The following is a 251,928-nucleotide window of genomic DNA, read 5'->3' on the forward strand; positions in this document are numbered from 1 at the left end:
CAATCGTGGCAGGCTCCATTGTGGGAAACTAGCTGTAGCCTACATACACATGGGTGATTGACAGCGCCAAGACCCTCCTCCTGTCTCTGATTGGTTGCTTCTGATCGAGCCAGGTATGTCTGCAGATAGCAATAGAAGCACAGGGTGAAGGAGCTTGAAACCATTTAAAGAGCATGAGTAGGTTTAAGACGTGGTGACAGGTTGCAGATTCAATTGAAACTTTTTTAGTACAGATTCTTCTTGACCCAACTTACTTTTCCGTCCTCTCTCCAGCCCTCCTCTCCCGTGAAGGCCACTCATGCTTCTGCAGCAGCATTCGTTTGTTCCTCTATTTATCCTCCCCTCTGCTTCATGCTCCCCAGATGAGAGTGAGCTCCAGCTCAAACAAAAAAAACGCTGGAGTGATGCTAATGCTCTCTCTTTGTGCCTCCCTCCTTCCTCCTTCCAGACGGCCCAATAATCTCTCCTCCTCCTCCCCCTCCATCCTTCTCCCTGCTCCTAATCCGCTCCACAGCCGTGAAAACTCTCCATGAGCGAGAGGTGACCCGTTCTAATGGGTGGAGGCAGCCACCCACACACACGGCCGTGGAGGGTCCACAACAGAAAACACACGCACATCCACTCGGATCAACTAAATGAAACGACCGAGAGCATGCTTGCTTACCGAAATGCTTTTATATGTAACATTTTTTTAGAAGGATTAGAAGCCAAAATGACTCAAAGAGGAGAAATGTTCAGCTTATCAAGGCCATCTTCCGTTTTCTCAAAGCCACATGTAAGACTCAAGTCTTGTTTTCAGTGAGAAAATGAGCATCATTAGTTTGGGTGACATCTTGTATATTTGTACAGCTTTTTTACTCATTGAATACAGTGGACTATCAGTGAAGGAAACCAGTGTCACTCACATTTAGTCAACTGACAATGAGTGAAACATTGAGCCGAAACTTCACTCACAAGTCTGTGAGTTTGAGTCGAGCTGTTCATGAAGGAAAAATATTCAGATAAGTGACAGAATTGTTTAAATTCTGCCACACTGGAGAGTTTTCCAAGCTTGAACAACTGGATCGACAACAATTGGATTTTGATCCAGACCTTCTCCCCGTTTAACAATGAGGCTTTGGACTCTAGTCCTGCTTTATAACCCATCGTTCATGAGCTTTAAGTAATGAAATGATGGACAGACGTTTCCTGAAAGCAGAAGTCATCTTTTCGCGTCACTCAGGTCTTGAAGCAGCGGACCTGCTCAGTGATGCCTCCTTCGTTTGGATGGTTTCCTGGGCAGATCCTGTAGGGAGCAGATCATTGGCCAGATCCTCTCGATGTTGACCTGTGGCCTCATGATGAGCTGCACCGACCGACATGTTTGACTGTCATTATGATGTTCTTTTTTTAAAACCTTGTGTTGGTTTTATATGAGATTCAACAATAAGCAAAACGTCCCAAAATTCAGTCCACACAATCTTTTACAAAAGTCTTCAGGATCGTCATTTTTGTCTAACGTAAGACGGGTTGTTGAATCATATTTGGTCAGCAGTGATTTTCACCTTGACACTCTCCTGGTGCCCGGTCCCTTTTCATTGTTATGTCTTGAACACTGACTAACTAAACTAAAGCAAGTGAGGCCTGCGGTGCTTCAGGTGTTTCTTTTTCCAGTATGCTTCTCTTGAGTCCCAAAGTCCTAGAAATAATTTCGTGAACATTCCCAGGCTAGTAGATGTAAGTGACTTTGTCATCTTGTTATTTCTCCAGATTGTTTCTGAAATCTCTTCAGCTACTTCTTGTCGTCTCTTTCTCGACCCCACGACTCTTACATTGAGCAGGATTGGATGTTTCTGAAGATACAGAAGATATTAAATTTGGTAAATCATAATTAATTCATGACTCAACATGAATTAACTATTCACATTTTGTTTTTATTCATGTCATCTTTGTTTGATGTTACAGTTTGTTTAATGATCTGAAATGTTAATAACACGAGCAAGGACAAAGAAATACGTAAAAGGAAGAATTTTTCAAAGTACCGCATACCGTGAAGATTTGGACATCTCTCGTTTTTAAGGACTTTTATCTCTTTCCACACCGAGAGTTTAGGTGTTGTGTGTTTTGCACTCCAAAACAAGCAATGTGTTGCTTTGCTTTGAACATCAAAGACAGATTACTAAAGCTTGGAGGGTAAAAGTCCCTGATAAAGACACTATAAGTCACCTTAACACATGCTCTGGACCATCCATCCAGAGACACTCCGGCACACACGCTAAGCGGCAGCAGCTTTAGCCACACACTCATTTCCTCCTCTGGTCCTCTGTCAGCAGATGGCCTGATGCGTCCCTGGACGAGCCTCTACGATAGTGTTAGGGTAGAGCAGCAGAGGGGAGGATGGAGAAAAGCTGCGAGGGGCATCCTCATGGGAGGGATGGAGCGGGTGAGGGGGTGTAGGGTTGCTGAGTGAGGAAGGAGACATATGTCCACAGTCCTGGCCTCTGCTGTCGGGCATTTTCTACTGGCGGCTTGGTTGCTTGGCTCACTGTCTTTTTCTCACACACATGCGGTCAGTTTAACCCGTTTTTGTCACTTAGAGGGGCATCCGTGGCTGATGGCCGCATGTCAATCATGGAGCCAAAATACAAATCTCAGTCTTATGAAGAGCTGGGTCCCAGCATCTCGGACACACACTGGGAACTCGGTGCTCATTAGGGGACTGTGGCCGCAAACTGTTGTCAACCCTCGCCTGAGGAAAGTAACACACACAGAAACACACTACAATAAGCCTGGCAGAGAGTTAGCCTCTCCATCTGCACCTAAAAGACCAGAGCGCCCCAACAATGAGGTGACCATGTCACTGCCTGAGCCGAAACAGAGGGATGAAGAAGGAAACAGAGGGAGGGAGGAGAGGCGGGGGAGGCGATGGGGGAGGAGGGACACATTAACAAGCTATAATCTCAACTGCCTTATCCATAATGCATTGTGTGGGCCAATTTACATGGTGCTAGTCCCTCTGGGAGAAAGGACATCATCCATCACATTACTTTATTAGCTCCCTCACACTCTCTCACAGATGCACACACACACACTTTGTTATCTGTCTCTGCCTCTCCCTCTGTTCAGTGGGCCTGTTTTGTCCTGGTAGTTGTTCCAAACTGCTGCTGCCTCTATAAAACAACTCCAGCCCGAGTCGTATTGTGGAGCCGGTGACGGGCCCCTTTCAGCTTATACAGCGACAGTTTATTTAAACACCGTAGCAGGAGCTGATCTCAGCATCAGTCACCCAACCTGATATATGTCCAGAGCTGCACCGAGTTTGCGGTTTTAATAATCACACAAAACGTCCTAAGCTGGGCCACACCATTGATTGGTTTTCTTATGTTGTTTCTTTCAGATTCTCACGATATTTTTGTGGTTGTAAATAGTGTTTCTTTACAGATTTTTACACTTTATGTTCCCTTTTAGCTCAGTTCTGCACATTGTTTGGTTTGAACATTTAAAATAGCAGTTTTGGTTTTTTGCTTGGCTTCAAGCATGAAAAATTGTGTCTTAAGAAAAGGCTGCTTTTCGAAAAGTGCACAGAAGCAAACTAGCTTATTATTCTATGTTTCTGCCTGTTAATCCCATGTGTTTGCTGCCTTTTTCAATACCTTTTTTTAGATATAAGAATTATACTAATGCTTGAAGATTGATTCACATAGGAAAAGAAAAATGTATATGACCTCCAGAAAAGCAGGAGAAACAATGGCCATCAGGGCTATTCTACATTAAAAACCAGTGTTTTAACTTAAAAATGCCAACAAGTTGATCAGAAGTTATGGGTGAACTCAGGACTCACCTAAAATATTTTGTCATGCTTATCTAGGATACATTAAATGTGACGTCTCAGTTTGTGGATAATCTACAAAAATTACTGAAGCTGAAAAAAAAAAAAGGTATGATAAACTTTCGTTGTTTTTTTGTAATCACAAATTATGTTTAATGTTTATCTACACAACAAGAAGGACTTTAGCAATCTAATGTATACTGATGGTTTAATTCTGGCTACATAAGATATTTTATTTTGGTTTTAAAAAAAATCCTACCTAAGCATTCTGATGAGAATTTAATCGATAGTTCAATCGGTCATTACACTCATTTATTAAATGTTACATACAGAGGTGGGTATATATTGAAGTAGCACTAGCTCAATATTTTTTTTCAAGTAAAAGTAAAAAGTTGACAGTCAAGAAATGAGTCAAAAAGAGTAAAATCATATTTTGGTAAAAAGGCTCAGTAGCCGATCTTAACATCTGAATTGATATTTAAAAGAGATGCTATTAAACAAACAGAACTATAAAGCTGTGTGAAAATTCTGGTATTTTAAAGATTAAAATTTAAAAAATAATACAAAAAAATAACAATTACAAAATAACGCATTCAGGAAGAAGAAACACTTTTCCATACCACTTATAAAACTAATACTTACAGTAGGTGATGTACATAAATATGTTAGAAAGGGAAAAATATTTTTGTAAAGACATTTGTGCTGTTATTGTATCTTTACTTGACCTCCAAAATGGCACATCAGGCTCAGCAGATAGAAAATAACATTAGAACATTAAGCTTTTGCACAAACAAAAGGCCACATTTCAAAATAAACTGAGTGTCATTTGTTCATGCAGTTTTTGTCAAAACATGGTTGTTCCTTTCCCTGGTGGAGTATACAAAAGTTTTGCTCAAATAAAAGTAAAACGTATGGTGTTGTAAAACTACCTATACATTTTTTTGTTGTTGTTTTTGGAAAAACTAGTAACTGCTCACCTCTGTGGTATTATGAATATTTTTCTTCTACTTTGTAATAGTTAAGATAGCTCTTAACATGCTCTATGTTGGCGTATGTTATGTTTTCACTAAACTCCCTAAAACATCAGAGGTTGTGTTACATAGTTTAACAAAAAGAGAGCCTCCAAAATAAGGATTTTATTATCCACACTTTTAGATTCCCTACAAAATCATGAGATTGCATATAGCCCAGTCCTTTTTTATTTACAAAATCTACTGGAAATATTTGAGTTTATGTCGGTAAATGAATCTGAATTGGACCTCTTGTTCTCAAAGAGTGATATGTGTACCATCGACGGTTCTCAGACTCGCTTTGTTGTTACTCAGAAGCAACACCAGGCTAATTAGCCAAGCTAAACTGCCATGTAAATTAGCCTACAGAAAGCTGCTGCCAATAAACAAATGACACATCTTATAAGAAGCTTACAAGTCAGTATTAGTAGACATTTTAAAATATATATTCTCAGTTCAGTTACATTTTGTGCTTTAACTAGTTTAGCCGTTCCGCTAATGCTAATTTCAAACAAGCTAGCAAGTGGAGCCCGGTAACTTCCAGTCAGCCCAGTGGTTCCCAAAGATTTTCTTCTGGGCCCCTCTATGGATCACAACAAAATCCCCCCCAAAAAGAAAGAAAACATCAACACACATCGTTCAACCAGACATAAACCTATAAACATATTTTGTTTTCAAACTCCACTGAAGTTTATGTCACACTTCAGGTTGCAACAAAACAAACTACTATAACCATCTTTACAGTGAAACACTTTTGAGTAACTGTTTTTATTTTATTTTTTTATTCATCCATACCGCTTCCCGCGCCCCCTCTGCAATGCCATTGCGCCCCCTCTGGGGGCGCGCCCCACACTTTGGGAACTACTGAGTTAGCCTGATGGTTAGCAATTTATGGCACATTTTATCCACCTATTTCATCGGACAAAAAAGTTTGGACCTTGTTAGAATATGCTGCTATTTTTTAAAATCAGTATTTCAATAAGATTTTATGTCTTTTCCGCAAATCTATTCTTTTACTTTCTTTTTGAGTAGAATCACTTTAACAATTTAAATGTACATTTTAAAATGGTTGGAAATTAAAACGTTTATTCAAGTGTCTTTTAGCTGTTAACGATATAAGCTCAGAAATACCAAACGAAATCTGCTGAAAGAGTGAATATATAAAATTCCAGATGTTTATGTTGTGTCGGGATAATGCAGTTTCCACGGTTTCTATCCATGGCGATAGTTTCACATTTCCTCCGCACCATGCTTTACATCTAAATCAATACAAACGTATAGGAAATTGTGAACTTTGTTTGGTTTTAGTCGGTTTTATTCAAACAGCAATTAAAATCAATGCCACATGAAATGAGGGCGAGCGCCTTTTTGGAATCATATGATGGGCTATGCTGTAAATATTGAAATAAACCAAATTTATGACGTAGAGGTGTGTGTGTGTGTAATGCTGCATATCCATCAGATCCCGCAGTCGCCCTGTGAATAAAAAGAGTCCTATAATTACAATCACATAGTATGTGGATCTCCGGGCTCTGGGCGCCATACCGCACCATTAGTATCACAAATAAGTAATAATTTGCTAATGACAACATTATGTTGAGTCAGTTTAGGGCCAATTAAAGTGAGTGATATTTACATATGCCTAATGAATCACGGAGCGTGGCAGTTCGGGCGGCCTCTAATGAATATTCATCCAGGCATTTCTCCCCTGCGCGCAGCAGTTTATAAACTGAATTATGGCTGATTTGCCCTTTTAAAAAATGAACATGGGCGCATCTCCCACAAGGAGGCGGCGAACAATAACGTCTGATTGTAAAAATGTTTTACTGCGAAAGCGCCGGTGAGGAGAAGACGGCGGCGGCGGCTGCGGCTGAAGAGGAGAGCAGCTCAGTCTGGGCCTGGTCCACCTTTAGGGGACCAACAAGAATATTTACAGTGGGCATTCAGGGTGGTCCCTCACGAGAGAGAACCGCTCTGGATGTGTAATTGATTTGCTTTGACTGGTTTGTTAGAGCAACCTTTTCAACGCAGCAGCAGTTGGGGGTTTTCCGCCGGTGATTTCTCCGGTAATTGCCCCTGCTGCGTGTCGGGGAGCGGGGCTGTTGACCTCTCAGGTGCGGGATCAACAGGCGGCATCAGTTTGCATTCACAAGACGGGCTGCGCGTTTATCATGCAAATAAGCAGCTCTTCCTATATAGCAGGTGTCAGCAGAGCACTCACTCACTCACACTGCGTCTGTGGCGTCTTTAAACTGGACCGCCGGTCATTATCAAATCACAAATAGATAGCGGAGGGCCTGCAGATTAATGCAGCTGGGTGTCATAAAAACACAAACATCCTCTCAAGAAAACACGCCGGAGGCATCGCAATGACTTGACATGTGATCGGAAAGTTTCTTTATGTCAATAATCTAATACAAAAATAATCATTCCTCTTTCTGTGGATTTAATCCACATCAAGCGGTCATATTTTTGAACACTGTGCCTTATATTTTATGAAAACCTGAAGTACAGTTTTACCGAAAATTAAGAAAACAATAACAAATAAAATAAAAATCAAATATAAAAATGTTATTTTGTGGCCTACACCACGATGGGGTGGCTGAAAGTAAACCAGAATAGGTCGCTGCTGAACCTGATGGCCATTTAGTCCTTAATTTAAGCAAATTGGCGAAAAGTTAGGTGGAAGGAAAAAGTGCGGTTGAGTATCATAATTTGTTATATCAAATTGAAACTTTCTGAGGCACTATGTTTTGAGTTTTTATTAACTGCAAATCATTAATCATTATGACTAATGATTGAATTAGTGAACACAATTTCTAGCGATATTTTAGCTGAATTAGATGCTTCTATAAAATTGCATCTTGTAATGTGAGCACTACACAATTTCATCAGCTCAATTAAGACAGGATTTTTTAAAATGCACACAGTGTCATACTATAAATATGAGCATCTAAAGACTGCTCATTTTATAATTGCAGAGCAGTTCTAGTCACTTCTTACCATCTCCAATTTCCTTTGTGGATGAGTTGATGTGGTGGGTGATTTTGAAGCCAACCCACCTCCGCTACACCCTTGACTCAGAAAGTGAGGCGTAGTCACACCATCACATCAGCTGGCTTGTGTAGAGATTTATGTACAGAGATGTTGTTTGGTTTGTGTGACCGTCCAGCAGCAAGATTTAAAAACATGAACAGGAAGTAAGGCGTAATCCTTTTAATTCAAAGCATCCTTAGCTACCAACAGGATCTGAGATTCGCTACCATTAATGTTTTGAAAAGAAAAGAAAAAAAGTATGTTTTAGACTTCCAACAGATTTTTACATCAGCACTGTCCAACACCTGCTGTCATCCTGCCAGCTTTATTTTTTGAAAATTTACAGCTAGAGGGATGTAAATTTTTCACTTGTTTCCACATGTTTCGCGTGTTTCACTTGTGATCTGTAAAATTGTGAAGTCAGAAGTGGCTTACATAATATTCTAACTTATACTGTTATATCAACGGTGTGTAAATTAGTTGGAAATTAGAATACATTTTGAAAGAAGAGAACTATTAGAAAAATATCATTTGAATTTAACTGAATTATTGAAATTAATATCCTTTTTTGACAATATTCTAATATTTGGACATGCAGCTATATATAAATTACACAGATGTTTCTGAATGGAGACGCATATAAATGTGACATTCCCATACCGGTGATGCAAAGCAATTATTTCAGACATCCCAGAAATTACATACCTTGCATAACTGTCCACGATATTGCATTGAAATTTATCTATTTTAAAATCTATAAAGCCACATTGGTGTTTGAAGTTGGAAACAAATTTAATTAGGACAGCAAATTAATAATGTTACACAGATCATTTATTTTTTGCTTATGAAATTAAATAAATTCTGATGACGGACTGTTAATACGTTTCCATAGCAACACAACAAATAAATTTACAGGACCCTTTATCATCGATAGCAACTCGAGTTAAATTTCAGGTTTATATCAACTGTAAACAAGAAAAGAAAAACATTTTCTCTCTCAGTCCTCTGTTCTTCATCGTCGCTGTAATTTACTCAAATATCTCTGCTGCCACCTTGTGGCTCAGACTCTGAAGTACATTTTGACTCACTTCACTGTAAACAAACCTCGAACCTCTGACGAGAAAGAAGGAAGCAGAGGTCAGGACTAAAACATAAAAGATGAACTGGGAAATGTTTATGTTGCAACAAAATCTCCTGACTGCCCTCTTTCGTTTGGACTTCTCCATTTGTTTCTCTGCAAAGGGTGCTAAACCTAGACATTGATCAAGTGCAGGACCATGACGCTGCCAGCTATTGTCAAGGGGCCCAAATAAACAGGAAGCTGCATCTGTGCAGCACTTTACACTGAAACCTCACAACACAAACGTTGAAAGATCAGATCAGCATAAACAGCAGCTGGAAACAAAGGACACATGATGTGCTGGTGTGCTGAGCTCTGCGTGCTCTTCATTGTTTGCATTGTGAGCATGCTTTGGTGGTCTGTGAAAAGTTTAAGGCTTTGATAGCAAAGCGAGAAGAAATCACACAACCATTGTTACAATGTGACCCAATTGTTGGCACCCTTGTGCAAATGTGTAGCAACCTTTAAGACGTGTTTATCTTTGGCTACAGTTGAAGAATCTCACTCAAGAAAAAGTAGTTTCTGTCAGGTTGTTATCTCTGTTTGAGTTTGATGTAATTTTTACCCAAGTCTGAGTTCATCCTGTGCCAATTCTCTTCAGCTCATCCAGCCTGTTTTCTTTGGGTAGTCAGGTGGCCATAAAAGAAACTTGATCTGGTTTGTAATTCACAATTAAGCGGGGATTTTTTCTTTTTCTTTACATGTCCTGGTATTTGTAAGAGTTTGCGATATCATGTTCTCTAAAATGTTTTTCATGTCCTTTGGAAGAAACCATGACTAAAGCATTACACATCCTCCACCGTACTCAACAATGAGCATCAGGTGCCTTTCCACATCTTAATGCTTGATTTCCCACAAAAAGCACGCAGGTTGTTTGTCACTGAAATGCCTCACACACAGATCAGGTCCTGTAGCTTTTAGCTGCGTTCAAACTTCAATTGTGGTAAGGAGACAGAACAAGATTCCTGATGGGTTTTTTTCTTAATAAACTGCAAATAAATATTATTTGTTGGTTAATATGGAGACTTGGTGTCCCAAAGACGCCTCTCTGTGATGGAGTACTCTTATCATAAGATATAACAAAAGTTATAGCTCCTTTTCCAGAGAAACAGAAAGGGTTGGACTGTCAATTAAGACAATCTAATCAACTTTAAAAACAACAAGAAGAACAATGTTTTGGAAAAGGGGAATTTTTCTCTCACACGTGATAACTTGACCTAAATTTAAGACAGTCATTTTCAAAATTTCTTGGTGCGGAAAAGGTTTGTGTCTACCAAACTAGGTAACATTTTTTTATAACAAACTAGGATCTAGAAGGTTTGTTGTTGAACTTGTTTGAATGGAAACTTTAAGAATGGTGATGTATTGAATTATCGTATGCCAGACACCTGTGAATTAGAGAGCCTAAAAACACAGAGCAATATGTAAACCAACAACCGTTTTATATCAAATTTCATTGACCCAAGGACAATATTCAAGGTGTAGGTCCAAACAGAGGCCTGTGTTGTGTTATCGGTGGTTCATAGTAAGTCTTTTGTCAGTACACAAAGCTGACATAGATGACCGACGCCTCTGGTAATTTTGCCAGGTGAAGGTCAGGGAAAGGCAGCGTCCCGTCACTGTCTATGTGTGTTAGCACCGTGTACGTTTTGATCTCTGCTCCCCAGTCCAGCACAGAGCTGTGGATGATTCCCAGTCGGGCCTGCTCGTGATGCGCCGCTCCACGCTCCCGGCCCAGGAAGATGTCCTGGATCTGAGGCGAGGACGGTCTCAAAGAGCTTCTCATCGCCTCAGCAACGAGGTCCATGTTGGTGTTTCTGTCCTTGTTGGACTTGTTTGAGTCAAATGCAAAGCTGTTGTCTCTGTCTTGGTTAGCGTTTGTTCTCTTGGCGCAGTTGGCGTCGGTGCAGGGGTGAAATGGCCTCTCGGGCACGTTCACCACCGTCAGCCTCTCCAAGCGCTGCACCGCAAAGTAACCCTCCTGAGAGAACGAGGCCGCCCCCCGGGGCTCCCCGGGAGGTCCGCAGTGGATGAGCGTGAGGTGCCTCACCTCCGAGTTGTTCAGCAGACGCATCACGGTGGCGGGAGACGAGAACCACACAGTCAAATGTTTCCCCTGGAAAGCGGGAGTGGAGTGAGAGAGGGGCCTGTGGGCGCTGGACAGCTGGAAGTTCTTGCATCTGCAGTCGGAAATTGAAGACGTGCTGCACGGCTGAGAGTCCTGGCTCCTGGAGAAGTAGATGAAGTTGCCGTGCGTGATGTAAGCCAAACGCAGGTCGGCCATCAGCGCACAGAGCAGCAGGTGGAGGAGAGGAGCAGTAGGCCTGGAGGGAGACATCACGGCAGGAGGTGAGTCTCAGGGAGAGGGCTGACCCATGGGCCGCGACGGCCGGTCTGTACCTGAGCCAGCAAAGAAGAGAAATGGAACAAAACTTCTAGGTTTAGTTGCTTTTTTAAATAATCTTGTACAATTTCACAGATAAGCAGCTGGAGTTCCCACAGTGATGCATTCAGATCATTTCTTCTGTCCATCAAACTAACCATAAAAACATTTGTTACTCAAAATTCCTGCTGTTCGACGTTTGAATGCCGTTCAGCAGGTATCTGAGGCTGTTTAACTGTGTTCTTTGGGTTCAGGTTTAGTGAGAATTAATTATTCATTGATGTTGTTTGTCTCCATCTCTGTTGCTATAGAAATTCCTCCCTGTCCTTTGACCCCCCGTTGCACCAAACAGATGGTCGTCCTCCACCTCAATCAAGCTTGGCTGTTTTTAATAACCGTTGGTCATTTCTAAACAACCTCAAGGTGACGTCTCAGATACAGTTGTTTAGGTTTACTTCTGTGCAAAGTGACTTAAATTTGCATTTTCCCGATTTTTGAATACATCTCTCTAGGCTTTCTGGAGGTTTTTCAAAGTGGTTTTTTGAGGTTTTCTCTGCTGCTTTGTTCCTTTTCCGGTTCAGTCTTTGTTTTTCTAAAGACCTAAAAACAGCCTACAGCAGGCGAACAGAATCCTAAAGGCACGCTTTAAAAAATGTAAGTAAAAAAAAAAAATTATGTTGTGGTGCAGACTGACTTCAGCAATACATGTCAAACCGGTGTCTGAAGTTTCCCCATACCTGCTGCTTTTCAAAACAGCAGCAGCGAACAAATTCTGTGTAGTCACCCTGTTGTTGGGAAAGTAAATATGCCTCTGTACAAGTCAGCTGTGGCTACTTCCTTGGCCAGGATTTCAACACTTTAATCCCGCGTTGAAATGTTTTATGAAAAAAGCTTCCATCTACTTCAAGGTGGAACAAAAAACCTGCTTCGGTCTCAAAATAATTCCTGCAAATTCAGGTGTTAGCGTTACACCCAGCGTTGAACTTAGTGCAGTATTTAGCTATTGATTGGTAGCCAGATGAAAACTCGGGTTTGTAAACTTTAATGCTTTTGAATTACACATTTTTTCATATTTTGTATTTTAATTGTACAGTGTTTCCATTACAAGTGTGCACAAAGCTTTGCCAATATTCCACTTATGTTGGAAAAATACAATTTGGCATCGTGTTTCCATCAAATAAGAAACGCAATTAAAATCACGTGAATATGTTTGTTCTCACGATAAATTATTGAAAAACATTCTGCACCATCATCCTGAAACTTGCTCCTGCTGCTTTCTTCTTCTTTGTGGTTTGCGCCAGTGGCAACATCAGGTTTTTGATCATGTTACTCGTATGATGCAAAAAAAAAAAGAAAAAAAAGTTTCCATTACAGTTTTGCAAAACAAACGAGTTCTGATAAGGCCCAAAATCACCTCATCCTGGCACCAAAACATTTTATTGAAAAACTTGAGTTTCTTTTTCAAAATTGCCGCATTTCCATTAAGCTAATTTACTTTCGAAATGTCAAATTGCACAATTGTGCAGACAATGGAAACTGAGAAAATTCTCAGCTTATGCTGCATATTCTGAGTTTTTAAAAGAAAAAATTCTCAGTAGTTGAACTTTATTTCATGTATTTTGCAGCAGCAGTCTGTGAAAAGTGGTCATACTGATCGCTCTGATATTTAGGCCAGCAGATTAAAGTGTGAAAAAGTGACTGAATTAAATATGTTGAATGAAAAAGTTGTGGCTTGTCTGAAAGGTGTGACGCTGCACTATGATCCCTGACCAGCAGAGAACAGTTCATGAACGGGGGGGGACGCTAAGCCCCTCACTGAAGTACTAACGAGGGAAAATTAGCCTAAGTCATCTATTAACATTAGAGTGATGAACCTAAAGAGGAATATACCAAAACATAGAACAGAAAACCACTGAAGGAATTTAAAGTACGCACATTTTTCTCAAGCCACCCACAGATATAAATACAAAGGATCACTTAGTGTCAGGCCGTATTCTGTAAAAATGAGAGCTTGTGTGACTGGACATGATTTAGACAGGAATTATGGTTGTCAGCCTGGTTGGTTTGAGGATAAGATTGTTTTTTGCTCTCTGCAGTGGCCTTCTCTTGGCAAAGCGTCCCAAACACATTTATTCACATTTATTCTGGATTTATGGTGCTGGTTTACAGCCGAAACCTTCAGCTCCCCTGGAGACACTGACCCGAAGTCCTGCTGTGGCGCCGACAGGATAATTATGTCACCATTAGTCTGGGCAGCCGGAGCTCTCCGGTGGACGTGTGGTTTCGTCAGAGATTTTTATAAATTCTTTCTTCATTATTAATTTCTCAATTTCCAAGTGGTTTTTACCAAACCTAGATCAGACCTATTCTAGGTTTTCTATCTACGATGGCTTGATGTACCCATTCTTAAACAAAGCCTGGATTTGAGCAACTATTCCACGCTGCTCTGTCTGTTAGAGGTGCTAATTCCATTAGCACTATTAAGCCTTCGGATCATTCTGCTTTCAGTAGATTGTTTCACATTACAGTGAAAAATTCAGAACAGTCTTTTTATTTGTGTCCTAATTTACTATGTGATGCTGAATTAAAACATGTGGCAGTTAATTAATTATGAATATCTGAGTCGCTGAGAGCAGAAACGTCTCTCTGAATTGGCAGTCCCATATTTCTCTGGTTCCTGAATTATTCCTGACATCTCTTGGTTTGGGTCTCCCTTCACAGTTAGGTTTTTTTTTTTAAATAACCATCCTGTGGCTGCAAAAAAAAACAAAGAAAAGGCATTGAACTTATATGCGTTCTTGTATAGATGTACAGCAGCAATGTAGTTTCTCCTGCAAACACTCAAACATTTTAGTTTCAGAGATTTGGTTGTTTTATCTGAGGATCATTTAACTAAATGCATCTGGTTAGCCACTTAGATACATTTCTTTTTATATAACCAAAGAGTATTTGTTTCAGGTTGCTTCTTTTTATGCATTACAGATGATTTATGCACAGAAATCTGCATTTCACTTCAGTTCTTTTTCACAGAAACTGATTTTAGTGTTTTTAGAGAGGTTTTTCCTCCTACAAATCTGATCAATCTGTTGCAGAATCGGTTGTTTCTCCAATCGGGTCGTTTTAATCACTATTAAACATCAGAAATATTTGTCCCTGAGTAGAGACATCATTGAGCGAACTTGATTTTTAGTTAACATCCATCAAACCGTTTGACTGAAATGAAAATGGCCTTACATAAAATGATAACAAAAAACCCCTAACTTTCTGTCTGTCCTGCTGTCTTGAAAGTACCTGAGGTTAAACAATCTTTGCAGAGAAATGCAAAGTATCTTAACACTCTCACCACAATCTGCCGCATTCCAGGAGTAACTTGATGTAATTTTATCTTTTGGCTCCGTAGCTTTAATTTAAAACAACTTTTCTCGAAACCCAACACGGAAACCATGTGACCTCCACTCGTTCCTTCACTCAGACACACCTTTAATTCACTTCACCTTCGCTTAGACTTGCAGTCTTGACCTTTCTGAGGGAGGAAACCATCGGTGTGTGTGTGTGTGTGTGACTGAACTTATTTATATCTAAACAAAGAGGTCAGCGTACTTTCGTAACCCTGTTCAGGGTATTTATCACAGGTAGACGTTTTACTCTTTGACATCGGAGTTCAACACTCGGAGGTCGTTCTCACGAGTTTTCTACATCCATCGAGTGTTTTCATGCCGCAGAACGAAGGAAGAGGATGTTGTTGCATGGACAGCTGGTTTGGATCAGGATTTGTTTCAATTAGAAACACACATAAGGTCTGCGACGGGTGTGTTCCTCCCGGACTGCAGCAACATGGGATATATTGTTTGGCCTGGCGAGCCCTCATTGAATTTCACATACAAAAACACGCGCAGTCGGAAAATTATATGTGTGTGTGGATTGCTCTGAGATTCCAGGGAAAACACTGTCTTGAAATCTTGGCAGTTTTAAAGGTCTCGTCTGGTTTGGCAGTGATATCAGAGCAGGAACATGACTCTGGGTCTTATTTTGAACACCGGACAGAGCTGACCGCTGCATTCCTCCTCTGTCCCGGGGTTAGAATAAGAAAAGGAGGAGAATTAGCATTTATGGCATTTTCTGCATTTAATACTGGCACACAATTAACATTTCCTAGAGGTAGTCACTGCACGCATTGGCTAAAGAAGAGCGAAATATCCTGAAAGGAAAGACCTGATTCCTGAGGCCGGGTCAGGCGATTAGTGAATTTAACAGCAGAGAAAATGTTTTTACCACAGAATGATTAAAGAGTAAAATCAGGTTCCAGAACATTTTTAACATGAATTTCCCAAGACTCAATGGAAGTAAATTAAAAAATAAAAAAACAATAAGCTTACTATGAATTTTTGGCTTGTCTACAGTAAGTTTAAATAAGAAGCATAAGGAGGAAGAAATGGAGGCAGATGGGTTTAGTAATTTCATCATTTTGAACTTCACAATTAAACACCACATTACTTTGTAAGTATAGATTTTAATTTTTAAAAAGTGCACAGTTAGTGAAAACTTTCTCAGGTGAAAGGCTTTTCACCAGCTGATGTGAAAAAACCCAAATTCAAAGGTTTCTGTGGTTCAAAAGTTATTCAAGTTTAACCTCAATCGTGATTACACCATGTCATTATTTGTTAACCAAGGATAACACCGACAATGTCAACAGTTCCTAAAACCAATAACCCCAATAAACTCCCAACTATGTACAAAATATCTAAACCCACTCAGTTTAACGGTTAACAAACTTGTTCATTTTTTATACAATATTTAGATATAATATTTAAAGTCAGAGCCGTACCTCTGACTTTACGACTCAAATAAAAAGCCTTGTGTAAATTGTACGAAAAATGTGTAAAGAAATAAGCTTCTGTAATTTCAATGGTTTCTGTTTGAAGACTCTCAATTTTAGATCATGTCATTTTTCAAAATTAATACGTCAGATCTTTTCTTCTTTCTAAACTGTGAAATGAAACCAAACATTATGAACCTGAGCTGACTAATTTTTTATGACGAAGTGGCTTCGCTGGCTGATTTATTTCCCCTCAAGTATTTAGCAATTACTCATCATGTCTGGAAAAGACACTGAAATGCAAATCTGAGTATCGACCATTGTTGAATTCTACAAATCTGGTGTTCAGGCGATAAGTACTGGAAAAATAAAATCTATATGTTTATTTTTTAGAATCAGAAAACGGTTTTATTGGCTCTTAAACGTGAACACGGCTCTCTCACACTGGCACCTGGCACCAAAAATCGAATGAGCTGAGACGCTTGTAAACTATCCTCTGGTTTGAAAGTTCTCTTACACATAATATTTATATTGATTTTCATTCAGATGAAATAAACTTTATCTTTCATTGTAAGACTTTCCTGGCATTTGCTGATGTTCATAGTTGAGTTAAAACCATTGTTGGTGGAGAGGCTATCACTGTGCAAAGGTATCAGTCAGGAGAAGGGTACAGAAAAGTCTTTCTCGTAAAACTAAATAAAGTAAAGCTGGGGGAAAAAAAGGTGGCTCAAACCAACCGAAACCTTTCGGCAGTGTTTTCCAATAGCGATACATTTAAGCTTTTACTGCTCACCTGAAACAGCGTCAAGCTAAATGGAAGCAACGCTTCGTAAAGAGAATCGTGTGAGTCTCTTGGTTTAGTGTGACCCTTTTTGTCCTGTTTTGTTCTCTCTGTTTTCCTTTCTGTGTTTTTTGTGGCCTTCCATCAGCTTCCCTGCTCTGTCCTTCTTAAACCTGGTTGCGTTATCCTCCTTCCCAATAGTTCAAAAGCCGGTCAGCATCATCAGATCGCTGGCCAGGTTTTCATCGCTGGCACAGAGGATCGACTACAATCCTCGTGCCGAGTGCTGGGGTATTTCCAGTTTGTTTGCATTTCCGTTTCTCTCCAATCTGTTCCTCAATTTTTGTAAATCTTTTCTTTAAAAAAACCCACACAAACGTGATCACTTGCGATTCTCATCTCTGCACTTGTGTCCATCTCAACCACAGGATTTTATAACAAAAGAGGGATGTGGAGAAGAGATTTCCTAACATGTCTGATAGATTTGGAGAAGTTTTGCAAGGGAGATTGGGCAAATATGATCAAATGTAGACGTGGGATGCTGACAGACTCCTAAGCAGACTGGATGCTGTGTGTTAGTTTATGGCGGTAAAATGAGGTTATTGATCATTTTATCTCACCTCACCTAATAGCTTATTTACAAGTATACTTAAACAGAATATATGTCACTTTAAAGGCTTATGTACACTTTGAAGAACCCGTATAGTTAAGGTAAAAAAAAACATTGTGCAACATCAACCGAAAAACAATCCTTTCCTGGAAATCCTGGCAAGATCTGCGCTCACTGCTGAACACACTAATTGTAATGGTGGGTTGAAGGCCATTAGAGTCTGTCAGAAAATTAGCTTTCTTAGAAACCTCTTAAGTTTTGCTCAGAATGAATCTTTTATCAGACGTGTCATCAGATGAAGTGGACAGACTTGCAAACATGAGCCATCAACGCGTTATCCACTGGAGCTTAGTAAGTAACACAAAGCTCGGGGTAACGCAGCACGGTTTCACACGTGACACGTCAAAGTCGTGGGAACAGAACAGGAGACAGATGTGTGTAACTCTCAAGTCACAACAGGAACCAAACAAAACCAAGAAAGGTGCTGATCCGTCCTAAAAGCAGAACCACCTCAGGTCAGACCAAATGGAAACATGTAATGTTTTTTTTTGTTTTATCTTCATCAACCATTTTAGTTGTGGTTAAGTAATGCGCTGGTTTCACAATCCGGAGAGTTTTACATTAAGCTTTTTAAAGCGTAAAGTCGCACTTTAGACTTTATGCTGTAAACATTTGACGTTTAATATATCAAGGCAAGCTTTTTTTTTTTTCCATATGCAAGTCTACTTTTTTTTTTACTACAGTTTTTCCTCAAAACTAGCAGGTCTTAGTATGAAAGTCTTGTAATTTCTTCTTCGTTTTTCTAATAAAAATTCCAAGGTTTCCCCAAGAAAATTTGCAAAGCCCGGTGGTCGGGCGCCACGGCGGTCATTCATCCTGCGGCACGTTGTGTTTTAGAGTTAAAAAATGTTTAAAGTTGACAGGAAATTTGAAAATATCATTTGATAATTACGTGTTATTGAATGATTGGAAGATTAATGCCTGAATACCAATTATAAAGCCTTAAAAAATGCAAACATTTTAAAAAGACTTTAAAAAATAAGCAATGGTTAGCCTGGTGGGGGCACAAGTAAAGCCTGGTTGCCCGCCAGGCTTATAATACACTGAGGGAAACCCTGAATTCTCTTGTTTTCTTGAAGAACATTGATATTCTTATCTTATCTTTAACTTTTATCCCCTTAATCCTGGTCTTGCTATGTTAATCTGTGCCTCAATAGAAGCAACATTGTTTTATTTTTTATCACTGTCTTGCTGAATGACAAAAAAGGATACCTTTGAGCACTTTCCATTCAATAAAAAGACAAATGAAAATAAACTTTTACATAAATGTTGCTCATTGGAAGTAAAATACAAAGAAATGACAAAAGAGTTGAGAGTTTTAACAAGAAATGCACCCATCAGAGAGCTTGGGAAATTTTTCCAGTGATTTTGTTAATCTCAAACCTGAACAGTCAAGATAGTTCTGTGGAAAATGGACCTTTTACCTTTCATTCAATAAGTCTCTGTTTGAGTCCTCTTCCAGCAGTAACAACTTCCACACCTAAGAGTGTTGCTCTCAGAGCTACCTGCTAGCTAGAACATATGCTGCATTCACTGACCAGAATAAAAAAAAAAAATCAGATTTTGTTTTTTGTTTCTGATTGACTGATCAACAACTGGGACCGGTGAAGGCTCGCAGAGATTTTTACCTTCCATTTTGAAACAAACAATAATAATCTAGAAAGGCTGAATTTCACTGTTGCAAAAATCAAACACACTTAAGAGCAGGAAACTCTGGATGACCATGGAACAAAAAAGTAAAGAAAACGTTCATCTAGGAAGCGTTATAGTTAAACCACTTTACACCTTTCTTTAAAACTCCTCAATTTTTCACATTTTTATTAGGAAAGATCTTGACATTTTAGTCCACAGATAGCGCTTGATAATGTTGAGGAACTTTATCAAACCAGGTGATGTTCGAGAAGAAGGTTAACTAGAAAAAGAAGATGTTTCAACATTGTTCTCCTCCCACTTGATAAAAATATGGATTTCTTCAGACTGACTGCTGCTTTCTACGAGCTTCCAGATGACATAGAAGTGAATGAATACCGTTTAAAATATCTGGTATTGCAATTATCTCTGGGGGATGTTAGGACATAGTTGCTGTGTTAGTCCGGGAAACATCTGTGCTGTCCTAACACTCCCAATGTAACCTTCAGCCGAATGTACATGCAACCAGGGAGTGAGAAATCCTCTGTGAGTCCAGCATTTTAGCTGTTTTCTTTGTGAACATACAGTCTGCATTGCATAACACAACAAGAGGAATGCCGAGTGCTGTAACATGAGAGTACACAGCAGGCTGGGCTTTAAATCTTCACATAAAGTTTCAGCTTGACATAAATACATCTTTACGTCAAAACAACAGCAACAGCATGGACGTAAGTTCAAGATTATCCAGACAACAAAGTTTCCCCCCCAAATCCAGGGTTTCCTGCTTACCTCAAATTCCTGGTGTGGAGCAGATAAGTGAATGCGTCAGCTGGACGCTGGAGTGGGGAGAAAAGCTTTCACATCCAGCTGACGTCAGGATGTGGGATGTATCCCTCAGAGGAAGCGGGAACCAGCTCATGACGTTCAGGTTCTTCATAGCAGAATGCAAACATATCCCACATTCATTTAATATTTAGTATAAAACTACAACTGGGAGGTTATTGGATGAATCAGGCACATTTTTGCCAGGCTTACGAGGGGGAAAAAAAACCCCGTATTTTTTTTATTAATTTTATTTATTTATTTACATATATTCTGACGCTTTCAGTGTCAAAATTGGGCTTTCCCTGTTGTATTAAAGATAAACAGGTTTTCTGAAACCGTTCTGTTTACAGAAATTTACATAAGAATGGTTCCTGGTAGTTTGGGGAATTGCTGCTTGGTCCATTATCTCCTGGAAGAACGGGTGATTTCCAGTAAAACTGAATGAACTGTCGGTGCGTTCAAGTGCTTTCGGATTCGTCAGTATTCAAATTAAACCGTTAAATAAGAGTCCACGGGATGCCACGCAGAGTGAAGTGGGTCACGCTCAGGTGAAACTAGTCATTCTGCCACCTCATTATTACATTGTACTGTCTTACAGTCATTTCTGTCTTTGTCGACTGTATTTTTAATTAAACTTTTCTTTAGCATCTCATATTATTTTAAATTTTCCCCCTCAAACCTTCTATGAAATAAATACTTTTAAAATTTGGTTACTGGCCGTTAGCAAGTGATACAAAAACAACCTTTGACTTTACATTTGTTTAAATTTGACTTTTTGTTTAGTTTTAAAGAATACCATTGATATAATGAATGTAGAAATAAAATGTCAGTAAAAATTAAATATGATCTTTTCTTGTTATAGCTCAGCTAAGCATGCAGTTTTATAATACACTTTCTTCACACAGTACTTGAAGGAGGCGCGTTACCATTTATTAAGAATATTCTAACAGGGGCTAAAAGACTGAATTAAAAAAGTGTTTTTATAATGACATTTTGGAAAAGTTATAAAGGTGTTAATAAAAGGAAAGCTTAAAGAAGTGCTACAAAAGCTCATTAAAGTCTTATGGGCTATGTCTTTAAAACTAGAGCCGCAGAAAAGCAAACATTGCTTGAAACATCATGACATGCAGGACATTATCATATAACTAATTCAGATAATAACTGTAATTAATAATATTCTGAAATGTAAATAACCAATAATAATAATAAGAAAAATAACTTATGAATTATATTTTATATTTGTACGCTATGAACCTAAAAAATTTCAACATTTCTTTTTTATTTTCTTGTTTAGTGACAAACTCTTGCCCAATTAAGCCAAACTTTCGCCTTTGCCCCCTCCCTCCCAGAACACGTTTTCGACATTTCCAAGCTTTCCTAAACGCAACATGTGGTCATCGCTTATTAGCTCCACGGCTAGCTCCTCCCAAAGTGGAACAGAGTAAAACTGTAATCATTGCAGGTGGGTTCAGTCCAGTGAGACCAGATTGGTTGTGTCTTTCCTGTAATTCTCAGATGTCCGGGGCTACGTCTCCTTCTGGCGTGTCGTGAAAGGCTGAGGACCAGCCGGGCTCGGGCAGAAACAGGATGGCTTTCCCCAAATCCCTGCGGCTTTTGTTCATTTTCCCCTTTGTCTCGGCAGCGCTGGGTGAGTAACTCCGTGTTTATATCTGCATTTAGCAGCAACTTTAACAGCAGTGTAACATTAAACGGGAACGTGGAGTTATAAATAAACGTGGAAGTGTCGCTGTGAACCGGTCGTAAGGAGGTTGAGTCGCAGGAAAGCCCTTGAATCCCGGATTAGCTGACAGCTAGCATGCGCCACGACGAGGAGCTGGAATTTCCTGGGATTTTTGAAGTGAACTGGTCACGTCATTACGACAGTCCGCTCTGATCGATACGGTTTTATTTTGAAGCCGACATCTCCCGAGGATTTAATTTGCGATTTCGCCCACCAGTTTGAAACGTGAAAGAAGATGATAACAACGGGAATTGATTTGTTAATGATTTGATCAATTCAAGTGAATATTTTTGCTATCAATAATACACCAACTTCGTAAATGAGCTTTGGGGAGAGGGGGGGGGGGAATTGTCATGTTTTTCTTCATTTCCTCTTTCTAGTTTTCGGTATTACCCAACATTTTACTGTTCATTCCGGTATTATCTTACTGTTTCTACAGAATGTGATGCAACAAAGCCAAAATATGTATTAAATTAAACGAAGCTCTGCAGCATGCATTTATGTAAGCACACACGGACTTTTCCTCCTGGATGGTTTGGAGTGAGCGTCTCGTTTAAGGACTGCAGTAAATAATTTTCCTGACCGGCATTTTAAACGCTCCGGCCTTCCTGCAGCAATGCGGCCCTACAACTTGCATAACTAAGTACATAAGCTTTGTTTTTTTTTTTGTTTGTTTTACTCATGTGGTTGTGACACTTATGCCAACAAAGCAGGATGAACACTTTTTAGAGCCTTAAAGCCTGGTGCATGCATTTCAGTTTTTATTGTCTGTACCTTTTATTCGGTCAATTCATCAACCTATCAGTTGTTCAGCAATCAGTCAGCCCATTTCTGTTGCCAATTTGTTTGACCATCAATTATTTGTCTATCCTTCAGTTTTACCACTTTATATTAACCCATCTGTTTGTCATCCATAATCTGTCCATTCATTCACCTCTTCTGTCGTTCTTCTCCATTTTTTTTTTTTTGCAGGTTTAATATCTTCCAGAACTGTCTGTCTTTATTATTTATCCTTTTAAATTAAGATGGATTGAGAAACAGAGGACACAGAAACCTTGTTTCACGCACGCATCACACCAAACCATTTACATGTAATTCCTACCAGAATTAAATAAACACTTCATCCGACCGGGTAAAATCCACGTCAGTGGAACGTGTAGCAAAAATAATTCCCAAAACATAAAGACTGATTTTTACAGTGAACCTATACAAAAAAAGAAAGTACACCCTTTTTTAAAAATCTAATTCGGTCTACGATGTCATGGTAGAATCGGTGGTTTATGGTTTTGTACTTTATATCACCTGTAAATAAATAAACCAGGCCATTTGGAGGCTAAAGTCTCAGGTTTAAAATGTCTGAGATCATTCACAGAGAAAAGAACACTGCAGAGTTTAATACAGTAAAGACGCAATTATTTCATCAGAAAAACATAACATCGCTGTTGCATTAGTTACTAAAAGCAAATCAAGCTTTTAGTAACTACTTAAGATCCGCCGTATCTTGACTGTAAAGTATCATGCAGTTTATCATATTTGCTGCCAAGCTGTGGAATCAGTACTGACCTACTGTGACGTTGCAATAAACTTTCTAACGGGATCATAATTTTTTGTAGCCAGCTGACCTTTACAGACGGTTTCAAATCAATAAGATTTGATCCAAAAAACTGATCAATCACTGATTTGTCAATGGGCAGCAATACAAACATATTACTGTTTGTAAAGGTTTGATGTCGATCAGTTCTGGGTAAACTGGAACCAGTAAGGGTTCTAGATGTGTTCGACAACTCTACCTGGTTTTCTCAAAACCAAGACAGTTAAACTACAAATTATTCAACCAAGAGGTTTGTATCTGATGGGAAACGAGATGGGTATGTCTCAGAAGGTATAAACGACACAAGGGGCATTTTGAATGACATTCTCAATTTTTACTTTTATTGAAAATCTCTTGTCTGTTGGGGGGGAAAAAAAAAACAAAAACAGCAAAACTATACAATAGTCAGTGGAGGGAGGAAAAAAAACCATTTCTGGTATTACAACGATCAGTTCCATCTTTTTGCAAGTTTCCCCCTGGTTATTTTGATGAGCTGGCTGCTCCACAACGGTAATATTGCATACAAGCAGAAGCACCATGTTGGTCAAATTATTAGATGACTTTAAATCTGTGGGGCGGGGTTCCTCTAAACAAGCGATTCAGCAACTTTTTAGACGCCGAATCACCTCTTTAGCATGCAGTCAAGTTCTCCAAGGGCCTCATTATTTCACTTGGATGTATTGAAGCAGAGACGCATCTAAACGTTGCAGGACATCTGTATTTTTGATTGTGCTGTGTGTAGTTTGTAAAGCAGTATTATTGATCTTGAATAATAACAATTAAAAAAAAAACACCTGAAGGACTCTCAGCTGGAGTACTTTATTTAACAGCAATAGAGTCGCGTTAGAGGCGACGTAAAGATAATTGCCTGTAATTTTCTGACCGGGTTGGCCCTCAGCTATGGTATTGTATGGTAGGTATTTCTGGTCGAACGTTCAAGTGGTCCTGCTCAAAGTAAGCGTAGCATCCTCCATCGTTTACCAGAATAATGATGACTCAATCAACGGTCTGCTGAACATCCTCACAAGGTCGGGGTCGGCAGTAAATCACATTTCTTGCAGAATTATCACACTCTGCATGCAGTTGTTATAAATCTACCAATGTTTTTTTTTAATATTTATATATATATGTATATTATTATTTCTTTTTACTCATGAGTTTAATGTTAGCTTCAGCTTTTAGAAGATGGAGAAGTCTGAGCAGTTCCCGCGTTGTCAGAAGTTAAAACTTTAGTTTGAAGTTATTGAATACTTTGACGGCTTGACTCGTGGGAAAACTGGTGCTCCCACAAATAGTTTCCCCCCACGTGGTCAAATTTATGAGTGGTTGAAATTTCTTTTAAAAGTCACCACGTAAAGGAAAAAGCCGTTGTTTTTTTTTTTATTAATCTTTATCTGTCTCTGTTATAATGGTCTAAGCTGCAGAACAGGAGGGAGAGGAAATGAGACTCTGAATGGAGTGACTTGTTGGGCTGCTGTAGGTGGAAGTGATTCTTTTTCTGTAAATAAGCGGTCTAAGTCTTTCTCATGGCGGAGTTCAGAGAACTGCCTTATTACGCTGTGGTAAATAGCTAGAAGGACGATTTGATTTCCAACATCTGGTTCTTTGAACACATCACCTGAACAGACAGCTAAAGGCTTTATTTTTCTAATTAAGTTTAATTACTTATTTTAACGTCTTTTGCAAGAGCACCCTGGGAAATACAGGCGGAAACACAAAACACAACAGATGTGAAACGCTGAACGTGCAACAATCAGATGAAACATGAAAGGTGATGCAATGACGGATTCTCCGCTTGTGTGGGAAAGCTGGTTTTTTGCTTTTTTGGTTTCTTAACAGAACATAAGCCAGGTCACCACTTAACCTGTTCTTTAAAGTGAAAATGCAGTTCAGTCGTCCTGCATCCAATTTCCTCTCTACTTTGATACACATTTTAATTGGCCCAAACAGAATGTCAACAAATTAGAGGAACATAGATGTAAACAATAATATTTTTGAGCTTTTTATATTAGGAAAATGCCTCAAAAATGATAATCTAAAATGTGTTGACAACTTTACAGATCAGATGTTTTTCTTTGAGAGATTTTGTTTATGCTGCCTGCATTACTAAATGCACATTCCAAGGGTACACATGTACCAGCGATGTAAAGAAATGCTTTGGCAAGACTAGGCAGGACGGGAAACTCGGTCTGATTTTTATTTTTTTATTTTTTTTCTCCACACAGTACCTGCATTGTCTTTATACTTGGCACTTAATGATGTTTCAAGCGCCAAGTGCTGTTTTTTTTTGTTAGGCATTTTAGGCTTCCCTTCGTTAAAATTATTCCACGGTTCACTCCTTTGCGGTGTCTGAACGCAGTTCTTCATTTGCCAGCTGTCAATATGACGATGGGTCAAACTTGGATAGGTTTCATGTACATGACGTTTACATTCATAGTGGTGACGACTGATGTGAAAACTTGTGAATTTCAAAATGGACTCAATTTAGAGATGACTATGTAGATCGTTTACATTTTTCCTGGACATAATTGGACCGTTAATCATTTAAACAATGCGTTTGTTGGATTGTGACAGGAGTGGTGGACTGGAGTCTCTTAATGCGACTTCAGTGAAGCCACAGAGAGATGTATAAATCGCACATCCGATGGGATATTGTATCTAAAAATAAGATTGTTGTGAAAACTTTGAACCTCCTTTTCAACTAATATTTTATGACACATCAGCGTTGTGTGGATTTGTCACTCTACTCTGTAGTGGGATTTTTGTTTTTACCTTTTTTTTTTTTTTTTTGGACCCAATTATGACGACCGTTATAAAAATGTCACATCAGTCTAAAAGAATATGACTTCTGGTTTTCTTTTTCGCCATCACTCAATTCTTAGACACCACACAGTTGCACCTGGTGGCTGGCTGCTGGTAGTTCAGCTTGCAGGTTAAAGCATTTAGTGGCTTTGTCATTTTATCTTAAAGTAAATCTTGAGTTTTTGTAGTTTAATCTTCTCTCCCTTAAGACTCAACAAAGGTAAATACCTCAGTAATGATATAGTAGGTGCATTTTTAGTTTCGCATGGTTTATTTGCAGGTAAAGCAGCAAATTAAGATTATTTAGGATGGATTTGACTGGCAGTGTGAAGAGTCATGGTTGGTTGAATGTGAGTCAGACAGGAATCGTGTCGGTATCAGGCGTAAACTTGGTCTTTGTTTCTGAATTTGAAGTTTAGACATAACCACCTGCGGGTGTTTCTGTGGACCCGGGCTCTGTGGTGAAAGGCTTTGGGTTTGAGTCTGTGGCTTTGGTGATCCTTCTGTGTCTATTACACGATTAAATGGGGTGGATGCTATTCATCTTGAACAGCATGAGATGTTTGAGCCTGTTGAAAAAGTGAGTCATGCGCTAATCTGCTAATACCACGCCTGAAAATAAATGAGTCACTACGTAGAGATGAAACCTATGCTCCCGGTGAATGGGAAATTTCTTAAATTACCTGTCATTGATGGCCTTGTGGCGGTTCCCCTCACGGTTTTGTCCTGTGGCCTGAATAATACCTCTGGGACGGTTTTGACGACGTCGGCAGAATCAAAACAAGAGCACCGAATGACAAACTGACCTGCTTGTGGTTTGACGGTTGGCAGGAAGTGAAATTCAGGTTTGAACGCTGCAAGTGATGTGAAGGAAGAAAGTAAAACTGAAAATGGAGCAACTGAAATAATAATTTGGTGATTAACATGTAAATCCTCATAATGCATAAGTCTTTCATGAGGACATTTCATCAGTGAAACTGAAGTAAAAGATGGTTGAAATGACAAAAGCTAATGAAGAAATCTAAGAATTTCTTACTCGGGCATAAGTTAAATTAAAAGTCTTTCTGGTGTTTTTTTGTTTTGTTCCCCCCCCCTTCCCCCCAAGTTAATATGCTGCTTGTAGTGTTTCTTAAAGAAACTGTCTTTGTTCTTCAAAACGAAAAGCACCAATTAATCGGCCAAATGTTTGAATTATCCAGATATGGTTATAAAACGTCATGTTATAAAATATGCCACCTGGCTATACAATGCCCAAGTCTGTGCTAATTTATTAAAAAAAAAAAATTCTGCGTTCATTCATAGGTTATTTATTGGTTAATATATTGCATGTGATTGCTTGTCATTTGTTTATATCTAGTCATTTTGTACTTGCCACTTTTAGGTAGATATGTGTAGCTTTTAACAAATAAACAATTTCCCCTTGGGGATCAATAAAGTATATTCTATTCTATTACCCAAATTTAATTTATCCCTATTCATTAAATGTTTCAAAGATAAAGATTCCCACAAGTTGTGAGATATCCGATTATTTTTATTTAAATAAATACATAATCGGCCAAAGGTTTTGATGTGTGCTTGGATGCATGAAAGGGAATAATTTAACGATTCCTACAGCCATCAAGAGCTTTTTTTTTTTCTCCCGTATTCTTACCAGGCTTGGCAAAAAAAAAGGTGAATTGTAAAGTAAGATGCCAGAAAATTAGAAATCTGTAAGTTCAAATGCTACCAGTTGTCTTTTGGGGACGGTTTGCATTTCAGCTCGTCATATTTGTCGTCTACTGTACATGCATAAAAGGATGAGAACCAAAGAAAAAGTTCAAAGCGTTACAGTTTTGTTTTGCAATCACGTTGGCCTTATCAGATCTTAACGGGATGCAGCAGGTTTGCAGGCTTCCTGGTTGAAGAAAGGCCCGGCTTTAAGGGTGTGACGGCATCGCGCTCAGAAGAAATCCAAAGGTTATGACAAAGTCACAACAGTTGGTATGAAGATGCATTCAGGCAGAGATCCAGGTGTGTTCTGCATGTCTGTGTTAAAGTGAAGGGTGATGTGGAATATTCTGGTGAAGCTGACCCATTACTAGTTACCCTGTTTTCTGTCAAGTAGGGTGATGATTAAAGGACAAAATGATTATTATGTGCGAGTTTAAATCTGTCCAACTGGAAAATAAATGTATTCAATTCCTAAAACAGCCAGGCTGTTTGGTTTGAAGTGAATTGTTCTGGGTTTCTGACAGGCGTTTTATCGTTCATGTTCATCAATGTTTGTCATTTGTAGGTTCATTGCAGAGCTGCCGTATGAAAGCGGACTCATATTTGTTCTTCCACACAGATCCAACCTCTTTCTTTTAAAAGCCTCATTTCATCACCATGATGAACCTGAACCACATAAAAAAATCCAACTTTTTGTTTTGTTTGTGGCGCGTTATCAGAAGGCATTCCCCCACCGAGTCTTGGAGGCTTTCTTTCCTCATTTCGGATGTTTGTTCACAGTGATGTGGTCAAATTTTCTTCTAATATTTGGGTCGCAACTGGTGCAGAAATTCTGGAGGAAATCTCATGTGATCTAGTATCGAGCAAAGGAAGGAAGGAAGGAAGTTGGGGAGCTCTGCTTCGATCTGCATGCGTTTTCAATCGCCCCAAGTGTCTGCTGGGTAACGGCTCAGTGAACCTGAGTTTGGGTTTCAAATGCTTGTTTTATGTGACTTTTTTTAATATTGCACCATTGATTGTGCGTGTCAAGATGCTGTGCAGGACAATCAGGCAGCTTACAAACTTCCCTGATGACGATGAAGGACATTTTTCTTGTCATTATTTTTTGCAGAGCATTGCTGAGAACGCTAGTCAGGACACCTCACATTTTTTTAGGAACTGATGCCATCTGCTTTCTCTTCCTGCTTCTGTTAGACTTTTTTTGTTTTTTTTGGGTTGAAGCAGTGGTTCTCCACTGGTTTAGATCGAGTCCTGCCTCAGAGGAGAATACAAGATACCGTCGAATAAGAAAAAATAGATTTGGCCAGTAGTGTCCCTTTGAATTTCATGTACTTCCATTATTTTCTCAGGATGAATGAAGAAGTAAATAAACTATTTTTGTCCAGTTTTATCCCTCAGTATAAAGAAACATGAGGTTTATGTTAGAGCTGGATGGATGTTTTTAGTCCAAATAAACTGCTTCACTAGCCTATTTAAAAAAAAAAAAAAAACAGAAAACGTTTAGAGAACCAAACAGTAAATTGGTTCAAAGATTGAAGTTAATTTATAAAACTCTGCACTTTCTAGTGAGTTCTTGGCCTCCAAATTTTATTGCAATCAGCATTTATGATATTACAGTAGTATGATATCATACGGTGTGTTTCACCGTATGCCTGGTCACAGTTCAGAGACATAACGTACGTTCAGTTTTTAACCTGTTGAAATGAGGCTTTGGCGTCACACATTTAGAAAAGTTTAAATCCAAAAAATCTAAATTAGAGAAATGAAATTACAAGACTAACAAAATCGGCATGTGATCCAGGTAACAATATAATAGTGTAAAAAGTTTGCCTTGTTTCATTTTGTCTAAGCAAAAAGATTTTCATTTCCTTTTTAAATTAAATTGTCAGGATTTTTCCCCCCGCCTGAATAAGGAAGGGAACATCAACCGTATTTAACAGTATACTATGCCGACTGCAAGGAAACAAAAGCCGTGTGTGCTGCAGAAACCTCTCGTTTAAGTTCATCAGCGTTTTGTGGTAGAAATATTAGGTGTTTTTGAACGATGTTGCCAGTTTTTTGCCAGTACAAGTACTTCAGTTTAGCTACTCGCCGATACCAAATAGATGACAAGTTTTTACTTCACACAATAGCTTTAGAAAACAAAATGCATTTAATTTAGAACAAGATGGCTCTTCTTTTTAAGACTACAGTCCCTCTAACTGTTTGCACATATCATGAATAGTGCATGACATACAGATTTAGTTTTCAAAAGTTTTATCAAATTATTTGTTAAAAGAAGAATTTTTTGCTAAAGCTTATATATCTATATACAACCCGACCTCAAACTCTGGCCAAAATTATTTGCTTGACGGTTGGACAGCCTACGAAACACACAAGAGAAAACCAAAAGATAAAGTTGATGTACTTATGATTTCTTTCTATTCATTGTATGTACAACTTTAGCCTCAGATGTCCATTTTCATGTCTCTGTGGGTTTACAACTTTTAGCACAGAGTCAAACGATGCCTCATCACTACACTTAGAAAAGTGGCAGCAGCACAACAACGTTCTTTAGCAAAGAAATTTCTTGGCTAACAAAGCAATTAAGGTGAACGTCATACACTTTAAATTGATGTTTAACTATTAGGTACTAGTTGAGTAAATGCTGCTTTTGGTTTTCTCTCTGTGGTGGCAAATAAAGAAATAATGTTTCTTTATCTGAGTTTATTTGATGGGGACAGACACACATCGACATAGACGAACTGAACAAAACAGCAGTCCCATGTTTGTGTCATAGTGCAATAGCAACAGCTAGTTAGCAGCACTTGTCCCTAGATGGGCCTTTTAAAAAGTACATCTAAAAGTTTCCAGTTGAGGTGGCTCGGGCATCTGGTCAGGATGCCTCCTGGACGCCTCCCTGGTGAGGTGTTCCGGGCACGTCCCACCGGGAGGAGGCCCCGGGGAAGACCCAGGACACGCTGGAGGGACTATGTCTCTCGGCTGGCCTGGGAACGCCTCGGGATTCCGCCGGGGAGAGGGAAGTCTGGGCCTCCCTTCTGAAGCTGCTACCCCCGCGACCCGACCTCGGATAAGCGGAAGAAGATGGATGGATGGATGGATCTAAAAGTTAAAATGATGATCATTTAAAATAGCACAGCATAATGTTGGCGACATCAACAAACAAACAGTGAAACATGAAACATTAAAAATGGGTACAGTTCTGTTTTTGACATAACCAGTTTAGTTTGTTTCTTGAACGTACTAAAACTGGATACAGACTTTATTTTTCTAATATTAAACATCCAAAGTGTTAACCAACTCTGAGCGCTTTCCTCCAGATTTCAAGGAGCATAAATTCAGATTGACAGTCGTATATTACGAATGTGTGTGGGTGAATCTTGTGGTTGACGGCTTCAGCTGCTAACTTTAGTGCTGTGGTTATCACCTTTTTTTTTTCTACAGTGTATGACAGTTCCCACTCAACCCCACTAACGTCTGTACTGAACATGCTTTTTTTTTTTGTTTTTATTTTTTTATTTTTTTTTTATCCCTGTGATGGATCTTATTTGTCTCGTGCTTAAGATCACAAGAGGAAACGAAACTGAAGGTGGTTTTTTTTGTTTTGCTTTGTTTTTTGTCTTCAGATGTTTAAGTGACTCATAAAAGCATGGGTGGGAAATCTGTAGCTCATGTGACAGAAATGACAGAAAATGGCCAAAGTCCAGCTGAATGATGAATACACGGCTACGTATCGCTTTCTCTTCCTTATTAATTTTACAGATCTTGTCTCTTAAAATAGTTAAACACGGTTTCCCTCTTCATAAATCACAGAAAATATGAAGTGAAGGCAAATAGAGGGGAGTCTGTCAGTTTACTGAAGCGTGGTTGCCGTTTTGAATGGATGCAAGTCTTAAAGGACTTTGTCAGCCTGATTATAAAGTATTGACTCTAAGTACTAATTTTATAATGATGGTGCAAATTAAAATGCAGACCTCAGCAAGGGAGTTGCCACCAGCTGCCTGGCTGGAGGGAAGGCAGCGGTCTGCTTCTGCTGCTTTGTTTTAGAGGAAGTTTGTTTCCTCTGACGATGTTGGGACGTTGCATGAAGGCTGTGGCTCTTCTTATGGGTCACAACGTCTTAAGATATTATATTTAGGGCGTGCCGTGGTGGCGTAGCGGTTAGCGCAACCCGTATTTGGAGGCCTTGAGTCCTCGACGCGGCCGTCGCGGGTTCGACTCCTGGACCCGGTGACATTTGCCGCATGTCTTCCCTCCTCTCCTTCCCCATTCCTGTCAGCCTACTTTCGTAAAAAGGGACACTAGAGCCCACAAAAAGACCCCCTGGAGGGGTAAAGAAAAAAATATATATATATTTATGTCCTAACAAAGTGCAATAAATCTGTGGTGTGGGAGAAAACTACAGATGCCTCTAAAACTTTAGAACATCATAAAAAATTCAACATTTTTAGCCTACGAGAGTGAAACTAATACGAATTAATGTGTGTGAAATATTTCAAGTCTTTATCACTCTGACGATTATTTATTATAGACGATAATGAATCAATAATAGTTTCACTTTCTGGAACTTGATTAAAAAAATACAATATTTATATTAACACTTTTGAATCTGTACACTTGATGTCTTGAAAATCTGTGCATCGGTTTTCCAACACTGCCCTCTAGTGGTGAACTTATCAAACATGTCAAAGTCTGTATAAAAAGGAGCTTAATGTATTAGTCCATCATCAAAACGTTTAGATTTTAGCAATTCAATTCAAAAGTTGAAACCTTGCCTAATTTAATTGATGTTTTTATTTCAGTTAATTTTGATGGTTGTGGCTTTCAGCTCAAGGCAAACCTTGAAAATACTTCAATCTTGCATTGGGGAAAAGTGTCCGAACACTCGTATTATATTTCATTTCATTCTGAGGAAGTGTTTTATGTTCTTATGTGCTGTAATGAATCTGCTACATACATTCATCATAAAAAGTTTAGCGACGACCTGTAAGCTCGGACTCTTTGATATTAAACGTTATGACTTTATCATTTTAAATGTGTTTGATCATCCAGCTCCTCATCATGTCTCCAGTCTGATCTGTGTTGTGTGTTTCCACAGTGGCACCTCCGACCAACGTGACCCTAACCTGCCGAAACCTGCGGAACATTTTGCACTGGGATTATGAGAACGATGTTCCTGGGCTTAGATTCCACGTTTTGATCAACTCTGATTCAGAAATGCCAGGGTATATTTTATTTTTCTGTTTTTTTTCCCGCTTTATCACAATATATTTGCATGGTTTTTTTTCCCACAATCTAATCGGTGCAAAAATTACACTTGAAGCATATTTGTTCTTTTCAACTGAATACCCGTAGTCGTCGCCCTGTCATGCATTTTATTTAACTTGTTAACTTGCAAATTAGTACGCCAGTATATAAGAGGGCGGAGAATGTGAGTAAATGGTTTTGGGTTAGAAACTGTATTTAAATACAGAACAAAATATATTTTTCTTTCTAAAACACCCATTTCCCCTTTAACTGTTCAGTTGTCTCTTCCACCCAAAGCTTCAAGTAATTTTCTGATTTCTTTTTTTTTATCTCACCAGTTGTTCTCCAGAAATGAAGCTTAACGAATCTTCTCGACAAGCGGATCTTTCGTTTCTGTCAAATCCGGTCAACGTATACTTTATCAGGGTAAAGGCCGTGCTGGGGGAAGATGAGTCCACATTCGCTCCAAAGAATGGAATCGAATTCACTTATTTCTCCAGTGCTCTGGACGGTGAGAAATGTAAGTATGTTCAGGAAGTAACAAAAACGTCAGAGCAGCTCAGAGACTTTGTACTGAAAGGTCCAGGCTGTTGGGGTCTTTTTTTGTTGTTTTTTTTCCCCCCAGTGTGATTAAAGTGGGTGTGTAATGATCCTTGCCGTTTCTCAGGTCTTTTGGATATCCCGCCCGTTGGCATCACTACCCTGCAACATCACCACATGCAGGTACATTTCGAGCATCCCTGGTTGGTGTACAAGGACGGGCTGTCTGGATGTAAGAAACGGAAGAAAAGTCACCAGGAAAAGAACAAACTACCAAACTTTAAGTACACCGTCAAGGTGGTTGGCCAGGTGAGACTACTCCCTACCAGTTTGGTCTTTTGCCTCTAGCTTTCATCTCTCTAATTATAATAAGTTTATGAACGATTCCCATCTAGTTTTAGACCTCTGCACAGTAAACGGCTCTAATAAAAATCACAGTCTCCTACTTTCATCTAACTACTGTCATTGTACTGGACTTGAATTCCTCCTTTTATGTCAAAGGATGAATTCAGCCTTTATGTCAAAGGATGTGGTGTCCTTGACAGAGGACACCACATCCTCTGTCAAGGAGGATGTGATGTCCACATCTTCACTGACATTGACGCATTGACAGATGTCCTCTGTCAATGAGAATTACACGCCGTCATTGTGAGAAACACAATGACTGTGTGTGGGAGAAATGCACCCTGTCATTGGGAGGGGTGTGTTTCTCCCACATGCCCCTTCACTGGTTCCTCTCCTACTGTCCAACCATTCCCAGTATATCTTAACATTGAGAAACAAACTATTCCCAACATTCTTCTATTTCTTCTGGTGTACCACTAGGCTCAGTACTTGGCTGCCTTCTATTTATCATTTTCCTCCTTCCTCTTGGTCATGAAAAAACACAAAATAGACTTCCATTGTTATCCCGACAACACCCAACTCTATATCTCATCTAACCATCCAGTATTCTACCACTCTTTTCCCTTTCTGATTGTCTCTAGGAAATCAAATCTTGGTTTTCCTCCAACTTGTTGAAACTTAGTAGCAATAAAACTGACTAATTGGTACCAAATCTACACTAGGTAAAATACACAGGTTTCCCATTAACATTGATATCTACTTCATTTTTCCATTCCCTATGGTGAAGTGTTAGGGTGCTACTGCTTACACAAGCAGAGATTGATGTTTGAATCTGCTTTTGCAGGAGCAACTGTGCAGAACTGCTTAGAAACTATTTGCTTTAGTGTTCTGTTTTACCCACAGTATCACTCCGTCAGTCATATTAAATCGATCCTGCTGTCTGTTCTTGAAGGATAAGTCCCACACCGTTGACTGTGAGGACGCTGTGTGTGAGACCAGACTGCAAGTGGACATGAAGCAGGACAAACACTGTCTGAAAATCAATGGAGAGCTCGAGATGATGACTGTGGTGTCCACAAAGGAATTCTGCACCCAGAAAGCCCCACCGCCTCTCAGTTGAGTAACGTTTCATTGATATAAGTTGTGATAGTCGAGGCTTTTTTGTTAATATCAAGCAATGAATGATTTAAATAGCTCAGCACAACTAACATTAAACTCAAAGGGACACTTTTAAAGCCTACCTCCTCCTCAAAAAAGCATATTCCACCCTGATCAGGTTACCCTTATAATGTTATGATCTGCTGCGAATGCGTTTCATAGTCAGACATCAGCGTCTTACTCCTCACAGGTAAAAGCCTCCAGTTCATTTATATTCTAGGGGCTTTTTTGTGCTGCAGCCCTTTTTTTAAAAAACATCTTTGCCAAGATTTTAAGTAGGCAGGAAAGAATGGCACTTCCAGGACTTGTTCTGAAACTGAGCCAAGCAATTCCAAGCACAATTTCCTGTCTCGTCATCACAATTTCTCTCAGGATTTCCCAATACATAAGTGAATCCATCTTTTTCCTCCCCATCTTGCTGGTTTCCTGTGACACCAGTGAGCAACTGCCAATACTTCACTGCTGGCCTGGTGTTTTCACCTCTATCTCCATTCTTCTCTGGGGAGACATATCTACTGATGATTAACTTTATTTAAAAAGGGACAATGCACAACTCAAACATAAATGTCACCATTTGATGCACTGTACCAGACTGCAGCAAAAACTAATTTGTATCTGTAGACCCCTATTGGACCAGAAAGCTCCAGTTTTGTTTCATCGTGTTAAGATTCTCAGAACGGCCTTCGACAGCCTCCTCTTTCCGCCACCAGATGGCGTAGTTACTGTTTCTAAAACGTGCTAACTTGTGTTTTGTAACTGAACGCTCCTTTTGTCTCTGTATCCTCTCTTGTTTGTGTTTGGTGGTATTGGAGATGTTCTACCTCAAACACATCTGATGGACAAATCTATGCTTTTATCAAATGTTATATTTAAGGGGTGAATAATTTTGAGCCAACTGGATTCATTGTAAGCAGTATTTGGTGTTTTTAATATGGATAACATTGTGATGATCAGTTTTGCTGTTCCTTTCTGAGCAACTTTGACTGAAAGCAAGTTTTAGTTGATTCTGTAAGGAAAAGCTTAAGTATCAAAAATGAGAACGAAAGAATCGGAAAGTCACTCGAAATGAATTTCAATTTGAACAATTTAAAAGATCTTTGAATGGATAAAGGCTGACACTGAAAGAAAAACTTCCTCTTCACTAATTATATTTTGCTCAGTGCAAGTTGGTCACACAAAATCCCCCAAAAATATGCTGATGTGGCGACATGAAAAAAGGTTAAAGTGGTCCAAATATTTTTGAATCTTTCTTGTCCAAGTCATCAAGGAACTCTTACAATGGTACCCAGACTTCCAGCTGCTGCTGGCTATAACTTTGTGTTTGTTCTTCTGCTTTGTTTAGATCACACCGGCCTCATTGTTGGCATCACCATTGCCGTCATAGCAGCAGTGGCTTTTGTTGCCACCATGGTTTTCTGGAAAAAGACGAGACCCAGCCCGCATAAATTCAAACCTTTTGTACGTTCAGACGGACAAAGCTCATCTGAATGGATGATTTTGTGTTTCAGCACTAACCTTGTTTTTTTTCTCATTTGTTTTAGATAATCCATAAATCAAAGACGCTAGCGTTTAAACCCTTGTCTGATCATACCAGTCCTGTGAGAGTGGACCCTTTGCCGAAAAGTCCAGAAGAGCCGCCTGGGGAAACCATCAGTCGAAAGAGTGAAGAGGACTATGACCTACGCATCAAGTTGTCACCCAACAACCAGGCTCTTTCTGAAGAGCCGGAGGAAGAGAGCACGTCTGAAGACCCGTACATGAGCGGGCAAAAACTGGATAGTGACCCTGAAGAGCCAAACCTCGAAGAGACGACCCGCTCTCCTTATGAGTCCCGCGCGGTGGTGCTGACGTTGGCTCCCGAGGACCGCGCTGAGGGATACCGTGCCTGATTAATTGGTTTGATCTAGAAGAAAAGATTAACGATACAATTGGGGAGGGGGAACTGTTACATTGAGCCCTTTTCCTTCTCTTCACTGACTTAGCTGAGAATCATTGTCACACAGTGACACCTGCTGGCTGAACACTAGCATTACCACATTTAATGAGCTACTGAGCGCAGCAGAAAAAATATTCCTTTCAATTGCACTTTTTGTATATATATATTTTTTTTACCGCTAGTGTTAGAGTAGCAAGTTAGATTTCAAATCACCTTTTAGCTTTAATTTTAGTGACTTTCGTTGTGCTGACTGCAGGGGATCTGGATTAGTTTTTCAGCACTCGCCATCACCAGAAACCTGTGAGCTGAGATGTAGATTTTTTTTTAAGAGGTGCAGTTTGTTTCTTATATGTATAATAATTAGCTAAGTGGGAGTGTTTTTTGTGCCTTTATAATCAATGTTTTACTGAGGTGAAAGTAAAGATGAATTAAATTTTGGAGAATCGTGAAAGTTGATGTCATTAAGGGACGCAGGTGCCAATTAGTCCATCTTTGTCGAAGTGGAAAGTTTAAATCTTTGAGTGCCTCTTCTCTACGTTATCCAACTGACTCGGCACTTTATTCCCTCATTAGCTCCTAATCTGAGGTTATTTCTAGCGGTGATGTTTTTACCAACCTATCAGCAATCTCTCTTGCTTGCGGAGGTAGAGGAAGGAGAGGCAATAATAGCAATCTGAAAATACTGGTATAAAAACAAACTGGGAGATCATCTTTAGGTAAAAATGATACACAGGAAATGCTGGAATCCAGATCAGATTCTGGGATTGGGAATGTTCGTCGTCTATAAGACCAACCAGTATCGGTCAGGTCGTTCGAACTAAGGCTGCGTGATATCGGTGAGATGCTCGATTGTGACGTCGTTGCTGAATATTCGCCCATTTTCATTTTCCCCTTTTTGGTTTCCAAGTTTCCCCACTTCTGCCAGTGAGCTGCAGCGCCTCAAGACACTAAAGATATGCATCGGCTGTGAGCTTCAGGGACCGGAAATGGATTAAATCAGAAATATTACTTCCAGCCAGTCCTTATATTATTCAGCTCCACTGTAAACTGATTTGTCAGCAGACAAATATGGTTGTGCCAACGTTGGTTTTAATCTCCCAGCAGGCAGCTGAACAGGTATGTAGTGTAGTTATTAAAGATGCATTTGGCTCACAGGATTTTAGTAGTAATTATATTTTTTATAGTAATTATAGTAATTATATTTTAATAGCTCAGTTGTTTGTTTTTTTCCGTAAACATTTTTATAAATGTCAAGAATTTCTAACTCTTAATTTTCCACTTTTCAAAAAAAAACAAACTGTGGAATAGTCCTTTATTTTTGTGATACTAAGTACCAAAGTTGGAGCACCTCGTTCTTTCATATTTTAAATTTAAACGACCTTCATTCTTCTGTGTTGAAGGGCGAACGTCAGAAACATCTGACCCAGCTGCATGCGGTGCCTTGTGATAAACCCGCTCCAACTGTTTAATCTCATCCTGATTTAAACATTTAATGATGCGTTGGATCTACCTTTTCACATACCTCGTTTTTATTTTCACTCCATTAATGTTTCAGCTTCAGCGCTCTTAACGATAGCCGGGTTTTGCTTTTGGTTCAAACTCCAGGCTCGTTCATTTTCATGCTGCTGAACAGCTGCGTTATGATTCCTTAAGATTATATTTTGCCTTAATTTTTATTTTTGATTCCCTCACTTAAACAGAATGAGCTACTTTTAAAAAAAAAAATTTGTCAACCTCTGACTCAATAAAAGCGTACCTGCTTGATAATTTCCGCCAGGAGAAAGAAAACCCATCGTGAATATAAAGTCATGTCAGTCGTTTTCATTTCAAAAGATTTTCACTTTTCTTTACCTTCCCAAGTGGATGGATTTGGTGTGCGTCTCATTGAGCTCAGCTGTTAGGTAGCTGTTAGCTAACTATTAGCTAACTATTAGCTAGCTGTTAGCTAGCAGAGTCCAAAGGCTGCCGTAAAGCAGACAGGCAGAGCTGCCAACTTGACATAAAGTACCGTAAATACTTTAAACGTGAGCAGGTAGAAACAGAATCCATTAATATTCAGCAGCCAGTTGATGACGTCTGGGATAAAGAAGAGACATTGTGTGACTTTAATGTTTGCGAGACGTCGCTGCTCGCCTTGTTGTTGCAGTTGAGCGGATCTGTATCAGGTTTCTATGCCTTCTGGAAATGACCGTGATAAAACTGTTTGAAATGAGCACTTTGTTGGTCTTATTAGTTTTATTGTTTTGGGAGTGGCATGCATTTTGTTGTCTTATTTAACAGAGTCTGACATATAGTCTGGAAGTTTCTACTGGGGGATACATGTGAGATAAGAGACTGAAACATTTACTTAGCTAAGTAGTGATTTAGAGCAGTGGTCCCCAGCCACTGGGCCGCAGCAATCTTGACCGGTCTGTGGTAATAAAAAGGTTGGGGATCACTTACAGCATAGAACTGTTTTGTTGTTGGTTTTTAATGGCAGCTTTTGTGTTTTAAGCAATAACAGGATTCGAGATAAGTTGAGGTTACACGTAAAGGTTCCTTTGTGTCTTCTGAAGCCCAAATAAGAAACCTTTATTGCAGAGTCACAGAAAGCTTCCTCTAAACGTTGACTGTTAAACCAACCAGTGTGCTGCTCCGGAGTTGCATGCTAGCCGAGCGGCCGGGCCTTTGACTGCTCCCCTCTATGTTGTGGTTGCATGAAATATTTCACTACTCAGAAATATGTCTGTACTTCTAAGTGTTGCTCACAACTGCCCGCCTGCTGTTTGTTAATCACCGTCTCTGTGGTTTCACTCGCATGTCAATGTTTCACGTATACAAAAATACATGCTTGTGTTTTTTTTTTTCCATAAACGTTGATTAAGTTTTGCAGAATCTCATGGATGTAATTCTCATTTCTCTCATGTCCTGGGTCTTTTCGCGTTTATGAAGGGAAGTTGGCATTTCGGTAAAGTGAGCCTCCAGATTACGGCTCTGGGACGGGCGGTGCTGCTCGACTCACGCGTCAGGCCCTGTGTTAAGGGAAGAACCACGGCTCCCATTACGGGTCGTGACATTTGAGTGCTCCATGCGGTTTGTTCCTCTTGCGCCGCGTGACGGGGAAGACGTTTTGTCTGCTTTTGGATTTGTTTCCTTCCTTTTTTTTTTTTTTTTCATTGTCTGACTGTTGAAGTGACCATATTAGTGCTTCCTGTGCCAGAACTCATTAAGTGTATTATCTTTATAATTGGCATGCATCTGGTGAGTTTCTTGTAATCTGCAGTAATTATTGGCCGGCTTTGTCATTGAACCACCATTACAGATTATTACAAATAAACTGTGTTCAAATCGTTTTATGTCCAGAACTGGTTATTTAACTTTTTTCTCTTTTGTTTCTCCTGAAATGAGCACTTTGACAAACCATAATAAAGTAGCGTATAGTTCCGAAGTTGGCAACACAATTTTACAAAGACTGTATAAAGTTTAAAGTGCGTTTATATTTACTGTTGCCGTGGTTGCAAGTGGTTGCTTTGCACATCTAGACATTAAACGTTTGTTTTCTCAATCATCAATTTGAATGGAGCGCATCTGTGAACAAACGGGTTTCCTCAGATTCTTGAATTGTATTCAAGTCTCTACTTTGACTAGGACATTCTTGTAAGTAAATAGGTTTTGATCTAAACCAGGTGTCTGCAACCTTTAAAATTCTAAAAGTTTTTTGTTTTTTTTTTACCTCAGTAAAGTTAAATAGAAATTTAGAGCTGCAAATGTTGCATAACTCTTCAAAAAAGGAAAACTTCTGATCTGAAGAAGCATCATTTTATGGATACATTTTTCTGTGTTTTGATTTTTTTTTTTTGTTTGGGTGAATGTTTCCAAAAAAAAAAAAGTGCAGCCTAATCAGAAAAATTAAAGGAATGTAAGACTAACTAACACTTTAGGTGTGAATCAGAAATTCAATTACTGTATTTTATGAAAAGACTGAATCTGCATTTAAATATCCATATTTAAAAAAAAAAAATAGTTTGTTCTCTGTCACTTGTAGCATTGAGGGAAGGTCCAAACGGACTTCTGATCTGAACCAGTCCGTTTTCCTTCCTGTCGTAGAACAACGCTCTGGTTATTACCGGGCCAGCAGTTCTCTAACGGCGCCCTTTACAGCTTTATCATCCTGCTTACTAGGAATGAGATAATACAGACATAACCTTTTTATTAATTTGTGGTCAAATCCTTTATAATCCCTCAATAAACAGTGAAGTAACATTTTGTCAGGGCATCAGTTACTTTAGAGTCAGAGCAAACACTCTTACTGCTCTAAAAATAAAACCAACCCACACTACTTCAGTGCAGCCGCGACTTTAGTACCACTGTGCTGCTAAATACACTTTGTCAATCATCTTTTCAAATGGATTTATTGGATGCTCTCACAGAACCAACTGTGGGGGAGTTGATGCTGTTCACACAGCTCCAGCCTGTGTAACCTTGACTGAATACGGGGGAAAATTTTCTTCACCTATGAAGATCAGCTAACGTCTGTAAACAATTACCTTAACTAGATGACATGTTTTCTTCTTCTTCTCATATTTAACATTACGGGTTTCTAGACTCTGATCCATTAATGAGCTCTGGTGTGAGTAAGGTTCTGCTGCCGGATGGATCTACTGTGACTTTGTTTAAACGGTTGTTTTTATCTGTGACTGCGGCTAATCAAGAGTAGTCATCATGGGCCCGTTGACTGCTGCTCTAAATAAAGTTCTCCTGGATCAGCCTGTGAGTTAAGGTCCACACCCATGTCTTGGTAGGTTTACAGTTCAGATATATATATATAGATATATATATATTCCTCCCATGAGTTTCAGATTAGTTAAAATTTACCCTATGACATGCTTAAAACCTTTCTCTCCTTCTTCACAACGTTCTCCCTGATCTGTTCGTGTTCTTCTCTCTTCATGATGCTGTTAGATCAAATCAAGGCCTTCGCAGAACAACTGAGTTTTTTCCGCTTTGGGTTTTCTTTGGCCTCAAAAGGAGTTGCCTTATTTTAAAGATTTGTATTTGGGGATAAAAAAAAAAAAGCTTAACTACTTTGATTACACATTAGTACATTAAAATGCACTGAGATTTGTGTGAATTCTTAAGCTGCAGTATATAAATTTTTTTTGTTTTTTTTTTACATACTTGTTAAAACTGCCATGATGATGTGACAGTATAAGACAGATAATCTGTCGAAAGATCGATTTCTTCCTCCACCTCCTTCCTGAGCTGCTATTACTGTCTGAAGAAACGCACCGCTCCCGACCAAAAGCAACCAATCAGAGCCAGGAAGAGGGTCTGCTGCTAAATGTGCTAAAGGCTGAGAAACGACTTAATGTTACAGAAAAAACTGTTTATCTGTCCTCATTGTTGGCAATGCTAACTAGCGTAGCATTCATAAAAGGCTATGCTAGCTACAGCTACAAGGCAGGGGGAGGCTTGGGGAGGATGAGCAGCACCACGTGTAGCTGCTGTCAAGACAACTGCATCTGGTTTATTGGTTTTTTTGATGTTTGGTTTAAGGTGGCAGTAGTTAAAGTTGATTTAATATTAAACATTAAGTTTAATATGTGTGGTAGTTTTAGTAAATTTGTGTTGATGCTCATTAAGTTCGGTTAAGTGTACATTCAAATGTGGGGGGAACGTTTATTTTGTTCCACGGACCATGTGTTGCCCGGGGAAGAGCCACATGGGGCATTCAAGCTCAAGAAGCTGATCGCTAGAAATTAAACTTTATTCCTCTGGAGTCAATGCGGGTAAAGAGGTACGGTTTTGTTTATTTGTATCTTTTATTTATGTAAATACTCCATTTATTGTGAACTGATTTGGGTTTGTGTTACCTTTTGTTTTTAGTTCTGACGGCATTTTTGGCGACTCTGTAAGACGTGACCACAATAAATGGCTGTAGAAACCAAGAACTGCATTAAGCATCCAGAGGAGTAACACCACACAAGATAGTGATTGACAGCGCTAAGACCCGCCTCCTGGCTCTGATTGGTTGTTTCTAGTTAGCTGGACGAAGGAAAGGAGCTACTTTTTCCCACAATTGTCTCATACAGTCACAAGTTCAACAAATGAGTAAAAAAAAAAAAAACATTTGTTTTTTATAGTTGTGTACTGACATGAGTGTCCTAATAAGGCCTAGTACAACCAAAACCATAAATAGGATATAATATTCGTCAGAACAGTTCAACCTCATTATAATTTTACAAGCCGCTATTAATAGTTTACTAGTGTAAAATACTCAAATAGGACCGAAACAAAGAGGAAACAGGAAGCTCAAGACGGGACGCCACTCTTCTCCGTTTTGTTTCAGCTGCTAAGAGCAAACATTGACTATGCAACTCGTTTCTCGTAAGCAGAGAGGGTTTCCTAATAAACCGACTGAACCGCAGGCACCTTTAATACAATACCTGTAACAGATCGAGTCAGAGATCAGGTGGTTACTTCTTCAAAACCGAACAGGACAAACTGGAGTCTGGTTCCAGATGTACAGACTTCAAAACTCGTATTTCACCAAAAACCAGCTCGTATTTACACATGAAGGGGAAAAAAGATGGGTTATATTGCACCTCTATGAGGGCTTAATATGAACAATATCAACACGTTTGTTGTTTATTTGAGTAGCGGCAATAATATCGAGGACTAGCATTTATAGCCTTAGCTAACCGTTGCATGTTAGCTAGCCACGTCCATATATGAACACAAACACATTAGTGCCTGTTTGCTGAAAAATTGCTGCGTATGAAATCAAAGTATTGGGAAATTGTTTTTAAACAAGTTCTGAATTATTTCTGTTTTTATTTTTTTTTTTAACTTTTTTATTTTAGCCACATATTTTCGGCCCCCCACCCCCCCGGGCCATGCAGGGTATCAGAAAGAGCAGGAGCTTCTTAAAGAGACAGAGGCCCAATTTCAATGTACAAAGTCAAATTGCATTTAAGCCACGTTTGAAAAATACAGCATCTTATCTTGACTGAGATAAAATGGCACTATGTGCCTGGAAAATACATAAAACAGATTTACAGACGAACTAACAATGAAATAAATTCAGTCAGGCTTGGCTAAGAGTGATTCTAATGGATTCCATGATCTGAATTACTCATTGTTTATGGTATTAAAATCAGATTTTTGAACTTCTGAAAACGAAAACAGGAAAAAAACAAAAACACGACAGGTGATCCATGACTATTATTTTTCTGATGGGGAATTACACATCAAACAATTATTTTAAAAAAGAGAAAGAGAGAGAGGGGAATAAGTGCAAAGGCGCAATAAAGGGGGCAGGGCAGCGTGGCATTTAGAAGGGGGAAGTGGAGCGGCGTTAAAGGGGACGGGGGCAGCGTCTACGTCGTGAGTGTTTGGCTTTCATGGAGCGCGTCGGCAACATGAACCGCCTGCTGCTGGGAGCCCTGCTGCTGCGTGTCACAGCTCAAGGTAACCTCCGCTTTCATCCTCCTCCTCCTCCTCCTCATCATCATCATTTTCTTTTTAATCTCATTTCATCACAGAGCTTCAGCCGCTTTGGGGAAAACACCAAAGTTGAATTTGAGACATCCTGGCTGAGATTGATGGCTGCGATGTCAATATTTTCCTTCAAATCTAGTTTTGTTACACAGATGTGGAAAACATTATAGTACATTTCTTTTACAGCATTTACTGGGTTTTTTTTTTTTTTTTTTGCTAGATCCTGAGAGACAGAGAAGGTCAGTGATGGTCAATAGGCAGTCAAACCTGTTGGCTGTCGGCTGTGTTCATAAACATTCACTTTGTTTTTGAAAGGGGCCACATGGCATTCACTGCAAACAGAAGCGGCAAATAAAACCGAATTTGTTCTGTTTTTCTCTTTTGCTTTCCTGCTGCAGTGCCTTTGCATCAGTCACGCCTTTAAATTTACCGATTTGTCACTGATGCAATCCGAGGTTTTCCTACAAAATATAAATTCTGGCTTTGTAATTTGAGTAAAAAATATGAGTTAATAGCTTTTTAAAAAAAAAAATTTATTGCCCATTACCAGTCGTCAAAAATCTTCCTAAGGAGGAAAAAAAAAAAAGTTTAAAGACTTTTAGAAACTTGAGATTCTTCTTCTCCAGTGAAGCCTGATGACAGAAATGTGATTCACGTTAACCAGCAGTGTGTGTTTTGGGTGATTTCCTCCTGACCTTTCCTCTCAGAAAGCCTCTTTCCCTCTAAACAAGTCCAGCAGGTTTTTGTTTTTTCTACTTAAAACCCAAAGACAGCACTTTGAGCCGGTCAAGAAAACTGCACAACTCTGTAAACTTTCCCTCCAGTTTTGTCTCACTTCAAATTGAGTTACTCTGTTAAACAAACACAAAAAATCTGTGTTGAATAAAGTACAAAAAAAAGTGTTCAATTCAACAATGGTGTCCCAGGAGATAATAAAAGGTTTCATTAAAGAGATGTTTAGAAATTAGCTGGTAAATAAAACTAAAACTTGAGTTAGTTTTTGAAGAAGAGGCTTCAATTTCAGTTGCATGTTTTCCTTTATCCTCCTCTTTGTTTGCCATCATTACTCCATCATGCTGGCTGCCAAATTTAGCGATTGTGCGGCACTTACAATGAGAAATCAAACCAATCAAACACTGACATTACGATGCGTCTGCAGGTTGACATGCTGCTCAGTTCTACGTCTTGGCGATAAACTCCTCTGAACATCATTTATTAACTCGTCTCTCTCATCTGAGCCGCTAAAATGTGACTTCCTGTGTTGCAGGGATGCTGGCTCCACCTGGACAGGTGAGGTTCGAGTCCACAGACTTCAAGAACATCCTGCACTGGGCCGCGCCCACAAACAGCTCCTGCCTGCAGTACCACGTCCAGTATAAGATGTAAGAGCTCACACGCACACACACAGTCAGATGGATTCCTTCTGCTGTTTCAGCCTTTTGATCTGCTCAACTAGGGAAAAAAAGGAAGATTTTTTTATGGGATTTTTCTCTCGTTTTATTTCTTTAAAAGGATTTTTTTGTTTTAAGTCTAAAGTTTTCTCACCAAGAGTAAAATATGAAAAAGGACTTCTTCTCTCCATGAACACGCATGTGTTTTTGGACCAGTATGAAAATGTACATTTTAGAAACAAAGCTGCATTAAAAACCCACCAGCAGAGGGAGCTCCTCCTCCAACACCTTAACTGACCTATAACCTTTAACTGTGCGTGTTGTTGGCCTAATCTCTTCCAGATCAGGATTAGAAGAGCTCTTAAAAGTTGCTAAAAGTGAATATAAGATGAGGAAGCTAACGTGCTAGAATACGTTTCCTCTTATTTTATTAGTTTTAACTATCAGGCTGGCAAATCAAAATTCAACTATATGGTATAACTAAATGCACCCTGGCCTTCAGTGTTTTTTGCACAAATACACACACAAATCTTTTTTTGTTCTTCTCGCATCAACAGATTTACTCTGTAAAATGTCAAAAAATTGGGTATTGATCTGCTGCAAGTTAAATGAATAGTTCTATTTTGGTGGGATTTTGTGGAATAGTTATTTGTAGTCAACATCCTACCTGTGCTAGGCATTTGTTCAGAATGACCCCAGTTTGAAGAACTCAAGCAGACTGGAACCAGTTAAAGCCCAGACTGTATGTGAAACAACTCAAACTTCAGAAAGGTTGCTGCAGCTAAGCGTTTCAGGTTTTTATGCTGACGTGAGTCGGACCATCAGGTCCATTCGACTTAAAGTGTAAACATCCATTCACCTGTTTTCTGTTTTTACAACCCGTTTAAACCAACGAGTCTTCAGCGGCCAAACCAACTCCGACTTTGGAGATTTTTCCAAGTCGTCTGACGGAAATCTCCGCTGACCTCTCACAGATACGGCGAGCTGGACTGGCTGAACGTCAGTAACTGTCAGGGCATCCAGAGGCACCACTGTGACCTCAGCGCCGCCACCTCCGACGTCAGAGAGTGGTACTACGCCCGGGTGCGAGTGTCGTGTGCGGCCACCGGCAGCAAATCGGCCTGGGCCATGTCCCGCAGATTCAGCCCCCGCTGGGACAGTAAGCGCTGACCCTCCTCTTTAACATCATCTCCTTTATTCTATTTTATTTGTCTAATTATTTCAGGAAAAGATGAAAAATGTAGTTTTTTTTTGTTGCTTTCTCTTACGTTTTTGAAGTTAAAAACCAAGTAATTGTAATGACCATTGACTGTGTCTCTGCAGCCAAAGTCAGACCCCCCTCAGTGAGGCTGAACTCGTCCAAACAGGGCCTTGTGGTCCAAGTGAAAGCCTCCAGAGTCTTGATGCGCAAGGTGCACAACGGCGTGGACAACAACATCTACGTCGTCCACCCCGGCGGAAAGGAGGTAAGGGAACCCACACAGATTATTACCCATAATCTCTGCTCTTCAGTTTTACCCCAAATCTGCCAGATTGTTATTAAAACATTTTTTGTACACTGAGCCCTGAGAAATGTCTAACGTCGCTTCGTTAATTGAGATGATTCTACAAAATTCTGACTCATGGGTTGTGCCACGCTTTTCCGATTTGCATTTGCTAAAAGAAACCTCAAAATTTAGTCATGGATTTAATAGAAAAGTCCAAAAGTGAATATTTGACCCAAATTGATAAAAAAAAAAAAAAAGAATAAAGCCTCCAAATGAAGATAAAAGAAAGAGATACATTTAATTATGTTTGAATTCTAACTACTCATTGCAGAAACACAAAATCTTATCAAGTATGATTTTGTCTAGTTTTCTAGTGCAAATTTCTTAGCACACTTGAAATATGACAAAACTAACTTACAAGTTACTTTCCAGCAAGTTATCGGAGCTTCCTATAAGTCAATAATTTCTTCATATTGATAAAAAAAAAGTACTTGTTCCATTCCTGGATTATTTCATTTATGAAATAGAATTTTTTTTTTTTACTATAAATGTAATAATCTGCTGATGGAACACGACAGTATTCCCCATATTCTTACTTATAATCAAGACATTTTTCCCATATTGGAAATGGAGAAAATGTCTTGTTCCACTTGCAGACATGCTTATAGTTAGCACTTTTTCACCAATACTAATGAATCACAGACTTAAAACAAGCTCAACAAGCTCTTGCTGGAAAGTCACTTGTAAGTTAGTTTTGTCTTTTTCCAAGCGTAATAAGATATTTGCATTAGAAACTAGACCAAAAATACTTGGAAAGATTTAGTGTTTTTGCAGTGTATCATCTATGTTGCAGCTTTGCTTGCTAAGTGACTTTTATCATTTGAAGTCATTAAAATCTGTTACGTGACAAAACAGTCGCTGTCACAGATTCTGGGGGCAAAAACACAGATCAGATTCAAATAATGGACAAATCTAGGGCGACATTTGTCCAGTTGTGAAGGCAAAGAGGAAATAGAAAAGGCTGAGGCAGAAGAGGAAGAGTAGAGGTGTAAAAAGAACAACAATAACACAGAAAAAAAAGAAGAACCACCTGACCCGCTGCCCCAGTTTTCTCCCGCCGTCGCTTTGTGCTGTGCGCAGCGAGCGTGATGGCTGATGTGCGGCGCCTCTCTTTCCCCTCCTCCTCCAGGAGGTTTACGAGGTGGCGAGCGGCTCCAAGCTGACTCTGACCGAACTGAAGCCCAGGACACACTACTGCGTCCAAGCACAGACCGTCATCCCCCGGCACATGAGGAGCAGCGATCGCAGCACCGCCAAGTGCATCACCACAGACTGATCAGAAGCAGGTCCGCTTCTGCACCAGAGAGATGTTGTGTCCATGAGAACGCGCCTGCAGAGTCTGACGGGTTTCCTTCTCTTTTTCTTCTTCTGCAGACGCCGGTTGACTCGAGTCGTCTCGTCATTTCAGTCCTCACCCCTACCTCCACGGCAGCAGTCACTGGTGTCTGAACTCGGAAAACTGGTGCAATTAATCGAATCTCTCGAGGAGCGTATTTTATTTAAAGTCTGTTGCTAAACTTGAAACTTTCTAAATTGACATTTTGGAGCATTTTCTGCTGAGGATCACTGTGAAATTCATTTCTTCGTGACATTGTTTTTGTGACTAAGTTTATTTTTTATTTTTTTTTGGAAGCTGAAGCAAAACATGAAGTTTATTTTATCTACTGAAATATTTATGCACAAGTTGAACATATTTTGAGGAAGCAACCTTTAACATTTTGTTTTTGTCTCAAACACATGAGAACAAATGAACGTTCCTGGATGTTTTGGACACATTTAAAAAAAAAAATAAAAGACTACCAGAGCTTCTGTTTGAGATTAAAAACTGGTGATGTTTTATACCTCATGCTTGTCCTGCATGCATCAACTCACTAATAAAAGGATTCATTTCCTCTTTTAAAAGTCCATTAGTTTGTGTGTTCAGTTGTTGTGCTGCTGAAAGGTCAAAATCGTCTTGCAGGAGACGTAATACCTTTTTATTATGGAACGCTCTCGTGTTTTGTCAAATTTAAAACCACAAAGTTGGTTGTATTTTAATACGACAAATAAAATAAAGAGGGTGACAATAGGCTTGATGTAGACTTTATTTAAAACGTTGACAAACATGATAACTCTTGATCGATCCGGCATGACATAACCAATACTGTCAGGATAAACACACACCGGAACAGATCTGAACCCAGTCAGTGTGATCGGTTGTCTTTAAAAAGAAAGAAAGAAGTTCTACACGGTTTGATCTCTTCACAGGCCTCTACGCTTCAGCTCCTTCGTATAGCAGCAGGTTGAATTAGTGGTTTTTGGGTCTGAACGCAGAAAAATGTCATTTCAAATCTGGTCCCCATCGCTGCCGTGGAAAAGCGCCTCAGGAATGTAGGAGAAAACATTTGCGACAAAGCGGCGCGTTATTTACAGACGGTTCTGAAAAACTGAAGAAAACCGACATGTGGACAGCACCTTTAACAGTTTAAGAGTCGGATACTTCACGTTCTACAAAAAAAAAAAAAAAAAATCAAGACGCACGAACACATCAGGAAGACATTTACACCGTCTGGCAATTCAGACGCTTCTCTAAGTTCATCCTTTAGCCCTTCTCTAGGAAACTCAGCAAGACAACGAGTGAAAAAAGTGAAGAGGGGCGTACGCACTTTTCAGTTACAGTTAAAAACTGATTCCGAGCTCTGGAGCATGTACTGCGTAGGAAAGGCCTGGAGAGCAAAGCCTGCTGGGAAAGAGAGAGCCCTTCACAAGTCCCGAGGAAGCAAGTAGTCCAAAATAAAACTGAATCTAAACGTCTCCAGACTTCTCTGAGCACGATGGGACGAGTTTGTTCAGATGAAAAGAAATATTTTTACGTTTAAATAGACTTCACGATGCGAAACGGATACAACTGAATGTGGAAGTTGTTCAATGTAACAGTTCAACAGGTTTATTCAGGTAAAATACACGATGCTTTAGTATTAAAAGGCACGGGCTTTACTGAGCACACTTTAAAAAACAACTGCATTCAGGAATGTGTAGAAATAACACGAGTCCCTCAATAAAACAGAGTCTGACTTAAAACCGTGATTTGTTTCAGTAACTCAATTCAAAAGGTAGAATTCATGTGAGAGAGATTGCTTATTTTGATGACTACGGCTTAAAGCTAATGGAACTGAGTATAAAGTTTCTTGGGATTTTAAAATATTGCATAAGACCAATAATAAAAAAAAAAAGGACTGATGTGTTACTTTTATGAACGCACACCATTGGATACGCCTCAATAGGTCACCGCTAACAAAGCTGCCTGTTCAATGGATATTAATGGAAAGTTGAGTGGAGGGAAAAGTGTGGCAGTGCGAAAAAAGGTGAAAAAGTAACAGCTTAGAAAAGGTTGTGAAGCCGTGTGGATACTAGTGTCACCTTCCAGCAGAACTTGACTTCTGCTAAAAACCACCAGTAACCATGGCAACACTGTGATTGACGCCCCTGCGAACTGGTCTGACCTGAACCCCACAAAGAAGCTGTGGAGTGTTGTCAAGATGAAGATGAATTAAGTGTATAAATAAACCGTAAAGCACACAGACTAATAGTAAGACTGATATTTCTGCTTTCCAAATCCTTATGGAATATTTTTGAGACGTTTCATGAGCTCCAGGCCACAACCATCAAAATTTTAAATAAAAGCTGAGGTGTGTGTGTGTGTGTGTGTGTGTGAGACGACTCTGTAAGAGTTGAACGTTTTGAATTCCCCATTACAGACGCAGCTCATGCGTTCATGTTTCAACCAATCAGCTCTCGTTGGGTTAATTAAACTTAGTTTATCCGATGTGAAAAATCTGCTTTAGTGTGCAGAGAACCAGAAAAAAAAAAACCCCATCTATAAATACATAATCAGCAACATTTTTCTTTTTTTTTTTACAAGAATAGAGTCCATGTCTGCTTTGTAAGACTTTCAGTGATTTTCTACCTGCATCTCTATAATCTTCAGGCCGTTCTGGGTGGAGCAACAGATGCTTCAGCTCTAGTACTGATAATGTAACCTGCTCTTAGTGCGCAGACTGAGCTGACAGTCGTAAAACATGTTTGCAATAGAAAACAACAGCAGCATTAGGCTGACAGTGGGTAAAAAGTTATATTTACAAACATTGCCTTTTTTTTTCTTCCTTTTTTTTGTGAACATTTTAAATTTACATGCACGATTCTTAAGTGAGAAAATAAATCTACGAGCCTGATGACGCAGCTGTGAAACGGAGGTGGAATGTATGTCCTGCTGCCCGCTATAACTCAGTTCATATTAAATTACCGATAAAAATAAATAAAAAGGTGATTTGAGTTGGGAGAGATGCAGCGGCGGTCAACGTTGAGCTGCAACGACGTACGGAGGGGAGGGCGGGGTAACGACAGGGGCGAGGTTAGAGGTCAGAGTCTGTTCTGGAAACATGGCCGTGTTTAAGGCGGTTCTTTTAGAGCACTGTGACACCCCAACGTCACTTTGCTCAGGCACTAAGAAAAAAAAACCCCAACCTTTTTTCTATGGTGCTTTTAGAGGCAAAAAGGAACAAAGGCAGCGTACGTCTAAAACCCCCCAGCTACTCTCTATAGCCTGCCTCGCTCAGCTCAGAGCAGGTCAAAGCTCCAGGCTCCTAGGAGAAAAACTCTTTCTCCAACTCAAACATGGAGGGCCGTGCTGGGGAGCTCTGGATGCGGCAGAGCGGCACGGTGCAGTCCCGCTTCTGCCCCTCTGTGTCCATGTCGAGCAGCGAGCAGCCCACCTCCGAGGACAGCACCACGTTCAGGTCCTGGGCCGTTTTCTCCCCGGAATAGTGGCCCAGGGAGTAGCTCTTGTTGCGGCCCCGCAGCAGGGCCCAGGCATGGGGCTTGGCCCGGAACGACACGGGCCTCTGCCGCGGGACGGCGTCTCCGTTGGCCGGCTTTTCTTCCTTCTCCTGCTTCCTCTGAGCAGCAGATGGCGCCGGAGGGCCGTTGTGGGCTGTGAACAGAGAGAACAGTCAGATAAACCCGAGCATGCTAACTTCCCCCAGCTTTGCACTGCAAAAAAACATAACATGTTGTCAAGTGCAAATGTCTTAGTACACTGGAAACGAGACAAAATTAATATCTAATAACTAATATCCATAATATGAAAAAGTACTAGTTTTAAGTACTTTTCCTATTAATCAAACAAAACTTTTTAATGTCTTCATCCACTGGCAGATTAGCTCTAGAAACTAGACCAAAACTACTCTAAGATTAGTGTTCTTGCCGTGCAGTGTGTGCTCCTCACTGTTGTGGTTGGTGGGGTACTTCTTCCTGCGTAGTCGTGTTCCTGTGTTGTGGTTGCTCTGCTCTGGGGGCCGACTCCGACTTTGCTCTGCCTTCTGGGTTTCAGCTGCAGGCTTGTTGCTCTGGCTTTTTACAGTTGCTGCTCTGACGGGTCGGGACGTTTCTGAGTTGTGATCGCTCACCGCAGGCTCGGCCTTCCCAGGACTCAGTTCCGACACCTCAGCCTCCGGCTGTAAGAGGCACTTGGTGGAGTTGCACTCCATGATGGCCAACATTGAGACGAGGTTCACCGGTGGGGCGCCGGCGCTGTTTGAAGACGTGTCTTCTTTACGGGAGCGGCCGCCCGGCGGGGAGGTGCTGCGGCGGAACCGGGTTGCACGCTGAAACAGGCCCTCCTTCTTCTTCTTCTCCTCTTTTGGGGTCTCGCACTCCTCAGGAGGAGCTGAGGTCCTGATGGCCTCTCTAATGTCGTAACCCAGGACCACGGAGGCCAGCAGCGAGCCGCAGCCGTACAGCGCAAAGTCGGTCTTCCGTCGCGCCGACGCCCTCTTCAGGCTGTTGGTGGGGGTCAGCTGAGGGGTTGTGGAGGTGGAAGAGGTGGACGTGGTGGTGCAGGGGTCTTCCGGAGTCTCTGGGGGACTTCCTGCACCGACCCCGGCATCGCCCGGTCCGCCGTTCCCTCCGGGGCTCTGAGGCTGCGTCTCGTCCCTCCACAGAGGAAGGTCGATGTAAACCTGGTTGGGGAACTTGAGCTGCTTTGGTTTGGAGCTGCTGTCAGGACATTCCTGGGGGAACGCTTCCTCCCTGCCTGCTCCCGCTGAAAACAAACACACGACTGGTCAAATGTAATCAAAACAAGGAAAAGGTTTGTTTCTTTTTCTTTTTGCAAATAAAGTCTTAATGGTTTGTTGTACATTTGCTCTCCTCATTGGCGTTCCAGACACCGTTTTGTTGGGGTGTGTTTCTACGAGCCCATTTAGAAACTCATGTTGTGCCGAAACAACTCCACTAATTAGTCCAAACTCAAAGTCTATGGACATTAACTTTCGATTTACGCCACAAATTTTCTATTGGATTCAGGTCTGGACTTTAACTGGGCCACATGAGGAGGCTTCTAACAGGTTTTCTTCAGCCTTTCTTCAGGTCTGGACTTTAACTGGGCCACATGAGGAGGCTTCTAACAGGTACTTTTCACAAGTGTCTTGTGAAAAGCACCACAACAAGACACTGCTGCCACTGGGCCCAGGTAACAATGGGGTTTGGGAACCACAACTGCTTTAACTTGAGTTCAAACACCAAATATACCTTAATCATCATTAATAAACAGTGGACACCATCTTGGCATTACCACAGCAGCCAACATCTACGGGCTTTCTCATCTCCACTTGGCCAATCAGCACCAAAGAGAATGAATGGCCTTCCTGGATTGGCTGCTTTTCCAATGCCAGCTAACGGCGGGTCAAGTAGCATTAGTGCTACAGCTTCCCATGCTGCATTTTCTTTAGAATATTTCAGATATTCTCCAGAGAAAAATCCGCAAATAGGCAAATTTTCCACAAATAATACAGCATACCACAGAAAGTCTGCAAATACTGAACCGCAAATAGGTGGGGGTCCACTGTGCGTTTCACCACGGGTGAAAGGCGATGAGATGCGGTGTTATTTACCAAACCAATAATTTTACATGCAAGACAAAATGTCTCGCTTTCATTTCATCTTCTGTGCGCTTGCTGTGTTGCTTGCATGGTTTACAACAAAACGCAAACGGACCCAAAGAAATAAACACTATGAGGTTCAAAAACTATTTCAAAAAGTATAAACAAAGTACACCCCAAAACCCACATAAATGTAAAAAAATAAAATAAATAAATAAAGATTATAGCAATAAAGCTTTGCGTACCTGCTCTTTATCGTATGCTTTGAACACAAGTCCTGATAGTTTGTGGCTAACTGTCATCAGCTCACCTTGTTCACCGAACAGAGCGGCGAGGGGAACAGACTTCTGGGACTTCAGCAGGCTGGTGGACCAGGGGTTACTGCCGTCTGACAGAGGACGCACCCTGAACCCAAAACACAGGAGATGGTGAAGACGAGTACCAGACGGACTGCAACACTGCAGGATCACTGAACAAGCTAAATGAGGCACATCTTGTTTATTTATTACTTTGAAAATATTAATATTCCCACTTTATGTTTGAGTGAAATAAATAAGTAGAGAGAAAATAGTTGAAAAATGAGAGTTGTTTTTGGAGCCGGCTGCCCAGTGGAGAAAGGTCGTGGGTTCGAATCCCAGCTTGGAGTCTTTCTAGTTTGCATGTTGTTGCCTGAGCATGATTGGTTCCTCTCTGGGTCCAAACACGTGACTGCAGTCGGCTTAATCGCTCTTGGATACGAAAGGTTTAAGTGATTAAATGAAATAAGTTCCTAGTCGTGTCAACAACAGTTCAAAGGGAGAAGCTTTATCATCTGATTAGTTATTACTAAACTGACCTCCAGGTTGATGCAAAGTACAGAAAATGTTTGGGAACAACAACCAAATGTTCCCGTCACTGGGAGCTGGTTGTGTGTCAGTCTTACCTCTCAGCAGCAGCAGGTCTTTCTTTGCTCTGAACTGAACTGGGGCCCCAGGTTCTTCCTTTCTTCTTGATTCCTTTCTTCACATCGTCGAACTCCTCCGGCCTGAAGAGGGTGCTGCGGCCCCACGTACGATTGCTCTCGTCTTGTGTGACTGACAACGGGGAATTTCTACTTATTACAGACTCATAATATTATTGTTGCAGAAACTGCACAAGAAACTACGAGGACATGTTAGGTTTTAATCTGTTAAACCAACAGTAATCTTTTAATAAAATCTCTAATGTCTATGTTGTCTTTAACTCTTGTCCTTACAAAAGGCCTGATTCAGCTTTTAAGAGCTAATTTGATTAATTTAAAGTATTTTTGTCATGTTCTTTTTAGTTATCTGAGAAGATACACATTGGTACCTTTTTTAAAACATTTTATTTAGTTTGAATAGAAAAGGTGTTTCAGTCTCATTAAGACTAGATAAATATCTAATAACTAGTCTAATAACTATAAACTTTGTATAAAATGATTAAAATTGACTTTACAAAAAGATTTTTTTAAAACAAAAATAGAACACTTGTAATAAAACCTTTTAATTTGTTTGTTTGTGGCTGGACACAAAATTTATCCAACTTTCCAGCCTAAAAAAAATAAAAACAGAATTTAATTTAATAATTAAAGAGAAGAGATGAAACCTCATTATTCAATAAGCTTGTGTCCAGAAGAGAAAAAACTGTTGGTTGTGAAGTTTTAGGCCAATTTCTGGTTTCATACTGAATCATCTCGGTCAGAGCTGATCCAGTGGATCTGCTCAACAATCTTCCTGCTCGCTCTGAATGTCTCCACCTCGCTGAAATGCACAAGAGGAATTTGCTCCTGTTATCACAAGGGCATTGCAGCGTGCCTAAAAGTCTTTATCAAACTGTTTAAACAACTGACTGCCTGCCTTTTGTCCCTCTCGGTTAAAAACAGCATCCGCGTGCTCGGCTCGCATAAACCTCTCGAAGAGCTGATGTGATTTTCTAGTTTCGTGATTTAATTTTTGAAAAAGAAGGTCCGATTTAATCCAGGGAGCAACGGTTGGTCTTTAAACTTTGCATGGCCTGAGGAAGACGAAAGTGGACTCACGCTGAATGGCTCGCAGTCGGGGGATGAGCGTGGGGCTGCTGGGGGGAGAGGAGCTGTGAAGGCTGCGCCGCTTGTCCATGGAGGGCGACGCCTGCACTGTTATCTTGTGCTGGAAGTCTGCAGGATGCAACATGGACATGCAGGTGGGTGTAATTCACCAGGATTGACTCAGGGATTACACAAGAAGCATTCTTTGTAAAGGCAAATATTGTACAAGCTTGAGCAAAACTCTCAATTATAGAAAACCTCACAATGTTATAGTAAATAAACACAAGATGTCAGTAGCTGCATTTCCAGAGACAATATTGTTGCGCAAATTGGAATTGCAGCTTGATTGAAACAAGACAATTTTGGGAAAAAAACATTAAAAAACACAACAAAACGTTTGTGCTCTAGGATGAGGTGGATTTTCGGCTGTATTTGGCAAAACTGAAATTTAAGCAAAATTAAAAAAAAATGTTTATTTATACACCACAATTGCAAAATTGTGTTTTTTGAGATTACTTTGTAATGGAAATACACCTAAAATTTTTTTTTTTTTTTTTTAAATAGATTAAAAAAAAGACATTTACTCTCACCTGAGGGCAAACTGATGCGGTTTCCATCCTTCAGTTTGAGCCGGGAACGTTTGAATTTGCCTTTCCTCTTCTTGACGTTGGGCTTGTCCTTGTTGAGCTGGAAGATGAGGATGTTGAGCTCTCTCTCCAACACGTTAATCTCCCGCTCCGCCAGCTGCTGCTCGCGGCGCTTCAGCAGCTCCTCCTGAGACTTCTGCTGCAGGGCGGCCCGCGTCAGCTCCTCTTCCCTGGAGCGCAGCTCCTGCACACAACCAGGCTTGAAGTGAAGGCGAGGCTGCCTGCTGCACTGCTAAAGAGCTATTTTATGAAACCAAGAAGATACAGTTCAACAGAAGCATCTTTAAACTGACAGACTGCACTGGTGCATGCTTAAAATAGATAAAATTTGTTCATTTGAACAGGAAAAAAAGGTTATTCTAAATATGAAAGCTGATATAAAATGCTAAAGGAAGTTTTTGTTTTAAAATATTAAGACCCTGACTTACAGCATCTAGTTTTGATATAAATAGATGATCGTTCATGGTGGGAAGGCAAGAAAAATATTTTAAATGCTGCTCCGATATCTTCTTGTTTAGTTCTTGAACATGAATCGTAATTGTCTACAATCAGAATCAGCAGGTCAAAAGCTAAAAAAAACCCAAAACTTAGTAGGTTCATTTCTGAAATATATGGTTGCGTTAAAAATATCTTGACCCAACGTAATTAAATGTTTAAATTTAATCACTTTAAACCACAAACACCTGTTCTGTTCAAACTATTGAACTTTCGGGGTGTGAAGTGAGTAAAGCAGTTATTGGAAACCACACTTTACCTTGTGCATAGGTCGATTATCTGTTTGTTTCTTTTAAGAGGTGTTGCTTTTTTAGCTTCCAGGAATTGTTTTGTGCCACCTAGGCGTCTAAAGATGTGTATAAAAACCGACATTCTGTGTAATGTATTCAGAGTCTGTCTGATAGCGTCTGCTGCACATTCTCTCCCCTGCGCAGGTGTTCTTAATAAAGCTGTGTTTTTTGTTCTGCCTTTGAATCCTGGTCCTAGATCATTTTTGGGGGTTAACACAATTTAAATGATTTAAAATTAAACTGCTAACCAAACTTACAATGCAGGTGATATGAATAATTTGTCAGATCCTGACAGGATTACACAGTGAAATCAGCAGAGTTAGGGTTCAAAATACTGACTTCTTAAATAATACTATTCAATGGATTACGTTCTGGTACTTGTGTTTGAGGATTTAGAGTCACATTCTAAACCAGAAACACATTAAAAATACAACACAGTCCTTGAAGACAGATTTCTGTAGGATGAGCGGTGGATGACTCTGTCAATAAGAAGTTAGCCGTAGGATTAATTTTTATGTAGCTGCAAACTTCTGTTTCCTCCCAGGGTTTTTCCTCTTTTCCTCCAACTTTCCCTCAATTCCTTTCTGCTGAGTAATGATAATCTCTACTAGATGACTTCAGCAAAGCAGCTTTACAGTCAAAACCCACCAGCCTCCTATATGCAGATTACTGTGGGATATTGGCAGAGAATCTACTAACATAGTTAACAATACTGCCATTAATTATGTGAAATTTGTATCAGGAAAACGGTTGCCAATCCTCTGAGATAACGTTTCTGTTAAGTATGATCAAAAAAAAAAAAAAAACAACTACCGAGAGTTTAAATCAATAATATATCTGACTAAGTTACCAATATTCACAATAAGGAGTGGAACAAATATAGAACATATTCACCTAGATTAGGAGAAAGAAATAGAATTTAAAAGTCTTAGAAACCTGTGTGGTTCACTTCACTATTTTCTCACTAAGTTTGTGCTGATCCTGTTTTTTCACTAAACACTAATTAACCCTCGCTTTAAGCGTGCACTTAAACAGAAAGCAGATTAAGCTCTTAACCAGGGGGAGGTACGCTCAAGCACCACAGCAGTAATGCCTCAGTCAGATAAAAACCCAACAAGCTTATTAAATGAAGGTAACCTGTCAGGGCTTTTAGGAGTTCAAATCGGCCAAGAGTGGTTACAGTTGGATTGTTTCATCTCTCAGCATCTGCAGATATCAGGCACAGAGCAAGGCAGAGATAGTTGATGCCTTCCGGTCAGCGAGTACCTTCTCTTTGGTCCTGAGTTCATCGAACATCTCCTGGATCTCCACCCGCCAGTCGTCCTGCATGCTGTGGAAGGAGTCCTGAGGCATGGTGGCCATCACCGCCTCCTCGATGGCCGACAGCTGCTCCAGGATGCAGGAGAAGGAGGGGCGGACGTGAGGGTCCTGGTCCCAGCACTCTGGGGGACAAAGCACAGATTGACCCGGGTCAAAACATCTCCATCTCTGACTGTGTTCATGTTGCAAAATCCTTTCCACCTCTCTAAATGAGCTATCAACATATCCAGGTAACTGGCTTTACAGCGGGTAGCTGGTATTTGTAGGATACAAGTAAACACACAGTTGGCTTCACTAAACCCATTGGTATACAGAAACTTGACAGATTCCAACTTGGATTCTGAAGTCTTTTCCTCCACCATGTCCTACTGGTTTCCTAATGCGTGAAGATCGTCAGACAGAGAAAAGGTTCTGGTTGTCGTCGGCTCAGCAGAACTTTGTTTTAGTTAGAATGTGAAAAATTACAGTGCCAAAAAGAGGCTATGCTCTAACTGAATTGTCGTGTGAATTTTGAGTGAACTCTTAAAACAAAAGCAGAACAGGAAAATAAAGCGGGTTTCCATTTACTGGTTTGGAGCGAATCAACCAGGTTACACAAAGCGCCATGTTACACGTGGATGTAATGAAGAAGATGTAGAGCGTGAAAACCAGCATGGACCATACATCGCAGAAAAATGGAGAGTCTTCCCCTCCCACTGAGAGGTCTGGACTTTTTCACATTTTTCAGAGTCAAACCCACCAGTGGAGAAGAACGTTGGCTACATCAAAAGAGATAAACACCCATAAAATCTCACACTATTCAGGTGTAATGAGGAAACTGAATAGTGTCCTATTGTGTCCTGAATAGTGTCCCTTAAGAATGCAAACAATAGTATTTTGACCAGTTTAGTAATACCTCCTGCGATATCACTAAGCGGTACACACAAAATGCTAAAGGCTGATTTTTGCCAGATTAAACAGCAAAGTAAACTGGACTAAAAATGACAGAAGGATTGGTTTATTTGATTTTCAAACAAATTGATTTGGCTGTAATTACCTTCCATAAGCTTGGCGAAGGGCTCGGGGCAGGTGGAGGGGATTGGAAGAGTTAACTTGTTGACAGCAACACCGTAAGCAACAGCCAGACCATCGATCCCTCGGTACGGGACTTCCCCCGTTAACAGCTCCCACAGCAGGACACCGTAACTGACAGATGACACACACACACAAAGATAAAGTTACCTTCACCGCATGAAGGATAAGATACTTTAATCAGAGTCGTAGTCTGTCGTTACCGCACCTCCACACATCGCTGCCTTTGGAGAAGAGCGAGGACTTGATGACCTCTGGGGCCATCCAGGAGTAGGTGCCAGCGGCTGACATTTTTGTAGTTTTGTGCCACTCCCTTGCGAGGCCGAAGTCCGTGATCTTCAAGGTCTTCCTCCCGATGTCATCATTCTCAATTTTTTCAAGTAATAAAACTAAAAAAGGGGAGAGAGGTAAAGCTGAAATAAGGCATTTCAAGTGTGATGTAGTTCAATTTTCAAGATTTTCACTGAGCTTAAAGTGGCACTAAATAACCTCTGACAGTGCTGTAAACACAAAATATTACACAACTTTACTTTCAAATTGCATTAAGTTAGATTTTTCTTAAGATTCTGCTAAATATTACAAACATAATTACCTTCTAAGAAAAACAACATCAAAGAAAAGCAAAGCAGAGTTGCAAAATAAGCATCTGAAAGTAAACTGGATGGAAATGGATTCAGACTCCAATGTTCCTACACCACTTTTAAAAACACAAATTAAATTTTTTTGGATCATTTTTAGATTATAAATGTAAAACTGCTGATAACCTTACAACCGATGAATGAATAATCAACAAAACAATGTATGGATAAGACCAAAAAAAAAAAAGAAAATCAAACAAAAATACTTAAACTCAAAATGTTTCTCGTTACCTGAGCTTCAGAGACGCAGCTCCAGTCAGATAGATTTTTTTTAACAAGCATTTTCAGCAAGTTTTTTTTAAATAGATAACTATGATAAACGAGAAAAGTGGGAGACAGTGTTGGAATGAAGCAAAGAAAAGTGCATGTGAGGAGCGACAGGTGATATTCATGAGGGCCAGCAGTACGCGGCGCCACTTGTTACTGTGGTAACAGGAGGCTGACAGCGCCACAAAGCGCCTGTCCTCAGGTCCTAAAACTGCTTAACACATTAAAGACTGACGCCTGCTGGCATCCCAACGCCTGAAGTGAAAGCGCGGCCGCGGAGAAGCCGAGTCCAACTGACACGCTGTATGAAGTCCAGACAATCTGTGACAATCAGGTGTGAAAAATCCATGACTCGCACACCTGCAGCTGTCCAACACTCTCTGCTCTTTTCTTCACATTTTCCTGGAGCGCAGTGAACAAAAACTGCCAGGGCATGACGGTCTGAGTCCTAGACTGAACCCACACAAGATGAATACTTCTTACCCTGCTCACATTTAACTGAGAACACTTCTAGTTGCACACAGAACAGATAGTAACTGTGTTGAACTAAAGCGGCACCACCCATCGTCGTTATGAAGCCAATAATTGTTTTGAAATTGCAGCTGTAAAGCCACAAGCAGCAAGTCTGTGAAAGCACCAGAGCAGCCTGACTGACTGACCAGCTAAAGCCAGGTGCTTGTACACAAGATGGTTCATGAAAAATAATCTCACACTGGCCACACATCAGTTTTAAGGTCTGTTGTCAGCTTTTCTTTCTTGTTTCACATATTTTATCATAAAAAAACTGAATATTAACAGCAAAAAGTGGCTCTTTGATGTCTTGATACTCTTGATTTCGATTCACACCTGTTTTTACTTCTGCCAAAAACGTCTCTCATTACAAACTGCCCCACTTCACGACTTTATGCGCAGACCTATCGCTTACAGCAGAGCTGCGGTGATTCTACGAAGAAAAACAACGGAGGAGCTGAAATCTACTGCCTCAAGTTACTTCTGGGTTATTTTTAAAGCCAATGTGAAAAACATTGTGCTTTAAATAGTTCCTCAAAGTTGTGTTTGCTTTTTTCTCCAAGCGTGCAAAGAGTGGATGGACTTTCCTATGCGTGTCTTGAGCTGTTGTGTCACAAAGAGTGAATTGTTGGAATTTTTAATAGTTAAAATGTGACATCGTAGCAATTTCCAAACAGAAATATTTGTGATGCTTGTAGCTTGTAACAAGGTATCTGCATCGTGAGTTGTTTTTTTTTTCTCTCTAACCTTGAACTTGCTGCTCTCGATCACTGCACGACACACACAGAAAAAAAATATTCACCAATAGTAAATTTACCTCCCTGATTTTGTGCACTTCTTAAAAGCTTATTGTTCTGCTGATTACAAGTCCTGCTTCTTAATTGAAGAGTAAGCAGATCTGTTGACAGATGTCAATGGGCAGCACGAGAGGGCAGCCGCTGCCCCGAAGAATCGATGGTGAGCTCAGAAATACGCCTCGTGACTGCTGGATAAATACAAACAAAAAACAAAAAACTCAAACAAGCAAGCAGAGTGGCCTCCGTTAAAAAATGTCCACGATATCGGGGGCGCTGGGTGGCTCGGTTGGCACAGCAGGTCAACGTCCTTGACGTGTTCGTCCTTGGATAGTTGGATTCCTGGTCTTAGGTCATCTACCTTGTCCTCCTGTTCTCTCTCAACCCTCCGTCCTGTGATATTAGTGTTAAAAAAAAAAAGCTGGGGCATGGTGTGGTGGCGCAGGGGGTTAGCATGCCCCATGTTTGGAGGCCTTAGTCGCGGATTCGACTCCTGGTCTCAGCGACCTTTGCCGCATGTCCTCCCCCCTCTCCTCGCCCTCTTTCCTGTCTGCCTACTGTCGCAAAAAACATGAGCCACTAGCGTCGCAAATGTTCGATACTAGTATCAAACTTGCCTCTTGTCTTTGTTTAATAGACCCGGAAAACAATAGAAACTGCATCACCTGTAAACACTTCAAGAAGATGTACAAAAAAATCCTTTCACTCTAATAAATCAATAAAGCACTGCCTGACTACTCTGAATGAACTGCAAACATTAGAATGGCAGCATTGTTTTGATTTTTTTAAGAGCAGTATTTATATTTGTGTGGATTTGACTATAGTTTAAATCAGCCTGCAAAACAATACCTTTAATTCCCCGGATAGGAAAAATGAGGAATTTCCGTCTTATTTTGGCATCAAAACCAAACCTGGTTTGAAAACCTTAGCATCAGTTTGTAGCCCTGAAAGGATCTAAAGTCAAAAAAGTAGCAAATCCTTTGTTTTTTTATGTACTACAATAGGGTTTGATTGGTTTATTAAGTCAAAAACAAAAATGGTAAGAGAGTTGTACTAAATCTCAACTTGTGATAGGTCAAAAAATAACAGCAAAAAACCCAACTTGATTTGATCTCCATTTAAACATAAATTCTTCTATTTTTTCAGAAATGTAAATTTTTCTTTTAGCTATTCTGAGTAAATCTGAGAACACAAACTTATTTTCATTCTTATCCAAACTTAGAAAACAATTAAATAAAATGATATACTTTTCAAAAATGGACAGGAACCTTGAACAGTGAAGCAAGCCCAGATGAACTACAAACTGTCTGATTGGGTAATTCTGTGGTACCAAAACAGTTTCATATCCCCCCAAAATTTTTACTTGACATGAATGAATGTGAAGCAGTATGTCAAGCTTACAGAGTGGTTTGTTTCTGAAAGTAGCTCTACTTTGTTGTCTACAGCACAGGTAAGCTGTCTAACGTGAGCAGTGATGGTTAAGATTTCTGATGCCATCATCAAGTAATAGTTTAATAACTGTGAAAGAACCGCTAGCATCATTTCGGGACGTGCCAGGCTCGGTAAAGAACAGGGCCATCGGTGCCATTACTCTCCTGGGGCAAAGAGGGGATCCTCTACCCCGGCTCCAACAATGGGAATTCCATTGTGAAACAAACAGGTTTCACTCCACCAGTGATACACTTCAACTTCCTGTTGTCAAGTCGTCTCCCGGTGACGCCAAAGATTTCTCCCAGCGGCCTTCGTGGAACAATAATAATGACTTAAGACGGGTTGGTTACACGACCTTGAGGAAAAGTAGTCTCAGAATAAACCTGTCTGTGCTGACTGACGTATAAAATGTCACGCTGAATATTTTCTTTGGAGCTCCCTGGTACTTTGGTGTCAGCCCTCTAGAAAAGTTGGATAAAAGTACAAGCTTCTGTCACATGACTCCCTGCTGACGTCAAGCTACAAATAGCAACCTGTCACACTTGCAATCCATTTTATTTGACATGTCAACTCTAACAAGAGTTGAGCTTCTGGTAAACGGGAGAGTCGCTATCAAACGGTTTACTAGTTTGGTTGCGTTTCAAGTTATTAAACCAAACTAAGAAACTCCTGGTGAACATTTATGTGCTCTCTACTTAAAACATGCCTTGAAAAATATTCAGTAAGTGAAGAGGAAGGGGAGGGTTTACTTTGTTTTCAAAGTTTTATTGGCCAAAGTGAATCTGAAATGCGAAGAATGCATTTGTATTCAGGCATGTAGGGTGGAGACAGGAGGTGAGCAGGTCATATGAGACCAAAATTTAACTTTAGGTCCTGCATGCAACAGGTTGTGTGTGCTGGAACATGAACGCATATCAACCTGATTTCCCTTTCCTCATTGTGAGGCAGGGTGGTAGCTGCATCATGCTGTGGGAATGCTAAGGGAAGGTGTTCTACGATGGAGCTAAATATAGCACAATCCTAAAAGAACAGAGATTGCAAACGATTTTGTGGGTTCATCTTTCAGCAGACAGTAAATATTCAGTGTCAGCAGTAATAAAAGACTTTAGATCACAGATTTCCATATGTTAAAATGCCCAAAGTTCAGATCTAAATCCATTTCAGAAGAAAAGATAGGAAATTGCTATTCGCTCCACCCACTCCGACTGAACTCCAGCTATTTTGAAATAAAAAATGGGCACAAATTGACGGTGTCTAGATGTGCAGAACTGGTAGAGACTCACACTTGCAGCTGTAGTTTCAGTGAAAGGCGATTATGACTGTGACTACAAATGGATGCCACACTTTTCAAATGTTTATTTGTAAAAACCATCTGCTTGTGAATATATTTATCACTTAAAATCCTCCAAAAACAAATTGGTTGGTGTAATAAAGTAATCCCTAGAAATTAAACTGCGGCCTGCTTTAAATACCAGCAGCAGTGAAAAAAAAAACAGATCAACAACAATCAATGAAAACTGGTCAGTTTATTTACAAGTCAAAGTCTCTACTCGGTGTTTACAAGCTCGAAGTTTCGCCTGCAACTAACAGCTGAGTCAATCTTTTGGTCCTTCAGATCCACATTATGTAAGACTGTTGATCATTCCCTAAGAATTTGCCAGACTTGAACACAGTCATGTACAAGCTTTGTGGTTTTGGTAATTCAGTAATGTTCCGTAATCTAGACTATTTTCACAGTTGGCTTCAAGGATTAGGCCTGCAGGCCAACAACACATGGCAGAAACAGATGAGGAGTCAATTTTATGACGTTTTTGAAGCAACAACACTCCAGTGTCAAAAGGTGTAATTCACTTAAACAGTAAAGCTTCAAACCCAACAAAAAAACAAAACACGCAGGCAAGACACAGCCAGGTAAAATTCTTAGTTTCGGGAAAACTGGCTCTGTGGTAAAACATTTCTAGTTGCACTGTGGAAACATTAACTTCTGCAGGCTCCACTGGGTTTTAATGTTATCCATTAAAAGGTAAAGGCGAGCTCATCACAACCCAAATACCATTTCATAAACAAAGCAACTTACAGATTTCAAATTAAGTTTTTATGAAGCTGAGGTTGAGTGATGATAACAGAGTTGCTCCGGTGACTGCTTTTGTTTTATCTGAGTCTCAACTAAAAAGATCTGGTGGGTCGATTTTCAAAACTACGCACCAACACACACAGAGGTCACATATTAGAAAAGACGTCAAAAGTGACTAGTGACCACTAGCAAACTCCATTACCCACATACAAAGTTAATTAGCCACAAACGTATTACCAAAGAAACTTACATGTTACAAGCTAAGACAAAGAACGTTGCTTTTCAAACAAACTTGTAACTAGGGCTATAAGTTCATGTTTAATCTGTCTACCTTTTCTTACTCTGCTGACAAGAAAAAGAGTGGCGAAGGGCATCAGCTCATGCAAATGAAGACGCACATGCCTTCAAGGCAGACCGCGTCCTGAGCCAACACCCATTTATTACTCCTTTTCTATCTCATGGAGGAACAGAGAGAAGATCAGAGACAAAAGGTGCTGGGAGCAAATCAGGTCTTATGCTTTCTTGATCGAGTTAGGTTAGGTCTGTGGGCCTTACAAAACATGTTCATTACATTTTTTTGGGAAAAAAATCCATTTTCAAATATTGAGATTTCACCTGGTCAGTTTCGAGCTCCTTTCAGAAAACAAATCAGCTGCTGCTGGTCACGCCCGTCAACTCAGTGTTTACACTTGATACATGTGGAAATGGCTCCAAACAGAATTTTAAAAAATACACTTTTGTATCCTCACTTTAAAGCAACTTTACAGGCTAATCAAATATCTACGTGCAACCTGGGGATGCATGATGCTGCAGCTGTTACTATTGTTACCAACCAACACGATTGCTCTGGGATTGAATCCCAACATGGAGTCTTTCTGCATGGAGTTTGCTTGTTCTCCCCAAACATGCGTGGGTTCTTTCCAGGTACTCCACCTTTAGTCTACAATCCAAAAATGTAGGTTAACTGGTCTTTCTAATTAAAAGTGTGTGAGCATGCGCGTGTGTCTGTGATAGACTGCCAAATCTTATCTTGACTTAAAGCTTAAAAATAAAAACCAATGGAAAGAGACACTGTTGTGGTCAACCACTTCAGTGCTGTTTCAATGTCATTACAATTTCTCATTGTTTACCTTTAAGCCAATGAAAAATGAAAAACAAAACAAAAAAATATTTAACCCAGAGTCAAAACAATTTTGCTTAAGCAGAGACACTTGATATTTTCTGATGTCCTACATAATTCTGGACTTCTGGAACATTCAAACAATTTTTAAAGATGATTCAAAGCAGCTCCCCTCCTTCAGAGTGGGTAGATCTTTTCCGCTTTTGAGCAACATTGCATAAGGAAACAAGTGATCCAGATCCAAACGTGAAACTTCTTCGTTTACCAATGCCTTCCCTATGAAATTCATATTTAAAGATAGATGAGATTTTCCTCAACAGTGTATAAAAAGTAACTCTGTCACTGCTCGGCCGGCTTGAAATGAGAAAGCCCCCAGGCAATCCGGCTGATAGGAACAGGATCAGCACCAACAGTCGGCTAAATCCATCTATCGTGGTCGCATCTCTCTCTGGGCCACTTTTTCTTTGTGTGCCCTCTTCCTCTCCCGGTTTGTGTCTGTAAAAACTGGCGTTCCCCTACGGCTTGGCTTATTTACACCCATCAAATGTTTAAGGTGTGCAAGCCGGTGCCTTTTGCTACATAAAGCATCCGTCATTGTGCTCATAAGCCACAGACGGGAATGTGGAGGACTGGTTGATGTGGAAGGCAGCTCTTCTCAGCAGTGGGCCCTTTTCCTTTTCACCCAGCCCGGCAACAATAGGTGCAGTCAGGGAGAGGTCATAAAAAACACGGTGAAAGCATCTCAACTCCTCCTCTCTCCCCTCTGCCCTTTCTCCCACCGGAGAAAGGACAGGCAGTAACTGTCTGTGTGTCACCAGAGGTAATTGTGGGAAGCCAGAGAAAGTAGCCTTGCACTACCTATTGGGGCTCTAATGTTTTTTTTGGCCCGAGTCACCAAACATTTAAGTAAATAGAAATGTGTATGTTGTTTAGGGAAATGTTTTAGTGGCCTCTCTGTCCTGATGAAAGATTTCTGTAGGTAAAAAACAGAAACACAGAGTTTGAGAGAAGTTACTTTGCTCGATAGTTCCGACAGAAGCAGATACAACGCTGAGCATTTATAGTTTTTACTGGAACTCTACAGTAAATACTTCTGTTATTTTCAGAGACATGTAAGATCTGACAATTATGAATCCTGTATTTGAGCTTAATATTACCAAATCGCATGCTTTTACAGACAAAAAGAAAGATTTTGGAATTTACAAAAACACTTGGGTTACTTTAACTTTTAAGGCCAAAATGGGCTCCATCGGTGTTCTGAATCAGATCTCCTCTTCACTCATGTCTTTTTTTTTGTTTTGTTTGCACCAGGCACATCAACAAAAGGATGGAAATTATTCCCAAGCTCTGGTGTTTATGGTGCGTTCACTGTGCTAAAGGAAAGGCCGGTGCGTTCAGTGAGAAACTGGGAGAGGAAGAGCGGTACTGGGACAACACGATAAAGCCCCAACAATAGCTTCCGACTGATGGGTGTATGCAGCTGTACGCGCTCCAAGCGGAACTCCCGTCAGTTTCAGTGGCATTCAACCGCGCATTCCTGGCATACTGTCATTCAAACCAAGATGCAAGACTACAAAGTTAATATGGACTGTGTGTGCTGGCTCTGGGCCAAGTTTCAGTGTGCTGTTTGGCCCACATGCTGCTTTGTTGAGTCTGCACACCCTAAATCAAAGAAGAAAAAAAAAACACTCAAAAAAACTAAAAAGCACAACTCGAAGTAGGATGAGCTTTGCTTTAAAGCATACTTTCACATGTACAACTGGCAATTCTACAAATTATGTGGATGCAGTCAAGATATTTGAAAATGTGTGTAATTGTCTTGGGTCTTACCCAGTAGGATCAAATTAAGTGCTAATCTCATCAACTTTTTAAAATTTGTTCAGATGAATGACGTCCAAAGATTTCCAGAAACATCAGCACAATATGTTTAGTTTTAGTAGTGCTAAACCGCAACGCTCAGAGTACATGTAGCTAAACATAACATGCATCATAAGCACTTTGCTGGGTTGATATTTTTAAGTTGCTATTAATAATATTCCAAGTAAAACAAACAACAACAAAAAAACCCCTTTGCCCTAACTAGACATGAAAAATATGAAGCAGCAAGTCGGGGCCGAACAAAACGAGCAGGGATAAAGTAAGATGGGAAACCCCCTCAGTTTGGGGCAATAAAAGAGTAGCGCTCCTCTCTGGGAGATTAAATATGAACAGAACAAAACAAAACGAGGGCTTTGAGACCCTCCGAGTCCTAGCCATTCTTTTGGCCACAGTAGCCTAGCAACCGCTGCTTGACCAGTCCATTGTGTAAACGTATGTTAAGCTTTTATCCCTCATTAGCAACATTCCTCCCTGCAGGCTGGGATTTTACAGATTAGGTTGAAAAACACAATGGAGATTGGACAAATCTTGCTGACTTCCAACATATTACTTTACAGGCTAATCATTGATCAAACAGCTGCGTGTTTGTCTGCGTGGAGCGTGCGTGCATCCAGAGTTGATAAATGACGGGCAAAGTGAGTCGAAGCAAAGTTTTTCAAGCTTTGTTCTTCTACATCTGTATGTGTACACACCAGGCCATATCAATGTTTATAGTGCAAGCAAAACATAAATATTGCAATGTGATTTGAGCAGAAGTTGAACTCTTATTGTAGTAACCCTAACCCTGCACAGAGATTAATCTCTTTTCTATTATCTTTTTAGTTATTTAAAGCCAAAACAAACAGACAAGCCTGCAGCAGCAGATGCAACATCTCTTCTGAGCTTCATTATTATAGATTTTGTTGTTGTTGCTTTACTGGGAAAACAACTCAACACACTGCAGGGTGCCACTGGAGTGCTTGTGTGTCATAAAGAGGCTTTTGTGAACCCACTGTCCTGCTTCTGACCAAACACACACACAGCTTCGTTCACCGACTCTAGATAGCACTCAGTATTGGCTACACTATCTCCAGACTTCTGACCCTGAAACAATCTTCTGTGTGAAGGTCTCCACTCTGCTGTTGGACAGGATTCAGGCTCCATCGTTCTCTAAACTGTGTGGGAAAACGATTTCAAACGGACACGTTTCTTATCAGGTTTTTTTTACTTGTGAAGTTTGAGAATAAAGAAGATTGTGAAGGATCTTCCATGATTTCTATATTAAGTGCTCCCTGTTGGAGCTTAGGTTTCCACCGTTTCACAGAGAGGTGACATGGCAAACATAGTGATTTGTGTTTGCCGCACTCCGCCTGTTTGGGGGAAGTGTGTTTGCGTATGTCAACCAAACACCCGATTAGCAGCAACAGTCTACACAACCTCAACCGTTAAATCCTTCTGCTCCATCTGGTTTATATTTAAACCAGAAATCTTAATCTAAACTAATACAACATCTGGACTTGGCCTCTTTGACATCGAGATGACCAAAGGTAAAAAATATTCCGAGGCAACTCTACAAACTACCGATCCTGCTAAAAATTAGCCAATTGGTTGCACAACAACTAAATATTTGTTATAAAAAAAAGGCAAGTTGTAAGTAAATATGCCATACTGCCACGAGGTAGCCATAGCAACACTACTCATTGGTGTGGAAGTTGTTAATAAGTGAAGACCACTTTACTTTCAGTGTCATCAAGGTTTTTGACACAGGAAAATAAGAGAGTGCTACAGTAGTGAGAGTCATCGGATAACAGGAAGTTAATTTGTTTTAATCCCTTGACGATACCAGATCCATCTTCTCAATCCTTTGGAACTCTCACCGGTAGGGTTTGGATCCACCAACCAAGTAATCCCGCTAATCAGTAAATAAGATGCTAAAGTTAATTTTAACCGCTAGCTATGTTGACATGCTCCCTTTTGCTAATGCTAGTGAAATCCTATTTTCACTGTAAAACATGTGTAACATCCAGTTGTCAGGAAAATTTTGAGCGAACTTTTAAAATGTTGCACAAAAGAAAAAATACAAATGATCTGAGTTTCTGAGCAAATGAACCAGGCTATGCAAGGTGTAATTTTGTCAGATGCTACGTATGGCTGTAACAAACAGGAAGTAGAGGTTGTAAACTAGCATGGACCCCACATCTTAGCAAAATGGAGAGAAGTTTCTAGGAACGCACTGCTATCAGGAGAGTTGTAATTGTGCTGTCAACTGCTATTGGCGACATTACATGCTGTCCAGAGAAAAAAAATAAAAACACAGACAGAGGAGACAGTCACGTGAGGTAAATATTACGCCCATCAAAACTTATTCCTCAAATGTGTTTCCAGATCCCATTTAGCTCATTGACTTTCACCAGAAAAAACACCTCAAATGAATGAGAAAAAAATTGAGAAAGTATTTCCAATTTAGCCATTTTCATCAACTTTTTCTGATGCGATACTACAAAATGTGCATAAAAAAAAAAACATGGATGGAAACACGGTTATGGACTCATCTGTCTCTGGTGTTTTATTCCCTATTCATAAACAATTAAAGGAAGATAATGCCAGAAATTATTCTTGAGGCTTTTTTCTCCCTACTATTAAACTGTAAACAGCTGTTTATTCCTTCTTGAAACATAGTTCAGTAAAGCTGAGTTTAATTTTTAGAAACTTATGTCCCATAACCTGGAAATTTTTAAATGCATCTATACATTTTCAGTAATGAAAAGAGAGCATTCTGTAACCCTGGTGTGTGTATTTTTTTTAATTCACTCAAAACAATGTATGAACAAACAAATACTTTTATAGTTTTCTATGAGGAATCAGAAAGTCAGAGCTCAAATTGGTTGGGAATTGGCCCCAATATATCTGATCGGTGCATCGATAAACCCTTGCTATGTACATAATCAGTTTTATTCCTACTTGTGAGGCTTATTTTTTTTATCATAGTGGGTAACACGCACTTCTAATAAATCTAACATTGTTTAGTTGAGTGAAATATTCGTGGAAAGACTTTTTTTTGTCATGGCTTAACTATAAAGGAGTGCACCAAAAACCTCGTTAGTCATAGGATCCTCCGCATTAGTGCAACCCGATCCCTTTCAAATCCAGCAAAAAAGTCTTAACCTAGAGCGCTCGGACAGTCTGGTATGTGTACATTTCACAGGTTTTGTTCCGACATTCACACGTCGACTCCCACAGCTGGAGATAAACAGGGATCGCTACGCCACAGCTGCTCCCCACATGGCCCCGGGCTGATGGGAGCCTCCGATCACAAAAGGTAGAGAAATGGTGTTTAGGGTCACATTACACACATAAACACACCTGAGCTGAAGCGAGTGGCCTGTGTCTCTGGCTATGTGACTCAAATCCTTTTTTTTCCCACTTCCAGTCCCTTTCCATTCATTATTCAGTCCTGGGAAACAAAAGTTTGCTGGCCTCTTATCAATTACCAGAACTGGAACAGTAGGCCTGCTACTCTGTGAACCAAAAGCAAGCGACATGAGCCTGTCATGGAAGGGAAAGTCTCACAGTATCGAGCCTGTTCCTACTTACTAAATCACCGGCTTTGTTCCCTTAAACCAGTACTTCTCAAATAGTGGGGCGAAGTGTCAAGGGGGGGCGCGAGAAGCAGGACTTTATAATTGTCCTTATTCATGCTTGACTGATAAACAAGCCTCCGGTCACTAGGTGGCAGCAGTGTTCAAACTAATCAACAGGCTGCCTGTTTTAGCCAGTAGAAGAAGCTACACAGCCCTGTTGTAAACTGAGCAGAGGGAAAAAAAAAGCAGAGTGAAGGGTACAAGCGCGGGTGTTTTGAAATATATCTACCGTCATAGAGGAGAGATGGAGAAGTTTGATAGTTTAAAGAAAAGGTCAGTAAAGCAAGTATGACGGAGTTTTATGGCCAAGCTAAGAGATTTTTATTTTCAAATACAAGAATACAGCCATAATACTACGAGAACCCAGTCGTATTAGCAGAATAATTTAAATATTGGAAGAGTAAAGACACAATATTGCCGGAAGTAAGTTGTCATATTAAAAAGCTTCATATAGTGATATGTAACCTGACCCAGCAAGTCTGGTTCTTTCTATTAGATAAAAAGTTGTTTAAACAATCGTTTCAAAGTCCTGGGGCTGAAAATTTGCTTCTGATGTATTAAAACCTTTAGTATTTACTTATTTGTTAAAGCAGGGCAAACTATAACCTTATAAGACCACCAGTATCCCGCAATGTAGCATAGTATGATGAAAAGTTATAAAATGACGACTTTATTCTCGTGCAACTTTACTCGTAATTAAAACCCAAATCAAAAACTCAGAGCCTGGCCCTTATACTCCATCATAAGCAAGCAGAAGAAAAGTCGCAGAAAAAGGCCAGGAAATAGACAAAACCTATTGTTTTATTGTTAATGCAAAATGTTATACACTTTTCATCTCTTCTCATCTGACAAGCTGAAATATTAGCAATATTGCTGCAAATTTTTCCACAATAAATGTTAAGAACTATGCACCTTGTGGAAAACTAAACTGAGGAAGCCGATAAGTAACCAATGCTTACAGTTGTAAAAAGTTTTACTGTATTAAGTCTAAAAATGCACATCCCAGTGAATCATTTGCACTTTTTCTCTTTCAAACTGAGTCTTGATTAAATGTTACTGATTCACTTAAATAACCTGATTTTGGAAATTATTTTGAGAAAACAATAAAACAGCAGTTTTGATAATGTCATACAATGCCAGAGCTAATGGTTTGTACAGATAAATGATTAAATATGAACAGACACCTTTTTCCTCCCTGTGGCTGTTAAGCACACATGTCTGATAAATCACAGACTTTATTTGAACAACATTTCAGCTTTAGGTGGAGAGGGGGCTGGGAAAGTGAATCTGTGTGTTTTGAAGCATAAGGGGGACTCGGAGCAGGCAAAGTGGCCCAGCTGGGCAAACTCTTCACCTTAGTTCACATCCTCCCGATGGCTTCATCCCCCCTCCTCTCCACTCTGTTTTCAGCCTATGCAAAGTAAAAGGCCTGGACTGGTCAAGTACTGCGGTGAAACATGTGGATTACGGGGTTGCAGTAGCTTCATTTGACACTGGTGTAAGCGCTAGGTGAGTTGAGATGTTTTAAAGCTAAACATTTCCAAATGTCCAATTTAATCAATTATGACGCTTTGCTAAGGTGCCTTTAGCCTTGAAGTCTTTATTTGTATTGTGAAAAGTTACAAGGTGAATGCATTCTAGGCATTTTAATAGAGTTCTACATTACAGATCAACAATGTATGTCTCAGTCATGTGGAAAGTGCATGGTTATATGTTCTCTGTTGTTTTTAAGAAATAAAAATAAAGAGTGTGTTGTGCATATCTATTCAAACCCCTGGGTCAGCACTTTGTGGAACCACTGTTCTCTACAACTACATCTGCAAGTCTTTTATGAAATGCCTCAAAACATTTTGGATATTTTTGAACAGTTCTCTCTGAACAAAAACATCACCACAGAATGATGCTGCCACCACCACGTTTCATACCAATAAAATTCTCCCACCTGAGCTGTGCATCATTGGAGCTCCTCTGAACTGAACTATACTGTTCATCCATTCATGTAAAAGCCTAAACAGAGCAGCTTTGCTTACACTGATGTGAAGTTACCCAAAGGTCATTGGCATTTTGCCCATGTGACATTCACTATCTTTACAGTTTTATTAAAATCTCACTCAACTTTTTCAAGTATGAAGTGATGCCATGAACCGCAGGAGGTCTTATACCCACCATGCTTTAAGTTACACCCACCAGAGAAATGCTTCAGAGTGATCAACTCACCCAAACAGGGATCAGATCAGAAAATGACAATAAATTAAAACATGTTAGATTTCTGCATTTTATGATTGCTATGGGATATATTTATGATGAAAAAGAAATGGATGGACCATTTACTTAAAGTACATAGGCACAAAATAAGAGCAAAAAAACACAAGGACATGCCATTTATTGATTATGAGTGGGTTGAGTACATGGGTGTGAATAGAAATGCTGCTAAATAATAAATTAGATTTTGACTGATTTGTATATTCATTTGAAAACCATACTCCCTTTTCCCTTTACTTCACAGTAAAGCTACTTGTTTTGGTCCCCTAAATAAAATCCTAATCTGCAAGGCCTTTGCTGAAACTTGACAAAAGCATATATAAAAAAAAAATGGTAGGAATACTTTTATTGCTCACTCTCACACACAAACTCCAATCTTTGCTTACTGTTACTGGACTTCAGGTCCCGATGGATGATGCGTACCACGGCGTCCTCGTGCAGATAGAGCATCCCGCGTGCGATCTGCACGGCCCAGTTGACCAGGATGTGTGGTGGGATGCGCCTCCCAGTCAGCGCCCGGTTCAGCGTCCCGCCTCGGGCATACTCCATCACCAGGCACAGGTTGGGCTCCTCCATGCACACCCCCTCCAGTTTGATGATGTTGGGATGCTGCAGCATGGAAAACAGCTTGGCCTCCTGCTTGACGCTGGCGGCGGTGGCATTGATGTCCTCATCCGGGTCTTGCCGAGCCGCTTTCACCGCGACCTCCTGGTCTTTCCATGTTCCCCGGTAGACTTTGCCAAACCCACCCACGCCAATGATTTCCTCCAGCACCAGTTCACTGAAGGGAATCTGAGTGGGAGCGCTGGGCACTTGCTCCGACACCCCCGCCGACCCACTGGTTGCGGGAAGACGGTAAATAGCGGGCTGGTAAGTGACGTAATTAGAAGGGAAAATCCCGACCCGGTGGTTCAGCTTGCCCGTCCACCATCCTTCGTCCCCGGAGATCGCAGCGTCCTTGGACAGGACCTCGACCACGTCCCCTCTCCTGAGGCTGAGCTCGTCCTCGCCGCTTGCCTCGTAGTCGTACGCGGCGGTCCACAGGGACCGAGTGGGACACAGCGGGGCAGAGTGAGCCCACGACCGGACAGTCGGGCACTCTGTCCAGGCATGTTCCCCGGCCCCACCGCCGCCCGGCCGCCCTTCACCGTTTGGGGAAGCGGCCTGCGAGACATCCATTTCTCGGTGGCCCTAGCGGCACCATAGGGTGCAGAGCTTATAGAACCAAAAAAAAAAAAAACTTAAAACTTTAAAATATAACTTTTAAATATACTCATTATGTCACTTTAGCGAGGTGAATCCCCTCCGCAGCACCCAGGAAAGTCAAACCGTGCCCAAAGTCCTGTGAGAGAAGAAGCCTACAAGCGTGTATCCACGTCGCCACTGCGGTAGAAGTATGATGGTCAATGAGCAACCCAGCGAGGCTGCTCGCTAAGATTAGCCGAAATACGGCTTAGCAAACACCACCGCTTCACGGGCTGACGCCTGAGACTTATTAAAAGCGACCAATACGCCATGAATTGCCTATATAATATTTGCAAGCAAACTAAGTAACGACGTGATACCAAAATGCCCTGTGAGAAAACTAAAGTTAGCCTTAAACCGATGGACCAAAGTTACCAAGTTTCCGCAGGTGCCGCAAGAGGTGCACCTGCACCGTCCGACCCGAGGAGAAACACAGAGCCTCCCCGGGGCTGGTGTCCCGTCCAAACCCGCAGGTAAATAGCTCGTAGCAGTCGACTTGCGGAATGTAAAGTTTGCCCGCTGGTTTGTGAACTTTAAGCACAAACTCCGGCTGCATTCCAGACTCCTGGCTAGCGGGTTAGCTTAGCATAGGTCAGCCCGTTGGTTGGTTTGGGAAAAGTTGCTCCTCTTTTAAAACCGCTTCATCCACAGTCTCTCCTCCGAGTGGGGGGAGAAAACCGGTGAGCAAACGAAAAGCGCACAAAACATCTTAAAAGTTAAACTTCTTGTCAAGACGCGCACAGAAACATAAAACAACAATCCCCCCCAAAAAAACTTTAACCAAAACAATCCCTCCCCCGGCCACCGCCGCCGTTGGTGTCGCTCAGCGGAGTGGGTCGCAGCAGCGGCTGGCTGGATCTAAGGACTGCTGCGCTCCGGTTTGGCTCTGCTGGTCACTGATTGGTGGACGCGGTGACACGTGACGAGCGCAGCAGTTGGAGTGGAGGAAGGAGGAGCCACTGTAGGAATGTCTGTGGAGAGCGCGCTTTCATGGAAATTATTGGAATAGTCAACCATAAAAACCCCCATCCACTCCGACACACATGCCCATTGACAATGTTGACATTCAAGCACAACTTTAAACTGCTGCACATAAATTTGAATGCATATTTAATGTATTAATATATATTAAATTTCAACACTTTATGCTTAACTATTGCATCCACATCTATACATATCAAAGCATGCTTGTTTGGTATGGTATGGTATGCATTATGTGATTTAACTGAAGGTATGATTTCTCCATTAAAACCGCTTGTGGGGTGAGATTATGGCAGGCTCTTTTTGCATATTGTCACCGTCCTAAAACAATAAAAGTCCTAAATTGCCATCCCTTTCTTGCCAAGAGATGTTTTAAGCAAGGAAGAAAAAGAAGGGGGGGAACCCTTATGGCAAAAAAGTATTCTGGCCATTATTTTGGGAAGTTGACAATTGCAAGGCTATTAAAAAAAATCTATATTTTTAAATATAAGTTTTGCTAATTCCATGAAAATCACCTAAATTAAAATACACAAAGTATATCTCCTTAATTATTCAATCTAAAATATATCACTGCCAAAAAAAAGGTCACACTTTAATATTTCGTTGGCACACATTAAATTTCGATTGTTCTCGTTGCTTACAGAAAACTGAATTCTCTTATGAAATGAAAAATATCCAAAGCTACTTTGATTTGTATTCATTTTTATATTTATATTTATATTTCAGTTGTCAGAATAGCAACAGTAGTGTTACTGCAAATTTTCCCCTCAAGGCTGTATTTTTAATTTTACTTAGAAAGCAAATTCCAAGTCTTCCCATTTAGTAATCATTCTCAGTGTAAGGCACTTGTCTTAGGAATATGTTTCTACGGCCTCCGAATTTAATGTGTTATCAGACACTACAACGCCAACTCATTTAGTATAAATCCAGATTAATTGCAGCAGAGGCAGAAACTAATTGACATAGTTCCCCCAAAATATAAATTTCTTTGGTCTGTGTAAAAAATGTCATAATATTTTCTATTTAATAAACATCCAAACCATTGCTACCTTTGCATTTAGCAATTGTTAACACTATAGCTAATGATCATTAGCTGGAGGCAGTGCACCACCGACGGATGATACTCCTGTACAATGGAAATGTTTATGTTCCTAGTTCTGTTTCACACCGGAAACCCATTAGTGGTTCGCCACTTCCAACCTCCATTTACTATGTAAACAGTCATTGGCTTCAGTGTAAAAGCCCATCAAATTAATTTTAAAGTTTATTAAAATTGTGCTTTTTAGTGAAACGGCATAGCGTTTTAAACACCGAGGATTTAATTAAGCACTCACACAAGAAGAAAAGGTTTGTTATCACAAAACAATAAGATAAATATTGTTATCTCATATTTTTATGCATGGTATGCGCTTGAGCTTCTGACTGATAAGAACGCCATTTTGGCAAGAAAGGAATGCGAACAGTTGCCTTGCAAAATGTAGATAGGAATGCTGTTTGATTATGTGACGCGACGGCCTGCCATACCGCCTCGCATCCCGAGCAGCGGAGGTGGGAATCATAATAGAAACGACGGAGAGGGGAGGAGAAAGAGAAGAAGGGAAGGAGCTGTCAGCGCTACGCATCTGTAGGAGCGGAGGAGAGGGAGGAAGGGGACAGCCGAGCGGGTCAAGATGAGATCCGCGGAAGCAGCGGCGGACAAACGAGAGGACCCCGTCGAGAGAGACCGAGGATGAGAGAGAGGGCTCCGGGAGGACTGCTGCATCGCTCCAACATGGAGGCGCAGTGACAGCAGCTCACGTTAGAGGAGATCCATCTCGTCGTAGCCTTGCAGCATCGTCGTCCCCATCGCCGTCCGTCCAGAAAGCCGAGCGGAGAGGAGGAGACATGGGCTCCCACGTTGTGCAGACCCTGCGCCAGGGAGTGTGGGCATCTCTGACCGGCGGCTGGTACCACGACCCGGACCAGAACAAATTCAACAACTCCTGCCACCTCTATCTGTGGATATTCCTGCTGATGCTCCCCCTGTCTCTGCATCTGGTGAGCCTTTCGTGAGCGGATCGTGATGTTCAAGGCCGCGAAGGTTGCTGCGAGGTGTGTGTGTGTAGCGGTGTGTGTGTGTGTAGCAGTGTGTTCATGCGCCCGTTTACTCCGCGTTGGATAAACAACCGACAGATCTGCAGGTACGTGATGTCGCTCGCTGCAGCGCCCAGAGATTGCGAGCATCGCGGGTGGAGGGAAGAAAAAAAAAAACCGGGCAATGTCGCACTGTTTTTCCCTGCATGCAACGCATGGCTGCTCCAGGATCTGACAGCAATGAAAAAACAGTGTTCATGATGATGATGATGATGATGATGATGAGTGCTACACAGGCTCCATCAGTTAGGATTCTTTTGTTAAAAAAAAAAAAAAAAAAAAAGCATCTGTCTGTTATTTGCCTTTATTTTCTGATTTCAAACAAATGAAACTGGTTTCATAACAAATATGTACAGCACCATCCAAGAGTGCTGCCACCCCATTAATTGAAGATTGACCACATTATATTACTAAACGATTCTACAGTGTATCATTTGGCTCTGCGCAGTCAATATCATGTAAGATCCAAGCTGCTCTAATATTAGCTGCCTGTCTCTGCACATCCACAGGCTGCTTTAAATAGCTTAAACTCACTCAGATTGAACGGAGAGCATTTGTCAACTTTAACTGTGAAGTCCTGCCACAGAGGATGTGTTTGATGACGGCCAGGACTTTGACAGAGCCATTCTTACACAAAAATATGCTTCGATGCAACATAGCGCTGGTTTGTCCTTTCCCTGTTCATGAAATTTACACCCAGTTGCACTAAACATGCCACCATCATGTTTCACAGTGCAGGTGCTAAATAGTTTGGTCTAATCTGCTGGAGCAGCTTCTTGTGACCAAAAATAAAAATGACTTCTGTCAACTTTCTTTTCTTTCTTTTTTTTTTTTTAGAGTTTTAGTATCTTGGTCACTTGGTCATGCAGGCTCAAAAATTTGGATATTGTGAAAACGTTCAATATGTTTTCGTCACTAATTTCTGAAAGTGAAAGTTGTGATTATGGCTTACAGATAGCAAAAACCCAAAGTCCACTGTCTCAGAATATTTGAATATTACATAGGATCCATTTTGGAGTAGCGGTTTTAATGTACAAAGGTTTTGTTTTGAACATGTGACCGTCTACACCACCGTGGGGAAGCCTGCTGACCTGACAAATGTCCAGCAGACACTTATCGACACCCTCCACAAGTAGGGTGAGCATGGTTGCTCGCAGAGTGCCGCATCCAAGCATTTTTATGGAAAGTTCAGTGGAAGGAAAACGTACAGTAGGAAAAGGTGCACTACAAACAGGGAGGATTGTTGAGCAAAATCTATTCGAGACCTTGAAGAAGCTTCACAAGGAGCCGGCCGAGACAAATCCTGCTTATGATGTACAAATGTTGCATTTCTAATGGCAAGCCAGTCCTGAACCAGAGATGTCAGAAGAGTCTTACATGGAACAAGGAGTTAAAAGGAGCACATTTTTTCCTGAATCCTGACATTCCTGTTTAAAATATCCTTTTTAAGGGGCCACATGAAATAATGAGCCATAACAATCAAAACTGGAGAAATAAAAGCTTGACATATTTCAGTTCATGTGTAATAATATGATATATAAGTTTCACTTTCTGAAGTGAGAAAAAAAATGTCAACAAAATATGATGCTGTATGTTAGGTGTGCACATAGTGCAAAGTGCAAGTCTGCCTAAAATTAGCTAAATTTGTTATTAGCAAACATAATTTGAACACATGGCGCCTGAAATATCAGACCCTACGATGAAAAAATGTTTCTTTGAACCATCTTAAAAAATACTCTTCGTTTGTTGCAGTTAATTTTACTAGTTTTGCTTGAGCAAAACTAACAAAATCAGAGTCATTTTTAAAAATATTTGCTTCAGAGTGGCGCATCCAGTGAAGCCTTTGCTGTTAGAGTATTGCACATACTCAACCTGTGATAGTGATTGCAATTTGATCAATTGTGCAGCTTTTCACCAACTGCTTACTTCTTCTTCCTCTCCCGGATTTATTGAGTGTACGGCTAAAAGTTGCCCCGTCAGCAGATTCGGTCGTCTGAACCGTGAATCTGCTCAGATGATCAAAGCCTGCGGGTTGTTATTTTAAAACCTATCTTTGATTTAAACTTCACTTCAACAGTGTATCCCTGATCTTTCTGTGACCCTTGGGCTTTGCGAGGCTGTTTGTTCAAGAATACTCTCCAACAAAGCTGGCAGGCATTCGCAGAAAAGTTGGATTTAGACTGAGATAAAATCACGCAGAATTGGTTAGATTTTCTTGGTCAGGGTAAAAGGTTTCTGAATCCCAATGCACAGCACAGGCACTGCTTTCTGGTCTATCGCATGAAATGCCAATCAAATACACTGATGTTCATGGTTAGAAAATACATGATACATATTTTTTGCAAGGCACTGTACTGACATCCATTGTGTGCCTGCCAGAAGTCTTTTAAGTAAAGCGTGACTCATCTATTCACGCTTTTTTTTTTTGCCCTCAGCTTTCAACCTCCGTGAGAGAAATATATTGCAATAATTCCCCCATACCCATATTTATCACATCCTGATCTTCACAGCATAAACTTCAAGTCTTAAAAATCTCCTTGCATTCTCTTGCAGGCCCTGCCTCCTACCACCATGGCCCTGAGCATCTACTGCACCTCCATCACCGTCTTCTTCGTCCTCATCAAGCTGGCCAACCACCGGCTGCACCTGATGTTCGACGAGGGCGAGGCGGTGGTCCGCAGCAGCCTCTCGGACCTCAGCAAGGCCCAGGAGAAGAAGAGCAACGCCTCGGACTCCTGCCAGCCGGCGAGCATCAGGTATGGGTGGGGAGGTCAGTCGGAAGTCGTAGAAAAACACAAGATTCCTGTTCAGCGATCCAGCCTTTCTATGGCCTCTGTGGCTGAAGCTGCAGGTCTGTCCGGATGATGAATGTGGAACCTACACCAGGAGGTTCAACCTCAGATGATGCGCAAAAATATACATTTAGCCTTTAATTCTCAGTTTGCGTTTATTTATTTATTTTTCCTCAGTACTGTCTGTCTTTCAAATCAAATTGGCTTTATGATCGAGTGTTTAAGACTGGAATACACACTCCCTCACTTTGTCTCAAGAGCCTCAGCGTAGCTTTGGAGAATGTGTGAACTAATTTCAGTGATTTTCGGTCAGCCTGTCTTGCTGAGACGTGCGTTCTCTGAGCAGAGCCTTATAGAAGGAAATCCATCACTTCTTCCACTCCTTCTTCTACTTCTCCTTCTCTGTGTGATGCATTGAGATGAGATGAAAAAAGCCAAGACGCAAATAGCTTCAGCCTCAGCATTGATTTGTCCGTTGTAGCATTCGCATGATTTTCTCTAAAAGTGAAGCAGTGATTTATGAACTTCCACCCGAGTCCTCACTGTCTCACGTCTTCCCGATTTCCCCGAGCAGAAAGAGCAGCACGCTTCCCGACAGCGTCGCTATGACAACTCTGGCCCGCAAACGTCCCAGCCCGGTGATCCAGGTGACGCTGAAGCAGACGGAGACCGACCCGGGACTAATCGGGGTGGTAAGATGGACTGCACATGGATGAAGTCACCGGCGTGTTGACCTTTTTTTTTTTTACAACCTTGTCTTGTTGTTTGTGAACTGTTCTCCGTACAGGACTGCTCAAAGTCAGACGAGAGGAAATCTGCAGAAGGTAGCGGCCATCTTTCTTTAGGGTTTGAACCCACAGATCTGCAACACTTACAGGAATTAAAGTCAAACATAAAATATACTGTGGTGAATTTTTTGGAGCCCCCGGTGTGGAAAATGATGTGGAAAAATCTTAAATTAAAGTAATATTTGACTGAATTAGCATGATCTTGCAATAAAAATGAACAAAAAAACACTTAGTTTTGACCGAGGGATGATCTTTAACTATTGAAATCCATAAAAAGTATTAACCTCCTCCCTCCCACATCATCACAAAGTCCCCAACTTTGCTTCAAAGTGTGCATGGCATGCTATCCAGCCTTTCTCCCTCTTGCCTAACGCACTGAGTGGCTCCACAGACGATGCGGCTTCATAACTTCCTTTTCTGCAAAACGCATCACAGTCGTAAATTATCCTCAGACAAACACAGAAAAGCTGTCCAGTTATCCTGCCAGCAGGCCCAGCTGACTGCTTCCAGTAAATTTATGACCTAATGCACTGGCAATTAGACAGAGCCCAGTCAGCTGGTTGAGAAAAAAAAAAAGGAAATTAAAAACAACTCTGGCACATTGTAACAGATGGCCACGTGTTTGAAGAAAATGTTTTGTTTCTGCTAACAATATCAGTCATCCTACCTTCAAATCTGTGTTTCATGGAAGATTTATGTGTCTGGGAAGTATTGCTTTACCCGAGGATGGGTTTATAAACGCCAGAATAAAAAAGAAAAAGTCAGTGCATGGAAGAGAGTAGAGGGAAAAACCCATTTGATGAAGTCTTTTGGTGCATAAACACTGATTTAGGTGTTCATTGATTTTATCCCAGGATAATTTATTGTGGCTTTGGAACTGAAGGACATCCGGTGGGTTGTGTGTGCAAACTAAATCTACACCAATAATAGCGAGCAGGCCTGACAATTTAAAGGAGCCCTGTGAGGATGAACTGATTGTAGCTTTTCTGAAATCAAATTTAAAAGAAAATGTTTGAGCTGCACCAAAACATCAGCTGTGGATCGGAGTCACAGCTGGTGATCAAAAACGGAAAAATCTGATCGTTTTGTTTGTTCATTGAACACACCGTGTGCCGGGCTACCAGGTCTTACTGACAGCAATACTCTTTAAAGTAGAAGTTGGCTTGGAGTGAAGACAAGTGTTATTTTCAGTATCATTGAGGTATATAAATAATTCTTTACATGCCGTGGAGATATAACGTAGCTTAAATGTGTTTGGTTGTCTTTTATTGAAGTTACTTGAGGTGGTTAGTCAGAAACTGTGCTCTAATATTAAATATCTAATATCTAAACTGTGCTCTTAATATTATCTTGTTACTTCAAGATAATATTAATAAAGTAGAACTAAAACAATTCTGAGGAAATACACATTTTTACTCAAGTAAATGTTAGGAAACTCCAGAAGTGCAGAGCTGTGTAACGCAGGCTGCTCTTTCTCACACATTGCTGCTGCTTCTGGAGCAAATATCAATAATCACTGATTGATCAAGCCAGAAAGGCTTTCTACGGCTACTTTCTGTTTATTATAAATTCATAAATATGAGAGAATAAATGAACAAATGACGGTAAGTTTTATTTTTTCCCTTAAAATGTCAAGTTGAACTCAACAAATTTTTTATTTAAGAATAATCTTATAGAAGAAAATGAATATGGTCCAAAATAACAAACTGTGAAAAAGAATGGAAAAAAAGTAGAGTTATGATTTCTCTCTTTAAAAAGGACAGAAGATGCTTTTGTATGCTCTGTTATTTTTGGGAAGTTTTTGACAAATTCCTGTCTTATCTTGGCAGTTTAATCTTCAATCCATCTTGAAAGTTAAAAAAGTTTTTGTTGTCTTTTTATAGGTCTTAAAGATAAATCAGAGCCTCTCAATTATGTGAATAATTGTAGGATTACAGAGTGCTGCTCAAGTTTAAGTAGGGTGTGTTTTCTGTTCAGGCTGTGGCGATGCCGCTGCGGCAGACCAAGCCGTGGGGGAAGACCCTCGGTTGGATGCTGAATTGTCCCCTGACGATTTCTCCAGCCCCAATCCGGATCAGGACGCCCCGCTGCTGCAGGCCCAGCAGAGGTCCCCGTCACGATCCGCAAAGGAGGAAGCGGAGGTGACTGAAAATAGAGCTGCTGCGGTAGAAGGAGGGGACGTTCAGAAATCTTTGACAGGAAGTCGGTCAGGAGAGGAATCGACTCCAGAGAGAAACTTAAAGCAGGACAGAAGGGAACAAAGGGAGGATGACGAGGCTGCAGATGAAGGTTTGCCGCCTTCAAAGGGAAGTGAAGATGAGAGCGAGGAAGGCAGCGAGGGCCTGAAAGAGAACTCGGATGCCAACAACAACTCACTGGGGACTCCAAAGGATGACCAGGGCGAGTCCATAGACATCGCAGAGTCTCCTCCACAGGTGAGCTTTGCATGTTGTCATATTAAGGATTTTTGATGTGGGGCGGAAAGAAAAAAAACTCATTATTCACTCAGATGTTCACTTTGCTTTCCTGTTCTGCTCTCTAGGCTGAGCTAGAAGAGGAGGAGGCGTACTGTTCCGATGAGATTGAGGTGGTTCTGGTTGATAACTCCAGCCCCGGACCGGAGTCGGCCCATCTGGACGACAGCGACACGGTGAAGATCATCATCACCATGAGCTGTGACCCCCAGACGGCCGCTCAGCTGGAGGAGAGCGTCAAGCAGAGCCTGCTGGAGAACGCTCAGGTACGACGCAGGCGGAACCGTCGCCTAGCAACAAGAAGACCCCGGGCTTCGAATCCTGGCATGTCCGTCCCGCTCATGCATCAGTTCTCTCTATAAGGCCATGGATGTTGCAGACTGTAAATGTTGGTGTTTTACCGTTTTTTACCATAAATGTTATGGATTATTTTTTCTCTTTTTACAGTGTGGTTATTCCACCTTCCTGTTAGTTTCACAGTTTTTTTTATATAGTTAGTGCACCAGGCACCAGTCATAGATTTAATAAAGTATGTTAGTAAACGTATCTCTTTGAGTCTGAATTGATCATTGCATCCTTTTAATACTGAGCCATAAGATGATATTTGAAAACATCTGAATATGACTCAACGTAAATAATATGGTACACCTGACCTAGATGTGTCCCTGTTTGTGCCCTGCAAGGCTCAGAAGGATGCGGGAGAATGTCACATCAAGATCCCTGTCATCACCTTCGACTCCCCCGAGGAGGAGAAGAAGGGAGAGGAGGCGACGGGCTCGGAGGACGAGCCCACACCCAGACAGCCGCAGCACGTCACGAGCCAAAGCGAAGAGTTTCACCTATGCAGAGAGACGATGAGTTCGGAGTCCAACACCCTGGAGTGCCCGGACCTGGAGCAGGAGCAGGGCGGGCTGCTGATGAACGAAGACAGCACGCCCAGCCCGCAGCTGACCAATGACAACAGCTCGTCTGGTGTCGACGTCTGCTCCCACCCAGACGACACGGACCCTCTGGAGCCGATCGCGGACTCACAGGGGTTCCTGCGTCTGCCTGCGATGGTGGGCCGCTATGGGCCGGGAGGAAGGACCCACATCCGAGGCCTGAGCATGGACAGCGGGAAAGACGCCGTCCTCCTTTCGGACCGCTCACAAAATACAGTACGTTAAATGGACTCTTCTGTCTACGCCATCCATCTGTGAAATATACTCAAACCTGCTTTGCCTTTCACCAGACCACGATGACCAGCTCCAAATCCGACCTGGAGGCAAAGGAAGGCCAGATTCCCAATGAGTCCAACTTCTTGGAGTTTGTTTCCTTGCTAGGTTCCCTCAGTATGAGAGGAGGGAGCGCACAGGAAGAGGAGGAGAAGAAGAGCAAACAGAAAGTGGACCCTGAAGAAGAAGGTTAAACCATCAAACCAAAGATAGAGCTTGCATGCTATACTGTCAGCTATAACCCATTAGTGCTTGCAGTGGAAAAGAAAAGCAAAATAACAAAAGCAGGTATCTCTGTCTCTCCTGTATTCAGATAATCGGAGTGCAGCTCTAGGGCCGGATCCAGCAGCAACAGACACCAGCGCTGACAACACATCAGAGCGACCCAAACCACCCACCAGTCTCCCAACGAACCCACCGCAAGCTATAAAACCCACGCACATCCCTATCGTCTCTCCTGACAGGTAGGCGTGCTCGTGAAGTTAGCAAAAAATACCAGTCGGATTCACACAAAGAGCTTTGTTTTTCCTCTCGTAGTCCGCAGACAGACAGAGAGAAGGATCCGGACTACGACTCCCTCCCATCTCAAACCTCCCAGTCCGAGAGCTCCATGCTGCAGGTCATCTGCAGACCTGAAGCCACCAGTAAAGAAGAGGCCTACACCTTCCACACTGTGCACAGTAAGAACCGGACAGTGTTTTTGTCTGTAAAACTGACATCCGTGCATTCAGTGTATTTTACATCTAATTGCCGGCTTCAGAAACGGATTAAATAGCATCTTCCAACGTGTTCAGCCAAATGACTCACCAGTGACCTCATATCTGGACAGGAAGACGTCTGGACGATCTGAACGTGTCTGTGTTTGTGTGATCAGGAGACAGACCTCGGAAGCTGTATGCAGAGAGAGCCCTCAACCTGCCGCTGGGAGCAGAGCTCATTACAGGCAACATGTGGTACGCAGGCCGCCGATTCCCCTCCATGCACCAAGCTCTCCTCACCATTTTCTCCTTTGCTGACACAAGCTTCCCTCATTGTTGTGATGCATTTCCACCTGCATGTTCTCGAACGCTTCCACCTGGTTTTCCTGAAGTCGTCTTGAGATGTTTAGCTTTTCATTTTTTCCAACCTTCTACACCGCGCCGTATTCGTACCATTAAAATTTTGTTGTGCCACAGCCACAAAATTCAATGTATTCAATTGGGATTTCGTGTGATGAACCAACATTGTGCATTTATTGAGTCCGATATTGTTGCCTGTTGTTCTGTTCAAAATGGCTGAGGCTTAGGTGTCATTTTTAAAGTCTCGCTAATGGATAAATAATCTACTTCAGGTCTGGACTTAATTCTCAGCCATTGGGATTCAACCTTTTTGCCACCCGGGCCAAAATTGTCAAATTCAGAGAACTCGTTGCCCACAGAACCATATCTTTTTTCTTTAAGAAAAAAAAAATCTAATAAAGGCAAAAAAATTATGTATTTTTTAATCTGCTCAATAATAAACAAAACAGAATATTTCACTGAAATGAAAAAGATACATTTAAAAGTGGAAAAAAAACAAAACTGAAAAGAGATTTGAATCACCCACAGACCACACAAAATCATTCTGAGGGCTCCAGATGGCCCAAGCGCCACATTTTGGACACATTGTAGATCTGAATGTATGGAGCTTTTTTTAACCTGTTGGAAAGTGAGCCTCAGTTTCACATCTTTTGCATTCTGCAACATCCCTGTCCTGCCATTAACAGTAGGGATGGTGTGTTCAAGGTGATATCCAGTGTGGACCTTTCTCCACTCGTAGTGTTTGGCTTGTGGCCCAAACGTTCTGTTCTGGTCTCCTGTGATCTGAGCGCTTTCCTCCACGTGTCCGCTGCATGGCTCTCTGTAACAGTCTTTACATGTTACCACGGTTACAGTGTGATCCGTTTGTTCTTCAGCGACCTGCTGTCGACTTCGTCCAACTCGGAGTGTCAGGACGGCGCAGCGGGCGCTCACACCGACTGCCCCTTCCAGCGACGCATCATTCCCGCTCACAGGCTGCGGCCACGGAGGACGCACCCGGAGATCTTTCCGGTCTTCATCTTCTTCTTCAATTACTAACTAAAACTATAGGAAAATAAAAAGTAACAGTATCTATTGCTGTTATTTTATCTACTCACTTTCCTCCTTTTACAAAGTGATTAATTGATGTGTCCTTTTTCTTTACATTTTTCTTTCTTTCTTCGGCTTCCTTCCCTCCCTCCTTCCTTCCTTCCTTCTTTCTTTCTTTCCTTCCTTCCTTCAAGTTGAGTCTAGAATTGTCCAGAATGCTTGTAAACATTTTCTGGCTGCTCTGCCAATCCTAAGTATTTTCACTAAATGAAAAACAAACATGTTGTATCCACACTCTAGAACATTCTGACACTTCCTGTTGTTCCTCATTAAAAGATAAGCAGGATCTAAATATGTCCATGCTTATGATTTTTTTGTGTGGCAGGAGGAAGACTCCTTGGATGAATCTTCGGAGACGTCCACGCAGGAGAAGCCGACTAGAAAGGTTTATTACAAACTCCAGCTGTTTCCCGGGAAATGGGTCAGTGTTTTGTACGATCGTCTGACCCTGCTCGCGCTTTTGGACAGGTAACTCCCAAAACATGACACACGCTTTAAACATAACACACTCCTATTTCGACTCTACAGGCGACAGTGTTTGTGCTTTAACCTGTTTTGGTCAGTTGTGACAATCGGCGCCACTGCTGTGACCCGTCCCTCTTCCTTTCCATGTGCTGTTTTCCGAAAGAAACCAGGATTTTCTGGAGAACGTCGCAGCGGTTTTCATGGCCTTCCTGGTTTCCTTTTTGGGTTTTGTGCTTCTCAACCACGGATGCTTCAAGGACTTCTGGGTCTTCCAGTTCTGCCTGGTCATCGCTAGCTGCCAGTACTCCTTGCTGAAGGTAAACAGGGCTATATGGTGGAGGTGTGTCAGCCTACAGAGCAGGTTTGTGATTGTACATTGGAGTTTTAATAATGCATGTTAACTATACTTTATTCAGGATCGAATGATTGTACCATAAGCAAACTGAGGGATTTTTAAAAGCAAAAACTGTCTGAATTCTTGGTAGATTCTTTCTCATTGAAATTAATTCAATCAGACCTGGAAATATTATTCATCAAACCTCAAATACATGGTGTCAAGGTTTTGTTTTTGTTTTTGTTGTTTGCTTTTGGGTCAACATTTTGTGCAGATAGACATCTACCCTTTAGCATGTCTTGATATCACTTGTGGGGTGCCACAGGGGTCAGCTTTGGGACCTGATCTATTTGTTGTGTGTAATTTTTCTTTTGCTACCTTGAAGAATTTCTTAATTTTTTTTTCTATAGTTTGGACAAAATTAATAAATTGACATTATTTTTTGACATAAATAAATCTTATTAAAATTATACGGTGTGTGGTGTTTGAAAACTTACCCAGAGGCTTAATTTGAACCTCTTGTGCAGACAAGAGGAAGGAAATGAGCTAGCTGCTTTGCTCTGATGTTACTATTACAGCCATTGTATTTGTATGCTTTCCATTAGCTGCTGTTTATAATCAGTAAGCTCTAACTCTTAGACCTGACCTTTGCTTGACCCCGCGAGGCGTTCTGTCTGAGCTGAAGTCGTTTGTTTGTTCTTCCAGAGCGTCCAGCCAGATGCTGCGTCACCAACACATGTGAGTCTGTTGTTCCTTTCTGAAATATTACAAAACAAAAAAGAGAGAAGAGGATAAAACCCTAGAAACAAGTGAACACCCGGCATGTTGCTCTCTCTGTTTACTTTTTCTGTCTTAGATACTTGACACCACAATAAAAAATAAATCTATTTCAAGGTACTGAATTTATATTTACTGAAGACGACCTCCTTCTGGCTTCAGGTCCTGTTTCTGTCGAAGCAAATGTAAAAAAAAAAAAAAAAACAAGGCCTTAACAATGAGTAAACATCCTTCCTGTTTGATATGTGTTACTGTGTGTTTGTTTCTAATACCTTGTGGGGACCATTTTCCTGACACATGCTACGTTGCGGGGACCCACTGCTCCCTGTGGGGACTGAAGCCTGGTCGCTGTTTTTGGCTCAGGGGTCAGATTTAGGACTAAGGTGTGAATTGAGTTTTGGTTAGGGTTAGGAATGCAATGGTTAGGGGTAGGATTAGGGTAAGGTTTAGGCTGTAGAAATGAATGGAAGTCAATGGAAAGTCCCCACAAACATAGCCACAGAAACATGTGTGTGTGTTCAGGGTCACAACCAGCTGGTGGCCTACAGTCGAGCAGCCTACTTCTGTATTTTCTGCGCTCTGATTTGGCTGCTGGAGCAGCTGCTGAGGAGGAAGGACCTGCCGGTCTCCACTCTGTACGGAGTCACCATCATCTGCTACGATGTCCTGAGCTTCATTCGGAACGTTCTAGTTGGTAAAAGGCAGAACATAAGCGTACTGTAGTTTTATTTGCTTCTCCGTGTTTTCAAACTCATTTCCTGTTTTTAAAAAAAGGAAAGGTTTTTATTTATGGGAATTACTAAGAAATGTTTGTTTTGTGCGTGAACCAGGTTTTACCTACTGCTTCCCGTTCGCCTTCCTGCTGGGCCTTTTCCCTCAGATCAACACCTTTACCATTTACCTGCTGGAGCAGATCGACATGCACTTCTTCGGAGGAACGGGTCAGTAATGGCGATGAATGGACGTCTCAGAGTTGACCTTTAAAGCATTTCTCTCATCGTGTTTTGCCACATGCTGTTGTATGTTGAAAATATTACGCCACAAATCCCAGCTGCATCAAATTAATCAAACCTACCAGTGTGGGTTGATCAGATTTATCCCGACAGTGACCTCGTACCATCGTCAGATTATAATTCTCATGTCAATAATCCCAGATTCATGCAGAAAAACCCCTTTACGTAATAATATATGGAGCTTGAGCAACTGCTACTGAAACTTTGATGATTCCTGCCACTTGGTGCTCACCGCCCAGCATGTTTTCTTTACACATTGCTAATATTTAAGGAGGGTGATGAATAATAACGTTGTTTATAGAGCACAGGCGAATACAATACTCTCTGCTCAAAGTACAAATATATTTTTAAAAGCATCAAGAAGAAAAAGAAGCCAACAACATGCTGGGTCAATATGGGTCATCACCAAGTGTGCATGTGGGTTTGAAGTAGGTCAAAGGCTTTGTGGGTCAAACAAGTAAATATGTTGCTCTCTGGTCCCTGTAACCTATTGCTCATCTTTGTATAAGGAACGGTTGCATCATATTTGAAAATTTCAAAGAAAGAATTAAGATGAAATATTACCTGACAGGTGTCGACCTGCTTGTTTCCTCGGCTGTTGCTTCTAGCGGCTGCTGCGTGTTTTTCACCACATTGTCCATGTCGTTTGTGTGCCTCAGCTGCCACGAGTCTCATCTCTGCGATCTACAGCATCCTCCGCAGTCTGGTCGCTTTGTCTCTGCTGTACGGTTTCTGCTTCGGAGCGCTCAAGGTAAGTCATTTAAAGTGGCGGTATTACGTAAAATCAACCTTTTTTTTTTGGAGATTTACGTCACGTTACAATGTTATTCCCTCATCAAAAACATACATGGAGAGTTGCTTGATTCTTTCATGCATGTTTAAGAAATCCTTTATTCTCCCGTGGCAACAAGTCAGCTGTGCAAGACGCCTGGTTGGACCTAGAACCGCCTTCTCGGAGATGCTGTTTCCAAGCTTCCGAGCGTTCTGTTCAAGTCCTTCAGACTAGCCATCAGCAATTAGCAAACACTTAGTGGAACTGAGCTCATTGCAGAAAGAGGAGTATTTAAAGAAATAGAGCCCCAATTTCAAGGCGTTAAATTACAAAGTCATAAAATTGTTTTAAGTCATATAAGATATAGCATTTTTATAACAACTGAAGGTAACATAATCACTTGATTGAGCTGTAAGATGACATCACATAGCTGGAAAAACGCATAATACGGACCCTTTAAATAGAAAGCGAGCTCAGACTTGATTTAGTTTGCATGTTTTCCTTAAATATAACATTTTAATTGAGTTAGACGTGGTTAAGTAAATAGATGGGCGACATGTAGTCCAAACCAGATTGCAACCAGAGGGCAAAAAATCTTAGTTGTTGAAAAGAATATGGAATAAAGACAGGTGTGAGTGTGTATTTGTGTGTGTCCATAGGAGCCATGGGACGAACAACACACCCCGGCCCTGTTCTCTGGTTTCTGTGGCCTTTTGGTTGTGTTTTCCTATCACCTCAGCCGGCAGAGCAGCGATCCCTCTGTGCTGCTGTGAGTATCTGTGTGTGTGAGTGTGTTTAGCTGGTTTTAACTAGAAGCGTCAGAATAAAGTAGGATGAATACATGTGCATTTTATTCCTACATCACTTATACGATCATATTATTTTCCTATTTTTGCGCTACTTGGCCAGAGTCTTTGGTTGTAATGTGACTGAACGGGATCGAGTTGTACGGGAGTGAGTGCTCTTGTTTTTGTTTTTAGATCGCTCATCAAGTCCAAATTAATGCCCGCACTTGTGGAGAGTGAAGAAGAAGAGGAGGAGGAAGATGCAGACATCAAAGACCCGCTGCCTGAGAAGCTGCAGAGCTCCATGGTAACCACGGAGCGACATGCGCGCTGGTTTGGGTGTTTGGGTTTATCGCCCGGCCGCTGGACCCACTGACACACTAATCCAACGGTACCGGCTCGCAGTAGCTACAATCAGACAACCGGTGCACATAATCCCAGAGCGTAAAGCAGCAGCGTATGCAGTTGATTAGCGCAGGTGATTACCGGGTAATCTGCGACACAAACCTCTCCTATCAACAATTACAGCGTTAGCAGGGATTGGGAAGCACTTCACTTTCCTCCGTGTGATCGCCGAGAAATGGGAAGCTAATCACAAACAGACAGAAATAACCCCACTGTATGAGTGTGAAATATTCTAGAGGATAAGAGGTAATTGAAGCCTCCTTTTTTTAAAATCTTTTAAATCCGCAGAAGGAGATTTTGTTATCGGATTTGGTGGTTTGCGCCGTCGCCTACATCCTAACCTTCGCCATTACGGCGAGCACTGTGTTCCTCTCTCTGAAGGTCAGCTTCGCACTTGTTTTGTGCTTTAATATTTTATTATTCTGCATTGTTTTTGTTTTTTTACCCTTCCTGACGAGGTCTCCTCTCCTCCAACTGACTCGTAGCCCTTCGTGACCATCGTGCTGTACGCTCTGGCGGGGACGGTGGGGTTCGTGACCCACTACCTGATTCCTCAGCTGCGGAAGCACCACCCCTGGTTGTGGATCTCTCATCCGGTTCTGAAGACCAAAGAGTACTACCAGTTTGAGCCCAGAGGTTTGCGTCGTTTCGGGCTTTGAATTAACTTGAACTGTTTTAATTTCCAGGGTGGAATGATAATTCACTTTTCGGTGTTTTAAATTGTAATTTAAAATTTAAATTTAAAACAGAAAAAGTGTTTTTTAAGCACAATTTAGATGTCGATGTGGATCTTCTGTTCACACAGGGTGAAAATCATTCATAGAGGGTGAAGATTTTTTAACTTTTACAACCAGTAATTTCACTGTATTTGGTTAAAAGTCTCTTAGGAAATTGGAGAATTACCTTTTTCTGATGAAAAACAAAAAACAATCCAAAGTCCAGCTCTTTACAAAATTTTCACCCAATTTTAATTTTTTAAAAATGTATGAAGTTGTTTGTTGTGTCATCATTACACAGTGAAAAAAAGAACACTTCAAATCAAAAATAGCATTTAAAACATCTGATTGGAAGTGAGCCGTATAAACACGACCGCAAAACACGTAACATACGAGACGTCCCGGGTTTTTGCATATTTTTGCTAATATTTCTCATCCTCAGAGGCTCTGAGCTCCTGCGAAACTGTCTCCCTGCTCCTGTTTCAGAGGACGCCGTGCTCATGTGGTTCGAGCGTCTGTACGTGGGGCTGCTGTGCTTCGAGAAGTACCTGGTCTACCCCGCTATCGTGCTGAGCGCCCTCACCAACGACGGCTTCGCCCTCAGCCACAGCAAGAAGCTGGGAATCCAGTGAGCGGACGAAAACAAACTCGCTCGACCCTCGTCGGCCTGCTTGCCTGACTTCTCTCGTCTGTCGCTGCTTTTGCAGCTGCGACGTCCTCCTGACGACGGTCGCCGGGCTGAAACTCCTGCGCTCCTCCTTCTGCGACCCCAGCTTCCAGTTCCTCACGCTTCTCTTCACGCTCGTTTTTTTCCACTTCGACTGTCCGCATGCCTCCGAGAGTTTCCTGCTGGACTTCTTCGTCATGTCAATTGTCTTCCACAAGGTAATCGGCCACGCCTGGAACCTTGCTTAAAAAGTTCACAAACAGAAACATTTGGCTTGTGCAAAGCCTTTATAACAACAGGTGTCAAACTCAAGGCCCAGGGGCCGAATCTGGCCCGCCACAGCTTTTTGTGTGGCTCTCTAGTCTCCAAACTACATCAAAATGTCCTGCCAGTTTTTCCACAAATCTGCAAAATTCACACAAGACCAACAAATCTCCTCATTTTTTCTGACTTAATGCAAATTTTCTCAGAATTGGTCAAGTGACTCACTTGGTGTCAAGTTATAGTCCATAACTGTTACGGCGAGTAATAAAAACTCACATTTAACCTCTTACATTAGTGTAAAAGTTCCTTGCAAACAAGTTGGCACCACAAAATTTGTCATTTTTGTGGTGATATTGTAGCAGTTTAACTGGTTTTGTCAGTATATTCTGGCACAATTGAACCTTTAAGAACATTCAGATTTTTGACATGACCCAAAATAAAAATGACTTTGACAGCCCTGCTTCGTAACGTCCCGTCGCAGGATTTACTGTCTACCTTTTTTTTAAAAAAAAAAAACGTCTCTGGTGAGTTTACACTGGAGGTCAGACTGCTCATCGCGCTCTAAATCCAGTTTGCCGATATCCCTGTAGCTCAGGAGAAGCTTATCCAACATCACCGCAGAGGATCATCCCCGCCGATACAGCCTTGCTAGTAGAAAACCCTGCTAGAAAACGTGGCAGAAACTTACTATGTACAGTAGCTTAAGATATATTTTAGGTTTTGTATAAGGAGTGAAATTTTACTTAACATCAAACTGACTGTGTTTCTGTTTTTTTTTTTTTTCCTGTCCAGATGCGTGAGCTGCTGCTAAAGCTCCACTTCATCCTGGTTTACATCGCTCCCTGGCAGATCGCCTGGGGCAGCGCCTTCCATGCCTTCGCTCAGCCTTTCGCTGTGCCTCGTATCCTTCCCTAAACACTGTGCCGCTACAGTTTTGTTTCTGTTTTAACTTTTGTTTAGTCACATTCAAATGTTCCAGTCAGATCGTCAAATAAATTGTGACAAGAAACTGAGATGGTCCAAGCTGTGATTGTCACCTCTCGTTTTTTATCTCTAGATTCTTGTGTGACCTCCTGAAAGAGTCACTGATGGACTCCTGGAGTATTTTAGTGAACCTGCCCACTTTTAGGAAAGCTCTCCACTGTTTTCTGTTGTTGTGGATATCGCCTCTCAATGTGGTTAAAAAAAACTCCAAAAACTCTTTCCAGGTTAATCATATGGTTTGAGTTTCTTTAGGTCGTGTTGCTTTTTGAGCTCAGTTGGCCTACTTCATGTTGTCAGACAGGTTTTCATTTAACGATTTTCTGATTTTACTATAGAAGAAACAGAATGGATATATCCTTCATCATCCCACGATGGGGGAATTTCTGTGCAACAGCAGCAAAGTGGCACTTAAAGCAAGTACATTCACACAAAGATAGATATACCTGCAGTAAATCCAACTTTACCATAAATACTCTGTTATAAAAACAGCGTACTCCAGTCCAAAGGAACTGAGTTGGTTAATTACAAAACGTTCAAAATGTGTGTATTTGAGCATTACAAATATACACTGGTCACAATGTGTGAGAATAAAAAGTGTGCAACAACGGACATCTGCAGATAAAAACATAAATGTTATTTGGAATGAGTAAATAAAGCTGAACAATCAGGCCTGGGAGTGGGTTATGAAATTACAACCAAAAATGTGCTTTATTGCAATTAATTCATGCCTTAACTAACGGGGGCGGTCTTGTATCTGAAATCTGAAAACTGTATTCACTTTGTATAGAAATTTATTTGCCGATCTGAAACATTTCCATTTGACAAACCAACAAAAACAAAACAAGTCTTTAAGGAAGCAAATACTTTTCTTTTTGTTTTACATCACAGTTCCCACACGTTGCTCTGAGTGTTTGGTGTCGCTTCCGCCTTTTACTTCCCTTCACTTGCCTCCGTCCAGACTCAGCCATGTTGCTGCTGCAGACTCTGCTCACCACCATCTTCTACACGCCGCTGGCGCCCTTCCTCGGCAGCGCCATCTTCATCACGTCTTACCCGCGGCCCGTCAAGTTCTGGGAGCGGAACTACAAGTGAGGCCTTTGCCGCCTGCCGCACGGCCAAGCCGGAAAAAACAAGCGAGAGGCGTTTTGTCGGCACAACCTGAAGATTTCAGAATAAAGCCTGTCGGCTTATTTATTTATACGCCTTTCTTGATTTATTCATGTAATGTTTACGCATTCATGAGCAGAGCTAGTTTATCTAATAGGAAAGTTGATAGCAGGAAAAATAAAAAAACACCTTTTGCCTCCTCCTAAAGCTGAGCAAACCACCGACACGCAGCAAATCTTCCCACTCTGTCTCCTCTCACTTATTCATGAGCATTTCCACGAGAGACATCTAAAAATACTCTGACGGCTTTGTTGTGCAGTCTCTCTCAGAGGCTATGTTTAGAGCCAGAATGAAATCCTGGAAGCTGCGAATCGCTGGCAGCCTCAGCTCAGCAGGGGTCTGATGAGAAAGTTGTCAGTTTGAGTCCTGATACGCGGCTCTGGGGAAGGATGAAGACTGTTCAGTTCGAGCAGCTCGAAAATCCGACTTTCACGAAGCAAACGTTTAGGTTTTCACGTGAAATCATTGCATGATTGTAAAGGGGAAGGAAACCGATTTTTGAGGTTTTTGTAAATAGAAATCTGGAAAAGTCTGTAGAGCCATCTTGAACAGATTCTTGTTGCACAATATCTTTGTGGCGAGGTCCGAGTGACGAAAATGGCTAACGATCCTGTTTCATTTCCTGTTCCTGTCAGCACAAAGCGCATCGACAACTCCAACAGCAGGCTGGTGTCCCAGGTGGACAAGGAGACAGGTCAGGTCGCCGTAGTTCTTCACTTCTCTGTCCCCCCCCGTTAAATCCTGTCAGAACATGTCACGTTTTCTCTCCGTTGCCCCCTTCAGGTTGCGACGACAACAACCTGAACTCGATTTTTTACGAGTACCTGACTCGCTCGCTGCAGCACTCGCTGTGCGGGGACCTCATGCTGGGCCGGTGGGGCAACTACAGCGCCGGAGACTGCTTCATCCTGGCCTCTGACTACCTCAACGCCCTCGTCCACCTCATCGAGATCGGCAACGGCCTCGTCACCTTCCAGCTCAGGGGCCTGGAGTTCAGAGGTACAGCTGGACCGTCCGCTCCTCACTCAGCTCCTCCAGAAATTAGCAAACAATCTGCTGGAGCTTCCCGTCTCCACCAGTGGACTGTTAAGTCCGTTCGTCTTTGCGAAACAAAGTTGTGCTGTTTTATTTAAGAATATCAGAGTATTTTTGAAGCACCTGGATATCATTTTCCTTTTTTACACCTTACAATCATGCACTATTTAGTGCAGGTCTGTCAAAGAAATTCCACATAAAATACTCTTAAAGGGGCGGTGTTATGTATTTTCCAGGCACATAGCCCCATATCACAGCACAATAAAGTAACTATGTTGCCTCCATTTGCTATAAAAATGCTTTGTCTATAGTCACACATAATGGAAAACAAATTGGACTTTGTAATTTGGCGCCTTGAAATTGGGCCTCTGTCTCTTTAAGAAGCTCCTGTTCTTTAAAACATTCATCATCACAACAATGCTTCTCTGTTACATTTACAGAGGAGTTGGACTGAAAAAGTGCTAGTTATAAAGAAAATAATCTGCCAGTGGAACAAGACATTTTCAAATGATTGAGTACTTTTTCATCAAAATTATGGTATTATTAACTTAAAACAAGCTCCTATATTGTGTTGTAAAGTTGCTTGTAAATTAGTTTAGTCTTTTTTTAAGTGCACTAAGGTTTTGTGCATAAGAAACTAGACCAAACATACTTAGAGAGATTTAGTGTTTCTGCAGGGAAGACACAGCCAGTCAGAACTTCTAGTTGAATTGGACTTCAATGAATTTGAAAGGGTTAATAATCAGCCTGTGTGCATGTGTGTGTGTGTGTATGTGTATGTGTGTGTGTGTGTGTGTGTGGTCGTCTCAGGCACCTACTGTCAGCAGAGGGAGGTGGAGGCCATCACCGAAGGCGTGGAGGAGGATGACGGGTGCTGCTGCTGCGAGCCGGGCCACCTGCCTCACACGTTGTCGTGCAACGCCGCCTTCAACCTGCGCTGGCTGGCCTGGGAGGTGACGGCCACCAAGTACCTGCTGGAGGGATACAGCATCAGCGAGAACAACGCCGCCACCATGCTGCAGGTGTACGACCTCCGAAAGCTGCTCATCACCTACTACCTGAAAGTACGTTTGCTCTCCAGCCCGAAAGCCCCGGATGAGGGCCGCGTTCAGTGGTTCGACTGCTCCATCTCCCTCCGTCTCCACCCGCAGAGCATCATCTACTACCTGGTCCACTCGCCCAAACTGGGCGCTTGGCTGAAGGACGCCAGCATCCAGGAGGCGCTGCAGTCCTACACCAAGTGGCACCACATCGAGCGGGACCCGCAGGTGTTCAGCGTGAAGATCGACGAGGACTACGTCCACTGCCTGCAGGGGGTGACGCGCGCCAGTTTCTGCAACGTCTACCTGGAGTGGGTCCAGCACTGCGCTGGCAAGATGGAGACGGTACAGACCGACTTACGGGCCAAGGAGCGCACGCTGCGACGCGACGTCTTTCTCATGAAGATTCGTTGTTTTGTTTATGTTCGTAATTGATGTTTCAGCCTGTGGACAGCGACGAAGACTCTCCTCTGGTGACGCTGTGCTACGCCCTGTCCGTCTTGGGAAGGAGGTCACTTGGCACGGCGTCGCACAACATGTCCAACAGGTAAAAGATGATAGCGCACATGTATGGAAAAATTACTACTTTTCATAGTTGTGCTGGTGAAAATTCGCAGGATTCTGTGTGGCAAAATGAAAAAGGAGATAGCTTTAAAGAACAACAGAAACTTTCCTAAAACTTCTTTGTTTTGAGACAAAAGGACTAGAAAGCATATGTTTAACCTACTGGAACAAGAGTGACTTTAAAAAGACATTTTACAGTGAGGTCAGTTGAACCGTAGTGTCTTCTGGTTAAATATAAAAGTGTTCACAGTAACTATTTCTCAGCCTCTGAAATAAAAGTGATTTGACAGAAATGACCTTTGCTGTGAATTAATAAAATATAGAAACTAAACTGATCAGACAGAGTTTTCACAACTTAAATTTTTAACAAACAGAATAAATGTATCCATAGCTATAGCAAATGTTGGATCAGCCAGTTTTGGCATCTGGATTAGACTATATCCAGATGAAATAAAAAAAAAAAAAAAAACTGGGCACCAGGGTGTATTTCACAAAAACTTGGTGGTTTTCGCAAAACATACCCAAAACCCAATTTGGTAATTTTCTTTTGACTCGTCAAAAGTTAATGCAAATATTTCAAAATTTAAGTCTGTAGTTCTGGTCTGAAAAATGTTTAGGAAGCCTCATATGATTTATCATGAATTCCTCTTGTCTAGTTCAACCTTAAACAATTGGAGCTTTGTACTGAGTCCTTTCCTGCAGCTGCAATGAAAGACCAGAAGAGAGCGCCAACAGCTAAATCCTAAAAAAAACTGAAACAGATTTTTGTTGTCAAGGAGCTTTTTTCTTCATCTAGTTTATTATCAAAGGCTGCCTCCCATTTTATTGCCTCATTTCAAGCTCTAATGTGGCTGCTTCAATTATTTGGGGAACAAACAACAAGTTCTTCTTCTTCTCTTCCTCCATAAAGCCTGGAGTCCTTTCTGTACGGTTTCAACACCCTGTTTAAAGGCGACTTCCGCATTGCCACCAAAGACGAGTGGGTTTTCACCGACCTGGACCTGCTGCAGAAAGTGGTGGCACCTGCCGTCAGAATGAGCCTCAAGTTGCATCAGGTAAAGCCGACTCCGGCAGAAGAATATACAGTACTGGGATTCAGTGGCCGATTTCCCACGAGTGGTTCACCGTTCACTGTGACTGTCCTACAGGACCACTTCACGTGCCTGGAGGAGACGGAGGAGGCGTCCATCCTGTACGAAGCCATCACGAACTACCGCAGCGGCCTGGTGATCTGCCACGAGAGCGACCCCGCCTGGCGTAAGGCGGTGCTGTCCAGTCGCGACACGCTGCTCACCCTGAGGCACATGATCGACGACGGCACCGACGAGTACAAGATCATCATGCTGTACAAGCGCCACCTCAGCTTCAAGGTCATCAAGGTAGCGGAGACGAGTGCCAGCTCGCAGGCTGTCCCCTCGAACGCACCGTCGCCACTATGAGACACGGTGGTGGCAGGTTTATGCTGTGATGGAAGCCGTTTCATGGAGCCAGACAGGGAAATAAACCCGACTTGAGGCTGTGAAGGACTTTATGCTGGAGTGGAGATTTGCCTAACATCAAAATGGCCTAGTCAAAGTTCAGATCAAAATTTGCTCGAGAGAATGTTGCAAGACTCGCACATTGATTTTCACAAATCTTGTGTATTAGATCTGCCAAGCTTTGAGCTATGATGTAAAACAAGACTAGAATAATATTGTTAGCCATAATATTATGACTTATTAATTATATCTAGAAAGTATATATTTTTCAACCATTTAAATTTTAAAAATAAACTTAAGATGATATCTAAAAAAATAATTACATTTATATAAGGTTGTTGATATGTTTTTCACCATCAGAGCTCACTCTATCTATTTGTACCACTTGTGTCTCATAAAAATCCATTCAAATACATGGAAATTCGTGGCTAGCATAACAAAAAGTGAAAAATGATAGCAGCATACTATATTTACAAACTTGACCAAAATGAAAGATTTTTTTAACTCTGTTACTTCTGTTAGTTTATTGTAATAATTCACCAAAATGACTTAATAATAGGAATTCTGCTTGACTGTCAGGCCAGCGTCACATTTTGGCTAAGCTTGTCGTAACGAACAAGATGCTAAACATCCATCGGATCTCTTTCCGCAGATCAATAAGGAGTGTGTGCGCGGTTTATGGGCGGGCCAGCAGCAGGAGCTGGTGTTTCTGCGGAACCGCAACCCGGAACGCGGCAGCATCCAGAACTCAAAACAAGCGCTGAGGAACATGGTCAACTCGTCCTGCGACCAGCCGCTGGGATACCCCATGTAGGCGTGATCCACCTACATGCAAAGAAATAGTACCAAATATTTTTAGTCTAGTTTCTAGTGCAAATTCTTGGCACTTTGAAATAAGTCAAAACTGATTTAAAAGTAACTTTTCAGCAACATGTAGGAACTTGTTTCAAATGAATAATTGCTTTAATGTCAATAAGAAAGTTCCACTAGCAGATATTTTCACTTATAACAAGCCATTTGTAATTCACTATCACAATGATACTTCCGTATCATTGTGATAGTGCAAGGTTGCACTAAAAGTCCATTAAAATTGTCAACGTTGCATTACTTGGTGAATAATGACACATCAAGTGCAAAGTTGCATTAAAACCTGCATTAAATGTCCACAAAAAATATCAGCTTTGCATTAAAAGTGTAATTATTTACCAAATGACACTTCATGATAGCAAACATTCATGAAGACTCCTTCATGTTATACAATCAGTCTTATGAACAGGCCTTCAAATAAAGTGTTACGTTTTTCCTTTGTTAAAAGTGAAATAATCTGCCAGTGGAACTCATACTTTTTCATTAATATTAAGGAATTAAGCTTCTGTCTCCTGTTAAAAAGTTGTTTGTATGCTAGTTTGGTCTTATTTCATGTGTACTAAAACATTTGCAGCAGAAATATTTTAAATATACTTGGTAAGATTGTGTGCTACCAAGTACAGAAGCTGGCTCGTTGTTAAATTCAGATTTTGTCCCCTCGAGACGTAGTACCAAAGAAAGACACTTTTCTTTATTTTTTTCAGGTACGTGTCACCGCTGACGACATCGTTTGCAGGAACACACCACACACTCCGCAGCATCGGAGGAGGGGCTCTCAGCTTGGACGCCATTCGTTCCTGGCTCTGTTCTAAATGGTTGCGGTCAGTTTCCATTCCTCACTCCACCAGCCGGCTTTAAGATCTCGGTCAAATTTACTCCTTTTCTGTCCTCAGTTTAGCATCCTTAGTGTAAGCATAGATCAGACTTTATGTAGTTTGGTCACGAGTTCATTTCCTGAGGTTCCCCAAGTCAAGGTCCTTCCAGAGACCACATGACTTCCACGTGGACTTGAACTCAGCTAGATGATCACTTCAGAGACACAGCTCCAGTTCTGCGAACGCTCCATAAAACTGAAACAAACCGTTTGAGATAATGCAATGCATTCATTTAATTTTGTTGTAGTAACTATTAGTTCTTAGGTGTGGTTTCTTGTTGTAAGTGTTGTAGTCTCTAAGCCCAGCAGCTGTTGACATTTTCATTTTTTGGTGGGTGCCAAAAAGAATTTTCAAAATACCTGAGAAATATTGGAGCTACTGCAGAAACCGATGGTGGAGAAGCAAAAACCGATGGTGGAGAAGCAGAAATCGATGGTGGAGAGGCAGAAACCGATGGAGGAGAAGCACAAACCGATGGTGGAGAAACACAAACCGATGGTGGAGAAACACAAACCGATGGTGGTGAAGCAGAAACCGTCAATATTTATTGAAATTTTGGCTAATTGCTCCAATTATTTGTAACAAAAATTTTATATTCATTCATGACAGGATAGTATCATTGTGATAGGAAAGCTGGGAAAGCAGCGGTGGAAAAAAAAAATCTAGTTTCTCAGTACTACATTCGTCAAACCCATAATTTATAGAAGTTCTCTGGAAATCTTCAAAAGTCGCTTGAGCCATTTCCGAAGGCTTGGCTCTTTTAGAACTGGAGGCGAGGTATAACGCGCATTATGCTAACCTCATAAAGTGCTCGTTCAGCTGGTTGTGTTATAGGATGAATTTCTCTGGAAAGGACTGCGCTGTAATTGTTGTGCTCTGGCTCCCTCCAGGCTGACTGAGTGCTTCACTGAGGATTTACAGATATTGACTCCCAGTGCCGGAGAGGGACTCTGCCAAGCTAATGTAGTTTTAAATACACATGCAGGGACACTGAGGGTGTGCGTCTGGGAGACGGAGATTACAGAGAAGATGGAGAGGCAAATGGACTTTCTGCTCTTGCAGCTGCGTTTATTTCTCTCTCTATTTTTTTTAGCTGCAACAAATCACATAGTCTCAGTTTTGCTGCTGATCGCTGTGAGATATCCGTCTTTGCGACTGCACCGTTCTCTTTTGGGTCCCGAGAAATGTCTTTCCGAACAGGACCAAAGTGTCTCTGAGATCACGTCTTCATTTGAAGGTTTTGCTTTATTTTTACCGAGCGTTAAAATAGATTTTTGTCTCATCATTCAGAATGTATTTTCACACATGTGCGCACAGTTACGCAACATTCAGCCACCTGGGATTGTCGAAGTTTGCAGATGGATTTTGATGGGTCGTCACCATCTTGCTTCTGCAGCACTCACATAAATAAATAAATAAGAGGTCTGTGTGTGTGTGTGTTTGTCCTGCAGAGTGCGTAAGGACAACCTGACCAGCTGCAACAGCGGCATGAACATGGAGGATGTGGACTGCGGCGCCGGCGGTTCGTCTTCGCTGAGCCACAACCGGCCGTCCTCCGTCACGTCCAACAGCCTGAGCCTCTACCAGCACAGAGCGCGGACGACGCACAGCCACAGGCATCACAACACCGGTGCGTGACCAACACACACGCACACACCCCTCACTGCACCACAAGCCATAGAATGTTTCTGTGGTGCCTTTGAAAAGAGACTTCATTTGTGTTTTCGGTTTTACAGAAATGTGACAAAAAGTATCCGTCCCTGATTGATTTCCTCTGGTTAGATGTTTCATATTAAACGCATTTTTAATATCAGACTAAGATTAGCTGAGTAAACACCATAAAGCTCTTTCCAAATGATGCTTTCGCTTGTTAAAAGTCAACAGCGACTTAAACCAACCAGGCCCATTTCTTTATTAAGATTTAAAATCTTTAAAAACGGCTCTAAAAAAAGCATTACATGTAAAATTTGACACATTATGAAACATTTACTAAATGTAACTAACTTAGTAAAATGCTTAACCAGCTGGTGTCCTGGTATGAATTTGTTCTCTGAGAGTGATTGGGGTTAGGTTTAATTTTTACTAATTTTCATTTTGTAAAAAGAAAAAATTTTCTTGAATAGAAATTGTCTAAGGGATTTAAAAAATGCTCCGTATGTATGAACACGTCACGTCACCTTTAAAGACTTCATTTATGTCTCTGCGCTTCTGTTCCCTCAGGAAGGAGAGAATACCGCAGTCGGTCTGTGCAACCTCAGAGTCAACGCCCTCCCGTAAGCAGCCAATCAGGTCCCATCCTGGACTCTGGCTCCGCCCATGGGCTGGTCCAGCGTCTGTCCAACAGTCAGCTGTCCTTTAACACTTCTATCGCCTCTATTTTCTCTCAGGTAAACACGTTTGTTCCTAGCGACCAGCAGATGCTTCGGTGAAGTCTCTCTAACTAAATGTGTTTGTTTTCTTCAGGTCCCTCGTCTGTCCGGAGCAGGAGGGATCAGCTCTCAGCTGCAGGCAGCGCAGCATCAACAGCGCTCCAGTCAGGTGCCACCTTCATCTACCCCTCATTCACCCTCTCCACATAAAAAAAACCACCATCTCACAGTTTCTTTGGATTTTTTTCCCACGTCTCGTCCCAGGTCTCTTCATCTTCGTCCACACTCAGCCTTCTGTTTGGGAAACGCAGCTTCTCCAGCGGCCTGGTCATCTCCGGCCTGTCCGCTGCCGAAGGCGGCAACACCACCGACACGCAGTCCTCGTCCAGCGTCAACATCGCCGCCGGGCCTTCGCACAGGTCCAGCAGCAGAGCCACGCAGGTTAGGACGACATCACAGAAGCTTGTCGCAAACTTTGACTGCAAACGTGAATGCGTTTTATTGGGAATTTATCTCACAGACCTACATAAATCTGAAAATTGTTGCATGCCGTTTCAGCCCTCTTTTACGCTGATACCCCTAAATCAGGCGTGTGCAAACTGCAGCTCTGGAGCTGCAAGTTTCACTTTGGACGTTCCAAGATGGTTTCTTAATAATTTGACTAAAAACCACCATATTTTTTTAAAGTCATTGATTCTGTCACTATCCTAAAATAATGACCTAAATCATTTTTTGCCAAAAGTTTGTGTTTTTTTTATGCCTAAAATATCATTTGGAAAGAAATCAGCAGTTATTTTTAAAATTAATTTATTTTTTCCCCAAAATCATTTTTGGCGAAAAATGACTTTAGGGCACCAGTCACATAGTGTGATTTCTATCACTAAACTGCATGCAGTAACTGCATTTAATCATATTTTAAAATTTATTGATGCTCTCATTGAACAATCAGTGGGAAGTATAGGAAAGCTAACAATCACGAGAATACGTGGGGTTTTAAACATCATTAATTAGAATTTATCATGACAGCAACAAATCAACAATCTTATCACAATAAGAAATTTATCTCAATAAATGAACAGTGCGATAAATGCCCACTCCTATCTGCAGGCGCTCCGAATCTGACAGGTAGCCTTAAATGTCTAACGTCTCCGTTTCTCCTGCAGTGGACCTCGGAGCCATACGAGAGCATAGACGCATCCAACTCTAACGCCGCCGTGACGGTGAGAGAGGGCGGCCAGTCGAGCGATCAAGGCTTCAGCCAGGGACTGGACAAGACCCAGGAGGAATCTGCATCTGCCTCAACAGCTCCGGAGCCAGCTGATCAAAAGACTGTCTGAGAAGAGATAGAGGACTGTGTGGGAAGGAACACATGCATACAGAATACAGAGAGAGAGAGAGAGAGAAAGAGAGAGAGAGAGCACCCATGCACACAAACCTGCCTTCTCCCTTTATCCTCAGCATGTGGTCTCACCTTGTTGTTTGAATGTAAAGTCTGAAAAAACAGATCTCTGATCTGGTTGATGAAATAAATACATTTTTGAATTAAACTGCCTCCTCCTATGGTGATTAGTGCATCTTATATCATTACAATTACAGTATATATATATTTTTTTTCATAATTATCATTAATGGACTAAAAATGAAGCTTCACATTGCCTAATGTTGTATTTAAGGCTTAAACAGTTCATTTTATGCAACTCTGTTGTTTCTCAAAGGATAGTGGATTGTGAGTCGTCTTCTAGAATAATTCCTGTGGGCTTATTTTTATGTTTTAAGCCTGTCAGATAATAGCCCGCCGTGTAGCAGCATGCCATGTTCCTGCATCCATTATCACTTCTAATCCCCTGGGACTTGTTGATGGACTGCAGTATATCCAATACAACCTGATGGGAGGGAGGTCTGGAATGAAAAGCTTTCAAATGACTGAGGATTACACTTGACATTTGTTCGCATATATCAATATTAATATGAAAAAGTTTACATAACAATAATGTTGAGGAAAACTGCACCATAGATGAGGTGCAAGGTTTGTTTTCAGGGTCCCGTACTTACAATTTTCTAAGATGGAAGAGTTCCCTCTTCTGTATTGCTCCTTGGTCGCTAGTAGAAATATATACAGTGCTGGGGATATTTCTTGACAATCCCTGAGCAATCCATGTGCAAAGTGCCTTAAAATCAATTCATGTTTAATTGCAGCTACATAGAACATTTCACAAGGTCGCTAATGCTAGTTCCTCTTTGCCACTGCAAAGGTTTTAGGGTCTGGAGACCGGCCATGGAAGAAGGGGGTTTTGCATGAAATGAACAATTTCTACTTTGATTTTAATGTGAGTTTTGGATCATTATCCTGCCAAATTATCCAATAGCATTAATACTTTTTTTTCTTTTATAGAATGCAGCAGATTTTTTATTTTCCTCTCATATTTCAAGCAGTTCAGAAGTCATGCAATCTAACTAAATTCCCCGGAATTTTTTCCCCAGAAAATCCCCAAGGAGAATGTCTGGCCATCAGTTCCGGACTTTGACCTCAGATAAGCTGAGGTCATGATCTGAAACGTGATCTGGAGTGGCTTAGTCAATAAATGGACTTGAATCTAATTGGGAATGCTGATCTTAAAAAGGTCGTTCACATCACACACAAAAACCCTCCAATGAGGCTGAGCTAAAACAACTCTGCAAAGATGAGAGGGGGAAAAAATTCCTTCACAACGATGTTTGCCGTCAACACGACCAGGTTGGTTCGAATAGCTTTCATATTTACAAAATAAAATAAATTGTATTTACTCAGGTTGTCTTTGTCTGCTGTTCTAATTTGGATGACACCCTAAAAACATTTAAATGCAGCAAAAGTAAAAAGTCTTCAGGGGACAAATCATGTTTTTCAAAACATTGCAGGGTTACACACAAAAGTAAAAAGAGTAAATAAAATGAGCTAAATATATGACATACATTTCCAGTATCGACCATAAAAAAACAACCCAATCACGTTTGGCAAAAATCTATTAATAAACTCTTTATTGTAAGTTGTTACATTTAGATTTCTCTCTCTAGCAGCACTATTCAAATTACAGATATTCAAGGGCAGTAACCATAGACTGTAGTTCTCTCTTAATGCAAAATGTCATCATGTAAACAAAGACAGACATAGAAGATAAGTAGAGTAAAATGTACCACAACATGGGCAGGATGCTAATGTGACAATAACTCATGTAAGGTTCAAAGGACGACTTTTGTGTCTTTTGAGATAAAATGTGACTGGTCCAGCACACAAAGAAATCAGAAATGGTGTACAGCATCTTCTTACAGTTTTTTTGTTTGTTTGTTTTGTTGGAAACGGTGTGATCACTTGCCACCTGTATGAGGCGTGTTGGAAAATGTCCATCACCGGTTTACAGAGGTTGGTGGAGGGACGGTTCCGAGAAACCAAACAAATCAGTGACAGCCAACGTAAGTAGGACGTGTAACAGGATTATTTTAGTGCAACAGAACCTGCGATTAAACATTCCAACAATTTCTTTTGACCTCTTTACACTATATCCAAAGACACGTTATAAATATGGCACATTATATCCACCGAGAAGCGCTGATTCTGTACTTTGCTGGACAGTTATAGTGCCCACAAAAAAACCCAACTTGGATTTTCCAACCCGTTTTCTTTTGCAACTTTTACATTACTCAACGACTTTTTCTATATCTTTTGAATAACATTTTTGCAAAAGTGCTCATTTAAGCTCCAAGTCAAACGAAGGCCAAGCTAGCAGCTAGTTAGCTCAGCTCACCTTGATCTGTCATGGGACAAAATTGGATAATTTTCCAGCCACAAATCATAAAATTATTTTTGGATAGCCAATTCTTGTCCAAACAAAACAGAACAAATAAAAATTGGCTTACAAAGTGAGTACAGACGTTTAAGGTGACTAGCTTTAGCTTGCTAGTTTTGAGCCTAGCAACCTGCTGCAACCTAGCTTCACTTTATATGTGGAAATCTGATTTAATTTGCTTCTCTAACTCCACTCTGTTACATTTCCACACCAGTCTGACAATTGTTTCTTTTACAACAACTTTAACAGTAAATGTTTTATTTTATTTCATATCTAGATGTCTAACAAACACTGGAGTGCAAATAATATCCAAACTGCACTATCATGCATGGGTTTTCCAATAATTTAGAAGAATGTAAGTCATGTAAAGCTAAGTGTTTTGAACTGTGTTCACACTTAGCTTTTGTAGCACAGCGTTATGTTGCTGCACGATGAGGGTAAACGAGTCTGTTCCATGCTACAGTTCCAAGTAGATGTTCAGTTTTGCCCCAGTGTACTGTACATCTCAAGGTCATGATGAACAGCAATCAAATTCTGGAGCAACATAAACCCTGAATAGTCGGAGCACAGTGCTTTGAGATGTTATCAGCATGACTCAAATATGTGTGTCTATAGAGACTACTGTCTTTTTTTTTTTAAAATCTATACATTTTACTTTTGAAAATGTCAGTGAGTCCACCAACTCCGCTTTTATATATTTAAAACATACAGCTGTGTTCAAAACAATAGCTAGCTCAATCCCTTAACACGCTTGCTGCTAGCTATGTAATTGAACCTCTATTTCAAAGGGTGTGATCAAATTAATGTCAGTGTGGAATTCAATCGATGAGGACATTCATTGAATTCGTTAAATGGGTTGTTCCTGAAGTGGATAAAGTAAACTGGGGAGGTACCAAAATGGATAAAGTACAGCAGAAAACGATGGCCTCTCCAGCTAAAATGATTTCGAACGCTTTAAAATGAAAACCTAACCCCAAAGGAGTTACCTCTGAGTGCTGTAGCAGTTGGAAGAAGCCTAGAAGAAGCCAGAAAGTCTGAAGCAAACAGGTGACGAGGTTACATTTTGACCGAGAGCACATTGACTGGTCCGGACTGATGGAAGTAAGATTGGGGGCTCATTATGTGATGCTTGTCGCTCTGTAATGTTGGGCCTATTTATGTAACACAAGGGATAATGGAGCAGTTAAACGACAACTAAACTGGCGTATTGTAGGGAACGCCCTTAAAACTGGTGTTTCAGAAGGACAATGACCACAAATATACCAGCAAGCAGACTGTATCTTAGTTCCAGACCAGAAAGATTGACTTTATGGTGTGTTCATCCCAATCTACAGACTCAAAGTAATCTATCAGTAAGCTAGCATGATGTTTGTAAGGCAAAACGTAAAAAAAAGACAAAGGCCTTGGAGTAGTGGAATGTAGTCCAATCATCTGAATAGTTGTTCCAGAACTTCACATTAGTTCAGTTAGTCAAAGGAAAGTTAAATCCTCAACAGGTCTATCTATATGATTCCCCCACTTCCTGTAGAGTAATAACAAATGTGTTTTGTTCTGATTTGAAATCACAGGTGCAGTGCATGTCATTGTACGAAAATAAAAATGCATTACAAATATTTTGAGATCTACTCATTTTTCTTCAACAAACTATTATTTTGAACACAACTGTAAACGACCACAAAGATCCAAAATGTCTTCATTTGCATAAACAAAACAATCAGTCTTTTTTTCATTTTTCCCAAGTGTTGTAAAGTAGCCAGGGAATTCTTGTGAGACAGAAATCTTGATCAAACGTTCCTGTCTCGGAATAGCTCTTTGAATCATGCGTGTGACAACAGCCGAAGACTGTAGATCGTTTAAAAATAACAAAAAAAACAAAACAAAGAGGGTCATTACGTCATTCTGGCAATTCATGAAACACTCAAAACTATAATTAAGTACCCATAGCTGTCTCTATTAGTCAAACATACTAGAAGAAAAATATGAACCTCTTAAAAGAGTTTTTGAAATGTCTGCATACTGCAGTACTGGAATACATACTCATACAGTATCGTTTATAGCAAATAACTGAATTATTTCATTTATTTAGCACAAAGCATGCTGAATAGAAAAAAGTGTCACTTTTAAAATAGTCTGAAGTGACTCGTCTTTTCAATGTTCTCGTTCGCAGCTTGTTCCTCGACAGCTGCGGTCTATCTACAAAGGCATGACAAAAACCAAGAAGTTTAGGCATCTAAATCAATAAAGAGAAAAGTGATTGCCTTAAACTGTTCCTAGCCAACTTCGAGGAGCACCTACACAGACGTGATCTCTTCCCTAAAGAAGCACAAACGCCTCAGGAAGAGGCACGAAAAAGACCGGATGAGGGAGCGGGTACTCGTGTACGAGGAACACAGCATTAGCGTCGTCGTTTTTGTTGGGGTTTTTTGCTGCTAAATGGGGCCGTTTCCGCCTCGACTGCCTTCAGTGATGTCATGTGTGACGCCATGCTTTCAAGACATGGCAAAAAAAAAAAAAAAAATGAAAGTGAGGACCCGACACACAGAAAGTGAGACAGACCCAGAAGTGAGACAGAACGAGGTCTTGAGGTCTGTTGTAAAGCATAAAGAGGCACCGTACCCAACTGAGGGAAAACCCGAACCGCCATCAGTCAACAAGCTTGTCCTTCGTTAGCCACGGGTATGGACTGTTAGATAAAAAGAAATTAAACTGTTTTTTTTGTGTTTTGGTTGGAGGTCAAGCGAAAACTCACCTCCCAACCTTCGAATTCAAATAAATAGTAAATGAATAAAAGCGACATTAGGTGCTAACTTGATACAAGGTGAATGAGGCTGGTTTAAAATTAAAAAACGAGTAAAAATAACCTGAATCCGCTCCACATAAACGCTACTGTATTAACACAGTGATAGTCTACGTGGATGTGGCTACAAGAAGTAGAAAGAAGTTGGCACTGTTTGCTGATGACACTGTGCTGCTCTGGTTGGTTACAAAGTCGCAACAAATGTGCAGTGTGTGCTGGCAGACACCAAGAAGGTAAAAAAGAAAAATATTATTTAAAAAAAAAATTTATTAAATGGAAAGTGGAGATTTTTTAAATTATATTTATTTAGTTTACGTGGCTAATGGACAGTGCTCATATCCATTCCTGCACCACTTGCTCATTTCCCAGATTTGTTTCAGGTCAGCCCTTCAAAGTGAGACTAGGTAACTTAAATAAACCTAGCTCCTAAAAATATTCGTAAATGTCCAATTAGAACCAATTCATTAATTTGCAGATAAGGTGACTTTAGTAAAGTGCTGCTTTTATAAAAGGATTATTCCTAAATTATGCTTTAAAATGTCAATATTGACCATATAATTTTGGTGTCGGGGTCATTTTGTCCAGTTGGGTTGCTTTGGATATAAAACAAAGATGTCTCCCAATGAAAGTTCAGCACTGCAAATGTTTCAATTTGTATTTGCAATGGAAACATTTTTGCACACGCAATCTTCCTTCATTTGCTTTGAAAGAATGGGTAAATGAAACTAGCTGCCAGCACCACTCTGTGGCTAACTTAACGTAGGCTTATGGAGACTACTTCAGCCGTGGGCTCTTCAGACATGGCCTAGTTCAGGAAAATGTTATAATAATATGATAGGGCTAGAAATTGATCGTTAGTGGAGGAAGTGAGGCACCACTGAGTGTGTTGTTGAGGGTTGCTATAACCTTAAAAAGCGAAACTCCACAGAAGAATTTGGAATCCTAAACATTTTTAAGGTCATTTTTCTACATTTTGAACCATTTTTCCTCACACAGCCAATTATGCAAATTAGGCATCAACAACATTTAGCAGCTTGTAGCAACTTTTAGGGCAGTCAGTAGCTACTTTCTGTATAAAGAACTTGGCAACAGGATAATTCAAATTCCAAAAATGCTTTATTGATTCCAAAGGGAAATTAAACGTTGTTGTAACTCATTAACTCAAATTCTTCAAAGAGATACGGTAGATAGTGATGACTGTTGGCAGGAAAGATCTCCTGTAGCGGTCTGTTATTATTATATTGTATTATTATCTTATATTGTCCTGTTATTTTGGTTTGATTAAGAGTCACATTTCATGAGGGGGAACTGCCGTATCAGAACCACAATCACTGAAAATAGGGTGTAATATAAAATATAAAATATAAAGAACCTAATATGCAATTCAGTTTCATTCTAAAAGTGGCTTGAGTATTTTTATGATTATTGTCATATTAAAATAATTACTATAAAAATATATACCAGTTTAAGTGTGTGGGATACAAAATGGAAGTAAACAGGGCCAGAATGGTAACGCGAGTACACAAAATGGAGGAGGGACAGATTGGCCACAAAAAGTCACATGGTCTTACTTTAAAAGAAATGACAAAATGTTACACTGAACGTGACAATAATAAGACCTAGACGACCCAAATACACGTATGACCTCCCAGACTGGGTGTCGGTGTGTTGGTGAAGGTGATAGTGTGGTTGCTCCTCACATAAATACGTTTTCAGTCAGGCAATCCTGCACAGTTCAGCTACTAAAGTCGTAGCCTGAAAGTCGACTACCAACTGCTGCGTCGCACCAAAAACCTCAGCGCTCGGCCGCTCGACGTCAAGACAACACGTTAAAAGTTCTTTTAAATAAAGTTTCTTGTTGTTTTTTGTTTTTTTTAATCATCATAAAGGCATATACTCTCTTCTGTCTATATTACTTGTTTATAAGAGTACATTTTTGCTGAACAGGATTGAAGAAAACCAGCAAAGGGCAATGTAAACCATGGTCCGTCTAACACAGCTGAGAGGAGCGCCGGCGCGCCCTCTCTGAACTCACCCACAGTAACAGATTTGCATAGGCAAAAATGGGATTAGCCCTTAAACAGTGGATTCCTGAATTCTTTATAGAGATGCAAAATCTAGTTCAGCTCAACACAATTCAAAGCAAACATACACATAAACAAAAATAATATTCAGAATTATCATGTCGACTAGGCCCAGGCTTCTCTTCTACCTCTCTGGTCATTTACACAGAGTTGTTTACAGTGTTAGGCTTCAAGTAGATCTAAAAAAAAAATAAAAAAACAACTTGTACATTGACAACTAGATGTGAAATAAATTAACCAACATGAGAGGTAGTGAAACACCTATATAAATGTTTGTCTTTTCTTAAATATAAAAGAAAAAAATAAACTGTCAGTAAAGCCAAAGCTTTGCAGACCTCCAATCCCCGTCAGGACACTTCAGCTCTCAACCTTTTTGTTTTTTTAATGTATTTACTTTTTATTATCATTATTATTATTATTATTATTTCTCGTCTATAAAACCAAAGCCATGTCTCAAACGCTATCTCACATGGAATCCATTGGGAATTTAAAGACAAAATAAAAAAATCGGAACTCACTTCACATCATGATCATTGCTTGTAAAAATCCACCATCGCAATGCAGGTATTAAAAATAAGATTCAAACAACCACGTGCACTTCTCCCACTGCGGAAAAGTTGGAATAAATTAGAGGACGACAGCAGCAGAAGCTAAGGTTTCTGCTTTCTTGTGTCCTTGTTGTGAAACACCATCAAGTTTCAAACCGGCTGGCTATTAAACTCCCCCCGCCGCGCCGCACGTTTTAAACAGGTTACACGCATCTCATTGTTTATGAATGTAAACTCGGTTTGACTGCACCATAATTTCGTTATCTGGTTCCTGGTGAGACATTCTTGTTAGTTAATATATAGAAAACATACAAGCGTATTTGCGCAGAGGAGGGATTTGCCAGCAGGAGTCCATTTTTAAAAAATGGCCGAAACGAAAAGCTACCGCAAGTTTTGACATTTTTCTACAGAAACGAGTTTCGTACGTGAAACTTGACCTTCACCGTCAGATTTTTTTAAATTAATTTCTTTTTTATTTTACAAATTCTTCGATTCATTTGCCTTTGATGATCAACGGGGCGCATGCATGTGCACAGCACATCACTCGCGCAATCAAGCAACATCAGTCGCAATCTGGTGGAAATGAGTTTCATCTGGATCGACGAAAGTCTAGAAAGTGTTCCGTGTAATTTATGTGGACTAGAAAAACAACGAGGCTCAGATTCTTCCCTCGCGAGGCAAGGGCCGGTCTTTGAGGTTTAAGGTAACCCAAAGAGGTCAACAACGCTGACCTGGGCCAGAAGAAATGTTGGCTTTGCTGGAGCTTTCTCTGGTTATACAACAGAGCACTGTCCCTCGCCCACCTGTTGCTGAGCACAGAAAGTTAGACGTCTTATGTTTTTCCCTTGCCACACAAATTTGGATGTTAGGAGACAAATTGTTATTACACAGGCAGATAGCCTCATTAATAAACAAACTGTGCCATATTCTGTTACAATAAGCAGTTGAAAAATGCTACTAAATTTGGCAGGCCTTTTTTTTTTTCTAAAAAAAACCAAAACTGCTCGATGTATCAAAATAAATAAATGTCGGGACATTTTTATAATTGCAGCAATCAAAAGTTTACTGCATACCTCAAGCTGCACGACATATTCAATCACAATCATGCTCACAAGGTCGGAGAGTGATTGGATCAGATTAAGTATTTCACTCTTCATGCACTGAATTTCTCCTTTCTAGTGATGTTTTTGCCCATTCAGATTGATTTTCACAGACTTCTTTTGTCCACGACTGATGAAGACCTTACTGCATCAAGTTCAGGAAGAGCGTCGGGGTCTTTGTGGTGACGGAAAAGAAATTACGACGTATAACGTTCAATGATAAAACTGCAACGTCAGCTGTCCCTAAAAACCACCCAGCCGTGTTTTTTTCACGTCAGCGGAAATAAACTTAAGCAATCGGTTGCCGTTGGACGTACTTGCGTTAAATTTTTTGTGTTAATACTGTCAAAGCGCGGTTATTGTACCGGCCCATGCCTAACCCTCACTAATCGGAAGCAAATGTCTCTTTACTGCAGATCCAGATTGGCACAAGAACATCAGGTAGTTAGAGAAGGCGTCAACATGGACGCCTCTGTGTGAGAGCGGCGTCACCGATACATTTAGCACTCTCCTGACCGGACAATCTGGTTCCGCATATCCATCAAATCAATGAACACAGAGGCTCGTTGTGATAAAACTGCATCTTATACGCCACACTCATGCACTTTCTACTGAAGATCCACAGGTAACAACAAAGTTTCTGTTTAAATGTTCACATCATTTCAAAGAAAAAAAAAAAAACAGTGTCCATTGTATGTTAAACATGTTAACAGGACATTTGGCAACTTAAGCTTTCTGTTCGGTGTTTTATTGTGTCTCATCCACGCACGCGCGCGTGCACACACACTCACACACATTTATAAGTGCATGCTGTTCAAGTCAGGTTAGAAAAACAGACCAGAGTGTGTGAGGGCTGGCAGTGGGAGGGAAGATTAGCACAAGCATCCTATCATCTGCTCGTCTACAGCATGCTTAAACCGTTTTGGTTTAAGGTGAAAAAGGCTTGTGTGGAGCAGATTTCTTTGCTAACCTGGGATTGCAGCCTTTCAGCATTATTGAACCAGCCCTCTGAAAAAAGCAGACCCATTAAAAAAATAATAATAAATCAAAAACCTCTTCCCAGGACCTTTGAAGTCCCATTTGGCACCCAGTTAAGCAATCCTCTGAAAATCCAACACCTCGAGGTCTAAAGCTGAAGCCTTTCAAAGGCCGGGGTTAAAAAAAGCTCACATGTTTACGCCTGCACCAAAGGAAATTGCTACCGTTTTCCTTCCCATAATTCTCTGCTCATCTAGACAATGTAAGGTTTATTTTTGTTTTCGCCATTTGCAGTTTTGGCCCAAACTTGGCACCTGTGCTTCTCAAGCTGTAGGGGGTTCTTTGAGCAGGTGAGAGAAAGAGGGAGGGATTAAAAATAAATTTATTTTTTTTTAAAGTATGGGAGGTAGGGATTGTTGGACAAACTGTGGTTGCTTCACAGCAAATCTGCGCTTCTGCCGCCTTCCTTTACACGTAAAGGCATTGTGATTTTTTCTTCTCAGCGGAGAGAAGTTCGTGAGTTATATAATGTTAGAAGTAGCTGCCCAACCACAATTCTAGCCCTTACTTCTCCCGGTTACATGAAGGAAAACGCTCGGACAAACGGATGGACGGACAAGAAGAAGGGCTGGAGAAAACCTCTCCATAAAAACTGCAGTATTGGTAAAACTGACATACCTTTTTTTCCCCCCTTCGCTGAGCGTATACAACCAGTAAGAGCCAGCCTTAGTACCTCTCGGAAAAGGTTGCAGTCCGCGGCTTATATTGTCAAGCTACAATAAAGACAGGGAGAGAGTGATAGAAAAAGAGAGAGAGAGCTGCATGCAGAGAGAGCCGATGCTTCAACTGGTTAAAAAGGCAAAGATTCTCCCACTCCAACCAGCCACTGCGTGTCATGTTTGGACAGTGAGGAGGTATAAAACAGAAAAAAAACAAAAAAACAATGGTGAGGTGGGACAACAACCGGCAAGTAAGGACAAAGCAGTAAAGTGAGGGTAAAGAAAGAATGAGGTTGGATTATTACAGTACGGGAACAGTGGGTTTGTCCTTTACGTCTCTCTCCTTCTCTGTTTCCTCACCACCTGAGGAGTCCTTGTCCACGCTCAACCTGCGCATCGGGTCGGCCGTTCAAACCGACCGCTGACGAGGGCGGAGTCGGCCGCTCGAATCAAACAAAACAGCACAAATTGCTAGCAAAACAATCACTGGCCAGCAATAATGGTCTCAAAGCGACCAATTAACCAGCCAGCAAAGGCCGACCTAGCTCCAGTGAACAACTGGATAGAAATTGCTTAAAAAATATAAATTAAAAAAACACAAACAAACAAACAAAAAATAACTCAACCAGCTGTCTTGGATGTTATTTAAGATTGTTTTTGCTTTTTTTTCTCCCCCCCGTCAGAACAGAGAGAGAGACTTTGCTTATTTTCTTCCAAACCTGACTTCTGGCACCGTAGTAGCATTTGAAGTTTTTAAGTAGTAGTCTCGTTGGCGTACGTTGGCAATGACGAACGGTGGCGAGGTTTAGGTGTCGAGGCAGGTGCGCCTCCTGCTGTCCAGGAGGTCTCTGTAAACGGAGGAGTTGAGGAAACGGGGGAAGGAGTCCCGGTGCATCAGGGTGTAGATCTGGAGCTGGGCCTCCTCGTACATCATGTTGCTAGGCTCCGTCAAGCTCTGGTTTATTCCTTCTCTGACCCGAGAGTCCAGACTCACCTGCAGTAAGGAGACGACATGGGTTATTCATCTGCACCGGCGATCTCCAGTGCTCCTCACTGAGACACACGTAGCGGCCCACCTCTTTGGGCGACAATATAGAGACGTAATCTTCATATATAATCCTGGCCTTCTCATCCACCACCGAGGGATTGGTCTCCTTTTTCAACTCTTCGCAGGCCAACCAGAAAAGCAGGTTGTCCTCGCTGTACTCGGAGCGCAGGAAGTCTCGGAAGACCTCTCGGCCCTCCAGCGAGCGCAGCATCATCTCGAAGCTCCGTGACCACGACAGCAACTCTTCTAAACTGGGACGTCTGTGGTGGGAGGGGCAAGCGGCCGCAGGTTAGGGAAAAAAAACGAAATAGAGGCGCAAATAAAAACGTACGACAAACGGAGCCGGACTGCACTCACTGTTCTCCAGCAGCTTCAATACTGTCCATCTTGGTGCAGGTCTGCCGTTCGCTCCTCTCAATTCTGTCTTCATTCCTGTTGAGTACACAAAGCACAAATTATCGCACGCAGCTAAATAATTGAATTGTCCATTTTTGGGGTGAATAAAGTTGTTTTGACTTGATTTAAACAAGCACCAAAACTTATTTCCAGCAGGTCAAATATAAACAGTTCAGTTAAAATTCATTCAACTTGTCAGGGGAAGGCAGTTTTCTGTGTTTCAATAACATCATAAAGTCACACCACAGTGAGAGAAATAACCTTTAGATTCATGTTTGCCCTCATAAAGAAATGAAAAGTCTCTATTTAGTAGTTTTATTTTAATGTGTAGAAACAAAATCTAAACCAAAAGTCCAGAAAAATCACACTGCATTAAATTATTTTTATTGTTAGTGACTTAAAATTATTCCATCCCTAGAATGGATTCTAACATCCAAATACTGGCTATGTGATCACACTGAATAAATCCACTACAGGATACTGATAATATGCATTAAGTGCACGTCCACAGATTCATTTTCTCCCTTTCCGAAAGAAATGGCAAAGGACGTCAGGGAGAAGATACTGTTCAGCTGTTCACAAAACAAAAATAAGTAAAAAGGAAAAGGCCTTCCTTTAGGGCCAGGCAATAAAATAATAATAATAGCAATCATGATTAGCCATGTTCAATAGAAAACACATTTGATCAATCAGGTTGAAAAGCATCATCAATCGTTTACCTGCCAATGCAACAGAAAACAAACAGTGAAGAAACCTGTTAAAGTTTCTATAATGAGAAGTCAACCAAAATCCCTCCTGGGAAGTTTTTTCCCCCCCAACGTATAATGCTCGATCCACTTTATGACAAGCCAGTCAATTTGCAACTTTCAGGTGTTTTTCTGGAGTTTGTTTGATATTTTTGTCTGTTGAATTAGACATCGGAGTCTCTTTATTGTTTTGAAAAAGGGGAAACTTACAAATTCAGCCGGGCATCAATTAATTGTTTCTCCAAAATCTTTTTCTTTTTTAAACCATATAGTCTGATGACTATATGGTTTAAAGCTTTTCAGGACAAGATGTTACGGAGGCAAAATATGCCATATTTTGACTGCTGCGTCGCTCTGCCCAATTGTCTATGGCCTCAGCCTATCACAACACTTGTTACGGTCCAAAATTCATCATTTTTTCCCATATTTTACTAATGCTTTTTCTTGTTTTCTGAAAATATGACTTGGGCAATTATGCTATACGACTAACAAAACATAACGTTCTTTCATTGATTGAAAATGTAAATGAACACGCAAGTGCAGTAAAAGTATTAAACATCTGTTAGCGATGGGGTGAAACAAATTATAAGCACCCATTCAAAGAATCTCAAAGATTTATCAGAATGGATTTGCTGATCAGATATTTACTGTCAGATTGAATTGCAGACATTTTCTGCATTTATTGGAGGAAACTTGCAGTCAGAAAAGGCAACTGCGCTCCATCAGCCTTATTCAAATCGACAAGTTAGACAGACGGACGGAAAGCACGGTCTCTTTGGGTAGCTAATCACTTTGAGGTGTTGCAGCGTTGCAACATTTTACAGTGTCTCTCCTTCCAGAACAGGTCCAAACTTTAGTCTGTGCAGGAAACACAGAAAATACATTTTGATAGCATCTAAAGAAGACTTCAGTGCAAGACATTGTTTCCTTCACGCATTGCTGCTCAGCTGGAGATTATTTTCGTCATGCAGGCTTACATTTAAGCACATTTGCACCGTGCGACCGTGCAGTGTAGATGAAAGAGATAACAGTTTTAAACACACAACCGGCAATCAATACGGGCAGATTAAAGAGACGGCTCAACAATCCTGACACTGAGACAAAAGTGCAGCAGCAAACATTGATTATTCACCTATCAACAGATCGTAATCCTTAATTATTATGATGTCGGGCTTTTTAAATGATCTTTTTCTGGAGCCCACTAGATGACATTAACTAAAATGTTGAAAATGTGTCATTTATCATTTGAAACCTGCAGTGAAGATGACTGCAGGAGGCAGTATTACAGGATCTCCAACCACTAAAACTTACTGCTCTTACATTTAGTCAAGATCTTGTTCAACTCTCAATAAATGTAACTCAAGTCAAGCAGAGTGTCTCAGTTCTAGCACGGTGTGACGTCTTCTTTCACCGGCAAGAACCGAGGTAACGGATGGAGCGGTAAGTCTACATGTCGGACGCCTAACGAATTAAGCTAATATTTTTATTTTTTTTAAATAGGCACATGTCTGAGAGCAGTACCACATCGCTCAGGTTGTCTGGACATTAAAACGCTGCAGCCTTGTGGTGACCAAATGGCAGCAGTCAGTTCTCGAAGAGATGGTCAGCAGTGCACCAAACTCTGTGGTCACCAGATGAAAGGCAGGAAGAACTGTTTTAATTGGACGTCATATAGTAATCTTGGAGAAGGTCTGGCTTGAAACTGAAAGGGAATCTGTGGAGATTAGGGTGATGGAAGGGAGGCCTTCCAACCTCAAAACAGCTGGCCAAGGAAAAGTCATGAGTATGCCAGTTGGTCAGTAATTATAAGAAGGATACAAATACTTTCAATATGGAATTTTCTTTAAAGAAAATGTAAATAATAAATAAAAACCTAGTGAGTCTTTTGATTTGCATATCTTGGCAGGTTAAGGTAGCCATATAAGGAATATCTTTATTTTACTGTGGCACATAATTAAGGTATAATTATACCTTAATTATATTAATTAAGGTAATAATTTTCTGTTTTCTGTGTGAGCACCTACTGTGTGTGGGGTGTGTGTGTGAACAATATGTTATTTTAAAAAACTACTATTCATTTCAATCCGTTTTTGAAATTATTTCTATGCATATAGTTTGTATTAATTTCTACACTGTACTTGTATCTCTAAATAGGTATACGTTTATTTTGAACATTTTGAATTTAATCAATTAGTTGTATGACAACTTAATTATCACTATCATCATGGCCTTCTAAGCTTCCAAAACAACATTATTCCCAGAGGAGGCCATGGATGGCAACATGAAGAACTCACTTCCAAGTTGATAGACTGAAAAATTTGTTATTTTAAGCAAACAAATAATAAATGTATAACTTGGATGTCAACTAAAGTTAGCTTAATCTGACCTTACAAGTTCAAAACGTGATCAAAAGCTTATTTTAAAAAACTTTCCGTCATCACAACGGACCTTTGGCAAACAAAAAACAAACATGTCGGTGTGTTCTTAATCTCTTAATTTAACGGGAGGTTGTAAAAATTACCAAAGAAATCACAACAATTCCAAATACAAAAATGTATTACAGATTTTGGTCCAAACTAACATCAGTATATTCTAACTGCCCAAGGATAAAAACTGAATTGATAGTTATAATTTACAAATGGCCACTGCATTTCTTTTTGATTTGTCCTCATTTATTTCAGCTTTACTCTTACAATCAACTCCATGCCCTTTATATTTGCCCCAAGAAGACTGACTTTATTCTCAAAGTCTAAAAAATAAAGAGTTAAATGCGTAATTCTGAATAATTTCTCTCTTTAAACGACCATAACAGTCTACTGTACAGTGGAGTCCGGCTGCTAGCTTCTTTCTCCTGTTCTGGCTGCAGTTAATTACCAGTGGTCACAAACAATCAAGTTTCAGTGTCCGTCTTTATGTAAATACTGCAAACAACGCGGCAGCCTCTCAGTCTATCATAGCTCAGTCACACTTGAGAAACCACAGTGTAACACACTGAGAAGTCTATTTTTGGTCCCTCCATGGAGGATCTTTCCATCCTCTTGCTGTCTCTTGTCAAAGTCCCCATTGTGCAGCAGCAATGGGCTAAGCCAGCCGCAGCCCCCCGGCGCCCTCACAATACGGCTAAATACACAGGCTGTTCTTCACAGCTGTTTTGCATGTGATTGGGGATGGAAATAGAAGACACCCTGACCACATAAGGTCCTTGTGCAAGACTGTGTGAGGATGCTCTCTCTGTGTGACCCTTTAAAATCCTCCTTAGCATTTAGCCTCCAAAACTCAGCTGTGAAGCTCCTCTGACTCAACAACTCGCCTGAGCAAAAAGCGCCGGCACCCAGCACGTTCGGCGACATACATGCAGGCTTTGCTAAACTAAGCAAATTAGCCCTGCCGGGCTGCCGGCCGAAGCAGCAAATAAAACATATGTGTTGCTGTGGAATTTGTTTTTCTAGGCTGAGATTTGGGAGACCCGACACCGGCGCTCGGCTGGGAAACGCACAGCGGACTGACAGTCCGCAAGCTGCGACCACTTCAGTGAAGTGGCGTGAAAGAAGCAGAGCATTCACCATTCACTGCCTGAAAACAATGTTTCATTCACTCCGCTCTCCTGGCAGGAGCCGAGCCACAGTCAGGCAGCTGGAGGAGCTTCGGATCAGCTCAAGAGTTTCTGGTGCCTTGCTCAGAGGCAGCGCGCTGCCGTCGAGGTTGTGCAACTTTATGGCCTGTGGTCAAGTTGGTTCCGATTTGGATTTTTAAAACGGCACAGAAAATTAGGGTTTCATTGTAAATGAATCTTTCTGTAAACGTAAGACGAGCAGCTGAACAAACAATCATAAATCATTTCACCAAAAAAAAAGTTACCAAAATACCAAGGGTGTGTACAATATTCATAGACCGTTTAGGAAATGCTGGTTTGTAAGATTTTCAAAATAAGATTTTTACTTCACAAGAATATAAACAGAATAGCCAATATTTGGTCCTAAAACAACAACTTACCCATGCATTTTATTTTTGTTCATCTACAGAATAACTACGGTAGGGCCTTTATGCATTCATTTCAATTAATTGACTACACAGATTTGAATGCGATTTTAAAACGTTTTTAACTCAATTAACGGGTTGATTGTTCCGGCTGGAACTGTTGTAATTGCTCGTTTCTGGTAAGCCCGTGAATCTGACGCACAGGCGACATCTGCAAACAACGACGATGGACGACAAAGTCCCTCCTCTTGGCCCGCTGTGGGCTCATTTTAACTTCAAAACACAATCTGATGAGACGCTGGAAAAGACTATTGTGTGTACGTTGGATATAACAGCACTTTACACCAATATGATAGTTGAATGACAAGATTAAAAACAATAATTATCTCTGCTGTTGAGCTAAATGTCCATTTATTCAACAATTTAGCAGCAAAAAGGGTTTTTGAACTGAAAATGTTGCTTATTTTGTTAAAATATGGTTCTCACAGTCAGGAATCACAGTTCCAACACAGGAACATACTTTGATCTAAACCATTATACTGTAGCTCTTGAACAGGTCTTCTGCCCTGCGTTTAGCTCCATTTATCTTCTTATCAACCTCTGTGGTATCCCCCACAACATAATACTGCCACCACCATGTGCTACCATGGGGCTGGTGATCAGAGTGATGTGCAGGGTGTTTTTTTTTTGTTTTTTAAATGAAATGTTTGACAGTGCAGAAATTCAGCCAGGGGTGGTGGTGTTGTTGTGACTTCCTGGAAATGTTGCAAACTTGCCTACATAGCAAGCTCATTTTTACATGTTCCACTTGAATGCAAAGTGCACAGATAAAAACATGCAGTGCACTCTAAAAATAAAAAAGGTTAAGTCACGAGAGGCAGCCTCAAACTGTATCCAACTGTTCACTGAAGTTCACTTCTGCGATTCAGTGGCATCATGTAGAAATGCAGTTGAAAACTGTGCACAATTTGCTGCGGTAAAGAACTGTCAAAGTGTACTGGAAATTATAATTTAATATTTAAACAGTTGACATGTAGCACTTATAACAATTACAGAGACAATAGTAGTTTGTATATCCAGATAATTCCTGGCATGCAGCTATATATTTTCCTGGGTAATTTAAAACTTTTTAAATCTAATTTAATTTAACTCTCTATTAAGCTTATTTATCATATGTAATATCTGGATATTATATATATATTTGTTTGTAGGATGTAGATATGACTGCTGGCACAGACATAAGGTGTAACATTCCCATGCTAGCATGCAACGGACATCAGAAACAGCTTCGTAACAACAACAACAGAAAACTTATCAACCAGAACTACAAATCATAAACATCACAGTTTTGGCATGTTACTGGTCTTAAAATATATCAGTTTTAAAAGCAACCACTTAAAAACCTTTACTTTTTTTCTGTCTCTTACCCAGGAAGTCATTTCAGATCAAATCTCTTTTTTGGGGGAGACCTGAAGAAATCTCCCTCGGTTGAATGTCCACTTAATAAAATGTAAGAGAAGACTCCGGGACGAGCCGAGTTTCCTGTGTGGGTTGTTCTCTTATTGTGGACCACCATGTCTTTGGTAAGTCTGGTCTTACCCATTAGTGTTGCCATGGTAATCGTTTTTGAACATACAGTTGCCTTCTTGAGCAGCATATCAGACTGCAGGCTAGCTAGTAAGCCCATAGCTCAGCTAGTTAACCTGCTAATGTCAGCTGTGTTACTGTAAGAGGAGCAAAAAAAGGGTTTAACATTCTCCACAAAAAGCAGGCTTACTTAAAAACTACATTCAGAGTGTGTTTTATTTTCATATTTTGCTTTTGACTGTGTACATTTGCTAAACGAATCTTTTAAAACCGCCTACTGTTTTAAGCTGGCAGTCTCATCACAGCTATTTTACTACATGTGACATGAGTAGAATCTCAAATTTGTGAGCTGAAAAAAAGTCTTAAAGTAATGTGAAACTTTGTTCCAAAGGTTTGGGTATTTTTCACAACTTTTCATTTAAAGATGCTTTTAGACCTTGCAGAACATCCTGCTTAAACCTGCTTTAAACCCATCGCTGCCACACTTTTCACTATTTAGAAAATCCCTATAAAATACAGGCATTTTATGGGGTAATGTGGTGGAATGTGGACAAGCTTTGCAAGGCTTTGTAGATTTAAACTGAAACTCCTACCATTTCTAAAACAACCTTGTACTGCTTCCTTCCTTGAAGTTACAGTATATAATCTTTGTAAAAACAAAAACAAAAAAAAAACAACCAATTGGATTTAGGAGGAAGGCGTTAGTGCTGTCAATCATGCTAGTGTATGTGCCAATCAGAACCTCTCCCTTTCTCTCTGCATAACTACAGTTTTTCCCTGTCAGTAGAGCTGGCCATGAGTGATCAGGCTAGTAAGCACGACCACCAATGAAAGAGGATAAACAGCTTTAAGTTGTTTCTTTGCTGTTCGCACATTTTGCAGCCCATACCCAAGGGTGATGGACAGCGGTAAGGCCCTCCTCCTGGCTCAGATTTTTTTTGTTTTTGACCAGGAGTGGTGGAGAAGCTTGATTGTTGTTGGTTTTTTTCGCAGATTATCTGCCTCATTTTCACAGAGGTACGAATACACTCCCCAGATGTAAATAATGGGCGGTAGCGGTCAAACGTATGGCTTGCTTACCACAAACACTTGCAGCAGCCGCACCAGCAGAGGCAGCAGGTATTCGGTCGAGGCTGTCCAGGGACCTGGGGCGGGGCCTCGATGTGAGCCGCCTGCCTTTTTCTCATCTCCACTCCACTCACGCTGTGGGGCTTCATGCGTGCATGGAACAAACACAGTTGAAACACAACTCAAGAGAGCAGAAACAAATCAACAATCATGCTCCGCTTTCTCCTCGCCGGACAAAATTATCTGGGGAGGAAAAACAAAAAAAAAAACTGGAGTGTGTGGATGCACATTGAGGAGAAAGACGACGCGCCGAGGAAGGAGGAGGAGGACTGAGAGGATTCCCTTCCTTGTTTGGTACGAGGGCTTTCTGGCATCAGCCCAAGTGTTTCACTCAGCTCTGACACACACTAAATGTGCATTTTAATGGGCGCAGACAGAGACAGAGGAACAGGATCTGCATATCACACACATGGACAGGCACGTGCGCGCAACAAACACACAAGTCGGCGCACACTCGCATTAACCCGTTCGTCTCCGGCTTTCAGCGTCTGTCAGAAGATGCAACATCCATCACCGACTGTCTGGAGATAAAGATGCATGTAAAAGTGCTTTTACAGCGTTGCACACTCGTTTTTACTGTCATCTGTCATCATGTTAACGTTCACACAGGTCACATCACACTCCACACTTATTGGCACCCATGGTAAAGCTATTAAAATGCCTTGAATTGACTTTTTTTTCTCCGCTCTCACAAGAGCATTGTTTCCCACAGGAAAGTTTTTCAAAATCCACCACTTAATTTAAGCACATGATTTTTTTTTTGGCCCACATCAAGAGATGTTTAGAATACCGCTGCTCCAACACTTACTGCAACTTTTCTAGAACTTTGTTGGGATAATTAGGCTGTGGTTGGCTGATGCTAAGTGAGGTAATTCTAATTGACTGATTTGATTTGCCTGTTTAACTTGTTTCAGCGTTTTCAGCTTTTTTTTTTGGACCACCACCATTGTACCGGAGTGTTTTGCTTGTAATCGACAGCATGCTAAAGTAACGCGTGGCGCTTCGCTAGACGCAGTTTAACAACTTTCCATTGTCCTAAAGGCATCAGTGCAACAGCTGAACAGAGACAGAACTTCCTGAATCCCTTCAGAATAAGAATTTGATACATTGGTAACACTTTTTTTCATTTTCTACGCTCAGGTAAAAAAATGAAAGGAATTTATAAAAGCGATTTGAAAAACTCAAACACTTTTTGAACTTTACAGAAAATCTAATGTAATTTTTAACACTTTAAAAAAAAAACTACTTTAGCATACATTTTTAACCAAGACTTTTCTTGACAGAGGACCAACACAAGCAACACTGCAGCAGGAGGATTTTTACATTCGACACAACAAACCTTGGGCCTTTGTTTTTCTAAAAGCATCTGCTCTGTGCTGATCACTAAATGAGGAGCTGAATTTTACGTTTTGGTGATGCTGCCCTTGAACTTTAAAAATATAATTGTGTCAAACTGACAATTAACCTGCTTCCACCCTTTTGGCATCTCTGGATAGAAATACAGCACAGAGATTTTTGAAAGCTACTGAAAATCAAATATAGATACTTCTCAAACTAGGATTATCTCTAAACACATACAAAAAAATAAAGCAACTATGGAACAGATTTTTTTTTTAAAAACCCTCTTACCTGCAAAGTCATATTTCCCCTATAGTCCTTAAAAATCCAAATTGCAATAATGGTGTGTATCCATACAAAAGGCTTCTCCTCTTGTTGTCATTCCCTCTACTGAGCATAAACACATGTGATTTCCCACAATGATCCTACAACGGGAGGTAAGCCTGGCACAGCCTGCCTGATATGCAAAAGCACTCGTCAGACCAGCGGAGCGACCATCAGTTATTCAGCAACCAGGCAGCACAGTGGAAAACAGGCGACTGGATGCAAATGACCGCGAGGGTTCGGCTTTGTTGCAAACCTGGAGCAGAGGCCGCATTGACAGGATATGCAAATATTGGTTGGAAAATACAAACATGCTAAGACGAATGACCAAAAAGGGAGCCACCAAGGCTGCAGCATGGGTATTTTGGTTTGGTTTTCCGCAGAATCCAGATCTATCCCAAAACAAGTTTTTAGATTAGCTTAAAATGTAATGGAAATTTTAATTTCCCTACCAGCTTTTTGTGTTTTTTAGCAATAAATGTGTATGCTGGTTTTATCCTCGTTTGGTGAAATCAGCTGACTTTGAGTTAAATGTTTGCTGCTTTAGAACTTAATGTTTTTTTTATTTAGTCTGACTTACCACATTAACTACTTTTAGAACAAATCAAAAGACTTTTAACATTTTCTAATGCATGGCAATAAAAACACCTATTAGGAAATATTGGTGGCAACACATCTGAAGTGACCAACGAAAGTATGCACACAACTTGAACTTTTCTCAATAGCTTACAACTATTAACTCCAACGTAAGCATCGTTTATCATTTATTGTGCTAAATTTTGTAGCATGATAGGATTTCGATTTTATTGTCGTCATGATAAATTACAATTAATGATGTTTAAAAAAAACCTAAAATTGTCAGGATTGCTACTTTTACCATTTTTATCCACTGTTTGTTGAATAGAGGTGCATCAATAAATATGGGGGAATTATGTCTCTACTAGCTTTTGCCCATTACATCTTTTCTTTATTTCTTGGCCATGCAAACTAATCCTAGCTGGAAGTGTTGAAAATTAAATTTGTAAACATAAATTTACTCGCCGCAAAGAAATCTATAAAAAAATGCGGAGGAAGTTTATTCTTCACTTGATGGTACTAACTTTGAGATTCAGCCTGATGTTAGAAACGTAAATGTGAAACAAATAATTCATCACATTTAATATTAAGTTCTTTAAAAAGATTTGTTAACATCACTATGTCTACTGTTTTTTAACTCCGGAAAACAAAATCCTTTAATTACCGGTTATCACAAAAAATGCAGTTTAGTTCATTATCAAAAGTTATAAACAGAAATATCTGTTACAACTGAGGAAAACGTTAGGACATTCCACCTGCTAATAGCTAATTTTACCACTTCTAAATGAAATAGCTACAGTAAGACTTTTCTTGGAGCCTCTTACCAGTCTCTAAGGTTGGTCTGAGGAATGTTTGTCACCCTATAGCATCTCTAAAAGCTCTAGGTCTGGGGTTGGACTAGGCCGAACATGTTCCACTTTCAGTTCTGATCTTTTTCTACGTTCTCTCTGGCCTTCATGTCTTTTTACCAGAACAAACGTTTCCGCCTTAAACACCAGAAAATGCCTGAGTGTGTTTGTTTTTTTTTTTAAACACTTGGGCTGTTTTTAGAATCAGTAAAAACCCAAACGGAAGTACAAAAACATGCAAAACATGACATTTGCATAACAGGTCTCCTTTAATGTGAACGTAAAAACAGGGAAGTTCAAAGGAAACATGCAAAAGAGTTACCGAAGTATAATTATTCTGATCTGAAACAAAAGCACAATACCAAAGTTCGCCTGCGCGGCGCGGCAGTTGTGACAAAAAGAAACACTTACCATGAATTAATGAGTTCCTAAACACAGGTCAGACAGAGCAGTCATGGCGTGAGGTAATAGGTTGCTGGGTGATAGCAAGCTGGTTGACAAAGTGACTGACTGGTGGAGTGTCTCAGTGTCCGCTCGGCAAGCGTGCTGGCTGTTGGGCTCGCGGGAGCGGTGGGACGAGGCGCGGAGGTACTTGTCACCACGGAGAGGAGGAGAGGTTACTGGTGTCACCATCCCTGACCGACGGGCACAGGGGGGGAACGCGAGAGACGAAGTGAGGTGTGACGACCCTTCTCGCTTACTTCCCACCGCGTCGGTCTCCTCGGACCTCAACAAAACGGATCCTTCCTCGACTTGAGAGAGCAGCGAATGTGCGGCATCTGAAAAACAGCGGGTGGAGGAGGGTTAATTCGACTTGTTTTAAACTAATAAGATGCAGGATCCAGATTTAGTGGAGCTGAGACTATTTTTCTAAAATGAATTTGATGAACAAAGAAATCTAAATCCATCTTGTTTTTTTACACGCTTAATAAACTTCATTTTTATATATATATTTATGATCTGTTATGTTATGCAGTTGCAATCGTGCTGAAATGATTTACAGACCAATGTGTCAATTTACAAAGAGAAAACAAGATGAGCCTCTGGTCAGATTGCAAAAAGCTAAATACTTCATGGTCACAAGTTATTAGCATGTGGGGAAACAATTATCTTGTGGCCATGCCTTAATACTGTGTGTTCACAAGATGCAAATACTCAAGTCTTCAGCGATCAGGAGAAGGAAATAAAGTTCCACATTTAGCATTTCGCAGCAGAAAGCCACAAGAAGTGCGCTTGCGCTATTATTTAGATGCAACCGGGGTGGTGCTGAGGGCAGAGAAGCAGAGAGTTTCTTACTGATGAATGCTGTTAGCTGCAGTATGTCCTCTGCAACACCTCCGATCTTTAACCATCATCCTAAAAGTGAGGGTCTCACCCTTTTTTGCCATCATGGGCTTCCGTACTCGTGATTACGTAATTTCATTCCGTGTTCACTGAAAGTGGGTGTCTGAACGACAATTAAAATCAAAGGGCTCTTGTGAACCAGGTTAAAAGTTGGGGAGAGGAAGTAAGAGTTTTAAAGCGACTAACTACGACTCCTGGTGTTTGACTCTTTTTTTAAAATCAGGAATTGACAGAGATCGTTTGGAGGATTTCCCCGGTTTCTCTCTGGGTGAAGGTGCCAGCTGAAATAAGTCAAATACGACAACATTTTTGTCTTCTACGTGAGTGAAAACAGCAGGAGCCTTATTTCAGCCAGCTGACCAGCCGTGGATCCGATCCAATTTGAAACAGTAACTATTTAAAACACTGCTGCACATAATGCTGGTAATCAATCAAAAGCACTGCGACCCTCCACAAAAATCCAACTTTTACTGGATGAGAGAAATATATAGCAATGACGTGGCACCGTACTCGCTTTCTGATTGCGGAAAAAGCAAATCAGTTGTTTTACAAAACCGTGTACAGACTTTTTTTATTCAACGTGAGAGAGACCAGGTCACTGTCGACTGTGAGTAAGACGGCAACTGCTCCTAACCTCACCACAGTCCCCCACTTAGAGAACGCCGAACTGTCCCTTTAAGAAAGGTTTTCCAAAACTGAATCAGCCAACACCAGCAACTTTAAAGAGTTCATGTACTGGTCCAACACCAGAGGCTTGTTCAGAACTACTAATGTTCTATTAGGACTAAAAAAACGGATGTAAAACACAAGAAGGAATAGTTCACGTATCCTCTTAATAACCTATCAAACACTATCTGCATCTTTATTTGTGTGACGCATGGAAAGCAACCTTACATGCATCTTTCCTCATCTCCTCTGCTCTACAATAACACAACATGCTGGGTCAGTGCTGTTCCACAGAGAAAACCAAGCCCTGCAAAGAGAGAAGCTTTTATATCTGCTGGTGGCAGTTAAAAAAAACCTGGGTTGAAAACAAAGGGTTCTCCTGTATTTTGAGGGTTCTTTTGAAAAGGGATTTTGTATAGCCGTGTGCAAAGATAGGGTTTTCTCTTTGCATCGCACTTGAGAGATTTTCCACAGCCAATTTCCAGGAATTAGTCATCCCCAGAGTGACTTCCTCAAACATGCATCTGCAAAAAAGAATGGGGAAAAGTTAAAGCAGTGTCGCTAGGAGACTAATGCTGATTGGTTGAGCCGCCCGAGTCGGTGTATATGCAGAGGTTTTAAATTCAAGTTAAAATTTGAATGTCAAATCATTCCCAATTTCAAGACTTTCTAATCATATGCCAGAAAAAGTGCTACAGCGACCCAAGTTTTTCCGGTTGCACGGCGAATAAAACTCAGCTCTGCCCCTCCCCCACCTGATGCTGTACCCCTCCAGGTTACTGGAGGGGTACGGCGGCATGTCTGTTAGTCTCAGACATGCCGCCCATCATTCTTAGGAAGGAAAGTGTATTTAAGACACAAGTGGCAAGCTACGAGCAACATGTGTGTAAAACAGCCAATTGCAGGAACTTCTTGAGCAGATAGCTTGACTAATTATCCAGCTAATCTACAATAAATATCGTTTATTACACTTGTTACACCATAAAGCAAAGCATAGCAAAAAGGGATCCTATTCTGCAGAAGCAGCATTTGAAAACTGTAATAATCAATATTTTATACAAGTTTATCACACCAGATTAAAAAATGCCTAAATTGGGTTTTTAAGTCATTGGTCACCTGGACAAAGTACAGCAGCAACAATCCTCACTAAACTGAAAAATATGCTAGAAGGACACATCAGGCTTTTAGCAATGCCAAGCATAATTGTTGCTATGAGACCAAACACCACCTGGCATCCTGGGTGATCGCAGGTTCTGTAATGTTTTACTGCTACATGTAAACATCCTCAAGTTAAATATCTGCCCCTAACAGTCTGAAACGCGATGATAAGAGAAGCTCGCAGTGTTTGCCGTGTTTCAGTGACGGGTACAAGTTAATGGGATTTATAAGGAAGTGTCCCAGGATGCAGTTGCAACATAACCTGTGTTGCTCTGACTCAACACACCCATGGGAAACTGCAGTGTGGGTGTTCCTGCAGCTGTGCACCGCAGGATCTCTCTGTTCCAGTAGATATAAAGAGGGGGGGGGATAATGTCAGACAGCGGCTAAAATCCTCTTCCAACACAGAAACGTGTCAGGATGGTTTATTTCTGACACCCTCGGTGAACTGTCACAGCCGGAGAAAAGCCTTTTAAAATAAAAAAGGCCCGTGCATATCTTCAGATATGAAGTCGACACGCGCATCATGCACTAGCTGCGCTGGCTAGCCTGCTGGTCTGGGTCGCCTGCAGCTGCTCGAACCATCGCTGCGCGTCGGACCCAACAACCGAGAGACTGGGAGTCTTCCCAGCCGACACTGTCGAGTCACAAAGCGGCCGAAGAGAGAGATGTTCGGTGCCGACTGTCGCACGGAGGCTCTCCAGAAATCAAACGCCACCCACTTTCTCGCTGGCTAGCTTTAGCCCGAGAGCCGCTATCTGTGACAGCGAAAGGAGGTGGAGGCGGCAGCGGCGGCGGCGGCTAACTCGAGTTAGCCCGAACAAGCGGAATCTTACCCCTTTACGCTGGGATGTCACTGTCCTACAGTGATGGGCGTGAAAACGCGGCGTCGCGACGCCTATTTAAAGACATGGCGAACGGGAATCCCGCGGTGTAATCGTGTCCATCGCCGCTGTTTTTCCAGCCATCCGCCCCGCTTCAGCACCGATCTCAGCCGAGCTTCCCTGGATGCACTGCGCAGGCGCGCTGCTGCTGCCGCCGCCGCTGCTCTGTGGCTGCAGTCGGTCAGAGGATGCACCGCTGGGGCTCCACACACACACACACACACACACACACGCACACACACACACACACACACACACACACACACACACACTGGGTCATTACATCTGCGAGCTCCACGACATCCTCTCTACTACCACCGCCCCCCGAAACACACAACATGGTTTGAAAACAATGCTGCGTTTATTTCCGTCCATCCGACTGCAGGGACAGTCCAAGACACTTTACTAAATTTAGAAGGCAAGTTTATTCTGGAGGAAACGCATACTCAGGTTATGAACATTTTTATGTGATAAAACAAGCTTTAAAAATAGTCTCACATACAAATAACTCTTGTTTAAAGACTATGAAAGCAACTTATAAATAAAAAATAGTTGAAAATTGTTTCATTCTTTAAATAATAATAACACTAAAGAGCCTTGAGAAAGCAGAAGGAATGAAGTACAATTATGATTATAATTACGAATAAAATAAGAAAACAAATCTTAGAGAATCACTCATGATGATAGTTGGGCAAAAAAATTCAAAGCTAATTATTTTTCTCTTTTTATAGCAGCTTTTAACAGCAGTAGATGCATTTAATCTTACTCAAAATTAGCAACTTCAAGATAAATAACAAAATATATTTGCCTCTTAAAGTAAAACCATGAATTCCAGATATTTTGTACATTTAAAATAAATATATCCTACCCTATAACGGATGCATGTTAAGTACTTCATCTTTTCTGTGTAATATTAAAGTGCACAAAATCACAATCAAATAATAATCAATCCTTTGTCCATATGAATAAGCAATTTTACTTACATAAAAAAAAAACAAGATTTGGAGATGATATTTAATCAGCTCCAAATGTTTAGATATGAGGTATCGCATATCTAATGTGATATGAGATATCTAATATCTAATCTCAATGATTAGATATCAGGTAGAAACTAATCAGTTTCTACACAGGTCTGGGGAAAACTCTGCTAATCAAAACTGTCATAATATATTTTATATTGGTCAATTGTACTGGTTTGTAATGGTTTTGAATTAGAAATCTTTATGTTAGTAGCCACAGTAAGGCCTGGTGATGATGTCTGATTGTGGGAACATGCTGTACAATTCAATAAAAAACTGTCACAAATGACAGACAGATTTTAATGCTCATTTCAGACGTCACTCAAAAACATCAGAGGCTTTTTATGTGTCGATTTAATCACTTAATCATTAATTAGAATCATAGACTACTATTTTATTCTTTGTTGTTTTTTGCTTTAACAAATACATTGTTGCTCATAATACGTCGGTGGGTATCCGGTGTTTATTTTGCTTGTCTTTGTTTTGTGGCTAAATGCCTCATGCATTTCAAGTGAATCTGCTTTGAAAAGCATGAAAATATGTGACAGTGTAAAAGAGAGAGAGAGACAGAGAAAATGAAAAGAAAAAAAAATTCAGTTCATTATGTTTACACAAGGGGGCACCAACACTCTGTCCTCTCTCTTTCTCTTAAAGCTGCACTTACATTCACCTGCTCTGTTGCAGCAATGGGTCCACTTATGAACTCTGTTTGGGATAAAACATACAAAATAATTAGTGCTGCTACTAAGACGGTTAAAGGCAGATCACCAGCTTATTTGAAACCTGCATGTACTTTTAAATTGATTTATTGATTTCATATTTGTCTGGGTTATTTAGATATAAGTAGGAGCCTTTAACAGATAGGCTTAATGGCTCCCATTCTTAATTTTATAAGTGCAGGACGCCGGTGGATCACGAAGAGGATCATTTTTTTTTTCTTCCTCTTCTACTTGAAGACAGTTTCACTGGCTTGGAAATGATGAGGTCAAAAGCTGTAGACCAAGGACTCTGACTTCAAACACAAGGCTGTGAATTGAGAGCAGACGTTTTACAAGATGAAGACATTAGCACAAACATGACCCTGCACTTTCTCTCATGTCATTTTTTTAATTTTTTTATTTTTGCAACCAACAGGGACTGGGCAAAATGTTCATATTCATTCACCTGCTGTGGGTTTGTGAGAAAGTTATTTTATGTAAACAGCAGCAGAAGCAGCAGCGCATGTTTGCACTGAACCACTTTTGTCAGCAAATAGGGACAACTCCGACCGCCATTATGTTTTTAACTCGCAGCAAAAGTGCCTTGAAAAAACGCTTTTGATTTATTTTTTCACCTTTTGTCAAGCATGAAGGTGAAAACACTTACTGAAGCCAGTAAGTGTTGCTTGCATTTCTATTTGACCCCCTTTACACTGATACCCATTAACAAAATCCAGAGCAACTTTTAGCAAATTACAGAAGTAGATTCAAGAAGCTTAATTTGTAAGTTATTGAAACTATCTGACATGTTATCAAGACAGTTGGACAGCCCCCGCGATTTGGTGAAAACATCAATATTGGGGCTAAGCGTCTGTTCTACAGACTGCATGCATAAATGCAGTGAATTTAACAGGATGCCACTAATCATCTCTTTTCAGTGCAGTGTTTTGGTAAAAACCATTCGGTCAGGGATCATTTGGATGTTATTTTGCACCACCCACATATTTATCACTATACGCCAAGCTCAGCCTTGATGAAAAACCTCATCCATAACAATGCTTCTCGCTCAAAAAAATTTAACTAAAAATATAATAAGTGGAATGACCCTGGCTCTAACTCCACAGCACTCTGATAGGACATTTGCAGGATCCTTGAAAAGTAACTTGACAAGTCCAAACACTGCTACTGCGAACATCCTTTCACCAGACACTGCGCAGCATCCCGGGGGTATCGGGATCAAGGTCTGGTGGTTTGAAACATGTTGTTTCAGCACAGAGAGATCTGGGCTGTATTTATGGTCTACTTGGTGCCCAAACCCTGTAGATAAGAGGCAGTTTGAATCCTGCTGCAGTCAGACTCCTGAACAATGGCTCTTAAATAAACGCACACAGAATTTCTGAGTTATTTAGCTGAATATTTTAATCACCATTTTTAGAACATATTTTCCTTTTGGTCTGCGGTTAATAAGCACAGAAAACCATAATGAATTTATTCTTTATCATTTCGAACAGCTAATGCGATAAAGTTGTTAAAAAAGAAATTGAGAAAGGTAGGTACGTTTTACATTCTGACCATCATCATCTTGTTTTGTTTGATGTGACATTAGAAGTAGATCTGCTGGCAGGCTGGATTTTCCTGCCATGGCATGAGTTTTGCCCCCTGCTGGTCATTACATTACGGGTTTCTGTTTTTGGAACCAAAGGTTGTTTCTCACCATTTTTCACTCTGTTAAAAGCGTCTTCAAACATGTTTTAAGTAAAAAAAACAACAACATGTAAACATGCATTTATATTTGTTTACCTCTACATTATTTAACACATTCCCAGAATTATAACTGATTAACTTCTTTGGCTCTAATGCCAAGGAAGTTGGTTCATGTTAACATCCATGATGTTAACATGAACCTGTCTTTCTCCATTTTGCCTGTTGACTCTGTTGGCGTCTCACTAGACACGACGAAATAACAAATAAGTGGCACATAATGCAATTTAAGCTCAGTCTAAAAGGTAGATCGACTGATAGAAAACCCGTTTATCCTTGGATTTGAGCAGCCGGCATGGATTTAAGGATAACAAAATAAAACATCCCTCAGACCTCATACCAGTCCAGCTCTAAATCATCTCTGTTGTTATCTTTCCCCCCTCTCCCCCCGTGGTCATTGTGTTCGATTTATCAGTTTGAGCTCAGACGGCCTCCCGAGGGTTTTTCTGTGGTTAATTTGTCTCGCTGCTCCTCAAGTAATATATAGATGCGTGTCTGTGCCGGCGAGATAAAGCAAAGAAGAGTGAGAAGAAGGTGTGATGCGGATTGAGTTTAGCAGGAGGCTGCAGTGATACACATGGAGCCTATCAGGCAGACCAAAAGTCTCACTGTGTGAAGGAACGAAGGCTGAATGCAGATTCAAGAAGAGCAGCCACACAGAATAGCAGTGACATTTTCTTATTTGTGTTTCTAAGAAAATCCCAGAGCATTTATATACAGTATATATATATATATATATATATATATACATATATATAGAGAGAATAAGAGTCTGAGTCTTTTTATACAACTTTTTTCAACAGGGATCTGTCCGTTTTTGTGTTTCAAAACCCATTTACAGGCATCTGTTACTCCCACCACTTTCTGTCGCGCGTGCGTGTGTGTGTGTTTTAGCACAAAGCACACAGAAATAAAAAAAAGAGGTGGACTTAGATGTCTATCATGGATGTGATTATGCTCTCACCAAATCTATCACATTGCAAGGCTCCTCTTCAGTGCAGCTCTCGCCACAGCTCTTTTCTCCCAGTAATTGACTGGCAGCCTGCCAAGGGAAGTGAGAAGAGTTTATTATGATATCATAAAAAAAAGACACTGATGATATAAGGCTTAATAACCACAGCCTAGAACCTAGTTGTATTTTTTTTATATGTTTCTCAGCAATAGAGACAATTAACTACTTAATGTTACCTCTTAAATTACTCATCTGCACACTTCTTTTTCTGTTTTATGAATGTTATATGAATGTGAAATGTGGGGGAATTGGTCTGATTCCCCCACACCAACACGCAGTTCATATTTTTAAACGTTTTCTAATATCTTGAGTACAGAAGAGGATTAGTGCCACTGAATAAACAAAAAGAATTCTGACTGTAATCTCAGAATTTGGAGGGAAAAAAGTGATTAAAGTCAGAATTTCTTTTTCAGTGGCCCTTATCCAGTTCCGTACTTGAGACCTTCCAGGATTAATTTTTTTTATATCCCTTGTGAATTTTGACATGTTCCAAATGTTTTATTAATAATTTTTCTTCCTTTAGCTAAACCAATGGTGCGGCCCTTTGATTCACAATGCTTTGGGTCTCGCTGTCTCTTGCATTGCTTCTGTAGCGTTAGCTCTAGGCTTCCATATCTTGTCTCATCATCAGGATAACTCAGGAGTTATCCTCAATCTAGTGGAGGTTAAGCTAGAACTCCGTGAACCCGGGCTTGTTATCTGCTGATTTCTAAGTATGAAATCTGGAGAGAAAGGCAGGGAAAACAGATACTCGGGCAAATGAGATGTCAGCTATGGCTACAGCTTAATCAGCGGGTTTGAAAAACATGGATTCGGTCACAGAAAGCATATCCATATGTCGGGGAAATTGGATTTAAGTCAATTTGCAGTGTTCGGCTGGCACCCGTTACGCTCCCTTCCTAACTGTCTATAAATTTAATGAGTTTCCGTGAGACGAAATAGAAAAGTAACTTTAAGTCCCTTCAAGAACGGTTTCCATGGCATTTCCAACTTACTCTCTGTGCAGGTAGGCCAATTTAGAGCTGCACTTGGCTCCAGGCTGGATTCTCAACTCCGAGCTGCTGTGATAAAAGATCCGGACACATGGGCAGATTTGAAATTGTGCTTTCTCGTGATTTCACCAGCAGCTCACACAGAGCTGCTGTCTGGAAACCCAGCCGTCAACGTTTATTTGTCTAAGCGCGACAGGCTTCAGATGCAACATCACTGCCGTCTCATAGATTGTTTAGCACTCGGCACGTCAGCTTTTGCTTTCTACCGCTGCAGGAATACAGGCTGTCTTTGTGACAGATAAACACAGACAGTCTATCTTCTGCTAAGCCTCAGCAGGCTGGGTTTAGTTTCATATAAAAAGGCATAAAAATGTAGCATGCTCAAAGAGAAGTAACATTTACTCTCAAAATGATTATAAATGACGGTCAGTTCACTTATAACTAAAAACAGCAACAGAAAGCTTTTCAGAAAAGCATTTCTGTTGCAAAACACAGACATGGTAATGGTTAAAATTACATTTAAAAACTTTTGAGGAGACACGTAAAAAAAATATATATATATATATATATATTTTCCACAAACTATTTGATGCTTTTCTTGTAGTGAATTAAAACACTTGTTCTTTTAGTCGTTCAAAATGTGCACCCATGATTTTATTTGTGGACCAATTTGCTTTGGTTTCTTAGTTTAATCAGGGGTCTCAAACTCCAGTCCTCGAGGGCCGCAGTCCTGCAACTTTTAGATGTGCCTCTGCTGCACCACACCTGAATAGAATAATTAGGTCATTAGCAAGGCTGGGAGAACTGATCTACACAAGGAGGAGGTAATTAAGCCATTTCATTCCAGTGTTTTGTACCTGTGGCACATCTAAAAACTGTAGGTCTGCGGCCCTCGAGGACTGGAGTTTGAGACCCCTGGTTTAAGTGAATCACTTGGCTTGTTGCCAACATCATGTCAAAAGAAATATCAGAAATGCTTTGTCTGAGAAAATCGTTAATGTGTTTTATGCTTGTTTTTCCCCCCCACATGTCGTTTTGATTGTCTGACACCAAAACTGATTTGTGTGAAACCCTCGGCGGTCTGATGCTGTTTGCTCACCGAAGACCAAAGAAAATACCAGACAGGTTAGGCGTAAAGTTGTGCTGGAGCTTAAACCTGCTTTATAACCTGAAGGTGTTGCTTTCAGGTTATATAGCAACACATCAAACTCTGAGCGGAGCACCGCTGAGTCTGTCACAGAGCACGGCATAACTGCATCAAGACATTAATAAACTATTATCAGCTTTACACAGATACATCTCAAAAATTAGAACATTGTGAAAAGGTTCATTTCTTCCCACTAATTTCAGAATGTAGAACTCATATATTTAATAGAATTACATGGTGTGAAATATTTAAAACTTTTATTTATTCATTTTTTTTGATGATCATGGCTTACAGATTGAAGAAAAAAGAAGACTCAGTGTCTGTGCGCAACGGCTCTCGACTCCAGGCAACGACAGCTCTATGAAGGCTGTTGTTATCCTTGTTGCTGGTGAACCAGTTTATTGCTGCTTTCTGTTTTTCTTTTTCTTTCTTATTTTTTGTGAAAATGCTTGCACTCTGTGAGCAAACAGCCTCTCTAAAAATGACCTTTTGTGACTTGCTCTCCTTGTGAAGAGTGTCTTCTGGACATCTGTCCACCCAGCGGTCATCCACATGATTGTGCCGCCTGCTGATCCCGACTCAGAGAGCTTTTAGAGGCTCAGGAAACCTCTGTGGGTGTTTGGAGATAATTAGCTGGTTATCTTAGAACCTTCCAAAAAATTTTACTTTACCACAATATTCTAATAATGTGAAACCCTGAGTTGTATTTTTTTTTCATGATCTGTAAGCCATAATCTTTTTTTTTCACATCCACCTGCAGAAGAGTGGCAAAAAGAAAGCTGTGACAAGTCCCCTGCTTTGTCCACAATGGAAAGCTCTCCAGAAAAGTATTTCTGTTGCAAAACATAGACATAGTAATGGTTAAAATTATATTTAAAAACTTCTCAAACACAATTTTCTCCACACAGGAGACGCATCAAAATAAAGCTTTTCCACACACAAGCAGAAGAAAGTGATTTCTGGTGAGACCAAAACTGAACCTTTGTTACTTTGTGTTACTCTGTAAAACCCATAAAAGAAATCTATTGTGGATTTTTGGTATTATTAAAAGAAAATGTACCTAAAAAATTCAAGTAGTACTGTGGAGAACAAGAAAGAAAAGTCACACTGCAAAAACACAAAATCCTACCAAATATTTTTGGCCTAGTTTCTAGTGAAAATATCTCTGAATAGCTGTTATTGGATCAAGATTCAGGCTCGCAATGCAGAAAGAGTTGTTGGTCTCTTCAGTTTCAGACTCAGCCAGCACATTTTTTTCATCACAAAGGGTTGGGATCGCTAGAGACCCATGTGCTCCTGCAGCCAATAAGATAAGCTTAGAAAAAAAAAAAGACCAGACAAACTGAAAAACAATCAGTTTGTCCAGAACTACCATGAATCTCTCTCTGCAGCACATCATCATTTTCTCATGATAGACAAAAAACAAACAAACAAAAAAATTATTCTTATTTTTGGGGAGGATTTAGTTTGTGCTCAACAAGGAAACAAAATATTCTCTACAGTGGAAAAACAGCAGCCGGTTTAGAAATACATCCACTCAGGCAAAGAAATGACATCAGGTTTATTTTTTTGTAGAGGCTCAAATGTTTTTTATGTGCCTTTCATCTAAGATATAAAATCTTAAATAATAAACAAAATTCCAAACCACTTTTTCTGACCTCACTCCTTTTAGCTGGACTGAATCATAACTTCACAGAGCACCATAAAAGCTGTGGCTTCACAATCCTGAGGTAGTTGGAGGTTATTTTTTATATATATATAAAACTTAACTAAAGAGGTAAACTTAAATGTAATTTATTATGGGGTTTAACGTATTGTTCAGTATTCAGTGTCTGACATCGCTGCATGTTTTCCTCCAGCCTGTTTAAAACTAAAATCCTGCAAAAATAACCAAAACTTGAATCCTTGTTTCTTGAATCTTGTGTTGTGGATAATGTGGAATACTCAGGTGATTTTATATTTCTCGTTTTGCTTCTTAACTATCACAGCTAGTGGAGAAGTTTGTTACTCTCTGGTCTTTCAGTCCAGATTAAGGAGTAAACATAAACGTGTTGTGCAATGTTGCAGAATTTAATGCTTTGTGTTTATTTATTTATCTTTTTTTTCCAAAACTCTAAAACATTTTCCCACCTTCCCAAAGGCTTGTCACATCCTAATGTAATAGTTGAGCTGGAAACACTTGTTTACTCCTTTTATTTACCATCTACTGTAATAATTTCTTTTGCAAAGGATGGGGGTTATGATGCATGTGTTTTCCTCCCATATGATGAATTAAGAGGACGCCGGTGTTTAAAAAGCAATGAGAATCCAAGTGTGCTCTGTCATGTATGCTGCTGCCTCAGCGATTAGTGAATCCTCATAAAATGAGAGTTGGACTGCGGAAAACATCGACAGCTCTGGAGTTCATGGGAGAGAAAGGAAAACATCTAGATAGTAAACGTGAAATAAACATCATTTGCGTGCACACAAGAGATACCTGGACATATTAATCTGAATAATAATATGCAATTAAAGCAATGTTTGTAACAGTGATAAGGCAAAAAACATTAAGAAATGGATTTATGTAATGAATGCAATTTTGTTTTTACTAGCTCATCTAAAAATCTCAAAAGGTTTCTGTATTTGTACAACACTATATTTTCCCAATAAAATTTTCATGGTGTTGGTGTATTGTCTGCTTTGAGAGTAATGTACAAACAGCAGATTTATTAATTATTACTACGTATAATTCAGAAACCTGAGTTGCAAACGGTAAAAATATACTTTTGTTTCACCTGCTCCTCCCGTTGTGGGTTCTAAATATTATTATTGTCGCTCTCATTCTTGAGTTTTAATAACTCACCTTGGTGAAAACCCTCTAGTTTCTTCTTTGTCAGCAGTCTGCTCACCTCACATTTTGGCCCAGCTCAGCTCCAACGGGAACAAAAAACTAAATCAATAAAAAAAAGCAGCTAAACCGGTAATGGAAGCCCTTATAAAGCCAGCTGAGTAGAGCAGAGCCCAGATAAGTACAGTCAGTGGGGAAGGAGGATTATATAGTTCAATCTGACCAAAACATATCGTTCAAATTAAAATCCCCTTTGTACTTTATCAAACTCGGTGGGACTTACAAGCAAAACAAACTAACAAAAAGATCCGGTCTGTCAATTTAAATTGCATGGAGAAAGGTTCATATGGAGTCTTGGTAATCTTTTGAGATCTTTTTTTTAAAAATTATTATTATTATTTTTTTTTACTCCATTACCATCCTGCTAATGGAGTGTGTGTTGGTGAAACTGACCTTGGTCTTCCTCTAGCCTCGTCAGTCACACTTCCAGTTTTCAAACATTTTAGCCAAAGCAATTTAGTGTGAGCATAAGATTTCCTCCCCACACCCCACAACTAAATAAACGATTACAATTAAATGGCGTTTTTGCAGTGTACGATTAATTTCGCTGGAATAAATGAGAAATCTGTTTTGAGGCTTTTTGCACGTTTTTTAAAAAAAAACGTAGTTTCACTAATCGTGGATGGTGCCGTAAACCTTCCCATCTGTCAGAACAACAAAGTTAAGACTCGCTCGGCTTTAGCATCTCATGCTGTGGCGTTTCTGCTCATTAAAGGCACCAGGGCTGAAAATTCATTAGCTTTATATTTGTCTTAATTAAACCCATGTTTGTGCTTTCTGATAAAAAAAAACAAAGAAGTTTACTTGGAGCTCATAAAACTCCACAGACTCAGGATTGATGCCTTAATCAAACTCTGGCGCTTACAGCAGCACTTCTGCGCTGATCAAGCAAGCAGAACAAGCGCGCTAACCAATAAAGTGTCAAAATCCTGATGATTGTAAGTAGCTCTCTGCCCTCAGCGTTCTCTGTAGGCTTTTCAACTCACTAAAGCAGACGAGAGTCGTGACAAAGAGCAACCGAGATTTCCATCGAGTCAGCTATAACTTGCTTTTCCTTCAATTACTTGCTGCAGATGGCAATTTAGATTCTCTGCAGGCTTTTCCATGCAACTGAGTGCTGCCCATTGGGAAGCTCGCCTCGACGAAACACAGAACAAAATAAATAAATAAATAAAAACAATGTCAGATGCAGCAAGTGGAGCCAAAGGAAAGCATTGAAGTACAGAACAAGATGTACTGTAGGGTATTGATCTAAAACTCATCTTGAATTATGTTGTTTTTTTTGATTCAACAGAATAGATGAGAATGAACTAAGATGTCAAGTACAGTTGGAAATTGGCAACAGAAAGCTTGAAAATAAAATTATTTCAGTGTTGGACTGGCTCATTGAAACCTGCAACCTGACAGAAAAGCTGAAACATTTCATACGGAACTGCAACAAACGACACTAAGCCTAAAGGGAACAAAAATCTAAAAATTCTTCTCAGTTTATTTATAGTGGGCTAATTCACACCTCAAGACACTTTTTTAAAATTTTAATTAGAACATGCAGGATCCAAGTTATATTCAGAAACACCTAATCAGCTCAAACCAGTGCAACACCATCATACAGGGAGACTCAAACCCAGTTATTATACAAATCAGTCAAATGAAGCTCATGCTAAAAACGTGATGTCGAAGGAAACTCAGAAGACTGCAGTGTTTCTTTCACACGGACTCAGCAATCCCTTCTCCTGAGCAAGGATGTGGCAATGGTGGAGAGAAACCACATCCTACGAACAACAAAAATAAAAAAATAGAAAACCTCAGTGAGAACCAAAATCTACAGAGCCCCATAGGGGACATGGAGGATTTGTTTTGTTTTCTTTTGCGGTTCCTTCGCAATAAGCAAATACACCCTGGTCTGTTTTGTAAACAATCACAAATGTCTATTTCAAATGTCAAATTTATACACATTTACAGAGTCTCTGTGTTTATTCTTAACTCTTTGGTGCAAAAAAGCTGATTGAAAATCGATTTGTGTAAGGTTGAGATGGAACTGCACACAAAAACGGCCTTTTAAGCCATTCAGACTACCAGCACAAGAAAGACACAATCAAAACTGTCAGATTACTTTATAACCCCATGAAAATAACTCAGAAATAGTCCAAATAGTTTGGATGTATTTTTTCCCTTTCTTTCCTTACAGAGAGTTTCCGTTTATATCTTGGAAGGGATGGAAAGCCAATGTTTGACCTGTTTTGCTTTTGCACGTAGGTTTATGGTGCATTTCTATCCGGGGAAAAAAAGGCATTAAAATTCAAATATCTCACAAACTAGATATTAATATACATGGAAAAACCTCATGGAAACCTTATATTATAGCAGAAAGTACAACGGCCACCATAAGAAAGGCTTACAGTATTCAGTTTTGATGCATGAACTGATTGCGAGGGAACGCAAAAGAAAAAAAAATCCTTTATGTCCCCAAGGGGGCTCCGTAAAAATCAATAAGAGTCCATAAGTAATTTTCCTTTTCTTAGTCAATTGAAATTGTTAAGATTTCAGGCTGAATATGTCTACAGGAACAATATGCAGTCGTACAAGCAGCATTTATTTACCCCCTTTTGGAGCTTAGTGTGGGTGGTGTTAAGGAAACCTTAATAGTGGATGCACCCAAATCTCTGAATACCCCTTTATTTAATTCTACATCTTTGGAACATAAAACCTTTTAGATTAAACAGGCTTTCTTTTTACAGTCCAATGAAGATCCGTTCCGGTTTTTTTTTCTAATACTAGCAGCGCAGAGAGGACTGGAGCCGCTGAGTGTTGAGGTGAGAAATCACATCAGTTCTGTTTAAAAGGGTGAGAAAAGCTTAACGTGGTTCTGACTGAACGAACCCGTTGAAGTTGCTCTGACAACGGACTAAATCTGGTTACTGGCCATTATCTTTTTAAAAGGCATTTATCGCAGATTACTTTGTTGGAGATCGAATCGCATTATTCTGTTGACGGCCTCACCAGGCAAGACTCCTCAGGGCTGCTGCCCATGAGTGGGCGCCCGGTGATGGGGACTAAGACCGGCCTCATTCCTCTGCTTTAAATTAAGCTTTTTAATTACAGAGCAGTAAAGGTTCGCACAGGGACCGACTCTGTTACATTTGAGAGGAGAGGACGGTAAACATGTAAACACCGACTGAAACTCCACTAAACAGCAAAAGACTTTCAGAAAATAAGCCCTCATAAAGTACCGAAATCAGCATTTAAAAAATCTTAACTGAATATTTGTCACTTTAAAACATATTTTTTAAATATATATATATACTGTATGTATATTTGAATGACTTGGGTTGATTCTGACATTCATGAATTCGTGAATTTCATGTCAATAGAAGTGAAACTATTTAGCAGGATCGGTGGAGGTTTGACAAAAATAATCAACTTCTCATATCTGACGCTAATAATACATTTTCATTTCATTTCCCAATGTTCTGAGTCATTTGATTTTGTGACCATCTTTGTGGACACAGACGCAGCAGCTTAGCAGAGCGATCATGGCGGACAGAGTGAACAGTGAGCTTCTACTGCAAGTGTGAAAACTCTTAAAATCATCGAGTGAGAGACGAAAAGCAGAGGAGAGGAGCCTTTGTGACTGTGTCAAGTTGAGAAGGCGAAAGCTAAAGTGCTAGTTGGAGGTATGTTGTTCACAAAGGAGAAAAAAGATGAAAAGTCAAAGGATTTTGATAAGCCATTGTGTAGTTCATTTGAAGTTTGCTCCAAAAGTTTATGAGGAATTTTAAAAAACTTCAGTAAAGCTCTCATATTTCCTTTGCTGCTCTGTCTGTTACCAAATGATGGGCACATAACTCAAATGACTCATATGACAACGAGTGACATTTAAAAAACAAAACAAAACCAAAAAAACACCATGAGCAAACGACACATTTCGACATAAACAACGGTTACTTCAGGCAATGTCAACAACTCCAACAAAAGCCAAGATGTGACGTGGTTACATCTTTCTCTGATTTACTTCAAGACACAAAAATGATTTTCAGTCAAAGCTTATTTACATAGTACATTTACAACAACCTCAGCTGACTAAAGTGTGTTACTGCAATCATAACTTCACAGGTAGATAAATGATCAAAAGAAAACATAATAATAAATAATAAATAATAAACATAAAAACATAAAAATAATAATAATAGAAAACTATAAAAATGGCAAATAATAATAATAATAATAATAATACTATACTAATAAAAAGACTCCATCATTTCAACTTTAGCGATTTCCAAAAACTTGATTTCTCCCCATTTTTAATGATTTTTTAACTGATGGTTTAGCTGACTGGCTGTGGTTGAAGGCCAGATAAAATAGATATATGGTTATAGAACATCATCAGTTCACGTACTATGTTAGGTGCTCAGTTGGTGAGAAGTTCAGCTGCAAGTGGCGTCATTAATTGTTATCTTTTACCTTTGTGTGAACATCAGTGGGAATAAAACCTGTTTTGCTCTTTCAGCCCAGGTTTCCTCGCTCTCCCTGTAAACCTCTTGGTTTTCATCCTGTCATGCCGTCAGCCCTCAGTGACCTTTGAAAGTGTCTGACTCAGTTTTATCTGGTAATCTATTTAATTAAACTAGTCCACTAAATGCTCAACAAGTATTAGAATCATACTTTATTGCAAAACAAACATACAAAAAACATATTGATCAGGGATGCATACGGGAAAATCTGGGCTATAAAGATGTTAAAAAAGTGTCAAAAAACCCCCCAACATATCGAGTACTGAGATAAACCCACAGAGGTTGAATAAAAGACTCTAAATCAGCAATAAAATAAAATAAAAACAAATATTTCCTCAGCTTTCTTTTCACACCAGGCTCCCCAGAGCTTGGCTGAGGCAGCCTCCTGGATTAAACCCTGCTGTGAAACATACCTTGAACTGAGACGCTCACCCTGGGCGGTTCATGTGTGAACAGCAGGACACCTGGAAAAAACGTAAACCTAATTTTCTGCACACTCTGAAATTTCTCCACGATTCAGGCGTGAAAAAATATGCAGGAATAAAAAGAAAATGAGCGTTTTGTTCGACAGCTAGAAGAAGAAAAAAAAAGACGTCATCTTTGGATATTTCATGTCATTATGCCTTTAAAGATAAATAAAGACAAAAATGATCAAAGAAAACAAGGTTTGGACTTGTTACTTTTGCTACAAAAGGAGCTGCAGCTGAGCCTGACAATGTGGGTGAAATAAGGCTACTTTAACTGATGCACAATGTTATTATTAGAGCAGATTTAAGAATAATAAAGACGTTAATAATGGTCCAGGTGAGATAAAAGATGAAGAAATCGACGAATGGAACAGATAAACAAATAGATGCAAGAAGGTGAAGGTGTTTGAAGGTTTGAGCAAAATGAAATGCATTTACTGCAACAGAAACTAAGACTCTGTGCTACATGCATGGCATTAAGGGTTTTCTAAATGAACATTTTTCGACAAAAGAGAGGTGAGGGAGGTATTTGAAATTTTGAACACGCAACAAGCGGCGTACCAAAGTACAAAATCCTTCCAGACCTCACAGACAGCTTAAGTCTAACGGGCACAAAAATCAGCCTGTCGGCTGCGGTCACCTCAGTCCTCAAAACCTAAACAATGTAGGAGATCTGGAAGAAAAAAGCGAATAAACAATAATAACAAAAGGAAAGGTTTGTGGAGAAAGTCTTAAAGATTTTTTTATTAGCTGTCACTATAGCCGAGTGTCTACTAACAAAAGAATCTTTAAGACTTTATCACATTATTTTTGTCGTCTTTTGGTTGTTTTTCTCTGTTTTTTGCTTGTTGTGGACCATATTTGTGCCTGATTAAAAAGTTTTGATCTATTGTTGGGCACAATGAGTTTCAGCGATATGTTACACGAAAGGTTTCTGGACAGCTCGGGGTGGGACGAATGCGTTGTTGTCATAGGAGAGGCAACAAAGCCAAAAGCCTTTTAAAGAGTAGCCTGTATCATCACAAGAGGTGCTGATGAACGCGGTCGGCAGTGCATGCAAACAATTACACCAGCACCAGAGCAGATGGAGCGTGTATAGGACTGAGGTAGTGGATCTCTTCTGTCGTTTTTCTTTCTCTTAGTTTACACACAGACAAGGCTGCACAGCGCAGTTCTCTGACAGGAAGTAATCAACGTGAGGGGCAAGTGTCATGAGCGTGCAGGAAGCACCGTTGTTGTGATTAACCTCACACGGTGGGCGGGAAGAACAAAAGCCCAGCAATGTACAACCCAGGAACAATAAACAACAAAACGACGAAATGTCTGCTCTCCATTTGCGCTCGCGTAGCCGTTCTGTTGTTGTCGAGAAAGAAAATCTCATATGTGACACAAAAGCCATTTGGTTAAATAGAGGAACGTTTGCATTGCCAAACAGTGCAAAGATAATAGAATCATTCATAATGTGCAGACAGAATTGGCTTTTTAAAAAAAATATCATAAAAGATTATTACGTAGCTGCCACATAAAATCTTAAAGTCATCGAAGGCAGGAAAGCTTCACAGGAAAATTGACACCGCTCATCTCTCTACCTCTCAAACCGGCAGAGAGAGAGAGAGAGATCTGTCAGCTCTGCTGGAGTGAACCTCGACACAGCCTGCCTTTTATTCTCTCCATAAATTCTTAGTCAAATTCACATCTGGACTGGTTGATGGCAGAAGGACCGAGTCGATGCCTTTCCGAAAGAAAGGTTTTATTACATTCCATTTCATGGCTGGATGAAATGACGCCCTGAAAATTAGGCCCTCATCGCCATGCCTGTTTTTGATTGATGTGATGTGAGAGATGGCCAACGTTTTCAGGAGAAGGATGATTTTATCTCTTCCCACTAATGCTTCCCATTAGTCCTGCTCTTTTATGTGATGTCTAATTCTGAGTGTTGAAATGTTCTCATTTTTCTCTCCAGGCTTGATTACAGCTGCGCCCAGCAAAAGTCCTGCATAAGATTCCTGATTTATTATTAAATATTCAGTCAGTGAATGCTTCTCTTTAGCTCAGTGCTTCTCTTCTGTTCATGTCGTATTGATGGTTTATTTCTTAATCTTCTGTGAGTGAATTTAATTTTCCTCATCCAGTTTTTTTTTTTGGAAACATCATTACCAATGTTCGCCTTCATTTCTGATTCCAGTTTTGTTGCTTTGACAATTTTCGAAGTGTACTAATAAGTTTCTCGGTTGTAATTTTCCAATCTTGTTCGCAGCAGAGAGCTTTTGAATTGCCCTTTTGAAAGTGGCACAAATTCAGTCATTCTGTTTATTTTCTCTTGTTGGGGCACAAATTCGCTTCAATCAGCCGCGTGCAACAATTAAAAACAAAAGTCTGCAAGCCTCCCCTTTTGACTGCCAGCACCTTTTATATATTTTTGTGAACATTTGCAAATTTTTAGGAATATTTACGTTTCATTTTGTGTCCTGCTGACACTAATTAGGAAATATTGTTTTGCATTAAATGTTTTTCAGTGACAATACATCACCAAGTGAAGCCTGGTGTCTCTAGTTTGGAATTTAAGATTTCTAATTATTAAAAGGTTCTTCTAAGAAATATCAGCAGATTTCAACAAACCGCTACTTTGATGCTTTCTCCTCCTCTGCAAGCACAAGATCATTTGAATATAAATGATCAAACAACTCTCAGAAGTCAAATTACCTTGGTGTAGTTTTGTATTCATATTTAAATTTTGGGACCTGCTACCTATCCAGGGTGTACCTCTGCCTTTCACCCAACGCCTGCTGGAGACAGACACCAGTCCAGCCTGAATCCCTGCAAGAGCAAGTCGATTTGGACAATAGATGGATTTAAAATTTGACACAAACCTGTAGACATTAGGCGGTGTTGCAAAAGCAATCAAATGTATGTCTAGACATTGTCATGCATTCAGTATTTCAATTACAATGTGACATCCTGGTCACAGGCAGCATGTGCATTAATAAAGCCACTATGTTCAGATCAAGCCAATGCCTTGTTAGTGGGCTGTGAACCATCTTTAGTATTATTCATTGTACATGTTCAGTAACTACACATGTTGGGTCTCTGCTGGCTGTATTGATTCCTCACATCGCTATTTTAAATCAGCGAAGTGACTAGAAAGGGAGAGATTACTTCTGCAAAAAGAGAAACAACTGCTTGGGTATAGAGAAGAATACAAAATCTAACTCGTGATACAGATCCGACACATGGGAACCATGTGTGAAACGTGATGAGGGCCCAACTTGGATGACCATGTTGACAAGAGACAACATGCCTATACATAACCAAGAACATAATAATTTGCTTATCATCACTTTTCTGTTTTAAAAGGAGTAGGAAGGAGTGAAGACGTATTTAATTAACCCCTAATCAATGTTTCTGTCATAACAGCTTTGCAACATGGATTACGTTTCTCAGTGCAGTTATTGTGTTTGTCAGTTTTGGTCAAAGTTAGAACAAAAATTATGTTTAAGTTGGAAAAATCATACCATATTTCAGAACCGGTACATTTGGTGAGCTAAATGAAGGACTCTGGAATTAATTTATTTCTCTCTAATTGACCTAACGTCATTCAGAGACCGCCTCTGGGCTTCAGGTAATAATCTGCAAATCAAACTTAAATAAGAAAGGCCCGGTTCTGGGTGGGAAAAAGAAAAGAATTGAAATATTATATTACTCAAATTCTCTCAGGTTCTGCCTGAATCTCATGATTGTCTCTCAGCTTTGAAACTAAAAACTGACAGCCTCATCTGTATTTCCCACGCAGAGATTTGCTGCAAGCAAATAAAACACTCTGCAGATTTAGGTTTCATGTTACATGACAAGCTAAATAATGTTTGCCAAGATAAATAATCTGGCAAACAGTTCCAATTAAAATTGCTGTTTTTAATGAGCTGCAAGTTTTAGTCTGTGTTATGAACCAAGTTTTTTTTAAACCATTATAATGCCTAAAATGATTGACAACTTATTTTAGAGGGAACGCTTTGTCATTTATTTGATAAATCAATCACTTGAGTAATTTCCAATTATGCAAGTCTATAGCTAATAGTTTATGTGGTTACAGTCTTATGAAACATTTTACTCTCATATTATTGTTAGGAAGGATCTAAGGAGCTTTAAAGCTGCTACACATGTCAAGCTGAGAGATAAACGAGGAGAAGCACACCAGCATTTAAAGGGAGGGATACATTTTGTTTGTTTCAGGATTTATTGCTGAAGTTTTTTAAAAAATGGCTCAGACTGAATCCCACAAAGACAAATAGGGCTGATTATCATCCAAACAATTCATTCATGAGATGAATGGGAAGCCTTATTTAATGAGAAAACGATTTCTGAAGTGTGTCTTGGTTGATTCAAAGCGTAATGAATTCCAGGCTCAGCTTGCTGGAGAGAAGATAAATTATTAAGTTACAAAAATGACAGAGGGCTTCGCAGAAAGAAAGCGGTGGCTAAACAGGCTGAAGGTAAATCTGTGAACATCAGAGCAAAATCCAAGTGGGATTTTAATAATTTAACAGCAGCTGACAACATGGGAGGTGTGACAGATATTTAAGTTGTAAAAAGTTTGTGAAGGTGGTGTTAGATCTTTAAAATACTGATAATAGATTTAATAATACAGCATGTTATAAAATACAAAGAATGTGTACTTTAAAAAACTGTGAAATTAAAGAGAATTTATTCTCAGTAATCCAAAATGTCATGACATGAACCTCCACAAATAGTTTTAACCAAAGACTTAGCAAACTGGCACAAAACCAAGAGATGTAAAAGCATATGTGGCAACCCCAATTGACTTGTAATTTGGGATAGTGGAGAATGACCAATTGGAACAAAACAATCAAAACAAACTAAAATTGTGGCAGCTTTCAGGCAGACAAAATTCCTGCTTCCGACCTGCACAAGAACACCGGTGCTGTCATGATGTGTTAGTGGGTTGATGAGGACCCAAATGCAGTGCGGCGGAGAAGTGAAGTAGTAAATGTTTAATGAAAATGACGAACAAAACTTACAAAATTCCACCAGGAGGCAAGGCAGAATGCAAACTATGAGCCAAGAAAACCACAAGTGGATAACGTAAGGAGACACAAGGAGTATGGATAAGAATGAATAAGAAACATAGAAATGATGGGAGGAACCAGTGAGGAGCGACAGAGAGAGAGGTGCTTAAGTACTGGGAGGTTGAATGTGGGAACAATGGACCTGGGCTGATTAGCTGACTGAGTGCAGGTGTAAGATGAGAAAGCAGCAGGCAGAGTGAGGAGAGAGGAAGAGGAAGTGACATGGGGTGAGGGAGTTCGCACTGAGAAACAATCTGACAAAATAACTAGACAGGGAAACACGACAAAACTAGAGTAACTAAGAAAGGACTGGACACAAGAAGTAAACATAACTAGAATCACTAACTAAAGTAAAAACAGAAACAAGACAAAGTGATTTAAGTAAGAAACACAAAATGATAATGAAACTAGAATAACTAAGAAAGGACTGAAGTAAAGTAAAGCAGGAACAGGAACTGATCTGATAAAAGAAAAGGAAAACATAAATAAATAAAATCCAAACTAAACAACCTGAGATCCTAACAAGTGCTACCTTTTCTCTTATCAGTTGTGTCATTAGTATCACAATTACTGAAATGTCCAAATCATTTCAGTGTCTAAGCTTACAAAGTGATTCACATTTTAAGCATAAACTGATGTTTTTAAGTCTTTATTTCTGTTCACTGTGATGATTTTCTGCTTACAGTAAATGAAAATGCAACATTTGGAGAATAGAATATTACATCAGATAAATGCTTGCTTTTAAAGAACAGTATATTCAGTCTGTGCTTGAAGGTTATTTTCAAAAGGTAATTTTGATCTGACAATTATAAATCATATTGTCTAGATCTGTCTAATTTGTTTAATAAACAGCCACCTTACGCCAACGCTGGATGTGGTGGGTTGGAGTAAGTTCTTCCTTTCTTTTCTTATCTTTTGATTGCTTTTTGCTGTTTCTTTTTACTGATTAAATTTTAATTAAAATAGCTGTATGTTTTGTACAAAGGACATAAAAAGTAAAAACCCTAGCGGGTTTCTTCTTTTGTTTCTTGAAAACATTCTTGCTTTTCATGCAAGCGGCTTCTGATTGTTTGGAGTAACAGGCTTCTAAACAATCACACTAATATGGCTGTGAAGGTTACTAATGGGGCAATTAAGACCGTGGCTCTTTCCTCTATTCAGCTAAACATTGTGGTTGAATTTGCCCTTCCACCTTTGTGTAGCTGTTGTTTAGTGTCTTCAGTGGGGAGATCTGAGCATTCTTCGCAGCAATGGACTGAATATAACACACTGCTGAGCCTGGGCTGGACTGTGTTGTCCTTGGGATGAACTAGTCTGTGTGTGAGATGGTTGATTGGTTTAAAAATGCACTGGAATGTCAGGCTTAGAAAATATCCTTCTCAGTTTCTTGGAAGCTGTAGCCACATGTGGAATGACAATGTTCTTCTGCTTCAGTGGGCTGAGTTTAGTTTTCTTGAAATACTGGATGCTATTAGCATAATCCCAGTTAGTTTATCCACAGGTTCGAAGGGCCTTCTTGATGTCGCAGCTGCGATTGCTGACCGTTTATTTTCTAGTGAGTGGTGAGATTCAAAAAGCAGGTAATGGTCTGTGTATGTATTTGTCTTTTGACTTCAGTGGTGAGGTTTCCAACTCTCTCAATGTGCAGTTCAAAAATGGCAGCTTGTTTTCTTTGGCGTTCTCCCCTGTACACTTGATGACATTGTTCACTGAGTTGATGTGTTCAGTAAAGGTTTCCTCCTCTGTGGCTCGGACCTGAGTGTCTTCCACATATCTAAATTCTCTTTTGCTTGTATCAGTTCTGCCACTCTGTACTGCAGTTTGATAACTCTTACAAGCCAAGAGTTAATACTGAAACAGATGACATTGATTTGAATGTGGCAGCGGGAATTATTTCTAAATTGTGACAGATTCCAGCTGGTTTCTTGACTTTCTTTGACATTTTGCTCCTTTGATTCATGTGTTCAGTAATTATGTGTTCTTCCATTCCACTTTACAGCTAACAACTTTGTTAATGGATTAATTCCTTGAGATTTCTTTGTATTTGTAGGTTATTATTGCTGACATCTGGTGTGAGTTTTTTTGTTTATTAAATACATTTTCTGAGAAAAAGATTAACGTGTTAAATACTTAATCTGCTGCTTATGAGTAAAAGTACAGAGGATCCAGCTGCTTTTGACCTGAAACAACAAAAAATGTCACAAACAAAGTCTTATGTAAAAGCTCTGATATACAATCTATCATTCTGCTTAGATTTTATTTCAACATAAACAGTGTGGCATTATTAGGTGGAGCTGAGCAGTCTCTTCCTGTTAGGAGGCATCTGCTCTGGCTAGCCGGCAAAAACCAATTATACTACTAGAAGTCATGTCAGTTCACACAAAGATGTAGCTCACAACACCAGGAAAGCAGCAATCCTGAAGCTCATTAAACGCCACGTGAAGGCAGCATGTTGAGCCTGACGTGAAGGAAAAGAGACTGCAGCATCGTCACTAGGGCTGGAGGCGAGCAGGGCAACTATCCTATGTTCGGACCCCCAAAAATGGTAAAATAAAGGTTGCAAATTACAAATGTAAACACAAATGAAAAGGATCTGATGCAAAAATGATGACATATGCCCTTATGTTGCACAATCACAGCACAGAGGAGGTTAGGGACCACAGCCGCCTGCAAATAGCTAAAATCCACAAATACTTGAGACTTTGTCTAAAAAATGCTTATAACTGACTATTTTTATAGCTGACACACCAAATATACCCTAATATGCATGAATACACACAGCGGAAAAAACCTCCATATTACTGCATTAGCTAGTATCTACAGTCTTACTTATTTCATCCAATCAGCACCAAGTAAAACAATATGAAGGACCAAAACTGATTCGGCCAGCCGTTCTCAAGCTCCCCTCCTCAAGCGCTCGGAGGTTCACTGAGGGACTGTCAACAAATTTCTGAACCAAACACTCCTGTCAAGCAAATGTTAATAAATGCCTTGCCCTGTGACCAACTGATACAAAAAAGTGATAATTCATTCTTTTACACGAGACACACTATCCTCTATTAAAATTTTAAGTCATATTTAATAGTTTAAATAATTTTAATATTAAATAATATAATGTTTTCTTCAATAGCTTCCATACTGTGTGCCCCACTGACTAAAAACCAGTGTGAAATTGTTCTACTAAACTGTATATATGAGGCACACGCATTTTTATTTTTATGAAAATGTCATCTTTTTCGTGGAAAATATCACAAGGTTGAAATCATTTGTCTTTTCTGCTTGTTAAGATTTCTTGTGTTTAGGGGGAAAAAAAGTCTTTAATAAAAACTGAAAGATCGCCTTCAACATGCAGTAATAAAATGAACTGAGTTTTCAAACTGTGGGTGGATGAATCACAAGAGGTTATTATGGCTGCAAATCTTTTCAAGAGGAAAGGTTTAACCAAGGAGAAGAAAATGGGCATCCTAGCAAAAAGTAGAACCTATTTTTCTATACAATTGCTTAAAATTACCTTTTTTTAAACAGACCAGAAGAGGAGTAGAGGACAGGGAGAGAAAAAAAAAAACACTTGTAGAAGTTTAAATTAGTTTCCTAAGAGGCCAACTTTTTCCATTTAATGTTAGAGCTTAAACAGCTGATTCTTGATAATAAAAATGTCCTACTATCCTATGAGAATGAGCCTCATCAAACTTCTTATCTAAAAAAGTTCATGGTCTCAGTCACAACGAGAACTTAAACCAACTTCAGCCTGAAAGGAAACGTGGCTTTTTGTGTAGATGACTTCCATACAGACCGGTGGATTACGTGAGCTGTAGACAAGACACTCTGAGAGAAACACACAAAAAAAAATGTAGCTCGAAGCTTTCCATCAAAGTTTACTGCAGAAGATTTGTGAAATACTCCGAAAATACATCCTGGGTCGGATGAGGCAGAAGCTGAACTCTTTGAACGTCTTTGAATGTCATTGCACATATGATGCACACACCCAAACATACAGTCAATATCACTGTTGATGGATTTAAGATAAACAAAGTAAAACTGAGAGTTTGGCTCAGTCAATCGTGTGACTTGCATCCAATTGAAAATCTATGGAAATGAAAATGTAATATTTACGTGAAACTTTGGGTCAAAAGACATGCAAGTAATTCCCCATTCAGAAAAAATGAGACAAAGGTGCATTTCTCTTAACCACTTCCCGAAAATGGCAAAAACAAAGAGAACGTCCCATTTAAGTCGCAGGGTTATGTGCCAATCTGTTCATGTCCAGAAATTAGTACAAGAGAATAGCTATCCACCCAATCATGTTCACATCTATGGTAAAAATTACCAAAAAAACAACCCAACTGACTCATAAATTAATCCACGGCAGTGAGCAATGAACTGTGTCCCGCTACGTAAAAGTGAAATTTAGTTAAACCTTTACTTCACCAAACAAAACTAATACAATTTCTTACTTTCAAAGTTAACCAGAAAAAGCGGAAACACTGAAAGAGGAGAAAGGTCGACAGCATTGACATGCACACAATGAGCTACGTGTTCGGTCTGCAAAACAATTACATAAGTCGTTACAAATGTCCTCTGAAAGCAGGAAACGAAATCCAAGTGTCACGATGTAGGACATTTTGATGAACGTTTATGAAAAATGAAAGGCAAAAAGAAGACTTGGCTTCAGGGGATTTGTTATAATGACTGGTTTAAATCAGGAGGTGAAAGACCTGGTGGGGAAATAAAATTACACTTGTTAAACAGCTATCAGATCGTCAGGAATCCTTCATGAAGATCTGAGAGTGTGAGGCAGAGCGGTTTTCAGAGGTGATGGTAATTCGGAGCCTGGCACCAGATGGTTGTGCCTTCTCTCAACGAGACAGTCAGGCTGAGAGGTTAAACACCGAGCTGAACAGAACCGAGGCGGCCCTGATCCACAGAAGAGCCGAGCACTCCTCTCTCCTCTGCCATTCTGCCCAGGGTTTTTGCAGATTGAAAATAAATATTTAAGCGGTTTCTCTTTTTGTCATCCGTTTTAACATAAAGAGGTGTGTCCAGGTTATTTCTAGGATGTCACTGCTGCCATTTATTTAGAGAAAGGAGCTGCTTTATTGGTGGTAGTGTAAACGCGTATCAACAAAAGATTGTCCAGGGGCATTTTCCAGGGGCAAAATCCCTCGCACACCTTTGGCTGGACTGCTTCGGCAGAGAGAGAGTGAGAGAAAAAAAAGATTTTCATTAAATCTCTGCAGCAGCAGCAGAGACTGATACTCGTTGTGTTTGTGAGCATCAATAAAATGAGTCAGCATCCTTTGGGGCTTCGCTTCCTTCCTCACTTAGCTCTGTAGGTTATTAGGAGAGACTCCTTCAAGCTATTTTCCTGGAACAGTAATTCTGTGTGTGTGTGTACGGCGGCGTGCGCGCGTCTGAGTCCACTAATGGATGTATCCACTGTGAAGAGATCCTGTTTGTCTCAATAAATAAAAGAAACATACTTCCTTAGGCCCCCGAAAAGGAGAATTGGATCTGACTGAAACGTCTCTGTTGCCTCTTGTCCATCATATTTTTCTGTATTTCCTTTCTTCTCTCTCTCCCTTCAGGGCCTTGACAAAAACAAAAAATAATGGTTGTTTTTCACTGAATACTTGTTGCTGATGGCTCTGGCTTGTAACCTGAGCTAAAGCAGGGAGAAACGCTCTCCCACACAGATCAGTGGATCAAATATACATGCAACAAGTTTTATTTAAATGTTTCTTTCTGCCTATGCAAACTAAGCTGACGTTGTTTTTGGTTCTACATGTTTACTAAATCCTTGAGATTTTGGCTCAAGATCTTTTTTTAATGTTCGTCTTGGACTTTTCCTTCACTCTGATTTTTACCTTCAGGGGAAAGATAAATAATGGCGGCCAAGTCAATGTTCTAGCATAATTTCAGCAGGGGAAAAAAATAACATCATGAGCTCCAAATAAATAAGTAATTAAGAAAAAAAACCCAGCTACACATTTCCACTGAGAAAAACTCCCCTCGATATCCAGGCATAACTCACTTGCTATTATTACTGTGAAGAGCCGGAGCCAAATGCAGGAAGATGAAAACAGTTTCACTTACAGGAAGGAAATTCAAAAATTTTTGAAAAATAAGGTCCAGGGGAGAACCAAGATAATATACAACATGAACACGAGGGAACAGGCCGGTGGCAATAATCTGACACAGAATGAGAAAACTAAGTAGTGTTTATACTGGATATCTTGATTACAGGTGACGTAACGAGCAAAGGCATGTTTCTGGATCTACATCCCTCTGGGTTCTTTATTCTTACTCATCAAGATCTTTTTAAATTTGGCAACGTACCCAGATTTGTTGTTATAAACAACTCAGGTTTTTTTTTTTTTTTTTGTAAAAACACTCCACAAACATTTATATATTTTTTGGATTCTACATGATAGAAAAACACAAAGTAGTGCATAATTGTAAAGTGGAAAAAAAATGAATTTGTTAATTAATTAAGTAATTGTTCAAATTTTAAAAAATACCCCGTTTTATTTTGTCTTTTGGATTCAGCAGTTTTTGTTGTCTGTGCTAAACCAATTCCCCACCACAGCATGATACTGTCACCACCATGTCCCGCAGTGGGAATGGTGTCTCCATGGCGATGAGCAGTGTTAGTTTTCACCATAGAGTATTTTGCATGTTGAACACGTCTGACAAGCTAAAGTAAACCAGCCTGGTACAGTAGGGTGTTGTGTAATTGGTGCTGTCACTGACCATCAGAGCAAGCTACTTTCTACTGAGACACTTTCTATTTACTGATTACAGCGCTAGTGCAAGAAAAAAATCATGAAGGTAAGTTGCAACATTTAGACAAAGTTCAGATCTGACATGATCCTTTACTAGAGTCATCTAATCATTTTAGCATAATTTGACATGATGTCTCTTTCTCTGATGAAGGACAAGGATAGATTCACGGATTCACACAGAAATAAAATAGCTACTTCATTTCAGTGAAAAAGGTCAAACTGACATTAGAGATGATGCATTTTCCAGCAAACAGCATTTAATATAATTATTACTTTGTCGAGCAAGCTCAGAAACAAATCTTGAAGAAACTAATGGATTCTTCGGGTCCGGCTGGTAGAGGACGGCGTGTACAGAGCAAAGACAGGATGCTGTGATAACGATAAAACCTCCTGCTTCATCCACAGCCACAGCAGTGGATGTCACAATCAAATCACCTTTGCACCAGTTCACCTGCTTGTTAACAATAAAAAAAAAAAAAAACAGTGATCAATCACAAAGCGAGTTTCTGTCATGGGATCATTGCAGTGATTCTCTGCGTTAAACCATTGAGCCGGTGTTCCTAAAAAAAAATAAAAAAGTGGCTTGTGAGCGTTTAGTGGTTTGATGAAAATAATCTCCTCCTTCGATCCGCACTCCACTTCATGGGAAGCATTTCACTTTTTCACTTCATACGCTCACCCTGACCTCTCCTGCAGTGTGACACCTGCGACCTTGTCAAATGTTGCGCCTCAGAATTTGAACGAATGGACAAAGTGACACGACCCACCAGAGTTGGAGCTGCTTTCCTTCGTGTGAATAAAGACAGATCTTTTAGCTCATCCTGTGCGAAGCGAGCGTTACGGGAAAACAAAAATACAAAACTTTCCCGTCTTATCTTTGGGATTCTGTCTCCAACAGGGTCGGCCAAAACCCGAGTGACGAAATGAAACGGGCCTTGAAGAAGGAGTGAGGTTTATTTCCGTGGATACACAATCATCAAGTTGAAGAGGAAGCTGTGGAAGCAATAGCCCATGTTATGTCTTATCGCTGAAGGGCTTTCATTTCACAGAGCAGCGAGCGGTTTTATCAGCTGCCATTACAAAGTTATATTGGCAGCCATGAATTTCATAGAACGTGGGATTGCATCAAAATCTGCAGACAGAACTGTCCATGTCCATGTCTGCTTTATCACACGGAAGGTGAAAGGAGGCAAAGCAGATGATTAGATTTGCTCTACTTTGACGGACCTTCAAATCGATCGTAATCTGAGCAGGGGTAAATAACGACGCATGATTGTGTAGACACACAGTACGCAGTCTATTTGTTATTTGTAACTTTATTGTGTCTACGGCCAGATTTATATGTTTTTCACAACCGGAGGAGGACGTTTTAATTAAGCCGCACAAAATCTGTTCTGCATAAAACAGAGGCAGTTATATTTAGATGTGAAAGTAATGAAAGTAATTAATCAAACATTTCCCTCCCGAGTCGTTGACCAAAGCGGACGCACAACAGACGCCGATACGAGACCTACTCCAGGGAAAAGGTAGAACTTCAAATGAAATTCTTTGATTCCTTGATTGATAACATGCAATTTATTTGCTTCATTAAGATTCAGGTGGACAGAGAAGAACAAGTTGATGTTCCTGTCTAATCAGATTTTACATATACCAGCATATCTCTGAGTTTCATCCAACTGATGCAGACATTTTTACATCAGCAGCAAAGAAAATTCTGGCACCTTGTTCCTCAAAAGACTTTTCTTTTTTCCCCCCATGAGCAAAGATGAATGGCGTGTTTGTCTTCAATGGAGAAAAGGACAACCTGTGATGTCGATGGAAACAGGTTGCAGGGAAGGTGTTGGGTTAACTGGACTCTGAATTGCCCTTAGGGACAAGTGTGTGTGTGGAAAACTGTTTGTCTTTTGTCTCTGCATCCCTGTGATGGACTGGAAACCTGATCAGGGTGTACATTTTCTTGCACCAACATACTGTCCCCACCAACAGCACCCCAAGAAAAGATAAGTTGGTACAGATAACAAATGAATGGATGGATGTTTGTGGGACAAAAGGTTATAGAGAAAGAGTCACATTGCCAAGTGCTGAGGAGGCAGCATGACTAACCGAGACCGAGGATGCATGGAAGGAGGTGTGTTTGGAGAACTGTTAGCCACGAAGGACTGAAACTGACTTAAAGCTGGTATAACTACTGATTCAAAAGTGCACAGACTGAACCCACTGGAAGCTTCAGAAAAGAAAGAAAATGAGTTTCAGGAAGAAAACTCTGTGTTGCCATGAGGACCTTACAACCTCACTTATGGCTAGCTCGCAGTCTCTTACTCTGCAGTTGTGGAGTCACAATGTCTGGGATCATGAGCGCCCCCTGCCACGAGGCAAGAGAACTGCCTGCCTCACCTCGAATCTGTTCTCTGCCGTTTATGATCGCTCCTCAGCACGCGAAACACGTTACACACACAGTTGGTGACAACAAACACTGTACATTATAGAGATAAGCTAAATGATGGAAAATCAGTTATATATTAAAAGATTTAAAGCCATTTTATTGGCGACGTACAGACAGGAGGAACACGCTCCCATAGAAACAGCCAGTGGAGTTAGCGAGAGGTTGATCAATCCCAGGTGAGGCTCAACTCGCTGCTTCCTCACCAGCTTCGCGTCTGAGCATTTCAATGGGAAAATGCGAAATTCCAGCGATTTTGAAGAAAAAATAATCAAAATTGGTAAAGCTAAATGAAAAATAAATACTTTACAGTACAAAACATAGGATGAAAATAGCAGTATAAATTATCTTATATTATTCTTCCATGATGACAGGTGAGGCTCTGCCTCACCTGCCTCCACTGACCGCACATCACTGATATATATATATATATATTTACATTATGAAATTGTGTTTGTAATACTTAGCAAATGTGTTAATTTGTCTAAACTAACTCTTAAATTAATTTACCCCTAACTGGTAACGTTTTCAGCATTTTTTATTTTACTGTACAATTTTTAGGGTATCTTATTTTATTGTAATGAATTCATTGAACCTTACCGGGTCGTTGGTATTATGTGGATGCAGCAACAGCCTTGATGTAGTTTCATTCCTGCTAACTCTCTTCAAACAATAGCAGCACTCAGCCACCACACTAAGAGCAAGAACAAAACGACACCACGTCTAACAGGATGGACAATTTACAGCTCCAAAGTACACACACTACACAGCAATGTCTCTAGACCCATATGGCTGCTGCTCTACTGATCTCAGAACATCTAAAGAAAGAAACTACTCCACTGATGATATTGCGGCAAGAGAAGTGCAATCTTTTTTTCAGTGTGTATATATTTTAATATGCAGGTGGGCGAGACAGTATTTGAACCCCACGGTGATTTCCGGTGTCCACCAAAAAACAAAAGCCTTTCCTCTTTGATTTCATTCAAAAGCAGAGAGGCAGAATAGCAACAGCAAGTCAGAAAAAGAGCAATAGATGAAAGTTATGAATTAATGCTCCATCAAAGCATGGAAACTTTTCAGAAAAACCCAGCATTAGGGAGTCATTTTCTGAAGCTGGACAGACATTTTTACATGACAACAAACCAGGGTTATTTTGAAACAAATTCAGATAATAATGCGGGGGAACATCAACGTTTACATCTCAGAGAAGATGATATGGCCATCATACCAGCCGCTACTGGTATGATGAGGTATGCAAAAAATGAACTGATAATGCCTTGTCAATTGCTTTATTGCAGACAAAGAAAATTTTTTTTTTCTGATACTTTCTCTTGCAAACCTACAGCAGCATCGCCAGGAATAAGGTGGTTAATTTCACTGATAAGTGACTAATAGAGGTGGGCGCATCGATCCAAAACATCAATACCAAGTCAGTAAAAGTGAAAATACGAGCTTTTATTGCATCAAACGCCCCACAAGCTGCATTTACTAGCATTCAAACAATTACCTGCCCATTTGTGGATAAAGGACATGACTTTGGTTCTTTCTGTTATTTCTATCCATTTTTAAGTCTACTTTGAAGAAAATAAAAGTATTCTGTGTGCATTAGTCGCTCAGTCTGAAGCCACTGAGGCTTCTTTGTGACTTCTGTGCCACTTTTATTGTCAATCTACTGCATAAACTGTTTTGCCTGACTGTCGGGAAAATGTATTAATGTACCTTTATTGTTGACTATAACTATAAAACTGTTCACCAATAATGAAAGGTTTTTAATTTACAACCACAATTTCTAAATGCATTGGAGAAATAATAATAATAAAATACATAAATGTGCTTCTCAGCACTGCGACACATTACACTGACTCTGCATACATTTGCTCAAGATAAACAGTTTTAATGTGCTTTGATGGCCTTTGGTTTGTGTTCCAGCAGATGTATTGATCAGTCTGGGCTGGCGGACGCTTATTATGCAGAGAGGTTTCTTACCGAATTACTAAAAGGAGCTCCATAAATTTTAATTTGTCAAAAGAAGCAGTCACTTTGACTTCACTGTGTATTTCACCAGTAACATCCAGCTGTTGATGGCATGACTCATTTGAACATGTTTAATCCAAAGCTCTGCAAAATCACTGACTACAGTTTCTCCAATGCGAAGTCACGACGCCAACGTTGGATGATAGATAACGAGAGCTACCGCCGTGGCTGAATTATGAATATATTATCTCGTGTAACTGTTGACATCAGTCGTTGCCATGATTTTAAATGACTTGTCTCATGAACAAGCTTATTCATGTGTGATTTTAATTCCATTTCGTATTTAATGGAAACACCACAATTGAGAAATTGTGGGGGGTTTTTTTTGACTAGTACAACATAGAGAAAATGTATGTATATTTGAAATGAAAGTGCAGCGACTGTAGGAAGAGGAATCCATTTATCAAGAAACATCTCTCCAATTTTGCTGTGCTTATAGTTTTTTAAAGCGTAGCGTAAAGGACTCTGTGATCAATGCTTTGTTGACAAAAACAGTTCAGAGACTCACTTTCGGATTTGGCAACAACTGCCTGCAGGTGAGGCAGAAAGCTTTAAATGGAAAATGTCTTACAGTACTCTGCAAGCTTTCACTATACCATTGACTGGATAAACTGTTCCTGCTGAATATATATACTAGAACGCTGTTTATTGTGACATATGGCATGCAGAAGGAAAATAAAACATAAGTATCTGCAGAAGCATTTCATTTTTCTCTACTTTGAGATTTTTTATGTGAATTTGTTTAAGTCAAACAAAAATGGAGCATCCTAAAACCACAGAACCTTTTAAATTACCTTCACAAAAAACATTTTTTTAGTGAACAAGGTCAAAAACCTGAAACGCCGGCATGTAAACAAGACTTACAAATATAAACTGTGCAGAGAATAACATCTCTCTAAATCCTACATTTCTACTCTAAAGTGGACTAACTAACAAATTAGAACTAAATCAAGTAAAATAAAATTTTAGAATCCATTTCGATCTCACGTTGCTTCTGGAGGACCTCTGATTGATTGATTAGGCCCTCCTGACGTCTCATACCTGAGCAACTACATCATCTGAGTCCTGCTACTCAGAGGGAATTACAGCCCATCAAGAAGCCTTGTCCACCTGGACCAGAGAGAGGCCTGACTCACTTGTCAGATTTGGTTGCAACAAGTGTCTTACCAGTAAGGACAACGTCGCAACAAATGGATTTTAGAGGCTTAATGAAGCAGGAGATTTGGAGATGAGTCACATAAGATGAAATGATGAGTCACTTGAGGAGACTTATTGTTTGATGGTTGGGAGGAGGAGACTCAGCGTATGGGAAGTGACTTTTCCTGAGCGAACTTAGATTCTACAACGAAGAGGAGGGGATGGAAGTGAATAATGAGGCCAGGAAATACAGAATGAGGATAATGAGGAAGAGGTGAAGTGATGAAGTGATGTCCTGCAGGGGGAAAGTGAGGACAGGGTAGAAAGAAACAAACTGAGATTGAAGGGTGAGCTTGGTACAAGTAGAAGGCTGGGTTGGTTTCTTATTGCGCTATAGTAATTTTGCATACTTTTTCTAAAGCTGTTCAAGATTAAAACCTTTTTCCAGTCACCCAGGACATTTATTTATGTAATTTAGTAACTTCGTTTAACTTCCCTTCATTTAGAGCCCAGTTTGTGAACCCAAATGTTGAACAGTTGGACAAATAAACGTCTGAACGGTCACAGTTTTCTGAGCTACAATGAACACAACATCAAGCATATTACTTTTAGTTCAGTTAAGCAACAGCAGCCCACCTAGGGAGACACAGTAAAGCCTCATTTGAGTCAAAGAGCAGAACTGGAAACAAAGAATAAGGAGATTTTTCACCAGGATGTCATTTCAGTGTTTGCATCCCTGTGATTTATGTAAAGTAACTTCTCCAAATGGGAAAACAGCAGATGTCCTCACACCAGGGCAGCCAATTTTTGTAAATTAAAATACAGAACATCCGGCAGCGTTTTTTTTTGTTGTTGTTGTTGTTTCTGTCATTTGTTCTGCAGACTTTGGGATTTTTATAGAAATTCATACTGTAAATCATAAAGGAAGATGTTAGAACCTTTGAAACTGCTAGGATGTGAGTTTACACAGGCCCACGCAAACACTACACAAAAATAAGCCATCATAGACGAGGTGAGAGGAATTTGAGAATAAACAAGACTTATTGTTCATTTGTTATCCAGTTTCATAATTGATCCAAAAGCAATTTATATTTCTCATTTTAGTCATTTAATCCTAAATATGTGACCTGATACCCATAAATAATGTTATACATGCCTTTAATTACACGTTTACACAATATGATATAAAAAGAAAGTCAGAAACTTTCCTGCTCAGCGGAAGGCAGCACAAAAATATTAGGGACTCAATGTGGCTAGCTAAGTCAATGAGCTGCCATTTTACAAAAATAACAATTGACCTTTGGACATTACAATCTGAAGTGGACTATCTCAAATTACATGTAGGATGAGACTAAACTATGTGACAGTCTATAAAAATGTTTTATGTTGATGGTTTTTCCTTTACTTTGTTGTTAATTGATTATATGTAAACAAGCTGAGCTGTTTTGTATGAAAATGTACCTTTTTAAAAAAAATATCTCCTTAAATAAAGTCTTAAAATGGAAATTAATGAGTTGTGTATTTTAGAAAGCAATCAGTTCTTTATATATATATATATTTTATGGATTCGGTTAAAAATGCAAGAAACATTTTACTGCAGAAAACTCACTCCCCTCCCTGACCTCTGCATCAAATCAATAGCTGTCTTCACCAAGTCATTAATATTGTGTTGCAGCAAAGCTTATCTGTTAAAATCAGATTTTTTTTTTTTAAGTATATGAGTGAAAAAACAACATTGGTTTCTGAGTACAGATAAAAAATATTGCATCTCACTTTAAGGATTTTTCTCCTGCATATTGTTTTTCATCACAAATTCCTGTCTGGTTGAAAATTCCTGTTGCCAAACTTCATCTTATGACTTTTACACAGTCCGTCTTGCACATCCTTCACATCATGGATGAAAGGATTCAATGCATCTGGCCAAAGGGGATAACAACTCAGGGTTGAGTGATAGATTTGCTGTTTGGATTGATGAGAAACGTAATAGACAGCTGGAGGAAGAAAGGTTGCTTCCTTTGAGCTGCAACTATCATCTATCCACAGAGGCAAAAGTGAGGTAAGAATAAAGCTGTTAAGGTAACTTACAAAACACTTTCATGCTCCAAAACTCCATGAAGGCGTGAGCTGGAGATAGTTAGACTAAATAAATCCAAAAGCAAACCAGGAGCAGCACAGAGGAGTGGTGGAGAACCGGTGAACCACCAATAAACAATGAAAACCACAGCTGAGAAAGAGAGCAAACAGGCAGACTGAGGGAAGAGAGAGAATAACAAAGAAACTACAAACCCAGGGGGAAATGACCTGAAAATAATCTAAGAGAAATAAATCAAACTGTACAAACAACAGAATGCAAGAATAAGCCAAGACACCAAACAAAAAAGGAATGGACCCATGTGCCAAAACTGAAGTGACAGCAGAATATTTTTCTAAGAAGGCTTTTTCTAGCAACAATAAACCCAGAAGCAACACGGAAAACCAAAACACAAACACCTGTGGCTTGTGACAGTTCATTTAGATTGACCTAAAATTGTAGAATAAATTGCATTGCCTCACTTGGTTTTAAAATAAGGTCTGATTCTGTTTTTAAAGGGACGAGTGGCACCCCTAAAAAAATATTGTATAGAAACAATCATTGTTGTCGTCTTTCTTCTTCTGTTTGTGATGTTTGGTCTGTGTGTGCCAGCCTCCCTGATATTTTTGCTCCACACATACTCACAGTGGCCACAAAAATCTGGTCTGCACCTGAGATTCATGAAGAGTTTTGCTAGACATCCGTGGGCTGGTACAAGAAAATGTGAGTTAGGCGGTAAAATAGATATTACGTTATAAATTAGTATATAAAAGCCATTTCCTTGGATTTCTGAGAGACAGGTGAACTATTTAAACATCTCAGGTTGTTTATCAGACTCCAAAGCGCTTCACGCTGCCACATTCAGTCATTCATGCACATATTCACACACTGATGGTGGTGATAAGCAGCACTGTAGTCACAGCCACCCCTGGGGCAGATTGGCAGAACCAAGGCTGCCATCCAATCAGAGTCAGCGAACCCTTTGACCACCACCAGCAGGCGTCGGGCTAAAGTGCCAAGGACACAACGACCGAGACGGATGATGTGGGAGTTCAAACTGGCACCCCACCGGTTCTCCTCCCAACTCCTGACCCACCTTCACCCTCCCTAAAAAAACAAAAAAGTATTATTATAATATCTGAAGTCAACAGGAAATCCATGCTCTTGGATTTGTCTAACGGAGAGAAACCGTTAGGAGACATCTAAAGGAGAGAAACCTGCTAAAGTGTTTTTCTGATTGGAGTCACGGCTTTCAAATCAGGACATTGATGAAAATACGGCAGATTAGATAGGAGTTGGGCTACGGCTGGGTAATAAATCAATAACAATATATATTACGACTGATGCATGATTGTTATCAATAAATAATACGTCTGACAGACTTAGACTAAAAAACCATTGACTGAGACGAATGCTCAACATGGCTTCCATGTCCTTCATTGTTGTGTTGTGTCTGTGTTCCGTCGCATTACTTTTGAAACTCTGGAGTCCTCCTGTGTATGACGACCTCACCCATTAAAGCTCTCACCCAGTTGTAATGGGAAACCACCCAGACTCTGTGGGGTAGAGCTGAGCCCAAACAACAGGGAGGCTGTCCGGGTTTTTTGTCTATTTCGTCTCTCCGGGATGTGAGGCAGAAATCAGAACATCACTGGATCTTCAATCTTTAAACACCTGCCAGTCTCACCTGCTTTAACTCCCACAGTTGCTGCACCACTAAGCCCCACTCATTATTATTCCACTGACGTGGAAACCTTTCACTAACCTTTGACCTTTCCTCCTCCTGGATCCTGAGTACCCTCCAAACTCTATCCTTTCCACACTCCTTGTAAAAATAAATTATTCTTTGCCTCTACTTCTGCTGTCGAGCCTAAAAATGTTGCCTGCGCTGGAGTGTGGCTCCAAAAAAAAAAAAAAAGAAGAAAAAGAAAGTACTTCTGGTGAGGAAATCTGCTACATTGGTGAAAAAAAGAAAGAAAAGGAAGCATAAGCCTGCATGCAGCAAAAGCTGAAGGATTAATTTGGATAACTGGATAGCAGAAAACCAAATCCAGTTAAAATGAGTTTGACCACCGCAGGAGAATAAACCTGAAAGTTGTATTTCCACCGATTTAAATTGGACGAGTCGATGTAAACACTAACACAGAAGTTAAAACTTCTACATCAAAAGATTTCAATTTACATTCAAAGCTTCGTGTCGCTCTGACTTCCCTTTTGTATCAAATGTGTTTTTTCTTTTATGAGAAAACGGAAGTGGGTGCAGAAAGTCAACACGTCCTGTGTCTTGAATAAATTTACTCCTTTGACTGATTTCTCGCCTCTTCTCCGTTCGCTCCAGAATTCAGCAGCCTGCTGGCTTGCACTGTAATTCCAATCACGGCGAGGAGACGTCTAACCGAGAGAAACCTGCTAAAGTGTTTTCTGATTGGAGTCACGGCTAATAGTTTAGTGAAGAACCGATTCTCATTTCCTCGGGGAAAATTGAAAAGGCTAAACAACTCCAGTCGAAACTTGGTGATGCGCCTCTATTTTTGTGCTGCAGTTAAACTTTCCTTCCAGCTACATATTCTCTAATGATAATTATACCTTCATTTTGTCTCTCAGGGATTCTGGACTTGAATATATGAATATATCGAGTTCCCGTTCTTTTTCATCGCATCCTGTCGGATTCATAGCCATTTCTGACTGCGACTCAAGAAATGTTACTTGAAAACCTTTAATCTGCATTCTGTTCTAACCTTTTATGCAGCAGAAGGAGATACTGATGTAACTCAGAGGTAATATAAGTGCAGTAATATTAGATTTCATAAAAGGAAAAGAGTTTGTTTTGTTGTTTTCAAGGAATGGAAATAAGTAAAGCAATATCCGATCTGATCTAAGGTAGTTTATAAGGAAAGAAATTGGATTTTTATCTCAAGGCTTTCTAAACTGATTGTGGTGGAGATAAAGTGGCCATTGTGCAGGACTGTATGAATTTACCCCTCGTACTATACCACAACTATATCTCTTTCTTTATTAAATTCCTCTCTTTGTCATTCTAAGGCTCCATTCAACATCCAGCTTGTTGCCTTCACCACGGTCAGGCGCCTTAATGCAGCGAGTTTCTGCTCGTCCATGGGATTGTTCAACACTTATGCTAATAAGCAACTGTACAGGTGTTACTAATAAAGCAGACTGTGTGTTTAATTTGCGTATAATTTGGGTGACAACGTTTCCCGTTCATGCAACAATGCCGTGACTGTGTTTTTACAAATTGTGCTTGAACATTTTCTCGTTCAAAGGCATCGTGTAAGAACTGGATGTATAGATAGTTTAACACCTGGGATGGTCCTGATCGTTCCGCCGCTTTCCTCCCTCAAATTGCTCCGTTGCTAGGAACCCCAGCATGCTTAGCAACTCCTCGGGTCATTCCTGTGTTGTGATCCAAAGTCAAAAGCTGCGCAAAACACAAAATTACAAAGACTCACCCACACTGAATTTTAGTATTTTGTTTTAACTGGGAAATTTTTTCAGTCTTTATAAACAGTCCTGTGACATTTTAAAATTTCTCTCAGAAAGACAAAGAGCCACTATTGTCACCACTTCTTTCAACATCCATTAAAGTATGTGAAACGTATTAATCTCCATGCATTAATCCATATGTATGCCTGTGAAGATGTATTATTTATTCATCATGTGTTTCTGAGTGTAATGGTTGTTTGGATACCAGTTTCCCAGCATTCCCTGGAAATGTCGACAAAAGGACGCTGACTGTGTGAGGAAGTGGATGTAGGGCTGCTCACATTTCTGCTGTCCATCTGATGTTTGGTGTGGAACAAATGCCTGGGTCACTTTTTCTGTAAGTTTATACTTTTTCTTCTTGAGCCCACAGGCCAGAGGATTCTTTCATTGAAGATTTTTTACTTTAATAACAGACAATTTTCCAGCAACAATTCCTGACCTGACGTAGCCTGATATTGTGTCTGCGCTCGAACTCCTCTAGATTGTGAAGGAATGTAAACTGGTTTTGTTTTGTAGCTGGACGAGTTTTTTTTTCTTTCCCCCTCAGACGTCTGCTTACACACACAATTCATTGAAGATGCTACACCGTTTAAAAGGTTAAAAACGTCACATCCAATTCCTGAGTTAATGTAAAAATGTGTGAACTCTTCATAAACTTTAAACTTACTTTTCTACATTCTAAAAGTCTTCTCTGCAGGAAATCTAGGGCTAAATAATGGAGGAATGGTTTTAGATTTAGTTTTAGTCAAAACTCCCAGCATGCAATTGTTTGCAAAGTAAAAATTGTGCAGATAATTAGTGTGAAGATCCACATCTTTGTTCATAAAAAAAAAACACTTAGCTTTCAGCAGGAGACATTTGTATTGAGAGTAAAAATCCAATCCCTTTGTGTTTTGTCACACAGATGCATTATTAATCGTGTAACAATCATAAAAATGCCACAATTGAGGCTCATCATCCTCTCATGTTTTCTTTCTCTGTTCACTGCAGGTTGTTTTTTTGTTAAATCTTTTTATTTTCAACTCCATCATCTGGCTCCAATTGCTTCGAAAAGCAAAACCTGACGACATTTGGAAAGCTTTTCCATCTCAAAATAGAAACAAACATGACAGCCAGATTATGGTTCAGAAGTCCAAATGTCCAAAGATAATAACAAAAAAACATTGCTCAGCTGTGAGCCTAAACATGTCCAAATCCCTGAAGGGCCTGCCGCTGCTTGATGACAAAGCTAAACTTAATTCATTAAGTGATGAACTCGCAATCAGATCAAAAATAATTAACAAGATCCTTCCTGCTCCACAGACAGAAAGACAAAAACTACGTCAAATGTTATTAATTAAAACTGATTCAACAGCAAGAAGTTACCCGACGCATGGGAAAAGCTACATGAAATATTAAGATTGTACACGAACGAGTATTTCCAGACAAAATGCTCTGTCCAAGCTAAAAAAGGATGTCAGATATGACGGATACTTACCAGAGACCCTCAAATGCCTGCTTGTCTTTATCAGGAAAAATGAAACATTTACTTTGGACAGAGGCCTGGATGTGTGTGGGTTTACGTGTGGATATCTCAATGCGAAGTGGTTTTCAAAGCAATGCTCAGAACTTCACTGAGCGTCGAAAACGAGCGAAAGAACGAGGATGAAATATCCAGAAACAAAGGACAGGCAAGATTCACTCTTCAAAATGTCAAACCTTAAAAATAGATTTGGCTCAAATCTTTTTTCTTTTTTTCCCACGCAAAGTTTTAAAACACAACTCAACAAATGCATAGGCGGATATTCAGTTATTAAAGCAGCTGCATGGTTTATTTTAAAAACAGGCAAACATTTTGAGATGAACTATTGTGAAAGTGCAAAATGATCATCTTGTCAGTGAATAAAAGTAATTATTTTGTCACATTGAGATCTACTTGGCGATGCACAGCTCACTTTTTGTAGAAAACCAAATGGAAACTTGTAGTGTTTTGTTCAACAGCTAAGAGCTGGCTGAAATGGGGATATGCAAATTATGAAAATGTATTTAAATCAAGTAAACTTCATCACATATGTGTTCATAAAACAAGATTTAATTTTGTTTGAGTAGTAAATTGTTTATTTTAATATTGTACAGATCTGAACTGAAAAAACCCAGCTTTAGTATTTTTATATTTCCCCCAAGTCCCGCAGTTTAGTTTGACAACACTGAATTAAAAATCTAATTAAGACATCAAAATTATTCAAAGTTGAGAGAGTGTTTTCTCCTGTAATTAAGACATTAATAAGGCTGTTCTTGGTAAAACGAGGAGATGAACAGTTGTCAGTTTTAAAGGCTGACTATAATCTTGAAACAACACAAACAGACTTAAGATTATGGGCCCACATAAACTCAGACACGGGAGAGAAAAAGAGATAATTTAAATGTCCTCCTTGTCCTCCATTACACTGTCATCCTGCATTGATCTCAGTGTTGTTCCATTCATTACTAGTCATAATAATACATCTCTAACAATGCAATATTTATTGCCTGAAATTAAAATGTATATATTATATAGAGCAATCACACGTAGTGATATATGCCATGGCTTCGTGTACGCGTGTTTTAATGAAAACCCAAAATTCAATCTCAGAAAAATGGAATACCATGAAAAAGATTATTATTGGAAACTCATGATGTCACAAGCTGATCAGCTAATTAACTCAAAACGCCTGCGAAGGTTTCCTGAATCTCTCACTCTGGGTCAGCCACAGGGAAGTCTGCTGACAGTCATAAACACCATTCACAAGGAGGGAAAGCCACAAATGGTCATTGTCGAAGAAGCTGGCATGTTATCGGAAAATTGAGCGAAAGGAAGACGTGTGGTAGGCAGAAGAGCACCAGCAACAGGGAGTATTCTGATCTGGAGAGGCTTGTCAAGTGAAATCCATTCCAGAAGACCCAACCAAATATTAAAAATATAGAAATGTACGCGCTTTTCAGAAGCCTGACATTTTTTTGCTTAAACATTTGTTTTTGATTAATCTAATGTGATATTCTAATTTCTTGAAATAATTTGCATGTGCAATGAATTTCTATAAAATGGCAATTTCTGGGATGACTGGCAAGAAACACTGCACATTGTGCAATATTCTAATCTTGTGGGATGTGCCATAAGCAACAGCTGATATTTTTAGACATTGAATTTTAGGATTTCTCTTTTCATAAGCCACAATCAGCAGAACTACAAGAAACGAAGGCCTGAATAGACGACAAAGAAACAGAAGCTTCTCTCATTGGCAGGAAAATTCTGCAGATTGCACAACGCAGATGAGAAGCCCGTGTCAGCCGGACGGGGCGGCCGGGGAAGCAGCAGCGAAAACCTTTTAGCGAGAGAACCAAGAAAACAGTAGGAGGCCATCTTTCTCGCTGGTGCCATAACTTGCAGTTAAGCAACTTTCAATTCGGTTGAATGTAGTTGCTTTTTTAACACGTGAAAGCCTACATGTGTGCTTCAACGTGGGGTTTGGGAAACGCTTGCAAATCAAAGCAATACAGCGGTAACAGAGACGTATATGTATTTGGTGTTCTGAGTAGGAGAGCTTGTGTTTTCCTGTTGGAGTGCTGATTAAAAAGAAGAGCTGGGTTTAGGGCTGATGGCTGGGTTGTTCGCTCTTGTGCAGAGGAGGGCCGCTAATTGGACAGTCGGGAAGATGTGGGCTTTCAACCAACTGCTGGGCTCCTCATGCTCACAGAATACTTAAAACAAAGTCGCTGCGGCTTTGAAGATTGTGTTTGTCGCTCGAATGTGGAGCATATTAGCAAATACTGACAATATTGGGCTGTAAAAGTGTGTGTGTGTTATTTTACTTTTCTGAAATCACAACTCCACTGGAGCTGGTGACGGTTTTGCAGATGCTCAGACGCATGTCGTCGCTGAAGCATCTGCAACTGCACTTCCCTCGTGAAATCTCTCTGGTCACAGGCTCTGCTGCAAACCCAGGTCCTTGATTTAAGTTGATTAAATTCTTTCTTGAGTTCACAAATGATGAGCCACCATTGTTAAATGCCAGCAATTTCAATTAAAAAAGCAAAGTTAATTAGCTGCAAACAGATTGGAAGAAAATTAATGTGACTTTGTATAAGGATTTATACGCTCGTCTGTTTCTTGGGGTAATTATTCTGCTAAATGTGAAGTGTTGCCTTCAGTGACTCTTTACGCCAACTCGTCCAAACAGGGTTCATGTTGTGAAACAACTCGGTGTTAAGACAGCTTGACATTGTAACTCCGGCTCCGACTGTGGTTCTCATTTCTGCAAACAAAGACTCTGGCAGCTTTCTTTCTATGTTGTGTCAGCAGTGATATTTCTGGGTCTGTTTCCTCTGTGATTCTGTCTGTTTCTATTCTGGCTCTGTCCGCCGTCTTATTTCAAACACCAGCTGCGCCTATGCCGCGACTTACTGAGTTATTTCAATAAATAAGAGTTTTTTTTTCCTGTTGTTTGATCATTTAAAAATGTTTTTGTTTTTTTTAGTTCATTGGCTGAACAGGAGCAGGAACCAACCTGGCTAGCAGCCAATGAAAAAGAGAGGTTAGGATTCGACATATGTTGTGTTTTTTCTTGAAAACTGTTTTTAATAACCACTTTGCAATATCACAAACAAAATCAAAACACCAGTGGGCAAAATAATGCCTACACACATTGATAAAGCCCACTACTCAAATAAACTAAAGAGCAGCAGAGCTAGCAGCTACCGTCGGTGGTGTCCTGCAGAGAGCATCCTCATTTAGGAAGAAATATGAAAAGCTGAAACAGTTCACTGGACTTAATCCTATGCATGTCATCAAGAAAAAAGAAAAAAAAAAGTCTTACAGGTGAAGGTGCGGTACAGCAATTCTTAATAAGACAATGACAACATTTGAAAGGGCTCCAAGGTGAACATTTTTGTAAAGTAGAAAAGAGGTTGAAATGTTATTTGCAGCAGTTTTCTTGTGAGATTTCTAAGGTCACCATATAAGATCCAAAGCAAGTGTAATATAGGAAAGTTTCTTTATCGACAGTAGAAAAAAAAACAACTTCATCTTATTACATTTTTTACCTCCTCATTTTGCCATCAGTCAAGCATGCCATGAGTATGTTTTTAAAGCTGAAGTCCACCGACTTTCTTTTGAACTCCAACTCTAAAGACAAAAGAATATTCATCTACAATTTTCAGAAGTTTACATGTGGATTAGGTGGGAAGTTTTATTTTTTTGTTTTTAAATCACCTTGTGATCAACTGGGCTTTTGGACACACACACACTCTAGTCAAAACCAAAACCATAAATGCTGCATCTTTACCCAGAGTCGTAAATAATCCACAATATTAGTCAAGATGGCACCAAATTATTAAGAGCTGTGTTTTGTGGTTGAACCAAAATACAGATAGGAACTGGAAATTGTCAAAGAAAGAGCCAGGGGAGAACAATGAAGACAGAAAGAAAGACTTACTGGCTCTCTGCCATCCCATTGCTACCACCACAAGTATAACATGTGGAGGAGGATGTTTGCTCGAAATCTGGGTAATTGCTGTGTCGATATGACAGCTTTCTGTGCCTCTCCCACCAGTTTCAGGAGGAAATGACATTTGCGTTTGCAATTTAAGGGGTTCGTTTGGTCCCCGATATGAAATAGAGGAGTTAGTTTATGGGGTTCACTATAAGAATTAATGTAAAACTCCATACACTGATGCTTGTGCTTTTTTTTTTTTTAAACTCCTTCACTTCACTTCCCAAAAAAATTTATCAGGACTTTTTTTTGCATCCTTATGAATATGTTATGCATTTGAACTGGAGTCTGATAAACTCCAATCATCCAGCCTCTTTGGAGGCATGCATGAGATCCTTTTTGTTGCAGCCGGAGCGGTGATGATTTGCACAAAGCTGCTGCGGTGCCAAGAGCACCATCATAAAATAGCATGGCACTCTGGCAGCGTACTGTTTGCATAGTTAGGTTGTTATGAGGCCAGTATGGCTGGGCCCCAAAACATTAAGGGATGGCAGAGCTGTGATGCTGTGCACAGGGCACACAGCAGTCAACCCCAGATATGCTGCATCCACAGCTAATTTCTCGCTAATTTTAAACAGCACGTTGTGGTCTTAGACTGGTGTAATAATGGCTGGCAACAGTATTTTGAGTACGTCCACTGTACTGTTTTCTTATATTTCATAGCTTTATTTAGAAGAGTGGATTTTAATAGGGTCTCTATGCAGGCTGCTCAGACCAGAGAACCTTAATAAGAAATAAAGAAAATGTGTGTTTTCCAAGTTTCAACTATTTGTCCACACAACACTTTTTCATCCTTGAGTGTAGGAATAATTTTATGATTAAATGATGTCTGGGTTAGTATTAAACGTCATCTCAAACTGACCGGATGTTGGAGAGAAAGAGCAACAAAAGAACTGCTGAACGCTTGTAGAAATGTTGACGACTACCGCTTTAAAAAATTACCAGAACATCTGGCACCTGATGCAAATTACATTCATTTATTTAGTGTTAGTTGCACATTTTAATTTTGTGGAGTACTCATGTGACTGACTGGTGTGATCATTTCAATCTTCTCCAACCTATTGGTTTAATCATCATTTCTATCTAAATAATGAAAGCACAAACAATTTTGTTGTGCATCAGGTATTGCTACCTTGAAATGGTACAAATTTGCTGCAGTTTGAGTTATGCTGGAGCAAATCATCTTTTTGAAGATACGAAAATGTGTCTAGACAGAAAAATCATGTTATCCTAAAGCTATCAGGGTAATTTTAAAACATGAACGCTGAAATTTAAGGTGCTTTACTTTGAGTACATCCTTAGCCATGAAACCAAAGGCAGCAAAAACATTTTCATGAGGCACATTGGATAAACAGCAGTGTGAATGAAAATACAGCATGAATAGGTAGTTTAAATACTGCAGTATCACAACTGATTGTCATTTGTCACCCTTTCGGGCAAAAAAGATCCCCAGGAATTAACACAAACACACAGAATTACACACAAGGTAGCCAGCAAGGTCTGTGCCAGCATTTGTTTACATTCCTTCTTTTAGCAATCCCTGGCATTTCCTACAAAATGACATCATGCAGGTCGTGCACAGACTGCAATCTGCTGGTGCCAGATCTCACGTTGTTATCTGATGTGACACACCGGCCATTATCTCGGACACAAATATCTTGTTAGCTTCTCCGATGCAAGCTGATTTAAAAAAAAAAAAAGGCTCTGTAGATGTTCTCCGGTTGATTTCTTTCCTGCCATGTTCCACTGCACAGACGAGATTAAACACGGGGATCTCTGTTAGCTCTTCTCCAGGCATCCCAGCTGAGACATTGTGGTTCAGCAGGCAAGCAGCAGGGAAATGACTCATCATCATTATTGTGGTCTATATACACCAAGTAAGCCAACCTGGTAGGAAGAAATCATCATTACCCTCCGGCTTTGAAAAATCACTAGATCAGGCTGTTGTGGGGATATACTGTATGGAGGTATTTAGAAACACAACTCAAACTCATTACTTCCTTTTGAGACATCCTGGAAAAAAAAAAAAGTTTGGCAAAGTAAAAGAAAGATAATTGTGGACCTGCGCAGTCTAGTTCAAGCTTGAGAAAAATCTCTAGATGCATGAAGGTGCTCTGTTCATATGTCTCGCTATCGTACCGCTCCGGAAGGAAATATGTTCTGCATCTCAGTGATGAATGCATTTTAATGAGAAATGTGAGTAATCAGCCTGCAAACAAAAGCAAAAGACCTTGAGTTAACACAGGCAGCTGGTGAGAGAGAGTGTCATTTTCTACAATGAAAGGAGTTGTTTACCGATATGGACTCAAAGGTCAGCCAGTGATTAAAAAGCCAATATTCTAATAGAAATTTCTATAAATCAAATTACAGTTTGTAAATCATAATTTGGGATACAGTCTTCCTGTATTCAGGTTCATTCCTCTTTCAAAGGGGTTTTGTTATTCTGAGTTATCTCTGTAGTTAGGCCACTTGAGGACAAACTACTTTTCCTCACTTTGCTACTTTCTTCTACTACTGCTCCAATTTGTTAACTCTATGATTTCTTTGAGTGTTTTCTCTCCATAGGCGATACGCTTGATCTGGCATTCAGTTTTGGCTGAAGTGCCTTCCTAGAGGAGGGCATGGGCTGATACACTGCTGTCAACAACTCAACGTTCTTCCTCTCCTGATATTATCTGTTTTACTGATCTTTAACTTAAAAAAGTACAACCACATTATTTCTTTTGTTTTGCTTTTGTGCATCTGCTCAGTCTTCTTGATGCCCCATTCGCTTCGTACTGAGGTTAAAGACGGGTTTTTTTCTTTCCACTTTCACTACATGCACGGTCGGCATGAGGGATTATCTACTGTCGTAATCGTAAGATAGTAATTGTATATAAACATACGTTTTTGTCAAAATAAAAGGCAAAGAATGGTGGTTGAACAGTTTCTATGAAACCTCGGTGCTAGCCGTGATCCCGCTACGCTCGTCTCTTTGCCACCAGGAATCAACGTCAGAGAGAAAAAGACATCAGCTACGACTTTGGAAGCAGCAGCGGCTGCCTCACAGTCCACGGAGAATTATAAAAAACATCTGTTAAGTACTGAGAGAATCTTATTCTAAATTGATAAGTATTACTCACAAGTGGAAAACATTTCAGATGATTGTCAGTCTCTCTACAAGTGGATGTCCCGACAAATCCACGCCAAGGTCAGACCTTTAAAGGGTTTCAGAAAAACCAAAGAACTGCATGTCAGACTCTAAAGGTCTCTGTTCTAATTAAACACAATGACAGTACAGTTAAAATCAAAATGAATAAAAGGTGCCTCAGACATGAAAAGGGTTAAAAAAAAAATACAACGGTGAAAAGCCAGGATCAATGGTGCCAGTGGGCATCGGGGATTTAGGGACTACTAAACTAGAACAGCGGCATGTTTGCGATGCCGAGTCCAACTAAGTGATACTGTATTTTGTGAGAGATTGCCGATTATAGAAAATAGATCCTATACTGGCTGAGAAAGTTGGAAAGTAATAAGAGATTCCTGCCAAACTGAGCAGTATAATCAATGTAAAATGGAGAGAAGGATACATGAAAGAAGCTTTTAAGGAAATATCACAAATTGTTCAAATATGAGGTTCTAGAGCCAAACGATGACTCAGAGTTATGGCTGCCTGCCTGAAACGGGACGATGGAGAAGCAAAGGAAAGAAAACAAAAAAACAAAACAACGTTCTCCACCGCAACACGAAACTCGTCTTCCCAGTAGAAAAATAAAACCACATTGAAAGTTGGGACTCAATAACCGACAAGAGGAAATGAATAACAACATTGTGGCAACACTCAAAACACTCGGACAGTTTTAGTAGCTTGTTAGACCAATGCCAACTACTGCTCTTTTTAAAGAAATACAGTGAATGTAGATCAATATTGAATTTACCATTTTAGCTCAGCTCATTTCTCATGTTGCCCCGTTGATAATATAACTACTAACACCTGAATTAGATTCTTTATTGTACCATCTTTATAAATCAAACCCACTTAATAAAGTTAAAGCAGTTAAATAGAAAAATGTGTTTTGAATTGTTGGGTTTGATTTTTACTGTGGCAAAAGATTTTTTTTATATTTTTTTTGTAGCAGGCTAAATGTTTCACGCAGCACTGTCCTTTACAGCTGGAGGTCTCTGTTCAGCTTGTCATGCTGCCTTGAAAAATGTATATTATGTCAAGCAAATCACCACACAGGGAGATTAGATTAGTTCCTTAGGGCGAGATTAAATCTGTCAGAAGTGACAGAATCAAAGACTAAAGCTGTCAGCTTTGAAACCCGCTTCCTTTCCCCCGCCCCAGGTCATCATTTAGTGCAAATTTAAACCAGAGCAATCTGCAAAAATGAAATGTAAATGATGCATCTTCCAATTTACTACAGTCCTGAAAATATATGCTGTGATCAAAAGAACTCTAAAAGTGATTTTGCAAGCGTTGCAAATGCAAACTAACACCAGAGAGAAGACACTAAAATAATCAACGGAGAAATTATTTGTTTCAGTCTTCTTTGTGTTGGGTTTTTAGCAAGCAAAAATAAATCATACTCCATAATTTTGCTGACTAGTTTATCACTAGTTTATGTATTTTGTTTCATCCTATTAACAGAAAAGCTTTAAGGGGGTTAAACTCATAACTCTTTAGAAAATAAATACTGTCCTGCTGTATTTGTTCAGCCTGTTCTTTCAGCAGCTGAAAGCAGAACTGCTCATCATTCAAACACAACAAATCTGTTATGCATGATACGCACTGTAGCGGTAATTATTCTCCACCCGGCAATCCAGCAGAGTTTAGGGTAAAGCCATCTCCAGTGTCAGAACACAACAAACATCACTCCTCTCCAGTGTTTTGTTTTTTTCTGAGCTTCTGTTAAAATAATTTGACTTGAACTGCACAGCACCGACAGGAAATGAGAAGAAAAGAGACCAGATGGTGGAAATGTCACTCAAGGCCATAAATCACATCAAGCTCAGAGTGCTGAGGTTTTGTTGTCGTTTTTCTTTTGCATCAGTTTTTTACCTAAAGCTGAAAAAATATTCATCATGTTGGAGCACAACGTATTTTCAACTTGTCAAATTGCACCTGTTCATACACCTTCAAAACAAGGCACATTTAAAGAAAATGGCCACCAATGATTTTCATTCAAACAGAAAACAAAGTGCCTGATTACTTTAAAGCTTGTGATTGCAGATGTGTTGTTCTTTTGTCTACTCCGCAAAACAAAGAAAAAAGTAAAAAAAAAAAAGGATATGACTGCTGGGTTAACAACCACCTGTCAGGCATGCAGGGACATTTTTATTTTGCTCTGAGTAAAAGCATTCATTGTTAGCATGGCAACAGAAAAAATGTTTTCTCGCATCTCCAAGCATTTAGCAAACAGAGCTGCAATTCAAAACTCAGTGTGACAAAGGCTTTCTCATATTCCTCGGCTGGAGAGAATAAACAAGTTTCAAAGATTGTAATAAAGGAAAAAAATTGAAATGTTACTTGAAAACCTTTAATCTGCATTCTGTTCTAACCTTTTATGCAGCAGAAGGAGATACTGATGTAACTCAGAGGTAATATAAGTGCAGTAATATTAGATTTCATAAAAGGAAAAGAGTTTGTTTTGTTGTTTTCAAGGAATGGAAATAAGTAAAGCAATATCCGATCTGATCTAAGGTAGTTTATAAGGAAAGAAATTGGATTTTTATCTCAAGGCTTTCTAAACTGATTGTGGTGGAGATAAAGTGGCCATTGTGCAGGACTGTATGAATTTACCCCTCGTACTATACCACAACTATATCTCTTTCTTTATTAAATTCCTCTCTTTGTCATTCTAAGGCTCCATTCAACATCCAGCTTGTTGCCTTCACCACGGTCAGGCGCCTTAATGCAGCGAGTTTCTGCTCGTCCATGGGATTGTTCAACACTTATGCTAATAAGCAACTGTACAGGTGTTACTAATAAAGCAGACTGTGTGTTTAATTTGCGTATAATTTGGGTGACAACGTTTCCCGTTCATGCAACAATGCCGTGACTGTGTTTTTACAAATTGTGCTTGAACATTTTCTCGTTCAAAGGCATCGTGTAAGAACTGGATGTATAGATAGTTTAACACCTGGGATGGTCCTGATCGTTCCGCCGCTTTCCTCCCTCAAATTGCTCCGTTGCTAGGAACCCCAGCATGCTTAGCAACTCCTCGGGTCATTCCTGTGTTGTGATCCAAAGTCAAAAGCTGCGCAAAACACAAAATTACAAAGACTCACCCACACTGAATTTTAGTATTTTGTTTTAACTGGGAAATTTTTTCAGTCTTTATAAACAGTCCTGTGACATTTTAAAATTTCTCTCAGAAAGACAAAGAGCCACTATTGTCACCACTTCTTTCAACATCCATTAAAGTATGTGAAACGTATTAATCTCCATGCATTAATCCATATGTATGCCTGTGAAGATGTATTATTTATTCATCATGTGTTTCTGAGTGTAATGGTTGTTTGGATACCAGTTTCCCAGCATTCCCTGGAAATGTCGACAAAAGGACGCTGACTGTGTGAGGAAGTGGATGTAGGGCTGCTCACATTTCTGCTGTCCATCTGATGTTTGGTGTGGAACAAATGCCTGGGTCACTTTTTCTGTAAGTTTATACTTTTTCTTCTTGAGCCCACAGGCCAGAGGATTCTTTCATTGAAGATTTTTTACTTTAATAACAGACAATTTTCCAGCAACAATTCCTGACCTGACGTAGCCTGATATTGTGTCTGCGCTCGAACTCCTCTAGATTGTGAAGGAATGTAAACTGGTTTTGTTTTGTAGCTGGACGAGTTTTTTTTTCTTTCCCCCTCAGACGTCTGCTTACACACACAATTCATTGAAGATGCTACACCGTTTAAAAGGTTAAAAACGTCACATCCAATTCCTGAGTTAATGTAAAAATGTGTGAACTCTTCATAAACTTTAAACTTACTTTTCTACATTCTAAAAGTCTTCTCTGCAGGAAATCTAGGGCTAAATAATGGAGGAATGGTTTTAGATTTAGTTTTAGTCAAAACTCCCAGCATGCAATTGTTTGCAAAGTAAAAATTGTGCAGATAATTAGTGTGAAGATCCACATCTTTGTTCATAAAAAAAAAAACACTTAGCTTTCAGCAGGAGACATTTGTATTGAGAGTAAAAATCCAATCCCTTTGTGTTTTGTCACACAGATGCATTATTAATCGTGTAACAATCATAAAAATGCCACAATTGAGGCTCATCATCCTCTCATGTTTTCTTTCTCTGTTCACTGCAGGTTGTTTTTTTGTTAAATCTTTTTATTTTCAACTCCATCATCTGGCTCCAATTGCTTCGAAAAGCAAAACCTGACGACATTTGGAAAGCTTTTCCATCTCAAAATAGAAACAAACATGACAGCCAGATTATGGTTCAGAAGTCCAAATGTCCAAAGATAATAACAAAAAAACATTGCTCAGCTGTGAGCCTAAACATGTCCAAATCCCTGAAGGGCCTGCCGCTGCTTGATGACAAAGCTAAACTTAATTCATTAAGTGATGAACTCGCAATCAGATCAAAAATAATTAACAAGATCCTTCCTGCTCCACAGACAGAAAGACAAAAACTACGTCAAATGTTATTAATTAAAACTGATTCAACAGCAAGAAGTTACCCGACGCATGGGAAAAGCTACATGAAATATTAAGATTGTACACGAACGAGTATTTCCAGACAAAATGCTCTGTCCAAGCTAAAAAAGGATGTCAGATATGACGGATACTTACCAGAGACCCTCAAATGCCTGCTTGTCTTTATCAGGAAAAATGAAACATTTACTTTGGACAGAGGCCTGGATGTGTGTGGGTTTACGTGTGGATATCTCAATGCGAAGTGGTTTTCAAAGCAATGCTCAGAACTTCACTGAGCGTCGAAAACGAGCGAAAGAACGAGGATGAAATATCCAGAAACAAAGGACAGGCAAGATTCACTCTTCAAAATGTCAAACCTTAAAAATAGATTTGGCTCAAATCTTTTTTCTTTTTTTCCCACGCAAAGTTTTAAAACACAACTCAACAAATGCATAGGCGGATATTCAGTTATTAAAGCAGCTGCATGGTTTATTTTAAAAACAGGCAAACATTTTGAGATGAACTATTGTGAAAGTGCAAAATGATCATCTTGTCAGTGAATAAAAGTAATTATTTTGTCACATTGAGATCTACTTGGCGATGCACAGCTCACTTTTTGTAGAAAACCAAATGGAAACTTGTAGTGTTTTGTTCAACAGCTAAGAGCTGGCTGAAATGGGGATATGCAAATTATGAAAATGTATTTAAATCAAGTAAACTTCATCACATATGTGTTCATAAAACAAGATTTAATTTTGTTTGAGTAGTAAATTGTTTATTTTAATATTGTACAGATCTGAACTGAAAAAACCCAGCTTTAGTATTTTTATATTTCCCCCAAGTCCCGCAGTTTAGTTTGACAACACTGAATTAAAAATCTAATTAAGACATCAAAATTATTCAAAGTTGAGAGAGTGTTTTCTCCTGTAATTAAGACATTAATAAGGCTGTTCTTGGTAAAACGAGGAGATGAACAGTTGTCAGTTTTAAAGGCTGACTATAATCTTGAAACAACACAAACAGACTTAAGATTATGGGCCCACATAAACTCAGACACGGGAGAGAAAAAGAGATAATTTAAATGTCCTCCTTGTCCTCCATTACACTGTCATCCTGCATTGATCTCAGTGTTGTTCCATTCATTACTAGTCATAATAATACATCTCTAACAATGCAATATTTATTGCCTGAAATTAAAATGTATATATTATATAGAGCAATCACACGTAGTGATATATGCCATGGCTTCGTGTACGCGTGTTTTAATGAAAACCCAAAATTCAATCTCAGAAAAATGGAATACCATGAAAAAGATTATTATTGGAAACTCATGATGTCACAAGCTGATCAGCTAATTAACTCAAAACGCCTGCGAAGGTTTCCTGAATCTCTCACTCTGGGTCAGCCACAGGGAAGTCTGCTGACAGTCATAAACACCATTCACAAGGAGGGAAAGCCACAAATGGTCATTGTCGAAGAAGCTGGCATGTTATCGGAAAATTGAGCGAAAGGAAGACGTGTGGTAGGCAGAAGAGCACCAGCAACAGGGAGTATTCTGATCTGGAGAGGCTTGTCAAGTGAAATCCATTCCAGAAGACCCAACCAAATATTAAAAATATAGAAATGTACGCGCTTTTCAGAAGCCTGACATTTTTTTGCTTAAACATTTGTTTTTGATTAATCTAATGTGATATTCTAATTTCTTGAAATAATTTGCATGTGCAATGAATTTCTATAAAATGGCAATTTCTGGGATGACTGGCAAGAAACACTGCACATTGTGCAATATTCTAATCTTGTGGGATGTGCCATAAGCAACAGCTGATATTTTTAGACATTGAATTTTAGGATTTCTCTTTTCATAAGCCACAATCAGCAGAACTACAAGAAACGAAGGCCTGAATAGACGACAAAGAAACAGAAGCTTCTCTCATTGGCAGGAAAATTCTGCAGATTGCACAACGCAGATGAGAAGCCCGTGTCAGCCGGACGGGGCGGCCGGGGAAGCAGCAGCGAAAACCTTTTAGCGAGAGAACCAAGAAAACAGTAGGAGGCCATCTTTCTCGCTGGTGCCATAACTTGCAGTTAAGCAACTTTCAATTCGGTTGAATGTAGTTGCTTTTTTAACACGTGAAAGCCTACATGTGTGCTTCAACGTGGGGTTTGGGAAACGCTTGCAAATCAAAGCAATACAGCGGTAACAGAGACGTATATGTATTTGGTGTTCTGAGTAGGAGAGCTTGTGTTTTCCTGTTGGAGTGCTGATTAAAAAGAAGAGCTGGGTTTAGGGCTGATGGCTGGGTTGTTCGCTCTTGTGCAGAGGAGGGCCGCTAATTGGACAGTCGGGAAGATGTGGGCTTTCAACCAACTGCTGGGCTCCTCATGCTCACAGAATACTTAAAACAAAGTCGCTGCGGCTTTGAAGATTGTGTTTGTCGCTCGAATGTGGAGCATATTAGCAAATACTGACAATATTGGGCTGTAAAAGTGTGTGTGTGTTATTTTACTTTTCTGAAATCACAACTCCACTGGAGCTGGTGACGGTTTTGCAGATGCTCAGACGCATGTCGTCGCTGAAGCATCTGCAACTGCACTTCCCTCGTGAAATCTCTCTGGTCACAGGCTCTGCTGCAAACCCAGGTCCTTGATTTAAGTTGATTAAATTCTTTCTTGAGTTCACAAATGATGAGCCACCATTGTTAAATGCCAGCAATTTCAATTAAAAAAGCAAAGTTAATTAGCTGCAAACAGATTGGAAGAAAATTAATGTGACTTTGTATAAGGATTTATACGCTCGTCTGTTTCTTGGGGTAATTATTCTGCTAAATGTGAAGTGTTGCCTTCAGTGACTCTTTACGCCAACTCGTCCAAACAGGGTTCATGTTGTGAAACAACTCGGTGTTAAGACAGCTTGACATTGTAACTCCGGCTCCGACTGTGGTTCTCATTTCTGCAAACAAAGACTCTGGCAGCTTTCTTTCTATGTTGTGTCAGCAGTGATATTTCTGGGTCTGTTTCCTCTGTGATTCTGTCTGTTTCTATTCTGGCTCTGTCCGCCGTCTTATTTCAAACACCAGCTGCGCCTATGCCGCGACTTACTGAGTTATTTCAATAAATAAGAGTTTTTTTTTCCTGTTGTTTGATCATTTAAAAATGTTTTTGTTTTTTTTAGTTCATTGGCTGAACAGGAGCAGGAACCAACCTGGCTAGCAGCCAATGAAAAAGAGAGGTTAGGATTCGACATATGTTGTGTTTTTTCTTGAAAACTGTTTTTAATAACCACTTTGCAATATCACAAACAAAATCAAAACACCAGTGGGCAAAATAATGCCTACACACATTGATAAAGCCCACTACTCAAATAAACTAAAGAGCAGCAGAGCTAGCAGCTACCGTCGGTGGTGTCCTGCAGAGAGCATCCTCATTTAGGAAGAAATATGAAAAGCTGAAACAGTTCACTGGACTTAATCCTATGCATGTCATCAAGAAAAAAGAAAAAAAAAAGTCTTACAGGTGAAGGTGCGGTACAGCAATTCTTAAGACAATGACAACATTTGAAAGGGCTCCAAGGTGAACATTTTTGTAAAGTAGAAAAGAGGTTGAAATGTTATTTGCAGCAGTTTTCTTGTGAGATTTCTAAGGTCACCATATAAGATCCAAAGCAAGTGTAATATAGGAAAGTTTCTTTATCGACAGTAGAAAAAAAAACAACTTCATCTTATTACATTTTTTACCTCCTCATTTTGCCATCAGTCAAGCATGCCATGAGTATGTTTTTAAAGCTGAAGTCCACCGACTTTCTTTTGAACTCCAACTCTAAAGACAAAAGAATATTCATCTACAATTTTCAGAAGTTTACATGTGGATTAGGTGGGAAGTTTTATTTTTTTGTTTTTAAATCACCTTGTGATCAACTGGGCTTTTGGACACACACACACTCTAGTCAAAACCAAAACCATAAATGCTGCATCTTTACCCAGAGTCGTAAATAATCCACAATATTAGTCAAGATGGCACCAAATTATTAAGAGCTGTGTTTTGTGGTTGAACCAAAATACAGATAGGAACTGGAAATTGTCAAAGAAAGAGCCAGGGGAGAACAATGAAGACAGAAAGAAAGACTTACTGGCTCTCTGCCATCCCATTGCTACCACCACAAGTATAACATGTGGAGGAGGATGTTTGCTCGAAATCTGGGTAATTGCTGTGTCGATATGACAGCTTTCTGTGCCTCTCCCACCAGTTTCAGGAGGAAATGACATTTGCGTTTGCAATTTAAGGGGTTCGTTTGGTCCCCGATATGAAATAGAGGAGTTAGTTTATGGGGTTCACTATAAGAATTAATGTAAAACTCCATACACTGATGCTTGTGCTTTTTTTTTTTTTAAACTCCTTCACTTCACTTCCCAAAAAAATTTATCAGGACTTTTTTTTGCATCCTTATGAATATGTTATGCATTTGAACTGGAGTCTGATAAACTCCAATCATCCAGCCTCTTTGGAGGCATGCATGAGATCCTTTTTGTTGCAGCCGGAGCGGTGATGATTTGCACAAAGCTGCTGCGGTGCCAAGAGCACCATCATAAAATAGCATGGCACTCTGGCAGCGTACTGTTTGCATAGTTAGGTTGTTATGAGGCCAGTATGGCTGGGCCCCAAAACATTAAGGGATGGCAGAGCTGTGATGCTGTGCACAGGGCACACAGCAGTCAACCCCAGATATGCTGCATCCACAGCTAATTTCTCGCTAATTTTAAACAGCACGTTGTGGTCTTAGACTGGTGTAATAATGGCTGGCAACAGTATTTTGAGTACGTCCACTGTACTGTTTTCTTATATTTCATAGCTTTATTTAGAAGAGTGGATTTTAATAGGGTCTCTATGCAGGCTGCTCAGACCAGAGAACCTTAATAAGAAATAAAGAAAATGTGTGTTTTCCAAGTTTCAACTATTTGTCCACACAACACTTTTTCATCCTTGAGTGTAGGAATAATTTTATGATTAAATGATGTCTGGGTTAGTATTAAACGTCATCTCAAACTGACCGGATGTTGGAGAGAAAGAGCAACAAAAGAACTGCTGAACGCTTGTAGAAATGTTGACGACTACCGCTTTAAAAAATTACCAGAACATCTGGCACCTGATGCAAATTACATTCATTTATTTAGTGTTAGTTGCACATTTTAATTTTGTGGAGTACTCATGTGACTGACTGGTGTGATCATTTCAATCTTCTCCAACCTATTGGTTTAATCATCATTTCTATCTAAATAATGAAAGCACAAACAATTTTGTTGTGCATCAGGTATTGCTACCTTGAAATGGTACAAATTTGCTGCAGTTTGAGTTATGCTGGAGCAAATCATCTTTTTGAAGATACGAAAATGTGTCTAGACAGAAAAATCATGTTATCCTAAAGCTATCAGGGTAATTTTAAAACATGAACGCTGAAATTTAAGGTGCTTTACTTTGAGTACATCCTTAGCCATGAAACCAAAGGCAGCAAAAACATTTTCATGAGGCACATTGGATAAACAGCAGTGTGAATGAAAATACAGCATGAATAGGTAGTTTAAATACTGCAGTATCACAACTGATTGTCATTTGTCACCCTTTCGGGCAAAAAAGATCCCCAGGAATTAACACAAACACACAGAATTACACACAAGGTAGCCAGCAAGGTCTGTGCCAGCATTTGTTTACATTCCTTCTTTTAGCAATCCCTGGCATTTCCTACAAAATGACATCATGCAGGTCGTGCACAGACTGCAATCTGCTGGTGCCAGATCTCACGTTGTTATCTGATGTGACACACCGGCCATTATCTCGGACACAAATATCTTGTTAGCTTCTCCGATGCAAGCTGATTTAAAAAAAAAAAAAGGCTCTGTAGATGTTCTCCGGTTGATTTCTTTCCTGCCATGTTCCACTGCACAGACGAGATTAAACACGGGGATCTCTGTTAGCTCTTCTCCAGGCATCCCAGCTGAGACATTGTGGTTCAGCAGGCAAGCAGCAGGGAAATGACTCATCATCATTATTGTGGTCTATATACACCAAGTAAGCCAACCTGGTAGGAAGAAATCATCATTACCCTCCGGCTTTGAAAAATCACTAGATCAGGCTGTTGTGGGGATATACTGTATGGAGGTATTTAGAAACACAACTCAAACTCATTACTTCCTTTTGAGACATCCTGGAAAAAAAAAAAAGTTTGGCAAAGTAAAAGAAAGATAATTGTGGACCTGCGCAGTCTAGTTCAAGCTTGAGAAAAATCTCTAGATGCATGAAGGTGCTCTGTTCATATGTCTCGCTATCGTACCGCTCCGGAAGGAAATATGTTCTGCATCTCAGTGATGAATGCATTTTAATGAGAAATGTGAGTAATCAGCCTGCAAACAAAAGCAAAAGACCTTGAGTTAACACAGGCAGCTGGTGAGAGAGAGTGTCATTTTCTACAATGAAAGGAGTTGTTTACCGATATGGACTCAAAGGTCAGCCAGTGATTAAAAAGCCAATATTCTAATAGAAATTTCTATAAATCAAATTACAGTTTGTAAATCATAATTTGGGATACAGTCTTCCTGTATTCAGGTTCATTCCTCTTTCAAAGGGGTTTTGTTATTCTGAGTTATCTCTGTAGTTAGGCCACTTGAGGACAAACTACTTTTCCTCACTTTGCTACTTTCTTCTACTACTGCTCCAATTTGTTAACTCTATGATTTCTTTGAGTGTTTTCTCTCCATAGGCGATACGCTTGATCTGGCATTCAGTTTTGGCTGAAGTGCCTTCCTAGAGGAGGGCATGGGCTGATACACTGCTGTCAACAACTCAACGTTCTTCCTCTCCTGATATTATCTGTTTTACTGATCTTTAACTTAAAAAAGTACAACCACATTATTTCTTTTGTTTTGCTTTTGTGCATCTGCTCAGTCTTCTTGATGCCCCATTCGCTTCGTACTGAGGTTAAAGACGGGTTTTTTTCTTTCCACTTTCACTACATGCACGGTCGGCATGAGGGATTATCTACTGTCGTAATCGTAAGATAGTAATTGTATATAAACATACGTTTTTGTCAAAATAAAAGGCAAAGAATGGTGGTTGAACAGTTTCTATGAAACCTCGGTGCTAGCCGTGATCCCGCTACGCTCGTCTCTTTGCCACCAGGAATCAACGTCAGAGAGAAAAAGACATCAGCTACGACTTTGGAAGCAGCAGCGGCTGCCTCACAGTCCACGGAGAATTATAAAAAACATCTGTTAAGTACTGAGAGAATCTTATTCTAAATTGATAAGTATTACTCACAAGTGGAAAACATTTCAGATGATTGTCAGTCTCTCTACAAGTGGATGTCCCGACAAATCCACGCCAAGGTCAGACCTTTAAAGGGTTTCAGAAAAACCAAAGAACTGCATGTCAGACTCTAAAGGTCTCTGTTCTAATTAAACACAATGACAGTACAGTTAAAATCAAAATGAATAAAAGGTGCCTCAGACATGAAAAGGGTTAAAAAAAAAATACAACGGTGAAAAGCCAGGATCAATGGTGCCAGTGGGCATCGGGGATTTAGGGACTACTAAACTAGAACAGCGGCATGTTTGCGATGCCGAGTCCAACTAAGTGATACTGTATTTTGTGAGAGATTGCCGATTATAGAAAATAGATCCTATACTGGCTGAGAAAGTTGGAAAGTAATAAGAGATTCCTGCCAAACTGAGCAGTATAATCAATGTAAAATGGAGAGAAGGATACATGAAAGAAGCTTTTAAGGAAATATCACAAATTGTTCAAATATGAGGTTCTAGAGCCAAACGATGACTCAGAGTTATGGCTGCCTGCCTGAAACGGGACGATGGAGAAGCAAAGGAAAGAAAACAAAAAAACAAAACAACGTTCTCCACCGCAACACGAAACTCGTCTTCCCAGTAGAAAAATAAAACCACATTGAAAGTTGGGACTCAATAACCGACAAGAGGAAATGAATAACAACATTGTGGCAACACTCAAAACACTCGGACAGTTTTAGTAGCTTGTTAGACCAATGCCAACTACTGCTCTTTTTAAAGAAATACAGTGAATGTAGATCAATATTGAATTTACCATTTTAGCTCAGCTCATTTCTCATGTTGCCCCGTTGATAATATAACTACTAACACCTGAATTAGATTCTTTATTGTACCATCTTTATAAATCAAACCCACTTAATAAAGTTAAAGCAGTTAAATAGAAAAATGTGTTTTGAATTGTTGGGTTTGATTTTTACTGTGGCAAAAGATTTTTTTTATATTTTTTTTGTAGCAGGCTAAATGTTTCACGCAGCACTGTCCTTTACAGCTGGAGGTCTCTGTTCAGCTTGTCATGCTGCCTTGAAAAATGTATATTATGTCAAGCAAATCACCACACAGGGAGATTAGATTAGTTCCTTAGGGCGAGATTAAATCTGTCAGAAGTGACAGAATCAAAGACTAAAGCTGTCAGCTTTGAAACCCGCTTCCTTTCCCCCGCCCCAGGTCATCATTTAGTGCAAATTTAAACCAGAGCAATCTGCAAAAATGAAATGTAAATGATGCATCTTCCAATTTACTACAGTCCTGAAAATATATGCTGTGATCAAAAGAACTCTAAAAGTGATTTTGCAAGCGTTGCAAATGCAAACTAACACCAGAGAGAAGACACTAAAATAATCAACGGAGAAATTATTTGTTTCAGTCTTCTTTGTGTTGGGTTTTTAGCAAGCAAAAATAAATCATACTCCATAATTTTGCTGACTAGTTTATCACTAGTTTATGTATTTTGTTTCATCCTATTAACAGAAAAGCTTTAAGGGGGTTAAACTCATAACTCTTTAGAAAATAAATACTGTCCTGCTGTATTTGTTCAGCCTGTTCTTTCAGCAGCTGAAAGCAGAACTGCTCATCATTCAAACACAACAAATCTGTTATGCATGATACGCACTGTAGCGGTAATTATTCTCCACCCGGCAATCCAGCAGAGTTTAGGGTAAAGCCATCTCCAGTGTCAGAACACAACAAACATCACTCCTCTCCAGTGTTTTGTTTTTTTCTGAGCTTCTGTTAAAATAATTTGACTTGAACTGCACAGCACCGACAGGAAATGAGAAGAAAAGAGACCAGATGGTGGAAATGTCACTCAAGGCCATAAATCACATCAAGCTCAGAGTGCTGAGGTTTTGTTGTCGTTTTTCTTTTGCATCAGTTTTTTACCTAAAGCTGAAAAAATATTCATCATGTTGGAGCACAACGTATTTTCAACTTGTCAAATTGCACCTGTTCATACACCTTCAAAACAAGGCACATTTAAAGAAAATGGCCACCAATGATTTTCATTCAAACAGAAAACAAAGTGCCTGATTACTTTAAAGCTTGTGATTGCAGATGTGTTGTTCTTTTGTCTACTCCGCAAAACAAAGAAAAAAGTAAAAAAAAAAAAGGATATGACTGCTGGGTTAACAACCACCTGTCAGGCATGCAGGGACATTTTTATTTTGCTCTGAGTAAAAGCATTCATTGTTAGCATGGCAACAGAAAAAATGTTTTCTCGCATCTCCAAGCATTTAGCAAACAGAGCTGCAATTCAAAACTCAGTGTGACAAAGGCTTTCTCATATTCCTCGGCTGGAGAGAATAAACAAGTTTCAAAGATTGTAATAAAGGAAAAAAAAGTTCCATACACCCTTTGAAATGTTTTACTTTGAGTTTATATTAATGATAAGGTGGTGTGTAGTTAGGGAGTGACATAAAAATGACAGCTTCCAAAATTGGTGGCAAATAAAAACCTGAAAAGTGGGTTTATATTTACCACTCTTACAGCCCCACAAGGACTGCCAGCTGACTTGAATGAAGTATATTTTGAAGTACAAGACCTGCCTTCAGTCTGTCGAACATCAGCTGATTTCAGTTACCAATAAATCCACATATGCTGCAAAAAATACCATAAGACTTTAACACATGAATTTGAAAAGTTGTCACCGTCTGTTTCTGTGTGTTTTATAAGGACTTGTAACGCCTTTGGTTGAAACACCTATTGGTAATTCACAAGTGGATTATAGTTATTAGTGCAAACACACAGCCAGTGTGAAAACTGACTGAAAAGGTCATTCAGTCAGAAGCTTGAAAAACAAAAGTCTTTCAGTCACTTAGGTACATTAATTTCAGACATCAAAAACTTACCTTTGTTGTGTACGATTCAAAGCCTGCCAGCCTCCATGCTTCTGTCCACATTCTTGATGTGCCTTGGTTTTATGTCAGACATATGATAACCTCAGACCGGGGTGTCAAACTCCAGACCTCAAGGGCCAATGTCCTGCAGTTTTTAGATGTGCCACAGGTATAAAACACTGGAATGAAATGGCTTAATTTCCTCCTCTTTGTGTAAATAAGGTCACCAGAGCCTTAATGACCTAATTATTCTATTCAGGTGTGGTGCAGCAGAGTCACATGTAAAAGTTGCAGGACACCAGCCCTTGAGGACTGGAGTTTGACACCTGTGCCCTAAGATGATTGACACCAACCTGTCAAGTTTTGGATTTGAGAATACAGGAAATGTCGCCATCTGGTGGTACCATCAGGAGCAAGGGGTGGAGAGGGGCACTGGTAGGGGGAAGGAACTAATGTACAAGCGGTGGCTAGGAACTAGCTAAGTTTCTCGCTAAGAGCGAGAAACTTAGTTATTTTCTTGCTCTTACGCCAGAGCTAGCTTTATTAGCTTACGCTAGCTCCTACCTAGAAATGCTAGGTTCTAGTTTGTAGTCTAGAAACTAGTGTAAGAGCTATATGGAGTTAATGTGTTAACTTAGGTTCAGGAGCAGGGCCACGCCCAAACCACACCTTTAATTTCCAGGCGGCCTATTTATACTCTGCTCATCTCAGTCTGTTATGTTTCGTCAACTATCAGACCCGTGACTCTTGCTACGATTACAAATCTTTGAATTCAACTCACCACGGAATGCAACGTGGCTATTCAGCTGCATCCTTCTGATTCAGACGATGATCGTCAATACATCCATCTGCTTACAGCATGCTTGCTTTCTCAGTGACCTCAAAACTGTGACCTCTATGTAAATCTGGCATAATTTTCTTATAGCTTATAGTTTTCATAGACTCAGCAGGAGAAATGAGAATAACCTGTCTTTCCTTGCAGGCTGCTGGAAACGCTGACTAAAAACCAGTTCTTTTTTTAAAATAATGGTGGCATGCTGTCTGCAGACACAGACAGGACTGACCCAACATGGTTTTCAGAACCTTTCATAGCTGACTGACTCATGGCTGAGAATTATTTGAAAATAGTGGAAAGCAGGGGATGTCTCTGAAAAATACTCAAGTAAGCACAAAGAGTCAAGACTGCTCTAAAAGATTACAAATTATTTTTGGCTTCTTGGAAGCAAAACCTGATTTTAAAAAAATGCCAGATGATGTTTGTGTTTGGAACAACTCTTATTAAAATAGCACAACTAACATCTACATAACAAAAAGCACTCAACCCATGGCATGAAGTGTACTGCTTAATTTCAGGATTTTTGTTTTTAATTTGTCAGATTTCTAAATGAAAGCAAACATTAAACAACAGCATCAAGCGGCAGTAATAATGCAGGAACGTTTCATGTAATAGTCTTTGCCCATTTACAGCCTCTCTGTAACGAGGGAAGCGGGAACATTACCTTGATTAAAATCAATTCTTGTTGGATTATGCTGAGTTACACTCCTTTGCCTAGCTCTCCTACTTTAATGCAAATACATTAAATAGGAAGTTAAGTGGTCCTTGTGGACAACTTTTCAAATTATTTCTGGACTTCGCTGCTACTGCCCTTAATGGTTATATAAATTACATCCAGTGATATATTGCTGTAATGCTTTTCTTTTACTTTAGCAGCGTTTACACATGCCGGTGATTTTATTTATTTATTTTTTCCAGTTTCTTCTGTCAAAGCCTGAATGTAGATCTCTTGATTTTTTTTCTTTTCATTTTCTGCTGTGTGTACTCATATGCTTCAGTGTTTTTGGGTTTGTATAATCGGTGCGTAAAAAGGATCAGAGTGGAAACGATGAGGAGGAAAAGGTCTAACTGGTCAGCAGTAAAAAGGTAAAATTACAAACCAGCTTTAATGATTCTGATGAAAAAAAAATTCTGAGGTAAAAATATCTGTCATGCAACATGGACAGAAGACAAATCTCTCTTCATCCACAGAACAGGAAGGTAGAAGAGACTTGTTAATAATAAAATCAAACCTGGGAATGCAGCACAACGTGACTGGACTTCTCAACCAGAGCAGATGAAGCGGTGCTGATATATCTGAAATGGTGCCGCTATTTGTTATATATATATATATATATATATATATATATATATGTATAAATATATATTCAGTGAAACACCTCCACCGCACTTACCAGTGCAAACACACAGCCGGTGTGAAAGCTGACTGAAAAGGTCATTCAGAGAGAAGCCCTCCAGTCACTGAGGTACATTTATTTCAGACATCAAAGACAGAGTATTGCAGAGCAGCAGCAGCAAACCGCAACCTTTTCTGCATTAGCTTTGCTACGTTTGAACAAATTGTTTCCCCGTAGCCTTAGGTTTGTTTTGTTTTTTGTGTTTTATTTCCTAGATTCAGTTTAATTTCTCTCCCTCGTCACAATTAATTGAATTTGTGAATGCCACACCTGCATCTATAGTGCCATCCTTTTCCTTAGTATTGTTTTCTTTTCCTTGTTTTCAGGTCGATACACAGCTTTTCAAAACTAATAATTACTTTAGACCATCTTGCTATTTTGCCTTGTGCAACTCCAATATGCTATTGCCATTTTAAAAAGCATAAAACAATACATTTTTGAGAAGCGGAAACCAAAAGGAGACGTGATTTACAAGATATTTTCTGAAATATAATCTGAAAAGCATGCTATCCATTTGTATTTACCCCCTCATCACAACCCTGTGATGTAACATGGCCGTGTCCTAATGCTTTTCTTTGGAGGGGAGAGGGAGCATTGTAAGATTTCACTGATGGCAGAAGAAAACCTGCTAATCAATCAATCGATCAAGTTTATTTGCATAGCTCATTTCAGCAACAAGGCAGTTTAAAGTGCTTTACAACATAAAAAGACAAAAAAATCACCAAGTGAAACATTACATTTTTCCAAGTGCTGTCATTACACATCAAAATGTTGGTTAATGTTTCATTTATTATGGTACAGAAGCAACTCTAAACAGGTGGGTTTTTATGGTCTAGATTTAAAGGAACTCAGTGTTTCAGCAGTTTTGCACTTTTCTGTAAGTTTGTTCCAGATATTTGGTGGATAGAAGCTGAATGCTGCTTCTCCATGTTTGGTTTTGGTTCTGGGGATACCAAAGCAGACCAGAACCAGAAGACCTGAATGGTCTGGAAGATTGACGCAACAATTATTTCCAGCTATTAAAAGGTGAGAAAAACAATAAATACATCAAACTGAGACACTTTATGTTGGTCCATGACATAAAATCCCAGATAAACATACAAACGTAGCGGCTTTATAGTGTCATAAAATGAGACCACATCAGCACTAATCTGATGAAAACTTTCCTTCATAAACTTTTGACACCCTGTGCAGAGAATTTGAAACAAGTCCCGTTTCTTTATAGTTTTGCTTCCAGCTAGCCAGACTGTATTTCATTACTCTTTTAAAAGTAATCTTGATCAATAATTCTCAAAATGTCTGAAGTTGATGGACAGTAATGTCTTTAAGGACAAGGGAGGGGGGAAAAAAATCCAGCAAGGAGCCAACAGAACCTAAGATTTCATTATAAATCTTAGGTTAGGACAAGACACATTGTCCTTTTTTTGATATACTCTGTTATATTACGTTTTTATTTATTAAATCCTTGAAATAACTTTTTTGTTGCTTCCTATCGTGTACTTTATCTTTTCATAAATTAAAAAAAAAGAAACATGAACATATTGTGTCTTTGAAGCAAAGCAGCATGTTGGTAACAAAGTGCCAGAAACTTTTTCAGTTTAAATAGCTCCTTTGTCATGTTTTGATGCAACACTGGTTTATAACTTGGGTTTAAACACACAATCAGATGGCAAGCCATTACTTTCTAATGTTAGAGAGCTAATACATTATTACAACATTGTATGTCCCACAATTTCAGCATCAAACAACTCTATAGACTGTGACAGTTTGATGTTTTAATGAAGAATTCGTGCAATTGTTTCACTTTTTCTTATTTCCTTTATTTCACCAGGTTGAGGTCAAGATCTCATTTTCAAGAGGGACCTATGCAGAAACCTGCAACACACGACAACCCGGTTACACAAAAGTAAAACAAACTAAAACATATGCACAAGTTTTAAACAAATTACAAATCAGTTTAAAAGCAGTGACACTGGTCGATAGAATCACATTACATGTTTCCAAGAACCGCTCAAAATAAGTCCCACAAAATCATATCCGACATCTGGAGTTCAGACTGCAGCTGATTCCATGTCATAGGAGCCATTACTCTGATTGTTTGAACACGTGGAACAACATGTACAGGAAAAATGTTACTGGAATTTAAACACTAGGAAGTGACAGAGATGTAGGAGAGAATTTAAGCAGGTTGGATCCGAGTAGAGTTTTATTTGTTTCTCCGTACACATAAAGGAGGGCTGTTCGGTTTTTGCATACAACTCACAATGACGTGTAACGTGCCTGCTGCCTGTTACAACCCTTAGAGCACGATGATACACAATGATTCAATGATTGAAGACATTTGGTGGAAGCATTCATACATAAAACATCTCCATAATCCAGGAGTGGTAAGAACGTGGACAGCTGGAGAATTTTCTTCTAGGTTTGAGATAGAAACAGGATCTTCAATATTCATTTTCAATGTTCGTATCAAATTTGCTAGGTGATTTTTAAAAGAGACTTCTTTAACTAAAATAAAGCCAACATATTTATAAGTACTGACAAACTCAATTTGGGCCACCTTGAGCAGTGGTAAGCAACAGAGGGATCTCTGATAGTTTTTTGAGTGTGAGAAAAAAAACCCATTGCTTTTGTCTTATCCACATTCCTCTTTGGTGATTCATTTTATTTCAATGGCATTCAGTAGAAGAATCCCATTTGCAGAATAAGGCACATTACCTTTCTACATATTTAGCACTGCGGCATTTAAAATGTCAACATCACATTATCCAGCCTGTCACAGGTGTCCCAGTCATATTAATTCCCTGAAAATATAAGCCACTGTCAGATAAACTTTGCAATTCCCACTGAAATGTCACAGCATTGTCCCAACAATGATATTACTGGATCTAACACTCTGCCTGCTGTTTTGTCCCTGGGGTGCACAGGTGGGGACACAGACAGCAGAAGGATGACACCTGGAACATTTGTTTTAAAATGGCCTGCAGTCGAGTGTAGCCTTGTGACCAAGTTGCAGATATTTAATCACCTAAATATTTCACGTTGAACTGTGTAGGGTTTAAAAGTGGGGGACAGCATCGGACGCCACCTGCATGTAAATAGATTTATTAATAAATCGTAGCCTCTTTGTACGGCAGCAAAGAACTAGACTGTAGCACATGTTCTTTCAATGTGAGAACTACAGAGAACAAAAGTTACAAGACGTGTTTCTGCACGCTACCTCCATACGTAAAGGATTGTGACAGCGATGTGTTGCTGTGGGAACGAACTCATCCAAGTTCAGTCATCTTGTCCTCCTCATCCTAACACTAAGCACTCCATTGTTGCTGGGCATGTCATCATTCATTGTCGTGTGCTTATGATTTTTTTTATTGACAAGCTGCGCTCACAACTCAGCCTGCTCACTGGCAACACCATCGCTATCTTACACAAGAAAGCTGATGGAAAAACTTTTTTTTTTCATTTTCACAGAGCAGTTCAAGGAGAGTTGTAAAATCCCCTTTAAAGGAGGATTCAGTCCCATGCTGTGCCTTTCTCTCAGCCACTTTTGTTGCCTCATAGAGCTCATGTTTGAGGTGGTCATCATCACAGCCTTAAAGAAACCAAGACTTAAAATGGTTTCCTCTTCTGAAACAGCTTCCTTCAGAGAAATTAACGTTTTAATATTTATGTGCGTAATTAGAATCTTTTTCTCCCCGTCTATCTTGTTGCTGCCTCTCTGGTTGACAGATAAAAGAAAAACTGTAAATAAGATATAACCATAGTTTCATCAAAATGTACATTTAGGTTTTATCTAATCTTCATATCTAAGATTTTTGGCCACAATATATGACTTTTAAATTCGTGCTAAAAGCCTACCTCTTGATAGTTGCTTTGATTCATGATAACTGGAAAGTAAATATATAAAAATATATTTGATGTATTGCTAATTTTTATTGAACGAATCAAGGAAATGAAATGCAAATGTATAATTCTGATGATGGCATTTGACTAAATCTAAACTTAAATTATCTTTACTTATTTGGATTCAAGTTTGAATATCACTTTGTGTATTCATCTGATCATTCAAATGATCATGATGGAAACAGGAGAGAAAGAAAAATAAAGAGACATTTTGGGAAGGTGAAAAAAGAAATATGTGGATAAACAACTATTTAAAAAAGGAAGCCTTATTAATATATCAAGAATGATTTGTGCTTCTCGAGATTTAAATGCTGTTGCTGTTGGCAGTATGTGCAAATTTGCAAAACAGTTTTAGATGCCAAAGAACATTGGTGTAAAGGACAACGTGAGACAAAAACTATAAAAAAAATCTAATAAAATTATCTTGAGCTATTTGAATACCCAGTAAAAAAAAGTGTCGTCATTATGAAGTCTTTCTTTTAATGTTTCCACAGCTTGATAAGTGGACAGACTCTTAAAACTGGATTAAAATACGGTAGACTGACTGATCTGTTCCTGAACTGACGTCTTTAATTTTTAAAAGTGGGATTCAGTTGAAAGGTTAAGAGCAAAGGCGACCTCGCTCCAGCAGACATCTAGCAAGATGTCTTTGGTCAGAGGAAACCGATGGACAGTCTGAGGAGGGTCAGGGCGAAAAGCAGATGTTTCCTTGATCCCAAATTGATTTCAAACTTAAAAATATTACAGTGGTTCATGCCAGCAAGAATCTTTTAAACCTTTTCGCCTTACATGGTGCACGAAGCACACAAACAAAACACAAGGGTCTACCACCAAAGAGGACTTCTCAAAACATCTTAGAACATATGCAAAACAACATGTTCAAGAATAGAAGCTTAAAAATATTGCAGTTCTGTCTTGACCAACAAAAACCGTGTTACTTCTATATCAATATAACTTCAGATGTACTTCATTTCTCAGAAAATAGCTGGGTCTGCCCTGTGGTGGCAGTGACTAAGGATTCAGTGTGACAAACTAACTTAATTTTCATCAGTGCAGACAGAGTGTCTGCACAGGATAGAATGAAGTAACCTTTTGTACTGATTGGAATGTATTATTGCTGCATTGCTATGAATTTGTTCCAATATGTGCTCTAGTGACCATTGTGTCATAAACTGACCTGATCTGAACTCCATTGATAATCCGTGGAATATTGTCCAGAGCAAGATAATAGACACAAAAGCTAATATTACAAGGTAGTCTTGTTTTCCATTCAGTGACACAGGTGGATCACCTCCATGCCATGCCGCACTGAAGCAGGAATTCATACCAAAGAAAGTCCAAAATGACTCATTTTTTAATTTTAAATATATATATTTTTTTGTTGGCTTTGTGTGATCATGTTAATTTCACCAGAAGATGAATTTGGTTGTTCATTAGCCACAACAATAAAAAGTAGCTAAAATGCATTTCAGTTTAGTGAATCTGTGCCACATATTTCACTTTCTGAACTAACTACCTGAAGTAAAATAACTTTTTGAATATATTCCGAGTTGCAATCAACCTCCAAATAGGTTGATTTAAAGCTATAAGGGGGTTTGGAAATGAAGGTAAAATCTTTAGAAAGGAAACGGAAAATATGATCTGAGTAGAAAGTAGAAAAGAGAGAAGGTAGGATGCAAGCACAGTGAGAGGAGAAAGTAGGAAAAGACGTTCGGGAAGAGAGAGGAGGAACCAATGAAGTTCTGACTTGTGAGCTAAAAGAGGGACATGAACGGAGGAGGATGATACGGAGAGACGCGGCGTTTGGAAAAAATAAAGAAAGAGCGAAAATTTATTCACTTCCACGCTTCCTGTCTGCTCCCACGCGGCGTTACAGTGCCACGAGAGGGTCGTCAGTGACCTCACCCCTCTCTACCCTCACAGCGCATTTCTACAGCACGGCGCGGCGCGGCTCAGACTCGTCCTGCGTGCGGGGCGCACCACACGGCACAAACAAACACCCAGCCAGGCGTATCACCCAGCTCGAGTCCGCAGAGGGGCAAAGGGCCATGGAGAGCGCCGCCAACAGCTCAGACCTCCGGAGCCAGCTCCCGTTTATCGGTCAGAACAGCAGCATCTGCCGCAGCTTAATCGACAACAGCAGCTTCGCGGAGATGCGATGCGGCGGCGACGGGAGCGGGGACGACGGTGTGTCCCGGAGCCTGGACGGAGACGCCAACCCCGTCATTATCGCTATCATTATCACAGCTGTTTACTCCATAGTTTGCATGGTGGGGCTGGTGGGAAACGTGCTGGTCATGTACATCATTGTAAGGTAAGAGCAATTTTTAAAAGTAGAGAGAGAGAGAAAAAAAAGAGTGTAAGATACGGCTTGGTTGCCTTTTTGTGCCGATTCCAAGCTTTGTTGACGCTTTAAAACTCTCCCAGCCTGTTGCTGCTGGACGAATAAGTGTGCGCATTTGTGTGCGCGCGTGTCTAATGGACACGCTGTTTCCAGCTGGGCTGCTGTTCGTGCGTAAAATGCGTCTATAGCCTCCCCTCCAGCGCGCAAAAGGCGCCAACTCAACGCAACTGAAAAGAAACGAACACACTTTTCTTTTTTACCGCTTTATAGTATGAAATTATGTCTTTTGATGCGCCTCTTTGATCCACAGCGCAATAACAGAGCTGGGGAAATCGCATTACTCCCGCGTTGGCGGGGAATGAAAACATGATCCACCGTAGAGCCTCTGTAAAGCCCCCTCCGTGTCTCTGGACTCGGCGCTTGCAGTGCACTCACGTCGGAGAAAAGCCCATAAATAGTTGAAAAGGGCGTTTAAATAAGCAACAGATGGCCACGTGTTTCTCCCTGGTCAGCTTCGCAATTTTAAGATTTTACACAAGACTGGGAACCTTTCAGTTTCTAATGAAGGAGCCATTAATAGCTGCATTATGTCCACTATTTTTGCTCCTTTTATTTTAATCCAATTTTACGCACAAACAGCCCATTGTGATCCACGTGCTATTAATTGACATTTTGAAGTTGTGGGTAAAGAAATGTCAGCTTTGGAGAGTCTTATCTGAATGTCAGCTTCTGCTTCTGGCATGGTAGAAATTTGCTGCTCTCCTCAAACATCAAAGGCTCTCACAGCATAATTAATCTGGGATCAGTGTCATCAAAGCAGTGGGTCTAATTAGATATGGAAAGCTGAAATCTGTGTTAGCAATGCACCTGGTCAAGCTCTTTCTGGCGGATTAAAGAATATTATATTGGTAGAGGGAACAGCAGGGACATGACAGATGCGTTCCGAGAAGAACTGACCACTGGAGAACACTTAAAGGCTGAATGATCATGGTGGAGTGTAGGCAAGGATTATGTGAGGAGATCTGAGATGAAGGGTAAAGGCTTTCTTCTCTCGTGTGCAGAAAACCTCAAGAGAGATTCTTGTTGATCTCTTAGAGGCGGCAAGCAGGCAGAAGGTTTGCTGTGAGGAGGTTATCAAACAAGAGCTTAATTCCATCTGGTGGTAAAGTGCAAACAAGGAAGAGAGTTATGTGCGCATTTACTTATCTTTTTTTTAATTTTTTTTTTACCAATTGATGTTACACAACTGCTTCGTCTTATCGACATATTGATCCATTTATCTCTGTGTGATTCTGCACTCAAAATTTATTCAACCTTCATGCGGAAATTAGGTTTAGTGGCAAAAATCTACAAACTGGCAGCTGTTTGTAACAAACGAATCATCCAGACTAAAACTACAGGTAGTTATTTTCAACATTTAACACAAAATGTCATGTTTAATGACTACTGCGTCTTTAACTTTTGGAAGACTTGCTCAAAGGGAAAGCCCATCAGTTGGTTTGATATTGATATATTTTTTTGAGTTTGCATGTTTCTTTTTCAAATCTCACCAGAGTCCTTCAACAGAGTTCAAGACAGGTGGCTATAAAGCCGCTCTAACGTTTTACAGGATGTCCTCTTTGACCAAGGTAGATTGATTTTTGTGTTTTAACCAATGGTTGAGTCAATTTTACTCACCAAACACACAAAACAGATTCCTAGTGCCAGAGGCAGCACAGCAGCCTTGGAGCACCACTAAGCCACCACCATGCATCACTCTGTGGGTAGTTGGGAATTTCTTGTACTTTCAGGCACAGTGATGTCTGACTAGGAGAGCATGGCCTTTTCATCGTTAGTCTCTGCTTTGCTGTTGAAATTGAAACCTCGTAGGCTGCTGCCATCATGTCTTGCAGTGGGTGGACTGGGACCGAAAAAATGGCCCCGAGGTTTTTTGGCTGTGATTAATTTTATGATATGCAACGGTACACGACACACCCGAGGTCATATGTGTGTGTGATGTGTTGTTTCAGATGTGAAAATAAAGTGCAGCAGCCTTCAAAGAAGAGAGGAACCATGTTAAAACATTTCTGTGTTCTCTCGCTGCTCAGAGTCCTCCATCTTGGGAGAGAAGGCCACAGTGTAACAATTACCCATCTTCAAGTAAAAGTGGATGTCGAAGAGACTGTCTTCTCACTATTTTATGAAATATACCGTTAAATTATGCCTAAAGTAAGATATGTAAGATTTGGTTACATTATGACCGGCCTGCCAGTGGACGAAAGTTTCTGACCACCTGCCACCTTTGGACAATCTCCTCTTTTCTGCTAAAGGGCCAGTGGAGTTACTTGCAGGAAAATTCCTGGTCTTTGCTTTGTTTTTGTTTCTTTTTTCCTCTCCTTGTAATTTTAAGGATAATAATCTTTTCAGAAAGATGTCCATTTTTCTTACATTCAATGAAATCCAAATAATAGTCTCCATATTTTGTCTCAACTTATCTGAAGCACATTTCATGCAGCTGATGAATCCCTTGGCTGGTGCCTCAGACAACAGCCGATTTCCAAATATGTACTCTTATAAAGAAAACTATTGGCTGCAGTTGAGATGAACAATTGGATTTAATTTCGAATTTTGATCAAATCGGTGTTCTTTTTTTCTATTTTAAACTGTTCTAGGTGCAGTTTTATTGGAAAAAAACTGCATCTAGGTTTTAAGAATGTTTCTAAAAAAAAGAAATACATGGTAAAGCACATTTGTGCCAGATGTTGTCTACCATAAACTAATTGATTACAGCCCATCTGCTCTGCTGCTGGTTTCAAAGTGGGAACACAGCTGAGATGGAAGTGAAATTCTTTGAAATGTGAGTTAGGCACCTTCATTGTTTTTAATCATTGCTTTTCTGCAGCCTCCGATATGCAGACGGCTTGAAATACAAAGAGTGGCGTTATTTAAATATTCATAAATTCATCCTTGGGAAAAAAAAAACAAACCAGGAACAGTCCAGGACAGATCTGGGTCTGCTCAGTTTTTCTTGCTCTTTTGCAACTCGCTGCACTAATGAGGCTTTAAGGGAATTACAACGCAGGTAAAAGCTCAAACCATATTCCATTGGGCCTGTAAACAATGTCATTGTTCTCTACTGCAGCTTTGCATTCATCTTTTCTCTTTCTCTTGTTGGCAGTGTGAACGTGACCTGCCATTTTGACGATGACAAGCAGTAAATGGATGTTTTCCTGTTGTCTTGAGCTCTCCTTCTCCGTTTTATGGATGTGCCCTTGAACAAAGTTTGGCCAGATTAAACCGAGACAGTTGATGGTAGTTTTTTTATTTTTTATTATTGTTTTTACAGTCTGAAAGCCATTAAGCATCTCTCCCTCCTCTGTCCCTCGCTTTTTTTTTTATCTCTCTCTGTCTTTGCGATTCCTCTCCTGCCCTCCGTGAAACTCCGCAAACCTTTGCTGCACAAACAGAGATGAGCGAAGAGATGCACGCCCGATTGGAAATAAAATAATAATAATAAAAAAATCAATTCTGGTTGAGCAGAAGGGAGTTTGAGCTCCGTAAGGAATACGCTTCCTCTGCCGCCAGAGCAGATTGCTTCCTGTTGCCATGGAAACACTGGGAGGTGTTTTGTGGAGCCAGACGATGAGCAAAATGAGTCCGCCACTTCCCCCAAATCTCCTTCCTCCACAGCCCGTCCAGCAGCATGAGCAGCGCCTTCTGCTTCATATGGATTGTTTTTTTTTCACATCCAGCTGAACAACAAATGCTGCCTTGCGAACGTTTGTTGAGTGATCTTGTAAGATCAAATTGAGCGCAAGAGTCATTAAACATTTCCAATTTTTTAAATATATTTCTCCTCAAAGGAGCCAGAGCCTCCAGATATCTTTAAAAAAAAAGCCTTTTTTTTGGTTTTGGACTTTGGCAGCTGCAGCTTTTTTTCATTATCTAACCATTTGATGAGGAATAAGTGAATAAATGTTATTAAAATAGAACATTTAAATGCAGGGGATACCTGAAAACAGTTCACTTAAGAAAAAAAATGCATCTAATTCTAAAGTCTGACTCCAACAAACAGTATATAAAACAAATATAAAACAACGCATCAGGAGAGCGATGGAAGGAGACCCTTTAATATCCTCAGACATGTAGCTGAAATGTCTGAGATGTGAACATCTAAAATAAGTTAGTCTGAGTAGCTGGGAGATAGATTAAAATTGACAAGGTAAAGTAAAATAATAAAAAACAAAAACTTCTGACACCGATGGTGAGTCAGTGCAAAGATGAACTGGAGATAAACAAGCAGCTTAGCAAAAAAACAAAAAAAACAACAACAACAACAACTTTGAATTGGATTTGTGGGCACTTTGCGTCCACAGCCTCTAATAAAAGCTCAATTTGTTCCTACTGTTGCTTCAAATCTCTGGAAAGAAAGCACAGATTGGTAAATGTGGCTTAACAGCTCATGATCAGCTGCAGGAAATTGTCTCTCTTCTTTCCTCTGTCAGGTGTTTGATGGATGTTTTCCCATTCTTAGATTTCTTCTCATGGGCTTTTTGCCTGGGCGTGCCCGACCAGTTTTCAAAGGAAGAGAAAATGCTGAAATGTCTGCCTGCTGTTTCTGACTGCAAATTCTAAAAACTTACTGTATTATTTACAAATAACCACATGAAAAATGACTCTAGTGGCTATTTCAAAAGAATCAAAGGTTCATGTTTGATAAAAGCAGAAAGAGTGGCCCTTCGTCTTCACAGTTTTCCTGTTATGTAATGAAATTTTCACAACAGCTTAACACCAATATCGCACTTCTGAATTTTTAATGATTATTCTTTTTACATATTTCAGCTGAAACTGAATGCTTAATTACCTTAGTGGACTCATTTTCATCATGTTTGTGCTACTATTTCCATTCACTTACACTCTGATGCGAAAGAATTAAAATCGGATAAGTTGGAAAATTCTACTTTTTCAAACTTGAGTCATTTATTGGAGGTTTCCAACAAACCAAACAAACAAAAAGCAAATTTGACCTTATTTTTCTGTTTTACTGTATCACAATTTTACACATTAGCCATCTGTGATCATCTGGTTTTTTTTATTTTTTCTTGACATTATTATACATAATAATGTACTTTAGAAGATTTTACCACTGTACATTTGGATCATATAGTTTCTGAGGAAAGTGCAAAGGTATTAATACAAAATGACAATCAAAATTTGGCATCATATAATGTGTTTTAATGACTAAAAACAAAAAAAGACTGAGAGTTTATTGATGTTTTTTAATTGATAAGATCTTCATCAATTCTTTTAGGTGTTGTCTGTTTTTAATAGTTGCTTTAAAGGCTCAGATGTTATTGCAAACATGAGAGGAAAATGTTTTTTTAAAAAATGGTCAGGCGTCATATCACTAAACGAAACAACCTAATGAGACGGAGGAGGATACATTAAGGCTTATCGTTATTTTGGGCTGTTGTTGGGTTCTTGCCCTTGTGTTGCTACCGGCAAACATACTGGTATTTTGTCACAGTTATCTTCCTAAATTGTTGATGCTTCGGGGCTGTCGTTCTGGTTTATGAACATATCTCGATTAAAAAAACCAACAAAAAAGCCAACAGCTCTGTTGCAGCTGCAGGGGTCGGTGGTGGTGGGGTTGGATCTGTTTGTCTGTCTGTACAGCAGCACATTTCAGATCAAGGCCTCTCCTATCTGCCCATTTCCCAAACACAAAAGGCATTCATGCCTGAAACTGAGTTTGTTTGTCTTTTCCTTCCGGCAAAATCAAAACTTTTCATCCTGTCTCTGTCCTTAGCTGTAATTTGACTGTGTGGTGGCAGAGGATGATTATGTAAACACGTTAGGGACACTAATTATCTCGCAGGCTCCAGTTTGACAAACAAAAATCAGTTCACATGTTATTGTTTCATTTTACGTCCAGTTTCTATTCGTTTTCAGTTATTGAGTGATAGGCTTATTCATTAAGGACGTTGTACTTGGACAAATGTGTTTGCATATGGCAAAGATGTGGAATTAATCCTTTCAATAAGTGCAGCTGGTGTTGCAAGAGGAGTTAGAAACTGAGAAAGAGTCGACATATTTATTCAGAAGGGAGGGAACAAAACTCCTGTAGTACAATATATATATTTTTTGCCTTATCTTGTTAAGTTTTACCTAAGCTTGTTGAGTTTCTCAGAACATCTAATTATACTTTTCGAAGCTTTCTCTTTCCTGCAAGAGAAGTGACGTAACACAGAAACTGATTACTTTGGGCACAGTTAGAGTTTAGTAGTGATTCCAGCCCAGGATATGCCCTTGTCTGTCCTACAGTCACAAATGTAAACATGTAAAGCTGGGAAAATTAAACTAAAACTGTGAACTTTGAGCAGACAAAACCGATATGGAGCTTTTCAATAAACAAACAAACAAAAACACTAATTGTAACTGTGGCGACACAAAAGAAAATAAGTGGGGAAGAAAATAATGCCCACTGCTGTGGGGATGCTTTGTCTGTAAAATACTTGAACATGTGTTGAAGTGCATAGAAGCATAAGCTATTGAAATATTAGCTGACCTTATGTAAAAATCATCATATGTTAAAAAAAAGCATCTGGTGGCCTGTTAGCATCACAGGTTTTTTGTGCAAATGCATGGGCAAATAAACACAGAAATAGTTCAGCAGACACAAGCTCAATATTTTTCTATGATGCTCTCAACCAAACTGAAGCTGAAGACAGCATAGGAAACAAAATGAATGGATGTCAGCCAAAAATGGGGTTGTACCAAACAATAACAGCAGAGGTGCTAATAATTGTGCCACTGGAGATTTTGAGGAAAACTGTTATTTCTTAACACTCAATAGATATACTCAAATTGAATGTTGGATTTCAAAAAGAATAAATACATTTTAAATGATTCTTCTTCAGTAGAAGCGTAATTTACATCAGCAACGTGTTTGTATCTGTAAAAGAAAAAAAAGGTCATGGTTGGGTCAAATGCCACCTTCTCACAGCTTAGATCTGTTTTCCACCTCAAGCTTTAAGGCTGCCAAGGTTACCAACACACCAGAGGTTTTACGCGGAGTTTCCCACCCACCTAACCGTGAGCGAACACTTAATTTTTAAACAGAATTAAAGGTCAGACCATCAGCTTGCACAAACCGCCCGTGGTGTTGTTCCTTGATGGACGGGCACTACCTGCAGGAAGCAACAACGGACAGATTTCAACACGTTTGCAGTGTTTTAAATGAGGGGATTATTACATAATACACCAACTTCAGCTTTTGAAATGGTTTCAGACACATCGCTGCAATTAATAGGAAATGGGATGAAAGAGGACGCTTCCGAGCTAATTAATGCAGATTAGGGCTCAGTGTGTGAGCATGATGTCAAAGCAAATCATCAGGATCACCGAATTCATTTCAGCTCCTCTCCGTCGTGAATGGGAAACGGCTCTGATTGCTTTGCGTTTCCACGGGTGATGATGGATGTCTTTGCTGAAAGCGGCGTTGAACCTGCGACGCGGCGCGTAATAAAATTGCTGACTCCCGGTGACGACAACAAGCCACTGTGACCCCGGCTCTGTGGCGCCCGCACGTGCAACGCGAACGGTAGCTGGTAGCCAGATGACGGCTCCATAATTGCCGCTCGCATGCAGATTTTATACCTCAATTATCTTGTTGGAAGCTCATTTGGCACAGATGAGTCAAGACAAACGCGTGAGGGAGTAACGTGCGCATTTGGCGATCATAAAAGCTGCCAGAAGAAGAGAAGCACAGTGAAGAAATCCTTAGAATCCAGCTCAATGGTGTGTTCTTGTTTCTGTTTAAAAATTAGCAAAACGGAGTCAGTTTATACATCAGGGTGACAATTACAGAAGCTAATCTTTCTGTTTTTATGAGCGATGAGGTTTTCGGTGCTACTGGGCCTTCTTGGAGAATTAGAGCTCTGTCTATTTCAGCAGGTTTTCTGTGGCGTTACAGACAAAAAGAAAGGGAAACAAGGAGACCAAAGAACTGCCGGGGGAAGTGGATACAGTCATTTTTCTGAGGAATAGAGCAAGAGTCACCGACTGCGCTCTGAGAGAGAGAGCGAAGGAGTGATGAATAATTAAACAGAGGAAAGAACAGGATCATTTTATGTTTTTTTGTCCTAATCGAAGATTGATGGACGTTCTTGGCTCTTTTATCTGCCTGTCATTTACTGACTGATTCGCTCTGCTCCTGCTCTTTAAATTCTACAATAGGAACTGTATAACATGCACTTTTTTACATCAAAGCTGACATTTTAAATAACCAACCGGAGGGGCGATTCACTCAGCCACCGAATCCTTTTGAAAGGTCAAACGTGAGCAGTCAAAGTGCTGCGTCTTGCAGACATAGTCAAACTCCTTGAACCTTTTAACATTTTTTTCCTGCCGCTGCAGCAAACTTCTATATACCTTTCATTAGTGATTTACACGCTAGCCCCACACAAAGCAGCTCATAGTTGTCACATGAACGGAGACGCACATGGCTTTGAATTCTCTGCATATAAAAATCTGAAAAAGTATGGCACGCATTTGTATTCAGGCCCAGTTACTTTGTAGAATTACAAGATTGAATTTTCACTCATTTCACTGAACTCCGATGTGGAGCCGCACAGCATTCTGGGGAATGTAGGCAGAGGAAAGACCTCTCAAAGCTAGCTAAGGAAGGTGGGTGGTATCGACTAAGTCTCCTACTCTTTGGTTACCCAGCAACTCACTCGTTCTTTGGTTACCCAGCAAAAACCTGTTGGGTAACTTGCGCAGCAGCTGTTTTCGGTTTTACCACCGTGCCTCACAACTGCTTAAAAATATAAAACAACGGTGTGAACTGAAAGAAAGAAAGAAAATGAGTACAACAACTTGAGAGGAAACTGTGGATAAAACAGGAAAAGGCCATGTTTTATCCACTGTTTGACAGCATTTCAGATATTTAAAACAAAAAAAAAACTATTAACTATCAATATTGACTGATATAAAATCCTCTCCCCCCTGTCCCAAGTCCTTTGCAGCCTCTACATGTTGTCCTCCAGGATTAGCCTGCGTTTAACCATCTTCCTGTTATCTCTGAACAGCTTCCCACATTGTCTCTATGTCCCGTAGCTTGTAGCAAACATTAATTGGGACTATTTTCTATTTTCAGATGAAGGATTGAACTGTTCTCTGTGTTCCCTCGAGGCCTGAGGATGCAGTTTAAACCTAACATCCTAATTCCTGACCTGTTCACTGTTTTTTTTTTGGCGGCTTACATGATCCTTTTTGTTCACTAATGTGCTCCAACAAACCTCTGAGGCATTCAGAGAAAAGCTGGAGCTATAACGCGATTAAGTTAAACACAAGGAGACTAACTGGATAATTTAGTTATAGGATATCAGATTAAAAAAGAATATATAAAAATGCACACCACACTTTTCAGACTTCTATTTGTAAAACATTTTCAATCATTCTCCTTCCACTTTGCAAATTGTGTTCTGCTTTGCTTTGGTATAGTGCATGATGCAAAAAGCTCGTGGTTGTAACAAACAGAAGGGTCCAAGCTATTAGTTTGTTGAAACATCTTGTAGTTGTTTGTTACCACAGCCTGAGAGGGGTGACGGACCAAAGGGACTCTGACCCTCAGGTCTATTGTCCATTAAAAGCAGCGTTCCTAGGCAACAAGCAGAGCATCTGGAGTCGACCTCATACGCCGCTTTCATTTCCACAGAAGGTAATTTTTTTCAGGGGTGATTAAAAGGACAGAGTCTGTATTACGGTTGAAATTGGACAGTTGTACTCTAAAGTAGTCTTTTATGCCTTCAAGTGCTTTTTTCTCATCAGCCTTCAAAAAGTATTTGCCACAAAGGTTGTGCTCTCATAACCTTCATACTCCATGTTTTTTGGGGTTTTTTCTACACAAAACCCTCCGCTCTCTGGGTCAAAAGAAAACGTTGCGGCTTCTGCAGCTGAACAAGTGTTGAGGTTCTAACCCTTCATTCGTCTTATTTTTCATAGATATTGATCTCAACTCCTTGCTTGCAGTGTGAAGGCATCAGCATCGTCCCAGTGTGTCGCCTCTCAGTGCTGATGCATGTGTTCATGAAGTGTCTCTGTCAGTGATAACATGACAGGTCCGCAGAAGAAGAAATCATTGAATCATTGCATTTAGATCAATGTTCGTGTTGCATCCTGAGGCCGTTTCGCATTACATCCACACCCCGAGCCGGCAGGACGGAGTGTGGATTGTTGTCAAGCTGGAGCCACCGAGTGCTTATCTTTGTCAAACACATTTCAAATTTTGAGTTGCAACTCAAAATAAAAGTGGCCAAAGTCTGATTCATAAAGAAGGGTTTTAGTTTTAGGTAATTACTTGTTTAGGTGGAAAAAATGCTCTCAGACATATTGGTGGTTTGATTCAACAGAGCGTCAGAGGAAACAGTAAACATCCCATCTATCTAATAGAAGTGTGCGATATTGCAGATTTAGGTACTGATCTGATACTAAGTACATACAAGGCGGGTATCAATACTTTTTATACAAGTTTTATATATCGTCAAAGTTCAGGCCTTAAGGTGTTTTGTTTCTTTCTTTGAATTATTTTATTCAAATTTAGGTCAGAATATGGACAAAGTTATCTACAAAATACTTCCATAACATACTAACATGATTTTGTGCCTTTTCCCCAAATAAAGTGCAAATTATAAGAATAGAAAAAATAACAGTTTTTGAAGTAGACTTAAAAAATTAAATAAGATTTCAAGATGGAATCTGATACTAAAGCATCGATCTTTGCACACTGGTATCAATCCATCCATGCATGCACACAATTCCTTACAGGGCCAATTTAGCTTGACAAATTAGCATAATCGTGTGTTTTGACTTTGAGAGGAAGCCAGAGCCGATGGAGAAAATCCACACCAGCACAAGGAGGACTTCTCAGAACCCAGGACCTTCTTGCTGCAAGGCAGCACTGGTAAAAGTTAAAATCCTATTTTTACAATAGTTTATTTTGTGGCTTACAGATGGGCGTGAAGTCCTTTGTGTGTCTATCACTTTGTTCCAGCTGCAGATGTGGCACCATTTCGGCCTGACAATCCCCCAAACACACTTGTCATCTCTCTGCTTTATTTCAGATGTATAATTATTCATCCCGGTTCTGTCAGTTTGATGCATCTATGATTCATGGCACATGTTCTGTGACAACGCCGACAATGCATTTTGTCCAAAACTGATCTTCTGTCAGAGAATATTTTTGTTCCTCGTGGAGTCTAAGAGCTTCAAAGCAAAAACAGCGATTTAACGAATGAGTAGAGAAATTATGATTAAAACACGCAAACTTCTTCTCATTCCATCAGTTTAAATGCAAGAGCTTAATCATGGCTGACAAGTCTGTTTATATTCTCCCCTGAAGCGGAATATAGAAGCGAAGCAACGTGAAACGTCCCAAAGCAGGATTAAAGAATCAAATAGAGAATCTCTGTAAAGATGTGCCACATGTTCTCTTGTTTTTGTAAATAGTCCAAACTCACTGTCTTCATGTTTTGACCTTCAAGTAATAATTGACCACTATGACAGTCGTATGCTAGAGGTTTGATTATACTTTATGATCACAGTAAGATCCAAAGTAAGAATGGGCCGACGGAATTACAATAAAACTTTGTTTTCAGTAATCTTTAAATGTTTTTGCTATTTTTATATACATAATCAAATGAAATATATTATTGCTTAATATTATTAGTAGTATTAGATTATTAGTATTATTATACTATGACAATCAGCAAAATGATTGTCATGGCCACTCTGCTCTCAGACTCTCCATGACGACAGCCAGTAGCACACGCAGCACCCTTACTTAAAAAAGGCGGCCTGCACCACTTTGGTGCATGCAATCAACTGCAATCTTTGTAGATTGTGTGCAACACGCCCACTTACTGCGGTACAATTTTTTATTTTATTTTTTTAGCTTATGCAATTTGGTTCTCCTTATTTGGATTCTTTACAGATCAGGCCCCAAGATGTCATGCTTGATTCACTTCATTAAACGCCTTCTGTCCGTATCGCAGGTGTAATTTTTGCCTCCTGTCTTCTGGAGCTCCTACTTTGAGCTTGTGTGTTGAAGTAAGACTCAGTGCGCCTGTCGTCTGACTGACGCAGACCGAAGCACATTCAAACAATGAGTCTGCAGGGATTTTTTTTTTTTTTGACAGTAGAGTCTTTATGAGGATGCAATAAATCTCTGAGGCTAGATTTACAATTTAGTTTGTGATTTGAGGAAGCTAGTATCTTCACTTGCTTTGAATCTGGAGTTTTATCATGTAGTATGTATTCTACGTCAAAAGGAATCCTCTTGTCCTTTACAGATTAAATGAGCGCGGTGGGAGATTGGTTTTTGCTTTAGCAAACATGAGCTCCTCCTCATCGTAAATTAACTGAGTTGGTTCAGCCGTTTGTCAGAAAATTAGAACATGTTTCATAAAGAATGAGATGCCAATGCAATCAAGATTGCTGACCAATCGGAGAGGCTAAGCCTCATCTCTGTTAAAGAAGCTGACAAATCTCTACATACAACCTTATTAATGAGGCCTTGAATGGTAAAACAAGTAGAAAAGGATTAAGTATTGTTAAGAAAAAATGATTATTTTAGTGCTAAAAATACACTTAATCTTACAACATGTGTAAAGGTATATTAAGCACTCTTATTTGAAAAACAGGCTTTGTGTGACCCTTCAGAGAGGCCCAAGGAGACAAGCAGACGCCTTCCACTGTCTGCTTAGGAGCACACAAAAGCCATAAAATTAGCATCTCCATGGAAACGGCGCTGGAATGTGTGGGATAGACGTTAGAGTTATCTGTGAAATCTCAAAACAGGGACTCTTCCGCCCGAGATCGCCCGTATCAGACAGAGATGAGCACGAAGTGGTCCGCCCTCTTACTTAGATAAAAACCAGACATCTGAGCTGTAATGAGGGGAGTTTCCAAGTTTCTTTGGGGGCCGAACAGGTCTCTGAGTGGTCGAACAACAGAACGCCTTCTTTGCATATATTAAAGTGAGGAAACACCCACTCAGTATAAAATTACATGTAGCGCTAAAATAGGGAGAGTTTTTTCCATTTTTCTCAAGGGTGCGCCTTTGTCATTTTTGTCTGTCTCTGTGTTTCTCGTTTGTCTGTTTCCCCTTGTCTGTTGTTATTTTATGAAAATGCATATCTCTGTACCTCTGCAGCTTTGTTAACGGATTCATGCGTTGCTTTGTATGAATTAAACTCTGTGAGCTGTGACGTCAACACGCTTTGTTGTGGTTTAGTTTTACAGCTGCCCTGCTGCTCGCCGAGAGGACCCGGCTTTTAAGGAAGATATGAGCCAAACGTTTTGTTCAAAGTTTTAATAAATATTTCTTCCTTTACAGTATGTAAGAAAGTGATTTTAAAAAAATCAATCAATGAAAACTCTGTTTCATTAATTGAGTATTTAGTCAATACAAATATAACTTTATGAGTTGTAATTGATCTCAGTAAATATTCAGCTTGATTTAAAGTTTGTAATTGATAAAAATATTGTGTTTCCTTACGATGCATGTGAACATCACTATAAATCTATGGATATATTAATTTGCTGCACTACATCAACTTTTGACGTCTTACTAATTTATGAAGATGTGCTTTTACTGCATATAAAAAAAAAGCCTCGTAATTGTGTGTTTAAAGAGGCCTAATAAATCTGAGCATACACATTTATTGACGTTGTTGTACATGTTTCTTGCATCATGAGAGAAATCCTCTTCTATTACAACCTCCAGACAGCATAAACACTTGGAGAGCTGCATGTCCTTCCCACTTCCCCCACAGGAACACATACAGTATATGCAGTCACACTCTGCAACCCGGCGTCCATCATGTTGTTTGTCACAGAGTGCATGGACAGTGTTACTGTACGCATACCGATGTGAACAGCTTGTTTCTGGAGCTGAGACTTAATGGTTCATCTGCACCCGGCAGCAGCAGCAACCCATGAATCACACTCAGGGCTACAAACACACAAGCCGGCGTCACCACAGAGGCGCCGGGGTGACAATACATTTTATTTAGTTGCCGTGTTATAAAATCCATACAAAAGAAGCTGTTTCTGTTCTAAACTGTTGACCACAAGTGTGTGGGTTTCAGTTTTGGCGTTTCTTAAAGTTTGCCGCTGAAGACTGACGACTCGGTGCAGTCCTGTTTCCAAATGGCAGATTGTTCTGGTTCGTTTATTCCAGCTCTAATGTTTCCCCGTAGCTGACCTCTCAATTCCAGGCAGCAATTTTTATGACGCGTCAAATAAACACCAGGCAACTAAAACCCGTAGGAAATAGCTTTATTGACTGTCATTAGCAATGAGCTATTAGTGGGCTTGTTGCATAACAACGTTATGCATTTTAATTTAAAAATTGACTTGTTTGAAGTCTTACACTTAGTAGCTACTGTATCTTTTTGTTTGCTGTGCTAAAGTATTATTAGGCAGCTAATGAGAATCAAACACCCTTAAATAATGAGCAAATCTATAATCAAAGCGTCATATCAATCAAGCAATCAATTTTATATATAAAACACTTTTCATACTAGAAGGAGCTCAAAGTGCTGTACAGATATAGATTATTATATTCATAGATTTTTCTCTGGAATGTAATTATTTGCACAAAATCCACCTGTTTGAGTTTTTTCCAAAATATTCAAAACAAAAAGCAGTTTTGGAAGCTGAAATCCCTCGAATGATGCTGTTTCACACTCTGCCGGCTGGTTTGCCAAGCAGCCAATCCAGGAGCTCCACTTATTTTCCTTGGTGTTGATTGGCTGTTTCCCAAAGAGCAGAAATGAGGAAGCCTGCAGACCTTCTGCTGCAGTGACGGTTTCCACTGCGTGTATTGATGCATATTGAGATACAGAATGTCTGTACTATTAAAACAAGCAGTTATAAACATTTTTAGAAGGAGGATCTTTATGGATTTGAGCTATTTGTGAAAGACTGGGGTTTCTTACCTCCACCACTACTGGTGGATCTAGTGTCATAAAACTCTTTTTTTTTTTCACTGTTGGAAATTGTGAGTATTTTTAATCCACTCAAAATCATTGAAATAAGGAGAAGGGCCAGGGGATTTTCTTCCAGTGATTCCAATGATTCATTGGACAGATATCAACATTAAAATACAGAAACATTTAAATGTCTACCATTCAGCTACGTAGAAACTCAGCTTAGTGACAAAATATATTATCTATGCTGTCCAATCATTAGTTATCACAATTTATTTGCATAAAGCACTTCATTCTTAAGACTAGTATCTTTAACTCACTGCAAATGTCAGTGAGGAGGTTTGTTTTGATCTCTGATCTTCTTTGGAAGAATATGGAAAATAAACAGGTAAATTCATTACCCCTAATAATATTTTGCGACAAACCTGCCTTAGTTTCAGTAAAAAAGGTCGGCTGCCGTTGCTTTGTCGATACATTGAAGTGTTATATAATCCATATTTCCTGACTGGTTGCTAACAAGAAATCAATTCATTGTATTGATTTTCCAACGCTTCTTTCTTATCAATTAATTGCAGTAGAGCAGGAAGTCCATTTTAAACCCAGTGAAGCATTATGGTGTAATTTCATGAGTTGGATTTCAGTTTGCAACCTTGTGCCTCTAATTAATTTGACACAAAAGTCATTACAGCCTCCCTCAGCTTCGTATAGATAAAAAAACCCCCAACAAAACCTGTTTTATGTATATTCATTTCTCTGGCTGTGTCAGACCTGCCTACGCGCATGCACTGCTAATTGGCAGCAGAACCCATTTGCTGAAATGTAATGCGCATTTAAGCAGAACAAAAGCAACAAACATAAATTATGCAGCTTGACCAAACGACTTTCTTTCAGTTTTTCATCTCTGTAGGTGTACCTGTAGACCGGCTTTTATGTCTTGATTCTTCTAATTATATTGTGTTATTTTCAATTATATTGTTGGAGGCAGGCAGGATTCATGTGGAAAAGTGTTTTATTTTTAATAACTACAAGCCAGCAAATATGGAGCACCCAGAGAAATCGATTAACCAAAGGTCAAGATGAGGAACAAATTCAAACTGGTGAATAGTAAAAACAACAACATGGAAAGAAACGACAAACAGCAGAAGGTGTGCAGCATGGAGGGACAGTAAGGAGGTTTTCTGCAAACTACAAAGGGAACCAGGAAGCGTATCTTCCCTGTGAGTGTTACAGCTGGAGTGACGAGGTTAAATAATGAATAGTAAACAGCTGAGAGGGGAGCAGTCGAGTGTCAGAGAATGACAGGAAGCAACAGTGAAAGACTGCAGATTGGAAACAGTTCAGACGCCCTAAAAGGCAACGGGAGGAGATTTGTTTTATCTTCCTTTTTTGAAGACCCAGTTTCTGTCCGACCAAATTGTTTATTTCTCTTGACTTTAAAAGTCACATAAAAGCAAAATTAACAACATTGTAGATGAAAATATTTCAAAGTTTTGTGGTGATGAAACATTTCTTTTCTAATAGAAAGCATAAAAAAAATCATCCAATTTTTTTTATGATTACGAAACATATATTTCTTTCATTTCTACAATATTAGAAAAGAAAAGTGAATTTTTTTTTAGTCTTACTTTTGGCTTAGGCCTTGAAGGGCAAGTGAAAACTTTTTTCTGTTGTTTCAGTTTTCTTTTCTTATTCAACACAGCAAAAGAAAGCAAAAAACATTTAGTTATTTTTTCTTGTACTTTTTCTCCCTCGCTCTCTCACTCAGTCTATGCACGGCACAAACTGAGCTCACAGAAACAAACATTTTCTGACATCTCAAATTTTCTCCAGGTATTTTTTGCAATACCTTTTCCTCCCACAAAAAGGCTGGTGCCACCAGCTGCAGTGGAGATTAATCAGCTGTTTATTTAATGAAGTCTGGCTCTACAATACGTATTGGGATTTCTTTTGGTAAGAATTAGATCTTAAAGAAACAAACAAAAAACATAAAATAAACCTAATCATGAAGGGTTTTCTCACAAGACAGTGAAGTGAGGAAGGGACGAGAAGAGGCTGCAGTGATTTCCGAGACTCCCAGTGAGTATCGAAGTTTATGCTAACAATCTTAACTAAAACATGGATTTGAACCTTGAAATTTCTCTGAATGATTATTAATTGACTCCTGATTAAAACGTTGTTCTCAGTAGGCGTTATAACGCCACACTGAAAATTACACAGAGGTTACTGTGAATATCTTTAATAAGCACAACATGCAGTTAAAGTATATTTCTGCAACTTCTGCTCTTCTTATCCTCATCTCTCAGACCTGCAGGTACAAACGAGATGGTTTTTTTTTTTTTTACAAGCCCAGTTTAGAACACTTACTTTAAGTCCAATTAATGAAAGAAACACGCTACTTCCTGTTAGCAAACACGCATAATAAAAGCGGCCCTCCTGAGACTCTGTGTTGGCCACTCCGGCCTCCTCGTGTTCCTGTACTGGTTTTGTCTTTTGCCTCGGCTCCGTTTCTGCTTATTGTTGCGGTCCCCCTCTTCCAGACGACTGTTTATATTTTAATACAGACACATTTGGAAGAGACGCTCATAAGTAAGACAAGAGATGACACAGTAGTGACTTCTTGTCTGTGCAAAACAAACTGCTAAGAGATGGTTCCTGCGTTGCAGGAGAGCAACATTTTCCTCAATATTTTAGGATACGGCTTAAATCTCATCTAATCTCTCTTAGGGAGCACTAGATAACCATAACATACTTATGAGTATAGCAGAAAATGTGTGTTTATGTTCACACTTTGTAGCCTAGCCAGTAAAAGCCTGGGAGAATTTGTGACTTAAAACAGAAAACTCGTTAACAAACACCTAATTCTGCTCGATTACGTGGAATGGGGCAATTTACCTTGGTGCGTTGCAGGGGTAACCCACGGGAGACTCGTCTGAAGTCGTCTTTATGAGGATCTTCGAGGCAGCGAGGAGACGTTGGAAAATTAGATCCAGCTTCATCACATTCGCTCAAGTGAAACAGCTTTTATTGCATTGTGAAGTGTCTCGTTGGCCCCAGCGCAAATAAAGCCTGACATAAGCAACACACTAAGATGCGACAGTTAGACTTAATCAGATTTCTAACAAACTATTTGCCACCTGCAACCTGTTGGGAAGATTTGAAAGTCACTGAGAAGTGTGCAGCAGGAAAGCATGCATAGATGATCTCGGCAGTGGAAGGGACTGATGGGGCTTCATATCAGATCGTTAGATGATCTAATGTATTAGAATCTCTTTCCATATTAATGCTAATCTGGTGTTTTCACAGCATGAATGCTTCTGAGTACTCTGCTGGAATTAACACAGAAGAAGAAGAAAAAAAAATTCCCTGCAGATACGACAGTGAGCAAAAATGAATAATGGGACGGTTTGGAAAATGCAACAAGGTTCTTAACACAATGGCATCGAGCAGAGAAGAGGAAATAAAACCTCTGTTATGAGAATCTAAACGGTCTTTTCATAGAGAAGCTGGACTGTAGAAACAAGATTGTATTTATGTACACTGCTCAAAAAAATAAAGGGAACACTTAAACAACACAATATAACTCCAAGTAAATCAAACTTCTGTGAAATCAAACTGTCCACTTAGGAAGCAACACTGATTGACAATCAATTTCACCTGCTGTTGTGCAAATGGAATAGACAACAGGTGGAAATTATTGGCAATTAGCAAGACACACTCAATAAAGGAGTGGTTCTGCAGTTGGGACCACAGACCACTTGTCAGTACCTATGCTGTCTGGCTGATGTTTTGGTCAGTTTTGAATGTTGGTGGTGCTTTCACACTCGTGGTAGCATGAGACGGACTCCACAACCCACACAAGTGGCTCAGGTAGTGCAGCTCATCCAGGATGGCACATCAATGCAAGCTGTGGCAAGAAGGTTTGCTGTGTCTGTCAGTGTAGTGTCCAGAGGCTGGAGGCGCTACCAGGAGACAGGCCAGTACACCAGGAAACGTGGAGGAGGCCGTAGGAGGGCAACAACCCAGCAGCAGGACCGCTACCTCTGCCTTTGTGCAAGAAGGAACAGGAGGAGCACTGCCAGAGCCCTGCAAAATGACCTCCAGCAGGCCACAAATGTGCATGTGTCTGCACAAACGGTTAGAAACCGACTCCATGAGGATGGTATGAGGGCCCGACGTCCACAGATGGGGGTTGTGCTCACAGCTCAACACCGTGCAGGATGCTTGGCATTTGCCAGACAACACCAGGATTGGCAAATTCGCCACTGGCGCCTTGTGCTCTTCACAGATGAAAGTAGGTTCACACTGAGCACATGTGACAGACGGGACAAAGTCTGGAGATGCCGTGGAGAGCGGTCTGCTGCCTGCAACATCCTTCAGCATGACCGGTTTGGCAGTGGGTCAGTAATGGTGTGGGGTGGCATTTCTTTGGAGGGCCGCACAGCCCTCCATGTGCTCACCAGAGGTAGCCTGACTGCCATTAGGTACCGAGATGAGATCCTCAGACCCCTTGTGAGACCATATGCTGGTGCGGTTGGCCCTGGGTTCCTCCTAATGCAGGACAATGCTAGACCTCATGTGGCTGGAGTGTGTCAGCAGTTCCTGCAAGATGAAGGCATTGAAGCTATGGACTGGCCAGCCCGTTCCCCAGACCTGAATCCGATTGAGCACATCTGGGACATCATGTCTCGCTCCATCCACCAACATCACGTTGCACCACAGACTGTCCAGGAGTTGGCGGATGCTTTAGTCCAGGTCTGGGAGGAGATCCCTCAGGAGACCATCCGCCACCTCATCAGGAGCATGCCCAGGCGTTGTAGGGAGGTCATACAGGCACGTGGAGGCCACACACAATACTGAGCGTCATTTTGACTTGTTTTAAGGACATTACATTAAAGTTGGATCAGCGTGTAGTGTTATTTCACTTTAATTTTGTGTGTGGCTCCAAATCCAGGCCTCCATTGGTTAATAAATTTGATTTCCATTGATAATTTTTGTGTGATTTTGTTGTCAGCACATTCAACTTTGTACAGAACAAAGTATTCAATGAGAATATTTCTTTCATTCAGATCTAGGATGTGTTATTTGAGTGTTCCCTTTATTTTTTTGAGCAGTGTATTTTCTTTTTGTCACTCTTATGTATTTCACATCATCATTTAATTGCAGTTTGTAAATGCAGACATCAGTTTTTTTAATTTCTTAAGGGACTAAAGATATCCAAGCCAACTTGTCACTAGGTGGAGAAAGTAATTGTAGATCTGTTAGTTCAATTTCAACAGCGACAACCAGACATGTTTACTGCTAAACTTTGAGGTATAGGAAATCACTTAAACAGAAACTGTATGACTACATGAAGTATGTTTCAAACACACACAAAAGAAAAAAAAATATTCTGTGCAACGACTTACTCCAGTAAGATGAGACCAAAATTTAACATTTTGGGGGACATGAAAAATGTTTGAAAACTAACACTATAAATCACCCTGAAAACGTATCGACTTTGTGTTTGTCTATCTACTAAACAAATGCATAGAAATTAGAAGTTAAAAAATACTTAAGATCTGCTTTTTTTCAGGATCTGCATAAGCAGAGAATCAAAAAAGGATGTTTGACAGAAGCAAAAGTACGTAGAGCGACTAGAATTTAGGTGCATTTCAAAGCCAGAGTTGAGTAAATATTACTTGGTTTTGTAAAGGTTTCATCATTTGAATGTTTATTTCATGATACTCTTTTCATTTTTAAATTTGTGGAGCAAATACGGCCTGGTTAAATGTCAAACGCACCTCGTCACACATTCAAATGTCTTAAGCTGAGAGAACCGCGTTTTATTCAGTTTCAGATTTTTGAAAGCATTTCCTAAACCCACCTCCTAATCTATCTGTCTCAAACTGGTGTTTAGTATTTCAGCGGGGGTGTGAGTAATGGCCGCATAATTAATCACTGAACTTTTTTTGTCCTTCTTTCGCTCCTGAAGCTGTTAAGCGATAAACATCCTATACGTCTTTCCTGACAAGAGGTCTAAACTTCTAAGCCTCTGTAGTCTGTCTGTGTTATATCTTGTTCTCCGAGGTAATGGATGCTCAGCGTTTGTTCCAAGTTTTCACGTTACTGACTGGAGGAATATTTCAGTCACGTCCTGTAAAATGAAGAGGTATTTAAGGCCTGGGTCGCAGAGTGCAGTCTGCATTGTGCGCACCTCTCTGCCGTTTCTGTCAACACAGGAGAAAATGGACCGAACCTTTTAGCACCACTCTTACTGATTCCTTCTGCTTCTTTTAAAAACGTGTATTTAACCACCGCTGCCGCTTTGTTTCCATTTCTTTCAGAAGCTCAATTTTTTTTAAATGAATGTAGTAGCGTAAAATATGGAGCCTAAATATGCGGTCATATCCAAGATTTATTGTTGGTTTACATTTCAGACGTTTATGCAAATAAAAGATACACCAAAATGTGTACACAATCCCTTCTAAGTAGTCTGGGGGAAGACAATTATTTGTCATGCTTTAAAAGTGTCTGAGCAGTGCATTAAACAGAGCCTCTGACTGCTGCTATTTGGTGTAAAACATCGAAATTTTTCAAAGTATGATCCAGTGAGTAGAAACACAAACACAATACGAATCTGAATACAATATACTCCTCGTAAAGATATAACAATAAAACAAGACATTAAATAAATTCTGATTTTGTTGCAGTAGCAGAATTTCAGATGGAAAAATGAACCATATGTTAAAAACAAGTCATTTTTTCTTAAACAAAATCACCTGTGCTACTTTTATTCACTCCTAAAATCCATCTCCAGGTAATGTATCTGACCTAGTTTGCATTTGTGCTTAACTTATTAAGTTTGATCAGATTTTTAAAGAAAATTATTTTAATTGAATCAAGCAAAAAAAGCTTAGTTTGTTTTCAAGATCAAGCAACTTGATTCAGAAACACTAAAATGCTTTGTTATATAGTTGGAGTTAGTCTTATATATATATATAATTTCATCATTTCATATTGGTAGTTCACATGTTTTGCTGTTTATTTTAACAATGGCACAACATCACAATGTTGCAGTTAGCACAGTGCTATGCTAACTTGAATAACTGGTGTTTACTGGCAGATTTTTGTTTCTCGGGGTAAGCATACAAAATGTCAGTTTAGTTGAGGTTTTCTATTGTTTTTTAACTCCTCGGTTGTCCATGTTAATTTTTGCCCTGCTGTTAGCAGCCTGCCTTGTGTAAGTCCTCTTCTTTTCTTTTGTGATTCAATTATTTATTATGTTTAATGAGTCTCCAGTCTGTGCTTTGATCCCGCCTTAAATCCACACCTAAATGGATATTTTAAGAATAAAAGTCCCCTGTTAGAGCTCTAACTGAATAGTAAACCCACTAAGCTCTTATTTTTCCAGTAATACCCTGGAAAAGGCTCCATCTGTGACGTATGACAACACATCATAGTTCACATTGTGCAGCGCTGTACACATATTGGCACCTGTAGAAAATCCAATTAATTCATCTTTTATTGCAGCAGCATGATTTGACACTGGATATTTCAGAAAGAAATGGCAAATTTAATTGGAGCGCATTGTACGAGAGGAGCAGGAAATCACAAGATCTTTTATCTTCTACCTGCTCCTTTTCAAACAAGTGGTGTATAATTGCACGTCGGTTGGCATGACTCTTATTAGCTCTAAATAAATAAATAAACAAACATTATGTGGGGAAGAAAAAAAAGGTTTGCAACAAAATCGCTGGTGGCAAATCTATTGGCATGATCCATACCAGCACCTTTTTTACAAACGTAATAGAAGAATATTTTACAAATTTGTATTTTACTTTCCCGGTCCTTTTAGCTGTTCTCCACTAAGCAGGCTCTCTGTCCAAGGCTGCTTTGGACGGTTGTTAGCATTTACTGGACTGTGCTCAGAAGATCCGAACAGGTCAGCAGGGATTCTTCGACAAGTGCGAAGAACCCGATCAGAAAGAATAAATCAAATTTAAAGAGAAGAGCATCAAAGACAAGAAACAGGGACTGGAAATGTTTTCATGCTGTGAAGGAACAACGGGATGCTTTAACAGTGAGAACTTCACAGATCCTTTACCTGTGACAGGTGTTTTCTCTCTCTCTCTGTTTAGGTACACTAAGATGAAGACAGCCACCAACATCTACATCTTCAGCCTGGCCCTTGCAGACGCCCTGGTCACCAGCACACTTCCCTTCCAGAGCGTCAACTACCTGATGGGCACCTGGCCGTTCGGGGACATTTTGTGCAAAATGGTGATGTCCATCGACTACTACAACATGTTTATCTCCATCTTCACTCTCACCACCATGAGCATCGACCGCTACATCGCCGTGTGCCACCCGGTCAAGGCGCTGGACTTCAGGACGCCGCGGAACGCCAAGATCGTCAACGTCTGCAACTGGATTCTCTCCTCGGCCATCGGGCTCCCGGTGACGTTCCTGGCCTCCACTGTCACCAGTAAGCACGAGCACATGGTTGTTAGGAGCAAAGACGCTCAAAGGAACATAGGAAGCTTTGTTTGAGACCGAAGATATCTAAACAACTGGTTATGTGCGTCACGTAATTTAATAAATGCTGTGCACCCTCTCTGGAAGCAACAAATAAACTAAGACTGTGAAATCGCATGGAAATATACTTGAAGCGTATAATGTTTCATTGCAAAACATTTTATTTTGTAAAGCCATTAAAAGAGAAAAACAAGTTTTTTATAAAATCTAAATCCAGTAGTAAAATAAACCCCGGAAAAGCTATGATATACCAATATTTGGGGGCTCTGCAGCTACTTATTTCTGTATTTAGCAGAAATTAATGAATAAACTAATCTGCCTTTTCCCACATCTTGGCCTTACAGCAGTCCTACAAGCTCACCCACAATAATGCAAAACTAGGTCTGCTGATTAATACTGTGAGGAGAGAACAGCTTTAGGGTATGATATAATAAGACTGTAACTCCAACACAAGAATCAACATTATGGCCGCCGGCAGAAAATCATTGACAGCAGAGGGTCAACAAGTCAGCGAAGACCTCTGCAGCAGGGAACTTGAAAAGAAAAGTCAGTAACCTGGTGCAGTAATTACATTAGATGAACTCTGTGTTTTACCAACAGCTAGTCTGACTGAGAGACATTTACTGGGCACAAAACCTACAACCTCCTTGATTATATACCTAAAGAATTTGTGTTATGTAAAATCTGCAGAGCGTTATTGGCTGGAATGTCACCAGGTATATTTCTGAATGCGTTTCTGCCTTTGGTTTGGGCAGGATGGCCCACAGAGTCCGACTTTGAACAATAAAACCCTCCAACACAACAAACGTGACAGACGTTAGTTTGTACTAACTTCTCCCTACAATTAATCGTTAGCATCTTTCTCAAAGTTAGGTCTGTCACAATAATCACTTCAACGCATGATAACTTAAAACAAACTCAATAGTTTCCATTGGCATGAATTATTGTTTATCTCTTTTTTTTCTCTCTTTCTACCAAAAACTGGATGATAAAAGCTTTAAGTTTTGGTGTTTTGGTCTCAACTAGCCCTTATTTGGAAGGACAATTTTGTTTACAGAGATTTCAAAATTAATTAGATTTATTTTGGATGTTTCAAATGTCTTCCAGTTCCAGTGTTAAATGTTCAGCAGAATTTGTCAGGTAAGGAGTTTTAGGGAGTGAAGGCGAACCAGTAAACGGACAGTGGCGTGGCATCTTGCAGTTTATTTTCTCTTATTTAGACACGAGTGAGCAGTTCACAGGTGAGACATAGATATACACAGGAATCCAGCAACAGACAAGGAAATGACTCGAACTTAAATACTACAGGGAACAGGTGAGGGGAATAGCTGATCAGGAGACACAGGTGACTTAAGAATTAAGAAATAAATTAAGAAATAAAACTGACATCCGACAGAAAACTAAACCCATGAAACAACACATCCCAAAGCACTGACATCATGACAGAATTTAAAGTTTGTCGATCTTTTAGAATGTGTTCTTGCATTATTATTTTGCCATTACCATCGTATTACTCAAAAATGGTCTCAAAACAACAATATTATATCGCAATAATTTCTGGAACAATTTATCGTCTAGAAAAACGTGTTATTGTTACAGGCCTACTCAAAGTGCAAATTTCGTCTAAGTTGTTAGCCTGGAAAGAAGAAGTTGTCTTGCTAATGTTGCAGTTCTCATGGATCGTGCATGACCAAATCACGTGATGATGTCATCGAGCAACTTCTAGTGACTTTTACGATAGCCAATAGCTACTTTCCTTGCTGAGAGGTTGACACCAGCATCCAGTTTCTGTATGGAGTTCAGTCCATTAGCACTGGACTCAACAAATGACATTCGTGAAAATTGTTAGATGAAAATTTCTCATGTCTTTGAGACACAGAGATGATTTTTATTAAAAAACAACAATTTAATCAGTGGTTAAAGAAAAATTTTAATAAGGTGCTATTAACCCCTGTCTCAGTTGATGATTATGCAATGACGTAACTTATAGGTTTAGCTCCTTTAATTCTTTCAGTGGAAGCATTGATAATCAAAAACAATAAATATAAGACAAGTACACACAAAGGGCTCATAAACGACGAATTTATGTTGACTAATAACTGTAAACACACACCATTTTGAACAGATTAAACAGGGCCTTAATGAGCGCCCCTCTAGCACAAACATTGCTGTGAGATCTAGTAGCCTCTATCTATAATATAGATTTCATAGGAGGGCGTTCAGCATGTGAACAGTTGCTCGGCAACATAAGTTGGCATAAAATAAGCTTCTGATGTTTCCACATTTAATGGTTCAAGCTGAAGTTCATGCTTCTGAGAAGTGCTTGAATCAAGCTTTGTTGAAAAGAAATAAGCAATTACAAGTCTTTACTTTGACCAAGAGGAGAAAGAAATGTTTTATTCACTGTACTCATATTTTGTGCCACAAAGTGCCCCAAGGTCACTTTAATGTCTTTCTCTTTTTACTGCAGCTCTGCAATATATTGAGCCTTATTAGAAATAATTGTGTATGCCTAAGATACATTTTAAATACACTCTTCAACGAAAAAGTAAGTAAATACAACTGTTATTCATCACACTTGCAGGATATTCATCCAGCTGTTTCTGTATTAACAAATAATTACAGATCAGACACAAAAAGATTTAGATTAGATCCCCTAAAACATTACTAGATATGTTTTAGGGGAGTCAAAATATTCTCAAAACTCAACTAAATATGTAGTATTTTATATATAATTTTTTTTTAATGAAATTACACTAAATGTATACATTTTTAATGCAACTGTTTTCATTATGTATTCAGATCACCCATCCGTCGTCTACACCGATTGACCGTTAGGGTCGTAGGGTCGCTGGTGCCTCTCCATCTCCAGTGCTCAGTGGGCGAGAGGCGGGGTACACACACTCTCTTATGAGAGACAGCAAGGAGGAAAGCTGCATAAATAAGAAGGGAAAGTAGCTACAGCTGTTTTCATCTCACCTCTAATTTATAATTTTAATGATTCCGTCTGCAGAATTTCAAATAAGCCAGCAGCCAAAGTGTCGGCCGGAGTACGCTGAGCGGTTGCACAGTGTATGTACTTTGGAACCTGGGTTACTCTGAAATTGCCTCCGTTCACCAGTGGAGATTAATGTCCCTTTAAAGGTGGCAGAAGGGTGGAGGGGTCCAAGAAAGCTGTCCTCCCCAATGTAACAGACACTTCCTTTAGTTAACATGATGTCATGTATTCACGCATTGAAACTCCTCTTCTTCCTTCTAACCTGAAAGTGGGTTGATGCAGTGCTTTCTGGGATTAGAAGTTTTTATTCCAATCTCCTTGTTCCCTGTACATAGTTCAGTTTTCCGTGGCGTCTCAACACAGCGACAGAACAATTAGGAAAGTTCTGCATGCAAATTAGTCCACACACTAGCTATATAAAAAAATGTATGGATTAAAATCTCTCAGTTACTAGCATCATGTACAGATCTCAGAGGCCCAAAGAAGCAAACCCAGCAGCCCAAAGGTACCAGGACTAACGGAGGGAGAGGAGTGGCTGCCATGCAAAAGAAGGATGAACAAACTGTTCTCTCTGGTGCAGGTGTTGGATGGATGAGTCTCTGGGCTCCACCAGGAAAAGTCATTAATATAGGAACAGACATTAAAAAAAAAAAAAGGGAAACTTGCTGGGTAAGATGAATGAGTCAACGCAGCGGAAGGAGTGAAAGTCAAATGCAGTCCTGCAGGAATTTCACAAAAGTAGAGCAACGTACGATATGATAGAAAAAAAGAATTGTCCAATGTAGTCGAATCAGGACAGGGTGATCAGGCTAGTCCTAGATCACATAATAATTGGTTTTTGTATTATGTTTTTATGGTGTGAAGCGCTTTGAACTGCCGTGTTACTGGAATTTGTTAGAGAAATAAACTTGACATAACGAGCAACCTGATTCTGGGGGACAGTGCAATGAATTTTGTGGGTTAATACAGCCCAACATCTAACATTTATTTTAGATTGATCCACTTGTAGCTTCGGCATCATTGAACTTGGACTTCAAAATCACTCCGAGAAATAAAAATGGATCATTTTAACTTTTCTGAGTACACAAAAAATTCATTTAAGGGTTAAAAAAAGTGTGACATTCAAAACCAGGCAAAACACTTCTGGGAAAAAGTATTTAAGCATATTTGTCTTTCTGCACAGACGCCAACATTATCGACTGTAAGCTAGACTTTCCCAGCCCTGCATGGTACTGGGAAACCTTAATGAAGATCTGCGTGTTCATCTTTGCCTTCATCATGCCCATCCTCATCATCACCGTCTGCTACGGGCTCATGATCCTGCGGCTCAAGAGTGTCCGAATGCTGTCGGGCTCCCAGGTAAACACAAAAGTTTTTTTTCTTTGCACATTTAAAGAAAGCTTAAACGAATGTTCTTCAAAGCAAAACTCAGATCTCACTCATATGATTTGAGGATCGGCTTTTATCTCTTTAATGAATTGGTTATATTTTAAAGAGTAATCAAGCACAATGGGAGACTGTCTGGAATGAAATGGCTTGCTTACCTCCTCCTCGTGTAGATCAGTTCTCCAGAGCCTTGTTGATGACCTAATTATTCCATTCAGGTGTGGTGCAGCAGAGGCACAACCAAAAACTGCAGGACAGTGGACCTTGAGAACTGGAGTTTGACATCTGTGGTCTAGAGCAGCGTTTCCCAATTCCGGTCCTCAGGCCCCCCTGCTCTGCATGTTTTAGATGTGCCTCTATTCCAGAGCAGCTGATTCAAATGATTGCATGACCATCAAGTGCTGCAGAAACCTGTTGATCACCCATATATTCAATCTAGGTGTGTAGCAGAAGGGAAACACCTAAAACATGCAGGGCAGGGGGGCCTGAGGACCGGAATTGGGAAACGCTGGTCTAGAGCATGCCTTGAAATACAGTCCACTCAATAAACTCCAGATAAAACAATTAGGTGAAAACAGCTGAAGCAGGAGGCTGTAATTTAGTTTTAATTACATGCTTAGCACTCACTCTAGCTTGGCTCCTGTGTTTTATATAAGAACTTTAGTTCCTTATTATAAAAAAAAGAGAAGTAATTAATGAAATCTTTGTGATTGCCTCAAATGAAATGATTCCTCTGCTACATTATGTTTTTTTGTTGTGCTCCCATCCCCCCTACGAATGTGCCACACAAACCTGCACAGGAAAAGGACAGGAATCTTCGAAGGATCACCCGCATGGTCCTGGTGGTGGTCGCCGTCTTCATCATCTGCTGGACCCCGATCCACGTCTTTGTCATCATCTCTGCTCTGATCAACATCCCCAGCTCCACCCTGCAGACCATCACCTGGCACTTCTGCATCGCCCTGGGCTACACCAACAGGTACGAACCGCGCCGAACCCCCAGATCTGTTCGCTGTTTGTCGTTTCTAACCTTGAAGTCTTAACTCAGATACAAACTGTCCCACAAGGCAAGTAAGAATTGATCCACTGATGTTTTGAAGCGTCTTGTTTTAGATGGCTCCTAAAACTGGGTGATAAAGGATGCCGATTAGGAAAATAAATAAATAAATCAGAAACTCTCGGGCAAAATGCATGGTTTGTCAAGTTGTGCCTCTCACAGTTTTTCCACAACCCAATGTAGTTGACATAAATAAAAAGTAATGCTTAGGATTTTCAGTGAAAGTTGATTTCGCCAACATTTGACCATTTCTCCTGTCCTCCCATCCCGCAGTAGTCTGAACCCCGTTCTTTACGGCTACCTGGACGAGAACTTCAAACGTTGCTTCCGTGAGTTCTGCACCCCGAGCGCTTCGGTGCTGGAGATGCCGAACTCATCCAGAACCGGAGCCACCAGCCGCAAGGCCCCAAGGCGTGAACACAACGGCACAAACACGAGCGAGAGATCCAATCAGCAGGTATTCAACAGCAGAAATAAATCTTAAAGATAAACCTTTTAAAGCTTTTCTACTAAACCGTCACTGTCTATGCCTTTGCCTTTCGTTGGCACAAAGTCAGAAGTTTGCAGCTCGGTGAGACAAATGGAGGAGGAATCACCCAGACGTGACACAGAAATGTTTTTTTTTCCCTCTCTGCAGGTATGACTAGCCTTGGAGGGGTCGTCGGTGGACTCCCGCTGTTGCGGAGGAGCTGCCAACGACGATCTCAACTCTGAAGTCACGCAGGTCACCACAGGGCTATAATTAGTGCATGAAAACCACACAGGCAAGACTCAAAACACAGAAACACGGCCGACACGGGGGAGCACAGATCACCTTCGCCTCTCCCAGCTTCTGTAGTTCTGCTGGAAGTCGGGTTGTAAACCTGCGACTTCATCCTTTGCAAACAAATGATTCTGCCTTCAAAGAAACAAGACATTTTTAAATTCAAGAATCATTAAAAAAAAATCACTTTTCTAGTTTGAGAAGGACTGTATGCTTTACAGGTAGAAATATTTCCTGGTAACAAGACAAAGGGATTGATTGATCTATAAAACCACTTTTACAGCCTGGTAATATGGTTCTTTCTGCCTTATTAATCCTAACCTCCGGCTCTAGCTCTCAGCTTATCTGTAACGCTTTATGATGAGCTAACAAATCAAGTGTTTGCCTTTGTTTGTTGGCCTTCATGCCACTTTTCCTCCAGATGTTCTTTTGAGGATGGATTTGGCTGAAGATTGTTGGAAAGAAAGGGTTTGTGTTTGTCACTGCTGGAAGACTGCACGGGAGGTGAGATTCAAAACGATTTCCCTCCGCTGCGCTTTTCAAAATGCCTTTGTACGGCTGCGGCGTTGGTGGGGACCTCACCTGGACAGTTGACACCGACCGCTCCGGCTTCAGCCACTTCAGGGCTGCTCCTCCCGTTGCCGTACAGCAGTCATCCCATTTCCTCACCTAAGATTTCACCGCGGTGGACGAATGAAAACTGGAGAACTTTCTGAATGTACATAAAGGGAACCATTTGTGTTTGTCGCAGTGAGTCATTCTGCCAAACTGTGCTCCAAACCAGCAAGAGGACGCGTCTGCCTGTCTGTCTGTGCAGCCTGCACAGCATGCCGTTTTAGTGCAAACACGTGTCTCTGCTGGTGTGCGATTAGCTGCTGTTGAGCAGCCATTACTGCAGCTATAGCTTTTATATGAAGGAACTTAAAGTCGAGCCAAACAGGAGCGTACAGCACATTGTGTTAATTCTATGTAAATATGCTTGTGCCGACATGTCGTGTATCTACATGTAAAATGCCTTGTTCAGTCGCTCTGCTTGATATTCTCTAAACCATATATTTTTTTTATAAAGCTCTGTAAAAGAGGAAAATCTTTCTAGATGTAAACCTGTGTAAGTGTTCATCTGCTTAAATATATGTGGTAAATGCAAACTCATGGAAATTATCGTCACCAAATGGAGATTTGTTTTTGTTTTTTCTAATCAGATGTGTTGGTAACTGCAAATGTTTTCAAATCGATGTTGCAATGTGACAAACTTTCTGCTTTGAGTAAAATGCGTTGCTGATGTCACTTTGCGCAGATAATTGGTAAATTTTTACTTGCACGGCTTTTCAGGCATCTGTAAAAAAAAAAATAAAATAAAATAAAATGTCAATTGTAATTTCTCGCAGATGGCTGAAAACGTAACGGCTGCCACCATCTATATAATCCATAAACTGTATGTTTGGTACTTTTAGACGTCTAAGCTCGAAAAGGCAGAGTAGCGACATGGAGCAATCAACCCAACCGTAGCGGCTTTGTTTGATTTGTTCTTCAGGAAAATTCAGAGCAACTCAGAGGAAAACAACTGGACAATTCATGCACCAGTACATAGACACAAACTTAATCTGGTAAGTTTGCAGCACCCCTAACTTTATTAAAGCACATGATATCCAAAAATAAAATCTTACCCCAGAAGATCCAGAATGTCAAATATCATGAAGATTTGAGTTTTAAAATTGTGAAATATAGGAAGTTTTTTGCAAACAAAGTTTACTTCTGGCTATTGCTACAAAGTTAATAAAGTTGTATTTGAACAAACTATTTGAAAGAAATATATGTCCCAAACCATAGACATGTTCCTTAAGGTAGGGATTATAAATTTTGCAAACATGATTCCAGCACTATTTCTGCAACGTGGAGATGTTTGTTTTGCAAAAATGGAACGACAGATTGAGACGAAACTTTGTGGTTGAAGCGAATGGCAGAAAATTAAATATGCGGCAACTTATGAAATATCAGGAAATCTGCATTTCATATATTATTAAATCTTTATTCATTTCATTCAATACAAATTAAAAAAAAATTTAATACAAAGAAAAAAAAAAAATAATTTAAAAATGAAATGAAAGGTAGCAGAAAGAAGAAAATAATCTTATAATATCTGCCCCTTTTTCTCAACTATGGATCAAAACAACAAAAAACAAACAAACAAAACAAAAAAACAAACAAAAAAAAAAACTAAAATTTTTTTGATTTGTCTTATGTGACAAAAAAAAGAAAACAAAGGAAGAACAAAGAAACAAGGTCAATCATCAATCTCAACTGAACAATACTATACTTTGACTTTATACTATTTCATACTTCTTCAAAAAAACAATCTTTAACATTCTTTTAAACATGTGTAATGATTTAACATTTTTAACATCGTTTTGCAGGTCGTTCCACAGTTTGACTCCTTGTATCGAAGTACATCGTTCTTTCAAACAAGTTCTGAATTTAGGTTTCTTAAAAATCTGTGTCCCCTTAAGGTTATAACCACTCTCTCTCTTTTCAAATTTTTTTTTGATGTTTAAGGGTAATGTTTTTAGGTGTGCCTTATACATAACCAACAAAATATTATAATCAACTAAATCATTGAATTTCAAAAACCTCAAATTACAAAATAATGTATTTGTTGGATATTTACCATGCTTTCGAGCAATAACTCTTATTGCCCTTTTTTGCAAAACAAAAACAGATTTTGTACTAGTATAACATGCCTTTCCCCATACCTCAACACAATAAACCAAGTGTGGAACAATTAGTGCATTATACAACATAAATAGTGCATGATCATTCAGAAAATCCCGTACTTTATAAAGCACTGCAATTGATTTTGCTAATTTTGTTCTTAAATAATTCAAATGGGATTTCCATGATAATTTCTCGTCAATGATCACACCCAAAAATTTCACCTCACTAACTCTACAAATCTCTACACCATCAACTTTAAATGGAGTGTTTACAGTTCTTTGTCTCCTTGTAAATAACATATAATTTGTTTTGTCCAAATTTAAAGATAATTTATTAAGTTTGAACCATTTATGTATTTGCATAAATTCTATTTTCATTTCTTTTAACAGCCCTTTTATATCATTGCCCTGACAAAAAAAAGTGGTATCATCCGCAAATAGAATACATTTGAAAAACCCTGATACATTTACCAAATCATTTACATATAAGATGAACAACTTTGGTCCAAGTACTGAGCCCTGTGGAACTCCACATGTAATTTCACAAAATTCGGATCTAGTATCATGTACTTGTACAACCTGTTTTCTATTCTCCAGGTAGCTCAAAATCCACTGTAATGCCGGCCCTCTAATCCCATATTTAATAAGTTTTTTGAGTAAAATGCTATGGTCAATCGTGTCGAATGCTTTCTTTAGATCGACATAAATGCTGGCACTATATTGTTTTTGATCAATAGCATTTGTTATATGTTCTGTCAGTTCTATAAGGGCCATTGATGTCGAATTTTTGGCTCTAAATCCGTATTGACTACTACTTAATATATTATTTTTATCTATAAATGTATCTAATCTATTTACAAATAGTTTCTCCAAAATTTTTGAGAACTGTGGCAACAAAGATATCGGTCTGTAATTACTAAACATACATTTCTCACCATTTTTGTAAATGGGAATTACCTTTGCTATTTTCATGGCATCTGGAAATTTTCCTGATGAGAATGACAAATTACAGATATAGGTGAATGGTTTAATTACATAAGACATAATTTCCTTTACAAATTTCATATCCATATTTACCCAATCCTTTGATTTTTTATTCGCCATTTTGTTTACGATACTCAGTATTTCTTTCTCATCCGTTTCTCCAAGAAAGATGCTGTTTGGACAACTCCCAATTTTTTGGGTAACGTCGCTATCATCTTTTGGTATCTGAGCAGCAAGTCTTGGACCAACATTTACGTAATAATGATTGAATTCGTTTGCTATTTCATTCCGATCATAAATTTCAGTATTTTCTTTTAAAAAGTGTGTTGCAATACCAGATTTTATTGTATGCTTTGTAGAAACACTATGTATAACTGTCCATATTGCTTTTGTGTCACCGTTACTTTTTGTTAATAGGTCGGTATAATATTCTTTTTTATGTTTTCTTATAATCCATGTCAATTTATTTTTATATTTCTTATATCTATCCTCTGCTTCTTTCGTTTTTAACATCAAAAAGGATGAATACAAATTATTCTTTTTTTTACAAGCATTTCTCAACCCTTTTGTCATCCATGGCTTGTCAACAGCATCTTTCTTAACAAAATTAGTTGTCATACAATGTCTTTTATACAGAACTCCCAAAATATTCATAAACTCATCATATGCTCTGTGTACATCATCCACATATACATTAGTCCAATTTTGTTGACACAAATCATTTTTCAATTTATCCAAATTTTTTTTTGACATATTGAACACTTTTTTCGTTGGCACAGGTACGGTAATATTTTTCTGGTGATTTTTATAAATAGCAAAAACTGGTAAATGATCACTTATATCGATTTTGAAAAGTCCACTCAGCACCTCTCCGTCCGTAATATTAGTAAAAATATTGTCAATTATTGTGGCAGAGTGTGTCGTAATTCTTGTTGGTTTTGATATCAATGGAAAGAAACCCAAACTACACATTGTATCAACAAACATACTATTTAAATCAGTTTGGGTTCCTAAATCTATATTAAAATCTCCACACAGAATTAATGTTTTATTTTTACTCATTTCAATAAGCTCTATTAATTTTTCAGTAAATAATTCTAAGTTAGATCCTGGTGTTCGATACACACAACTCACCACTATATTTCTCGATTTCTCGCTTAACACTTCTATAGTAATCATCTCCATTACACCTTCAACAGTTGTTGACATAGTATCCTTTATTTTACACCTTATTTCACTATCAGCAAACAAAGCAACACCCCCACCTCTTTTACTACTTCTATTCACATAATATAATTCATATCCATTTATTTGAAAATTGTTTTTATTTTCCTCATTCAACCAAGTCTCTGAAACTGCTATTATACTGAATTGTCCATTCAACCGTTTTAAGTAATCTGTTATTTTTGAGAAATTAGAGTTCATACTTCTACTATTTAGGTGAATTACAGAGAAACCTGCTTTTATCATTTTACTGTTGTTAAATTTCTCCTCATCATAGTATTCACACTCGATATCTGGAAAAGGATCTGCAGTTATCAAGTTTACATCATACAATTTAGAATCTGAAAATTCATAGTCATTCATTATTTTTGTTTATTGTATTTTAATATAAAAGAATCCAATTTAAAAAAAGGAAAAAAATAGAATAAAAAAGTACTTAATAAACCCATAATGTTAACATAAAGCCACCTCACTGTTTGTTGGACATCCTCTATTTATCCACTATTTACTTGTCCAGTTGCTCTAAGGATCTAATCCATATACCTCGAGCATTTTCAGGAGCATCCTTTGTTTTAATATAAACTTTACAATTCATCGTCCATGTTGCCTGAATTTTATTTTGTTTCTTCAGTATTCTGGCTTTTTTTGCAATTTCTGCATTCTTTTTTGTGAGATGTTCATTTATATAGACACTTGTACCTTTCAAATTTTTTCCTTGTTTAAGCAGCTCAATCTTATGTTTTCTATTTGTGAACCGAATAATTATTGGTAATGGTACTTTCTTTCCTCTTTGACCTTTAACTGATAGAGTATGACAAGCTTCAATATTCTCCTTTTCAATGTCAATGTCTTTACTTTGCAGGAATGCAATAACCTGCTCCTCGGTAGTAGCTTCATGTTCAGAGTTAGTATCAGACCTGCTCCCTCTCACAGCTTGAGAATAGCTTGATCTTATATCCAGTCCTGTTATCAAGACATCGTTTATTCGAGAGTATTGTTCTAGGTCTGCAACTCTGTTTTCCAAAAAGTCAATTTTCTTTGCTTGTTCCGCAGTTTGTATCTTTAGCTGCTTGATCTCAGTTAGCAAGTCTGTTATAGTTGACTGTTGCTTTGTCAGTAACGCCAATTCACCAGACATCATATTCATAGCGTCCTTTAGTTCTTCGATATCTTTCTGTATTACCTTCAATGCCATCTTCATCCAATTCCGTAGTCAAATCGCCATACCAGCCTCTGCCCGCTTCCAGTTAGCTTTCCAATTAGCCTTGTTAGCCTCTCTCCTCTCACCGTCGACAACTCCACGGTAGTGCCCGAGTAGAGCCTCCATACACGAACCGATTTGGTACAGTGTTCTCCACAGCGTCCTCTCCCCCGCTGCGACTCGACACAGCAGAAACCTCTGATGTAGTTATATATGAAATTCCTCGCTCATGTCACTCCATTTCTCTGAAGAAGCGAATCATGGCGTCTGCTTCGTCGTGAGTGATACCTTTGTTTGCTCCCACTGTCTCACAGGTTCTCACAGATTTTCTTGATATAACTCATGAATATCTAAATCTCTTTGGAGGATTATTATGCAAATCAGTGCTTCAGTTTACACGTGAAACCGTAGCGCATGTTGACATTGGTGCTAATAACCTGTAGCAATTTTTTCCTACAAAAAATCTGTGGTGGAGGCATGAGTTTGTATCAGATACACCAGGATCACACCAATAAGAATTTGGTGACTTTTTTGTTGTTTGGAGTAACTGTTACTACAACATTAGTACTATACTGATATAGATGCCCGTTCCCAGAAAAGGGTCCAATCAACTTGAATTCCTGCATATTTTTTAAAAGGTAAACAAACAAACATCAGTGCAGGTTGAACAATAGGAAGCGCTGAAAGCAAGAAGCTCACAGCTCTGATGAACGGCTCTTCAGAGCAATGTAACCTTGCTGTCAGACAGTTTGATGATTTTAAGCCCAAAACAATTTTCTTGGTTACTGGTGTGGGTTTTGCTTCTCATCGGGTTAAATTATGGAAGAAACAACATCCAACAGGACAGACATGAGACAAAGAGAGAAAACGGAGAACTGTACCTGCTGAGGAGAACTTAGAGTACATTTACATGTGCCTTTTTTTCCCCAGCTTCACTATGACAATGTAAAGACGACAACATAAACTGAAGAAATAATGACTGAGATCTTGTGGTAAGACAAAAAAAAAAAAGAGAAAAAAATATAGTTTTCAAACATTTTGAGATGAGTAAAAATATGACGCCTTCGGCTTACTTCAGCTTTTGTTCTTGTCTAAACTGTTGTCAAAAGGAGAGGTTTAAAATCAATTTCTTACTTTAACCGTAGAGGCACCCTCGAGCAAAATTCGGACAGTTGTGTTTCTATGATTTAAGAGGAGTTTTTTTTCATTTTGACTAAGAAATACAACATAATCACATTTGAAAGACATGTGGCAATCTGAAAGCCTGACCTCTCTTTCCCACTTATTACAAACATATTTTTATTTTCATACAAGTCTTACTTTATTATCTTTGTTAAAAGGCAGACAAAACCTCCACTTATTTTTTCTTCCTAATTGTATTTGTTTGCTTTTGGATCCCATTTGTTCATAACTTCAGAAGTAAATTTTATGCAAATGGCAAAACATTTGACTAGGATATATAGGATATATTTTGGGGATAAAATTAAGCTTTTAAGGTTTTTTCCCCCCCAATAAAGTCTCCTCTATGCCTTTAAACAAAACAAAACAAAACATGTCTTTCAACATTTCTTTCATGCCAAACTAACTTTCAAAAAGCATTTTTCACAGTATTTCAATTCAATTTTCATGTTCATTCCCTTCAACATTTCATAATTTATTTCCACTAGAAGAAGACATTTTGTCAATATCTACCTTTGTAGTTGTTTTTCTTTGTGTCTAAAACAGAAAGACTTTATTCAATAAAACTTGTATTTAACAAGTAAAGAACTCAGCCTTTAGTTAGATATTAAATTGCATCCATAACGAAACATGTCGATACTTTGTAGGACCAGCTTGAAAAGAGATTTTCTTTTCTCCGAGGGAAGCAGGTGGAGCATGAGCGAAACGAGGACCCTCAAGGGATAATATGCTGCTTTCATGAGGCTAATACTTGCTTTTTGAACAATTAACCAGTAAAATGTCCCGCTTTTTAGGACATAATTTAGATGATTTACAAAAAGACATAAACAAAAATATAGCAATAATAAAGACAATTCTCCACACGGAGCCGTGATTGCGGCTCACGAACACAAAGCTACAGATTACCGCTACGGGCCTGCTGCTTTCTGTGAATAGTCTAAAATATAACATTGTTCCTAAATTATTGCTTCTGTAATCAGATGCACAGACCTGAAGCTTAAAAGGCAGCAGGAGCTGCGTGGCAGGAAAATAACATAACGATGTTGCGTTTGCATTTACTTGTAGCACAAGGAAGACAACGACTGTTCATTTCTGAGCCATTTCATCTGCGACGCATCATCACTTGCTGTGTTGTCGTAAATAACTCGTCCCGTGACTTATTCCATGCCACGAGATCCAGTTTTGAAGCTGCATTTAATCTGTTGTCCAGACACTGGTGTCTCATTAATGGATGCCATTCTAAGATGCTTTATTGATATTATTATGGAAAAGAAGAGCAACTATAAATGTCATTGAATGTCTTTCTTTCTTGCTCCTGAATAAACGATCAGCTGCTCTGAAGTTTCAGCGTTTGGTATAAATTTATGAACGATGGTCTGCTCTCCACCAAACACACGATAAAAAGATCTCTGTATCTGTGCGCTGAGATATGAAGAGGAATAACAAAGAACGATATCAAAGAGCCGTGGAATATATAATACGTTATAGGCAGTGATGCTGTGGGCTGAAGCAGGTAAACGTAGATATATATATAGAGAGAGATATAGATAAAACAAGTTGAGGGCAGAGTGAGGTTCTGAAAGAAAAAAAAAAACTGGTAAAAACTCTGTTGCTTTCTGAATTTGAATTGAATTTATTTTTGTGAGCTGGAGACTCAAGTCAGTAGAAAATAACTTTATTTCAGACCAGTGTGTTTTGGCTTGTGGCAAACTGACGAAGGAAGCAAGTGGAAACGTGTTTCTCCTGAAATCGAGTCATTTCATGTAAGGGTTGTTGGAGTCTTCACCTCAACACTTCTTTGATCCTCTCCTTCCACCCTGGGAGTTGGTGAAGTTGTGTAAGAAACTTTTTGGTTCTAATTGAGGTGATTTTGCTGGAGAAAGATCACGAAAGTAGTTTGTTGCTTTTCCCCCCCATTTTCTGGTTGAGGTTCCTGGAAGACAATATGCTGATTTTGATTCAGATACTCAAAGGAAAGAAAAGAAACTTAAACGTTAACAATTTTTAAAAGATGATTTAATTTACTATGGGTGGAAGAAACCTGTCTAAACCAACCGAGTCATACTCCCTAGACTTTAATGGCAGAAGCAACTGACATCAAATGTTTGCAGTAAATGTCAATAAGTTTGTTTACAACACTTCAAGATTGGTTTTCTTGTTTTAATTCAGCCACACTGGAGGATTTGACCGAATGAAAAGCCTGTTTGAGGTCATACCATCCAGATTTCGACCAGGACACTCAAAGACCTTCATTTTGTCTTCTTGCCATTCAAAGTTGGACTGGCTCATCTGTTTTTAGATCTGAATATCAAACCCCAGTCCTGCGTTATTCAGATGCGTCTCTGATCCAACAGACCAGAAGCAAATGGCTCAATTACCTTCTTAGTGTACAGCCTCATTTCACAGAGTCCAGTGAGTGACCAAATGATTTGACTACAGCGTGTTGAAGCAGAGACATACTTAAAAGTCCCAGGATTCTGGTTGTTAAGAACTGGAGTTTGATTCCCCTTTCCTGGGTCTTTGTCCTGCTGCATTAACTTGATGTACACAACTGGTGGTCAGACATTTTCCTCTAGCATTTTATAGTAGAAATCACAGTTGCATCAAACACACTTCTAGAAACTGCAAGGTGGTCCCAGACCATCACACTACCACCACATTAGGTAAGATGTTCGTCTTTTTATGACATTTGTGGACTTCCACTTACATATATATATATATATATATATATATATATATATATTTATTTTTTTTTACATAGATCTGCTTGTCTGAATCCCATTTTCGTCGCAGCCTCTGAGTCGGGCTGTGACACTCAAAAGTGAATATCTGCGTCGATGCGTGTCATTGGTGTGACAAGACCAGATGAGACAGTCACATTGATTAGTCATGATCAAGATTTAGAAAAACGGTCTAATGGAAAAGTGTAGAAATTTGCTTGACAAACTTCTGCTTAAATGTTGTGGAGGCCAGGATTATTCAAGAGACCCATTTAGTACATTTTGGAAATGAAAGGAAAACGCAGAGAAGAGAACACAATTACTCACATGGACGTGCAAAAGCATTTGAATCATGTTCCCAGAAGTGAGAAAAAGCTTTTCTTGATGTGCACAAGTGGCTCAACGATTCAAAGACTGAACAAGCACTTCTGAGAATTTCAATTCTGTCCTGAGAAATGACATAAATAAACCTTGGATACGCTCAATATCCCAAGATCCCATCTGCGTTTTGGTCCAACTTTTAACATCGCAAACATAGCCGGGAAATCTTTAGAGATTCAATTTCAAGTGAAATATTAAAGAATTAAGTTTCTTGTATTCAGAATGTGTTTTAGCTTTACTCTAACAGATCTGTCTTTGTGCTCAAAGTCACTGCATGCGTCTGGCTTTGCACAGACAGACTCAGATGTTTCTCAGCTAAAGCATATTTTCAAGGTGCAACAGAGAAGATAAACTACTATTCTATATCTTTTCTGCATGCAGCACACTTCAGTCCATCTCAACAGATCTAGAGTTCAAAATCAGTGGTTACAAATCGTACAGTTGAAGGTCACTCAATTTGAAAAGAGCCTTAATTACGTCCTCTGTCAAGACTGGGATAATATCTGTGAAATAATTCACCCTTTTTATTTGATTGACCTGCTTTGTTAAAACCGACATTAATGCATTACAGAAAAGGGCAAACTGAATGAAAATGTGTAGCTGCATAGATTCTACAATGTTATTCACAAATTAATCTACGAACGCTACATAGAAACTCATCAGGCCCTCATTAACACCTACGAAGGCATCCAGAAGGTTTCGGTTTTTATCCGTTCAGAAGAAAGCGGTGTGCGTAATCTGTCTTTCTAACAAAGATGAGGTTTTGCATATTTTCCATCTCCATATTGCTAAACAGCTTTCTAAAGACAAAAATGAGGTCGCAGTATCTTTAGAAGTGCCTGAAAGGCATTTAGTGCATTGAAATATAAAGACTTACAACTCTGCCTGTGTTTACTGCTGCCATGGAGACGTACAGCGTCTGGTCTAATGAGAGCTGGCAGCCTGATTACTCCTGTCATAGCAATTATGATCAACGGCTTGCTGGCCGCGCTCCACTTCTGCTCGACAGCGCTGACATTCAGACTTGCTGTGAAGGCCCTTTCCTCTTGTGCGGAGAGCTAATCGGTTAAACCGATGATGACCCATGAAAGATTTGAGCTCAATGATCTGGTGTTAAAAAGGTCAAGTGTCGTCCTGAGGGAAAAGTGTTTTTGAAAAATATTAAGGACCTTGTTATTGAAGTCCGGGTCATCCAAAGTTTGCACGGAGATAAAAAAGAAAAAAAAAGAGAGAAAGAAAGTTTAGTTTTTAGTTCAGAAAACTCTGTGATGTTTTGTGATTGCATGCTGGAAAGCAGTAAATAGCTAAACTGAAGGGAAAAACTGGCATCGCTTCTGATGAAGCCATGCTCTAAGTACACTCGGTGAGAGTTGCTGTCCACTCAGGAGTTTAGCATGAGGGAAAGAGTGACATGTCACGACGTTGATCCGTGCCTCATTCCCAGATATAGAAAGCTTCAATTTGTTCTGCATTGCATTTTCTGTCGAGTGATCGATGCAATTTTCAGCTTTAATGTTTGGTGCAGGACCTAGACGCAGACAACCAGGCAAGACCTGATGATGGTGAGTTTAATGAGGGGAGAGAACAAGTTACAAAGGACACGACACAAGAGAACATAAAGTATACAACAGTCTGGAGGCGACTGAGAGACAAGGAGCAGCTTAAATAACCGGTGGCTGATCAGTAACAGGCTGCAGCTGAGAGATGAGACCAGAACCGTAGATTGAGGAAGAACAGAGAGAAAGAGAGAACATTTAAATAAGAATAAAAGTAAATTAGATATAAAGGAATATTTTCGAAGATCATATGGGGGTATAGTTTTTAGCAGTATGTTTAGTTTTTGAACAGGTATTTTGGGAAGAATGTAGTAAATAAAACATCTGATTCATACTCATGATCTAAATTGTACATCTAAAATAAGACTGAACAGAACAATGCTGGGGAAATCACAAAAAGGAATAAGGTAGATTGGGAAGACATGCTAAGTGCAAGACAAATCCTCTAACAATGTTAGTTAATTAAATCCAATTATAAATACTGTCACACAGAAAAATACTGAAGAATTTGTAAGTCTTGATTTTCAAAACAGTTTTGCAAACAATGTCAGCAGACATCAGTTTTGTGGTCAGTTTCATAAACTTCAACTAAGAGTAATTTCTGTCATGTCACACTGGCCACATGTGGAAGTATAGATGTTAAATCAAGTCCAATCAAATTGAATTACCACAGCTGGACTCAATTTAAGGTGAAGGAGCTTGACAAGGATGATCAGCGGAAACGGATCAATTTTGAGCTACATAAACGACTTGTTCTTCATTTTTACTAAATTTGTAAAAGCTTTTTTCCACACTGTTGTAATACGGTATTTGTATGTCAGATGTTGAGGAATGAGATTCATTTAATACAATTTGCAATGAGGCTGTAACATAGCAAAATACCGGAAATATGAAGGGCTGTGAATACTTTCTGGATGCACTGTAAGCCACTGACAGACTTAGCAGATGAACAGAGATATGACTTAGGTTGTTGTTGCTGTTTTATACCATTCCTGCTGCTCTCAACTATAACTGCAATAAAAAGAAAAAAAGCTAAAACCACAAATTGACAGTCTTACATTTGATATAAGATTCAAGACATAGGATCGAAGTATGTTGCACGTACTTCGATCCTAAACAGCAGAGGCAGAACGAAAATGAAATGTTTTGTTCGCAGCTCTGCTAAACCTGATTTAAAGCAGCTGGAGGTCAGCTCAGTCACTGATGGAGAGCAGTACGTCTCCATCAGCGAGGCCTTTTCCGCTGATAAACAGCACGCTGACCCTCACCTGCTAAATGGAGACAAGCATACAATTGTGACTGCGAAAGGCGGAGAAGATGGCACAAAACTGCAGGAGTGGTGGGGGTAATAAAGTCGCAAACTGTCAGAAAATAAAGTAACCGCGGGAAGCCAGCTGGTCCAACTGGAATCAATTAGCAAATGAGAGGAACGCCAACCGAGTCCCACCATTCACAGATCTCTCAGTGCTGACCGGTAGGCTACCTGAGTTGATCAGCTGAGCAACCAGCCGTGGAAGTAAAAGGCCCCCAGGGAGCAATTTGTTTTAGCTCCGTCTCTCTCCAGCTCCACCCCTAATGGCTGGAAATATGCTCCGACTTACAGAGTGTGTGTTTAAATCACAGGAAATATCGCTTACTCCATTTTTTTCACACACTAGGCTATCACTCAACGAGACGGTGGGGCACAGGCGCCGTCCCGTCAGGTAATATTCCCATCCATCCATCCAATTTCATTACCCTGCCCTCCTGCCGGTGCTTGGCTGTGCCGTTTGCACGGCTGCTCACTAAAAGATAGGCTATCAAAGTTTCATTATCGCGCCTCTGCGACTACTTTTCCACCACAGGTAAGGCCCCTGTGAGAGAGAGATAAAGCTGCATCTGTTTGGTGAATGGTGAATGGCACACACACACACATGCACACCCCCACGTGTAATCTCCCTTCAAAGCCCACAGACCCTTCAATGCACTTCATAAATGTGTGACCTTTTTCTCCTGCAGGCCTAAAACTTGTTAGTCACGTTTCCTATCTGTGGAAAGAGCAGTTGGAGGGCATAAAAAAGTAGAAAACTACCTGGCAAACTGCATGATCTCCACTTCCTGTTGTCTAAATTTAAACATGTGCATGAGGCCAGAAATTTGATTGCTTTGTCAGCTAAATCTTGCAACTACATCTTGACTAATATTTCTATGTGAAATACACATTTAAGGAAACACTCATAAAGATTGTATTCTGACTTTTATTTTTTTGAATTTCTTGAACTTTGATTTTGTTTGAGAAAGGCTTTCTCGTCTTCGCTCCTGTCATTCCGTCGCAGGGCAGCTGTGGCTACGATGTAGCTTACCGCCATCAGTGTGTGAATGAACGGATGAATCTGTACATTCCACTGATTTTAAAGTGAAAACTTCTGAACTCCTTGGACTTGATTAAGCGTTATACAAATGCAACTCATTTACTATTTGAAAAGTTTCAGCTGACTGGGATGAGCGTCCTGTTGGAACGAGGGTTTTGGAAACTTTAGTCATCTAGCTCTTGCGTTGAGGTATAATTGATGAATTTGGAAGTTGTCCTCCATGTTATTTCATTTTTGTGCAATACACTAAAACCCTGAGAAGGCAAACTGAACCTCAGCATGATGCTGCCACCACCATGATGAGCTGTTTCTGCACATTTCTTAAATTTGAGAGCTCGTCGTCGTCTCTTCCATTATTGAAGTCAATCAAATCAAATCAAATTTTATTTGTATAGAAACATTTCAGCAGCAAGGCATTTCAAAGTGCTTTACATCATATCAAACACAGAAACACAATGCAAGATAGAATCAATGAAGCCAAACAGCTAAATTTTCTGTTTTGACATTAAATACTGACGCCATTGAAGGTCAAAGCATTTCAGTCTTTACCAACACTGTTTTACTCCAAAACTCACTACAGTGAGCAGAGTGTCCATTTTTAAGTTTATTATGGGCTTGAGCTTTGACAGACTTTCATCTAAGGGCCACAGTTTGGCCCAGATGCTTGAAATTTCCACACAGGAGTGTGAAGGAAAATTTAAATTTCATTTAATTAGGTTATGTGCGCGTCTGTGGGAGGATTTTGCACCAAAGAAAAGGGCAGTTAGTTTTTAAACGTTCTACTTTCACCGCTCCACCAAATGTTTGTACAAGACTTTTAATCTGGAGAAGACACCTGTTTTCTCCAACACGAAGCTGCCAAATGACTCCCAACAGAGGCTTCAGCAGGACAAAAATCCCAGAAATACACATAAAACATTAAGCATTTCCAATGGACAAGTAAGAATACAGAAAATGTCTGAACTATAATTTAAAATTCAGCCATGTGCCAGGAAGCCAGCGATTAAATAAGGTCGACTATTTGTCCCAAGAAACCTTATTAAATAAGTTCTGGTAGAATTATGCCACTCCATAAACTGTTATTAGATATTTATCAAAATATGAATGTGGGCGTTTGTATATTTAAGTCTATATAGGGTTAGAGAAATTAAGGGAACACAAAGTTAAAATGTTTTAACTTACAAGTGATGCTGGTTGCATCACATTCAAAGCCATGTAGACGTGACGGAGGAGCGCCGCGTTTCTCATGCCTATGGAGGCGGGTCAGAACTTCATCATCGAAATACTAAAGAAGCAAAACGCCTGAGTATTGCCTCACAGACTGCTCTGCATATGAGATGTTTAAAATTCAGAAATCTTAAGGAGAGGCGTGATCAAAGTGTCACGCAGCATAACGTAAGCGGTTTTATTTATGCTCTCCACATTTTATTAGTCTCACTTCTGTGGGCACGATTTAAAAACGTGTCTGTGGAAAAGACTTTGAGTTTAGCAGCTTGTGAACCTCAAAGTAAGAAAACAACATCTAAGCCTCCTCTGTCCTCTGTGCAGGATGTTTTTCTATACGCCAGTTCCTCAGCGAGAAGAACAGGACAATACAAACCTTTGTGGCAGACAAAGAAATAATTTTCCTACAAGAGAACGTATCTGAAGAGCAAATGCGGAAACATTAAAATACCTTGGTTTCTGAGGTATTTTACAGCACAAAGTTACATAGCTGCATTTACTGTCACGAAACGTGCGTGACTTCAAGTTGCAGTGCAGACTGAAAACATTCATGCCGTTGATCAGATGCAAAATTCATTTATTACTTTACATTTTTTATGCATTCTGATCATTCCAGTTAGAATTACAGTCAAGCAGCTACATGCAAAACTTTGACTCTGACTTTAGTTGCAAATGCAAAGACACATAGATGTCTGCTGTAGCAGAGGGTAACAACGTGAAAGGAAGAAAACGTTTTTTTTATCTTTTTTTGTGTGAAAGTACTGGCATAAATTTGAGAAAAGTACGATGCCATTCCTTCATTCTCTCATCTCTGCCGCTCTCCCCTGCAGCTTCCGGTCTTACTCCATTTAACTGTTCATCATGGTGGGAAAGGATGGAAACTAATAAAGCTTCATGTAATCTTTCGGGTGCTTTCTGTACACAGGAACAACATCTAATCTGCACACACCGGGTTTGGTCTTCCTGCCCAAAGGTTTCTGCCTGCAGGTTTTAATTAGAGTAATATTTCACGCAGATCTCTACAGAGGAGGATTCTTTTAATTACTTTATCCTTCACACCTAGTCATTCTCATCAGGCATATTTCTGCACACACGGCGAGCATTTCAACGCAATCAGTAGCCATGAGCTGCAATCAACAATATCATGCGAAGTCAGCAATCTCGCAGAGTTGTGATTATTATTATTATTCGATTTGAAGCCAATGTTATTTATTTTTATAAAGGAAAATCACACAGTGCCTTCATGTTGTGCTTTGTAAATGCTCTGAACTTTAAAAATAAAAATTGAATAATGTGTTTTGAGAAGTCCTTTGCAACCTATTGACCTTTGCAACAAAAACCTGAAGTTATTGGTAAACAAGATGAGAATTTGTGGCTGGGCGTGTCACAATAGCGAATATTGCTGGATGATAAATTGTCCCAGAGGAGAATAATATTATTTTGAGACCATTTTCAAGTAGTATAACGGTGATGGCATAACAATGCAAGTACACCATGAAAAGAAAAAGGGCTAGTTGAGACCAAAAAAACCAGACAGGAGATTTCTGCCATTCGGTGAGAAGAGAAAAATAATAAATTATGCAAATGGCAATGATTGAACCCATTTTAAATTCTCATGCGATTAATTGATTTATTGCTTGTTGTGAAAGGCCTGTTTGTGGCAGAACTTTAACTCAAACTCACAGACATTCAGTCTAACTGAGCTCAAACTATTTTGCCAAGAAAAATGGAAACCCAGCCTCTAGAAACGTAAAGAAATGAAGACAAAAACTAAAATAATGACCCAGGGATTTTGATTATAAATGCATGCCACACTTTTCAGGTTTTTGGTCATACAAAAATGTGGAAATTAACTAGTCTTTTTTTTTTTTTTACTTAATGTTGATCTCTCAGATAAATTCTAAATAAAACATATTAAAGTGTTACAGTCATATGACAGAAAGTTTTGAAAAGTTAAGAATATGTTATGCTGGGTATCATACGGAGCAAACAACAAGAGTTGATAACTGTAAAAAATAAAAACATCTTTTATGGCATGTATTCCACATCGGAACAAAGACTTTTTCGGAGAGTAAAACAAGAATTGGACACATGGGACACGTGAGGAGAATCAAATCTGCTCTCCTGCACGATTCTCCTTCCTTTCATCAGAGATGAAAGCAGTTCATGGACTACAGGTACAGTGAGTTGATCTAAACCTTAAGTCGGATCCATGAATTTCAGGGATCTCACTTAAAATCCTTCCCTTTCATTCATTACTGACCCATTTAAGTCCCGTTCTTTGCCTTGTAAAGAGTTATCCTCCAGCTCTTAAATATTCCATCTTTCAATATTTCTAATCTCAATATTTATTTTTCATTGAGCAAATCTTTTTCAGTGTTTTCTGATTGATCCTTTTTCCCCCCTCTTTCTTTTTGTCTGTTTAACCATTTCTCTGTCCTCTGGGAAACCTCGTCTGCAGGTCCGGACGAGGTCCAGACCTTGTCTGGACCTCGTCCTGACCTCGGGGTCCATGCATGGTCTGGACCATGCATGGAGGATGCATCCTCCATGCATGGATGCATCCTCCATGCATGTCCTCCATGCATGGAGGACATGGCTCGTCCTCCATGCACGAGCTGGAGGACGAATCTTTTTTAAGGGTCACATGTTGTCTTTGTTAAGCCGAAAACAGTCTCCACAGTCTGCCGTTTTTAAACGATCGAGGATTTCAAACAATCAACACTTTTTCATCCAACTAATAAAAATCAGACTGTTATTTTAGTCAGGCGAAGGTCAAAAAGGTCAGCTTAGAGAGCAGTTTGACTAATGTAGAATGCTTTTATATAAGCAATAAAGGAGAGGATACTGAGTAGTAACTATCGAGGACTCATTTATGCTGTTTTACCGTCATGACTTCTTTTAACGCTGTAAGAAAATGACTTAGCATTGCCGTCTTCAAATGGAGTTGATGTGTTAACTTAGATAAAGGAAGCAGCTCTCCAAACCACACTTCTTATTTTGTTCCTGCTCATCTACTTTTCAATTTCTTCCAAATATACAGTATGTTCCTTATCCTTCCCAGTTTCCCAGTGCTCATACTTTCTTTCTTCACCTCTCAGCTCTAATCCCTGCAGCCTTAATCTCCCTCATTCTGTTCCTACCTCACACAGATGTTATTTTATATCCTCACCTCCTTCATCTTCCATCTCTTCCTCATTAATCTGTTATCTTTACCTCTTTCATAGCTTATCTCTACGTTGTCAGTCTTTACCCAGCATGCCTCATTCTTGAGTTCAAGCTCCGTCATCCCTGCTCCCTTCATTTCTTTCCTAAAGCCATCATCCTCCATCCTATTGCTGCTTCCTTCATTCATCCCCTATCGATACTCCTTTGCTTTCAGAAATACCTCTTTCACCCCTCATTCCTTCTTTTTTTACCCCCCCCAAACACACCTGCGCCCTCCTCACCCTTTCCTCTGTTGGACCTACGTGTTGTTCTCTGTTCTAGGTAGCATCTGGTGTCCTCCTGAGAGAACTGCTGTTTTAATTCAGAACCCCTCTGGTTGATTCTGGTAAAGTTCATCCATCTTGTTCTATTATGGCGTTCCTTTTTATTTTCTAGAACTCCTTAAGTCTGATATTGCTGATATTACAGCTGAAACAAACCAAAGAAAGGTCTACTGTGATGACTAAACATGCAAGATACATGCAACGGTGATCTCTCCCAATGAGTTTCACTGCGAACTACTTTCAAAAGTCGTTTACTTCTGGCTCCGGCGTCTTGGGGAGCAGCTGCCCGGACTCTCGCGAGTCTGTTTGTGATTGTGCGACGGCTGCTTTTGTGTCTGACTTGGCACCGGCGTCCTCCTGACTGTCACGGCCTCACAGCGTGGACAGATGGCAGAGACTTACCCCAGCAAGAAAACAGCACAGACCAACGCCAGCCAAACACACACACACCGCCCAACAAGATGCAAAACAGAAGAATTTTCCTTTTGGGCCTGCTGACCTGTGTCCCAATCCGGCTGTGAGTCATCCTACACGCCGGCA

The 251,928-nt window shown here is 39.8% G+C and overlaps 7 protein-coding genes across 9 annotated transcripts; 4 read left to right on the top strand and 3 right to left on the bottom strand.

Moving 5' to 3' along the window:
- Positions 1 to 8,667: 8,667 nt before the first annotated feature.
- LOC114138568 (uncharacterized) lies at positions 8,668 to 20,129 on the bottom strand. The gene is made up of 2 exons (XM_028007926.1): positions 20,043 to 20,129; positions 8,668 to 11,374 (listed from the first exon to the last, which is right to left on the bottom strand). Exon 2 carries the CDS (start codon positions 11,310 to 11,312, stop codon positions 10,512 to 10,514), a length of 801 nt encoding a protein of 266 aa, XP_027863727.1. The 5' UTR covers positions 11,313 to 11,374; positions 20,043 to 20,129; the 3' UTR covers positions 8,668 to 10,511.
- A 1,368-nt stretch (positions 20,130 to 21,497) lies between these two features.
- Positions 21,498 to 37,604, top strand: ifngr1l (interferon gamma receptor 1-like). Its single transcript, XM_028006777.1, has 7 exons — positions 21,498 to 21,726; positions 33,021 to 33,147; positions 33,508 to 33,689; positions 33,837 to 34,018; positions 35,007 to 35,169; positions 36,555 to 36,670; positions 36,754 to 37,604. Exons 1-7 carry the CDS (start codon positions 21,666 to 21,668, stop codon positions 37,099 to 37,101), a joined length of 1,179 nt encoding a protein of 392 aa, XP_027862578.1. The 5' UTR covers positions 21,498 to 21,665; the 3' UTR covers positions 37,102 to 37,604.
- A 6,453-nt stretch (positions 37,605 to 44,057) lies between these two features.
- Positions 44,058 to 49,354, top strand: il22ra2 (interleukin 22 receptor, alpha 2). The gene is made up of 6 exons (XM_028007239.1): positions 44,058 to 44,597; positions 45,895 to 46,009; positions 46,993 to 47,177; positions 47,342 to 47,484; positions 48,695 to 48,851; positions 48,940 to 49,354. The coding sequence occupies exons 1-5, from the start codon at positions 44,531 to 44,533 to the stop codon at positions 48,839 to 48,841; spliced, it is 657 nt and encodes a 218-aa protein (XP_027863040.1). The 5' UTR covers positions 44,058 to 44,530; the 3' UTR covers positions 48,842 to 48,851; positions 48,940 to 49,354.
- Positions 49,355 to 49,633: 279 nt separating this feature from the next.
- On the bottom strand, positions 49,634 to 77,259 carry map3k21 (mitogen-activated protein kinase kinase kinase 21). Its single transcript, XM_028007238.1, has 10 exons — positions 75,312 to 77,259; positions 60,540 to 60,720; positions 60,297 to 60,445; positions 59,207 to 59,382; positions 57,099 to 57,339; positions 56,521 to 56,637; positions 55,405 to 55,555; positions 54,793 to 54,887; positions 52,829 to 53,644; positions 49,634 to 52,534 (listed from the first exon to the last, which is right to left on the bottom strand). The coding sequence occupies exons 1-10, from the start codon at positions 76,102 to 76,104 to the stop codon at positions 52,188 to 52,190; spliced, it is 3,066 nt and encodes a 1,021-aa protein (XP_027863039.1). The 5' UTR covers positions 76,105 to 77,259; the 3' UTR covers positions 49,634 to 52,187.
- A 1,452-nt stretch (positions 77,260 to 78,711) lies between these two features.
- On the top strand, positions 78,712 to 106,819 carry pcnx2 (pecanex 2). The gene is made up of 40 exons (XM_028007237.1): positions 78,712 to 79,188; positions 81,838 to 82,040; positions 82,651 to 82,768; positions 82,864 to 82,900; positions 84,842 to 85,299; positions 85,407 to 85,604; positions 86,022 to 86,495; positions 86,570 to 86,741; positions 86,866 to 87,016; positions 87,090 to 87,232; positions 87,427 to 87,505; positions 88,486 to 88,621; positions 89,025 to 89,167; positions 89,328 to 89,481; positions 90,204 to 90,236; positions 90,798 to 90,969; positions 91,106 to 91,216; positions 91,948 to 92,039; positions 92,720 to 92,829; positions 93,041 to 93,152; positions 93,539 to 93,631; positions 93,736 to 93,886; positions 94,453 to 94,594; positions 94,674 to 94,851; positions 95,690 to 95,798; positions 96,840 to 96,969; positions 97,684 to 97,742; positions 97,832 to 98,047; positions 98,894 to 99,147; positions 99,235 to 99,468; positions 99,567 to 99,670; positions 100,598 to 100,742; positions 100,836 to 101,066; positions 101,818 to 101,975; positions 102,737 to 102,853; positions 104,359 to 104,537; positions 105,128 to 105,294; positions 105,371 to 105,445; positions 105,541 to 105,717; positions 106,440 to 106,819. The coding sequence occupies exons 1-40, from the start codon at positions 79,036 to 79,038 to the stop codon at positions 106,611 to 106,613; spliced, it is 6,342 nt and encodes a 2,113-aa protein (XP_027863038.1). The 5' UTR covers positions 78,712 to 79,035; the 3' UTR covers positions 106,614 to 106,819.
- Positions 106,820 to 108,273: 1,454 nt separating this feature from the next.
- rgs17 (regulator of G protein signaling 17) lies at positions 108,274 to 133,546 on the bottom strand. Of its 2 annotated transcripts, none has more exons than XM_028007240.1 (6): positions 133,297 to 133,546; positions 129,704 to 130,071; positions 126,159 to 126,289; positions 118,729 to 118,803; positions 118,400 to 118,631; positions 108,274 to 118,317 (listed from the first exon to the last, which is right to left on the bottom strand). In XM_028007240.1, exons 2-6 carry the CDS (start codon positions 129,704 to 129,706, stop codon positions 118,129 to 118,131), a joined length of 630 nt encoding a protein of 209 aa, XP_027863041.1. In that variant the 5' UTR covers positions 129,707 to 130,071; positions 133,297 to 133,546; the 3' UTR covers positions 108,274 to 118,128. The 2 variants fall into 2 exon arrangements, with proteins under 2 accessions (XP_027863041.1, XP_027863042.1); XM_028007241.1 differs by lacking the exon at positions 133,297 to 133,546 and adding an exon at positions 131,526 to 132,395.
- A 68,496-nt stretch (positions 133,547 to 202,042) lies between these two features.
- Positions 202,043 to 234,163, top strand: oprm1 (opioid receptor, mu 1). Of its 2 annotated transcripts, XR_003594190.1 has the most exons (7): positions 202,043 to 202,643; positions 225,766 to 226,112; positions 230,344 to 230,519; positions 231,347 to 231,525; positions 231,877 to 232,060; positions 232,241 to 233,766; positions 234,067 to 234,163. XR_003594190.1 is itself a non-coding variant. In XM_028007543.1 (6 exons), exons 1-6 carry the CDS (start codon positions 202,111 to 202,113, stop codon positions 232,244 to 232,246), a joined length of 1,425 nt encoding a protein of 474 aa, XP_027863344.1. In that variant the 5' UTR covers positions 202,043 to 202,110; the 3' UTR covers positions 232,247 to 234,163. The 2 variants fall into 2 exon arrangements, 1 of the variants encoding a protein (XP_027863344.1); XM_028007543.1 differs by having other exon boundaries at positions 232,241 to 234,163.
- The last annotated feature ends 17,765 nt before the right edge of the window (positions 234,164 to 251,928 follow it).

Source organism: Xiphophorus couchianus, chromosome 22 (genome assembly GCF_001444195.1).
Source record: "Xiphophorus couchianus chromosome 22, X_couchianus-1.0, whole genome shotgun sequence".
NCBI lineage: Eukaryota > Metazoa > Chordata > Actinopteri > Cyprinodontiformes > Poeciliidae > Xiphophorus > Xiphophorus couchianus.

Bases quoted from the DNA above. Each gene is read 5' to 3' on its own strand.
- il22ra2 (XM_028007239.1), top strand. From the start codon at position 44,531: ATGGAGCGCGTCGGCAACATGAACCGCCTGCTGCTGGGAGCCCTGCTG. The intron at 46,010-46,992 runs GTAAGAGCTCAC...GACCTCTCACAG, and splicing joins TACCACGTCCAGTATAAGAT to ATACGGCGAGCTGGACTGGC. The intron at 47,485-48,694 runs GTAAGGGAACCC...CTCCTCCTCCAG, and splicing joins TCCACCCCGGCGGAAAGGAG to GAGGTTTACGAGGTGGCGAG.
- rgs17 (XM_028007240.1), bottom strand. The intron at 118,804-126,158 runs GTAAGCAAGCCA...TGTACTCAACAG, and splicing joins GGCTGCTGCAAGTGTTTGTG to GAATGAAGACAGAATTGAGA. The intron at 118,632-118,728 runs GTGAGTGCAGTC...CTCCCACCACAG, and splicing joins ATTGAAGCTGCTGGAGAACA to ACGTCCCAGTTTAGAAGAGT.
- LOC114138568 (XM_028007926.1), bottom strand. From the start codon at position 11,312: ATGTCTCCCTCCAGGCCTACTGCTCCTCTCCTCCACCTGCTGCTCTGT.
- pcnx2 (XM_028007237.1), top strand. From the start codon at position 79,036: ATGGGCTCCCACGTTGTGCAGACCCTGCGCCAGGGAGTGTGGGCATCT. The intron at 87,506-88,485 runs GTACGCAGGCCG...TTTGTTCTTCAG, and splicing joins CTCATTACAGGCAACATGTG to CGACCTGCTGTCGACTTCGT. The intron at 98,048-98,893 runs GTACAGCTGGAC...TGGTCGTCTCAG, and splicing joins CAGGGGCCTGGAGTTCAGAG to GCACCTACTGTCAGCAGAGG.
- map3k21 (XM_028007238.1), bottom strand. From the start codon at position 76,104: ATGGATGTCTCGCAGGCCGCTTCCCCAAACGGTGAAGGGCGGCCGGGC. The intron at 59,383-60,296 runs GTAATTACAGCC...TTTGTCCCCCAG, and splicing joins CTTCGCCAAGCTTATGGAAG to AGTGCTGGGACCAGGACCCT. The intron at 54,888-55,404 runs GTAAGACTGACA...TTTTGGGTTCAG, and splicing joins AGACCTGCTGCTGCTGAGAG to GGTGCGTCCTCTGTCAGACG.
- ifngr1l (XM_028006777.1), top strand. From the start codon at position 21,666: ATGGCTTTCCCCAAATCCCTGCGGCTTTTGTTCATTTTCCCCTTTGTC. The intron at 21,727-33,020 runs GTGAGTAACTCC...GTGTTTCCACAG, and splicing joins CTTTGTCTCGGCAGCGCTGG to TGGCACCTCCGACCAACGTG. The intron at 34,019-35,006 runs GTGAGACTACTC...CTGTTCTTGAAG, and splicing joins CCGTCAAGGTGGTTGGCCAG to GATAAGTCCCACACCGTTGA.
- oprm1 (XM_028007543.1), top strand. From the start codon at position 202,111: ATGATACGGAGAGACGCGGCGTTTGGAAAAAATAAAGAAAGAGCGAAA. The intron at 226,113-230,343 runs GTAAGCACGAGC...CTTTCTGCACAG, and splicing joins CCTGGCCTCCACTGTCACCA to ACGCCAACATTATCGACTGT. The intron at 230,520-231,346 runs GTAAACACAAAA...AAACCTGCACAG, and splicing joins GAATGCTGTCGGGCTCCCAG to GAAAAGGACAGGAATCTTCG.